At 34.5% G+C, this 218,403-nt stretch overlaps 34 protein-coding genes, 1 long non-coding RNA gene, 5 other non-coding genes and 1 pseudogene across 73 annotated transcripts; 25 read left to right on the top strand and 16 right to left on the bottom strand.

Moving 5' to 3' along the window:
• Positions 1-4,154: 4,154 nt before the first annotated feature.
• LOC111019144 (T-box transcription factor, putative (DUF863)) lies at positions 4,155-10,565 on the top strand. Of its 2 annotated transcripts, none has more exons than XM_022295456.2 (4): positions 4,155-4,608; positions 6,660-6,895; positions 7,025-7,823; positions 8,134-10,565. In XM_022295456.2, exons 2-4 carry the CDS (start codon positions 6,662-6,664, stop codon positions 10,281-10,283), a joined length of 3,183 nt encoding a protein of 1,060 aa, XP_022151148.1. In that variant the 5' UTR covers positions 4,155-4,608; positions 6,660-6,661; the 3' UTR covers positions 10,284-10,565. The 2 variants fall into 2 exon arrangements, with proteins under 2 accessions (XP_022151148.1, XP_022151149.1); XM_022295457.2 differs by lacking the exon at positions 4,155-4,608 and adding an exon at positions 5,288-5,400.
• A 1,612-nt stretch (positions 10,566-12,177) lies between these two features.
• On the bottom strand, positions 12,178-13,917 carry LOC111019065 (UDP-glycosyltransferase 708G1). Its single transcript, XM_022295350.2, has one exon. It carries the CDS (start codon positions 13,829-13,831, stop codon positions 12,446-12,448), a length of 1,386 nt encoding a protein of 461 aa, XP_022151042.2. The 5' UTR covers positions 13,832-13,917; the 3' UTR covers positions 12,178-12,445.
• Positions 13,918-15,590: 1,673 nt separating this feature from the next.
• Positions 15,591-16,263, top strand: LOC111023921 (oleosin-B3-like protein). The gene has a single exon (XM_022301430.2). The coding sequence runs from the start codon at positions 15,703-15,705 to the stop codon at positions 16,129-16,131; it is 429 nt and encodes a 142-aa protein (XP_022157122.1). The 5' UTR covers positions 15,591-15,702; the 3' UTR covers positions 16,132-16,263.
• Positions 16,264-16,364: 101 nt separating this feature from the next.
• Positions 16,365-19,466, bottom strand: LOC111023919 (Remorin family protein). The gene is made up of 6 exons (XM_022301428.2): positions 19,292-19,466; positions 19,118-19,212; positions 18,299-18,595; positions 17,120-17,489; positions 16,818-16,899; positions 16,365-16,742 (listed from the first exon to the last, which is right to left on the bottom strand). Exons 1-6 carry the CDS (start codon positions 19,315-19,317, stop codon positions 16,545-16,547), a joined length of 1,068 nt encoding a protein of 355 aa, XP_022157120.1. The 5' UTR covers positions 19,318-19,466; the 3' UTR covers positions 16,365-16,544.
• Positions 19,467-20,382: 916 nt separating this feature from the next.
• On the bottom strand, positions 20,383-22,795 carry LOC111023940 (heparanase-like protein 2). Its single transcript, XM_022301458.2, has 9 exons — positions 22,586-22,795; positions 22,458-22,494; positions 22,190-22,373; positions 21,946-22,100; positions 21,638-21,871; positions 21,376-21,565; positions 21,056-21,181; positions 20,886-20,985; positions 20,383-20,791 (listed from the first exon to the last, which is right to left on the bottom strand). The coding sequence occupies exons 1-9, from the start codon at positions 22,793-22,795 to the stop codon at positions 20,474-20,476; spliced, it is 1,554 nt and encodes a 517-aa protein (XP_022157150.2). The 3' UTR covers positions 20,383-20,473.
• Positions 22,796-24,057: 1,262 nt separating this feature from the next.
• Positions 24,058-27,438, bottom strand: LOC111017606 (uncharacterized). Its single transcript, XM_022293423.2, has 11 exons — positions 27,120-27,438; positions 26,893-27,040; positions 26,694-26,765; positions 26,370-26,441; positions 26,050-26,121; positions 25,794-25,937; positions 25,620-25,700; positions 25,437-25,508; positions 25,221-25,292; positions 24,488-24,559; positions 24,058-24,386 (listed from the first exon to the last, which is right to left on the bottom strand). The coding sequence occupies exons 1-11, from the start codon at positions 27,214-27,216 to the stop codon at positions 24,296-24,298; spliced, it is 993 nt and encodes a 330-aa protein (XP_022149115.1). The 5' UTR covers positions 27,217-27,438; the 3' UTR covers positions 24,058-24,295.
• Positions 27,439-28,874: 1,436 nt separating this feature from the next.
• On the top strand, positions 28,875-30,232 carry LOC111017522 (CLAVATA3/ESR (CLE)-related protein 9-like). Its single transcript, XM_022293303.2, has one exon. The coding sequence runs from the start codon at positions 29,129-29,131 to the stop codon at positions 29,522-29,524; it is 396 nt and encodes a 131-aa protein (XP_022148995.2). The 5' UTR covers positions 28,875-29,128; the 3' UTR covers positions 29,525-30,232.
• A 78-nt stretch (positions 30,233-30,310) lies between these two features.
• Positions 30,311-32,874, bottom strand: SNAP30 (soluble N-ethylmaleimide-sensitive factor adaptor protein 30). The gene is made up of 6 exons (XM_022293302.2): positions 32,599-32,874; positions 31,597-32,227; positions 31,151-31,244; positions 30,918-31,042; positions 30,723-30,820; positions 30,311-30,608 (listed from the first exon to the last, which is right to left on the bottom strand). Exons 2-6 carry the CDS (start codon positions 32,107-32,109, stop codon positions 30,509-30,511), a joined length of 930 nt encoding a protein of 309 aa, XP_022148994.1. The 5' UTR covers positions 32,110-32,227; positions 32,599-32,874; the 3' UTR covers positions 30,311-30,508.
• A 4,289-nt stretch (positions 32,875-37,163) lies between these two features.
• Positions 37,164-46,072, top strand: LOC111017587 (alpha-1,4 glucan phosphorylase L-2 isozyme, chloroplastic/amyloplastic). Of its 5 annotated transcripts, none has more exons than XM_022293398.2 (16): positions 37,164-37,240; positions 37,333-37,584; positions 37,705-37,940; positions 38,055-38,156; positions 38,610-38,786; positions 38,869-39,144; positions 39,406-39,701; positions 39,933-40,050; positions 40,214-40,597; positions 40,783-40,935; positions 41,185-41,313; positions 41,533-41,769; positions 41,871-41,947; positions 42,176-42,362; positions 42,503-42,703; positions 42,777-43,106. In XM_022293398.2, the coding sequence occupies exons 2-16, from the start codon at positions 37,365-37,367 to the stop codon at positions 42,891-42,893; spliced, it is 2,910 nt and encodes a 969-aa protein (XP_022149090.1). In that variant the 5' UTR covers positions 37,164-37,240; positions 37,333-37,364; the 3' UTR covers positions 42,894-43,106. The 5 variants fall into 5 exon arrangements, 4 of the variants coding, with proteins under 4 accessions (XP_022149090.1, XP_087973811.1, XP_022149091.1 ...); XM_088117685.1 differs by lacking the exon at positions 37,164-37,240 and adding an exon at positions 45,428-46,072 and having other exon boundaries at positions 37,250-37,584; positions 42,777-42,896; XM_022293399.2 differs by lacking the exon at positions 37,164-37,240 and having other exon boundaries at positions 37,250-37,584; positions 39,430-39,701.
• On the bottom strand, positions 43,372-45,535 carry LOC111017588 (uncharacterized). Its single transcript, XM_022293400.2, has 2 exons — positions 45,418-45,535; positions 43,372-45,310 (listed from the first exon to the last, which is right to left on the bottom strand). The coding sequence occupies exon 2, from the start codon at positions 45,126-45,128 to the stop codon at positions 43,725-43,727; it is 1,404 nt and encodes a 467-aa protein (XP_022149092.1). The 5' UTR covers positions 45,129-45,310; positions 45,418-45,535; the 3' UTR covers positions 43,372-43,724.
• A 4,236-nt stretch (positions 46,073-50,308) lies between the features above and the next one.
• Positions 50,309-55,851, top strand: LOC111017568 (putative methyltransferase PMT5). The gene is made up of 10 exons (XM_088117915.1): positions 50,309-50,469; positions 50,826-51,789; positions 51,945-52,071; positions 52,317-52,557; positions 52,851-53,076; positions 53,272-53,434; positions 53,709-54,010; positions 54,497-54,629; positions 54,728-54,931; positions 55,365-55,851. Exons 2-9 carry the CDS (start codon positions 51,182-51,184, stop codon positions 54,875-54,877), a joined length of 1,950 nt encoding a protein of 649 aa, XP_087974041.1. The 5' UTR covers positions 50,309-50,469; positions 50,826-51,181; the 3' UTR covers positions 54,878-54,931; positions 55,365-55,851.
• Positions 55,852-56,661: 810 nt separating this feature from the next.
• TRNAA-UGC (transfer RNA alanine (anticodon UGC)) lies at positions 56,662-56,734 on the bottom strand. The gene has a single exon. It is a non-coding gene; the product is annotated as a tRNA-Ala (tRNA).
• A 986-nt stretch (positions 56,735-57,720) lies between these two features.
• Positions 57,721-60,138, top strand: LOC111017605 (14-3-3-like protein GF14 iota). Its single transcript, XM_022293422.2, has 6 exons — positions 57,721-57,889; positions 58,468-58,774; positions 58,877-58,964; positions 59,065-59,174; positions 59,247-59,395; positions 59,572-60,138. The coding sequence occupies exons 1-6, from the start codon at positions 57,814-57,816 to the stop codon at positions 59,631-59,633; spliced, it is 792 nt and encodes a 263-aa protein (XP_022149114.1). The 5' UTR covers positions 57,721-57,813; the 3' UTR covers positions 59,634-60,138.
• A 3,076-nt stretch (positions 60,139-63,214) lies between these two features.
• LOC111017530 (chromatin modification-like protein) lies at positions 63,215-65,394 on the bottom strand. Its single transcript, XM_022293313.2, has 5 exons — positions 65,083-65,394; positions 64,922-64,994; positions 64,184-64,235; positions 63,994-64,063; positions 63,215-63,519 (listed from the first exon to the last, which is right to left on the bottom strand). The coding sequence occupies exons 1-5, from the start codon at positions 65,179-65,181 to the stop codon at positions 63,433-63,435; spliced, it is 381 nt and encodes a 126-aa protein (XP_022149005.1). The 5' UTR covers positions 65,182-65,394; the 3' UTR covers positions 63,215-63,432.
• Positions 65,395-67,743: 2,349 nt separating this feature from the next.
• On the top strand, positions 67,744-72,093 carry LOC111017518 (triose phosphate/phosphate translocator, chloroplastic). Of its 2 annotated transcripts, XM_022293295.2 has the most exons (12): positions 67,749-68,408; positions 69,003-69,074; positions 69,316-69,381; positions 69,537-69,615; positions 69,714-69,834; positions 70,158-70,253; positions 70,357-70,469; positions 70,547-70,624; positions 70,705-70,821; positions 71,180-71,279; positions 71,454-71,554; positions 71,742-72,093. In XM_022293295.2, exons 1-12 carry the CDS (start codon positions 68,131-68,133, stop codon positions 71,766-71,768), a joined length of 1,248 nt encoding a protein of 415 aa, XP_022148987.1. In that variant the 5' UTR covers positions 67,749-68,130; the 3' UTR covers positions 71,769-72,093. The 2 variants fall into 2 exon arrangements, with proteins under 2 accessions (XP_022148988.1, XP_022148987.1); XM_022293296.2 differs by lacking the exon at positions 71,742-72,093 and having other exon boundaries at positions 67,744-68,408; positions 71,431-71,554.
• Positions 72,094-76,242: 4,149 nt separating this feature from the next.
• On the top strand, positions 76,243-78,016 carry LOC111017574 (PLASMODESMATA CALLOSE-BINDING PROTEIN 1). Its single transcript, XM_088116868.1, has 4 exons — positions 76,243-76,491; positions 76,618-76,860; positions 76,953-76,989; positions 77,479-78,016. The coding sequence occupies exons 1-4, from the start codon at positions 76,440-76,442 to the stop codon at positions 77,714-77,716; spliced, it is 570 nt and encodes a 189-aa protein (XP_087972994.1). The 5' UTR covers positions 76,243-76,439; the 3' UTR covers positions 77,717-78,016.
• A 2,015-nt stretch (positions 78,017-80,031) lies between these two features.
• Positions 80,032-83,776, top strand: LOC111017610 (ureide permease 2-like). 2 transcript variants are annotated; one of them, XM_022293429.2, is made up of 9 exons: positions 80,032-80,224; positions 80,661-80,967; positions 81,738-81,876; positions 82,024-82,198; positions 82,466-82,497; positions 82,615-82,703; positions 82,793-82,841; positions 82,959-83,167; positions 83,324-83,776. In XM_022293429.2, exons 2-9 carry the CDS (start codon positions 80,731-80,733, stop codon positions 83,525-83,527), a joined length of 1,134 nt encoding a protein of 377 aa, XP_022149121.1. In that variant the 5' UTR covers positions 80,032-80,224; positions 80,661-80,730; the 3' UTR covers positions 83,528-83,776. The 2 variants fall into 2 exon arrangements, with proteins under 2 accessions (XP_022149121.1, XP_022149120.1); XM_022293428.2 differs by having other exon boundaries at positions 80,034-80,224; positions 82,793-83,167.
• Positions 83,777-88,356: 4,580 nt separating this feature from the next.
• LOC111017573 (ureide permease 1) lies at positions 88,357-91,879 on the top strand. 4 transcript variants are annotated; one of them, XM_022293378.2, is made up of 8 exons: positions 88,357-88,541; positions 89,206-89,466; positions 89,843-89,981; positions 90,156-90,330; positions 90,525-90,556; positions 90,646-90,746; positions 90,939-91,313; positions 91,559-91,879. In XM_022293378.2, the coding sequence occupies exons 2-8, from the start codon at positions 89,230-89,232 to the stop codon at positions 91,769-91,771; spliced, it is 1,272 nt and encodes a 423-aa protein (XP_022149070.1). In that variant the 5' UTR covers positions 88,357-88,541; positions 89,206-89,229; the 3' UTR covers positions 91,772-91,879. The 4 variants fall into 4 exon arrangements, with proteins under 4 accessions (XP_022149070.1, XP_022149069.1, XP_022149068.1 ...); XM_022293377.2 differs by lacking the exon at positions 88,357-88,541 and adding an exon at positions 88,810-88,953; XM_022293376.2 differs by lacking the exon at positions 88,357-88,541 and adding an exon at positions 88,960-89,099.
• Positions 91,880-94,831: 2,952 nt separating this feature from the next.
• LOC111017602 (ureide permease 2) lies at positions 94,832-98,664 on the top strand. 2 transcript variants are annotated; one of them, XM_022293419.2, is made up of 8 exons: positions 94,833-95,196; positions 95,451-95,762; positions 96,633-96,771; positions 96,931-97,096; positions 97,370-97,401; positions 97,514-97,602; positions 97,685-98,059; positions 98,241-98,664. In XM_022293419.2, exons 2-8 carry the CDS (start codon positions 95,526-95,528, stop codon positions 98,424-98,426), a joined length of 1,224 nt encoding a protein of 407 aa, XP_022149111.1. In that variant the 5' UTR covers positions 94,833-95,196; positions 95,451-95,525; the 3' UTR covers positions 98,427-98,664. The 2 variants fall into 2 exon arrangements, with proteins under 2 accessions (XP_087974175.1, XP_022149111.1); XM_088118049.1 differs by lacking the exon at positions 95,451-95,762 and having other exon boundaries at positions 94,832-95,196.
• A 1,782-nt stretch (positions 98,665-100,446) lies between these two features.
• LOC111017594 (Pentatricopeptide repeat (PPR) superfamily protein) lies at positions 100,447-103,591 on the top strand. Its single transcript, XM_022293411.2, has one exon. The coding sequence runs from the start codon at positions 100,701-100,703 to the stop codon at positions 102,666-102,668; it is 1,968 nt and encodes a 655-aa protein (XP_022149103.1). The 5' UTR covers positions 100,447-100,700; the 3' UTR covers positions 102,669-103,591.
• Positions 103,592-104,348: 757 nt separating this feature from the next.
• Positions 104,349-109,571, top strand: LOC111017534 (uncharacterized). 6 transcript variants are annotated; one of them, XM_088117190.1, is made up of 5 exons: positions 104,349-106,146; positions 106,540-106,799; positions 106,884-107,580; positions 107,879-108,058; positions 108,291-109,571. In XM_088117190.1, the coding sequence occupies exons 2-5, from the start codon at positions 106,712-106,714 to the stop codon at positions 108,685-108,687; spliced, it is 1,362 nt and encodes a 453-aa protein (XP_087973316.1). In that variant the 5' UTR covers positions 104,349-106,146; positions 106,540-106,711; the 3' UTR covers positions 108,688-109,571. The 6 variants fall into 6 exon arrangements, with proteins under 6 accessions (XP_087973316.1, XP_087973315.1, XP_087973314.1 ...); XM_088117189.1 differs by having other exon boundaries at positions 104,353-105,880; positions 105,990-106,146; positions 106,540-107,580; XM_088117188.1 differs by having other exon boundaries at positions 104,353-105,906; positions 105,990-106,146; positions 106,540-107,580.
• AFP1 (ABI five binding protein) lies at positions 109,136-112,682 on the bottom strand. Its single transcript, XM_022293321.2, has 2 exons — positions 111,535-112,682; positions 109,136-110,082 (listed from the first exon to the last, which is right to left on the bottom strand). Exons 1-2 carry the CDS (start codon positions 112,295-112,297, stop codon positions 109,670-109,672), a joined length of 1,176 nt encoding a protein of 391 aa, XP_022149013.1. The 5' UTR covers positions 112,298-112,682; the 3' UTR covers positions 109,136-109,669.
• Positions 112,683-115,722: 3,040 nt separating this feature from the next.
• Positions 115,723-115,794, bottom strand: TRNAT-CGU (transfer RNA threonine (anticodon CGU)). Its single transcript has one exon. It is a non-coding gene; the product is annotated as a tRNA-Thr (tRNA).
• A 1,753-nt stretch (positions 115,795-117,547) lies between these two features.
• TRNAT-CGU (transfer RNA threonine (anticodon CGU)) lies at positions 117,548-117,619 on the bottom strand. The gene has a single exon. It is a non-coding gene; the product is annotated as a tRNA-Thr (tRNA).
• A 57-nt stretch (positions 117,620-117,676) lies between these two features.
• On the top strand, positions 117,677-124,333 carry LOC111017558 (Asparagine synthase family protein). 3 transcript variants are annotated; one of them, XM_022293350.2, is made up of 14 exons: positions 117,677-117,836; positions 118,004-118,364; positions 118,617-118,810; positions 118,915-119,050; positions 119,159-119,437; positions 119,607-119,704; positions 120,317-120,431; positions 120,574-120,679; positions 121,361-121,454; positions 122,158-122,351; positions 122,712-122,811; positions 122,897-123,013; positions 123,720-123,776; positions 124,013-124,333. In XM_022293350.2, the coding sequence occupies exons 1-14, from the start codon at positions 117,738-117,740 to the stop codon at positions 124,121-124,123; spliced, it is 2,061 nt and encodes a 686-aa protein (XP_022149042.1). In that variant the 5' UTR covers positions 117,677-117,737; the 3' UTR covers positions 124,124-124,333. The 3 variants fall into 3 exon arrangements, with proteins under 3 accessions (XP_022149042.1, XP_022149041.1, XP_022149043.1); XM_022293349.2 differs by having other exon boundaries at positions 123,948-124,333; XM_022293351.2 differs by lacking the exons at positions 122,897-123,013; positions 123,720-123,776; positions 124,013-124,333 and having other exon boundaries at positions 122,678-122,812.
• Positions 124,334-125,028: 695 nt separating this feature from the next.
• On the top strand, positions 125,029-132,509 carry CDC48B (cell division cycle 48B). 2 transcript variants are annotated; one of them, XM_088117945.1, is made up of 13 exons: positions 125,029-125,321; positions 125,415-125,724; positions 125,837-125,881; positions 126,551-126,606; positions 126,800-126,949; positions 127,972-128,079; positions 129,298-129,397; positions 129,573-129,854; positions 129,927-130,096; positions 131,170-131,298; positions 131,467-131,554; positions 131,665-131,742; positions 131,926-132,509. In XM_088117945.1, exons 2-13 carry the CDS (start codon positions 125,560-125,562, stop codon positions 132,397-132,399), a joined length of 1,845 nt encoding a protein of 614 aa, XP_087974071.1. In that variant the 5' UTR covers positions 125,029-125,321; positions 125,415-125,559; the 3' UTR covers positions 132,400-132,509. The 2 variants fall into 2 exon arrangements, with proteins under 2 accessions (XP_087974071.1, XP_087974072.1); XM_088117946.1 differs by having other exon boundaries at positions 125,410-125,724.
• An 816-nt stretch (positions 132,510-133,325) lies between these two features.
• On the top strand, positions 133,326-142,534 carry SIK1 (Protein kinase superfamily protein). Its single transcript, XM_022293354.2, has 18 exons — positions 133,326-134,355; positions 134,552-134,640; positions 134,726-134,833; positions 134,984-135,091; positions 135,362-135,452; positions 135,651-135,703; positions 136,008-136,070; positions 136,916-136,960; positions 137,113-137,148; positions 137,702-137,757; positions 138,410-138,491; positions 139,083-139,211; positions 139,336-139,483; positions 140,517-140,661; positions 140,849-140,996; positions 141,421-141,624; positions 141,728-141,813; positions 142,259-142,534. The coding sequence occupies exons 1-18, from the start codon at positions 133,512-133,514 to the stop codon at positions 142,356-142,358; spliced, it is 2,535 nt and encodes an 844-aa protein (XP_022149046.2). The 5' UTR covers positions 133,326-133,511; the 3' UTR covers positions 142,359-142,534.
• Positions 142,535-142,674: 140 nt separating this feature from the next.
• Positions 142,675-149,639, top strand: LOC111017562 (uncharacterized). 4 transcript variants are annotated; one of them, XM_088117622.1, is made up of 8 exons: positions 144,064-144,484; positions 145,338-145,402; positions 145,474-145,649; positions 146,153-146,261; positions 146,392-146,748; positions 148,553-149,020; positions 149,145-149,295; positions 149,387-149,639. In XM_088117622.1, the coding sequence occupies exons 1-5, from the start codon at positions 144,208-144,210 to the stop codon at positions 146,692-146,694; spliced, it is 930 nt and encodes a 309-aa protein (XP_087973748.1). In that variant the 5' UTR covers positions 144,064-144,207; the 3' UTR covers positions 146,695-146,748; positions 148,553-149,020; positions 149,145-149,295; positions 149,387-149,639. The 4 variants fall into 4 exon arrangements, with proteins under 4 accessions (XP_087973751.1, XP_087973748.1, XP_087973749.1 ...); XM_088117623.1 differs by having other exon boundaries at positions 146,863-149,020; XM_088117624.1 differs by having other exon boundaries at positions 146,392-148,817; positions 148,959-149,020.
• A 4,838-nt stretch (positions 149,640-154,477) lies between these two features.
• Positions 154,478-158,265, top strand: PGL1 (6-phosphogluconolactonase 1). Of its 3 annotated transcripts, none has more exons than XM_022293344.2 (4): positions 154,478-154,730; positions 155,433-155,622; positions 155,708-155,843; positions 157,428-158,265. In XM_022293344.2, the coding sequence occupies exons 2-4, from the start codon at positions 155,453-155,455 to the stop codon at positions 157,917-157,919; spliced, it is 798 nt and encodes a 265-aa protein (XP_022149036.1). In that variant the 5' UTR covers positions 154,478-154,730; positions 155,433-155,452; the 3' UTR covers positions 157,920-158,265. The 3 variants fall into 3 exon arrangements, with proteins under 3 accessions (XP_022149036.1, XP_022149035.1, XP_022149037.1); XM_022293343.2 differs by lacking the exon at positions 154,478-154,730 and adding an exon at positions 154,765-154,918; XM_022293345.2 differs by lacking the exon at positions 154,478-154,730 and adding an exon at positions 154,952-155,216.
• A 1,603-nt stretch (positions 158,266-159,868) lies between these two features.
• On the bottom strand, positions 159,869-163,779 carry LOC148209315 (uncharacterized). Its single transcript, XR_015787247.1, has 2 exons — positions 163,386-163,779; positions 159,869-160,062 (listed from the first exon to the last, which is right to left on the bottom strand). It is a non-coding gene; the product is annotated as an uncharacterized LOC148209315 (long non-coding RNA).
• On the bottom strand, positions 163,731-163,802 carry TRNAD-GUC (transfer RNA aspartic acid (anticodon GUC)). The gene has a single exon. It is a non-coding gene; the product is annotated as a tRNA-Asp (tRNA).
• Positions 163,803-167,348: 3,546 nt separating this feature from the next.
• Positions 167,349-169,153, top strand: CRC (Plant-specific transcription factor YABBY family protein). Its single transcript, XM_022293410.2, has 7 exons — positions 167,349-167,689; positions 167,831-167,959; positions 168,066-168,174; positions 168,374-168,422; positions 168,513-168,588; positions 168,809-168,865; positions 168,980-169,153. Exons 1-7 carry the CDS (start codon positions 167,594-167,596, stop codon positions 168,983-168,985), a joined length of 522 nt encoding a protein of 173 aa, XP_022149102.1. The 5' UTR covers positions 167,349-167,593; the 3' UTR covers positions 168,986-169,153.
• Positions 169,154-172,790: 3,637 nt separating this feature from the next.
• LOC111017581 (suppressor) lies at positions 172,791-174,083 on the bottom strand. Its single transcript, XM_022293390.2, has one exon. It carries the CDS (start codon positions 173,832-173,834, stop codon positions 173,001-173,003), a length of 834 nt encoding a protein of 277 aa, XP_022149082.1. The 5' UTR covers positions 173,835-174,083; the 3' UTR covers positions 172,791-173,000.
• An 8,232-nt stretch (positions 174,084-182,315) lies between these two features.
• Positions 182,316-182,389, bottom strand: TRNAI-AAU (transfer RNA isoleucine (anticodon AAU)). Its single transcript has one exon. It is a non-coding gene; the product is annotated as a tRNA-Ile (tRNA).
• A 2,269-nt stretch (positions 182,390-184,658) lies between these two features.
• Positions 184,659-186,664, top strand: LOC111017526 (uncharacterized). 2 transcript variants are annotated; one of them, XM_022293307.2, is made up of 3 exons: positions 184,659-185,587; positions 185,666-185,748; positions 186,165-186,664. In XM_022293307.2, the coding sequence occupies exons 1-3, from the start codon at positions 185,305-185,307 to the stop codon at positions 186,447-186,449; spliced, it is 651 nt and encodes a 216-aa protein (XP_022148999.2). In that variant the 5' UTR covers positions 184,659-185,304; the 3' UTR covers positions 186,450-186,664. The 2 variants fall into 2 exon arrangements, with proteins under 2 accessions (XP_022148999.2, XP_022149000.2); XM_022293308.2 differs by having other exon boundaries at positions 184,672-185,587; positions 185,669-185,748.
• A 6,929-nt stretch (positions 186,665-193,593) lies between these two features.
• Positions 193,594-195,846, top strand: LOC111017582 (cytochrome P450 CYP749A22-like). Its single transcript, XM_022293391.2, has 5 exons — positions 193,594-193,901; positions 193,978-194,201; positions 194,476-194,708; positions 194,776-195,154; positions 195,238-195,846. The coding sequence occupies exons 1-5, from the start codon at positions 193,628-193,630 to the stop codon at positions 195,673-195,675; spliced, it is 1,548 nt and encodes a 515-aa protein (XP_022149083.2). The 5' UTR covers positions 193,594-193,627; the 3' UTR covers positions 195,676-195,846.
• A 1,602-nt stretch (positions 195,847-197,448) lies between these two features.
• On the top strand, positions 197,449-200,025 carry LOC111017564 (cytochrome P450 CYP749A22). 2 transcript variants are annotated; one of them, XM_022293360.2, is made up of 6 exons: positions 197,449-197,606; positions 197,714-198,035; positions 198,121-198,344; positions 198,553-198,785; positions 198,888-199,266; positions 199,346-200,025. In XM_022293360.2, exons 2-6 carry the CDS (start codon positions 197,759-197,761, stop codon positions 199,790-199,792), a joined length of 1,560 nt encoding a protein of 519 aa, XP_022149052.1. In that variant the 5' UTR covers positions 197,449-197,606; positions 197,714-197,758; the 3' UTR covers positions 199,793-200,025. The 2 variants fall into 2 exon arrangements, with proteins under 2 accessions (XP_022149052.1, XP_022149053.1); XM_022293361.1 differs by lacking the exon at positions 197,449-197,606 and having other exon boundaries at positions 197,613-198,035.
• A 1,064-nt stretch (positions 200,026-201,089) lies between these two features.
• On the top strand, positions 201,090-203,740 carry LOC148209314 (cytochrome P450 CYP749A22-like). Of its 4 annotated transcripts, none has more exons than XM_088116896.1 (6): positions 201,090-201,107; positions 201,430-201,583; positions 201,654-201,877; positions 201,971-202,206; positions 202,298-202,676; positions 203,072-203,740. In XM_088116896.1, exons 2-6 carry the CDS (start codon positions 201,481-201,483, stop codon positions 203,504-203,506), a joined length of 1,377 nt encoding a protein of 458 aa, XP_087973022.1. In that variant the 5' UTR covers positions 201,090-201,107; positions 201,430-201,480; the 3' UTR covers positions 203,507-203,740. The 4 variants fall into 4 exon arrangements, with proteins under 4 accessions (XP_087973022.1, XP_087973021.1, XP_087973020.1 ...); XM_088116895.1 differs by lacking the exon at positions 201,090-201,107 and adding an exon at positions 201,138-201,292; XM_088116894.1 differs by lacking the exon at positions 201,090-201,107 and having other exon boundaries at positions 201,147-201,583; positions 201,654-201,832.
• A 2,243-nt stretch (positions 203,741-205,983) lies between these two features.
• Positions 205,984-209,089, top strand: LOC111017533 (cytochrome P450 CYP749A22-like; annotated as a pseudogene). The gene is made up of 5 exons (XR_015787328.1): positions 205,984-206,301; positions 206,379-206,602; positions 207,507-207,739; positions 207,936-208,326; positions 208,496-209,089. The product of XR_015787328.1 is annotated as a cytochrome P450 CYP749A22-like (transcript).
• An 846-nt stretch (positions 209,090-209,935) lies between these two features.
• Positions 209,936-212,620, top strand: LOC111017532 (cytochrome P450 CYP749A22). The gene is made up of 5 exons (XM_022293316.2): positions 209,936-210,397; positions 210,461-210,684; positions 210,766-211,001; positions 211,093-211,471; positions 211,963-212,620. Exons 1-5 carry the CDS (start codon positions 210,127-210,129, stop codon positions 212,407-212,409), a joined length of 1,557 nt encoding a protein of 518 aa, XP_022149008.1. The 5' UTR covers positions 209,936-210,126; the 3' UTR covers positions 212,410-212,620.
• A 2,106-nt stretch (positions 212,621-214,726) lies between these two features.
• ACR4 (ACT domain repeat 4) lies at positions 214,727-218,198 on the bottom strand. Of its 4 annotated transcripts, none has more exons than XM_022293298.2 (8): positions 217,975-218,198; positions 216,986-217,058; positions 216,851-216,896; positions 216,654-216,768; positions 216,489-216,556; positions 215,796-216,386; positions 215,588-215,692; positions 214,727-215,489 (listed from the first exon to the last, which is right to left on the bottom strand). In XM_022293298.2, the coding sequence occupies exons 1-8, from the start codon at positions 217,982-217,984 to the stop codon at positions 215,142-215,144; spliced, it is 1,356 nt and encodes a 451-aa protein (XP_022148990.1). In that variant the 5' UTR covers positions 217,985-218,198; the 3' UTR covers positions 214,727-215,141. The 4 variants fall into 4 exon arrangements, with proteins under 4 accessions (XP_022148990.1, XP_022148989.1, XP_022148991.1 ...); XM_022293297.2 differs by having other exon boundaries at positions 217,519-218,115; XM_022293299.2 differs by having other exon boundaries at positions 217,847-218,115.
• Between the last annotated feature and the right edge of the window lie 205 nt (positions 218,199-218,403).

The raw sequence follows: 218,403 nt of genomic DNA, 5'->3' as shown, positions 1-218,403 counted from the left end.
TCGACAAAATATTAGTGATTTACATGCATCATGTAACTTTTACCAAATTTCGAACCGTTCGTATTATCGATATATCAATATTCATAGACTTCAATTTCAAAATCAATTAACTAATGCGATATGCGATAAATAATCTATTTATACTATAAAAATTTATTATCTTTTCGATGTGAAATCTTTTAACACATATTATGTGTATGGTAACAAAATCATGTTTTTGGGTACGTTTACTTTGAGGAGATGAAAATCAATTTGTTTATCAAAGAGTAGAAATAAAATTAAATGGTGGGACCGTATAATTTTATTAGTCAACTGAATTTGTTATAATTTATCATAAATTTATATTTGATTATATTTGATTTTTTAATTTTACTCTGTTATTAGTAATTAATATCAATAAATTTTTGTTAAATATAATTATATTATTATTAAATATTAGGATAATAAAATTTAATGCTATTTTATATGAAACGATGATTGTTCTAACTAAAAAGTATTTTAGTTGATGGAGTTTTATTTTAATTATTCATTATTTTATTAATATTAAATAAATTATTATAATAAAAAATATTTACTATCAATAATATAGTAATAAGATAAACTAAAATTAACTAAAAAAATTAGCACAATAATATATTTATAAATAATTAGAAATAAAAGTATACTAATAATTGTTATATATATTTGATTCTGATTCAGACAGTTTTAGTAAACAAAAAATTCTAATTTTCATGACCCGAAATTTTTCATAAATATTATCAAAAGAATAACATTATCAGATAATAGAGATTACAGAGTAACAATGAAAATAGGAATGCAGATGAGCATGAACTATAGACTATACCAAACTCTCTCTCTCTCTCTCTCTCTCTTTTATTTTTTTTACTTTATTATTATATTATAGTTTTTGAGGCATTATGAATTGATATTTCGACTTTTCGGACATCCCCAGATTAATATGTGATTCTCCATGTACCGCCTCACCTCATTACTGAAGAGAGACAGAAAGAGGAGAGAGAGAGGAGTTTTGGGGCCATGGATTTAGACCTCACACTCACAACTTCTTATGGACATCGCATTGGCCCCACGCTAAGATGCACTAGTGCACAATTGAACCAACTTTTTTCCTCCACATTATTTTTTTTATTTTTTTATTTTTTTATCTTTTCTGATTTTACCTCTTTATCTTAAAATCTTTTAACTTAGATTTAGATTAAATGTTGCCATATTTATGTTCAATTTGAAAAATTCAACTTGAATGAGGGTTGATTTTACGTGGATTTCATGAATTACAAAAACATGGGTGTGCTATGAAATAGATGGGATTTCAGATAAAAATTACATTATAGAGATCATTTTTATTATACTAAGAAATTATTAATCTTGACAAAGTTATTATACGGTTGATTTTCTACTTTGGTAAGACTTAATTTTATGTTGAGATCGATTGAGATTGGTGGTTTTTTGTATATTTATTTATTTTTTTTAAATTAGTGGGTCAATTAGTCCAGATCATGTAGAAAGTAAAAGTTGCAACACTTGTCTAAGTCTTGATTTAATTTGAGGAAGTTTATTTACGGTGAAAATTGATATATCTTGTTAAGTTTTGGAGTAACGTAATTATCATTTTTATAACTTTTTTTTTAACAATTCTAATACTTAAATTTGCCCTTTTATTTCCGGTGTAACAATATCAACCATATTAAATAAAAATTTATCATTAACATGGTAGAAAGAGACTTCGACTCTCTTAATTACATTACATTTTGGACATTCATTTCTCTCCAATCTATTTATTTTATTAATCATCTGATTGTTTTTATTTAGTTTTCTCTTTTTATAACATCATTAATTGCAGTATGAACTATCTCATTTTTTTATAAGTATTTAACTAATATACTGCTTGATAATTATTTTATTTTCAATACTGTACTTCAAATAAATCATTGTTTAGAAATAAATGGTCACCATTGTCTTAACTTTAAATCATAGCCAAGTATCAAAAACAAAAATGACTTCTCTTCTATGAAAAAATATTTTACTTTATAAATTCAAACACACAGTCAATATTTTTTTTTCTTGGTTTAATTTGGATTTTGTACATTTAAAATATTTATTTTGGTTCCTTTAATTTCAAAATTTTATTCATCTTAATCGTTATACTTTCAAAACATCTATTTTGATTATTGTGCTTTCAAAAATTGATCAATTTAGCCCTTATCACAAATTTTATACTAATTGAAACTCTTTTATAAAATTTTATGAAGGTCATACTAAAATTATGATTGAAATAAATAAGATAAAAAAAAAATGAATGAATCAAAATGATCACTTTTTAAAAATATAAAGACCAAAATAAATGTTTTTAAAATATCCTATCGAAATAAATAAAAATTGATAATATACGGATCAAGACAAACATTTTAAAAATACAACAAGTATACGATGGCCAAAGTAGTATTTAAAATAAAGATACTAAAAGAATTCAAATAATACAACGGTTAATTGGTGAACATGGAAGGAAAATAAATAAAAAAGAAATCGTCGTATGGCCAATCAAATTTATTAAACCCAGAAATAGAAATGATTTTTTTTAAGTAAAAAAAAAAGAAAAAGAAAAAGAAAACTGTGATATAAAGATACTGCAAAACAGAAACAAGAATTAAACATTCTACCGGACCTTACAGATAAAAAAAAGCGCCACGTGGCGTGTTAGTTTAACTCGGGAAATTTATTAATTACCTATATTTGTGTTTTTCCTGAAAGACCCCCCAGCTGAGCTGCCCAAAACAAAGGAGAAATATGAGTGGTACCATTTTCGTAATTTTAGATTACCCAAAAGGGCACTTTATAACAAAACTCAAACCTCAGTAAGCCTCATCCTCCTCACAGTATCAACTGGACCCCACACACACCATGTCTCTTCTATTAACCAATTAAACACTGCTTACAATACAATGCCCACATTATCAAATTCCAGAAAATAAAATAACTGTTTTCATTTCGTTCTTTTTTTTTTTAAATTATTTTTTAAAGACTGACAAATTAGAAATATGTATTTCTAAATGCAGAAGCAAATTTAAAATTATACTCAAATACTATCATGAGAACAAAAAAAAAAGTTAAAATTGTGATATATATATTTATAAATGTTGTTTGCCGTGTGATTTTAAATGAATAATGAGTAGAGTGATTGCGTGTGTAATGACATAGTTGGAGATGAAGTGGTAGAGTCAAACACAACGATAAAGAGTGTGATTGAGATGACTTCACAGTTAAGCACTACACCTAAATACACTGTCACGGTGTTAGAATTAGTAATGTCTAGAATGTTTAACTTTTTTGATAATCGGAGAGAACTTAACCCGTGTGTGTGTGTTTTTTTTTGTTTTAATTTTGAAATGGATCACAAAGCGTCGTTGTTATATAAGTTGCTTGATGATGAGTTATTTGGTGAAGTGGTTATGACCAGCTTTGGAGTTTTAATTGCGTGGCAACCCCACAATGTTAGTATTGCAATTGGTGGGCTTCTACTTGTGTCGAACTCACTTGAATTGGGCAACCCGATCACGGCACGATCTTACTCACGAGCTAGCCCAACCCACTCTACGATTCAACTTGGTGTATTATATCAGAATCTAAAATTTATTATTTATTGGAAAATTCTATATATAACAAATGTAATCCAACTTTATCTTCTCAATTTAATATAACAATAATGCCTATCCTTTTTCTTTTATGATAGTTAATGCTAAATCTTATCTAAACTACATTGTTGTACCATAAAAAGATGAGAGTGACTTTGAAAAAAATAGCATTAAACTGAACAATGGCATTAAGCCTCAGCAGGATTCAACAACTGGGGGCAAAGAAAGAAAAAAAAGAAATGCAGTCGGATTTGTTTATGTATTTTAGCGAATAAAAAAGAGTTTGAAATGTATGATATGATATTATATATTATTAAATGAATAGCAGCAGCAAAAGCAAGGAAGGTGGAGAGAATCTAGAAATGCCAATTTCTTTTTGTTTAGAGAAATGAGTTTAAAATTTGATAGAAATTGGAAAAGTAAATATGGACGGGGGATAGAGAGAGAGAGAGAGAAGTGAAGAAAAAGCAGAGAATAAAAAGAGACCGGATGTTGACAAATTTCATGTCACTGTTCTTGGAAGGTCGTTCGTTTGTGTGAAGATTTCTTATCTGGGATCTCTCTCTTTTCTTTTTTCCAAAAAATTAAAAAGAAATTAAGAAGCTCTTTCATTCTCTCTCTCCGTGCCTGAAAATTCTCTTCCATCTTTACATTGAGAGAGAGAGAGAGAGAGTGGCCCAGCAGATCGAAAATCTCCTCTTTTTTCTCCACCCCGATGACGATCTAATTCCTTCACTGCTGTTGCTAAAACGCCCACCTCCTTCTATGTCGATGTCGTTTATCTGTAGACATAAATATATATAAATATATGTATATATATATATGATTTTTTGTTTATTCGTTTTCGTTCTTTGATGGTGAGAGTTGCCGTCTCTAAATTTCCCTCTTCTCAAGGTTTTTGCTTAATGGCCGATTCCACAAGGGGTTCTTGAGCTCTCGAATCAGAGGATGTGGGTTTAAGGTAATTTTCATTTTCCCATCTATTTATTTGTTTATTTATTTCTCAATTTGATTTCTCGCTTCCTTTTCGATTCCGATGATTCCCTTTCTATAGGTTTTCTTAATTCATCTTAATTTCGTATTCTACTCTCGCGTCTTCTCACTTTCAAGCACTGCCCGCTGCTATTGCTTTTTGTTGATTGTGCATTTTCTTTCGCAAATTCTTTTTAGTTACGAACTGTTTACCAGTTGAACATTTCAGGACTCGACTGCTGGCTTTCAGCTGGTAATTATCGTTGATTGTGTTTGGTACATTTGGGAATTTGTTTATTGAGATTTGGAGACGGTATAGATATTTGTTCTGCTAGTTTAGTGGCCGAGAAGAGAATCGATCTTTTCCTTTTCTTTTGATCGTAATTTGTTTTGGGCGTTTCCTTGAGATTTTTGCCCTTTTCAGGATTTTGTATTGAGTTCTTCATCATCTGATTTGCTCTTGCATTATCATGGACTTTGAATGATCCGTTCTTTCCTGCTCAAATTTCAAGATAGGGGACTAATTTACCGATTCTGATTAAATAGTAAGTTAGTAACTTGAGAGGGTATTTTGATGATGCATTGCTCAATTAAATGCACTGTGTTTGGACTGGAATCTTATAGCGTAATTAGCTTATTGCAGTTGTCTTGCTGCCAATTGTAATCAGGTTGGCTTATGTGGAGATTGAGATGACTGCAATAATTCTTTAGCTGCTTCAGTACATTTTCTTAGCAACTGATCCGAACTGCCTCTGTCGAATTACTCCATGAGTTTTACCAAGTAATTCATTTATCTGTCAGTAGCTTATTGGAGTTAAAGACAGTTGCCATTAAGTCCCTATTTTATGATCAGCTGTTTATGTGGTAGAAATAATTCATTTTTGGGAATTTGAAGAAGATGCAAGCATATAGTGTTAATATGACAACTCATATAGAGTATACTAATTATAGTGTTGCTTTAAAGTGGTAACTATGCATTCCTACTGGTTATCATACTGATGAATGGAATATGTTCGGGCCTGAACTAATTTGCTTTCACATTGTGTTATATACCGGTAGCTCTAATTCCTTATCGTTTGTTTAAGAGTTTATTCCGTAGAGCAGTTTATTTTAATCTTTGTGCCCGAGAAAATTGCTACACGGTGGTGAGAGTGAGAATGTTTGCTCTTGCACCTGATAATGTGCATTGTGAGTTAGGTATTGGCAATCAACAAACATGATTTCCTTATATAAGCTCATTGCAATCAATATTTTCTCTATTGGATAAATGTTCCATCTTTTATTTTTGCCCTTTGTGGACATTTCTGATACTTTACTACAGTGACAGTTAGCTATATATCTTTGGGAAAAGTAGAAATAGAAGTAAATGTTGTAACATGCTTGGTTTCTCTTGCATTCTTAGAGTCTGTAATAGATGCCTTTTATAAGGACCAACTTGTCTAACAAAAAACCTGATTTTAGCTTTTACCTATGTTTCCCTTGAAGTCTTTGGTTGGAAATAGCTACAAGCTGCTCCTCTGTGAAAATAACCCTCCATTCAGCTCGAAGTTATTTACTCCCTGTATCTGAAGCATCTTTTGGGTCTTACTATACGATACCAGGCCATCAGTGATCATTCTGAGGTTAGCGTTAGCCACAGTAGGAAACTGCGAAACTTGGTTAACATGGGCTGTTCAGGTCCGAACCAAGTACATGACATTCTCGATGGCTATGTGTGCTACATCGGTAAAGTTGGGCCTGGAGAGCATAATCTTTATGGTGAAAATATGAAGTTGGTGAGATTTGTTCCCAACCTCAAGTCAATGACCATCACTTCCATAGTTGAAGATCCAGGCCCGTCCAGTGTTTGACCTGAATTGTGCTTTTAGCTGAGAGATTTTTCTCTTTGATAAGTCAATAAGAGTAGTTACTATTTGATAAGTCAATAAAAGTAGTTATGCTTCTTTAGATTTGCTTATAGTTAACAATGAATCTTTCTAATAATACCGACTCCTTATGCTATGAATATGTAACGACACAATGAATCTTCATTGACACCAGGAATGGGAACAAAGGTGCAGTATGAAAGTTATTTGCCAGGATATCACTCAATGAGGGATCTAAATGAAGATTCTCATGGTTGTAGCTGGCCCTTGTATTATGGTGAAAAAGCATGTCAGAGCGGCCAATATTTTAATGGAATTTTGCCAAGAGCTGCCTCAGATGCATATCTAGGTTGTGATAGAGATGCTGTGAAGAGGACAATGCTTGAGCATGAAGCCATATTCAAGAACCAGGTACCATTTGTGTTCCAAACGATTCGTTGGACCTCCGTTCTTATGCTCGTAATATTATCCATATATGAAATAGGAGGTTCTGGCCAACACATTAACTTTTTGCTTCTTTTGTCTTTTGTCATTAAGCAGGTTCGTGAGTTGCATCGACTATATATAAAACAAAGAGAGTTAATGAATGACATCAAAAGATCAGAACACAGAAATCAGATACCAGTAGATATATCGTTCTCATCTAGTCCTCTAGCATCTCACAATATTCCTGATGGTGCAAGGAAATGGCATCTCCCAAGCTTTCCTCTTGCAGTTTCTTCTAGTGGTGGACCATCGGTACCTGGTGTTGAAGATGTCAAATCGTCTTTAAGTTCTTTGAAAGAAAACAATAGAAGCGATGGTCTCTTACCATCCCAAAATGGAACTAATTCAAAAGACTGCGAGGTACTAGATTCCAGACCCACAAAAGTTAGGAGGAAAACATTTGATCTTCAACTTCCAGCAGATGAGTACATTGATAGTGAAGAAGGGGAGGTATTTCATGATGAAAAAGTGCCTCCCATCTTGGGTTGCCATTTAAATGGCAAAAAGAAATTAGAGGCTCGGAGCTGTGTGACGGCAAATTTGTATTCAAATTCTGGTGAAAGAAGTGGTGACCAAGTTGATGCTTTGAGATCTGACTCGTGTTTACGGAACAGATATGGTTTGGCTGACTTGAATGAGCCTGTTCAACTCGAAGAGACAAATGGGTCCAATTTTTTTGATCTTCCTAGCACTCGTGACTCCAGCAATGGGGAGACCCAAGGCCCCTTTCAATCATCTATGAAGCAAGAAATTTTACTGAACTCTAGTAATGAAAGTGGACACGCAACAAATAGGAATCCATATCTTGAAAATGGAAATAGAAGAGAGGCATTCCCTAACGTCTTTGAAGCAGGTATGATTTCTTCGTAATATTACATGAACTCTCGTAATTTTTTCAAGCAGGGCTTTTGCTATTCCAACAACTTTCTCTTTAGTCAATTTTGCACATGTAATATTTACAAAAACCTCATATTTTATGCTTTGAGTACATGAACAGAAAAAGGAACATTAAACCTGAAGAATCGATATCTCTATACCCTAGGTGGTTAAGTATTTGAACCGGAATTCTTGACTTGGAATGTTGTAGGTTTATGAATACAGCAGTAGTTCGCTTTAAGAAGATTTATCACTTGTTTGATGCCCTTGATTTATTTTATCTTCAGGGCGTAGTAAGGACGGCAGAAAACCTTATATGCATGGTCAAATGGAAAAATTCCATTTATCTTCTAATCCAGTGCAAGTTCCACTAAACAAGTTTCATGATCTTCCAGTCTTCTATCTCAATGATAAAAGCAGGGTTCAACAGGAGTTTGACAGGCCAGTTAGTGGTTTTCAATTATCGAAAAGAAGTTATGAAATGTCTAATACTGGGGATCCTGGTTATCTTTTAGCTTCTCAGACATCTCGTACATATCCGATCGCTCCTTCTTCGGACGTGGGCAAGTCTTGGGCTCACTCCGGTTCATCTTGGGAGAAGCCAAATGGCAACTGCTCCCAAAAGTCAACATCAGGTCAAACACAGCCATGTTTCAAGTCATCTCCTGCTATGCACAAGAGTTTCCCTTCATCAGCTCAGAACAATGGAATTTTTTGTGATAGATGGCAGCTGAGTAGCGACTGTCCTAACCCTGGGTCCAGTTGTGAAACTCCTTACCAGAATGGATTTTATCTCGGGTCTACCTCAGGTTCCAAAGGCGGAGTTCTCTCCTCTACCATATGGCATGACCATGCAGCGAACTCCTACAAGAGCTCTGGTCGCGTGGGCACAAATTCTCCAAAAGACATTAACTTGAATGTAGCACTCTCGAAAAGTTTATCAAACGAGGCTGGTCAACTACCAACTTACAGGACCAGGGAGGCAGAACAGAAGAACGGGGACCATCATAATATATTACCATGGTCAAGAAGTGTACCTGCTAATAAGAATGAAACCATCAATTCAAGAAGATTCTCTAGTACCGCAGAGCTTAGTTTTGTGCTCTCTCCAAAGAATCAACTTTCTGACAGAAATGAAACTGAAAATGTCAGTAAAGTTATATGTTATCCAAACATTGAGTCTAGTTCACGTTGTAGTGACATAGAGCCAAGGATTTCGGAACTTGGTGAATGCCAGAGTAACAGAAAACTTCTCGGGTTTCCCATTTTTGAGGAGCAGCGCATTTCTAAGAATGAATCGTTCTCTCTTACATCCCCGTCAGTATCTCTTCCTAATCCATCCGAGAATGAAGTGGAAGATAGCCGGAAAACTAGAGGGCTTGATATAAATTTGCCTTGTGATCCTTCAGTCTTTGAGTCAGATAACACTACTACCGGATCTCTGGCTGTAGAGAACCGAAAGGACACAAAGATCCCTAATGTTAGAGTTCATATTGATTTGAACTCATGCGTCAATGATGAAGAAGCATCTATGAGACCCCTACCCGTGGCTTCAACTGCCAAGGAAAAGGTCGCGGTAGAGATAGATTTAGAAGCCCCCGCAATGCCGGAGCCTGAAGAGGAGGACATCATTGTAGAAGAAGAATCCGTAGAAAAAGGGCATGAACAGCAGTTGCAATCTCCCCAACATAAAGCTGTTGATATTCAGGATGATCTTATGGCTGTAGCAGCAGAGGCAATAGTTGCCATCTCTTTAACATGTGGTCACTCCTGCCATTTGGATGATACCGGTAGCAATGCGTTGGAAGATTCTTCAATCGACCCTCTAAATTGGTTTGCGGAGATAGTTTCCACATGTGCAGATGATGTAGAGACCAGGTCTAACACTGTATTGAGAGGCAAAGATGGGAAGGATCATGAGGAATCCTCTGTGAGAGGGATCGATTTCTTTGAATGCATGACTTTGAGGTTGGCAGAGGTTGGTGAAGAAGAGTACATGCCTAAGCCCCTGGTCCCAGAAAGTATAGAAATTGAAGATTGTGGAACCAATTTGTTGGCAAATCGACCGCGAAGGGGGCAGGCGAGGAGAGGGAGGCAGCGGAGGGATTTCCAGAAGGACATTCTTCCAGGGCTTTCATCTCTATCAAGGCACGAGGTTACAGAAGATCTTCAGACATTTGGTGGACTAATGCGAGCGACGGGACACTTGTGGCATTCAGGAGTTACGAGGAGGAACTCTACTAGAAATGGTTGTGGTAGGGGAAGACGACGATCAGTGATCAGCCCGCCTCCCCCATGTAATCAGCTGATACAGCAACTAAGTAGCATTGAGATGGGTCTGGAGGATGGAAGCCTGACCGGGTGGGGGAAGACAACCCGACGACCCCGACGGCAGAGATGCCCGGGCAGCAACCCTCCAGCAGTTCCTTTAACTTAAAAAAAAAAGAAGAAGAAAGGTTTGATTTGATTAATTGAGGATGATGATATGATGTTATAGAGGGGAAAGGCGGGATTTAAGATCCATGGAGCAGAACACACACACACACAGAGGTCACAAGGTGTGGTGTTTGTACATTTGAATTTGATAGCTGAAGTCTGAAGATTTGGGTTCTGTATCTCCATAATCTGTGTTTGGCAATTCTGTATTATTGAGATAAATAATGTTGCATGATTATGATTTGTTGCTAATGCTGGATATACAACCAGAGTTCCTAATTCACACTTTTATACTCTGCAATTCTGTTTTATTTGTGTGTACTGGGTAGTGTAAGGCTTAGGAGGAGCGTGGAGCAGACGCGCGGGGGGTGTCGCGTGGGAACAGGTTCTTAGGGTTTCGTGTGGGCATGTCGGTGTCCAAGTTGATTTGGTGCTACACGTACACAACAGACAGTTTCCTAATCAAAACCGTGGGTCCCACTCATCCAATCACAATCTTCTCTTTCCTCATTTCGATTCTCTCACCGACCACTTCCTCACGCTTATGTCACGTGTTTCTTTTTCTTTTTTTCTTTTTTGTATTTTACTTCTATAATTTTATTTTTTATTATCTTGCAAAACATTATTAAAATTAATTAACATAAAATATGATTTGATGTTTAAATACATGTGATTTATTAATGGATTGAAAATTATCTCAATCGTTTTTTATCTTCTTAAATTAATTTTTTTTTTATCTCAATAGTTTTGCTGATATCCCTCATATTTATCTGACCAATTAGCTTATGAGAGCTGGTATAGAATATAGATACATTAGATCAATAGAACTAGGCTAGGGCCGGCTCCCATCCTCAATTTCGGGGATTACGGTGGAAAAATTTTCATTATTTTAGTTGTACTTTTTTAATGTTAAAATATTATTTTTAAAAAGTGGTCAGTAGATAAAAAAAAAAAAAAGTGATCAGTTTAGACCATATTTGCAAAATTTTAACACCTTATTATAAAGTAATATTTACATTTTAAAAGATATATTGCTTGTAATATCGTGTTGAAATTGTGATAGACCAAAATGAGACCAAAATGAACCAGAATTTTAACACCTTATTATATTGCTTGTAAGGGACCAAAATTGTCCCATTTTAAAAGTATAGAGACAAAAATGAACATTTTGAAAGTAGAATAACAAGTTGAAAGTACATGGACCAAACTAGTATTTTAACATTTTTTGTTTATTTTAATATATGTAATTCTAAAATATTTATTTTAGTATTTATAATTTTAAAACACGATAAATTTAGTCTTTATTTACGAAATTTTAACACAAATTTTATACATAATGTTCTTTTAGTACAAATTGTGTGATTCAAGTGTCATACTAGAATTACGATCCAAATAGATTAGATAAAAATAAAAATGAAGATGCCAAAATGGTTTTAGTACAAGACCAAAATGAACCAAAATTGAAAATATAAGAATTATTTAAACATTTGAATTATTAATTTGTTATTTAGTTAAAGATTAATTAAATAGTAAATGTTTAAAACATATACTTTGAAGCTAGTAAAAACATTATTTATTAAATTTTAATAATCAATTGTATACAAAGTATTTAATATTATTAATAAATATAATAAAAATGACAATTAAATGATATCACCGTCAAGAGCGTATTCATTTGTCCTCAAAATTAAATAAAAAATTGTTGCACACCATGTAACATCTCGGTTTGCTTTTATTTATCATTAAGGATCTAGTAGTATTGTTCTATTTTATCAAAAGTAAAATTAAAACAATTCGTTATCCTTACGCTCCAGAGGAAAATTCAGACTCATTACCTTTTGTCGAACATAAATTCTTTAATCAGTTAAACTATGTTTAAATTAACAATTACGAACTAAATTACGAAGAAAGAACTTTATTTTACTGATTGGAAATCGAAAGCGTATTTTCACATTATTTCAGGCGGAAAAAAAAAAGAAAAAGAAAAAGACAAGGTGATTTTATATTTAATTTTTGGAACTAGAAAATGTTTTATTTTAAAAATTCTATTTCCTGATGGGTCAAAAAAGCCCTGTTTGATTTGGGCTTTGGTCCACAATAACTAAGCGAAGTCAAATCCAGCTCTGTGTTGTATAAATGGGCCCTGTAATGACCCACAGTGAATCATCCCTTCTTCCACCTCTGAATCAGCCCTTCAATGGCTCTGTCACAGCTTCCTCCAATTTCCGCCGCCTTCATCGCCTCCTCTTTAAACTTTGCAGCTTGTGCCCTAAAAGCTTCACTCTCCATCATCTCTCTAATCCTCCCTCCAAGTTCCAGACCCTTCACCAGACATTTCTGACCCCATCCCCAATTCTCAACCCACATTCCCAGCCCTGTCTTCGCAACCAATTGCGCATTGATCATCTGGTCCCCATTTTGGGGCCAAGCCAACACCGGCACCCCACTCGCCGCCGCTTCCATCACAGAATTCCACCCACAGTGGCTTATAAACCCGCCCACCGCTCTGTGCCCCAAAATTTCCGGTTGATTCACATATTCCTTAACCACCATTCCCTTATCCTTCATCTTCTCCATCAGCTCTTTCCCCACTACCTCCTCTAACCCCTCTTTGTCTTCCTTGTCCACTACCTTATCTTTCACTACCCACAAGAATCTGTACCCACTATTAACCAACCCACTTCCGATTTCCTTGATTTGCTCCCTCGACGCCGCGGTTCGGCTGCCGAAACTGGCGAAAACAACCGATCTGGGAGGTTGCTCGTCCAGCCATTTTATTGGAGATTTGGCTTCTGGGTTCTCGAATTCACTTGGCAATAAAGGGCCTAAGCCTATCACTGGGGGTAATCCATGGACTACCTCTCCATCGTTGAGCGCTGCGAGAGTATCTCCTTCCATTGCGTCCATGGCGTTGAGCAAAATCCCGTTCAGTTCTTTGACCTTCTGTCCATCTTGGGTAAATATTTTCCTGAAGATGCTGTTGTTGACGAGCAGGGGAGGAGGGAGTGAAGTTTTGGGGATTGAACCGATGGCAGGAATGTGAATCGAGTCACCAGATTCACCAGACCTTTTAGCGAACGGGTAATAGGCGAAGAGAGACAACATTATGGCGGAGGAAGTGAAGATCACGTAATTGGGTAATTTAAGGGCCGCAGTAAGTGTGAGAGCAGAGGAAATCAAGCTCACGTCGTAGACGAGGACGGAAATAGGTGGAGAGAGAGCGGCAAGTTGAGGAGCGAGGAGATGAACGGAGCGGCGAATTGCCTCAAATTGAAGAAAAAATGGGTCGTCGGAATTTGCCATAGAAGGGTCGAGAGGTAAGATTTGGAACTTCAATTCAGTGATTTGGGGAAAAGCAGAGAGAAAGCGGGAGATGAGATGGGACTCGGCAGAAGAGACGGCGGGGTGAGAAGTGATGAGGGTGAGTTTGCAGTTATGGCGGATGAGAATGTGGGCGAGTCTGAGGAAGGGTACTAGATGGCCGATGCCGGCGCTTGGGAAGAGGGCCACGTGGGTTTGGTGGCCGGAAAGTTGATCGGAATCTGACATTTCCGGTGAGACTTAGATCTCGACGGGGGTCTGAAATTCATCGTCTTCAACCTCACTGGTTAGTTTTGAAGAGAGCTTCTGGTGTCCTTACAGCCTCTTCTTCTACCTACTACGCTACGCAATAAATTTCATTTATTAGTAATTAACAGCCACAAAAACAAATAAAATTGAGGTGTTTACCAGTAAAAACACGTATATTTTATGAACAAAATTAACAAAGCACATCTAAACACTCATGAGCCGCCAGAAACGAAGATAACTTCCGTCGGCCAACTCTCCAACCAAATCTCTGTGTTATCGTAGTTTTTTTGGTTTATCGATCTTGATCGGATCCTATTTTTGAATCGGTCGAACGCTTCATTTGGTAAAAATCCTTTAGCCACTGCTGCAATTTCTCCTGATTCTGAAATGTCGTCCATTTCCTTGTATACAATTCATTAAAAAATTGATAACTATGATTCAGTCATGTTTAATGGATGAATTAACAACTCATCAATTATAAATTCCTCATACCTCTGGTCACCCAATCTAAAGAATTGAGCTACTAAGTTAAGCTTTTATAGGAAAAGTAAAATTGCTAGTAGATTAACATTTTGGGAATAGATGGAGGGGTTTTTTTTTTTATAATAATTTAACATATTTAAAATGGTATTAAAGTGAGAGATCTTGAAACCCTGTTATTCTTCTCTATTTAATATTGATTTCTACGCTTAGTTTCTATAATGATATGGTTCACTTCAATAGAATACATTGAGTTTTGAAAGAGACCATCCTTTTAACTGACATTTCCTGACCACGAGCTAATCTTAATTTCAAAATTTTTTTCCTAAATAAAAAGCAAAAAAGGGGAAATGGTCATCGAATTTTTTTCTCAAAATGTAATTTCAAACCTTTGTTTAGACACAGCAAAAGTCTAAGAAATAAACGCACAAGATTACAATGGAAAAGATGTGGCAAAATTCACTAAGAAATAACAAGCTTTAGAATTGGTTTTTTGCCCCATCATATTTTCTTGTTTCTATTTCTGATCCATTAAACGTAATTGATAATATAATATATATATTTTAATCAAACTACAGCAGCATGAGATAAAATTAACCAACCTACATCTAAGATCCAATTTGAAAAAATAGAAAGTTTAGAGTAAAAAGATTGACTCGTCCAACCAAATTTAAGTGAAAGGATATTCATGAGTGAACATAACAAGAATACATTATAAGAGAATGACAAAATCTCTATTGACACAAGATTTTTGCTCAAAACGAAGCCAAGCCACCCGCCACAGCAACACAAACACAACAGATTGCCCCCAAAGGGGTGACCTGAGAACACAAACGTGCATTCTGATTTTTGAATCCCAAATCCACTTGTGTTCTCCGGTGCACTCCTCTGGGGTTACCCTGTTACGTACGCCGACATGTCGGAAATCCCCTCCCTCTCCCTCTCTTTATATCTTCCAAACCCGATATTGCCACCATGTCGTCATTCTCACAACACTACCAAAAAAAATGTTGTCATCGTCTCCACATTCCGGGCCCAAATTCACAGCGAAAGCCCAGTTTTGAATTCTCCAGGCCCAATTATACGGGCCTGCTAGATCCGGGCTTGCCGACATGGTCGTTTGGAGTATTTATTATATTAAATGACAGTGGAGCCCACGCTGAAGATTTTTAATTCAACCTCCACTGTTCCAGTTCCTCCAATGGTGGAATATCTGCAACTTTCCTCCATTTGGAACCACAAATTTTTTTTTTTTTTAATAATCAAAATTCATTCAATTTTCTTCTCTACAATTTATCCACTCCAAGCTCTATATAATACTTTCCTGCATAAATCTCCGTCAAATTGAATTATACGTCTTCGCTTCAAGAATGGACCTTTTTTCTAAACTCAGTGGCTCCACCGACAAGCCGGAGGACCCGGAGCACCACCGGACATCGGCTTCCGATCTCTTGTCCAGCGCCAAACTGGTGGCGGATGCGGCCAAATCCTCTTTTGGCGGCGAGAGCCACGCCGTCGACAAGGGCAAGGTCGCCGGAGCAGCCGCCGACCTTCTCGGGGCTGCTTCTGATTACGGCAAATTCGATGAAACCAAAGGACTTGGCAAGTATGTAGACAAGGCCGAGGACTATCTCAATCAGTATGAAAAGTCTCATTCCGCTCCCCACGGCTCCGACGCCGAGCCGAAGCCACCGAAGGCCGAGGAGCCGCCGAAGAAAGAGAACTCCGGCGAGGGGGAACACGGCGGATCTGGGTTTGGGGATTATTTGAAGGTGGCTGAAGGCTTCTTGAAGAAATAGTCTCTTTTTCTTTCGCAGCTGGGTGTTTCTTTTATGTCTTTCTGTGTAATTCTGTAAATAAAGGTTTGCATTTACTGCTTAACCTATGATGAATTTGGATGTTGTACTAGTTAATTTTCTCTGTTTTACTAACCCTTCATATGTTCAGTTCGTGATTTTTGTCTTGTTCTTGACAAAGAAAAAACAAGTGATTAAAGACACAGTAAAAACAGAGTAAGAACAGAGAACCCATCTGAAAACAACTTGAAATTACTGGTTATTTTTTTCCACAAAGCAATCATTAGTTTGAATACAAAAAATGAAAAGGTTCAAAAAGAAAAAATCAGTCAAATCATTACACTTTGATGGTCAACGAAGTTATGATAGGAATATTTACAAATACTAATATTGAAATTAAGAATCACAATTTAGTTTCAGCAGCAATAACAAGTAACAGGGAGGTCCCCTGTTTCTCTGAGAACATCTGCTTTCTGCTTGACTTTAAGAGTGTCGTTCCTTCGTTTTTCCTCTGCTTTGGCTCTTGCTTCTGCTGCTATTTGCTTTATAAACTCCATATCCTCCTCGAACTTTTTTCTTCCTTTTTCCCTCTTCCTCCTCTTCACTCCCACCGCCTGCAATGGTTAAACAGAATCATTTATATGTAAAATTTACAAACTTTGAAAAACAGAGATAAACTGATGATGAACCTGTGATTCTTCCAATTTGCGCATGGCTTTCTCCCTCTTCTTGGTTTCCCAGTAAGAAATTGTCTCGTTCACCTTCTCGGACCTGGAAATTTCTACCCTCTTAGACATGTGTAAACAATGACACATGGAATCTCTCGTTCTAATATCATGTTAAAATCATGTTAAGGATGAATAAATCACCCTTCAACCTAAAAGTTTAAGCTAATGGATTAGGTAAATTTAATTCATTCATTTATATCTAACGTGATGTAAAATTAGATTGATTATGGAGAGAGGAAGAAAAAGGGAGAAGAATTGAGTACTTGTTTCTGATTTTAGCCATCTCAGCCTTTTCCCAGAAATCTGCTTTTGTTTGTGTTGGATTAGATGGGTTAGTTTCTTTTGTTTCGGGTGGTCCAGTTGAATTCGATGGCTTTCGAGAGATGGGCGGAGTTGGAGGTCTCGGAGTCGGAGTCGGAGTTGGAGGTCTCGAAGTCGGAATCCGAGTCGGAGTTGGAAGTACTGCTGGTTTTTGGGGTTCTGAGAATTTTCTGCTGCCGGAGATGATGTCTGGTTTGTTGTCTGAAAAAGTTGGAGTCTTTCTCATGGATAATGAAGAAGAAGGATCCGTTAGTTTTTGATCTGTTGGTTTCTGTTTTTGTTTCCCATCTGAGCCTTCTCCGGGATCTTTATCTAACATAGAAACCATCTCATTAGTTACATTCAATTACAAATTTGGCATCAAATTATCGAATCATCCATTCATTCTTTTTTTTTTTTTACCATCTTAGTTTCTTAAAACTTGAACAGTGTTATCATTGTTGATAAAACTAAGGTGAAATTATGAAATTCGTACTAGCTATCTTTAAAATTTTCAATTTACTCCTTACAATTTGAATTTATTCATTTTAGTCCACGTAGACGTTGATAACATTACTTGTTTTTTATTTAGTGTCAAGGAAGTAACATTTAACCTTTTCCACTAGAGATGAGTAAAATGAAAATTGTATAAGTGCTTAAAAAATATTTTAGTTACAAGGGGTGGGATGATGTAACTAAATTATAAGGACTTAATTGAAAATTTTGAAATCACGGAGAATATGTTAGAATAATATTGAAATCATGATCCAATAGAAACTTTTTAATTAAACTCTAAATCTTATTTTAATTCATGAATTTTTCAATACCATGGTCCTTTAAATTTCGAAAAAAAAATTGGTCTCTAATTTTTATAATGTTTATTTTAATTATTGAATTTAAAAAAGTGATAAATTTAATTCTTGTCATACCAGTGTTACACATTTCAAAAATTTTGAGATCAAAATGAAACAGGTATAAAACTTGAGGACAAAAATATATATGAGGGAAGTTTTGGGGTTAAAAAGAATAATATAAAAAATTACCAAGAGATTTAAAACATAGCCCAAATTATAGGTCAAATTTGTAATTTAACATAAAACAAATATTTTTTAACGGGGAGGAAAATGCAAAGAAGAAATTACTGGAGGGCCGCCGGGAAACTTTGGAAGGATCCGGCGCCGGACGTGGAGCGAGGGGGCGAGTGTCGTCGTCCTTGATGTACTTTATCTTCGCCGACGACGACGTTTCACGATCACGGCGGTCGGAGTTAATTTTCCGTGTGGCGATTTCTGATTGGTCTTCATTAACGGAATGCACCGCAAAGACCGCTGCTGCGACGGCGGCCACGTGCTCTAATATTCCGTCATCGGATAATTCATTATCTCCACTCATTTGCCGAGAAAATTGTTCTCTCAGCCACCTCCCCGCCGTTTTCTTCTCTGCACAAACAAACGTTAAACTTCAAAAATACCACGTTTGTTCCAAACTTTTAAATGTAAATTTCAGCCTTGAATTTTTAATAAATTTGAAAAAAGAAAAAAAAAATAGTCTTCACTATCAACGTTTGCAGAAAAACAGTTTCTGTATGTATTTTTAGATAGAAGCTTGAAAAACATATTCATCATATATTATCAGTCACATATTTGGTCATTTATTATAGGTTTAAATATAGAAAAAAATTCTCTCCTATGGTCCAATAGCATATAGGTAATATAGACAAGTATTTTTTTTTATTAATTTTACATGGTTCCTGCATGGTCTACTTATCTATATGCTACAAGAATTCAGAGGAGCTAAATTTTTCTTTTATATATTATTTATTGATTTATTTTTATCTTCATGTACATTTTTTAAAAAGTGATTAAAATTTTAGCATTACATCTGGGAATTAAAAATTTTAAGATATAACAATAAATTTGTATTAAAATGTTGGAAATATGGGTTTTTTCCAATCAAATTACCTTTGAAAGATTGGGACTTTTGGGGAGGCAAATTTATTTCCCTGCTACTGCCTTGTTCTTCTCTGTTGTGTGGCCTAGCTCTGGGATATTTGGCCCTGAAACCAGTGGTTAGAGAGAGATCTTCGTTATTATATTTTATTAATTTCCTCGGACTAATAAAATAAAATAAAATACCTCATCTGCATCAGCAAACTATCCATGGTTTGAAAGAAGGGTCTCTCTGTGTAATGAGATTTGTTGTGTGTGGAGAATGATGGCGTGGTGGAGGGGATGGGGTTTATTTGAAGAGCAAGCCAAGTGAAGAAAAAGAGGATTTAAAAGGGAAAAAAGTTGACAACTTTTGAGTGTTTCATATAGGAATCAATGGAAGAGAAGTGAAGTTTAAATATTCTTTGCATTCAGTTCATGGGTTTGGATCTTCTGAAACAGAGCTTTTAGTGAAGGAAAAGTATTCTTTCTTTCTTTCCAAAGCATTTTGGCCCTCGTATCTTTCTTCTACAGATAATCAGCTTTTTGTTCTCTCATTCATTATCCCATTCATATTTGGATAATATTTAGGGATGATATTCATCCTTAAAAAGATTAATTTGTTCACGATAACAACTATTATTTTATTGTTTTATCAACATATTAATAATATGCTATTTGGACGCATGAAATTCAACTCACTCGTCAATAAAGTCCATTTTCCTTTTAGATTTTGACATTCTATTGAAAGGAGTTCAAATGACGTGTCCTCTTATGTCAAAATATGACTAAAAAAATATTTATTGAAATAGACTTTCCATTAACAAATCTTAACTCAAGCTTTCGGGAAGGTAAGATTAAGAAAATTCTATTACTTGCAACTTTCTCCGGACCAAAAAAAGCATGAAAAAAAAATCCTCATTGAAGTTTTGAATCTCTGCCCAAAAGATTGAAATATAGAAATATCCCTGAAAATCAGGTGGGAGAAAGTATGATTTTTCCTAAAAATAATATATATTTTAAAAGTTAAGGAATAAGATTTGGAAAGTAACACAAAAGTGAGATAGCAAAATCGGATTAAAGTGTATGACCTATGCCAATTTTTTAGTCTATATTATACATAGTTTTAGAAATCGTTTTGTTATTATTTTGAAAGTTACACTATTTTTTGTCATTTTTCTTTTAAGAATTACTGTTTATGAAATTTCCCCAGAGAAAATACAGAATAATGGAAAAGAACCATATTTGCAATTACCAATTAGGAAAAAGAAAAAGAATAATAGTAAACTGACTATTGACATCACAAATCACAACCCCTACTTGGAAATGCAAAACTAAATCCTAAAACCTAAAATTAAAAAGAAAAAAGAGAAAATCAGAGTAGCCAATTTAGGCGCAAGCAGAAGCTCTGAAGTCTTTGATGGTGACGAAGACGTAAGAATCCGGCGAAACCGACACATCGGAAGTGGGGTCCACGAGCTTGGGCGACATGTCGGGAATGTCCAAAGTCGGCGTGAGCCGGAGAGGAGTACCGTTCAAGAGCACGACATCGCTCTGAATATCGCCGTCTTTGGGGCTCAAATGGTACTCTTCTCTCGCCTTAAGCCTTCCGCCATTACAGCTCGGATACAGCTTTCTGTCGTTCACAATATTCACATCAAAAGTTGTGGAGTTCGACATGTTGATTAGAAGCACAGTGATGCCGCTCTGAAACAAAATAGTTAAGAAAAAAGTTACAACCCAAAACAAAAAGATGTCTTCTTTTGAGAGATAAGAGAGAAGAATGGGGATTTTGGGTTACTCTGTTCTTGCTGCAGTGAGAATACACACGAAGATATGGAGAGCCATCGTGGGAAACCGAGAGAACCTTCTTCCCCATTAATCTGTGCCACAGAAGTGCGCTGTTTCACGAAAACGAGTGTTAAATCCGGTTTAAATTGATGGGTTACAGTAAATTTAATCTAAACCGACCCATAATAATCCGGGTTGGGGATGAAAGTGGTGGTGTTGAGCAAGGCGTAGTTTCCACCGATCAAGGCTTGTCTGCAGTAAGCGTGATGGTTGTATGTGGCGGTCATCCCCAATTGATCCAAATACCTGACGTAAAAAGGGATCAAAATAAATATTTTCAGAGTACAGGAACAAATTAAAAAGTTTCGAGAACAAAATGAGGACCAATTTAGAAGGTAAAATGAATTTTCAAATTACAGTTACAAGTTTAGAGACCAAAATAAATAAGTAAGGAATCCAAATAAACATTTTTGAAAGTACATGACTAAATTAAATTCTACCAGAAGGCATTGACGAAGGTGTGAGAAACTGTTCTGCCACCGCTGTTATAAGCTCCACCAGATTCACCCACCCAAGGCTTGGACCATGGAGCAAAGCTCTGGGAGACGGCTGCAGCCTCCTTGAAAGTTTGGGCAATTTGGTCCAGAAAATAAGGGTCTTGAATCTTGTTTATAAGATCAGGATCAACACCTACATGAATTCCGATTTAAAATGGGTATCCCGAGCAATTCCGATAATCAGGTTCATTGTAGTGTGAAATACCTGCACCAAGATTGTAAATATGGTGGGTGACACCATCGACAACATTTGGGTCTGTGTTTTGGAGGAAGGTTTTGAACCATTCCTTGTCGAAGAAACCAGCAGGGCCCAGAATTTTGGGTCGGTTTTTGGGATCAGGATAAATCTGTTCCACTACTTGTCTCATGAGACTGAGATCTTTCCCATATTGGTCAGGCTCGAGCCTTGCAGAAACTCCTCCTGCACACAGCTCATTGCCTGTTTTCCAATACCAAAACTTCTCGGTCAAAATTGTGTAAAAAAGTTTAGAAAGTTCATAACTTTAAGATTACCCAATTCATAAGAATCGATTTTGTATCCCTTGGAGGCAGTGTACTTGATGAAATCTCGAGCATTTCGAGGATCCCAATCGCCAACCCAGTTGATAGAACCGTCGTTGGCTGGTTTCTTTCCCATCAGAGCATTCAAACCAAACGTAATTCGAGCACTGAAACCAAAAAAGAAGCCAGAAAAAACATTGCTTTTGTTTCTAGCTAGACAAGAACATGTTTATGGTGATTTTGGTTCGTCACGTACGATGTTTTGTTGAACAGATCGTTAAGAGCATCCCATCTTTCCATGGGGAAGCACCCTTTGCTGAATCCAAACAGACCGTCTTTCTGTTTTCTCATTTGGGGACAATTCTTCACCGAGTTCCCAACTCTGTAGATTATTTGATCTTGCAGTGACCCTCCAATTCTGATTCTCAGAGGATTGAACGCTGAAAAACAGTGAATCCCAGAAACATTTTTTAGTTTCTAAGAATAACCCAAATCGGAAAATCAGTAAAAACTCCGAAACTAACCCTTGATTGCGTTGTACAAGATAACATTTGGAAGATCCTGTAAAAAAACAGAGCAAAAACAGAGCTTCTATGGTTAGTAAATTACAGAGAGAAGATGAAGAACAAGATGGTGAAAATTATGAAGCTACCAAATTGAGAATGCCGGCGTTTCCCCACGGGCATTGGCCGTAATCGCATTTGTTTGCAGGCCACCAATCCAAAGTGGCACAGATGAAATTATCATCAGTTTCAGCAATGGTGGTCACTCCTTTGACTGAAACCTTTACGAATTCTCCTGAAATGGAAGATGAGAAAGAGAAGAAGCAGATGAGAAGGAGGAGCAAAGCTTTGGAAGCCATTGTTGCTGCTTAGAGAAACTTGACTATGGACCTGGATTTATAGGGAAGGAGGAAGGGGAAATTCGTTAAGATTAGCCATTTGAATTGCGGTGATTTCAAAAATTAGTTACATTCAGTAGATCTTCATCAGATATGCAATTAATTTTTAAAGGGTTTTTTTTTTTTTTTTACTACAATTTTAAATGGATTTAGCCTTTTCACTCAGGACAGAATTACTGTTAAATTACAAATTTGGTACTGAAAATTTAAAGTTGTGTTAGTATATTTAACTTAAAAATATATATAGATATATCTAATACATTTTTAAAGATAAATCCCTGTTCCGTTTCTACCTCATCCCCCACTTATTATTATTTTTTAATATAAAATTCTAATTATATGTTTGATTATCGCCGTGGATAGGACGGTCCGAAACAGAAAAATGAACACCCTTACTTATAAATATAGGAAACGTATTAGATACTCTTGAAATTTACCTATAAAACTTTATCAGACTTTTTTTTTTTGTCATCTACAGCTATTAATATGTTCATATTAACAATATTTATTATACTAAAATCTTACGGTAGACATAATTTATTGACTAAAGTGAATAATAAGGTAATTTGATTTAATTTTCTTTTTAGAAGAAATCGAACTTTTCATTGAAACAAATGAGAACAAAGGACATATACAAGGACATACAAAAATAAAAGCGCAGAAAGACGAATCCTGCTTAAAGAAAGGGTAACGTGGTGATTTACTTTATTAAACATTAGAGACTTCAAAGTTGAAACAATATTTATCTCTTATAGGTAATATATTTGAAGATTGACGTAAATGTGGTAATAAAAAATAATTAATTAAATTCAAAAATAATATTATTCAAATTTATCATCATACACAATTATATTTATACTCGTTGAAGAGACTTTTCAAATCTTAATTAATTAAATTAGTTTTTAAAAATAATGTTTGCTTCTCAGTAATTATTTATATTTTACAATCTATTAGTACTGAGAGGACTAAAATTCTAACTAAGCTTTAATTATTTTAATTTGTTTTATTTACCTCTGAGTTCAAAGTCAGAATGTCATAATGCTATGAAACATTTTAGTCCTCATAATTTTATTAAGACTAATTTTAAGTATTGCAATTGATTCCTTCAAATCATATTATAAATCTCTAATCAAATTACTCTTTAATAAAGAACGTTCCCTACTAACTAATTAAATGGATATACCATCACCAAAGTCGAAGACTTCAATCCCCACCTGGATATGTAATGACAAATGCTTCCTCAATGATTCACAAATACGGACTAAAACAACAAATTACTTAGACTAAAATACCTAACAAAATTGTTCGTTCATCTCGTGGATATGAAAACTATAAAGCTCATTTCCATGTATGGAAGAAGCATTTCTTTTTCTTTATATAATTCCAAGAATAGGAAGAATCCTTTGGGCCAAACATAAAAAAGAAGCTTCAAATTTGAATAAAGAACAACAGAGATGTGGTTTAAACGAGGAAATCTGTGTCTGAAACTTCAAGAGCTTTGTGAAAGCCTATTGGCTTCACACCTTGCCGAAAGGCATTACCCTCTATGTACCTATCAACCACACACACAAAAAGACCAAATACTGGGCTTCAGTTGCTGATATCTAATCAAGTGATAATGGCAGGAAAGAAGAAGAATAAGAAAAAACTCACATCGCTTTCAATAACGGATGTTTATAAAAAGCATCTGAAATTCTCCCACTAAATTGGTTGTAGTCCAAGAACCTGTGAGTGAACAACATTTCCTAGTAGTCAATATTATGAACATCTCATCAAGCAAAGGAGTTGCCAACTTTCAAAGGATAATGCAGCATATGACCCAAAAAAATTTCCCATGATAAAGGGAAAATACTAGTAAGCGTTCATATGAAGTGTCGAGCAGAAAAAGGCAGAAGGCGTGAGCATTGGCCAAGACAGAATAAAATGTGAAACGACATTGAAGAACATTACTAACACAGGCTTCAAAAATATGAATATCTTATCAACTGTATTGTGCTTTAGCCAAGGAATGTCGAGCAAAAAATATTTGCTTCTGAGGGCATGAAAAGACGTTTTCACTGTTTACATATCAGGAATAAAAGCATTGGCAACTTTGAAGATCCTTTTTTCTTTTTCTGTTGGGGGAAGGGGAATTGAGTTAAAAGAGAATTATTTTAACTTCACCAGTAAGAATGCACAACTTATTTCTTGAGTTTCTTCCCCCTGTTTGCTACCCTCCACTTGACATGAATTTGCTTCGTTTTCACATGCAAACACGGTTATTTGAATAAACCATTGGATGTCTAGAATGCATGTGCTTGCAATTCCATCTTTATGAATATATATTCTTTAACTACTGACAAATCCCAACCAAATGTAAGAGCAACAGATCGTTAAAGATACTCACAAATAAGTCAGTCTTGGAATACGTGCTAATTCAGCAGGAATTATTCCAGACATCTTGTTGTGTGATAGGTACCTGACCCAACAAAAAAAAAACATCACTTCCATTGACTTCATGACAAAAAAATAATCAAGAAAACGAAGAATATGATTCTATAACTAGTACACTATCAGGGTTTTGAATCCCAAAGGAAATCACAAAGAAAGAAGTGAAACATACAAGATTTCCAAGTTCGTCAAGTTTGCCAGTTGAGCAGGAACTCCTCCAGTAAAATAATTAGCATTGAGATACCTACAGGTCACATGATATTTAGTTAGTCAAAATCATCATTTCAACAATATCCAAAGGGACAATGAAAAAGGACAACATTGGAGCAATTCTAAATTTATATAGACTACATACAGGTTGCGAAGAGATGGAAAGCAACCGTCAAAGCGTATAAGTTCTCTAATGGTGCCGACCAAGTGATTGTTACCCACATCCCTGTCAATAACACAATTAGGTTGGTACTCGGTATTATAAATAAAATTGGGAGATGAGATCGTTCAATAGTACAAGACAGTAAGTGTAATTTACAAGTGGCGTAGATGCTGCAAGGTGCCCAATTCAGGAGTAATTCGTCCAGTGAAACGATTTTCTTGTAGGTGTAGATAGCGAAGTTCTGGAAGACTAGCAAGCTCCCTTGGAATTTCTCCCTTGAAATTATTGAAGCTCAAATATCTACAGAAAATTTTCTCAATTACCAATTTAGCCACACGTAAAACAGCAAAGAGCCAACCCAACTAAATCAAAAGAAAATAAAAGACCAACTGAAAGAACTAGAATTACTTACAGATGAGTTAAACTCTTGAGTTCACCAATTTCAGGAGGTATGACATCTTGCAGCTTATTCCACCTCAAGTTACTAAGGTGGGGGACAACAAGAATCAGTACTAAATGAGAGTAAAAAAGGAAACGAAAAAGCTCAGAAATTTTTAGCAAACGAGAAAGGAATCTTAGATTAGAATGTTTATTTCAACATTTAAAGTGTGGGTGGCCCAATAACTCTGTTACAAACTCAAACTAAATGAGCTAAGCATAATTCTTCCAAGTCATGATATTGTAATCCGAAAATAAAACCACATCACTGAAAGAGTAAGGCAAGGGATATACAGTATCTGGAGACGCTTCAACCGTCCAATTTGAGGAGGAATTGGTCCAGTCAACTTGTTATTGTGAAAATCCCTGAAATAAGAAAACGTTTAAACCTTATTTGGATTGAGGTGTTTTAAAATCTTCTCTCTAATAAAAGCAGGCCAGTTCTGAGGAGAAAATAACGTATCACTCATATTGTGCAGTCTATCAAAAGTTAGGACACGATACACAAGCAGAGACAACTGCAAAATCTTGACAGCCAATCAATATTTTTCCCATGGGTTTATTGCTTCATTCAAAGATTTGAAAATTTCTAATACAGTTGAGGAAGGAAACACTTACAGCCTAGTAAGATCCAAGAGATTGGTTACAGCAGTGGGAAAGGGACCGACAATCGACACCGCATAAACTTCCCTACAGTAGCAGCAGACAATAAATTGAACGAGGATATAACGGCAAGTGAGAAAACAAACAACGAACAACAATGCAAATTCCAAATGATTAGGATCAATTCAATTCAATTCAATTCAATTCAACATACAATTTAGTAACCACTCTATAATCTCCTTGGGTAGAACAAGTGACACCGGACCAAGGAGGCAGATCACCATCACCACACGGATCGTCTCCAACCCAGGAATACACCACTCTCCAGCCAAGAGAAGCCTTGATCTCATTCAATGCTTTCACTACAAATTACAAATATTCAGTCCGTAGAGAAAAAATCACAGCGAAATGTAGATAGAAGCAAGTGGCTGCTGGAAATACCATCTCGTTTAAGGGTTTTACAAAGAATGGGATCGTGTAGCAGAGAGAAACAGATAAGGAATAGACAAAACGCGGGCAGTGAAAGTCGCCGCGCCATTTTCTCAGATCTGTGAGTTCCTTAACTTCCAGGAGTTGATGGAATTTGAAAATTCAGATCAGAAATTGATATTGATTTGACAGATCTGAGTGAAGAAACAATTATGAGAACTTGCGCGCCTCGAACAGGGACTCCAGTGTTTCTATTTCACTACGAACGCCTTCTCGGATTTGCTCGTTCAGCAAACGCGGAAAAAGCCGCTATTCGTCGGTGGCTTTAAGTTTTGAGCCTTTTAACCTTATTATTTATTATTTAAGAGAAATGAAACATAAATAGATAATTCAATTCGAAGTAAAATAATAATAATAATAAAATTCAACAGTAATACCGTATAATACTTATCATTTGACCATCAACATGTATGAATTTATTTTTATATAACTTATTAGTTAAAATATAAATTTAAATATAAGGTTGGTTTAGTAATGTTACTGTATTATCATTTTAATAAAACAAAATGAATTGTATAGTCTTAACATTAATGAATTCAAATATGAATTCAAACATGATGAAATAGTGTTTTTATTTATGTTTTGGAACAAAATTTGAATTCAAATGTGGTGAAATAGTGTTTTTATTTATGTTTTGGAACACAATTGAAAATGTGAATAAGAAATAATAAACTTATTTTTTTTTTCAAACCTTCTATACAATTATCTGCAAAATGCTTAGATTTCTTTAAAAAATTAAAAACAAAAAACAAGAAACATCAACATTACCAAACAAGTCTATAGTATTTCGTTCTTTTTTTCATAGTCAACACGAACCTAGTTCAACGGGTTAAGTCATATATTTTGATTGTCATTAATTAATTTGAATTCTCATCTTCGCATGTACTATTTTTTTAATTATATTCTTGATTTTTTATTATTGTTTATCTAGCAATTAATATAATAAAAATCTCCCTTAAATAAATTTAAATTGAGTCAAAATATTATAATTGATATTCTTTCAAAGTAATTAATACATTTATGGTTCATTTACATAAATGTAACTGACTAAATAGTCATGTTAAACAGATGCTTATGAAATATTAAATATACCTTTGTTAATTATTTTAACAAATGTTAGTCACTATATAGTGGATCATATAACACATAACACATAACACATAAGATTGCTTTTGAGCTAAGGACATTTAACTTAGAATTTTTAGTAGACAAATTTAAGATAGTACCAAAAAGTTCATTGAATGAGGGTTTAACAACTTAATTAATAAGCTTTAAGATTTAAATGGAATGCGCCAAAGCGAGCATAGTTCAATGATAATTGACATATATCTCAAATCACAAGATTTAACCTGTTGTAAAAAAAATTTTGATAGGAAATTATGTTAAGAAATAACAGTTCAAGAAATATATTGAATTTAGTGCCACGTTAGAATTACTATAGGAAAAAAAAGATCAAAATTGAAAAGAATTAAAATGGTCACTTTTAAAAGTAATAAAACAAAAACCAACTTTTCAAAGGTAGAACTAAAATAAATCAAGTTAAAACGTAGGAGATCCTATTTCATTCCTGCCATTTCATTCTTGCTATATTGAAAATTGAAGAAAAATTAGGAAATGGCGACGAAATATTTGCATGGGTTGCTAAATATTGGGGGAGAAAAAAGGGATGATCTTAACCGTTGAAATCTCTAGATGGAATGATCAAACGATGACGTTTACATACGTGAAAGCAAAAGCTGTGACGAAGAGTGAAAGTGATTGCCAACTATACCCTTGGCCGATGGAGGCCCCTCACCATAATAAATTAATAACAATAACAATAATAATAATCCCCCTCCCTCATGAGTCTCTCGCTCTGCATTTAAACACTCTCCCCCTTTCTCTGTCACCATCTGAATCTCTTTTCATTTCCCTCCTTTCTTTCAGTTTCATCTTCTTCCTCTCTCTATCAGAATTCCACAATGAAATCCTCTCTCTCTGATCTCTCTTCATCTTCTGCCACCAATGGCCAGCTCCTGATGGTGATCTTTATACTTCTACTCGTCTTTGTCACCTCATCCGCCACCAGCCTGTCCAATGCTCCACCTTTTTCTTCCACTGCCATGCCAGATGCTTCTCCGACCATATCTCGACGCCACCGTCACCAACCGCCTCGCCATGAGCCGCAGCTTCATCCTTGTGATGCTATCACTCGTCCAAATTCGCGTTCTTTGTGTATCCATCTTCACAGAGTTTACCACCACCGCCTCCCCGTCGTTCATGTTCCGCCGGCGTTGCTGACAGGCAATGAGATTGATCCCCAGTACGGCGTCGAGAAGAGACTCGTGCCGTCGGGACCGAACCCGCTTCACAACTAAAAGAGAGAGATCAAGATCAAGAAGAAAAGAAAGAGCCAAGAGAATTTTTCTTCATCACAACCACCATTTTTCAGCCGTTTCTGTCTTCTCAATTTTCTTACTACATTCCAGTAGAATATCATGAACCCTTTTTCTTGAATCCTATTAGTCAAGGATGAAGAAGAAGAAGAATATTTAATCCTCGTACGTGCCCGAAGGCAGAAGACTATATATGTTAGTTGATGAGTTTTGTCCATGTCGTATGTCTTGTTTTCCTTTTTGTTCTTTATTTCTCTTTTTCAGGTCACTGTTGCTAGCTATTTCCAATCTTGTTTTTGCATATCCAAGCGTTCGAGTTTTCAAGGAGGAGGACGTTGGAGTTCATTTTGTTGTGGAAATGGCAAAAACAAGCATGGAAATGGCAAGGTATTTACTTTAAGATTTGGACTAATTTTAAGGGGAAAAAAAAGAAAAAAAAAAGTCATAGGTGGTCGGGTCCGTAGGCAAGATTCAAAAGAAACCCATGAGTTTCATTAATTTTGGAGGTATAAGGTACAAAATGCCGACATGACAGGATTCATGAGGTTTTCTTTTTTTGGAGGGGTACAATGGAACTTTCATATATCTCTTTACTGTTTATGGAATTAATGTAATTTTGTTGTATAGGCTGTACTGTCTGAATCTATGGAAACATATGTATGTAAAAGTGAAGCCCCTTTCGAGTTTCTTTATTGCTTCCATTTTCTACTTTCAACTGTAGCTTTACCTTGAGAAAAGAACTAGCCATGGCTACTATCTTCAACAAGATGAAGGAATAAGCTTTTTCATTGAAAGAATTGAAAAACAAAGTTTCGTACCTTATTACAACCTTAAAAACCAACAAGAGAAAAACAAAAAAATGGAAGTACAATCAATAATAAAGAATGTTTGTATGAAATGCTTCCACAGCTAGAAACAAACAGGAGGGAGGGAATCAGGTGGGAGAGAGAATAAGAGTGTCTGATTTTACTTCCCAATCAAATGGCGGGCTCGTTGATTGGCACCTTTCACTCTAGAATTCAGCTCGTCGACATCGTCGCTAAGATGATCCAGAGCTTTGTTTTGCCTGCATTTACCAGAGAATGTGCATCCCATAAATAACTATGTAATAAGCTAACGGATTGATGAGATAATTAATACAACAATCTCTAAGTTGAGAACAGAGGATGGCATATATGACCTATCAAGCTCGCTTCCCATGTCCACAGCCATGCTCTTCAGATCTCCCAAGATGTTGCTTAAATCTGAAAGTGCATCATCTTGCTTTTCCTTCTCAACCTGTGAGACAACATTTTTACCTTTTGGTTAAAATCTGAAACCATAATGGTGCCTAAATTATTGAGATGGTGAAATGATAACAGCCAATGGATCTCACATCAACTTTTTGCAAGGCAGTTGTTGCTCCAGAGGCTGGTTTTTGAGTAGCCGACTTTTTGTCTGTCGATAAACCCAGTTTTTCCCTTTTTTCCTTGTTGTTTCCAGACTTCCCAGAGGAATGGTCTGGACAGCCAAATGGCCATAATCAATAGCAGATAGAAATGAGAATGGCAGTAAGTCACAAGAATGACAGTATATAAAAGGTGCCAAAATAACCAATGAAAATATAACCTGCTGTTATAAGAGGGCCTGTAATTTCTTTGGTCTTCTTTGGCTTCCATGTCTTAGAGAACATGCCTCCAAGATTATTCAGAAGTTTCTCACCCTATCATTAATAATAACAAATAAGAAACTATTTGCAAACAGATCAACGACTAACCGAGAACATAAAGAACATATAAACGATGAAAACTTCATCCATTTTCTAGCTTGATTGCAAACTAAAAGGTTCTTCGTTCTATATCATTTCCAACTCTTAGAGAGTAGGACACATCCACAACCTAATCACACAAACTTGGAAGCCAAATGTTTCACGACAGCTCAGTTTCAAATTGAATAATCAGATTCCCTTTCTACATATATCAGATCAACATGTATCAACTAATAAATTCAGGATAACAATATGAAATAGAAAATTAAGTTCAAAGGTATCCGATGGAAACTAGTGAAGAGCCTACCTTACTTAGATCTTTATCCATATCAGCAGCCATCCTGTGGGTTCTCTCTATTTGCTCACCCTGTTGATGCAACATGTCAAGAGTCCTGGTAGCATCTTCCCTTATGTCCTCAGCGATCTTCAGGCAGTTGTTAACAGATTTCGTGGTCTCCTCGGCCTTATACACAGCGTAGTTCTCCAATTCCTGCACACTCTGATTCTCAAATCCTCCCGAGTCGCTAAAATCATTTTTGTACCTGTCTTTAGAAGCAGCTGACGAAGTTGCAGTCCCTCTTTTAGCTGAAGAAGTTGCAGTCCCTCTTTTTCCAACAAAACCCTCATCATCATCATCATCAAAAGGGTTGTCCGGTGTAACAAGCACAGGCTCAGAAGAAGTTCTTCTTGCAGGATTAGGAGTTTTTTTGTTATCAGATTCAGTGTCTGAATCAAAAGGATTATCAGTGCCAGATCCGGCAGGATCCACAGAATTCTGCTTAGGAACTTTGTTCGCGGGTGATTTCATGAAACTAAACATCCTGGCTGTACAAAGAGATTCTTAAATTTCTAATGAACTATTGGCAGATTCTTAAATTTCTAATGAACTATTGGCTAAGCGGCTCTAAAACAAGGGATCTGGTGAATGTAACCAGTACCTGAAAAATTGTAATGAGTGGATATAATTAGGAATAGGAAAAAGGTCGTTCGTTCCAAGTTTATGTCAAAGTTTTCAATAGAAACTGAATTCTTAGCGGACAATAGATTCTCAAATATTAAAAACAAAATAAAATTACTACTTTTCCATTCAAAGATTAACTGCTAATAAGAATGCTAATGCAATTCAAGCATAATGATTGAGATATTGGGGGTCGAAAGCTCAACCAAATCAATACTCTTAGCAATTTAGCCCATAACGATACAGATAAACAATATGAACGGAAAATGAGGGTTCAGAAAATGGAGAAGGAATTACTGGAAATAGAAATCAAAGAATACCGTCAATAAACAAAATGAGAGAGAATGGTACCTAAAATTCGAAGAAGAAACCCGGAGCAGGAAGAAAATATGAAACAAAAGCGGAATAATGGATTTTGTTCTTGACGATTTTCTGTGGGTTTGATCCTTAAACTCGGATAAAATTGAAAACTTGTAACAGATGGGAGGCGTCGCGGAAAAGCAGAGAATTGTACGTCTCCGACTCGCTAGAAAAATAAAGAGTCTATTCAATTGAGAAACAGGTTTTCACTTTGAAATTTGTTGTCAGCCCTTAGAAATTTAGACCGTTGGGATTCTGAGATTGCGATTTTCCTTTTTTTTTTTTTCTCTCTCTCTCTCATTTATTTAAATTCGAAGAGGGACAACAGAGAGAGAATTCTGTTGAGAGCGCGCGGCGCACGTGCTTCCCCAATTGTCGCCGCTATGACCTTTTGTAAATGGTGGTCCTTTTAAACGTTAAATCTCATATGTCAAACACTGACATAGTTGAGTGCATTTGTTTCTTTATTTGAGGTTAGATGTTCAAATTTTTATATCTCAATTCGTTGTACAAAAAATAATAAATCACATATTTTTTTCTTACAGTGAAAAAGTTTAAATCTATATATTCTGGTATTTGTTATACTAAATAAAATTTGATCAATCAAATATCTAAATTTATATTGATGCAATTAAACCACGAAATACAGTGAAATGCATAAAACACCCTCAAACTACAAAAATTTATACAATCAAATCCAAATAGTTACAATTTAACCCTTTTTAAACTATATAAAATTGAAAACTACAATAACATCAAAAGTTTTGGTCTTCAAATCAATTCTTAATTAAGAAAACAAAATTTGATGTAAAATTTGTATGTTTGATTGCAACAATCCTATAATTCAAGAAATTGTAATAATATTTATAATTTAGAGGTGGTTTGTGCTTAATACAATATTTAAGTATTTTAATTGTAATAATTTGTAAGTCTAGGAAATGATTTATCAAAATGAAACTGCGAGGGTGTGGATGTTACAACACCATTTTCTCAAAATAATTATATGTGCCAGATTAATTGTTAAAACAATTTTCAATTTATTTTTTTAACAATGTGTAGGAGTGCGAATTTGAACCTTCAACGTTTTAATTGATAATATATATTTTGGTATGCTCAAGTTGGTGATATGAGAGTTGATGAAATAATACGATAAAATGTTAATACTAACATAGAAGAAGAGTGTTTCAAATAGTTGAAGAAGTTTATTATTTTGTAAATTAGGTAAATTTCAATTTTTTAAGTACGAATTAGGTCCATTTCATTGAGGTTTATGTAATAGATTTGATTGATTCTGTTTGAATTTGAATCAGTTTTAAATTAAAAAGACAATAGATTATTTAAAAAAAAACATTTGTTATATATAATTAAATTTTGAAACATACCAATATTTATAAAAACTAATTACTATTACTCACGTATTTAATATTTAAAATAATCTTCTTGAGGTGGGAGGTTGAATTCAAACCCCCAGCTCCAAATTTGTTGTAAAAAAATCAACAAATGTTTAATAATATGATTTAAAAATGACTTGATAAAATATAAAAACTAAAAATAATCGAGTGAAAAAGTGGTGCTAAGTGCTAATAATTATTTTTAAAAATAAAGTAGGTTATTTTTTTTATTAAGAACAAAAATTAAAGTATTGTAAGTATAAAACAAAACAACAATATAGGTAATGTGAAAGGGTACTGTTGATGCGTGGATTTCGATCCTCCGGTTCTCCTCCTCGCACCTACCAAACTTGTTGATCCGGGACTAGTACCTGCAAAACCAGATGAGTTAAACCGGTGTGACTCTAGTCACACGGGCTCCGATGCTTAAGTTAGCAGGAGGATAATGTGAAATGTAGCTAGTTTTAGATGCCCTTACCTCTAAGGCTGGATCGCTACTTATAGTCGCCAGGTTGTTCCAGAACATTCCATAGGTAGCTAACCCTAATTTCGTTGGCGGGCCTGGGCGAAACCGTTGATCGAAGACGAAGGGCCGCTGGAGGGCCGTGGGCCGAGCCACGGGTCGGGGCCGAGCCCCGGGTCGGGACCGAGCCCATTGCAGCCCAGTGGCTTCCTTCCGATCTTCACTTGTACCTCGACTTTCGATTTCCATTGCATAACAGGTACATATAGTAAATTATAGATAATTAACATCATTCAAAAGTTAAAATTACTGTGTAAAGTTTCTCATTGTAAATTTAAATATTAAAAAATCAAAATTTACTGTGTAAAGTATCTCATTTTAAATTTAAATATTAAAAAACATTCATTACATAGCTAAAATAAAAATGGAATATTAAATGGAGGAAAGATAAAAAAAAAAAAAAGTTATTTGTCTTTGGCCAATTTTAAGGTTGAAAATTTTTATCAAAAAAAAAAAATTAAAATTTAAGGTTACTTTTCTATTTGAAAGGCTTATTGTACATAATATCACATTTTAAAATAATTATAAATTATAATTTATTCACTTTATCCCAATTATTGATGGTTTTAATAAAGAAATAAAATGCTGATCTTAACAAATAAAATATGAACATTACAATAATTAAAGAGCTAAAATATACTAAATGGTCCTTCTTCTCTTAAGTAATTCCTAATGTAGTCCTCAATTTCACTCCCAGTGTATTAAAGATTCTCCATTCTCATTCCATAAAAAATATCAATTAAACTTTGTTAGTACAATATTTTTGTGTTATTCAATTATTATTTTATTAACATATTTTGACATATAAACGTTGACGAGTCACTTGGAAAAATGAATTTTGTTAATGGACAAGTCTAATTTGGATAATGAGAATGTTAGGTTTTATGTGTCAAGTAGTATTTGAGTGACATGTTCATGTGTTTAAATATAACATACAATAATTTAACATCAATTTTTTATTTACAATTTTATTAATTATTTTACACAACGACCTAAATGAGATTTTTTACTTACAAATTAAAGATTGTTTGATATATTTAATTGAGTTTAAACTAAAAAATGAAAATATAAAATTTAATTTCCAACAAAAGAGGGTAGATAAAGTTTTTCCTCCAAAGAGTTTAGGATTATAAATTGGCGATAGATATTTAATTAACTAATTACATTAACTATATATATATTTTGAGTTATTTATATTTAAAACATTAAATAATTACCAATAAGCATAACATAACTTAACTAGTTAAGGTTAAGAAATCATGTGTTCGAATCTTCCCATACATGAAATTCAAAAATATTCATTAATCAGTATATATGAGGTTAATTATTAATTATTTTTTAGTTCAAACAAAAAAAAAATTGAACCTATAAACATATTTTAATATTAGCATAGGAGACGCGTCTTCTATTTTGGCAAGACTTGAGCGGCTCAACATCACGAAGAAGCAAAAATATCTTTCCAAAGAGAGGAAAAATGGACCATCAAATGCCAAATAATTAAAAAAAAAAAAAAAAAAAAAAGGCCTGAAATCTCAGCACCACACCACCAGCCACCAAACAACAACAAACAAGTTGCGCTAGCTTCCTGCTGAAACTATTTTAGTTATTATTTCTCAATGTAATCATTTTATTAACATAAACCTTTTTCTTTTTTTGGTAAGATTTTACTTGTAAACTTTACTTGAATTTGCCCCAAAAGTCATAAGTTTTGATTGATTTGTATTTTATTAAATAATGTTCAAACTCAAGCATAATATATCGGAACAAAACTTACAAAATAACTATTAAAAATATATCCAAACACAAATCAAAACGCCTAATCCAACTAAAAGGCATACAGTGTAATTAGAAAAAGAAAAAAACGTTGACTAAACAAAAAATTGTTCATGTTAACAAACATTTATAACTAGTAGTGAATTTTTGAAAAATAAAAACTCAATAAATTGAGGCCATTAGTTCAATTTGATAAAATTAAAACCGTGAAATTTTTTGTTTTTTTTAGTCTAATCCTTGGGAATGAGTGATCGAACTCACAACATCTTGATTAGAGACATATGTCAATTATCGCTGAAGTATGCTCGCTTTGACAACGGTTAAGTTTGTTTAACACAACAAATACAAAGGATAAAAAATTAATTTTCATCTGTATGATGTTTAATTTGAAGTATCATTTATTTTCATAAAAAATTGTCAACCTAAAAATATATCAATCTTTAAATAAGACAAATAAAATTTGCCTAGAAATAGTCACACTTGAAATATTGTGTAATAGTTCACTGATCGAGCGTTCTTGTGTCAAAGATGACTAGTGTTAAGCGATTTGTCGAAGTTGTGAGATGTAAAAGTACATCAATAGAAAGCATTTTGACTTGGAGGGAAGTACTCGTGCAAATAATGGTCGACGTAGCGAAAGTGAGAATCTAGACTTGATCAATGCAAGCATTCTTGAGAATTTAATAAACTGAAAACCAAAGGATTTCCCCACAGAATTTGTCCACAATGGTAAGTCAAGGCCTGGTCGAAAAACGTAGTCGATGGACAATGTTAATTTTGTTGCAAATAAGCTAAAAAGAAAAAGGAAAAAGAAGGAAAAAAGAAAAAAGAAGGAAAAAAGAAAAAAGGAAAAAGAATTAAAATGTGGGAAAAGATGAAAGGTCCCGCCAGCACGTCTGGCCACCGTCTCCCGCGCTTCCAACGTGCATTACGTAGAAACCACGGGGTATGAAACTCTGCACTCAGAAATACAGAAGATAAGAAACAAGATTAACTTCCTTCTTCATTCCTTCTCACTTTTCTGCTTCCATTTTTCAGCCATAATCTTCGTCCTCCTCAGAAACACAGCAATGGCGGCATTGCGATTATCATGGGCCTGCGCTCATTCTAATCCAGATTCAAAGTCCAAATTCGTTTCCAGCTTCACTTCAGAGTCCAGTTTTCGGACCAATTGGACGAGGCTTCTGTTGCTTAGAACCTCGGTCTCAAGTTCTGCAAGAAGGAAATCGTGCATGAGGAACGTAGTCAGCGATCAACAGAAGGAACTAAACGAGCCGGTTAACGGAGAAGGTTAATTGCGCTAAACTGACTTGAGATTTTATCCGACGATAGTCTCCGTAGTGGATATGAATGTATACATGTCTATTAATGGAATCGGTTTCTCAATTTATTGAAAATTTGTCTTTGTAGTTGTAGGCGGCTTCAATAGCTTGCTTCTGGATTCGGCATCCGTTGCCGCGAGTATTAAATACCATTCGGAGTTCACGCCTTCTTTCTCTCCGGAGGGCTTTGAGCTTTCTAAGGCATTCTATGCAACTGCTGAAAGTGTTCGTGATATGCTTATCATCAATTGGAATGCTACGTATGAATACTATGAAAAGATGAATGTGAAGCAAGCCTACTATTTGTCTATGGAGTTTCTACAGGTTATTGTCGACGCTGAATCACCAATTATGTAGTTCATAACTTATTTTAAATTTCCGAGAAGCCTGTTCGTTGTCATTCATGTTAGTGTATGTGAATTTGTGGTTTAATGACAGGGTAGAGCATTGCTAAATGCAATCGGAAATTTAGAGCTCTCTGGAGCTTATGCAGATGCTTTAAGAATGTTGGGATGTGATCTCGAGGATGTAGCAAGGCAGGTTAGCAATATATCGTATAATTGCATCTTGTCTCCTTGTTTCCTGCTTCGGTGAGTGACTTCTAATTTCTGGATTTTGGAGTTCCTTTCCCTGTACAAACACAAGGCTGTAACTTAAATTAGGAGAGGAAGAAAGTTTTCTGCTCATTTCTGGTCTTCAATAAATGTTTATTTCATTCCAACCGACTTCAGGAGCTATCAAAACAATGATACAAAGACTTAAGAGACCTAGGACTGCTACATTCATATGGATGAAAACATTTCAAATTTGAGATAAACTGGCATAAGTGAGTTACATATTTAGATTTTTTTTTTCACTAAAGAGCTCTTGATATCCTTTAAAAGGAGCAAGTTCCTTCAAAGAGAAAACTAGTCTTACAAGTTGCTCTAAGTTGTAGTGTGCTTTAATTTATTTTACATATACACATGGTGTCAACGGATATCTTGAGTGTAGGAGTCGGATGCTGCATTAGGAAATGGAGGATTAGGGCGGCTTGCTTCCTGCTTTCTGGATTCCCTGGCAACCCTAAACTATCCTGCATGGGGCTATGGGCTCAGATACAAGTATGGTTTGTTCAAACAGCTCATTACAAAGGATGGGCAGGAGGAAGTTGCTGAAAATTGGCTAGAGGTACTGTAGTATTTCTTCTATTTTCTAACAAGGTTGGTGGTCTCATTAATCCTGTGTTGCTTGATCAAATTTGTTTCATCAGATGGGTAATCCCTGGGAAATTGCAAGAAATGACGTCTTCTATCCTGTGAAATTCTATGGTGAAGTAATTTCAGGCGCAGATGGAAGTAAGCAATGGGTTGGAGGAGAAGATGTAACTGCTGTTGCCTATGATGTCCCAATACCAGGTTATAAAACTAAAAACACCATAAACCTCCGTCTGTGGTCCACAAAAGTTGCTCCGGAACAATTTAATTTAAGTTATTTCAATGTTGGAGATCATGCCAGTGCATATGCAGCCATAAAGAAAGCTGAGAAGGTATTGAAATTTCATGATAATCCTGCTGAAACTCTATTCGAATTATATCATCTTGTAAGTATTTTGTGTAGCTTCTAATTTCTCAACGCAAAGTTCAGCTATTAAGTAGGCTATGGATTGACCTAAAAGAATAAAATCAGAATGTGAGAACAAATAGCGCATGGAATGCTTCTACTATTTTCCTCACTACTAGCCACATCCAAATTTAATGATGTACTACCGTACTTAATTTGGTAACTTCAAGTGCTTAAATAAAAGAAGAAAATTCTTACACTCCCCTGCAAGATCTGCTACATATTGTACCCCGGAGATGAGTCACTGGAGGGAAAGACTCTTAGATTGAAACAACAATACACATTGTGCTCTGCTTCCCTTCAAGATATTGTTGCACGTTTTGAAAGGAGATCTGGAGAGCCTGTGGACTGGCAAAATTTTCCAGAAAAGGTTGCCGTACAGATGAATGATACGCACCCTACACTTTGCATCCCGGAGCTGATAAGAATATTGATGGATGTGAAAGGGTTGAGCTGGAAAGAAGCTTGGGACATCACTCGAAGGTATTTTTTCATAGTGGCTTACTGGCATATAAATATTTTTGCTGCTACCATGAGTATCAACTACTAAGCCAGCCGTGATATGTTTTAGATTCTTATACAATCCTTGCTTTGCTCAATGAATTTAATTTGCTGTTTTTATTATACTCACTTTTTTCCCGTCATAAAAGCTTATACAGACATAATATCTGAATTATCCATTCTTCTCTGTTTTTTGTTTCTTCCCTTTGCAAGAACTGTTGCGTACACAAATCATACTGTTCTGCCCGAGGCGCTGGAAAAATGGAGTTTCCCTCTCATGCAAGAATTGCTTCCTCGACATGTTGAGATAATTGAAATGATTGATGAGGAGGTAAGCATTGATATTAATGGTTGATCTTTGTTTTGGGACACGGTTAAAAATATAGATTGTTTTGTTGGGCTCCAATATAAGAACAAACGCACCAAATTTTCCGAGACATACCGTCTTCAGGTATATGGAATGACGTATTCTTTATTTCTTTTTATGGATTCAGCTTATCCACTCCATAGTTGCTCAGTACGGTACAAAAGACCTTGAGTTGTTGAAACAAAAACTGAAGCAAATGAGAATTCTAGAAAATTTTGAATTACCAGACTCGGTCATGGAAATGCTAGTAAAGTCAACGGAGGAGTCTGCAATCGATCTCGTTGAGGAAGCTGAAAATGTGGACGACGAATTGTTACCTAGTGAAGAAGGAGATGAATCTGAAGACAAAAATATTGAAAAGAAAACAGAGGTTTCGTTTGGAGTTGATCCAAAGCATCCAAGATTGATTCGAATGGCTAATTTATCTGTTGTTGGTGGATATGCTGTAAATGGTGTTGCAGAAATCCATAGTGAAATTGTTAGAACCGAAGTTTTCAGCGACTTCTATGAGGTAAATCCCACGAATGCCACTGCCTTCTCCCATCTAGCACAACATACTATTCAAAGTATATTATAGAATACAGCTATTCCTGATTAAAGTTTCACTTTATATAAGATTTAATTTGATACCATCACGGACGTGAAACTGAGCTTCTCCTCCATTTGAAGTTTACTAACTTCACATATTACTGTCAGTTGTGGCCTGAGAAATTTCAAAACAAAACAAATGGGGTGACACCGAGAAGATGGATTCGTTTTTGCAATCCGGACCTGAGTACAATCATCACAAAGTGGACTGGAACAGAGCAATGGGTGACAGATACTGAGAAACTGGCAATACTTAGAAAGGTAAAATTTTCAAAAACCGAAACTTTCAAGTCCCTACTTCAGTGAAGATTTATCCAACGGATAAACTTGACTTCCATTTGCGATATAACTGCATGCTTGCAGTACCATTAATTATCATAAACGTATCCGCCTGTTCAATTCCAGGAGGAGTAAGTCTCCATTTCCCAGTATCAAATATTTTCTGGAAACTATTCCGTAGCTTGAGCTAATTAGGTTTGATATTAATGTGGATGACGATTGTATATGCAGTTTGCTGATAACGAGGATCTCCAGTCCATGTGGAAGGAAGCTAAAAGAATAAACAAATTGAAAGTTGTCTCTTTCCTTAAAGAAAAAACTGGCTACTTAGTCAGCCCTGATGCTATGTTTGACGTTCAGGTTATTTTCCTGCCCTTGGACAGTTTACTTTGTGGACAAAGACACCAACAATTTTGACTTTCTGCAGAAAACTTGTGGGGTCGAAATTTTTATTCTTTTCTTTGGTATAACAACCGAAGTGATAAGGACCGCTATGGCTCGTTTTCTTCAAATATGTTGCCCATATAATTATCATTGTTAATATGCTTCCAAGATTAATTGAAGAATATGTTAATTCAGGTAAAACGCATCCACGAATACAAGCGGCAGTTGTTGAACATCATGGGGATCGTCTATCGTTATAAACAAATGAAAGAAATGAATATCGAGGAAGGAAAAGCCAAGTTTGTTCCTCGAGTCTGTATATTTGGTGGGAAAGCATTTGCTACGTATGTCCAAGCAAAAAGAATTGTAAAATTCATCACTGATGTTGGAGCTACCGTCAATAACGATCCTGATATAGGAGACCTTTTGAAGGTATATTGTGGCAGACAAACATATCACATATCGTTCTTTTGCCCCGGTAGTCTTTGCAACTATAGAAACCAATTTTAGCTTTAAACTTGTTTTTGTTATAGGTAGTCTTTGTTCCAGATTATAACGTGAGTGTAGCAGAAGTGCTCATTCCTGGCAGTGATCTATCCCAGCATATTAGGTAGTAAAGTTTAACAAGTTTGGATTTCCTTGCTGACCTTCATGTTCAATTTCATCCCACCATACATCAAACTACTGAAAGTAAATAAACATTCATTTCTTAAATCAAGGCTTATTATATTTTGAAGTCATCACAGTTGTTTTGGAAGGTTAACGTTCATTCTTACTTTTCTGGTTTTGGTATTGACTTCTCTGTTTTTGCGTTGTCTTGTAATTTGATTTCGAAAAGCACGGCTGGAATGGAGGCCAGTGGAACCAGCAACATGAAGTTTGCGATGAATGGCTGCATACTAATTGGAACATTAGATGGAGCAAATGTGGAGATAAGAGAAGAGGTTGGAGAAGATAACTTTTTCCTTTTTGGTGCAAGGGCGCATGAAATTGCTGGCCTAAGAAAAGAAAGATCTCAAGGCAAGGTAAGCTTAGAAACTCTTTGCTTTTTACCAAGCGGGACCGACGTTAATTTTTTTAAAAGAAAAAGCTTAATGAATAAAGGGGAAAATATACTTTGATCCCTTGATGGTTGCATAACTCATAATTCTGATTTTATGCATAGTTTGTTCCGGACCCGCGGTTTGAGGAAGTGAAGGCCTTTGTAAGAAGTGGGGTTTTTGGTCCCTATAACTATGAGGAGCTCATAGGATCTTTAGAGGGAAATGAAGGTTACGGTCGGGCAGACTACTTCCTCGTTGGCAAGGACTTCCCCAGTTACATAGAGTGCCAAGAGAGGGTTGATGAGGCATATCGAGATCAAAAGGTAAGCAACAGATTCCACACTCACTAATAAAGCTATGATGCTAATCTCCTAATCATCTACTTGTACTGGACAGAGATGGACCAAGATGTCGATCTTGAACACAGCTGGTTCATACAAGTTCAGCAGTGACAGAACCATTCATGAGTATGCAAGAGACATATGGAAGATTTCTCCACTAGTGCTATCTTAAAAGGTTCTGTTTCTTTCCTTTTTCCCGTAAAATTTGTTCTCCAACTCATTACTATTGTAATTGCCAAATGAGATGGGAAGATAGAAACAGGAGGTGAAAGTGAATCTCGTAGCCTATTCAAAATTAAAGCTACAACCAGAGAGAGGTATTTGATTACATAAGAAGTTCGTCAATGAAAATCTTAAACCCACTGGAACAGTCCAATTGATTTGATGTTAAGAGTTGGTTAAGAACAAGAACTAGCTGGTTAAACCAACTTACCATCCTCTGAGCTCTCTTTGAGTTTTGTTACATATTTCAGAATCATTCCTATGAGTCACTTGAATTCATGATAGAATTCAACTAAGATCAATGCAATCCAACCGTTTATTTGATTCACGACAGGAACAAAAAGGGGAAAATAGAGAAATAGGTCAAGGGTTCCTACTATTGGAAATTATAACAAGGATCAAAAAAAAGAATTGACATCACTTAGGAATTATGTAACCTCTCCTTCGTCTTCAAGCTACCATTAAAACCCAAACATTGGGAAAACATGACCTCAAATTTGAAAAAGAGGATTCAGCCTTATCTCTGTGTCCAAAAAATAAAAAAATGAGTGAAAAATTTAGGAACCTAAAAGAATGAGAAAGACAAAAACAAATGCCAAAAACTTTCTCTACAGACTTCATTTGCAAGGTTGATAACCTCACATTCTCAGGACAAGATAGAAGCAATTATCTCAGACTTGCCTGTCTTATTGAATTGGTGGCTATATTCTCCTGGATCCTAGATCAGACTCATCAGCAACTTGGCCTTTATTTTCTAGTTGCCTTCAACCTACTAATGCAATTAACCCCATCTCCCACTTTCCTCATCTTCCATAGGAGCAGGAACATTAAGATCAATTAGACCAGTGATGGGCTCTTGCCTTGTCACTATAGATGCATCTTCTAAACTTCCGACCACATGGGACCTCTTATGGCCACCCAAAGCCTGGCCTGATTTGAAGGCTTTGAAGCAAATTGGGCACTTGTGTTTTCTTTTGGGCCCTAATTTCTTCTCTTCATTTCCAGAAGTGTCCTGGTGACTCTTGTCTTTGCCACTGCTACACGCGATCAACTCCCTAGCTGGCGTGGAGATGGAGGAATTATTGGCAGTATTTATGATGTTTTCACCCGACGGATGCGTCCACTCGCAGCCATTGCTCATTCTTGTATGGCTTTCTCTGTGATGAGAATGGACGATCTCACTATGGATTGAACAGCCATTACTTATCTTCTTGTTGGAACCCTCCCAGAGATCAGGGCTATACGAATCATTTTTCAACCTCTTTCTTAGCTCATACTTGTAAGAAGATGTATGCACTCGATCATCATTCTTCTTAGTTTTCACCGAATTCTTTAGAATATCTGCACTTGATCCTCCTATCCTGACTCCAACTTTGACATCTGGCTTCTTATAATCTTCATCTATAAGAGGACCACTGACAGACACTTTCAATTTAACCTTCTTGCGGGCTTCTTTTCTGAAATTTTCATAGTCAGAGTTATCACCACCATACTCAGAAACTTCCAGCTTGTTTATCCTACCAGTGACTTCCTTCATTTCTAGCCCCCCATTAGAGTTAGAGGCAGACGTGTCACTTTCCCTAAAATGACGAGAAGATGATTTGCTATCGGAGGATTCTGCTACTGAATACAGACCTTCCAATCCAGAAAATCTGGAAGCTTTAGACATCATCATTAAGCACATAGCCGCCTCTCGTACTCTCTCGGGACTGACCGATCGATTTGCTACAAGTTCTGGATTCTGATGAGTGATCCGGTAATGATATTCTAGCCTTTTGCTTTCCCTCTCGTTTTCAGAGTTACAAGCCAAGTGCCAACACAAAGTATCTGAGGACTGAAACCCTTTGCCACATTCCCTACAAAACCTGTCCTGCCTTGAACTGAATCCCGAATCAGCAAACCTCTGTGTTATTTTGGGGTTCTCCCTCAAGCCATAGCCTGAACTCGAATTCCCATTACCAACCTCAGATTCTGAATCTCTCTTGCTTCTTCTCCTGTCTGTCGGAACTTGAAGCTTCACGATACTGGTCCTTTCCTTTTGTTTCTCTGCAACTCGAGTTGATTTCTCATTCTTGTGAATTCTGATATGACCTCCCAAGGACTTCCCACATGGGTAACTCTTGTTGCAAAAGTTGCATACGAACTTGGTTTCTCTAGAATTCTCCATGGATATATAATTCTTCATACGATCACAACCAAAGAAACCCAGTTAAAACAACAAGATTACTTCGCCCTTTTCCTGATATAAAATGCTGCATTCTCTTGATCTTTGAAAGACGAGAATACCAGATTTGGTTAGCCTAGAAGGGATCAACAAATTGCTGTGTATTTTCTTCCAGGTGTGAAAATCTTGGTCAAGAGCAAGATCTGACAAAAAAAGAAAAAGTAACTTTCATTTCTACAAGCTATTTTGCATCCTTCATGAATGCTGAAAATCAGAAGAGGAAGAAGAAAAATTAAAACTTGGAACAAACTTGTCTGCAGGATTGTAACGAAGAGTAGCTAGCAATCGAACTGCACCATGCCTCTTTTCTCTCTCTTCTCCCCTCAGTCCATCTTCCTCTCTCTCTCTCTCTCTCCCACTAAATTTTGTTATATAGTTCGAAGAAGAATTCCATTCCATGCATGGAAGCAGAGATTGGAAAAGGCAACAAAAGATGGAATGCACGTGTAACCAGAAGAAGACCTTTCGCTGTTCCAATGGACGGTCTAGATTAGTGGGAGTCGTCAAGAATCAACAGTTGTGATGAGTTGCAAGTTTGCAACTGCCTGATATTGCAGACTCGAACCAAAAAATTAAAATTAAAAAAATAAAATTGTATCTTTGACTTTGTCTTGCTAGTAACCTCAGAGAAGTAAAGGGTCGGATTCTCCAACCGTTTTGTTTCGAGCTCCCACGTTAAAGCCCCTAATCAAAGCCTTCATTCCTCTCCCATTCCACTCTACATTTTTAAATATCGCCTTAAAATCCATTATATTGCTTCATATTTGGGAAGTGAAAACTCTCTCTGATGAATTCCAACCACACCCAGATCAGCATACTTTCAGATTCTTAACCTAGTCATTTTTTTTCATCTTTCTCCTTTTAAATATATATATATATATATATATATATATATATGTCTAACCCCATTTATTGTTAATCTCCAAATAACTAAGATATGTAAAAAAATACGTCCGATTATGCCTATTTTAGCAAAAGATTGATGTTTTAAGATTCTTTTAGGGAAAAAAATAAAAGATAAAATGTAAATTTCTAAGTCAGTTTGGTAAAAATTATTTTGTTTTTAATAATTTAGTCATGAATTTATAAAATTATTGTCAAACCAGCTTTTAATTTAATCTTCTTTTTTTTTACTTATAAATCTTGAATTAATTAAACAACATTCTAATTGTCGTTTTCGTTGAACTCAGTAAAAATTTGATAGGGTGATCTTGTGTTTTAAAATATTTGTAAGTATATCATTTAAAAAAAAATTAATGTGGAATTTGTTAATATAAAAAATAATTATCAGTTGATTTTTTTTTAAAAAAAATTATCAATTGATTTAATAATATTAATAATATTAAATTCTTCATTTTTAGTTTTACAATAATTGTTATCTAGATATTGGTTGAGATAATTATAGTAATCACATAATTTTTATTCATGTGAGTACTCAAATAATATTTTTCTTTCTATATTTGTAATTACTTTTTTAAAACATTTACTTTTTCAATATTGTCTCCTCATTATATTATATTTGCAGTTTGCTGTAAACTTAATAATGGAGAACAGTTTTAACAAAATAATAATAACAATAATAAAGAACAAAAAATTTTAATTTTCACATAGCTTTTAAAATGTAGCTAAATAGGGGCATAGAAATTATACATTTTTTTAGAAAATATAATTTATACAAAAATTAGCATTCTAAAATTAAGCTAAAAGATGGAATTTTAATTAGATAATTCGTGCTCAGTTACACTTAAATTCACACATTCTTATAACTTATAAATTTGGAGTTAATTTTAAGATAATCACCTTTTAATTTTTGTTGACTTAATTTAAGGCTGTCCATTTATTTGTTATTATACATTTATCAGTTTTTTTTAATAATAAAGAAAATAAAACAATAGCTGTAGCGACTCTTTTTTTTTTTTTTTTCCAAAAGCTTTAGTGATTTATTTCTGAATCATTGGGTGAAGATATTAGTAAACTTTTCACCGAGTAGATTTGAATTTTCATCCTACGATTTGAATTACAATATCTAAAAGAAATTGTAAGAGTAATCATATCTCGAAAAAAAAAGTGATAGTAATAAACATATTACACTAAGGAAAAAAACAAAACAAAAAGAACCAACAAGTCCAGAAATAGAACTCAAAGAACCAATTATGAATGAATTATAATAGAGTAGGAATCAACTAACAATTGTGTAATTTAATCTTAAAAAAAGAAAAACAGAATTACTATTAGCCATTAGTTTGTTACACCATGCCAATTTTAGGGGATTTTGTTATCTTTACTGTATTTTTGGAAACTAAATTTAAATACAAAACAAATTACTTTTTAGAGTAAACTAGGACTTAGAAATCATTGAAATCTACTACCTTTTTAAGGTATTTTTTTTTCCTGATGAGAAAAACTCATTTTAAGATCTCGAGTCAAACCCGGTAAGTACAGATAAATGAGGTCATCAATCCTCTTTTTAGAGTACTTCATATTTTTCATATAACATATAACATATATATTTATAATAATATTATTTATTTATTTAAACTCTTAATTATAATATTTTTCTTATAACATTAAAAATACAAAATAATAATATATATAATTTTTTAAAGAAAAAAAAGCCTTTAAATTTTCTATAAATTTCCCTCTTAACTCGCTAACCTTTTAAACTGGGTTATGAGACACCTTGCATATTATTATCCCTTTTCCTTTTCGTGTAACGTCATTATTCTTTTAATTGCAGACCCATAAATAACAGAAAGAAGAAAATAAATTTGTATTATGTTATAGTTAGGTTTAGGCCTCCCGTATAAACCACTTGTATGCTCAGAATAATCACTCGTCACCGATTAGTCCAGTTGAAATCCGATTTGGGAAACTTTATTGAGTCCCACCTTTTAAAAGATATGCAATCTCTAACCAATCAAACTAAGTTCAGCTTCGTACCAACTGAAACTAAGTACTAACTTAAGTTTCAAAGTATAAGTAACCGAGCATCATACCGGTCCAAGTTCTGTTTGCAGTTCATCAACTCATCTATTAGACTTCATAGTTTACATTTACTTAGTTGAATGGTTGGTCATTTTCCAACTAACATTCTGTAATTGTATTATTCGCCTTATCTTATCTGTAGATCACTTTGATTCACTAACCGAGATGATATTGGATCCAAAATCATGCATCGGTATATTATATGTTTGGTTGTTTTTTTAGACAATTTTGATTTTTGGATTAAAAAATGTCCTGCGACTTGTTACATTGCTATGGAGAAGGGAAATGAAGTTGAAAAATATCCTTGTTTTCTTTTCTCTTATTTTGTTTGGTTGTCATATGTTTGTTTCTTAAACTGTCCATTATATTTAAAACAAAATGTAAGTATCCTAAAAGACAAACATATTTTCAATTTTGGCTGCCTGCCTTTATGCATCAAAAACCTCTCTGCTCCCTAACCCATTATTTTTATTCAAGTTTTTTGTCCTTTAATTTTTTTTTTGTCGGTAACACTAACACTAACACTTACGTTTTTATGGACTTTAATTTTTATGCTTTGAAATGTTAAATTTTAGAATTTTGATCCTAAAATTTATTTGAAATATTGTTTCGATCTTTATTGTTAAATGTCTATAGATCAGTTGATGAAATTTTTTTGGTTATACCACGTGAATATGTGTGCCACGAGTATAAAAATTAATAACTAAAATTTGTGTTTAAACAAAATATGCAAATATTAGTTCGAACTAGATTTTTACAATGAGGTAGATGAGCTAGAGATTAAATATAATAGTTTAATTTTTATAAATATATATATATATAATAGTTTAATGACAAAAATATAGTTTATATGCTTTTTTTTTCCCAAAGGCTTGCTTCCAAATCTTACATCAAACTTTGAACTTTCATGTGTAAGTACTTTATATATAAAGTCTTCTGAATATAATTAAACATCCAAAATGAAATATTTCATTCCAACCACAAAAACACATGTCGAAACCAAACAACAATTTTATCATCTAAAAAAACTAGATCTAAACTCAAGAGTGAAACAACAAATTTATGAAACTTGGATGGTAGGATTGTTTAAAAAAATGTTTAGTTAATGAAATGTTGACTTTAAACTTACTAAAATTTACAATTGGATAAAAAATCATCAACTTATACAACTAAATATAGTTGTCTAACTTGACAAGCTCTGGTATAAGCATTAATCTTTTATTTTTCTAGAAATTTTAAACTAAAAGTCAACTGTCCATGGTAAATCTTAATTGGAGTGTTACATTTCCATGATAAATCTCCATTTGAAAAAGAAAATTGTTAAATTTACTAACAATGTTGAAACTTTGAGGGGGAGTCTTAACAGGGATTTCATGCCTCAAATGAGGCATCCTGCGTTATCCTATCTCATACAGAAAAGTAACACGTTTAAGTAAAAAATATTAATAATTTTTTTAGTAGGTCAAAAATTGAAATAGTCTCTTTTATATATACTTTTAAGGAAAAAAAAAAGACAGCATGCTTACGTCAAAAAGCGAAAAAGAAAAAAAAAAGAGAAAAAGAAAAACTATGAAGAAGATGCCTATTTTTAATTAAGAGTTATGACAAAAGTTACCTCCTATTTCTATACATTGGGCATCCAAAGCTGATGTCTGTTTCTTTATATCCACATATATATTTCATATATTTATTTAATGTCGCCATTAAATTATTTTGGATAATATCCTCAACAAAAATTATTTTGGATAATAATACGTAAAAGTTAATTTCAATCAATAAACTGATTAATGACACAGAGTTTTTTTTTTTTTTTTTTGAGAAATGATTAATGACACAGTTAATTAATCACTTGTTGCTCTCTTTTTTTTTTTTCCTTTTCCGAGTCTCATTAATTAAGGATCTTTTCAATGATTATTTATTTAATTTTAATAAAGCGTTGATGAAAATTTAAGAAATGTGGAGTGGTGGCATCAAAATCACATCTCAGCCGTCACTTTTTTCTTTTTCTTTTTGTTAAAATATTTTAAAGGTCTCGATTGGGCCAAACAATTATTGGCTCGTAAATTGCAATGTAAATTCCAAAAGATATTGAGAAAAATATATAAAGCAAAAAAAAAAAAAAAAAAAGGAGTGCATAAAATGCCATAAATGCACATGCTCCAGTTTAACGGGTACCTAAAAACTAGAAATTCTATTCTGATTTGTTGAGATCGTCTCTTTTCTCCTGCTTTGCGACTCTGAATCTTACTCTTCATCCAACCAACGGGGAGTTTAATGCACCAAAACCCTAATTCCTGTTCCTGAAAAGTGTTTTTTGGTGCGGAATTTCTGTCATTTACTTGATCCTTATGTAATTATTAATTCTTGTGGCTTGCTGCTGATTCGTGTGGTGTGTGCTTTCGCATTTTATGTTTGGATCTATGTCGATTTTGTTTCCTTTTCGGGATCTGGTTTTGGCTCTTTGACTTATAAATGGAAACTTGCGTATCTTGTTTTTTCGTCATTTTGGTTCTTGGTGCTGGGAATTTTGAGAAATGGAGGACGATATAATTTCGAACACTAATGTATGGAATCTGTCGTGAGATTCAATTTTGCTTTTAGTCTATGGAACGGGATCGTTGGGGTTGTCTGTGATGGCAATTCGATGTGATGGATCTTTGACTTGTTTTGCAGGGTTGATCCCACCGGTAACTCTTCGAAACTGAATTTCTTGATCGCGTTGGATTGGTCACATTGAAGTTCTGGGAGAAGATTTTTTTTGCAATTTCGTCTTACGTTGGCTCATAATCAGTTTCTCGGTTTCTGATCCATGATTGCGCATCCAAATATTGTGCCTTCGATCTGAAGTTCTCACTTATGACGGGCTTTTGTACTACCTCTTGTTTCTTCTTCTAACATTCTGATCTGGCGGTACGCTATGTGACATATACGTTCTTAATTGGGAAGGAGCATAAGTAGGTCTTCGATGATTGTTGTGAATGCTCGTCTTCGTACTAATCTGTATGGAAGAATACACGACATCGTAGGTTATGCTTTATGCTCTTCTTCGAGATATAAACCGAAGGCGCTTCCCATTTAGAGTGATTCTGAACTGGATTATTGACGGGACTTCAGAAATATTGGACATGAGAAGCTCCTGGGTCAATAAAATATCTGTAATCTTAGGCTCTAAACCACCATTCAGCTGGCTAATTCTGTGCCTCATCAGCGTGCTTGCGTTAATTGCAGTCCTAGGAACGTCTACTTCAAATGCCTTTGACTCGGTTACTACCACGCCAGTGTCTGACATTTATACTAGTTATAGAAGGCAGAAAGAAAGAGCTGCAATTGATTTGTTCGACTTGAAGTCTCTTTCATTAGGCACTACTCGCCTAAAAGAGTTTGGGCTTTGTGGAAAAGAAAGAGAAAACCATGTTCCATGTTACAACGTCACAGCAAACATGTTGGCTGGATATATAGATGAGCAGGAGTATGATAGGCACTGTGAAGTGTCTAGAGCAGCAGACCGGTGCTTGGTTCGTCCTCCTAAAGACTACAAGATCCCTCTTAGTTGGCCTGCTGGCAGAGATATAATATGGAGTGGAAATGTGAAGATAACAAGAGAACAACTTCTGTCTTCTGGGAGCCCTACCAAAAGGTACTCAACCTCAACTCAACGAGCTTGAATCAAGCATTTAGATTTTTTTTTTTTAAGGATTAAGCATTTAGAACTGAATCAGTTGTTTTCTTTTTGTTTTTGTGGTCATAATTTATTATAAATGACCATTTTAAATTTCTAAATAAACCGACCAGGTTGATGTTACTAGAAGAGAACCAAATTTCTTTCCACTCAGAGGATGGAGATGGAGTCAAAGAGTATTCTTTTCAAATCGCAGAGATGATCGGTCTAGGGAGTGACTCTGAATTTCTTCAAGCTGGTGTAAGCCTTAACCCATCTAAGAAATATAGGCTGTTGTCACCTTTTGTTTTAGTAATTTTGTGTTTTTAATGCCAGCAACATCATGCAGGGAAGCTAGTTAAATGTTTTACTTTAAACTTACCCAAAGGAAAGACATCGTATTAAGTAGTAATTTGTACGCCGTGTTTCTGTCCTATCAATTATTTTTTGCAATTCAGTGCAGTAAACCTTTTTAATGTATCAAGGATTTGATATTTCAATTACAGGTGCGCACGATACTTGATATTGGTTGTGGGTTTGGTAGCTTTGGTGCTCATTTAATATCAATGAATGTAATGGTTATGTGCATTGCAACCTATGAGGCGACTGGCAGCCAAGTTCAGATGGCTCTCGAGAGAGGACTTCCTGCAATGCTTGGCAACTTTAATACAAAACAGCTTCCATATCCATCCTTGTCTTTTGACATGGTTCACTGTGCACAGTGTGGTATCTCTTGGAATGACAAAGGTAACTTGAGAATAATTTAAATGTGTCTTATAATTGTATGGGTATTTTGTAAAAGCCTAGATGCCTTTGGGTGAGTTAGAGACACTTGTTTAAGAGTATCACGATGAAGAGAGAAATAGGATGGGCATTGCTTTCTACACACGTGCTAAAACAATGTGAAGCACTTAGGAACCACAAACAACTAAATGTATGCATATTATTTTCTTGTATCATATGTGAGATTTTTTCAGTACTAGTATAGTTTAATTGACTTGATATTTTCTCTTGTTTTGTTGCTTCATGAATGATGGCAGGTGGGATGTTCCTTATTGAAGCTGACCGGTTACTAAGACCTGGAGGTTATTTTGTTTTAACCACTCCCACAGGCAAGCCAGTTGGAAGTTCACTGTCTACCAAGAGGATAAATATTTTGACACCATTGGAAGAGATGACCCAAAGATTATGTTGGAGTCTTTTGGCTCAGCAATATGAAACTTATATTTGGCAGAAAACTACAGATCCTCAGTGCTATTTGTCTCAGTGAGTGCCAAACTACTCATTTACCTCCTAAATAACCTTCGAGTTAATTTCCTGTTGCGTTGATTTTTGAACTTCAGTCTTCTCCATTCCATGTTATAATGTACAATTTGTTGATTGCACTTGCTGCTTTACTGTCGTTGTTGGTAATTGTTGTATAAAAATTTAGTAATGCTTCGATTGCTTTCTTCTTTTTAGCAAGCAGGAAGTGTTACCACTTTGTAAAGAAGGGCATGATACTCCATCATATTATCAACATCTGGTACCATGCTTAAGTAGTACTACCAGCAAGCGATGGATTCCAATCCAGAACAGGTCTTCTGGTTCCCATTTGAGTTCAGCTGAACTTGAAGTTCATGGAAAGTATTCTTCCATTATAGTTCTCTCTCTCTCTCTCTCTCTATATATATATATATATATTGTTTTTTGGCATGTAAATTTGTAGTTTATACCAAATTTGTTATCATGAAACAACTCCATCTTTGACTGAGAGCCATGGAACATATTTGTGTTAATAATGGAACCTTTTTATCTTCTGTTCTTTTCGTGTTATATTGATCTGTACAGTTGGCACTGGAACTTAGCCTGCACTTCATGCTGCTATTGATTCTTTTCCTGTGTCCATATCTGCAGGAGTTCGATCTGCAGACTACTCTGATGACTTACAAATTTGGCGATCGGCTTTGAAAAACTATTGGTCCTTACTAACGCCTTTAATTTTCTCTGACCATCCAAAGAGGCCTGGTGATGAAGATCCACTACCTCCATTTAACATGATTCGAAATGTGATGGACATGAATGCCCACTATGGGGGTCTAAATGCTGCATTTGTGGAGGAGAAGAAAACAGTTTGGGTCATGAACGTTGTGCCTGTTGATTCTCGCAATACGCTTCCGCTCATACTTGATCAAGGTTTTGCTGGTGTTCTGCATGATTGGTATGGGGGTCTAACTTTCAGTATTCATAAAAAATCTCTATTTAAAAGAGCAGATTGCGTACTTTCTGGTCCAGATGATTTATGCCAAGTTATGGAATTGAAAACATCTTGGTGTTTGTTATTTTGCACAACACTCACCTTTTTCTTAAAAGAACAAATATTCAACTTTTTATCGATGTTACATGTTGTGCTTATAGCTTTCAGTTATGGAAGCTCAATGTTAGTTCTTGCTTTTATAATTCTTTTACTTTGCATAATTTTGTGCTTATAGCTTTCAGTTATGGAAGCTCAATGTTAGTTCTTGCTTTATAATTCTTTTACTTTGCATTATTTAAAAAATTAAAATCGAGAAGCAATAAGTATCTGAATCATTACCATGCCAAAATAATAATAAACGGCATGATGTAACTGTTTCTCTGGTTCTTACTCCCACCCCGAAAATATACGGACACTTTGAATGAGATTTAATGTCCCGTCTGTTTGTAGGTGCGAACCTTTCCCTACTTATCCACGAACATACGATTTGCTCCATGCAAATGAGCTCCTCTCACAGCTGTCTTCAAGTAGGTGCGGCATGATCGAATTATTACTGGAGATGGATCGTATACTGCGCCCTGAGGTACTAGTCCTCCATACTTGGTCCACACAATCAAGCAGGTCCTTTTTTCCCCTTGTTGCAACTGCAAATATTGGATCATTTTGACTGTTGTTTTTCAGGGATGGGTTATCCTGCACGACAAAGTTGGACCGATAGAGAAGGCACGGATGCTTGCTACACAGATTCGTTGGGAGGCAAGGGTGATTGACATCCAGAATGGCAGTGACCAGCGACTCCTTGTTTGCCAGAAACCTTTCGTGAAAAAATGACCGATTTGTTGTGTGGGATCTCACAACGGGAATGTGTACAGTTGTTTTGCTATGGTAATTCCTCTATGCCTGCTGAAATATTTGCCATGAGATCTGCAGTTTCTGTTCTCATGTTTTTGTTGGCATTTTAGTAAGACTCCAAAACCCAAGATTTAAATGATTAAAACACAAACACTAGATGGTTGCAAACACTGTTTTAGTTGTTTAAGGCTAGCTGAAGCAGATTCCTTCCTGATATATAGTTTATTTTCAGCAATGGAAGCCACAGTAAGAAAAAGAATGTAGTAGCTCTTTCTCCATTGTCTGTGTTCTTCATTGTTGCTAATAGGTACTCAAGTCTAGGAATTTGATTCAGCAATTTTGCTCTTTTTTCTCACTAGATGCTAAGATTTACTCCAAAAGCAAGTATTGTTTGTTTCTCAAATGAGATAAGAAATGGTTTCTTCAGAAACGAAGCTGAATTTGTTTTATTGGTTGGTTATCACAGGGTAATAGGGAGTTCATATAATCATGATGAGCCTGATGGATCCAATCCGACGATGTCCATGACTAGAAATTGAGGCACGTGTGGAATCTTTAGATTTTGAGATTTTTCGCAGAAATAGCTGCAATTCATTTTTGCCACAGTCTATTCTTAGAAATTCATTTATCCCCCTCTCCTCACCCCCCCTTCTGGCTTTAATCCTTAAAATATCTTCATTATTTTGATACTGAGAGACCATGTTATTTCTATTGAACCATGATTTTCTTTTTCCTTTTTCTTTTGGGAAAGAATGTCAAATTGCCACGAAATTTAAGGGCAATTTTCTCTTCCTCTCAACCAAAAACTGTGGTAACTGGTAAAGATGTCAACATTGTTCCTGATTGTCCTTTTTTTTCCTTTTTTTCCCTTTCATAAGTTGAATGTTTGAAAATAGGAAAAAACAATATTCATTATATGAATGAGAATATCAAATTTCATACTATGGATGCAATATGAAGTGTTCAAGACATGAATTCATGCTTTGTTGGACAAAATATTACAACATGCCTACATGAATGTGCATTTCAAATTCTCCTGCCAACATGAGCATAGCGATTAAGGTATCTATTTTTTCTTAAGTTCGGAGGTTCAAAAATTCTCCCTCTTACATTTATTGTATTTAAGAGAAAAGATAAGTTTTCACCCTAATTAGAAGTATGATTTATTTACTAAGTTAAAAATGTTGTTTGAATGTAATATTAAAGAAGAAGAAAAAAGTGTACTTTGTAATTTGAGTTGGTTAAATGGATGAACATAAACACTTTGATTTAATTTGTAAGCAATGAGGTGCCAAAGATGGTAGATTTCTTTTCTCATAGTTTTCTAGAAATATATAATCATAAAGTTAAATTATAAATATAATTCATAAATTTTAATGTTGGATCTAGTTTGTAAAATTAAAATTTTTTTATCATGTCCCCCTTCTTTCTCTAAAGGTTAGAGGTTGAATTTTTCGGAGAAAAAAATAGAGGTGATTTTATACCTGATCCCTATTTATAACCGTTATATTTCCTCATTTTAGGAAAAAGAAAGAAATTTCAAATAATACTTTTTTTTAGTACCATTTCAAACAATACTTTGAACAACTATATAAATATATTTTGTATGAATTATTGACCGTACAATATTTTCCTTTAAAAAGATAAAACAGTGCACAGCAAATTTGGGATATGAAAATCTTTGCCATTATTGGATACAGCAAACGCATATTCAAGTGTGTCGATGATATGACAAATAATTTAAAAGAGAATGCCAGAAAAATTGGAGATGCAGGGTATCGAACCCTGTACCTCTCGCATGCAAAGCGAGCGCTCTACCATTTGAGCTACATCCCCTTTGAAAATTGAAAGGCATATTGGTTGTATATATTCTATTGTAAGTTACGTACTGAATTCCCACTTTCCTTTAACAATATTTTTTTTTAGTACATTCCTTTAACGATCTTAATAATTAATCAATTTACAAATCTCATTTATATCGTTTTCATCTGAGGTTCTTAAGTACTCCTGGCACTTTTTTTTCTGTATTTTTTTACTGACTTTAATTTAGCTCAGTTAATTAAGACATCTAATTTTAAAAATGAGTTCGAATCTCCATTTACGTTTATTACCTTAAAATATAAAATATGAATTTTTTGATCATATATTACATTTTGTATTTGTGATATAATATTAAAAAATATATATAAGATTTTTATAATGATTTTTTTGAATAATCATTTTAAAGTCAGTTATCTTAAAAGTGATTGATTAGGAATCATTCGTGTGGGCCTTGGTCTTGACTTACCTCACACCAAGTTTATAAACTTAATACTGAGTTAATGCTTATAAACCAACTTCCCAAAGGTTATTCTTCCGATGTGGGACAACAAAAAGTTTTAATATTTGTCATTCCCAACATATCAAACACACCAAAATTTGATCCTATCTAACCTATCCTTTTTTACCTTTTTTTTTTCCTTCAAATTTTTGTTATATATTAGGAAAATAAAGAGAATATATAATTTTGAAAATTAAGATTGAAAAAGAGAGGGAAAAAAAAAGAAAAAAGAAAAAAATGGTATCGCCGAAAGCAGATATATCACATCCAGGCACGAAAGAGACGAGAGAGACCGTCCAATCGGATCGCCCGATTTGAACAAATCCAACTAACACGACGTCGTATAACACCCCACCAGCACACAACAGCCAAACACGATTTGCGCGCTTTTCACTTTGAGAAATTCCCCTTATACCCCTACACGGACGGCCCAGATCCGATCTTGCCCCTCCCCCGCGTCATTCGTCAACCTCTCCCCTATTTTTATATTCCTCTAAATTGCGATCAATCTCTCTTCCTTTTCACATTCTTCTTCTTCTTCTTCCGCCCGCGTTTCTCAGTTCTCCATTTCTCTGTAGCTCCGGTGAACCCTACGATGTCCTCCGCCGAGAAGGAAAGAGAGACCCAGGTCTACATGGCCAAGCTCGCCGAACAGGCCGAACGCTACGACGGTACGTACGCCTTCCCTTCTTCCTTCTTCATCCTGCCATTTCGGTTTCGATCTCAACTTCCTCTGCATTCTACTTTTGAACTCAAAATGTCGCTTGATTTCTGCGAAATGCCGTCGTGTATGTGTGAAATAGTCTGCTTCCGTTATCGCGATTAGATTGCGTTACTACTCCTTACTTTCTTAGATTGGATGCACGTGTGATTTATCCGTAATTAGAGATTGATATGAGAATTCCTGTTGTTGATTATAGGATAGGAATAAGGTAGGAACTGAATTATTGAGTGTTTCGGATTATATGGACGGATGGCGTTTATGAATGTGAATGGCTTATCGTTGTTAGCTGTCTCACTTTCCAATTTATTGGTTGTTTTTTAGCTTGAATTTGGAATGGAGTTCGTATTTTTCATGTCCAGGTCTTAAATATTTCACATCACCATGTAAGCGGTGTCTTGTAATTCAAATGTAATATAAGTCCACCGTTTCATCCGATGATGAAGGAAGCTGTTCATATTTTATCAATTCTTGAAAATATACGGTGCGATAAAGTTTTATGTATTTTTTTGTATTCTAATGTCACAGAAATGGTGGAGTGTATGAAGAGGGTTGCTAAACTAGATGTTGAGCTAACCGTCGAGGAAAGAAACTTGCTTTCTGTGGGATACAAAAATGTTATAGGTGCTAGGCGAGCCTCTTGGCGCATCATGTCTTCGATTGAACAGAAGGAAGAGTCCAAAAGCAATGAGAATAACGTTAAACTTATTAAGGGTTACCGTCAGAAGGTGGAGGAGGAGCTTTCCAAGATCTGCATCGATATTCTGAGTATTATTGACAAGCATCTCATCCCATCTTCAACCTCTTCAGAAGCATCAGTTTTCTATTATAAGATGTGAGTTCTATGCGAGTCATTCATTTCAACCAATATTTTTTCTGCTTAATGACCGTTTGAGATGAGATCTCTAATAATACATTATGGCATGGATGATTCTAGGAAAGGTGATTATTATCGATATCTTGCCGAGTTCAAAACAGATCAAGATAGAAAGGAGGCAGCTGATCAGTCATTGAAGGGATACGAGGCATGTTTATTTCTATAACTTTCATTTACAAGAATTGATTGATTTGATTTTTAGTCGTCAACTATCTTACTCGATGTGCTCTTTTCCGAATTCATGATAGACTGCTTCAAGTACTGCAAATACTGAACTCCCATCAACCCACCCGATCCGTCTTGGCCTTGCTCTCAACTTTTCTGTCTTCTACTATGAGATTATGAACTCTCCTGAAAGGTAAAAGTAGCTTTTTTCTTGAATTAAGTCCATGCCAATGACTAGTTGACTAACTTATTCCAATTCTTTCAGGGCTTGCCACTTGGCTAAACAAGCTTTTGACGAGGCAATTGCAGAGTTAGATACGTTGAGTGAGGAATCATACAAGGACAGTACCCTCATAATGCAGTTGCTGAGAGACAATCTCACTCTCTGGACATCTGATTTACCAGAAGATGGAGGTATTTTTTAGCTGAGTCTAGATATAAACCAGTTTTTGTGCTTGCTGGAAAACACATGGTTTACACAATCCCCTGCCCACTAGTGCTTGTTAATCATCAAATGCTGGAATTATGCTCCCATTTAGATGAAATATGCTAATTTTATGCTTGACTTACTTTGTAATGCTTTTATGTAGGTGAAGAGAACTTCAAAGGTGAAGATTCCAAACCCGCCGCACCAGCCCCCGAGGTAAAATGAGATAGCCCCCTCACGCAGCGATCGGACGGGACATCACCTTTACTCACCATGATGGACTATGGACCCAAACAATGGTGGCTTTCGATTATATTAGCTACTTCTTGATTCAACCAAAACCAGAGAGATTAATTAGAATCGATTTATTGAAATCTTTGTTTCCCCAGTTTTAGTTTCACGGCATTGGGTTGAACTTTTAAAGTATTAATTTGTCATTTCCTCGTTCGTCCCCTCCCCCCCTCTTTTCTTTCTTTGTGGGAATTTTCAAGTGTAAACTACGTTGATCGAATTTGGGAAAAAATGGATGGTTTAGATTTTTATGGCATTGATGGAGTGCTGTGCTAGACACCTCTTTACGATGTCAAATGCTTGCACATGGGCTTTGATTGTAGGGTGCCATTATTGTCTGTAATGTAATTTAGTACATCTATCTCAAATAATGCGTTAGGCTATTATTGGGAGAGGACAATTTGCTGTTAAAGTCATAAACTTGAGATGCTTTCTTCAAGTTCAATTTGCTGGTGGCAGTAGCTAAGGCTCGATTATTTTCTTGACAGCTAGCTCAGAGACTGGGTTTCATTGGTGCAAATTAGCATAATAATAGCCAACCACAAATATGGAAGTATTGATAAATTGAAAATTTATTAACTAGTTAGTACCATAAAGAAAAAGCAACTTCTATTAACTAGTCGGGCCATAAAGAAAAAGCAACGATTATTTCCTCTGAGAGGCTTTTATAAGCTTACAGTGTAAATGCTCCTTTGACCGTTTTTTATGCTATAATTTTTTTTGGTTACTTGGCATAAATGTTCTCCTGCTTCTTTACTATAGCTTTTCTTCTCTCATATCCAATTGGAGAAGTTTTTTTGTAACTCTCTAAGAAGGGATTTTTCTAAAAAAAAAGTTTACCGGGAATATTTATACAAAAATCTATGAAACTCGTTGACATTATCTGTTCTAATAAAATAAAACACATTTCTCTCCGATCAAAATGTTGTGAGTTTAAAATCCCACTTTTGCATGTTGTATTAAAAAAAAAAAAGTGTAGGAGTCCTTGAGTAGAGGTGGTTAAAGATTCTTCTTTGTTTTCCGACTCTGTAAGCTAATTTGAATACTAAAACCCCAGTGGGGGGCTCACAAGAGTTTACGGCCCTTCTAGGTATAGGCAAGAGAAAGGCCAAGTGAAACAAGTTGATGGGAAGTTTACATGCTTCATGAAAATACCACGTGTTGAAAATTGGATGGATTCATTATTTTACTTTTCATGGCTTAGAGATGTTTTATAAGCCCAGAGTTCTGCTCTACCCTTTGGTTTGTTGTGTCTGATCGGTAGCCTATTTTGTCAAATATGTGTGGTTTGAGAGTGGACCTTCCTCTTGGAGGGATTAGTCAGGTGGAAGGTGTCTGTGAGGGAAGGGTTCAAGTTTATGATATTGAATAATATCAAACCTAAGCTCCAAGAGTGAAATGGGAACATCTTTCGTTCCTAGACGACCGGGAATGTGAAGGAAGGCTCTCCTTTGTTGATACTTGATAGAAAAAAAGATTGGGTGTGAAGCGTGAGTTTCTATGAAACAAAAAACTTTATTGAGAAAAAAAATTAAGGAAAAGCCAAAGGAGCCAAACAACTAGCTATACAAAAAATGGCTCCGATCCAAAGTAATAAGACCTAACGGATAAGAGTGTGAAGTGTGAGTTGGAGCTTCTGTTGCAAAGCAAGGAGGTTAGTTGATGCCAAAAGTAGAAATTGAAATGGGCCAAGAGCTTGTAATATTGCCTTTTTCTATAGGATAATGTAGGGGAAAGTCTCTAATTTTTCTCTTTGAACGCTCCAACTAGGGAGCCAGGTCTGATTATCTTCATCGGCAACTTATAACAGGGTTGAGTAAGGAGTGGTTTTGAGGGATACCTGAAAGGTGCAATCAACAGGGTTCCGTTTAGTCTCGTTGGGGATAAGAGTTTTCGTTGCCGTTCTTATCAAAGTAATTGGGAGGTTGTGAAAGGATTAGCCATTTAAAGCCTTCTAAGGATTACTTGAGAGGAGTGCCATTGATTCATGAATTAATAAAACCTTTATTTGCCTTCTAGCCTTCTCCCAAAGAAGTCTGAGGTAGCCCGTGAGAAGGATTTTAGGTAAATTAGTTTGTAGCTGACCTCTATATGACTCTTTCTAAAACGTTAACCGAGAGATTTAGGCAGTGGTTCCTTTATAGTGTCCCATTGCCAAGGAGCTCTGTTGCACGGAGACAAATTGTCGATAAAATACTGATTGTTAACCATGATCTTGAGGACAATCAACTTCATAAACAAGGTGAGTTATCTGCAAAATTGATTTTTTGAGAAAGTAAAGATCATATAGGACTAGGAGTTACTTGACAAGATCCTTTGGGGAAAATGGCATCCTTGTACATGTAATTGTTCGAGATTAGTTGACTTATTTTCCTTGTCAATTGTAAATCGAGGGGTTAAATCCTCAGTCCTCGCTACCAAATGGAATTAGGTTATGGATACTCTCAGCAGAAAGTTTCAGAGGAAGTGAAAACTACGATAAGTTATTATGAAGGCTTTAGGATAAGTAAGGATTAGGTGCATCTTACTCTTTAGACCTTAAAACTCTGGGTATGCAGTTGCCAAACTGCTTGTAAATTATCGGGTTCCTCCCTTGATCATAAACTGAAAAGCCTTTCCTTTTGGGATTTAGTCTAGGAAAAGATACAGAAGACCTTCTAAAGGTTAATCAATGTTTAGGATTCCTTTTTTTTTTAATCCCTACATTGAAGGCTAGAAAGATTGAGAGTCTAATGGGAGACTTTTTAAGAGAGGATTTTGAGGAAGGTAGGTCTCATCGGGTGGATTGAAGTGACATTTCGTAAGGTACAAACCGAGTGGATCTTTATGTTGGAAACCTGGTTGAAAAGAATAGTTCCCTCTAGCTAAGTGGCTCTGCTATTTACTTTGTAGCAAGTCTCCATGGCATAAGGCAATTGTGAGTGTATACACAGGTTAAAAGCTTACTAGTGGAACTCCAATGTTGTTATTACTAATACTCCAAGAAATTCACGGGGAAGTATCTTCAATAATCAAATTTGGTCAAATAGCTCGTCTCTTTCTCTGTGGGATGGGACTCGTGTTCGGTTACAGGAGAATCATTGGACTAAAAGTTGTCCTTTGCCTACTTACTTTTCTACGCATTTATTATTTGTCTGCATGCACTAATGCACCCATTGGTGCTTTGTTCTCCTCTCGTTTGAGTTCCTTCGTTCTCTTAATGATGGGGAGTTCTATGAGGCAGCCTCCTTGATGGATATACTTCCTGGTTCACTTTATAGTCACGAAAGAAGTGGTTGTCACAATTGAACTCTTATCCTTCTAGGGTTTTCCCTCCAATTCTCTATTGAATTACAGGAAATAAAATGATTTACTTGACATATGAAAGTGTAGGTGGTACATATTGATAAATCTATCTCGTGCTAGACAGACTTCAGGCAGCATCAGCACAAAAACGAAAGAAATGTCAACTCCTAAATTGGAAAGCATGTTAATAGAAGTATGGCATGTCAGAAAGAGTAAAGCTAGCATCAGCATGAATACAAAAAATGGTTAGCTCAATTGAGTATAATTGCCTCGTGTATGGACACTAAAGTATTCATTCTTGTAAAGGGAAATAATATTGAATTATACTAACCAGCAAAAGCTTCTATATTGACATTTACAGAACAAAAAGGGGAAGAACGTAGATAAAAATTAATAAAACTACTGTATACCAGGTAGCGTTAAGGTACTAATCCATTTGAATAATCTCTTAAGATTCTTCTTTGACAAAAAAGGTTTGTGGTAAGCAAAAATCTTCCTCGTGATTCAGAATTTCCATCTCCTCCTCATCTGGCTTCTGAAATACAGTGTGATGGTAAGAAAAGCAATATTAGCACATATATCCCATCAGTTATCAAAAGGACAACCAAAAAATAGTGGATTAAAAAAAATTACTCACCCCTCGTTATTAGTTCTAACTCTTCAAAAAATCAAATTTTAATATGTAAATGTGATAAAGTTCAAGACATATTTTCTAATCAAGCTGGAATCGACATCTTCTTCAAAAGAAAGTGAATATAATGTATATCAGGTCAGAGCTCTACTTATGATGTTCCCAAACATGTCACAAATTCATTGCCTTCCAGAATAAATATGATAACTAGGAACTAGTAAATTGTTCTTTCAAAAATAGTGAATGTAGAAAAAGTGAATTTTCTCACTTATATATATTTATGCTATTTAGTTTATCCTCCTTTTCAGATAAAATGAAGCAAACAGCCGGACAAAACCAAGAGGAAAAAAAAGAGGAGGCATTAGTGATTCTTTTTACCAGCATTTCCAAGTTATAGAAACGATCCAACAACTGTAGAACCTCATCAGAAGAGAACTGCCGATCAAAGCTGTGACAAGAAGATAGTAAACTAATAGAGTACAAAAAAGAGACTATAGAAGCCACCGTAATTTATAGTCAAAGCTAAGTAAAAGAAACTAAAGAAGGTGGTACATGGAGCAGAGGAAACCTTCTTCGAAGAAATTCCATCAACCCAAAGAGGACAAAATGACGATGTATGCCTGTATGAAAAAGAATGAAACTAAAAATTGTTAGAGCTCAAGCTGTATCAAATTAGACACTTGCATCATCTTGGGCCAGCATATAAAAGGCATTTCGAAAAATATAAAATACAACTTCTTTATAGTTCTTTGACAGTAGGCTGGTATATAGAAGGGGAAAAAAAGCACCCATACACGAGATGCAGTCATCTGGAATTCTTCGCAAGTCTAAGACTGAGTATCAGAGAAGGATGAGAATTGACTGCTTAAATTCTCCATAGTGGCATAAGATTACAAAAATTTTATCGTTTTTAGCATATTCACTTCATAAATATTTCCTCCCTTTTCTTAACCGGTAGAAGCCTTAGTTAGGTGAATAACAGAATGACATTCCCAAATTTATTTTTCGCTCAGTACTCTCTTCCAGCTATTCCTCGTAGCCATAAGAAATGTCTGCACCATTCGTAATTTCAGGTCCTCCATAACACTAATCATCAAAAAAACGCAAAATGATAATAATACTAATAAATTCGACCATTACCACTGAATACAGAAATAGTAAATAGGTTAACTTCTCACTCATTGATTAAAATTAAGGATTCAGCGAGATGATGGTGAGGATAAACAGACTCGAAAACCGATGAAGTACTCACGTCTTGATATTAGAGTCAATTAGAAACCAGATAGAATAGTCAATGCAAACTTGCCTTGTAGTTTGATTGGTGGATAAATTTCAAGAGCTTCCAACAATTTTACTTCCAATTCAACCTGTGGTTGCTCCTAACCACAACATACAAAAGAAAAAAGAACAAAATCAAACTCCTACGATTACAAAACAATGTCTGAAAAGAGGAAGAGAGAGAGATACCTTGGGAAGAGATGAAGCGGAGGACGGTGGAGCTTTGCATGGAGAGTGTACAGACATGCCGTCTTGCTCTTCCTCTCTCCCTTTGCCGCCGCTTTCCATGTATATAAAATATCAATCGGGAAATATGCTGTGTGTCGAAGAGCAATGGTTTTGCGAGAGTTTTTAGTTTCTTCTGTTTCTTCTTCTTCTTTTTTTCTTTTTCCCTTTTTCTTTTTTTTCTTCTTTTTCCCTCCAGATTGAACCGAATTTTGTAATTAAAAATTTTCCCGTGATTTCTGGGTTAGGGTTTTGGCTGTTTGATCCGCGGGAACGGGAACCTCGACGATGAAACTTGTTTGCGGTTTGTTTCTTCAGATACTTTGGGCCGGCCCAACATGCTCCACGTTCATTTTGAAGATCGTGGGCTTCTTCTTTAGGGTTTCGGCCCATTGATTTCTTGCATAATTTACCAAGTGTACTCCTCCCCCTTGAAATCCGAGATTCAAAACATCCACAAACTATATATATAAAAAAAATAATTTCAAATTTTTGAAATATGAGTGAAGTGGCCATGTGATCATTTTCAATTAATAAATGACCATTATTTTGGCTTGCGTTATCTATGATTTTATCATTTATCATGGATAATTGGTTTACTATAATTAATTATTGGATGGTATAATTCTAAGTACTCAATTATTTTTAAATTCGGTACTAATTGATGCATTGGATTTAATTAAAAGTTATAAATGCAGCTTTTTGTCATTTGATGACCATTTCAAGAGAAGGCTTAACATCCTTCATTCGATGGAGGGATTATTGGGAGCACAAACCATGTTCCAACTCGTTGCGAAAGAGATTTTTTTTTTAATATAATATGTGAGAGTAGAGATTTAAACCGTATAACATTTTGGTCTTTAATCACTTGAAATATGCTCAAGTTAATTGAATTGGAGAGCTTATGGATTTTTAAGTAGAATACAACATATTTTCTCACGGTAAAAACTCAACAGCTCATAGACTAGCTAAAGGATGTTATCTCTCGGATTGTTATGTCGTATTCTCTAACCCTTTCACAACTTTTGTCTTTAATTGGAGGAGGGAAGTTAAAAACTTGTGTATGAACTAAATTTTGTTTCAAAGTACTTAAATCGTAAATAAATACTTTTAACTATTTGAACTATATTCAATTAACCTTATTCATGATCTAATTGAATATAGTTCAATTGATGAGGACATAAACAATAGTTTTTATAGATTGTAAGTTTAAAATTTCACTCCTTTTTAAGTTGTAATTTATCGATACAACCGTTTTGTGCATCATAGTTTGACATTTGACATCATGGACAACTTTTTTATTTTCTAATCATTAGAGCAGTGAGTGATATGATCTAAATATGTCAAGAATATCATAGTTCAACAATAATTGACATATATCTCAAATCAAAGGTTTTGAATTCGATCACAACTCCTGTTACGAGAAAAATATGACCTAAATATTGAATTAAACTAATCATAATAACTTATTAAATAACTTGCCTGACAATTAGCAACAGTTTGGACCACACCTTGCGTCTTCATATATATTCGTCACCCCTCTTTATTTAACTATTTATGAGAAAGCAACAATCCTAATATCAAAATTTAAAAACAGTTTGAGAAAATAATTAATTTTTTTGACCAACTTACACTGCGCATGCTTTTTTTCACTGCCAAATAGGCATAGTTTATAGTAAAAATATTTACTACTATAAGAAATTCAAATTTGTATGTCCCACACATTTCTTTTTTAGTACAGTAAATTAGAGTTAGAAAGTTTTGAACTTCTAATCTCAAGAGAATAAATAAATGTCAATTACTGTTAACCTATTTATGTTGAATAATATATCTCACACCTATCGTAGTAGGAAAAGACTTCAAATTTCATGCATCCCATTTCAATTATAGTTTTCTTTTTATTTTATGTTATTTTTCAATTACACGTGGAGGAAAGATTTGTACCCGTTGATATTTAAGAAATTAAATAATAAATAATATATTGACCATTTTTTTTAAATGGCTGAAGTATACTTATGTCACCTTTTACTTTTATAATATAAATTAACAGTTTTTTATAATACAAAGTTTGGTCTCATGTCATCTTCTTGAAAGAGTATAAAATTTCCAATTATTGATCTAAGAATATTCTTTTCGCAATATGTATAATTAATCTTAAAAGCTAAAAAAAAAAGGATCTCTTAATTGCGCTCGGGCTCGTGTCTCGAGCGAGCCCTATGTTCCTACTCTTACTAAAATATTCATCTCTCCTATCAAAATAATAATTTAAAAAGATATAAAAAACGAAATCTTAGATAATAGGGATGCCAACTAGACCGACAAACTAAAAGGTAAGGGTGGTGGTAGATCACAAGCTCGATCAACCCTTGAGTACAAAATCAAATCTCAAAACATAGATAAAAAAAAATTAAACATTCTAGATTTAATTTAGTATTATTATTTTTTTAAGGTAAAGATTCAAACTTCCAACTTTTAGACACACCAGACACGTGCTTCTTAATTTACACAGTACGAGTTGTAGATATAAAAGGTAAAGGAAAATAATATACTTATCTTGGAAAAGGGAAAATTTGATGGTCGTGGTGCATGAATTTGGCAATGTTTGATTATTTATGTTCTTACTTTCCAAAGAGAGATTCTTTCGTTAAGAACCACGAGCCTGTAATGGAAGCAAAAAGTCAAATGTTTCAGTTTAGAGGGAAACGGAAATCCAATCACATCTCTCCTCTGAACGAAGTTCTGAAGAATAAAGGAATATAAAACTTCCATCGGATCTTCATCTCCTTTCCCAGACTCTCAATTCCTCTTTCACAGAATTTCTCTCTTTGGATTATGCATTTCATTTTCAGTTCACAGTCACTCAGTAGAATCCAACACAACCCTTTCAACTCGCGCCTCTGTTTTCTTCAACAATCGAACTGAACTTCCGATTCACCGTTTTTCGTTGATTTCCCCTGTTTTTGGGCCTTGTATTATAGTCTTCTCTGGCTTGATTTTTGTTTGGGTTATGCGATGGCTTTGATGACGAACGTGATTCACTCTCCAATCTGTACCCATCGGTTGTCTTCCCTTCGCGTCCCCCCGAAAAGAACTTTTCCCGCCAATTTTGTCGCCCCCAAATCTCGATCACTTGCTTCTAAAGCTTTGAACTCGGCGGTTTCGCCGTCGGCAGAATTATCTGGCAGGGCTATCGGGTTCTTAAGCTGTCGACAACCGCTAAAGTCGCGAGGTGTTGTTCATCGACCGGTGGTGAGGGCCGCTGCAGCTGATGCTGACGGAACACGCGACGGGTTCGATACCTATGATCTTTATCTTTTTCTTAGTCATATTTTAGTTCATAGTTTCTGGCTGTAAACTTCGATGCATTCAACTGATTATGTCAATTTTTGAATTTAAATTTTTCTTTCATCAGTATGCACTCAAATAAGTTCTGGAATTTTTTTTATTCTCGATCAGGCGAGTTGTTTTCTTTTCCTTCTTGGAGATTGTAGACTAGGTGTAGGCATTTTTGGTTGTTACAAGAATTTTCTTTTATGGGTATTGATTCTTTGTAGTTCTAAACTGAATTTGGCCGTTTTGATCATGAATTTGGACTTTCCTTGGATACTTGACTGGAGGGCTGGGTTTGGCTTTTTGGGAGTTCAGATTGAGAAGTTCCTATAGCTAATTTTTTTGGTGCTCGGTTGTCTAGAATTGGATAATTTCCTAATCAATTTTTGGATAAATTTAGAACATAGTTAATTTCAGAGAGCTAGTTACAAGGAAAGTGCAGAATGTTTCTCCCTACAATTTATTTAACAAATCACTTGTCACTCAATCCTTCTTCTCTTTTTCCCCATTTGTTATTTAAAATTTTAAGTTGATGCAATTATCTTCAAAGTCAGGTTGACTAGCCCTTCGAAGAGCTTTGCTGCAAGATTTCCAGCACTCGTTACTGGTTTCTACTTCTTTATGTGGTATGCAGTTCCTTTCCCTTTCTGCCTTCAGAACCCAACTGATTCATGTCATTTCGTTGGTGTTTTATCTTGTTTATAAACCGCTGATTCTTAATCTCTCTTTACTTGGGACAATACTTTCTTAGATGGCCAAGTTAAGAGACATAAGAAAGAAGAACCATCTTCTTGTTTTATCAGTCTTTTTCAATGAAGTATATTTAATTTCGATTCAAAGATGTCAATTATTTATCTTTCACGGCAGGTACTTTTTAAATGTTATTTTCAACATACTCAACAAAAGGGTCTACAATTATTTCCCATATCCATAGTAAGTTACTTCTTTCATTACTTTGTGTTTTATCTCTCTGGCATTTGCTTCTGAGGACTGTGTTTTGTTTGCTTGACTGCATCAATTTTTCTTCTTCATGAGCTCTCATGAAGACTTGCGCCTCTTTATGAGTTTTTCGTGTCCCTATTCTGCAGTTTTGTCTCTGTCATACATCTTCTTGTTGGTGTTGGATATTGTCTCATTTCTTGGGCTGTTGGTCTGCCAAAACGTGCTGTAAGTTCCTAAATTCGGTGTTTCAGTTCTCTACTATGTAGGTAGAGAATTAGAAATTATAATGTAGTTTTCTCTAATAAAGTTCTCCTTCTTGCTAGCCAATGGATAAGGAGCTCTTGCTATTATTAACTCCAGTTTCGCTATGTCATGCTCTTGGACATGTGATGTCAAATGTATCATTTGCAGCTGTTGCTGTGTCCTTCACTCACACCATTAAAGGTACAGAACCCTTCACTTACAATTCCTTAGAAACTGCTATTAATGCTTGGAACATTCTCAGTTATTTTGCTTAAAACAGACGATATGGAGATGACAATTATCATAGATTTCTTTATAGAATTTCATTGCTGCAGAACTATACCATTGAAAAAGAGTTGTACCTCAATATCTTAGTTAATGATATGTATTATTCCACGCTTTTTCGTTTTCGCACTGGAATACAGGCAACAGAAGAAAATCTTTCTGTGACTAGTAGATTAGGATTTTCACTGAAGTTTGAAAACCAACAAGTTCCTAATATTCCTTTCACACTTTTTTCCTAGCTCTGGAGCCATTCTTTAACGCTGCTGCTTCCCAATTTGTTTTGGGGCACCAAATTCCCATCAGCTTGTGGCTTTCTCTGGCACCTGTTGTTTTAGGTAACTCAATAACATCTTGCCTTCATCTACACTTGATTTGGTTTGTACTTAACTTCTCTCGGTAAGTTTTTTTTCTTTCTAAATTCAATAATATTTGCATTAGGTGTGTCAATGGCATCGCTAACGGAACTTTCCTTCAATTGGACTGGCTTTATTAGTGCAATGATTTCAAACATTGCCTTTACCTATAGAAGCATCTACTCCAAGAAGGCAATGGTAACAACTGAAAATCTTTACTTGCGGTTTTACTGTTTTCTTCTTTCATTTGTTTGAAGTAACTTTTTCTTTAACAGACTGGAATGGACAGTACAAACGTGTATGCATACACCTCGATAATCGCTCTTTTGTTTTGCATCCCTCCTGCAGTAATGGTAAGTGAAGTTGTCCATAAAGCCGTTTGCTTCATTAGTTGCTTTCATAAATAACATTGCACCCTTGAGCTGGCTTTCAGATTGAGGGACCACAGTTGCTGCAGCACGGCTTTAAGGATGCCATTGCCAAAGTGGGCCTACAAAAATTCCTGTCTGATCTTTTCTGGATTGGCATGTTTTATCATCTCTACAATCAGGTAGTCTGTCTATCAACATGATTTCTTTAAGGTTGTCTTTGGAGTTTGGACAAAGACAACCACCCCCGGTTGTTGTGTCCATTCTTCCAACTGGTTTTATCATGAATTACTTTACTCGGCTGGTAATGACGGGAACCAATTCGTAATTTGTTCTGCTAAGGTTTAATATAAACCTCATTTGTGATTCTCAGAAGATCATTCTCTACCAAATGCTGTCATCTGAGGCATTTGATTATAATGATGGATGTTTGGATGAACACATGATGTTTGTTATTTTATTTGACTTGATCCTACTTGTTCCTCAAATTGTTTCCGTTGATTTTTAACCTCTTCACTAACATCTGAGCTTACTCTGCAGCTTGCTGCTAATACTCTGGAACGTGTTGCACCTCTAACTCATGCTGTAGGAAATGTATTGAAGCGAGTTTTTGTGATCGGGTTCTCTATTGTGGTTTTCGGTATGTTTTCTGTTAATAATCTGCGTAAATAACTGTTACTAGAATGCATTAGTTACATATAAATGTAATAGTTATTACATTCGCTACTAGTCTTTAGAAAGATATGATTTTCAACAAGAAGTTTCTTTGTTTCTTACCTTTCCAACTACAGATGGATGATTCAAACTTTTGCAGGCAATACGATTTCAACACAAACCGGAATCGGTACTGCTATAGCGATTGCCGGTGTCGCCATCTACTCCTTGATTAAAGCAAACTTGGAGGAACAAAAACGGGTTAGATTTATGCTCTTTCCAGTAATCTCCAACTGCTTTAAAAACTCATATTTTTCAGCTATTTGAATGGCATCACACATGAAATGATAGGGAAAGAAGAAGATTAACCAAACTCTTCTTCTAGCTTTCATTCTCCATTTTCTAGTACTACTATACACAAAGCTTATAATTTTTTCCATGATTTTAGAGGGCTGCAAAAATTCCAGCATCATAGAAGTTTGATGCGATCGACCGTGGATAAATCTATACAGTTGAAGCTTGGGGGATTGACCTAAGTTTCAGAAGTTGACACAATTGCTTGATCACTAACCTTAAGAGTCTTCTGTACATCTAGAGAATAAAAGACTTTTAGAGGATAGAAAAAGAGAGGAGCTATGAACTTTTTTTAGTAGGAACAAGTGGGATGAGAAATTCGAACTCGTGACCTCTGAGTCATAAACGAGTTTCAATTACGGCTAAGCTAAACTTATGTTAGCAAATAACTATGAACTTAAACCACTTGAAAAAATTTATCCAAGTTTCATTGACGTTAAATGACATTTGTTTTAGCCCTACTTAGAAGAGCATCTCCAAGTGTAATTTGCTGGATGATGCTCTTACAACTTAACATATGACTTCAGGAATAATACATCTTGCAATTCTTATGTCCTGAAACTCAAGCAAAATCTCAGCACATGCTTAAATGCCCAAGCACCAAATTCAGTCGTCTTATTAGCATGAATTCAACTAACTCGTCTAATGATCTCGATATGGATCAAGATCCGTTCATTCGACAAGAATTTGTTCCTTGAATGAAACTAGATCTTGTGTAATCGGGACGATACATTACATAAAGAAAAACAATCTCTATTTACGGATCACATTGTCAAACCGAATCCAATCCCGTGTCAGGAAAATCCCATCTTGTTTTGCTCTTGTACTGGATCAAATTTGCAGAATTCAAACCGACAAATATATAAAAGTTTGGGATTGAGTTCAATTTGGGATGTGCAGTAATGAAAAAGTATGTTGCCATTTCACTGGTCATTCACTTGGTTGTTTTATCTTTGACAAGCATACAGATAATTTTCACTGTTTTACAGCATGGTGTGGAATCTAATAATTGAGTGGACCCCAATTAATAAAGCAAAAAAAAAAAAAACCCCCTTTTTCTGGGAAAATTTCCTCTTCAAATAAATAACGTGTTAAGGTTTTTATAAAAAAAATTAAATGTTCAAATATTTAGAAATCAGAATAAAAAAAGATTGAATAATAAATTTGGTCTCTGTAATTTTCAATATTGTATTTTTTTTTCACTGTTGGTAGGTTTGTAAACTTTTAAAATTATGTCTATTTAATATTTAGTCCTTGAACTTTAGAAATATTTTAAAATTTGTATTTCGTATATGTTTGATGTTATGCAATCAAATGATTTAAACTACTTGAAATAAATACCCTACATAACCGGGAGCAGACGCAGTTTCGAAAGCTAATGAGTTTATTAATTTTGTTTTGAAATACATGAACTTTTATATTTTGAAAACTTTGAAATACATGAATTAGGATAGCTACAGCTTTAAAACTATTTGAAACTAAGTATATTGATCAAATAAATATTAACTGTGAACGTTTGAATAAAAATTTTAATTTAACTTAAAGTAAATATAAAAATTTGTGGATATAAAATAAAATTTAAAGATATACTTTATATTCTGGGGCCCGAAAAAGGCATGCAGCGAAGGGTCATGCATGGGACCATAGAAAATCACTTTAAAGGCGACGGCTTTTGTATCTATCACAAAACAATGGTTAAAAAGAGAGTTAAAACAAATAAATAAAACAAAATTAAAAATAAATAAAACAAGGTAAATTTGGAAAAAAAAAAAAAGAGAGAGAAATCTTATTTTGTTCGGCTTTAAAAAATAAAACTTATTTTAGTCTACTGTTAAAATGAACCATTTTGATCCACTCATTTTTATTTTTGTAATATTTATTGAAATATAACCATAAATTTATATTAAATCATTTATATAGTGGGTAAATTTTGTGTTAAAATTTTATAAATAGAAATTAAATTAGTTTAAATGAATAGGAGTTGAAAATGAAATTATTCTAACTAAAATGAACATTTTAAAAATATATTAATTAAAATGAATCAAATAAAAAATACAATGACTAAAATAGTATTTAAACGAAGATATGAAAGTTTTGTGTGGTCCAATCTTTAAACTTTTCAATGCATTAAAGTTGCCAAACATCATTGAAAACAAAACGCTTTAAACTTTGATCAAAGTGACCCAAAAAGCAGCCATGGGAATTTAAAGAATGTTTCCCCTTTGCCTCTCAACAAATTTGTTTATTAAAACTGAAACTGTTCTTCCTTTATGTATGAATTTATTCTCTCATACTTGTTAATAATTGTAAGTCGACAAGAAAGCTACGTCTTAATCCAAATACGGCCTGTTTTGGAATCCAAAAGCTGCCCTTTCGTTACCCTTTTGTTGGAAGGATCCAATTCCAAATCATAAGTTGATAGTGAACTTTAGGAAAAAATAAATAAAAAGCTTTAGATGGTAACATTATATATGTTCTTTTCAATGCTTCTCTCACATGCTTTCTCTCTCATTAACAATGTTTTGGTTCAGAATTAAACTTTTTTCTAGTTAAATTATTTTGTCCACATTTTTGTAACATTTAGTTATCATCCGACTTATTTTAGAATATTACCTAGTCAAATATATCAGAAAAAGATATTTTGTTGATATGAGTATAGTTCAATTTGTCAAAGTATTACTTAATTATTTTAAAGTTAGAGATTAAAAAATAGTTCACATTTTGATATATTGAAAAAGGTTTTTTTTGGGCGTTATTGTTAAAACAACCTAGAAATGGTTGAACAAGCTTCATAAGTTGATATTTTTATTTTAATACTTTTCGTTAATGTATTTTCATTGCAATAATAATTTAGTCTATAAGTAAAAATTTTAGTCATTAAATTTTAGTATATGTAATAATCTAATTTCTATAGTGAAAACTTCATCAAAGTTAAATGTCGGTTTTTGTTATACAATGATTTAGTATTTGTATTAAATCTTAACAACAATTTTTCGAGTATGGATTAAATCGTTACAAATTTTAAACTAAAATAAATAAATAAATATATATATTAAAGTTAAAAAACTCAACTGTTACCAATTTAGTAGTATAAGACAATAATTAAGTTATTACAAATTAATCACGAGATAAATTGTTACCTCAAGGATAACATGTAAAAATATTTTTAACATGAATTTTATTTATTTATTTATTATCATTTCTTAAGTACAATTAGTGGACGTGGAGAATTGACTAAACTAAGTGGACTTGGTCAACGGTTATGAGTAAGGAGATAACTAATACTGTACAGTATACACTATGATAGATAAACACCGTTTTTCTAAACGCAAAACAATTACTCATTTTATGATACGTGTGCAGATAAAAAAACTAAACTTATTTTTTAACAATTGTTTGATACGTAAATAATTTAAAAGAAATAAGTTTTAAATTTTATTTGTTGGTATACCAAAACTTTTTTTTTTAAATTTTATTTTGTCTTTTTATCATGTAGCTACCTGTGGTTGCACTGCCCAATATGTTGCTGAGGCAATCTGAATGACTCAGATTTTCTCATCATTTTCAAGTAAAAATTATTAATGATTATAATTGAAAAGAGATTTTAATTGCCAATCACAGAAACTACATGGATGATTAAAATTATTAATCTTATTTTAAGTACAAAGAAAACCTTAACCTTTTCCGCATTTAACTTTCAAATTTTGAATAAACATTTTTAAAAAATCAATCCAAACCAGGAGAGGCAAAGACATTAGTAATTTTCTTTACCATTGTTTCACCCTCAATTTGTAATACATATTTAAAAATAAATAAACAAATCATTAAAGTTTTAGAAACTTTTGATGCAAAATTCCAATAGAGTTAGAGAGGTGACATGCAACTTGCAAGTGATTTACTCTCATGTGGACTAAGTCAACGATTTTAATCTTGCATCAGTGTGGTGCTTGGTGCTTGGTCTCATACACTCCAAAACTTAAGTTAATTTAATCTTAATTGATGTCGAGCCAAATTTAGTAAAATGTGTAGAAATCGAGTATCTTTAAAAAAGTAGTATTTTAACTTGAGAAGTGACTCTATAGTGGTAGTGTCCATATTTGGTATTCAACAGATTTTTATCAATTGTCGGTAGATCAGAATTGATGTTCTGCTGGCTATACATGTTTAGTTACTCCTTCCTTGTGTGTCATCGGTGTCACATGTCTATGTTTGGTTTTACACCCAATAGAAACTATTTAAAAATGGGTTAAAAGAACTTAATTTGAAAAAGAAAAATGGTTATAGATTAGGCATGAACAATGCTTTATTTTCCCATTAATTTTAGAAGTAAAAAAATGGAATTGATAGAAAAACAGAAAAGTACAAGGACATCTCAATGAAGAAAGAGGGAGAGCGTAGGACCAAAGGCAGGCAATGGCAGCACCAAACCAACCCAACCCAACTTTAACCATCCAGTCGGGTTAAAGGAGAGTGGGGTTAGGTTACGATAACCCACGTGGGTTTAAGACCGTTTGAGAGAATTTCACACAAACGGTCAAATACATGACAAAACAAAAAGCTTTCAGCTCTGCTCCTATATAATAATAATCTCCCTCCCCTACGCATTCCCTTTAATTTTCTCACCTTCTAACATAAATTGAAACCCCTAAATTTCCTTCGTTTCGCCTAGCTCTCACTTTCTTGTCCCCCCCTCTTGAAATCTGAGCTCTCTCCCTCTCCCTCTCCCTCTACGGTACTTTTAAGTGGATCGTGTCTTCTCAATCTATCAGCTGGAATATTGCGTCCAATAATCATGGCTGCTTTCGTGTTCTTAGTGTTTTTCCTTGCCCTAACTGCCCGATCTTGTAAGCCCTCTCTACAGTTCTTTCAAGTGTTGTTAATGGATGACCCTTTTTTCCCTCATGGGTCTTGATTAGTTCTTGAAATTAGTGGGTTTTGGTAATTAATTTAAGTGTTGTTTTCGTTTTCAGATGCGAACTATTGCCTGTGTAAAGATGGGGTGAACCAACAAGCCCTCCAAAAGGCACTGGACTATGCGTGTGGAGCTGGAGCAGATTGCTCCCCAATCCTCTCCAATGGAGCCTGTTTCCAGCCCAACACCGTCAAAGATCACTGCAATTATGCCGTCAACAGTTATTTCCAGAGAAAAGGCCAGACCCAAGGCAGCTGCGACTTCTCCGGCGCCGCCACCCCCAGCGTTACCCTCACCGCCTGTAAACCCTAAGCCCTCTTCCCAACATTGTAATTTCTTAACCTCTGTTTTCACTGATTTCATCTTCTTTCTTGTGACTTTTTTCTTTTACAGCCGTGGTTTCTGGTTGCGTCTATCCTTCAAGCCCCAGGTACTTAATTTAAGTTTGATTCGTTTTCTTATCTACCAGAAATTTCTGATTTCAATGGTTGCCGGTCGTGTTTGGGTGATGGGACTCTGTTTACTCTCCCCTGTTGCTTTCAGATTCGGTTAGATTTAGCTTAATTTTTCTCCATCGTAACCCCAACTTTTTAGAACTTCAATCTCGCGATTTTTTACTAAAACCAGAGATTTGTCGGTGCTGGTTCTGCGGTTCAATGCTGCCGTCTGGATTTTTTTTTTTTTTTTGATAGTAGCGATTATTATTAGATCTAATTAGAAAGATAATCGTATGAACTGAACTAAACCACTCCGTCTGGTGGGGTGAGCTGTCCATGATGTTGAGTTTTCTCGTCACCTCCTCTGTCGTCTTCTCCAGATCTCCCGATTCCTTTTCTCCATCTGTTGTCGACATGTCGTTTTCTTGTTGAATAATGCTCGATATTTTAGGCTTGACTGCTTTTTTTATTGTTGATTTCAGCAATGCGGGGACGTCGCCGACGAACTCCGGCGGAGGCACGCCGACGATGAATCCGGGGACGAACACGCCGTCGACGACGAATCCTGGAATGACGCCGACGGTATTCGGGAACGGGATCAGCCCGAGCGGGAGCGGCGCCGGTTTCAACGACGGCAGCGGCGGCGTGGGTCTCAACGAGAATAGGAACTTGCTTTTGGCAGTGGCTCTGGCTCTCTGGTTTTCCGTATGGTTGCTGTAGGGATGGTGGATCTCGATGAAGGGATGAGATTTTGCCACGTATGTAGGGGAGGGTTACTTTTGACAATTGGTTGTGTAAGGAAGAATCTAGAGGGCAAAACTCCACTAGGGTAGTTTTTTTTTTTTTTTTTGTTATTTCTGATGTATTTTATTTAAAAAAAAAAGGAAGAATGGGGGACGTTGATGATTCCTTTTCTGAGTGGAGGGATGGCCTGGAATCTGAATGATTTTTGGGTGTACATTTGTTAAGAGTTATTTATTTGTGTTGGTGTAAGTGCAACTCTCCACTCACTTTTATGAATCTTACTTCTCTCTCCCTCTAAATTTAGAATAATATTTAGGTAAGTAAACCAGGATTAAAAAACAACTCACAATTAAGAGATCGCAAGATAGAGAACATATATTTTCTCAAAAAAAAAAAAAGGTTGATTATAAAATTTATTGGACATGATGTTGATGCTCGCCTGTCATAATTATATTTTGTTTTTGTTCATTTAGATTTTTTTTTGTTTAAGACTTATTTAATGTTGATCGTGTTTTGTTTTGGGGTTAGTTACGCTTTAACCCAGTTAATTTTTTTTTATATAAAAAAACCCAGTTAATTTTTTAATAGGTTAATTTTTTAATAGGTTAATTTTTTTATCCTAAAAAAAATTGTAAATTACTACTTGGCAGTGTGTTAGAACTTAACTAAATTTTATTTTTCTTTTTGACAGAACTAAATCTTAATTCAATAGACATCAACCAAATAAATTGAGTAACAAAATTGGTTTAAAAAATGGTTTAAATACCATTATAGTTCTTTACTTTCTCTTGTACTTTTAAAACGTCTTTCTTCGATGCACCACATTTTTTAAGAGCTTTTGAAAAGTGGCCTTTTATTTCTTTGTCTAACACAGATTTTGTATCCAACTAAAAGACCATTCAAAATTTTTTAAAAAATTGTGATTACATGAGATAAAAATCAAATGAAACGATCAAAATGTCTTTTTTTTTTTTAACTACGGAGATTAAAATAGACGTTCGAAAATACAAATATTAAAATGGACAAAAATTTGCTACAATCTTTAAATAAAAAAAAAATACCTGCTTATTTTCTTCTTTTACTCTATTTATCCACACAAAATATATATATATATACCCTCTCTTGTCTCTTCTTTCTCGATTTTCTCTATACTCCCATTTTCTTTCTCTTAGCCCATTTTGTTTAGACTTTTTTTTTTCTTTTCCACGCTCCTTTTCAATCTTCATTAGGGCGTGAGATACAACCATCAGTAGGGATGGTACTTTTTTCCGTGGGACCCACCTTAAACGGTGCCGTTTAGGACGATGGATGGGGGATATTTTGTTCCCATCGTCTAAACAGAGACAGTAACGAGAATAACGTTTTAGTTCTGTTTTTCCTGAATTATATATATATATATATAATTTACGAAGAAATTAATTTTAATTTTAATTTTTAAAAAATATAAAAGTAATAATCATTTTCCGCAAAATCGGTTTTGGCTAATTCTTTGGTAAAATACTTCTCCTTAATACTATTAGATGGGTTGGAGACTCTTTTTTTTCCTTAATATGTCAATTTTAGACGATGGTAAGAATAAAATTTGATCATCGTTAACAAAAAAAAATAGGTATTTTTCTTTTTTGAGTGTAATTCTGCTCCATCTCAGTAAACTTTTGCGAGAATCAATTCTTTTTTTTTTTTTTTTCAATCAGCATAGCTGTTGAAAGGGGAAAATCCATTTTACATTAACTCAGTCGGTTCGAATTTAATTACATTAGTTTTCTCAATTTGGTCTTTGTGAGTTATGACCACCCAATCACCTAATGTTACTTTTATTAGAAATTGAAGCAAAAATATATCAAACAGGACCTTAAATAAAACAAAAAATAAAAGAGTTATCAAACCTACGCGGTTTTTGTTTTTTAAAAACAGAAATCTAAAAACAAAAAATAAAAAATTATCAAACAGGTGCTTAAATAAAATATCATGTTAAAATTATGATTAAAATAAATTAGTTAAAAATAAAAATGAAGGATAAAAATACCTCTTTTTAAAATATAAGGACAAAAATAGGGTTCTTCAAATTAGAAGATTGAAATGAAGAAATATTAAAAATACATTCAACAAATTAGATATTTTGAAAATATAAATACCAAAATGAACAAGGATAAAAATAGTATTTAATAATATTATGCTAAGGAAATTACGTGCATGGAATCTTTGACTTGATCGTGCAGAAAGTTGACTGGAAGCGACTTGAAGAACTTGTCATCGACTCATGAATGTGCTCAAATAATTGCATTTGGGAGAGTGTGCAAGAATTTCCTCGGTCTCATGGCTGCAAGATTGCAAAATTTGAATGGAGCAATTTTCCTCTCCACCATAAGAGAAACCTATGAATCTGCAACGACTCTGGGGTTCTATTTAATCCGCTTCCCCTCAAGTTTTCGAAATGTGCGGTGCCTTTACTTCTTGCTTGAAGCGTTCCCAAACTCTACCAAGGTTCGATAGTTTTTTCCCGATTGTGTTTGGTTCAATCTTATTAAGACGTTAACATTCCTGAATATGGGATTAGAATTTCTCTCTTTGTAACTCGTTTCGATTTCCTTACAAAAATTTATTTCTATTGCTTAATTCCTTCTTGCATGCCCGAGTTAGTAACATGGTTTTCGGACTCCAACGATTTGACTCAGTAGGATTTCTATGGCGTTATCTGTAATGGGGACTCTGTTATATCGATTCTACAGTTGCAGAAATCCAGGGGGTAGTTTGAGTTTCAATTAACTTGAAATTTCATCAGTCTTAGGTTTTTCGACCATTTGAAACTTTGAAGAATTCTATTAACTGCCACTGTTTTATTGATCAATGTACATGATCTTAGATGCTTTCTCATTGAAGAAAAACAAATGAGACTGATTAATATCTCCATTTTCTGCAGGATTTGTTTGGTATTTCATCATTCATTGACCATATTACCTGAGTAGATTAACTTTCTTGCAAGTTAAAACATGTTTATGGTGGAGAGTAAAGAAGGTGCTATAGCATGTATGATTCTGTCACTCTTCTGTTTGGGAACCTTCCCTGCACTTTTATCTCTCTTAGAACGACGGGGGCGTCTTCCTCAGCATACCTACCTTGATTACTCCATAACAAATTTTTTAGCTGCTGTACTTATTGCATTGGCACTTGGTGGGGTTGGAAAGAGCTCACATGATAGTCCAAATTTTATCCAACAGCTTTCACAGGTTGCTTTGATTTATTTTACTCTTGGTTCCATGTCTAATTGCTTAGGGATCAGTATGAAATATTAAGCTTTTCTTAGTTTTGTTTTTCTTGATCTATCTTGTTAACTGTAGGGGACGATCTACCGTATTTTCTGGATGTTTAGAACATATACGATGTCATTTAGCATGATCATCTACCAGATGTACGTAAAACAAATATGAAGAGTATTTGTTGTTAAAGTTGTAAAAGAAGTGCTGGAAGTTCATAGGCAATGAATAATTTTTAGCCTTGATAATTGTTGTCTCCTTATGTGAACTAAAATTGGCTGAATATCGTTCAACTTATTTGTCCTGAATATTGCTTGATCTCCTTGTTATCTTATTTATTATTTCTGAAGGATTAAGATCGTGCTTCTTTCCATTACCACCCCCATTTATGTATGTTTCATACGATCAACAATTAGCATGTAAATTTTGCAGTGATTAGTTATGCATAAATACAAAAGTGAATTAAGCATGAATTCAACAATTGTTACTCAAAGCTTCGTATTCTCATTTCTTGAATAAAAGAGAATTTCTTACAGACTTATATAGAAGAGTCTGTAGAGAGGATGAGAATACTATTCTGTTACAGATATCAACTATTTCCAACTGATTTACAACTAATACAAAACTACTAACCATATACTTAATGAGCTGCCTTAATATGCATTCTTGGCTATTGCTGATTCAGTTACATTTGTAAAGCAATGTTGTAATTGGTGCTAAATCTTCTAAGATATTCTATACAGGATAATTGGCCTTCTGTCATGTTTGCGATGGCTGGTGGTGTGGCATTGAGTCTCGGGAATCTTTCTTCTCAATATGCTTGGGCGTTTGTCGGTTTATCCGTTGCAGAAGTGCTCACTAGTAGTTTAATAGTAGTTATAGGTCTCAATTTCTGTTCCTTTCTATCTCTTACTCTGTTTATTCTGTATGTATTTAATTTAATATGTTACTCAAATCGGTGTCTGAATTCTGATAGAATTCCCCCTCTGGGGTATTGCTTGAATTTTCTTTTTCTTTTCTGGGTTGAAGGCTCAACCTTGAACTACTTTCTTGATGACAAGATTAATAAAGCTGAGATCCTTTTCCCTGGTGTTGCTTGCTTTGTGATTGCGGTATGTCTTGGCTCTGCTGTTCACTCGTCCAATGTGGCTGATGACAAAGCTAAGCTGGAAAGTTTGTCTGCTAAATCCCGGAAAGAGTCGACGTATGTTCTCTGTGTACCAATTTGTTAATTTGCAAAATATTGCATGTTTTCATTGATGTTATGATCTTATATTCATAATAACATTTTCTGCTGGCCACTCCAAGTCTAAATTGTAAGTGTTCATCAATTTTGTTGTGAACTATATGCATCTTTTTAAAATTTTGTTTAGAATTCTATTGAAGTTGTGTTCCTCGACTGGAAAGTAGTGGTTGAATATTCAACTATATCTGTAAGACAATATTTACTTCCAAATCGTTTTTTTGATAGGGCCATTGATGTCTCTGCATTTTCGAGTAGGGGTAAATCTTTAAATCTTTGGTCTACTACTATCTTTGCCTTCATCCTACGCAAGTGAAATGACAGGTTAACTTTTTGCATTGGTTACAAATTTTGACTGTGTATAGTTGAATCTACAGATCTGGAGAATGCTGATGGTTCTTCACGAAAGGCAGACGTTGGGACTGCAGACTTTCTTGTTCAGCTCGAAGACAGGCGAGCCATCAAGGTTTGTAATGCCACTGCATTGATGAACACGCTCCTTTTCTCTTTTATTGTTACATGTACTCAGTGACTAGAAATGGCACATACTTGCAGGTGTTTGGTAAGAGCTCATTAATTGGACTGTGCTTTACTTTCTCTGCTGGTATTTCCCTTTCTCTCTTCTCACCTGCATTCAATTTGGCCACAAACGACCAATGGCACACTCTAAAGGAAGGTGTTCCGCACTTAGCTGTCTATACGGCATTTTTCTACTTCTCAGCCTCTTGTTTTGCCATAGCCATCGTTCTTAACGTCATCTTCCTTTACCGCCCTGTACTTGGCTTGCCCAAAACAACATTCAAGGCATATCTGAATGACTGGAATGGTAGAGGATGGGCCTTTTTGGCTGGTTTTTTGTGTGGATTTGGAAATGGTCTGGAGTTCATGGGCGGCCAAGCAGCTGGATATGCAGCAGCAGATTCTGTGCAGGTCAGTTTCTTCACCTCTCTATGATTGCAACATCATGACGACAAAATCTCACGTATATTATGCTAATGCTACTATGATTGTAGGAATGTTAGATGATATCTGATAAATATCGAACGAATATTAGCTTGTTGTTTCAATCTCGAATGATTGTTTCAGGCGTTTCCACTTGTGAGCACGTTTTGGGGAGTTATTCTATTTGGAGAATACCGTAGATCTTCGAGGAAAACGTACGTGTTGCTGGTCAGCATGTTGTTTATGTTTTCAGTGGCTGTTGGAATGCTAATGGCTTCATCAGGACATCGGCATGTGAATAGTGTTGCAAAATCTGTAGAGAAATTTTATAAAAACACAAACCTTTGAACCAGTTAGAAGAGAATCACAACAGATGTGGCTGCTCGAAGTGTAGATATTGTTCCTCCTAATGTACTGGAAACTCTGTATAGGGGTTTCTGGAGTTCCAAAAAATTAGATGACTGGAAGAACTCGATCAACCAATCTAATTTATATGGGTTGAATTATAAACTTGTTTAGGTTTGATTGAGTTCAAATAAATGAAAACTTAAACGCTGCTCTAAAGGTTCATCTAAAATAAACTTATGTTGAACTGAACCAATCAAAACTCATTATTAATTTTAAAATAATTTTCTATTGCCATCAAATTATGTACAGATATATTTATTTGGATTTCATTTCAACCAATAAATTTTTTTTTGGGATTATTTTTATTCTCTAACCATTTTTAGAAATAACTTTTAAAATTTTTTAGAGTAATTTTTTATCATATAAATAAATATTGGCTTATGTATTTTTATTCAAGGTTAGAAAATATATAAATAAATATTTAAGATATTATATTTACTGTTAACTCGAATATTTTATGGTTAGATTGAATTGTATTCATTAATTAGGATTAGTTGAACTAAATAAATGAAAATTATTGGACTTAAACTTCAAAGATTAAAAATGTCTATTTGAAACTTTAAGGAACAAACATACACTCATCCCGAACCTCAAAGACCAAAAGCAAAAATATTCATTTTTAGGCCACAAGATGAAATAGACATCTTTACTAAAACAAAATGGTAGTAATTATTTGTTAAAGTTTTAGAATTATTAATATTTTTTTTTTGCTGTCTTTTATTTTTTTAAAAATGATTGTATTTTATTTTCTTGGTTATTATTTTTGTTCATTTTGATATTTGTATTTTTAAAATATCCATTTCGGTTCGGAATAGTATTTTAACCTATTTTCTTTTAGCAAATTTTTGAAAGTTTCGTAATTACAATGATGCAATTGAAACTTGTTTCTAAACCAAAGGGTTCACCGGTGACTAAAAAAACTAGCGGTTAAATATCATCGAGGTTTCTTCCTCTTGAAGAATCAAACGTCGTATATATTCTCCCTCACTCACTCCCTTCTTCTCATTTTTGCCGCTCTTTTCTGCTCCGATTCCCGGTTAAACGACGGCGGTGAGAGTGGTGGAAGCTGAATCCGTTGAACTTGTGCCGTCGTCGATTTCTTCAGCGGGCGTATGAACCTTATGCGTTCTCTCTGGCCTCCGTTTAACCACTATAGGGATCGTCTTGGGGGCAGCGATGGCCTGGAATCGCGGAGCTGACACCCGCGACGGCGGCGATCCGAGCGGAGAAAGTATTCGCGGTTGTGAACAGACTTCCTCACGAATCTCAGATCCGTCGAAACCTATACTTTTGGCACCGAAATCTTCGTGCTCAAGCTCCGGCCGATCTTCACGACGACGATGAAGTTGATCGCCACCGTTCATTGCCGGTATCCAAAGTCTCCTGAGCTGCAGACGTAGATCCGGATACGAGTGGGATGAATATAAAGCGCCGAATCGAACGAAGGTCTCTCGTCCCGTTGATGAGGTAATGCACTCCCTCGACTGTTCTGGAATTGAAAATTTTAGGGTTCGGCCGGAGCCCGACTATTCTATTCTGGATATGCAGCATCAGCTTCTGTGCAGGTTAGTCTTTTTTCCTCCTCTTTGTGATTACAATCCAATCTCATGATAACTCTATATTGATTGCTCCAACTTGTACTTTTTTGTTCCAAATTTAGTTGAGAAATTAAGACAATCTAGAGAAAAATCAAAATTTGGAAGAGGAATTGGACCGAATGGAAGTTCGGATCGGTTCCGATTGCAGCATTCATAAAAATTAAAAAGGTTAATAACAAAAATTTGTATGGCGTTTGGAACAATAACTGTAAAGATTGTTGCTAATATATAATTTTTAAATTTAAAAGATAATGCAGAAAAATTGAAGAGGAAGCCTAGTGAGGAATGAGTCTTAATTGCGAACAAAATTCATTGAGCTGCAAGGTTTTAAATATCGGGCTCATATCTATATCTATATCTATACTATATTAAAAAGGGAACATTTTGAAAAAACATTTTTAGACTATTCTACCCACTTATCGATTTTTAATTTACCAAGAATGTTATCTCTTATTTTTAATGACTTTAACTAATAAAAACATAAAAGTTATGAATATGAAAAGTTACGTATATTTACTCCTAACAATTTATGAATTTACTTTAATTGAAATTAATGGAATTCAAAAGGTATTGGAATCTCAAAAGTTTTTCAACTTATATTCATCTTCTACATGTGTGTGTATATATATATGTATATATGAGTTCCTCCCTTCTTCCTCCCACCATAATTTAGCTCTCTCCCTTAGTTTGCTTCTTTTCATTTATTGATCAATTCTTTTAAATTTTATACATATAGATTTAGTAGTGTCATAGTGCACGATGGCGTAGCACGTTAGCGTCCCTATTTATAAGAGTTGCAGAATAATGTTGTTTATAAATAGAAGTCATTGAATCTTACAATTTGATCTCAAACATCAAGGTGGATAATTTTTTAGAAATTCAGGTATTAAATCATTCCTATAAATATTATAAATTATTTTACAATTAATATTATTATGATTTTTTATTCTATGTAATATGGTTTATTCAATCAACTTTCCCTCCTATTTGTAGGAAGGAAGGAAAAAAAAAGGGAAGAAGAAAAAGAAGTTATCTCCTACTAACATTAAACAATGATGCTATTATTTTTGTTTGTTGAGTTTGATTGGAAGGAAATAGCATATTTGTAGTAATTGTTAAATTAAAAGTAGCTAAAAAATGATATTCTATTATGCATAGGAATATTTTGTGCATTGATTTATAAATGTGTTAAATTAAAATTCTAAAGTATTTTTCAATTTACAATTGTAAATTTATTATAACTCATTAAAATTAATATAACAAATTAAAAGTGGATTAAAAATAAATATTATAGAAATATTATAATATAATATTTTTATTACAGTAATTATTATATTATTTATTAAATACCCAAATATGATAAGTAAAATTAACTTATAGATATAAATTTATGAGTATTTATTGTTTTAAAGAAAAATGGATAAGTTCTTAATGCTAAAAATTAAAAATGAGCATCTTGGAAAAATATTTTTGCATTATTCTATCCACTTATCGATTTTTAATTTATTAAGAATGTCATCTCTTATTATTTTTAATAACTTTAATTAATAAAAACATAAAAGTTATGAATATGAAAAAGCTTGAATATGAAAAGTTACTTATATTTACTCTTAACAATTTATGATTTTACTTTAATTGAAATGAATGGAATTCAAAAGATATTGGAATCTCAAAAGTTTTTCAACTTATATCCATCGTGTGTGTGTATATATATATATATGAGTTCCTCGATTATTCTTCCCACCATAATTTAGCTCTCTTCCTTAGTTTATGCTTCTTTTCATTTCTTGATCAATTCTTTTAAATTTTATATATATAGATTTAGTAGCATCATAGTGTACAATGGCGTAGCACGTTGAGCGCTCTATTTATAAGAGTTGCATAATAATGTTTTTTTATAAGTAGAAGTCATTAAATCTTACAATTTGATCTCAAGCATCAATTAAGGTGAACAATTTCTGAGAAATTCAGGTATTAAATCATTCCTATAAATATTATAAATTATTTTACAATTAGTATTGTTGTGATTTTTTATTCTATGTAATGTGGATTAATCAACTTTCTCTCATATTTGTAGATAAAAAAAAAAGTTATCTCCTACTAACATTAAGCAATAATGCTATTGTTTTTATTTGTTGAGTTTCATTTAAAGGAAATAACATATTTTTAGTAATTGTTAAATTAAAAGTAGCTACTGTTTTTATTTGTTGAGTTTCATTTAAAGGAAATAGCATATTTTTAGCAATCGTTAAATTAAAAGTAGCTAAAAAATGATATTCTATTATGCATAGGAATATTATGTATAGGAATATTTTGTGCATTGATTTATAAATGTGTTAAATTAAAACTCTAAAGTGTATTTCTATTCACAATTGTAAATTTATTATAACTCATTAAAATTAATATAACAAATTAAAAGTGGATTAAAAATAAATATTATAGAAATATTATAATATAATAATTTTTGTTACAGTAATTATTATATTTATTTATTAAATATCTAAATATAATAAGTAAAATTAACTTAGATATAAATTTATGAGTATCTATTGTTTTAAAGAAAAATGTATAAGTTGTTAATGCTAAAAATTAATTAGGGGAAAGAATCAATCATATTTTTATTAAGTAGAGGGAAATCAATTTTGAATAAATGAAAATTTAAGTACACCTAATAAATGTATAGAATTTTAAAAAAATTGGATATGAAAAATCAGTTTAGTTACTTGAAAAAATTTATACTTTTTTTCTAAAATATAAAGTAAATTTTTCTTCCAACGCTATTTCACCAACAAAAATTGAGTTATATAATTCTATTCATTTATAAATATTTCTTTTAAGTTTTTTACTTTTGATACATTTTTTCAATAAATAATGATATTTTTATTAATAAAAAATTAAATAAAAAGAATATTACGTGCATTTGCATGGGGTGATACACTAGTATCGATAAAATGTCTCTCTCAAAGTTAGAAAGATAGAAAAATTTAAAGTCGTAAAAAATATTTAAATTAATAAATAAATATTTTTCTATTTTTAAATAAGTTTTTCATGTTTTACCGATTTTATGTACTAGAGAGACAAATTATCCTGATGACGACTTATTTATAGACACATGGACAGAAACGTGGACGTATTTGATATTCAATACCATGGCTGTATGAACCGACAACTCTGCAGTACGCATGCAGACAACCCTGCATCTGCAACTTCCACGCCACCGCCAACCCATGTGATCAAATTCCAAGTCCAATTTCTCTCCTCCGCCGGCAAAGAACCGCTGCTCTTCTCCGGTCTCAGCCCCCGCGCCGCCGCCGCCGGTCGCGTCGGCAAGAACCACGTCTTCTACGGTGCAAACGGTGAGGAAAAGAAACAAAAATTGAGAACCGAAACATTGTTCGAAATCTCTATAAGGCTCAGTTGACTGGTCACCACTCAAAATTTAATAGCTTTTAGAACTTAAAAAATTATTTCTCTTTCTAGACTTTTCTCTTCTACTTCAAAAGATGGATGCTTCACACCTAAGGAATATTTGTACTTTTTTCGAGAAATTTATCAATAAACATGTAGTCGTGTTTTACTCAAATTCATATAATAGACAAAGGAAAATATTAAAGTTTGGAATAGATTTATTATTTAATTGAAAAAAAATCCTTTTTAAGTGTAAAATCTTTCTGAGTTGAGTGTGCAAAAAAGGCAAGCTGTGCAGAAAGCGAACGGTAGAGGATGAGATGGGACGGTCACCATATCTAAAATAATTGCATATTAAAGGTCGTGCTTGTTTTTTTATTATCATATATTTCTTTCATCTCATTATTGCGATCTGAATCAATAGCCTCTCCTTCTCCACAAAACCCACGTATCTGCAACCACTCTGCTTCAACTTACTCCACTTCCCCCCAAATTTCTGATAAATTGTATTCTCTTCTTCGGCTTCTGTTACATTATACTGTTTGTTTCTAGAAGTCCAATGGGTATTTTCGATTAACACTGAATTAATTGATATCTGGTTTCTCTGTGCAGGATTTCTTTAATTGGTGTTTCATCATGTATGTAGTGGAGACTAAAGAAGGAGCTATAGCATGTATGGTATTGTCGCTGTTTTGTCTGGGAACTTTTCCTGCACTGTTGACTCTTCTTGAACGGCGGGGGCGTCTTCCGCAACACACTTTCCTTGATTACACCATAACCAATTTCTTAGCTGCTGTGATTTTTGCTCTCACGCTTGGTCAGTTTGGGAAGAGCTCGCCAGATCGTCCAAATTTTATCCAACAGCTTTCTCAGGTTGGAAATTTCAGTTGCCTTCTTCTTTTCTTTGGTTCCATCTCTGTGAAATTGGGCAAATCACTAGGTGCATCTTCTTGTGAAACTATCGTGTAATATGATGATGCGGGGAGCCCCAAAGGGCAACGAGTTGGTAATAGCTCGAGATCTTTCGGTCATACCTGCTTAGGTCAAGTTGAAACCTTTCGACGTCTCTTGGTCCGGACCTTGGGACTAGTACAGGGGTTTTGTTTATTGATTGTTAATATGAAATATGCATTTATCTATCTTAATATTTTGCCTAAAGTAACTTCTGACTTGGCATGCTGTTGATTAAAGTACATTTGTAAAATCATGTTGTAAATAGGTGCCTAATCTTCTAAAATATTGTACACAGGATAATTGGCCTTCTGTTTTGTTTGCAATGGCTGGTGGTGTGGCGCTAAGTATTGGGAATCTTTCTTCTCAATATGCTTGGGCATTTGTTGGTTTATCAGTAGCAGAAGTGATCATTTGTAGTATAATAGTAATTTTAGGTCTCTATCTCTATCTTTTCTTTCCTTTTTTCCATTCTGTCTCTGTATGTTTTTCAAGTGAAAGATATTAACCTATTAGTTAATTATGTGTTACTCAAATATATGTCTGCAGTCTGATGGGATTCCCTCCTCTGGGGTATTGCTTGATTTTCTTTTTTCTTTTTTTGGTTAAAGGCTCAACTGTGAACTACTTTCTTGATGGCAAGATTAATAGAGCGGAGATTCTTTTCCCTGGTGTTGCTTGCTTTCTGATTGCGGTATGTCTCGGCTCTGCCGTTCACTCGTCCAACACTGCTGATAACAAAGCAAAGCTGGAACGTCTGTCTGCCAATTTGAAAAAAGAGTCGAAGTATGTGTAAACTTACGAACTTCATCGTTTAGTTGATGTTATGATCTTATTCATAATCACATTATTTTCCTGGCTGGCTATTCAAATCAAAATTTTGTTTATGAATTCTACTGAGGTTGTATTCTTCCAGTGGGAATATTGATTGAATATATTCAGATGATGATATTTACTTCCAAATCCTTTTTTTTTTCCAGGGAAATTGATGCCTCTACAATTTCAAGCAGAGGTAAGTTTTAGTCTACTGCTATCTTTTGTTGATTCTTTGCTTGTGAAATGATAAGTTAACTTTCTTGTTTTAAATTTTGACATGTATAGTTGAATCGAAGGACTTGGAGAATGCCGATTGTTCTTCACGAAACGCCAAAGCTGGGACTGCAGACTTTCTTGTTCAGCTTGAGAACAGAAGATCCATCAAGGTCTGTAATACATGTCAACAGATTAGTGAACAGATTCCTTCCAAAATTGAGTATTCTTATGGCCAAAGAATTTAATAGTCCTAAGTGCAGAGCAAAAGCAAATAATATGGGCTTCTAAAGGCCATTGCTTCTGTTTCTCTTTTATTCTCACATCACATCTATTAAGTGGCTAGAATTAGCACATATTTGCAGGTGTCTGGTAAGAGCACACTAATTGGACTGTGCATAACTTTCTTTGCTGGTGTTTGCCTTTCTCTCTTCTCACCTGCATTCAATTTGGCCACAAATGATCAATGGCACACTCTGAAAGAAGGCGTCCCGCGCTTGACGGTCTATACTGCATTTTTCTACTTTGGGACCTCCTTTTTTGTCATAGCTGTCGTTCTTAACGTCGTCTTCCTTTACCGGCCTATACTTAACTTACCCAAAACATCATTCAAGGCATATCTGAATGACTGGAATGGTAGAGGATGGGCCTTCTTGGCTGGTTTTTTGTGTGGATTTGGCAATGGTCTGGAGTTCATGGGTGGTCAAGCTGCTGGATATGCAGCTGCAGATTCTGTGGAGGTCAGTAAGTAGAAAATTTCCAGTACTGCGGTAGTATAGATATTATTATCATTCATTCTCACTCACGTCATGTTGTGGGGTATAACGACATCGAAGAATTATTTATGAAACAAAATTCATGATGGTGAACAGAGGGTGTAGGTACTTACAGAAGGACTATAAATTTCTCTATGATTGCAATATCACCGCTACTCGATATTGACGGTTTTAATTGATATCGCCATCGTTTTACGCCGTTGTTTCAGGCATTTCCACTGGTGAGCACGTTTTGGGGGATTGTTTTGTTTGGAGAATACCGTAGATCGTCGAGGAAAACATACGTACTGCTGGGCGGCATGTTGTTTATGTTTGCCGCGGCTGTTGTAGTTCTAATGGCTTCATCAGGACATCGACATGAGAGAGGTGTTGGAAAATCATTAGGCAAATCTTGTGAAAGCACAAACCTTTGTGCCAATTAGAAGGAAATTACGGCTGTATGTGTTGAAATTGTTCCTCGTCGTGTATTTAAAACTTTCGGATTGAATTTTTTTTTAGTGCAACAATTCGAACTCTATCACTTTTGGTCAGTACTAGTTACCATTAGTTAAGTTCATCGGTTCGTGAGGTTAAATTATCATTCACTACTTCTCTTATGAGTCCAAATATATTAATATTTCTACCTTTTTTTTATTTTTTTTAATATTTTGATTTCTCTACTTTTAATTTTAATTCTTATAGTTTTGAAATTTCCATTTTCATTTTGGTTCTAGTTCAAGGTAACAATTTTTGTATCTTTATTTTTATTTTTATCTCATTTCTTATAGTTATTCACAAATTTTTTTGAAATAAACTTGTACTAAAGGTTATCCATCAAATTTTATAAAGTGGAACTAGATTAGTCAAGTACAATGTCCAAGAATACATGACTAAAACAAAATGCTTTAAAAATGAATTTAGAATACATAGTCCTTTTTCATATTTAAGGATTAAAATGAAAAAAAGAAATTGAAGATATAACCAAACCCAAAAATTCAAACAGCTTTTCTTTTTTTCATTTTTTAAACAACTTAACATTTATATATATATATATATATATATATATATTTTTTTTTTTTTTTAAAAGAAACATTTATAATGTTAATGAAGGACGATGTTTTAAATTTTAATGTTTGGTAAATGTAGTTTAAAATAATTTTAACATGTCTTTTCTTTTAGAGGAATCTTAACAAATCTTAAAACATATAAAAAGTAAGCGCTTTTTTCAGGTGACTGATTGGTAAGAAATATGTGCACTGTCATACAAATTGATAAAATGATTAAAAATTAAAAAAAATACATTTGTAAAAAAATGATTAAAAAAATTGCATATAATTTAAATTTTATAAAATTGAAGATGAAAAGTATAAAATTGAGCAAAAATCTGTCGTGTGCAGCAATGATAAAATCTAAATATAATAATTTTCAAGTGCATTTAATTTGAAGATATATAATATAATGTAGAAAAAAATATATAATATAATGTAGAAAAGTCCAAAGACAATAATTTATTACATGCATAATGCATTGATTAACTATTTATTATAAAAAAATAAAGACCATGTGATACTGGCAAAAATATGTCTCACAATCACTTGATAATTAAATAGTTTTACCAATAAATTATATGGATAAACATAAATGATCAATAAAGCTATCATTGAAGTTAAATTATAGGGTAGAGAGAGAGACCGTGTTTATTTAATTATAAGCAAATTTTGTTAGAAAGTTAAACTTTCACGGAAATTGATTGAATTTATTTGTTCTTTAATTCTTATTTTCTTAATTCTAAAGTAGATCTCATAATATTTAATATCTAACATTAAATTTGAAGTGTTAAAATCAAATTCATAGTAGGTGATATCACCAAAAGGTCTTATATCTTTATTACTATGTCATCTCTAGATGAAATCATCTCAACGATTCATTAATGAGTATTTGTATCCTAAAAAATTCTATAATTAAATAAATATTTAGTACAATTTTATTAATTGTATTAAAATATTAAAGACAAAATAGATATATATTTAAAAATGAAAGCAAAAATAAGTACACAAATTATCCTCGAATTTACCTTTTTTATTTAGTACAGATTATATAAAATTAAATATTCCACTCAAAACATTCTTTCAAAGGGTGGTGTCAAATTTATTTCTATATAAAAATATATGTGCCAGACTTATTTTGTTGATGATTTTAATATCTAACAGTAACAAGAACAAAATATTCGGTAAAAAATACACCAACTAAAAATATTGTCCGGCCTAATTGAATAAACCTCTTAAAGATTTTATGGTTGGTTGAACTTGAACTCACACAAAAAGTTCTTTTTTAGAAGGAAAAAAAAATCACAAAATAAAATAAAGGTTTAAATACTATTCTTCCATATTAGTTATTTTCAAAATATCTATTTTAATTTTTATACTTTCAATTTTTGTAGGTGATCTCTTTATTTTCAAAAGTATGTGTACTTCTAAAAAGTGATTATTTTGGTCCATTCATTATTATATCATCTTATTTTTATAACAATTTTAGCATAGCACTCTACTCATTAAAATTTTTAAAATATAGCTATAAATTTGTATTAAATAGTTTCAACTTTATAAGATTTGTATTAAAGATTTTCAAATAAATATTTAATTTGTTGGGAAATTAACGATACAGTTTTCCTAGAAAAACAGTAAAGCACCAAGTAAAGGACACAGCAAATTATACTCGTTCGTCCAGTTTTCCACTTAGATATGAGTAATTTGTAAGGATTAGATGCAAAATTCTCCCAAAAATATCCCTAGATGTCCCAACAAAACCCATAGCTTCTAAGTATTTTACACAATTAATACTTAGGTATAGAAACGAAAAGCTCACAAGAATCAAGATACAATTGTTCCGATAATATCGATCTTGATCAACCCCAAAGCTTCTGTCAATACCCAAGCCGCTGCCACTGATTAGCTACCAAAATCCTCTGAAAACGATTACTAAAAAACCCCTTGGTGGGTGGAAAACCTAAAAACCTGAAACTGCAGTTATATAAACATCGACACAGCGCCATGGTGCTGTCTTCGGTGCCATGGCACTATGGACGGAAGGTCCGCCTACTTCCCCCATCTGGACAGTGCTGCGGCGCTGTCTCCTCAGCCCAAGCGACCTACAGTGTCTCGCTTTCCTGTTTTTCATCTCTACTTCGATCCTAATGCATCCCGACTCATCCCTAGGTCGGAACGTTTTGACTCCGCCAATCCCAACAAAATTAGTCACTTTTTAAATACAAGAATCAAGACGTTTTTTACCTATAAAAACTAAAAGGTAGAAAAGTACGAAAGTAAATATTATAGAAACAAAATCGTATTTAGACCTAAAATAAAAATTTTAAAACATCATCGGTAAAAACATGGTAATCGAAACATATGTTAAGTTTGTAACCGTCGGAAATTGGAATCTCCGCACCTCTTGCAGAACTCAACAGAAGGATAACTATCAATACACAGTAGTTGGAAAAGAATTTGAACTTTGTACGAAACTCGAATCTTTGACTTCTCTGTGCCAACCACGAAGTTTGATTGGGAGAGAGTGGCAGAATATCGTCATCATCAGCCAAAATAATTGCGTTCTACAGAATCATCCTTCGAGATTCCAGCCATGTGCGTGGATTTCCACAGTTTCCCTTTTGCTGGCCCCAGTCCATTTACAGTTAACCAATTTTCTTCTCCACGATAAGAGGAATCGACGTATTTCCAACGACTCCATGGTTTCTTTCAATCCGTTTCCCCCAATTTTTGAAATGGCAGTGGTTCTGTTCGTGGTTTGATTCGTTTGAAGCGTTCCCAAAGTCCACTGCGATTAGAGTACTGGACGTTTAATGCGATTGGTAATCATCTTCATAGATTGTGCCCTTTACTTTTCTTAGTGTGGAATTAGATTTTCTCTGTTTCCGAATCGGTTTGATGATCTTATTTTTAGGTTTTTCTACCATTGACTCTAAATTTTATCAGTCTTAGGTTTGTATACCATCTGGATCATTCTTGTTGCTGTTATTGTATTGATGATCTAGGTACTTGATCTCGCATGTTTTTCTCATTGGAGGAAAACAATGAGACTGATTATTATCACCATTCTCTGCAGGATTTCTTTGGCATTTCATCATTTATTGACTATATAATCAGAGTGTGGATTAATATATTCTTGGAGGTTTAGAACATGTATGTGGTCGAGAGTAAAGGAGGTGCTATAGCATGTATGCTGTTGGCACTTCTTTTTTTGGGAACATGGCCTGCACTCTTGACTCTCCTTGAACGACGGGGGCGTCTTCCTCAGCATACTTACCTCGACTACTCGATTACGAATTTATTGGCTGCTGTGATTATTGCTTTTACTTTTGGTGAGATTGGAAAGAGTTCACATGATAGTCCAAATTTTATCCAACAGCTTTCTCAGGTTGCTTTCCTTTATTTACCTATGTTGTTCATGCATCTGCGTTTGTTTATTTCCATTTCTAGGATTTTCGGCCAGTTACCATGTCACATCACTGTACATCTTTTGGCACTCATTTGATCATCTGATTTTGAACATTTTCAAGGGTTCGATTTGTTAAAACTCTGAAATTACTCTTAGAAGTAGCCTTTCTTCGAAATATTGTTCATTCAAAAGTGCTTATTAGAAGAAATATTTCACTTAAAAACACTTTTCGAGAAACCATCCCAAGCCCACTAGTCATGTATTATTGGTTATGGTAGGGTGAGTTTGACATATTTTTTAATTCAAGTACTTTTTTTGAGTAATCACTCCTCAAGGACATAATATAAGGGTGTCCTTTTTGAATAATGATCTCACAACGTTTCTTCACAAAAGATTTTTAAAGCAATCCTTTTTTTTAAATATTTTTATTTATTATCAAAGACCGTAGATTTTTTAAAAAAATACTTTTAAGGCATCTAAAATCACTAACAAAACTTTACTTAAACACTATAGTAATTTTCCAGATGTGCTTGGAGAAAAAGTACTTCTTTTTTTTTTTAATATTCGTGAGTGTCCGGGCTAGCTTACGCACACCTCGACTAATCTTATGGGGCAACCGCCTGACCCTACAACATTTGATGTCGAAAAACACATAAAAAATACTAATTTCTAAGGTAGGTGGCCATCATGGGATTTGAACTCATTCCCTCTTAAGTACCCTAGTCCCTTTGGACCAATGAGCCTTGTTTTAAAATCACTTTTTTCAAGAATCGTCTCAAACACACTGTTAATCACATGTGTAAAATTATGTTGTAATAGGTGTCTAATCTTCTAAAATGTTGTATGCAGGATAATTGGCCTTCTGTCATGTTTGCAATGGCTGGTGGTATAGTACTGAGTCTTGGGAATCTTTCTACTCAGTACGCTTGGGCTTTTGTTGGTCTATCAGTTACAGAAGTGATCACTTCAAGTATTACAGTTGTTATAGGTTTCTATCTCTGCTCCATTCTATTTCTTTCTTTTATTTGTCTATGTATGTCTTTCAGTGGAAAAGAAACTAACCTATCGATTATTAATATGTTACTCAAATATATATGTCTGGAATCTGATGGGATTCCCTCCTGGGGCATTAATTGATTTTTTTAAGGTACAACCTTGAACTACTTTCTTGATGACAAAATTAATAAAGCCGAGATACTTTTCCCTGGTGTTGCTTGCTTTTTGATTGCGGTGTGTCTTGGCTCTGCTGTTCACTCATCCAACACAGCAGATAACAAAGCAAAACTGTCTGCTGATACGAAAAAATGGTCAAAGTATGTCTTCTTTGCGTACCAATGTGTATAAACTTGTAAGATATTTTATTGTTTAGTTGATCTTGTGATCTTATTAGTATTACATAGTTTGCCTTGCTGACCACTGCACCAAATTTGTTTGTTTCATCGTTTTTGTGGCGAATTATATGCAGTTTGATTGGTTTCACTTTTTAAATTCGGTTTTTGAATTCGTTTTTTGTTCTTTTAGTAGAATGATTGACTATTCGTGTATATATGTTTGATAATATATTCTGCCTTATCCAATTTTGACAGGACAACTGATGTCCCTTCTATTTCGAGCAAGGGTAAAACTTCTGGAGTTATAATCTACTACTATTTTTTCAGTCATCCTTTATGAGCGAAATGGCAGTTTGGTTCTTTTGTTTTGAATTTTGACATGTATAGTTGAATCAACAGACTTGGAAAGTGCCGATTATTCTTCGCAAAAGGCAAAGGCTGGGACTGCAGACTTTCTTGTTCAGCTTGAGAACAGAAGATCCATCAAGGTATGTAATCCCACTGCAAATAATACTTGTTGCAGACCGTTGCTTCTTTTCCTCTTCTATTTTTAATGGCATATACTTGCAGGTGTTTGGTAAGAGCACATTAATTGGACTGTCCATAACTTTCTTTGCTGGTGTTTGCTTTTCTCTCTTCTCACCGGCATTCAATTTGGCCACAAACGATCAATGGCACACTCTAAAAGAAGGCGTTCCGCACCTGGATGTCTATACGGCATTTTTCTACTTCTCAGTCTCTTGTTTTGTCATAGCCATCGTTCTTAACGTCATCTTCCTTTACCGCCCTGTACTTAACTTACCGAAAACAACATTCAAGGCATATCTGAATGACTGGAATGGTAGAGGATGGGCCTTCTTGGCTGGATTCCTGTGTGGGTTTGGCAATGGTCTGCAGTTCATGGGTGGTCAAGCTGCTGGATATGCAGCAGCAGATGCTGTGCAGGTCAATTTTTTCCCCTATTTATTGACAACTCGATATTTACAGCTTCAATTAGTTCTATTTCTTTATCTGAACATGCCCTTGTGTGTATATTATGCTAATATGACCATATTAGATGGCACAGGATAAGTTTTAGTAATCTCATTGTTTACATTGCTGTTTCGATCTCGAATGGTTGTTTCAGGCGCTTCCACTCGTTAGCACGTTTTGGGGAATTCTCCTGTTTGGCGAATACCGTAGATCGTCGAAGAAAACGTATGTGTTGCTCATCAGCATGTTGTTTATGTTTATGGTGGCTGTTGGGATCCTAATGGCTTCATCAGGACATAGAAATAGAAATGAGAGTAGTGCTACAAAATCTTCTGGATAACTGTGTGAAAACACATCTTTTTTAACCAGTTAGAAGGCAATCACAGCTGCTCATATATTGTAGAAATTGTTTCTTGTAGAGTAATAATGTTTTGGAAACTTCCGTATGTATACACAGTTTATTCACATAAAAGGGATTGGTTTCCTATTTGTACCCAAAATATGAAAAGATTTGCATGGACGATTATTTTGAAACATTTTTCAATGCAATGAAGTATATATTTGACGCTTGGCGATGATATGATATAATTATTGAGATGCCAATTTGATATGGTCTCCAATTCATTGGAATTTTAGTTTTATAGTTTCTAACTCTAACGACATCTATTTGACCTTATTCAAAGTGGATGATTTGGTTCCTATGAACTTTAGAAGAATAAATTTCAAATATTTTCTATTTTTTTAATTATATTTGAAACATATCAAAATATTTTTATTGGGGTTTTCTAGAGCTGTCTCGATGTATGATAACAACTAATAATAAGGAAAAAAAATATCCTCGAGTAAGCTATATCAATTTTCACCCAAAACTTTCATTTATTACCTTTTTTATAATTTTGTGCAAAAATAATTCACACCCTCCTAAATTTAAAAGGATAGGCTTTTGTTATGCCACTAAAATTACTCGGTTAGTAGTCTAAATAACTTACCTACTAATTTAACAAAAAAAAAGTAAAAATTTCTAAAAATTTATTAATTTCTGATGAGATCAAACTTTGCATAAGATCAAGATAATTGAATGACTCTCTCGAAACTCCCCATTTCAAAAAAGAAAAAGAAAAATCATTTTTTTCGTTAAATCCTAAATTTTATATTTGACATATGTTTGACAATTTAATTAACACAGGAAGATACTTTTTTAGTCATTCAAGTAGACACTTGCCATTTGGTATAATTGGATAAAATTGAAACTTGAGGTGAAAATTGATCTGGTTAAATCCGGGATTTTTCTAAATTTAGAAAGCAGGTAAATATCAAAGTGAGTATAGCTAATTGACATATTCCTCGTGTTAAAAGAAAAAAGGCAATCAAAACTTTAAATAATTTAAAGTAAAAGCTATTTGTACTCAAAAAAAACAAACAAACACAACAAAATAAGGGGTTATTAATCTATTTAGATATCATAATTACATAAAAATGATGTAAAAATATAGAATTTACACTTTTGAGATGATACTCATAACACAAATTACTAATACATTCATAGATCTATCTCAATATTAAATAATTATTAAAATATATAATTGGTAAATTGGGAGGTCAAATCACGTGCTAATGATACTCTCCAAAACTAAAAAATCCCAAAACCCCCCAAAAACCATCCATTTTCGAAACACACCCTTTCTTCTTCCTCGTTTTTCTTTTCTTCCTCCGACCGTCGGTTTTCCTTCCTCTTACCCTTCGTTCATTTTCTCCGACCGTCCGTCTATGTCTACCTTCCTCTTCGACCGGCTCCGTTTTTTTTTTTTGTCGTAAGAGCATTTCATCTTCGACCGCCTTCGAAAGGAGATTTCTGGAGACGCCTGCCTGTCTTCATCTCCGGCCGCCTCCATTTTTCTCAGTCGCCATAGCAGTTCATCTCCAGATTGAAAGGTTTGCATTCCAACAGATGTTTTCAATTTCTGATTTTGTGTGAAATATTGTATATATAGGGATATATATTATAGTGATTTGATTATGATATATCTTATAACTCAACTTATATATATACGGATATACGGATATATACTAGTGATTTTAAATGTATATATGCAGATATACAAATGGATATATACTTTGATTTTGAATATATATTTAGTGAGACTCCAAAAGATGCTTTTGTGATTTTGAATTGTGAGTGAATTAAAGAATTTGTGTTGAAAATTAGTATGAGTCCTCGATTATGATAATATTTTATGAAATTAAATTTTTTATATTTAAAAAAAATAAATAACTATAATAAATATAAATAAAAGTGTAAAATTAAAAAAATTTAGATACTTGTAAATAAATTTCTAAATCAACCTTATTATCTCCGAAAACAATTTGAAAGCCCATAAAAAAAATGTACCCAGTCGATAAAACCTCCCTCCTGGTCCAGTCTCCAGACTCCATGGACGAAGGTCATCATAAGGTTGCGTAAACGACGAAGGAATCTCCAGCCGCTAAAATTGCGAAGGTAAGACCATGAGAATATATCGATATTTTCAAAAAAATATTTGGGAATTCGATATCGACTGTAGAAGAATTGGAGCAGCTTTCGATCAGGGAGGAAGGATTGAATGTTGATTGAAGAATGTGGAAAACAGCTCTGTATTCGATTCCTCGCAGGTCATTTTCCTCTGCACCAGAAATTCCAACTCTCTACTCCTTCCTCCAACCCTCCCTTTTTGCCCTCAAGAGAACCCCATTATCGTCATCTCAAGAATCCACCGACCTCCGTCAGAATCCAACTCCTCAAACTTTAACTCCAGATCGCGTCGCCGCCGTAGAAACAACCCTCCATAAGTCCCTCCTCACCAGCGACACTGATGAGGCGTGGAAATCCTTCAAATTGCTCACGAGAAGCTCTGCTTTCCCATGTAAGTCTCTCACTAATTCGCTTATTGCCCACTTGTCCTCAATCGGGGACGTTCATAATCTGAAAAGAGCCTTTGCATCTGTGGTGTTTGTTATTGAGAAGAAACCTGAACTATTGGAGTTTGAGTCTGTTAAAACCCTATTGGCTTCTATGAAATGTGCCAACACTGCTGCCCCTGCTCTTTCTTTGATCAAATGCATGTTTAAGAATAGGTGCTTTGTTCCTTTTAGTGTCTGGGGCAATGAACTTGTTGATATTTGCAGACAGAGTGGTAGTTTGATTCCCTTTTTAAGAGTATTTGAAGAGAACTGTAGGATTGCTTTAGATGAGAGGTTGGATTTTATGAAACCAGACCTCATTGCGTGTAATGCAGCACTTGAGGGGTGTTGCCATGAGCTTGAATCTGTAATGGATGCTGAGAAAGTTGTTGAAACAATGTCACTTTTGAATCTTCGGCCTGATGAAGCGAGTTTTGGTGCTCTTGCTTATTTGTATGCATTGAAGGGGCTTGAACAGAAGATAATGGAGTTAGAAGGTTTGATGGGAAGTTTTGGTTTTGCGTGTAAAAGTTTCTTCTTTGCTAATTTGGTTGGTGCATACGTTAATTCAGGCAACTTTGCTGCTGTTTCAAGGACTATGTTGCGCAGTTTGAAAGATGAACGTGGAGCACATGTAAATTTTGGTGAAAGAACATATATGGAAGTGGTTAAGGGCTTTGTTCAAAGTGGAAATCTGAAGGAATTGTCTGCATTGATTGTTGATGCCCAGAATTTGGAGTCTTCATCAGAGGTTGATGGATCTATTGGATTTGGTATCATTAATGCATGTGTTAATATTGGACGGTTAGATAAGGCGCACAGCATTCTGAACGAGATCAATTCCCAGGGAGTTCCTCTGGGCCTTGGAGTCTATCTGCCAATCTTGAAGGCTTACCAGAAGGAGCATCGAACAGCTGAAGCCACCCAATTAATCATGGATATCAGCAGTTCTGGGCTTCAGTTGGATGCAGAGAGTTACGATGCTCTAATAGAGGCATCGATGTCGAGCCAAGATTTTCAGTCAGCTTTTGCTTTGTTCAGGAGTATGAGAGAAACAAGGAAATCTGACACGAGGGCTAGTTATCTAACTATTATGACTGGCTTGATGGAGAACCATAGGCCTGAGTTGATGGCAGCCTTCTTAGATGAAGTTGTTGAGGACCCTCTTGTTGAAGTCGGAACTCATGATTGGAACTCAATTATTCATGCCTTTTGCAAAGCTGGAAGGCTCGAGGATGCAAGGAGAACATTCCGAAGGATGAAATTCCTGCAGTTTGAACCGAATGAACAGACCTTCTTGTCCCTTATTAATGGCTATGTGTCTGCAGAGAGATATTTCTGTGTTCTGATGCTGTGGCACGAAGTTAAGTGGAAGGTTACAACAGATGGGGAGAGAGGTATCAAACTCGATAGCAACTTGGTCGATGCATTTCTGTATGCTTTGGTCAAGGGAGGTTTCTTTGATTCCGTGATGCAAGTCGTTGAAAAAACTAAGGATACGAAGATCTTCGTTGATAAGTGGAAATATAAGCAAGCATTCATGGAGACCCATAAGAAACTCAAAGTGGCAAAACTGAGAAAAAGGAACTACAGGAAAATGGAATCACTAATAGCTTTCAAGAACTGGGCTGGTCTGAATGCTTGAAATTCGAAGCATCTCTGAGCATAATTTGCTGGGCTTACAGCTAATGAGCTAATTCTTTCTGGCTATGAAGAAACTCAAAGGAGTTGAAGAACTGGAATCTTAAAGTCTTGCATTCTTTTTAACATATTGCATGTTTTAGATGCATGAATTGGCAACTGGGTCACTTCTTATTCTGAAGTTTCCAGCCCCAAGCTATGGATTCCGCTGGAATTTGGAAAACTGAAGCTTCAACGAACATCCCGAAAGTTCATCATTGGCTGTTTTCCTTGGATGCTCTGCCGGGACCTCAATCACTTCATATTGAAGCTTCTTGTACATCAGAGGAAAAATTGTCTGCAGAGTGAGCTCCAATGTTAATGATAGTAATTTGAGGAACATCCACCCAGAAACTTGTAGCTTCCGAAAGTCGATGCACTGGAGGATGATCTGTTGGATGCAGTGAAACAGATGTTCAAACATGATTCAAATTTTTGGTGGATATCAATAAAACTCGAATCCAGTTGTAACTGTGTTAAGAATGTGACTAGACAGATTTCGCGATGCAGAATGAAGAAAAGTTAAAACATAATTGGCTTCAACTGAGGTTTGATCAATCTCCAACTGACTTGAGCAAAACAATATCAAATGAGTTAAATGTAGAATTTTGGCCTAATGATTCCTACTTTTCACCATCTCTACTTGAAATTCATTATGTTATTTGTAATTTTGATCAATAGAGTTAGCTTTCTGACCATAATCTTATTATTGGTACATTCGACTCTATTGATTATGTTATGTTATTTTGATCCATGGCCTAATGATTCCTCTTGAAATTCACTCCCAGACACACCCACCCTTAGATGGTTGATGTTAGATTCTTGAGTTTCAAGAGGGTCATGGATCAAACTTGGCTCTAGTTATAATAACCCATCATTCTATTTCTACTTCCGCATCCATTACATATTCATAGTCTTGCATCCCAAGTGAGATATTTCATTATTTTAAATTTGAATTCATGTTTAGCTTAGTTTTTAAAATATTAAAAAAGCAAAAAAGTTATTACAAAATTAGTCTGGTTTCCGTTGTGTTACAGTTATCTTTTGGAAATACCAAAAAAAAAAAAAAGGAAAAATACTCGGTCCTTGAGTTTTCAACTATAAGTTTTTTTAATTCCTGTGTTTCAAAACCATGCATTTTTGTCCTAGAAATATGTCTAAAATAGTACATCCACTAACAAATATGTAATGTATTTAACGAAAATTATAAACCAACTTTAATATGTCTAAGAAATCCATAAGAGCTCATTGATATACTAAAAAAAAATCAAAATTAATAGATCTATTAGATAAAAAAAATTTAAATTTTGTATCCAATAAGACTAACTCTTAATTTTGTATTTAAATTCGTAATATGATATTAAAATTCTAGAGACCTATTAGACACATAATTTAAAGTCTAGAAATTTGTTATACACTTTTAAAATTCTAAGATCTATTAGGCACAAAATTAAAAATTCGAATACATAAAACACTTTTCAAAATTTATGTTCATATTACACATTTTTATTTATTACTTTTAAAACACACAATTAAGTCACTAAATTAAAAGTTGCAGAACCTATAATTATAAAAACAATCTTTAAAGTTTAAAAACCAATTAAACACAAATATGAAATTTCTAATACTAAACTTGACTTTTTATTTTTGAGTACAAAAATTGGGTCCATTATCGCTAGGTTAAATGGGCAATCTAGTTAAATAACCTTTTTCAAATGCCCATTATGAAATGCCACCCCTCTCTTTGTAAACATTTGCTAGCATGAAAATACGTATTTGCCCTCTTCATTTTTACTCTCATTTATTACTCTCTTTATTTCCTCTCTCCTCTTTCCTCGTCACAAATTCTTTATTTCCTGAAAAATCTAACACTAACTTTCTCTCTCTTCTTTACTTACCATAAAAAACCTTAAATATTTATTGATATCTTCCTTCTTATCCCTCCCAAGCCACCTCTTCTCATTCCCATTCTTTTTTCTTTCACCTTCTTTGAAAAAACCAGCAACAAGTTACTCCATTTACGATTTTTTTCCAATGAGAGATATACGTCGAGAGCGAAAGCGTCGAGAGCGGGAGCGAGGGCGCTGAGAGCAGGAGCGAGAGGGGCGAGAGCGGGAGCGAGAGCGAGAGCTTTTTTTGTGTTCTGTTTTTTTCTTTTTTATTTGGGGGTTATGTTAACTCCTTGTTCTTTGTATTCTTTATTGAGTTTTTACCTCTCTTTTAGGTCTGTGGTGTGACCCCGTTTTTTGTGTTGTATATTTGTTATTTTGTTTTTTGAATTTTAAGGTCCGAGTCAAGATTGAGAGGAGATGAATGAAGAATAAGGAAGAGAGGTGAGAGAGAAAAATGCATGCCTTCAAAATCAAAACAAAAAAATCCAAAATCAAAGGAAAACAAAAAATCGAATGGGATGTGGAGTAGAAAAAAATGAAAGAAAGAGAGAAGGAGAGGGAAGAGTGCACGTCCTTGAAAAATCTCATAGTGAAAAAAAAATCAAATCACAGATAAAGGAAAAGAATCTGCAGAGAAATGGAAGGATAAAGAAGAGAGAGTTGAGAAGAAGAGGAAAGAGCAGAGAAAATGAGAGATAAAATAGAAAGAGATAATTTGTAATTTCACGCCAGGGTGACGTAAGCAAATTATTAGAAAACATAAAATTTGAAAGTTGTGATACATTTTATAGTTGGCGTTCAAAAGGCTCTTCAATCCAATTTTCCAACTTAAATGGCTAATACTAAACTTTAGTTTTATTATTAATAATATTATTTTGTTTAGATAAAACCACAACTAAAATAAAGTAAAATAACATGAGAAGTCGGTTTGTGTAAGAATGACGTGGCATTCCTGTTAGAGTGTGAGGAGCCTACCTGGTCGTACAACTCAGCAGTAGTGGGCCCAGCGGAAGGATCAGTTGAGGCAGGCGCGAAACGCAGCTATTGTTCTGTTCGTAACTAATCTAATGGCAACTGAAACCCGCGAGATGGGCGCATCGCCTTCCATCTTTGCCATTCTTCCCCTCCCCCAAACCCTAATTTCTGGGTTGGCGTTATTTCTTTTCCCCGTTTTTTTTTTTTTTTGTTGTTGTTGTTGTTGTTTTTGTTTCCTTTTCGTCTTCTCCCTGCAACGAATGATAACAAATCGCCTGCATTTTCATTCCTGGCGGGATTTTATTTTGCGGTATCTACGGATCAAACAATTTCACTGTTTGTTTCTTCCCCCCCTTTTTGTATTGGTTATGCAAGATTTACGTGGCTGGTTCTTGAAGATGATTTTGATTTGAACACAGGCTAGATTTCTATGGATTTCATGGATTTTTCCTTGCGTTGAGCTAGACTGGAGCCGCGCACCACCGCCGGTGCCGCTTCCGGCGAGATTTGGAGGTAACGGTTAGGCATCAGAGTTAATTGGAAAGCAAGGGGACGTTTCATGCGTTTCTGATCCAAGTGAGTTGAGTTTCTTTTTTTAACTTCGCTTTTGTTTACCTGAGGATGTATTTTCATTTAACATCAGTATGCATTGCTGAAAATTTGAAAATGGCTATATTTATTTGCCCCTGGCGTTTGTGTTTACTGGTTAATGAATCCCCCTGTGCTTCGTCCTTCCTCTTCTGTTTTTCTTTTTCAATAATTGAAAAAACGTATTCCATCAATTTTGTTGTTCTCTTAAATCGTAATGCTAAACAGCATTATTTTTAGTACAATAATATGTGGGTGGGTTTTCGAACCCATAAACTTTTGGTGGGGATATATGCCTTTAAAGCAAAATTTTGACAATTCAGAATATAAACATCTTTAAAGCAAAATGTTCTCTAATTATAGCTATTGAATTGTTTAAAGGACCAAAAGCCGCATGGATCTTGGAAAAAGTCCTGTTGCTCCTGATAGAAGCCGAAGCAACTCACATTTAGAAACGGATTCAGGTTCTATTGGTGGAAGTGGGTGAAGAAAGCTTAAAGTAGCGAAACTAGAAACTATTGAAGGCGAGAAAAGTGGGCATTTGAAAGAACATATGGCAGCGACGGGTAGAAGTGAAAGAAGTGAACATTCAATAGAACAGCCAGAAATAATAGACAGAAGTGATAGTAAAAATTCTGAAGGTACTGTTAAAGAGTTTCCACTTTCCCCAACCAAACAACTGGGGTATGGGTCTTCATCGTCTTTAAATTTGTTGGAATTATCAGATTTCGTTCAAGTTGACGCGCATATCAATCAATCTGAAGCAGGCACGATTTGTTTGGGTAATCCCGATCATGTTATTTACCAGCTTCAGTTTAAAGATGATGAGAGCGATGCTTCCAGCATCAGTTCTGCCAAATCAGAGAAGGGTAGCGGTTTTCAAGGTACATTTGCATCCCAAGTTTCTGACATTACCCCCGAGTCCGTTAGAAATGTTTTGTCCCCAACTCAATCCCCTCCTCTTCAGACGATGGATCGTGCGGGAGAATATGATCCATTTAGAATTCCGTCTGCAGTTTTCCAAAGAAGTAGATCAATCACTCCATTGGAATGGAGTATTGCCTCAAATGAATCGTTGTTTAGCATTAATGTCGGAAACAATAGTCTCTCCAGAGATCATGTGTTTAGGTTGAGTGATTTGGGTAAGCCTGACGAGTTGACAAAATCGGGCGAGTTGTTTGTGTTTAACCCACCACCTACAGTTATCACATCAAGAGAAACTGAAAAGAAGAGTGCTGAATTTGAAAAGGATACTAAAATGGAAGATACCGCAGAATATACCGTTAATGATAAAGAGGGTGTGATTACAAGAAGTCCAAGTGAGAGAAAGGGGACGCCTCCTGCAATATCATGGAATTCCTCTAACGTATCTCGGCACTCAGATAGAAGTCAAAGCAGCTCGAATTCCTTTGCTTTCCCGATGTAAGTATTTGCTCATACTTTATTGATAAAAACATCATTAATTGGATTTCTACTTCCCAACTTTGTGCTTGCTTGAGTATGTTTTACTAAGGACTTAGGATTCCATATACCCTTTCATAATGCCTTCCTAGCATTCTGCCTGATTAATAGGCATTCATACGGTTTCTTTTTAGACTACTATATTGTTTTCTTTTGTGTATCTTTTTTTTCTTTCACATCTAAGAGCACGAAGATAGATCCCATTATCTTGGCAAATGCTAATTAGAGTATAAGGGAATATGCGCTTTATGTGTTGCAGAAAGAAGAAGTGTGCATGCTCATCGTGCTACTGTTCCAACTGTAGTCAGGCGTTCTGCTACAAGCTATGGCCAAGTTGCTACTGTACATGGCCATGCTGCTGCTGTTGGAACTGTAGCAGGCCGTTCTGCTACTGTTGGAACTGTAGCCAAAAAGGATTGTCTTGTGATACCTCTAACATGTATGCTCCGTACTCTTCAACATTATTAACAATGTCAAAAGTGCGTCCAATAAGTACCTTTCTTTCAACCTCCTTATCTTTTTTCTTCATGACTTTCTTATGGAGCACTTACTTTACCAATTCTATGAGGTCGATGTTTCTTTGTCTGATCATTAATGTCATGCAACTTCGTTAATAGTGCTAGAAGACAGGCGGTATGAGCATCAAATTAACTAGTTCTCAATGTCTGCAGTTTGGCCGATGAGGAGGCGCAGGCTGGATCTGTGCCTGGGGATGCTAAAAAGAAGCACCAGGATACTTCAGGTGCTGCAGTCCCTTCAAAATCATCAGGGAAATCTTGGTTCCCCTGCTGCTATTCTCTTTCCTGTTGCACATGGAGTTGTTGTTCATGTTCTTCTTGTTGCAAATGGAATTGTTGTTCATGTTCCTCTTGTTGCAAATTGAGTTTCTGTTCATGTTCCTCTTGTTGCAAATTGAGTTTCTGTTCATATTCTTCTTGTTGCGCATGGAGTTTGCCTTCATGTTCTTCTTGTTGCACATGGAGCTGTCATTTTCATCATTGTTGCCATTTTAGTCGTTGTCGTCATTTTTTCCCTTCTTGTCAATATCGTCCTCGTTATTGTTGCTGAAAAGACATTGTCGCTGAAGAGATTGTCACACAATCTTTTTTCAATTTTTTACACTAGCCCTTTTAGGCGTTTAGAAACAGGGTGAGTAAAAAATATACCATATTGCCCCCCTTGCAAACTGAATCCCCGGTTCAGGAGTGCAGACAAAATCGTTCTTTGCAGTTTCAGTTATTTAACCACCATTTGGTAGCCAAGACATTACGCCACACCATAGACAGTTCTGGTTCAGCTCTGTTCTCCAACCCGCTGACAGTTGTTGTATTTGACCTAGTTTCTTTAATGTGTCGAGTCAGAACAGTGGTGAAACAGTAAGTCTGATACTGTAGTAGAATTTGCTTTTTTAGTTCACCTTTTACTAATGGATATGTTATGACAATGTCCATAATGAATGGAATAATTAAAAGCATTTTGCCATGCTAGAGGAGATCTGTTTGATTGATTAGCAGTGTATCAAAAGAGCAGCTTTTATTGCACCAGCAGACAATCAACACAATATTCAACATGTGGAAAAGCAATGCTCTTTCCATCAATGACTATGAAAATGCCATGATTTTAATGTCAAGAAGCAGGAGAAAGGAGAGACAGTTATGTTGGCGAGAGGCCCATCATTCATCGACTTCGTCGAAGATCGACACAGCATCCTCGTCCGCGAGATGAGGATCGATGCCTCAATCTGCATCAGAGAAAGTTTCAGAACAATTTGTTCTGAAAATGGTCCTGTGCTGCTGCTGCTTTCTTTTCTATCCAACTTGAGATACAAACGAGGAAGAAATATGAATGCTATGATCCATAATATCTCTTCCAGCTGAGAGCCATTCAAAAATCTCTTCAAGACATGACTCACTCTACAAGGTAAGAAAACAAATAAATACAATAAAAAAAGATTATCTCTTTTCATAAACACTAAGCTCTCTATGTTTCCTATTTGAAGGCTTCCCAAATGTTTGATGGGGCTGACTAGAGGATGGTTGGACAAACATCATCACAAAAAGGGGCCAGAATTGGGATTCACAACTATATGTCTCAGTGGGTGAGCCACATTTTTCCCACCAGCATGCTTCACAAACTCTGCTGGTGACAGAAACTTCCCATGGCACACACACATTATTCTCACTTCCTCCCCTTTTCCATACTTGTAGAGAATTCCCTCCACCCTTCTCCCATCAGGCCCATCCCCTATTGTGAACACACAAGGCATGTCTTCCATCGACGTTGTTCCTGGTCCCGTTTCTCTTCCCCTGTTCTCGCCCGAGTCGGGTTTCTTGGATGGATTCTTTGTCTCCGCTTGGGAACTGCCAGATGGGTTTTCACACATCTTTGATCCTGATGAACCCACAGCCTCTGCGTTGCCTCGTTCTTGTGAGGAGCTTCTTGCTTCGCCATAACTGCTCGATCCTGCAAGTTGAAGAACATCATTTCACGAAATAGGCACATAATCCCCCTTCAAAATGAACTCATTATGTTGCCGAGTGTTAGTTTTGAATATTCAATTCATTTTAGTCTAGATTATATGGCCAGGTTATAATGAGGAAATGGTGATGATAGATAAATTGTAGTTATTTTCTGAATCACTCCGACAACTTGATTGAATTAGTTTCAACAGTCTCCAAAAACCTTATCCAATGACCTTGATTTCTAATCTTTTGATACTAATCAAATTGAAGAAACTAAATACATGATAGGCTCGTTCTAGGTGGGGTTGTTGTCGTCGAAATACATCGACAGACCTACACTTCTGCTGCATATTGGAAATACACTTGTAGGCAGTACCTTTGGTGCCCCTAAAAGAAACATACAACTTTCTCCAAAAATTGCAAAGGAGCCCAGCATCTCCTGTAAATACTATTTCATTTCATTCTCCCTTCTCGATGGGGGATCTTCATTGACAGCGTTTACGACAGTGGAAGCTCACCGAGTCTAAGACAACCTCCACAATTGCCTTAAGAATGTCACTATTGGTGGAAGAGGGATGGTGTGGCTTGCTCAACAGTTCAAAATATAGGATGAAACTTAAATAATCAGATAGTTACTAACTGCAAAATAGGCCAATATTGCCATAAAGTTTACTGCAGTACTTCTCAGCCCTATTCAACTTATCATGTCTCACATTTCAATATTTACTACAATGTTTTCTTCTCACCAATGGTTCTGTTAAACATAACGCGAATGGTTCGACTTTCGGGCTAATTGTTCCTTGCACAGATAAAAAATGCTGAAATTTTCTAAACAAAAGCATCTCCAATCCATCGAAACACTTTGACATGAAACTCTCTGTCGAACATGAGTAACAAACAAACATAACCAGAAGCCCTAACCGAAGGTGCAGAGTGATATTTTGTGCATATTACATAGCTTATGCATCGAGAAAAAGAGCAGTAACCCAAATGTCATAAGAATTAAGGGGGGAAGGAACCTATGTCAGAAGTTGGGACCATCCAACAGAAAAATATCACATGGGGAACAAAGTTATCCATAAAGAATCAGTTACAGCAGAGATATAACGAAATATATCGACGCACATTATCAGAGAATGTGCAACCGTGGAAGAAAATTTTGCTTCAAAAAGCCATGGTATTTGTCGTTCAACACTCCACTTTATTTCACGCATGGGTTTTATTTTGCCTATGATCTAAAAGTACCTTCGAGATTATGAATTTGCAAGCTACAGATGAAATCCCATCATAAAACTAAGGCCATATTTTCTGATAAAACTATGTCAGTACTAGATCAAACAATAAACTACAGCTCAAAGAAGGTACAAAACAGGGTGGAAAACAGAAAAACAACCAACAACCATTAATGGCAAAAATTAAAGGACATGCTATTAGAAGGTGAAGAATGATTTACCTTGGATGTGTCTGCTGTCCAACTCCGACATCCCCGACGAGCTTCCACCTTGCGACTCAGCGGAGCACTGTGAAGCGGGCTGACCGACGCCTGGTAGACCACCACCTCCGGCACCGCCACCACCTGATGTACATCCTTTGCCTTTGGCCACCTCATCCACAATTCCGCCTAAGATAAGAGCCTGTCGAGCGGCTGCAGCCCACGTCGGCGACCCGAACGGTGGCGCCACCGCCGTGAAACCAGAACAAGGCCTCTTCTCTCTCAAATTCAACCCGGTAAGGCCATCAATTTCGCGTCTTTCCTCTTCAAAACACCCGCCGCTCCCCATTCCAATCCCGTCCTTATTCCTCTGCTTCTCAAACCGCCTCCTCTTCGCCTCCATTCGCCTCAAAGTCTGCAATTCCTTCCTCTTCCTCCACTCCTCCTCCGTCTCCGGCGGAAGAGACGACGTCCGTATCAACGCCGGGTACGACGCTGCTGCCGGAATCGAGCCCTCGTCGTCCCTCAAAAGGGGTATCGTACCCGCAATCGACGACGACCGAATAAGCTTCTTCGCATTCTTGTCAACCCCAAATCTACCCCCTAGAGAAAGCCCGAGATTCAGCTCAATCTCCTCTGCATCTTCTTCTTCATTAAACGCCGCAATACGGGCTTGATGAGAATTGCTACACAAAAATCTCTGCAGCAGATCTGTTGGGTATTTTTCAGATTGTAGAGGAAGCTTCTCCATACCTCTACTTCCTGCTTCGTTTGCTTCGCCCATGTTTCAATTCAAAACAAAGAAAATCAAAACTTTTGCGCACCATCACGATCTCGTTTAGCAAAACCCATAAGGAAGAAAGCAGATGATGAATCAAAAACAAATGGGGGGAAAATTAATACTCAAGATATAAGAGAAAACACATCAAAGTACAATCTTGGATCACATTCCCACAGAGAAATCAAGGGAGGGAAAACGCTAATTTCCATTCTGGGGGAAGAACAAAAATACGAACAGTCTTGTAAAAGATCTCCAACAAAGTGGAACAGGAAAAGAAGGACAACAAAGAAAGAAATAAAGAGAGAGAGCGCAAAAATAATTGACAGAAATCAGAGGAAACACAGAAGCAGAGAGGGAGAAAAGGAAGAGCTTTTTCTCTCCTCACCCATGGAAAATTAGTCGATTAAAAAAATAATAAAATAAAATAAAATATTAGTACCGAAAATACCCTCCAGGGGAGAAAAATGCCTGCAGGAGACAAGTGGCATCCTATGTCGTAATAGATCGACACGTGGTCCGACCTGACACGAAAAATTTTCCTCTTTTTTTAAAACACTCCGCTTTTGTCCTTTTGGCGTGCCTATCAACAATATTTCCCTTCGAGACACGTGTCGAAATTATGGCTATTAATCAGAATCGCCACGTGTCGGTCAAATCTCGACGTCTTGGCTATTCGACACGTGGGCTTACCGATTTGGGCATCGAAACGGTGTTTGGTTTCACCTCGCACCCTCCACTCTCTCCCGTAAACAACGTGGATAACGTTTTTAAACTCGAACCGTGGTCAAACAAAAATACCCAAAAAAGTCAACGAGGAATCGAGGAGGGGATCGGCGAGGACTCGGGGAAGGGGGGGCCCACGTGAGGGGCAAGTTGCGGGTCTTTTTTCATTGGCCAGTGTTGGAGGATAGGACACGTGTCGTGGTGGGTGAGGCTGGGAAATACTTTAGAGCGTGTCAATCATCAACTTGTTGAATGCGACGGCTCGGCTGTTCCTTTGCCAACTTGCTGACACTAAGCATGTCGTTCTGTCGGAAAACAATTAGATAAACGAATTTTTCTTTTTTCCTTTTTTTTTTTGTTTTTTTGCTTAAAATAGATAATGTATTTTTAACCGTGGTTGATTTTGATCATTATATTTTAAAAATATTCGTTTCGATTCTTATGCTTTCAATTTTTTTTCATTTTAATCTCTATACTTTTAATTTTTGTTCATTTTAATTCCTATATTTTTAATTTTTATTCATTTTAATCTCTATACTTTTAAAAAGGGATCATTTTAAACACTTAATTTTATTCTTACTCTCATTTTCTATATCACAATTCCAACATCATACTAAAATCAATGTATTTCTTAACACGTAAATATTATTTATCTTGTAGAGTTTCTGTGTATATATAAACACAAAACTTGTGTTAAAATTTTACAAATAATTAATTAAAATGATCACTTTTTAAAGTATAGTACTAAAATAAACATTTTCAAAATACATAAATCAAGATAAACAAAATTTTAATGTACGAACACCAAATTAAATATTTTCAAAATACAGGGATTAAAATGAATTGAAGCTAAAAGTACATGGATCATAAATAATATTTTAATAACAAATTGCTGCTTTATTCATTTTTTAATTTTTCTCTTTTTTGTTTTAGCATTTTTGTGATTCCTCAAAATTTCACTATTTTTGTAGCCTTATCATCATCGCAATCGTATTTGCTTTTGTTGATGCGACAGGAAAATCCTCCGTAATATTTTTTCAAAAACCATGCTTTATGAAAAGGCTTGCCTTAAATTACAAATTTAACCTTATATGATTTAGTTTTTTTTTAATAGATTTTGAAGTGATTAAGTCTCGACTGTTTTTTGTGTTTGATAAAATTTACTGCGAATAATCAAATTTAAATTTGTAAAATTTGTTAGCCACTAACTCTAGAAGGTGGGGAATTACATGCCCATGATTAACAAATTCTAAAAGTCAAAAAAATTTTTTTTTTTTTTAGATAAACTAACTTCATTAAATTTTAACCAAAGCCATCATTTGTGCCAGGCTTCTTCAAAGAGCCTATCAAGCAAATCAGAGGACAAGAAAACAAAATTCTCTAAAGAAAACACAAAAGAAGCCACCTTATGGACAACCCTGTTCGTGATACACCACACATGGACAATCTTAAAATTGGAAAAAAATTTCGCCAGATTTCGAATATCCTTCACCCGAACGTTGGAAACGTTATGAGCTTCAGAGTCTCCAATAATTAGATTGACTAGCTTGAGGGAATCAGTCTCAAATTGCACTGATTGGAAATTCAACATAATTGCCATTCGAAGACCTTCGAGCACAGCCAAAGACTCGGCATTCAACAAATCGCGGTAAACTTATACCCTTCAAAAAACAGCGGCAATAATTTGATCCCTATCATGTATGCCAACTACACCAATTCCAGTTCTAAAAATGGGTTCCTTACATGCAACATCCACATCTATCTTCACCCACTCAATGGAGGATACCAAAAAGAAGGGACTCTTGATCGGGCTTGAAACGAGTATAGAGGAAACTCCACAAAAAATTTAATTTCCTTCCTGAAAATCCTCCACATAGGTCAGTATCCATTCACACTCACTCTTAACGTCTGGAATAATTTCGTTAAAAATCAAATTTTATCCTTAAATAAATTTAATGTTGATTTTATACACTATTATCTTCTCAAACAATCAAATTCTATTTTTAACCAAAAAAAAATTTTTGATTAGTTTTGTTTTAAGAAAATTATAGTATGGTTTTTCTTGAAACTATAATTTGTTATAACAATGGCTATCTCCAATTGTTAGCTGTATAAATTGAAATTGATATCGAAATCATATAAAAATTTAAATAGTTATCTTTCAAAAAATGTATAAATTATCAACAATGAATTAAACAAATCTTAATAGTGTTTCTATTTTAGTTATTATAGCCAAATCACATCGATTTAATATTAATTTACCCAAAAAAAACTATAACCTACATTTGTATTTAAATTTAAAATTTATCAAATACTAACTTCACAATTAAATTTTCTAAACGTTCAGTTGACAAAAATTATTTTGAAACCTACAGCAAACTCAAACAAAGTCTTCATTTGTTTGGAATCTATAAATTAAAAATTTACAAAACTTTATAAAAATAATTAAACAGTAACAAGTATTAAAAATAACTTAATAGTTAAAATTTTCTCTTAAAATAATTGTTTAAATATATCTATCTTAATTGTTCGTGTATTAAAATACTACAGGTACAGATGTACTTGAAATTGTTTTATTATTTTATGAGAAAAGAAACCTCAAACCAGAGTCATTGAATATAGTAGTGACGAAAACGCACGATAAATGTAAAAAAAGGCACTCTTCCAAGGGGTGAGAAGGGGAAAAATGATGGAAATAATTACAAAGCTCCCGGCGAGGATCGAACTCACGACCTTTCGCTTACGAAGCGAACGCACTACCACTATGCTACGGAAGCGCTTACGTTAACTGAAAAAACGTTTAAATATATGGTTTAAAAAAAGACTATATTGATCATTGAGTCTACTTGCTCGGCTTTCCAAAAAAAAAAAACACTTGCTCAGACGTATATTGTACTGAAGACACTTTTTTTTTTTTTTTTTTTTTTTTTTTTTTTTTTTTGCTTTTTTTAGTACTGACATTTTTGCTTAAATGAAAATATAGACCAGAAACTTTTTTTTTTCCACAATAAACCAATTATAATATAACTTGAGATTTAAAAATTGCATGTAATTATGAATATCTATAAAAGAAGTTCCAGAACAGTTTTTTTCCCCCAAAAAAATAAAGCATATTTTGTATAGTTAAGGTTTTATTAAATTTCAAAATTTTTTTTTTCTTTTTGGTTTTTACTATGCTACATGTGTTGAAAAATAATAATAGATTACAAATCTAGTATATATGATTTGTGCATAATTTCACATCGGTCCTTACGGTTAAGATTTTATTTTAATTTAGTTCTTGACTCAATCAAACATCACAAATAATTGTTTTATTTTATTTTCAAAGGCTCTAAAATAGTCATGTTTGTTGTCATACTAGCACATATTTTATGGGACAGTGAATTTATATTATTTAATTGGCTAATTAGTTGTCTGTATTAAAGTTCATATATAGTATAAAGTATATTAATAAAAAACAGGAATTTTAAAAATGGGTAAAGACCATTTAGATAAAAATGATGAAATATAACCCAATTGTAGGAATGTAACTGAAAATTTAATAAGATATATAAATCAAAATTTAAAATCTCAAATGCCAAATTAAACCATTTGACCAAATTTATAATTTCACTCATTATTTTGTTTAAGTGTAATGATGGTGGAGTAGTGTAATGGTCGTGGAGTTGAATCATCTACGTCACGATAGTAATAGATGTTCGATCCAATAAACTATGTTAGAATTGACAATTTAATCCAATACTATAAAAAAAATGCGAGCTATAAAAAGTTATTTTAACCGTGGTTAAGTCAAGTATTTTAATATACTTATATTAGTTGTATCTGTTCGTTCCTACTGTAACTCAAATGTCATAAATATAGTTCCATTGATTATAGAACCAATATTCAACTAAAATATATTGAGTTCGAACTCCAACCCCACATGTTGTACTAAAAATGATAAATTGAATTGATTAAACTATATATAATCAACTAAGAAGTTAGAAGTTTGGATCTTCATTCCGACGTGTCTTTTTTAAGTACAATATGTGAGAATGAGATATTGAACTCACAGCCTATTGGTTGGAGATATATACCATTTAATTGCTGAGTCATGCTCGTTTTGGCCACTCTGACATGTTATTAAAATATAAAAAAAAATCATAAATTTATTAGAAAGACTACATTAGCATAAACATTATAATTGTTTGTTTGGTTTTTTTAATAAAAGTAGAGCTATAGGAGTAAAATAAATACCGTGTTCAATGATATGCTATTAAACTAAAAAAAAAAGTATACATGTATTAAAAATGCTGCATTAGCTTAGAAGTTGTAATTATTCTTTAAACAATAAAAAAAGGTATGGGAAAAAAATAAATATAATATTCTGACAAAAGATTAGAATTATTTTTTTAATATATAATAATAAAAAGGAGCTATCGGAATAAAATAAATACAATATCGATGACACTTAAAAATTAGAATGATTTTTTTGCAACAAAAAAAGAGCTCTCGGAACAAAATAATACGATATTGACAACAAATAAAAACAGCTCCCGGCGAGGATCGAACTCGCGACCTTTCGCTTACGAAGCGAACGCACTACCACTATGCTACGGAAGCAGATGTTTAAATTGCACACAACTATTTTAAATATTTACAAATTACGCCCTACACCATCTTCGCATCGTTTTATTTTCAGGGAACTGCGACGGCCACGCTCTCGCTGGCGGGGACGGCAATGTGTGGAATCGCTTTGATTTTTTCTGGCGTTCGCCTCAATTTGTCACTTCTGCATGTAGACGCCAGATCGCCGTCTCTTCACCCAGTCCACGAGCAAGTGAGTCATCTTTTAGCTTTTAAATTCTACGACTCCTCAATTTCTTCCCATTCAGTTATACAGTTCGTTATAATTTGGATTAATTTCTGTGGCGCGAATTCGATTTTGGGTTTGTATGATGTTCTTTTTGGCTATGTATTGATTTTAGTTTCGTTTTCCTGCTCCAGCTCGAGTTTCCTATAGATGGTCTTAAGGCGGCGTTGCGGAGAAGGGGACCCGATAGCTTAGGCGGAGTGAAGGTTTTTATCTCGTCGAAATCTTCTAGTCATGGCGAAGAAAATCTGTTTGAGTGCTTCATTGAGAGGGTTGATGATGGAGATGCATTCGAGAATCAAAATGATCGATACAAGATGGAAAATAGTTGCTTCTGTTCGGAAAATGGATTGGTTCTTCAATCAGAGAACAGTCATAGCGATCCCACTTCTGTTGCGGAGTTGTATTTAATAGGGGCTACGTTGCAGCTTAGAGGGCTTAACCCTATTGTTCAGCCACTGATGGATGCTTCCCGCAATATTCTTGTTTACAATGGTAAGCTTTATGCAGAAACTTATTTACTCAAGTTCGACATTTGGCTTTTTTTAATTTGTTCATTGATTATACCTTTTCCGTTGCGTATGACATTGATCATTTATGACGCCATATGAATATGCTGCGTCTTATATATCTGGTCCGGCAGAACCTTATCACCAGTTAGGTCCTTTTTTTTGGGTCCATCTTATTTTTAACTATTATAGCAGGAACTATAATAAATTTATTTCATATCGTTTTCATTTTCAAAAGGCGAAATATTTGGAGGAATACCCATTGAGCGTGATGAAAATGATGCTGAAACTCTTATGCAAGCTCTAGGGACTTGTTGCGCCAGCAATTTTAATTTAGATATAAGCACGTGTAACGGTGAAGGTAAGGGACAAAGCACAATCGTAGATATTCTTTCAAAGATTCAAGGGCCATGGTCAATCATCTACTGGCAGGTAACTGTTAGTGGTAAGTTTCTCTGTTATGTTAACTGGCCCTGTGCACCGTCTATCCTTGTGTTTTCTTGTCGTTCACTTTTAACCAAACCTATCATGTTTAGGATAGAGCAAAAACTTTGTGGTTTGGTCGCGATGCCTTTGGTAGGCGAAGTCTTCTTGTTCACTGGCCAACAGTGGAGGATTCTCGGTTTCTGTTGTCTTCTGTATCACCAGCTTCTTCCATATTTCACAGCTCTGGTATACTGTGCATGGTAGCACTTTACGTATCTTCTGTTGGTGTTATGTAGTCAGTTTATTGCTTATTAATGATTTCTTTTTGTGCTTGTGGTATTATACTATCTGCAGGGCTTGATGATGATAATGGTACTTGTGAAGTGAGCTTCTGGGAAGAACTTCCATGTGGGATTTATAGCATCTCTTTTGATGCTCAGAGCAGGGACTGTTGCCTGGTCGGTGCAGTCAAAAAGCATGAGTGGACCAATGAGTCACTGAAAGAACTTGTTGAGTGGAAGAGAACTCGTATTGAACCTGAACCTGGAAATATCTCCGCCTCATATCTCAAGGATTTTTTGTCACAGCATGAATGCAACTCTGGATGTTTACATAACTTGCAATCCATATCAGGTATCTATGATTCCTTTTCATTGTGGTACCAAAACTTATAAACCAGAGTTCCAATTCTTATGGTAGTTTGTTTGCTGTCACTACCACCTTGTCAATGAAAAAAATATCTGGTTTTGATGAAGAATGTAATTTCTCGACATCTTTGATGTTGCTTTTGTTGATTGAAAAGGGAGTACTGAAGCTCCTGTTTCAACACCTGCGGAGATTGTGTTGGATGCTCTAAGAAAGTCTCTGATCCGGCGTACTTCACTTTACACAGTTTTCCAGGTTCAAAATTCCACTCTGTGGCTCTTCTATTGGTTTGTATTAAGATAGTACTTCTGAGCATGTGTTTCCTTTGAGCTGTTTTGTTTTACCGTGAAAATCTCTCTCTTGGTTTGCTTAAATTTTTGCACAGTGCACAAGCATAGTTTTGCAGCATGTATTTTTGCTGATTAAGCACTTGCGATTTAAAACTTTGTCATTGAAGACTTAGGTAATAATAAATTTAGTTACCTTTGGCATTCTTTTATTTTTCTCTTCTATTTAGTTGTGAAATCAGCACAGGTTAGAGGCTACCCGTGTATTCCATAGTTCTCTGGACAAGCTCTTTTCTAATAGAGTTTATAATATTTACTGGCATGTCTTAATGGTGGCAAACACTCATAGAAGAGACAAGCACACTGCTAAAGCCTAAATTACAGTAAATTCTTTTGTAGTTACATTCTTTCCATGTTTTTGAACTACTGGAAAGCTTTTATATAGCTAGTTTGGGTGGGGTTCTCTCTACCCCCGCCCTTAGTTTGTTTTCTTTCCTCTTTTGCTTAATAACAGGTTTCTTATCCCCCCCCAAAAAAAGAAAAAAAGTCTGAAAGGGAGAAATTTATTGTGAATGCATAGGGCACAACATCTGCTTCCAGAAAAGCCGAGCTTGGTCCAGTGGCCATTCTTTTTTCTGGTGGATTGGATTCTATGATACTAGCAGCATTACTGGATGAGTGCCTAGATGCCTGTTGTAAGTGTTTATTAGTTCACCTGAATGTCAATCATATTCTATTATTAAACTTGATGTGTGGGGGCCGAGATACTGAATGAAGTGATGTTACTTTAATGCCTAGTCCCAGTTAGTTGATTAATTGGTCTCATCGTCTCTACAGATGAAATTGATCTTCTTAATGTCAGCTTTGATGGTTGTTCTGCACCTGATCGAATCTCTGCAAAGGCTGGAGTTCAGGAACTAAGAAGGATTGCACCTCTAAGAAGGCATTATTACTGAGCTTTATCTTGGGTTTTGCATTGTCCTTATTGTGGGTCAATTTTTTTAGTGCTAAATATGTGGAGTTTTTTTAGTTTACTAAAACCACAGAGTAAAAATATGAAGTAGGAAACAAAAATGAAAATAAAGTGTTATGCTTGAAAGTTTTTGCTAATTTGAGTCCGGTGATATCATATAGTTGGAAACAAAACGAAAATAAAATGCATGATACTGTTTTTCAGGGTAGGTCTGTTTTATCATCTTTCGGATAAGATAGTAGAATCTGGGTTATTATTTCATTGGCATCTTCTTTGGTTACTGGGCTTGCAATATCTTATTGGGCTTGCAATATCTTATTAGTAGTCCCTTGGAATCAAAGTTAACTCCAACTAAAATAATTTGGAAAACAAATGGGTCTAAGAATAAATAAAATTTTATCTGTAGTTAGTGATTCTCTAGAAGTTAAGACCGGTGACTTCCTTCAATCAAAATAATATATTATGTCCTAGCACTTAAGAGATATGATTTGCAGTAGGGGAAAAAAAATTGAAAGTTTCATGGCCCTTCACTCTGTCTTGTGCTTGAAACAGCGATCTTGCTAGTGCTTACATTTTCTTTCTTTTCCTCTTATGTGGATTGTGGAATGTTTTATTTTATTTTCTACACCCTCACTTTATTTAAAATTTTAGGTGGAAGCTGGTCGAGGTTGATGCTGATTTGTCAGATTTGACCTCTGAAACCAAGCATGTCATGTCTCTAATAAATCCTGCAAATACGTACATGGTACCCTACTTTTGTTGAGTAAATAATATAGTTTAGTGTTTGCCAACTTGGTTTTATGTTAGCATTCTGATAGACCTGCCTTGATGCGAGTTATTATATTGCATGGAATCACCAATCTATTCCTATGCTCCAAGTAAAATGAGATTATGGCCCAATTCAGTGTTTATTGGGTTAAAAAAACGAAATTATGGTTAAACCCTTCACATTTGCTGTGTGATATGTATATCACAAATATATGATTTTAAGGGTTTTGAACTTGTGGCCTCTTTGGTTGAGAGTCCATGGACTGTTAACTCTGTTTAACTTTTGGGTTGTTCTCATAATCCTTGTTGTAATGACTAATGCTTATTGGGTTTGAACTTGAGGTTTTCACTCTGCCTGCAATATTTAGTAATTTGGAAAAAAGACGGGAGATATTTGGTATTCCATATTAGCAGTGGGAGGGTTTAGATATCCAAGGTCTTATCAGTTATCACCATTGGGGATGACGTTCGTATGTGTAAAACAGTAATCCTTTCTACCATGTGTTTTTTTGGCTATTTTTTCTGCAAGTATTCTGGTCAAGATGAATTCATATCTCATTATAAACCCCACCCTTAAAATTTGTGTGCCTGACTTCAATGCAACAAATTTTAAGCTTGGTAGACTGAGTGGCTAGTATCATCCCATTGATAGTTCTTCGTTACCTTTTATTTAATTGCAGGACCTGAATATTGGAATTGCTTTGTGGCTGGCCTCTGGTGGCAATGGTTGGATTTACGAAGCAATTGACAAGGATGAGAAGTTTCATCGACGTGTTAAATACAAGTCTGAGGCCAAAATTCTCTTGGTTGGTTCTGGTGCTGATGAGCAATGTGCTGGCTATGGTAGGCATCGAACAAAATTTAGACAAGGGGGGTAAGTGTAAACTGTTGTCATTTCATACATAAGCTTTGCGTTTCTATAATTTCTAGAACATACTGCATTGTCACATTCTGATGTTCATTGCATAACCTTTATTATTTTTTATCATCATTTGATCTGTTGGTATAGAAATGTGAAGATTCGACCTCATCTATGGGGATAGAAATGACATCAGAAGAACTTGTATATTAGGGAGGGTGTCTTTTCAACATAGAAGATGTTCCTTTTCCTTTAAGCATGCTCATGCACAAGCATAGGACTTGGATATTTGTTAAAGCTCATTTTTGGTAAAATGTGAGACCATAAAAATGTTTTTGCAGTGTATAATTTAGTGTCCTGCAATGTTCCCTTCAGCTGGCATCTTTTAAACGAGGAAATGAAATTGGATATTCAGAGAATCTGGAAGAGAAATCTAGGGAGAGATGATAGATGTATTGCTGATAATGGCAAGGAGGTATTTCCTAGAAATGATGTGCCAATGCTACTGTTGCATGTCTCATTTTTTCCTCATTTAACTAAAATTTCGCTCCTTTTCTCAGGCTAGGTTTCCATTTTTGGATGAAGACGTTATAAATACATTGCTATCATTTCCTCTATGGGAGGTCACTGACCTTGAGAAACCTGTCGGAACCGGTGATAAGAAGATACTTAGGGAGGTCTCTTCTACTTTTCCCACTTAAATTTCATTCTCCAATGATATTTTTCATATGAGCAAATATTAGGCTAAATTACAAAAAAAATACCTTGAAATTTGCCATTTGTTTAAAAAATACTTCTATTGTTTAAAAAGTTTCAATACTAATTACTACCCTTATCCTTTCATAAGCATTTCAAAAGTACTTTTGAGAAAATAGAAAGTTGACGTGACGTGACAATTAACGTGGAAGCTTCCCCACCTTTATTCTCTTTTTCCTCCATGCTTCTCCATTGTTTACTCAATTTTGTCCTCATTCCCCATTTTTAAAACGATAGCTTCTCCCACATTTTCTCTATTTTCACATTTAATCCAGGCAAGACTTTCACATTAATTGTCACGTCATTTTTAATTCTGTTGAGTCAACTTTTCATTTAAAATATTAACGGATGTTTGTTGAAAATGTATTTTTGAAACCTCTATGAAAGGTCAATGGTAGTATTGAAAATTTTGAAAGGATAGAGATATTCTTTAAACAATCATCGAGAGTGTTGATAATTATTTGCTAGCCTCTTCCTTTATGGAGGAATTTTATTAACTCAAAAAAGTAGGCCTGATCAGAAAGTAACTGACATTGTGTCACCTTATAATAATAATGAAAGATAAATTACTCGAGATGGATATACCAAAATAATAACCTTAACAGCATCCACATTATATATTTGAAGGTCGCGAAATTACTTGGTCTGCATGAAGCAGGAGCTCTAGCTAAAAGAGCAATACAGGTATGTTAATGACTTGATCTTTCCTCTAGTCACCACCCTCTTAGTTTAACAACAACTAAAATATTATGAGATCGGTTGCAAGCAAAAACTGTGTGATATGATTGGTATATCGAAAGGACTCGACTCGACTTGTTAGAACTTTGATTAAATGTAACTTTGACTCGGAGCCAGGGGGGACACATATACTTTTCTTTAGATGCTTCTGTAATCCTAATCCACATTCGACTCCACTCTAGTTTGGCTCAAGGATTGCGCGGGAATCAAACCGTAAGAACTTCGGGAGCAACCGAGCTGCTAATCAGGCCTCAGCAGGGAGTGTGAAGATCAAGCAGCATACGAGCAGCTGAGTTTTATTTATAAGGATAAGTTGAAGAGAATCTGGTTTTGTTGAACTGGCAATTGAACTAACACCGTTGCATCTAAGCTATTTTGAGCAGTATTTTGATTTTGACTAGAATTAACCCGCTCTTCTTGTAGACTGGTGTAGCCATCTTAGGAATTTGTAATGTAACATTGAGCTGAGCTGAATGTTTATTGAAGAATAACTTTGAGCACAAGGTTTTTTTTTTTTTTTTTTTTTTTGAAAAAAGTTTAGCGCACACATGACACAAGTGTTTTATCAACTGCATTTGCATTTGGGTCAAGTATTTTGTTACTCAAGTCTCTTTCATTCTTTTCATCCTTCTCCCCCTCCCTTTTTGGCAATAAAAATAAAAATAAAAATCTTAGTATTTATAAAAAAATCAAATTAAATATTAACTATTTACTATCATTTTTATTTTCAGAAGAGAGACTTTTTTTCTTTCGCAGAAGTAACAAAAGCAAAAAATTAATGGATATCATTTTTTTAATAAAAATATTTGCAAATATGCGTTTTTCTAAAATATAATTACAAATATATCGTTTGTTTAAACTAAAATTGCAAATATAACACTATTTTTTTTGTAGATAAAATGTAACACTATTTAGGACAAGTAAACCATTGATTAATTTATATAGTAGTATGAGTAATTTAAATATTAATTAACTATAATCTCAGTAAATATAGTAAATTACTGCCAGTCGAGGTACAAACTCCTATACTCTCAAATTTTTATATTAAAAAATGTATAATAAATCACAAATTAACCTAAACATGCGATGATTGTCATTTGTCAATCGCCATATTTGTAATTATCCGTAATTTGTAATTGTTTTATGTAAATTATCATAGAATTGTCATTGAGAAAAAAAAGAAAAAGGGAAAAAAGTAAAAACTCGCCGCACGCCCACCCAAGGCCAAACTCACTAGCCCAGCTCTCTGGAGGGAACTTTAGTCTTCTGCAGGCAGGCAACCGTGAAACCTCAGACAGCAGTCGCCGCCCACGGTGGGGAATTTTAGCTTTATCCCTGGAAGCCCACCGCCGGAGGCGGCGAAGCTCTCCATCACCATCTTTCCTTTACATTATATAGCAAGTCGAAGCACAACGACAACAGTAACCTCATATCTCGGAAGCGAAAAGGACTCTGCAGACTGTATCCCATCATTCCGAATTTTATCTGAAGGTACTTAACTATTTATCAGCTCTTTCATCAGAAGTTTATCTGATTTGTTAAGAAGAAAAAACGGAAGGAATACTGAAGTGCGGAGCAGTGTAGGCTTGGTGTAGGAACTAGAGGAACGGCAGAGGAATCCAGTTTCAATGTGTATTTAGTCGTTTAGCTCACTTCGTTCTGGTCTTGAGAAGAATTTCACTTCTGAGTTCGAATACGGATTTAGTGGTGAATTCTTTAGTGCTCTTATATGGAGGATCAGAGCTCTAGGAGTGGTAATCATGGTAATGGTAGCGAGAACCAGTGGAGAGCTGAGGAAGCGATTGCTGGAAACTCCGAGGCCCTTCAAGCACTAAGAGAATTGATCGTGTTCCCGCTACTATTTTCGCAAGAAGCTCGAGAAATTGGTCTAAGAGTAAGACAAATCTCTCTCTGTTCCATCGTATAGACTTTGGAGTTGCTTATTGACTGTAATTTAACTGGAGTCCTGTTTAATATAATTTTGAATTTATGACGATGCTTAACAGTGGCCACGAGGTCTACTTTTATACGGTCCCCCTGGTACTGGCAAGGTATACATTCAATCTATACTAGTTTTACACTGTTTTGTTCTGTAGCTGTCTGTTTTGGTTTTGATAACTATTTGATTACTTTCTCCAAGGAAACAGTAGTTCCTTTTTACCACTCCAGTTTCATTCCGCCGCCCCCAAATAATCTTCACTCTTATATTAGCATTTTGCTTTGAAAAGTTTGAATCCATAGGGGGAAAATGTAAGCTGGTGACTGCTTTATGTATTGCAGCTCTTCCAAGTTCCTTGTTGTATTGTATATACATCTTTTGTTACTTTCAGTACTGAAAATTTTGAGAGGAACTGAAAATGTTTAGAGAATAGGTTTTCAATTACATATCATCTTGTTTCAGCCTGTTAAAGCTCCCGCAGCAACCAAATAACATTTTTGCTTCACTCTTGTACTTTGAGACCAAGAAATTAGCTCCCTATTTCTTCCCCAAGAGATGTCTGTATTCGGCAGTAAGCCAAATACAGCTGAATATTAGTTTTGGATTTTGATCTTCTGTTCCAGATAATACTTTAACGCAGTTGAAACTTGACAGTGAGATGGTTCTTTTAATATTAAACTTATTATTATGATTTTTTTGAAACATCCTATCTATTGTGTTCTAAGTGTTCGCTTTGGATGTGTAAGTTTAACCTTGGTGAATAAACCTTTTTCATTGCCAGACAAGCTTAGTACGTGCAGTTGTTCAGGAATGTGGTGCCCATTTAACCATTATCAGGTTCTGCTGCATTTTTCCTTTCTTAAATTTGTAGGATAGGGAAGCACCAAAGTAATTCGTGCTTTACTTCGAACCAAATCAATGAAGTTTTTTAATGATTAATTTTTTCAAATTCTGGATTTACTGTTTTGTATTACTTTTTTCCCCTAAACTTGTTTTGTCACCATGGTTTCATTTTCACTACATTATACAGTCCACATTCAGTTCACAGAGCACATGCTGGAGAAAGTGAAAAAGTTCTGCGTGAGGCTTTCTCCAAGGCCTCATCCCATGCAATATCAGGAAAGCCATCGGTTATCTTTATAGATGAAATTGATGCGCTTTGTCCTCGTCGGGATTCTAGGTAATGAAAACTTATGATGTTATTGTAACTCTAGAACAATTATGGTTATGCTTTCTTGTAGAATAGAGTGAAATATATAAGCAGGTTTAATTGTGGTTATCTACTCCAAAAGAAAATAAGGGTAAAGGAAAATTGTGAGGTTAGGTGTACATAAAATATATGATGAGTGCAGGTGACAACGAAACCCTTCTAAGGAGTTGCTTGAAGGGGTTAATTTCATTGGGGACCTGGGGTACATCTCATCCTTTGAATTATGAAGTTATTTTATTTTTATTTTTCTTATTTTGGGATAAGAAACAAAATTTTCTGGAAAAGGAAAAATTATGAAGAGGGAGGGATGCACTCTCACTGGCTTGAAGCCAGATTCATTAAAAACTCTCCAATTGGTAGCTATAATAGAAATTAAATAACTACGATGAATAATGTGAAAGGAGACTGCTGGAAGAAGCCAAAAGATTTTAAGGTCCAAGAAATTCTTCCTAGGGTCCTTGAGTATCATGAATGTGCCTTCTTTTGCTTTCCACCTCAACTACCGAAGCCAAGCACAAGTAGCACTCCTCCAAAGTACTTGGGCTTGCTTCTTGAACCAACATCTATCTAAATGCATGACTTAAGGTGTTTCCATGCCATCAGGAAAGGCAAAATATAAGTTGGGGAGATCGAAAGTTTGTGCCATAGCTTTAGAGTGAGAGCACCTATTGGACATCCTTCTTTTAAGACATCAATTGCAGACCTGAGGAAAGTTGATTCTTTAACTGAGTTTAATTTTCTCTTCTTTTTCCCCCCTTTTTAGTTTTTACTCTGGAACGAGTTTTCTGTTGTACTTTTTACTTTAGTTTTGAAGATGCCTTATCTTCTAGGCTATCGTACTATACCATAGTTTTATCAATATATATTTTTTGGTTTTATGATTAAAAAGTTTTATAGGGGAAAATCTGAAAGCCATTTATAACTAATTTACCCACGATTAAAGGGGGAAGTCCTTGTTAATTACTTTTCTTCTGTTATGCTTTACTTCACAGGAGAGAGCAAGATGTTCGTATAACCACTCAACTTTCTATACTGATGGACTCCAATAAGCAATCAGCATCTGGTGACCCACAAGTTGTTGTAGTTGCATCAACTAACAGGTTATCTTCTTGTTTGTTTGTTGTTCTTGTTTTTTTTTTTTTTTTTTTGATAAGTGGTATGAAATTAAAAAAAAAAAGAGAAATCCTATCCAAGGGAGTCACAAAAAGTTTCTCAAATTTGATAAAAGAGAAGGAAAGCTATAGTAATGAAACATAGGGGAACATTTACACCAAGAAACCATCAAATAAACTATTGCATAAAAAAACCAATCGAAAGATGGCTCATTTTCTCTGAAGATTCTTTTATTATTTTCTTGCCAAGTGACACATAAGAAGACTTTAATAACATTCAACCAAAGGAGCACTTTTTCACTTTTAAAAGAATGACCCACCAGAACAAGTTCAAGGAGACAAAGTAGGATCCTTGGGAAGAACCACAAACCATCCAAACTTTGTCAAAAGAATACCCCAGAAAACTGCAGCAAAACCACGAGACAAAAATATGCTGGTGTGCTTCAGAACTTTTCTTGCAAATAGAGTACCATTGAGAAAGGTACACATATAACTTATAAGGGAAGAACCACAGATCATCCAACTTTGTCAAAATAATACCCTAGAAAAGTGCAGCAAAATCACATGAGACAAAAATATGGTGGTGTGTTTCGGAGCTTTTCTTGCAAATAGAGCACCATTGAGAAAGGTACACGTATAAGGCATCCTATGTTGGAGCTTATCATGAGTATTTATGGCTTTGCGACTAATCTCCCATAGAAAGAATTTCTACTGTTTTTGGGTATGGATCTTTCCATACAGCATCATAAAGCAATAGAGATCTTTTATTGTTTAACTAAATAATTATAAATATGCAATTATTAAAATATTGCCTTAACTTCATCTAATTTGCATATTATAATTATTTTTTAAATACTTGTACATGTATCATTGGAGTTTGCAATACTGCGAAATATAAGGTGCTAGCTGTATTTTATAGTAAAAATATGCAGAAAACATCCTGGGACTGTTTTTTTTAATCTTGTAGCCTAAAAGCCTGTCAAGCATAATGTGTTTAAGATCTCTCCTTTTCTCCCTCTCAACTCATACTGTCTCGTTACATAGACAAAATATTATTACAGCAGCACTGTTCTTCTTTTTAGTCGGTTATTTAGCATCAGAATAACTTCTGACTAACTGGCTAATTTTTATTTATATAATTTTTCCTGTTATGTTTCACTTTTTTTCTTAGCTGCTAACATATATGATATTGTCTTTTTGTTAAAGAGTGGATGCAATTGATCCTGCACTTAGAAGGTCGGGGCGTTTTGATGCTGAAATAGAAGTGACAGCACCAACTGAAGATGAACGGCATCAGATTCTAAGGGTAAGTGATACATTGACTATGCCCATCTCGAAAGGTCATTTATTCAGTTAAACCTGTGAGATATGAGCATTTTGGTCCAGTGTATTTTTGACGTTATTAGTAGTAAATGAGAGTTATTATGCCTTGATGGAAAAACTATTTGTGGTTAATGACTTTTACATAAAACCATTTTCAGCTGTACACAAGGAAGGTTCAATTGGATCTAGAAGTTGATTTACGTGCCATAGCTGCATCTTGCAATGGGTTTGTAGGAGCTGATTTGGAAGCTTTGTGTCGCGAAGCTGCTATGGCTGCATTGCAAAGGTGTTCAGGTACAAATGAGAATGCTACTCTCACTCTGACAACAGAAGACTGGAAGCATGCAAGATCTGTTGTTGGCCCAAGCATGACTAGAGGTGTCACTGTCGAAGTTCCAAATGTGACTTGGGATGATATCGGAGGACTTAAAGATTTGAAAGTGTGTATGACATGATTTTTCTGGCAAATTTTCATTGAACATTAATTATAACTTTCTATTTATTGTAAACAGAAAAAGCTACAGCAGTCAGTTGAATGGCCTATCAAACATGCTGCTTCTTTCTCAAAGCTGGGTATATCACCTGCACGTGGAATTCTTTTGTACGGGCCTCCTGGTTGTTCAAAAACAACCCTCGCTAAAGCAGCTGCAAATGCTGCTCAAGCATCCTTTTTTTCACTCAGGTATTTCCGCCCATATTTCACATTGTGTTCTCATCTGAAAGCTCTTTATGCTGTGTGTGTATTTTAATAATAAACTTGGGGTCTCTTGGTCATACCGGCTCAGAAGTCTCAAGTTCAAACCTTCTGGTGAGTTTAATACAAAGATTCCTTGTAGGCCCGACAAAGATTCCTTGTAGGCTTTCGGGTGAGTGCGGGTGCCCCTGGTTATAGGGGAGTAAAGCTTTGAATCCCCGTTAAAAAAATATATATGATACTTGAGTTAAAGAAAAATAATGAATAAGAAGTGGAGTTTAAATGTTGAGTATCAATGACCTTGTCAAGCAATGTCGTCTCATTATTGCAAGCAATCAAAGAAGCATGAACATGGACAAGACACAATACCAAACACAGTGACATGTTGGGATGTTTGTCAGTTTGGTTTCATCAGTTTTTTTCTAGATCGATAACTGTAGAGTGTAGAAATATCTTCAGTTTGTGAAAATGGACAGCCGAACCAATGATGTTGAATGGACAAAATTGATTTCTTTAACCAAATAGTCGGATAATCCAACTTGAATTTCTCAAATCTAAAAGGACATGGGACTTCAGAGAAAAGTACCAATTTCAAAAAGAATATCCCATCAAAGGGGTAGTTAAAGCGGTTAGCTGTTGTATTGCTCGTAGATATATTTTGACTTCAATCCACATAATAATTTTCTCTTATATCTTGTTCAAATAGGATGATGTACTTGTTTCTATGTGAATAATAAGACGTGGACTCCTCGAGATATAGCCTAGTTGTGACTTCATTCTTTGATAGACAGTTCTGATGTTATGTTTATGTTTCTGAACTCAGATGTAAGAATAAAATATCCTGCCAATGTTTCCCTCATGCAGTTCGAACTGCAAGCAAACCATTGGATTCTTTTCTTGCTATGAGATTTTGATTGTACTTCTCACATTAAGATCCATTCTCTGATTTTTAACACAACTATTCTTTTTGTTCTCCCCACTTTGTTCGTTTTCATATGAAGCTTTAGTTGAAGTAGTACGTAACTGAACTGCATGTCTTGAGATCATGTACTATTAATCAGTGGTGCAGAGATGTTTTCAATGTATGTTGGAGAGGGAGAGGCTCTACTGCGCAACACATTTAGAAGAGCTCGTCTTGCTGCACCAAGCATAATATTTTTTGACGAGGCAGATGTTGTTGCTGCCAAAAGGTTAGTGATTAGCACGATCAATTTTAAGGTTCTTTTGTGGTTGGGCACGTAAAATGATTCCAAATTTAAATAAAAGTTGTAATGTATTTTTTAATCCCTTTCCAACTGGCCTGAATTCTTGCGATTATTCCTGCTATAAACTTCTTTAGTGTTACTATTTAATTTTAGAGGTGGGAGTTCAAGCGGCAACGTTGCAGTAGGGGAGAGGCTTTTATCTACGTTGTTAACTGAGATGGATGGTCTTGAAGAAGCTAAAGTGAGTGTGATATCCTATAATTCCCTTCATCTCTTTGGCACTTGAGATTAGAGATTTTTCCACTTCTATCTTGGTTTCTCCTTGTTTTGAGTTGTGTCTCGACTGCTCAGGGAATACTTGTTTTAGCTGCTACAAACCGTCCTCATGCGATTGATGCTGCGCTTATGCGACCAGGACGGTTCGACTTGGTGAGACATCCACACATTCTATTCTTATGCTCTCATGTCTTAACGGGAAGATAGTTGGGCTTTCCATATCATATTTTACTGAAGGATATCATCCAAACTTACCTGCTCCAGTTTTATGTCCAAGTATAGATATTAAAAATCTGTCAAGTCATATTGACACCCCTGTATCTAATGAAATTTTAGGTGCTCTATGTTCCTCCACCGGATTTAGAAGCCCGGCACGAGATACTTTGCGTTCATACTCGTCCAATGAAAATCGGAAGTGACGTCGACCTCAAGAAAATAGCAGAGGATACAGAGCTCTTCACGGGGGCTGAACTGGAGGGCCTGTGTAGGGAAGCTGGAATTGTAGCTTTAAGAGAAGATATAACTGCCAGTGTTGTTTGTGGTCGCCATTTTCAGACGGTAAAGGATTCTTTGAAGCCAGCTTTAACTTTAGCAGATATTGATTTATACTCCACTTTTATGATGACCCGTTCTGCTCTTCCTTCTCAGCATCCCGATTTAAGTCCCAAGAATAAGGGCAATAGTAAAAGAAATTTATTGGGTCCTGTGTCTTTGGTTAAACTTGGTCTGGTTGGTTGTATCTTTCTCGTTGTTGCTAAATATTCTCTCTCTGAGAAATATGAGGTTGAACAAGAATTGATGACTACCTAGGCTTAGTAGCTTTGGGTTGGTTTTTTCGGGTAATTACATTTTTGTCTTTAATTATTTAACTTTTTCAGAAAAAATTCAATAGAAATAGAAAGATTTTAGTTGATTATTTATTATTATTTGTTTGAGAGAAGTGGAGATTTGAATCTCCAACTTTTTGATCGGTGATATATGTGTTAACTAGTTGAACTTTTTGGTAGCAATATTTGTTTTAACTCGTTGGACTTGGTGGAAAGATTGAGTTTATTATATATTGTTTTTGTGAATTAATTTTGGATTAAGAGGCTGTTCCCAATTCCAAAAGGATAGCTTGATGGGTAGGAATTTGAGATCTCTTGATCATACTGGTTAAAAGGTCTCAAGTTCGAATCTTCCATTGAGTTTAATACAAAAATTCTTGATGCTCCCACTCCCGATTATAAATAAAAAAAAGAACATTTAAAAAGTATTCAAAAGGAAAATCATATATATATTGGTTGCTAAAGATTTAAATAAATATAAAAACAAAACATTTATCCCACTCCTACATTGGCTTCTAATTCTCATGCAAATAAACAAAATTAAATTTAGTTTCTTTCTAAAATATTATTACAATTGGAACAATTTACTATGCCTTCCCCAACAAATTTTAACCATTTTTTTTTTTTTTGATAACAGACAAGTTTTAACCTTTAATTTAAATATGATTGCAAATATTATTATCTGAACTAAAATAAAATGATAACATATTGAATTGGTGTCAACTTGAATTTCCAAAAACACGTGGTTAGGACCAAACTAGATATATTTACGGTATCATCATTGAATATATTTGCTAAATCAAAGTCTTACATATTGGGTTTGTTCAGCATGTGAAGCAGTGGCAGCCCATTGAAAGTCTTACGGTGGGCTCGGAGTCTGACGAGCCCATTTATTTCATCCCAAACTTTGCCGGTTGATTGTTGATGTTGTGTTCACCGGCTCGATGGCGCCTTCCGGCTTCCGCTTCCGCTTCGCTCCAAAACTTGTGAAAAGTTGGCAAGAACGAACCGAGAAGAACCAGAACCAGCTGGAAGTTTCAGACTTTCAGTTGCAGATTATGGCCTTCTAGCTTCCACTCTGTCAATTACTCACCCATGGATCACGCCTCCTACCGCAGTCGCAGAACCACCACCAAATCTGGGCTCTATTCCACAGTTGTCATCCATTCCAATTCTGATTCCGACTCCGACAAGAATCCCGACGATCGGAACCTTCAGCAGCGACGGAGGCCGCCGGCCAAAGACCAAGACCTATACGCTACAATAGTATACAAGGACGTTGATAAGGGCCGGGAGGACGAGGAGGATGACGATTCCTCTCTCCCTCCTCTCCTTAAACGTCTTCCTAAGGATTTCGGTGGCGGAGCCCCAATTGACTACGAGGACGACAGTGCTTTTGATTTTGATGATGATACTGAAGACTTTGGTACTATGATCGTTAAGACGGATAGAAATCGTCCTCGAGACCGCTCTGCGTCGTCTTCGGTTTCAACGAGGCCTCGAGCCTCGCAGTTACCGTTCGTGAATTTTCAGCCGGGGAGCCCTGGGAAGAGAGCAGGTGGTGATGGTGTTAGTGAACAAGGCGACGAGAGCGAGGAAGGTGATGGTGATGGATATTCGACGTTTGTGGTGAGGCCCACGGCGAGGTCGCGGAACAGAGAATCTATTAGTGGGACTGTTGTTCGAAGGACCGTTGGTAGTCGTATTGATACCAGAGATGGGGGCGGAGGACTTGAGGGGTCCACGATGGGAAGAGCGGTGGCGAGTATGCAAGGAATGGGAGAGTTAGGGTTTGGGAAGCCGAGGAAGGGGAATGGATCGCCGAGGAGTGAGGAGGGCGGTGGCCGGCTGCGGAGTAAGGAGGTATCCTCGAGTTCGATTCCTGAAAGCATTACCAGGGAAGATCCAAATTCTAAGTATGAATTGCTCAACGAACTTGGTAAGCTGTTTGCATACATGTTAAATATGAAATTTGTTGTCTATGAGATGCATTCTTATAATGTGAATGGAGGTGGGTTTTAATTATTAAGTTTTTTTATTTCATGAAGATTTCTTGTGCTTTCAAATGCAAAATCACGTCGGTTGTTAATTTCGGTGATGCTGGAGATCGCAGGCTCATGTTGACTCTTTTGCAGGAAAGGGATCTTATGGGGCTGTATATAAAGCCAGGGATATTAAAACCTCTGAGCTGGTTGCTATCAAGGTCATATCTTTGTCTGAAGGGGTATGGTTTCTAATTTTGCTCTCTTTAGTGTGGTCATTATTCTTTGAATTTTTCTTGTGGAAATCGACTTTGAGTTCCTTTGTAGGAGGAAGGATATGAAGAAATTCGTGGTGAAATTGAGATGTTGCAGCAATGCAGCCATCCAAATGTTGTCCGCTATCTTGGGAGCTATCAAGGAGAGGAGTATCTCTGGGTAGAACAAATTAGTTGACGTTAAAATCTTATGTAACCATTTCCATGAGTTAGATTGAGTATAAATTAAATTTTCAAAGTGCTTATAATTCTCTGTAATCTGTATCTTTCTGTTATCTTTTCAGATTTATAAGTATTTATTTATTGGCAGATAGTAATGGAGTACTGTGGGGGTGGCAGTGTTGCTGACTTGATGAACGTTACTGAGGAACCTTTAGAGGAATATCAAATAGCATATATCTGCAGGGAGGCATTGAAGGTAAGATTTTCAACCAGTAAGCTGCCTTCAAACATTCTCCTTGCAGAAAAATGTCGTCTCTTAGTAATTGGACTGCAGTACTGGTATCTTTCTGCTTGTGTTTGCATAAAGAAAATACTTGCTTCGCTTTCTCAAATGTAGCTCACTTGGAGAAAATCCTTCTGATGCAATAAACAATGAAACTAAATTTCTTGTCAATCATACATTTTTCTTTAAATTCTTTTCTTTTCTCTTATGCATAGTTGGCCTTACAGATTAAATTTATTGTAGGGCCTTACTTATCTTCACACAATATTCAAAGTTCATAGAGATATCAAGGGCGGTAATATATTGTTAACCGAGCAAGGTGATGTCAAGTTGGGTGAGTACACTACCCTTCTGGTTTTTAGAGAAGTTAAGTTTACATTCCTTTTATGGTATAGCGGATTAAACCGACGTCCTATTGTTGCAGTTAGAATTTGGTAGGCAAACAAATCATTTTCATTCTTTGCTTCCATTTTTTTCTTTTATAACCAACTGACATCAATGAGCTACAATTGTGTTAAAAAAATGCGTGCAGGAGACTTTGGAGTTGCAGCACAGCTTACTAGGACCATGTCAAAGCGCAATACAGTACGTTAACTTCTTACATAACGAGTAAAAATAACATACTTGATGTTCAAAACTTGCTAATGGAATAACGGTCTCATAGGCTGTAATTAGATGGCTTGCCTCTCCTTGTTGTGTGTTCTATCCTGATTTTTGTATAACTACTATGCCACTTGTGTTTCTGCCAATGTATTAAAACTCAAGCCTAGTGAGGAATGAGTACCTCAATGCAGGCATCATGGCTTTTATTCTAAATTGGGAGATTTTAGAAATGGTAAATCTTTATATTTAGTCTTCATTTCTTGTGATCTCATATACATTTTTCCAGTTCATCGGTACTCCACATTGGATGGCTCCGGAGGTTATTCAGGAAAGTCGATATGATGGGAAGGTATTCAAATAAAGATTAATATTTGTATCTTATTAGTATATCTCTCCTGTGAAAAATAAATTATGAATGATTTGAGAAAGAGGTTTTATATTTTTGGTTCTAACTTTGTACTAGTTTGGTATGTTACGTCTGCCTTCTAGAACTGATGTTGCGAAAATAATTAGCATGCAGCACAACATGTTTGGATTTGATTTAATAATTATTATAAGTATTGGAAGTTTCAGTTTTCTATTATAAACTTGCAATTTTATGTATGCATTTTTGTCATTGATTCAGGGCTTGCTATATTTTTTTCTGTGCTGTATATGAAGTTTTAGACAGGAATAGCACGATGTTGATTAGGATATGGGTGTCACAACAATAATCTTCATGAAGTCTAAACCAACTTGAGAATGGAGATTTGAAGAAACTTCGATAGGAAGTCTAATAATATGAAGTACGAGTGAACTTGTTATAGTCTCAGACATTCCTGATATATGCATATTAAAGCACTGATGATATTTAATGAGATATATATAGCAAATTGACTATTCCGTAAGGTGTAATACTTTGTAGCACAATTTACTTTTGAGGTACTGAAGAATTGAAAAGAAAAATGGCATTGAAATGTCAGTGGTGTTGTGCAGATCCTCACTGACCTTACCTACTAAAAATTAGTCGATTTTTATTTCCTTTAATAGAAGGTCTCTGTTAAAGAAGCATCTAAAATTTAATCATAGTTAACGATTAAGTGACTAGGGAATGTTTTGTTACTGTATTATATGCTTTCTTTTTTATGTGACGTTTGCAGTTTCTGGGTTGCAGCCAGAGTAATTCTGTTTGCAATTATTTTGTTTTATTTTCAGGTGGATGTGTGGGCTCTTGGTGTTTCTGCTATTGAAATGGCTGAGGTAAAAATCTGACCTCATGAAACCAGCTCTAGAATTTTCCTAATATCACTCGAATAACGCTTTTCTGCTGATGACGTTCCAATTTATTTGGGGTTTTAAGTATCTTGGTGATAATTTTTGATATCTAGCAATAATATTGTAACTGATTGCAGGGCCTTCCTCCAAGATCAGCAGTGCATCCAATGAGGGTTAGTTTAAAATTTTGAAGCATTTGAAACTCCATAAATGAAATTTCTCCTTTCTTTGCGTGAGAAATCCAAACTTTGAAGTCTTGCTCTTATCGAATAGTGCTGTTTCATCTTTGGGTAACCAGGTTTTCTGTTTGTAATGAACCACATATGAAATCAATATTCTTTCTGCTTGAATTCATATTGCCCATTTGATAATTATAATGTTTTTTTTTCCAATAAATAAACTTCTTAATTAACCATTTTTTTACCACTTTTAAAAAACACTTCAAATTAGCTAAAATTTAAAAACTAAAAGAGAGAAATTTTCAAGAACAATTTTTTTTGTTTTAGAATTTTGGCTAAAAATTCAAAGTGTTCTCAAAGAAGGCAAAACATGGATAAAAGAAATTGTGAGGAAACAAGAATAGTTTTTAAAAATAGAAAACTAAAAATGAAATCTTTATCAATTGGGGCCTTAACTTTTGGAATTGATTTTGTTCCTTTGAGTTTATTTAAGGTTATGTCAGATTGATTTTTGATGAGGATTTTATGCATTTCTCTTATGTAACAGGTTTTATTCATGATATCTATTGAGCCAGCTCCAATGCTTGAAGACAAAGAAAAATGGTTCAATTTAATTCTTTTCCATCATCTGTGCTTCAGCATAAATTCTTGGGAACTGAAACGTGATTGTTATCATCTACTTGAGTCATTTATTTATTCTTAATTACATTATATATCATTTTTGGTAACTTACTCCAAGTATATATTATTTACGCAATATTTAAAATGTTTTGGTTTTTGAGCTTGAGGTGGTTCTCTTATCTTATCCTCCTTTCATTTTTAGATACGTTTGTGTCCTAACCGATACAATATAAATATTTGAAGTGTGTTAATTGTAAGAACCAAAATCCACATCAACAAATTTATGGTTATGAATTACTTCCATTTGATCAATTTTAGTTTTGTTTCTCATTTTAAAAAAAATTGTACTTGCCAAGTCTCATATCCGAAGGAGTTCACAGCTTGATTTGAATCACTTATTCCATCATGGCGATTAATTTAGGGATGACATGTTAATTTTTTCATGTGTAAACTTGGTTGTCTACTTCTTTTTTTTTTTGCAAAGGCGTACTGAATTTTGAAGTGTTGTAGATTACTGTGCTGCATGGATCTCTAGTATCATAAGCAAAGTTTGTTGGCTTTCTCATTTTAAGCTCTGTGTTATGTGATGTGACTATGTCAGTGTTTTATAACTTGTGGTGTATCTTCCTTTTAGGTCCTTGGTGTTCCATGATTTTGTTGCAAAATGTCTGACAAAGGATCCCCGTTCACGACCTGCTGCTTCTGAGATGTTGAAGGTAATGCATGTCAATTTTGTGTGCCAAATAAATCTGGACATGTTTCTGTAAGGTGTCTCCCTTACTCTTTGATATTCGAAATGATAGAAGAAAGCCCTAAGGCAAACAAAAAGGTGCCCAGCCGTTAGAGAGGGCTGGGAGTTTTCCTTCTCCAAGTCCAAGTCTTCCCAACAAAAGACAAAAGATACATTTCCTAGCTAAATCCCCTCCCCATATAAACTGACAACGTACAAAAGGCTTCCTAACTAACCATGGGTGAGTGAGTTTCCCTTCTTGTCCTTCCTCGTACATAAGTATTTATAATAGGGGTAGTTTCATGAGCTAATATTGATTAATTCATTAGTCTCCCTGTCATTGCCAGGTCTTCGGAAAAGCAAATTGTGGTCTTTCTTGTCCAAGTTCCAGGAGTTCAATCTTCAAAATTCTCATACTTTCTTGTTTAAAAAAATTGGATTAAAATTGTTATTGTCCATGTTGCATGGAATATTTTTCTTATATCCAATAGGTTTTGTGTAATTAGTTGAAATGTCTAGTTAAATTTTCTTGTATTTTATCTCACTTCGATAACTAATTTTTGCTTTCCATGCACAGCACAAATTCATTGAGAAATGCAGATGCGGGGCATCAGCAATGTTGCCCAAGATTGAAAAGGCTAGGAAAATCAGGACTTTAATGGCTCAGCAAGCACATACTATTGCTCCAGATGCATCAGGAGATGGTGTAAGGGCTTAAACTCCACTGCAGCTATTCTTTCTCCTCCTTTCTGAGCTCTTGCTTGCTACATGTGCATGTGTAATAGGTGATCGAGAATTCACTCTTTCTATAATGCCTTTATTTGAAACAGACAATAGTAGCTGCAAAGTTGAATCAAGATTATGGCGATACTGTTCCTTCAAAGCCTCAGAATATTGGAATACCGGTGGGAAACGAAATTCCAGCTGGTGGCACTTTGAGGAAGCAAGAGCTCTCAGGTGTGGGACTTGTAGCGGAAGGTATGCATTTTATTATGGCATGTGCTTTGATAAAGTCAATGGGATTACTATTATTTTTCCAATAATTGAAATTTTTAGCGGTGTGGAACTGTGGTATTGTTATTTTATGAGTTCAGAGGCTCATTTGGACTTACATAAGCTTTCCATTAATGATTTTTTGTAACATCCTTAGCCCGCCCGGCCTGAGGCTTTTCTCTCCTTCCTTCTGTATTTTCATACTTTAATGAACTATTTTCTTATAGATAAAGCTTTCAATTAATGCAAAGTTGATGGCTTGCTATGGAAACTAGATTCTGAAAATAGATGTTTTTATGCATGTGCCAATAATTTCTGCGAACTTGTACTAATAAATTGGTGCATATGAATTTGTGCTAATTCAGTTTAGGGATTGCACCTGAAGCTTCTTTAGGTGGTATTTTCAGATAATAGGTGAATGTGGTTATCATTTCAGTTCTTCTATTTTTATCTTTTTAAACATTCTGTAACAAGATCACGAAACAATCTATTATGTTGGGTCAATTGATCTTTCTCCAAATGTTGGGTTGTATTTTACACTTTTTTGCCGTACTGCGCTTTTAATCTGATAGTTCTGCTTCTGCTTGTGAAAATTTGTTTCATGTTGTTTGCTTCCTTGCAACTCAAGGTTTATACCCTGTTTCTCCACTCAAGTTTCAATCTGATTGAGATCTATTAAGAAATATTTTAAAACAGTAAAATTCTTATAAAAAAAATATTTTAAAACAGTAAATTGATGTCTACTTACATCCTTTGATTTTTAAAAATTATTTCATATGATATCAAAGAGAGATTTTGAGAATTTATATTTGCTTTTTTTACTTGATTTCAAGATAAGTATTGGACAATTCTGACCAAAGTTAGGTACGTGCCTACTTGTTAGAAAAGTTGTTAAATGTTGCTTTAAATAATTAAAATTATCCTAACATCTTAAACATTTGGGATTAGCAAGAATTTAGCATTTTTTTTATAGTTCTTTAACCTTCACTCATCTACTACATGCATATTTATCGAGTAGGTACTTTTGGCACTGTAATAGTCCATGATGGAGACGAGAATGATAAGGTGGTTTCCCAACTGAATATTGGCAATGCTGAACCACCAACTACTTCTATACGTGACGAGAACTTATCCGTTGGTGGAGTCAAATTTGTTGGCTCTAGGTACCTTCCTCTAGTCTTGCTGATATGTTGTATTTTAGTTCTTTGTTTTTAGAATAATTGACTTCACTCCCTATGATAATGGTATTACCTAATGAGCAACAATACATACAGTCATTTTTTATCTCATAATTACACAATCTTTTGTATCCGTATCATTTGAAATCTAATCTTTGTAAACCTTCTGTAGTGTGGATCATACGGGAGGTATTGTAAGTAATATTCTTGATGGAAAATCGGATCCCACCATGCATGCATCTTCACCGTCATTTTTGGATATTCATAGCACATTGAAGAGTGAAACTGTCAGCCGGAAATCTTTTGCTCTGCAGGACAAGGTAACTTTAAATTTGGAGTGTGTTTTCTTTATATGATTGTTTCTTATATTCCCCTTTGATTTACGAGTTTCAAGGCGATAGCTCTAGAGAAGCAAAGAAGTGGGAGATTTTACATTCCAAAGTCACCATTTAGAGCCCAATTCAATCTTTTAGTTCTTTTGGCCAATTATAATTCTTGTTTGATCAGTGACAATTGGAGAAACTTTTCGGATTCCTTTGGCCTTGGGCTGATATTGTTCCACTACAACCCATGGTACCTTGAATAGCTGTTCTTGGGAAACATGCTCACGAGCCTTGAGCAACATTCTTATATGCCATAGCTCCTGATTATATTTTAATGGTTTAGTGTTTTTCTTATTCACAAGAGCATTTCTTAGGATTATTCTTATCGAAGATTGATTTGATGGACATTTTTCCTTTGCAGCTTTGGTCCATTTATGCAGCGGGTAATACCGTACCCATTCCGTTCTTGAGGGCTACTGATATATCCCCTATTGCTTTGTTATCGGACAATGTCCTTGGAGGCATGCAGCAACAATATAATAGGGGAACTGTAGAGGTGGAGACAATTCAGGAACTTTTCACTGGCGATGGACAATCAAGAAAGGGTCGTAGGGGACAAAATGAGGTTTCTCTCTACTTGCATCTCTCCTTCCATGACTTCTCTGATTCCGTATTGGTCTCTTCTGAACCACTAAAACATCTGTTTTTTTCATGTTTTTGCACTGCAGATGCCCCTTCCTCCCAGTGTTTATCAAAGACTTACTTCAAGTCCCACACTGTTGAACCTTGCCCAGGCTTTAGCTTACCACAGAATGTAAGTCATCTTATTTATTTTTCTATTTTACAAGCACTACCAGTATTAGTTAGTCTCCTAATAATTGAACCACACACAAATATCCTGCTCAAACACCGGCCCTCTCCATTGCTCTGTGTGTGTAAGGGTCAGTTCTTTGACCTCAGTACCCATTTGTACACATATTTGCATTTTATCTTATGGTCGTTTCTTCTCCAAAAAACTCATGGTTGTCGGCATATCTCTTTCTATAATAAATGGTTGAAGTAAAAGACGTCATTTTTGTTTCTATTTCGGTTCCTGCTAAGCCTTTGGCATGCATCTGACCTTTCTTAGATGCATTACCCCTGAAGTTTCAACTGATTTCTTTTCTTCCCTGGGGAGGTTAGATATGAAATAAGCTCCTTCTGGTGTCTCCACATTCCACTTGCCTGTCTTTAATTTTAGAGTGGACGATTTCTTGCAGGTGTTACGAAGATATGCCGCTCCAGGAGTTGCAGGCGACACAAGAACAACAAACCATTCAAAATCTTTGCGATACACTTAGAACTATCCTCCGATTGTAGATAAAGGGTGATGCCATTCTGCTCTCCTGCGCTTTTGTTATTGTTTGCTTTCCTCCCACTCCAACTTGGCTCCAGGAAGCGAAAGTTAGTTTTTATCTTTTGCATCCTTCAAAATGTATTCAAACTCTCTGTTTTTGATATGCATTTGCATGAAAATAGTCGAGTGATTATGCTTTCTTGTGTTGTCATTTTGTTTATTCTTATAAAAATTACTACTGCAGTTTTTTGGTTGGTTACCCTGTTTTGCACAATTTATGGGTATATACTGACTGGAAAATTGTCTTTGACCTGCCATTATCTCATCTGTATGATCAATGTCATCCTCGCAGTGACCGTAAGTGAAGCAGTTTCTTCATCAATAAGTTTAAACGGTCATCTCAACAAATTAAAATATATATCCCCGAATATAAGGTTGGAAGCTAATTTAAGCTTAGGATTGAAGAAATTACTTTAATGAGCAGGACGTGCACGGATGGAGAGCAGTTTGCAAGGGTTAATTTGGTAATTGGAGTTTTATTAATCAGTTTTGTTCTTAAATTCTTAATAACTAGCAAGGAATAAAATTATTATCTTTTTTTTTTCTTCTCTTTTGAGGAAAAAGAAAAAAATTATAATCAAGATGGTATGCGGACAGTTGTATTTATATATATTATATGTTTTTTTAACACACCATGTGAGAGGGAATTCAAAATCACAGCCTCTTAGTTAGAAGTATATATCCATTATTGTTGAGCTATGTTCGTTTTGGTCCGTACAGTTGATGTCAAGTATTATTCAATGTACATTAGATTTTCTTTTCATAAATTGAGTAAAAGGTATTAGATTTTCTTTTTATAAATTGAGTAAAAGGTAGTCATTTTATAAATCGTTTAACAAGCAAGATTAGAGTGAGAATCTCATACACATCTGTAACTTGTAAACTTTTTTTTTTTGAACCACATCTGTAATTTGTAAATGAAAGAAGAATATAAGATGAAGCATTGATATTGGATCATCACTCCCAACATTAATTTCGTAAATTTCACATTTTTTCTCTGTGAGTCTACCCTTTCTTTTTTCTTTTATTTTTATTTCTTTTGTTCTTTCCATAGAACATGTGTTACATTAGACATTTATGGATACTTTGAATATAACATTCACAATTCTACAAATATCTTTTCTACCTGATAAGGAGAAAAAAAGAAAAGGTTAAATGTGCAATTTTTTTTTTTAAAATAATGACATTTACCTAGTAGAAATATATTGTCAATTTGAACGTAGCTCAACGGATTAAGATATACATCTTAGATCAAAAGATTGGATATTCAAACTTCCAATTCTACATATTATTCAAACAATTTACCTTGACAATTTTGAAAGGGAGTATAGTATTTATTTGTATATGTTCATTAGTTCAACATTGACCTGAGAAGTAAAACAACATTTTCATAGTATCACAAACAATCAACAAAATATAAAATATATCAATATAATATATCTAATATAGACATAATGGGGATATTAATAATTTTTTAACATTTTTAGAAGTGTGATATATTTATTTATTAATTTAAATATTTGTTACAAATTTTTTCTTTTATAATTTTTGCCGCAATATCTATCTACACTAAAACATTTTATTATATTTCCGTAAAATTAGAACCTGAAGTTTGAGATTACACGCATAGAATGACGAGTGCAATTTTCTGTACTAAAATATTCTTAGGTGCGGGTGAGGGTTGTAATTTTGGCAGGAAGGAAAAACCCCGCGAAAGCCCAAAAAGGATTCGAGCGGCGTCTGTACTCTGAAGTTTTCTTTGAAGCGTTCATTTCCGCGAGCATCCATCGGAGAATCGAGGAGGAAAAGACAATGAGAATGAGTGGTAATAGGATTGCTCATACGTTCCTACATCGCGCTCGGTTGCGAGCCACTTCCTCTTCAATTTCCTCCGTCGAAAGGCCGTCTTCTGCAGCTTTTTGCGCCGAGTCAAGGTCTTTTCGAAGTTCTTGCTCTTCTTCATCTCGTCATGTTGATTTCCATCGCCAGCATGCATTTGCACTTTCTCCCACCGCAATCCTACGGTTATTCAGTACCAATTCCACTAAACACTTTGAAGATGAAGTGAGAGAACAAATTCCACTCCAATGTATGGATGTATTTTCTTATTCTCCGTGCATCCGTTAGTTTCCTTTTATTTTGAGGTTCCCGTCGAAATTTCTTTTCGGATTGTGAATTATTAATGGCTTTTCTTGTGCCGAGATGGTGTTTGGTGTTCAGTGAAATATCTGAATGTGAATGGTTTAATTCTGCCATGATAAGTTGTTTTAATTGTTGAATTGTTATCTAGTTTCAGTTTCATTGAGATTTTTGTTCCTTTTGTTTTATATGTAGTTCTAATGCTTGAAAAGCTTTATAGTTACAATAAATTTCCCCGTGCATCCGTTTAGTTTCCTTTTAGTTTGAGGTTCCTGTCGAAATTTCTGTTCGGAATATGATTAATTAATGGCTTTTCTTATGCCGAGATGGTGTTTGGTGTTCAGTGAAATATCTGAATGTGAACGGTTTAATTCAGCCATGATAAATTGTTTTAATTGTTGAATTCCTTATCTAGTTTCAGTTTCATTGAGATTTTTGTTCCTTTTTATATATATGCAGTTCTGATGCTTGAAAAGCTCTATAGTTACAATATTATTCAAGGACTAGTTGCTTTCAATGTGGATAACTGATTGTCGTTGTAGTGTTATTTATCAATTTTTTGTAGAATGTAAAACTGTGATGGTGTACTATAGATTAGATGTGAAAGACTTCCTACACTTCAGTGTACAAAGTTTTCCTTATTATCATACTTACATCAGTGTTCATTGCTAGCTGTACATTTGTCAGGGTTTTTTTTGCTCTCTAACAGCCAAAATTGGCTATTGAAATTTCTAATTAAAGATTTTTTAAACTCATGCCTATAGCTTGAGGCTTTAATCTATGAACTCTCTTATTTTTTGTAGATGAGAAGGATGAAGGGGGAGAAACCACAGATGGATGGGAAGATGACGATGATATGGAGCCTGAGGTATTTCTATCTGCTGAACTGAGCTTTTATTCTACTACTATTATAGATGATGCTGACTGTTGATAACGTAGATTGGTGATGGAGGGGGTGGTGGTGGTGTTGTTTTGCAAGGCGTGCCTTGGGGTGAACATGTTCTCTCTCTTGCTCATGAGGTCCTGCTGCAATTTGGCGATGACATAAAACTCTATTCCTTTAAGACTACTCCCCGTGGATATATCTATGTCAGATTAGACAAGCTCTCAAACGAGTAATTTTCTTCTGCTGTTTGTCCATCCTGTTTCCTGCATAAGAGCTGTCCTTTCTACCTTCTGGGTATTGGGGAATTCCATTTGCTATCACATTTAAAGCCCTTTTTGCATGTAGGAGATGTCAGCAGTCAACTCAAACCTTGTCTTGAATAAACATAAAAAATATAGTAAACCTCAAACTCATCCGTCTCCAAACTTTTAAATTTTATTTCATAACCATTTCATTTTTTTTGCTTTTTTTTTTCTCAATGAGTTTGGCTGAGTCTGATAAATTTTTGTCCCTAACTTGATAATGTTGAAACTTTTCTAGTTATGCTGCTGGAAATCTGTTTGTTTTTATTTGTAGTCTTTTTTTTATTATTTTTTTTTTTTTTTATGATTGCATAACTATGAAAATAAACTGAGGTGGGCATTCAGTTTGGATTTCATAATTAAGTATTGTGTGCGGTCTTAACTTGGATTTATAAATTTATAATTTGTAGAATATTGATCTCTTCCTTAGATTTGGGTGTCCAAGCTTGGAGGATCTTGAAAGTTATACCCAAGAGTACAAGAAAAGATTAGGTGCAACTGGGGCACTGGGAAAGATTCCCGATGATTTAGCTCTTGAGGTAACAGCTGGTTAGACTTTGCCGTTCAACCTTACCCCTGTACAAAAATAACTGCTTAGTACACATTATTTTGGCTGCATAAATTATAGAAATACGTTAACACCTTAACAAGCATTCTTCTGCTGTGAAGGTATCATCTCCAGGTGCAGAGAGATTACTGAAGGTCCCAGATGATCTGTTTAGATTTAAAGCCATGCCAATGCAAGTTTCCTATTTAGAAGATGTAGTCCCGGGAGGCACTGAAAATGATGGAGTTTTTATTTTGGATCACGTGGAAACGGAATCTAAGAGCTGTGTCTGGAAATTGGCAAACGTAAGGGAAAATCGAGATCCTTTAAGCAAGGGTAGGCCGTTGACTCGTAAGCAGAAAGAATGGAGGTTAGAATTACCCTATGCAAATCATAAGAAGGTATTCCTTTACCTTGAATGCTGAAAAATAGCACCTCAGGGTCCTAAAGAAAGGATGCGTATTCTGTGTACTTATGAGGTTAGTGTTAGTTTTAAGCAGCATTATTTCCATTTGAGGGCTTGAGATTTTCCATTTGTACGCCTTCTTCTCTTTGGAAAATTTATTTTCAGCTGTTGCATTATCTTTTTGTAGGATGTTTTTCACCTTTTGGAGTTAACATCTTTGTAAGAGTTTGGTACACTGGATTTCTCTGCCAATGGTGCCATTGACTTATTGTTTTGTGTCGGCTCCTACACTAATCTTTCCTTTCTCAATTGTATTAAACTTCAAAGTTGATTTTTTCCCCTGATCTAATTCGTTTTCATGGCCTAGCAGAGTGTTTTCCGTTATATAATATATTCATTCATTAGGTTCCCCCTGTTATCCTCGCTCTTCTGCCATATTCTTTTTGCACTTGCTATTTAGCTTAGGCTTCTTTTTTGGTGTTGCCTTTCTCTTTCTACTCTATTGGTTAAAGTTCTGTAACTCAAAGGAAGTGTCTTTTTCACCATTCCCCATCCATAATGTAAGCATTTTTCTTTTATCAATTTGTTCTGTGATAATCTCATAATCTGAGGCTCACGCGCATTATTTGTGAAATGAAAACCTTGGATACTTTTATCAATAAAATTCATAATTTGGTTGTGGCTATGATATCCTTGCATGGTACACCCCAGTAGGAGTTAATTTTTTCAATAAAAGCACAGATAGGTTGCTGTCTTTACATGATAGTCAGGAAAAAAGCTGATTGGGTAGGTTTTAATAAGTTAGACGGCCATGGAAAAAGAGAAAGTTGGTTGACTTCATATAATATGAATTTGGTTTGTTGATGCTAAAACCTTGAAAAGAGTAGGGCGTTGCCCTTCATGGATCGAGGATAGCAATTGTTAATTGATTTGTCAGCATAGTTTTTATTGATTTAATTTTTTTTATAAGAATGTTTAAGAAAATCCGTTTTAATTATAAATCATGAGAATAAAATATTTTTATTTCAGAGTCAAATGTAGAGTGACGTCATTATGAAATCACTACTATTATAAATAAATAAATATAAGAATGAAAAAAAAAGTATGTTCCTAGAAGAACAATACATGGTTGTACGGTACTAGAAAGTGTACACTTATTTTCTCATATGATTTATTTCTATTGGTTCTGTTCGGTAATATGCAGGTTTTGCACATACTTTTGACCCAGTTGATATAAACATATATACAAATATGTAGAATTGCTTATTTTCTTGCGTGTAGCTAAGTTTTTCATCTCTTATATGAGAATCACGTTGAAACATGCATATTACATAGTATAGTAGAACAATGTTGACGTTATCTTGTAGGAAATCTGAGTCACGGTAATCTTATCATCAATCACGGTGGGAGGGGCATTTAACAAATTTCAAATTTCAATCAACTCGATTTGTATTGTATTTCGATGTGTGAATGTTTCCTAATGGCTGTGGTTATAGATGCTAAGAATGAAACTTAGCTGCTCAATGAGTTAGTTGCTTTTGGCCAGTGACATTTTGAACCACACTTTGCTGCTCTTGTATTTCTTTCATTTTTTCTTTCTCAGCCGTTGTCGCAGTCAGCAGTCAAGTTTTTAGCTGTTGGTCTCCAATCCCCGTTTCTAAGTTTTTTGTCTCAGTTCATTTTTGTTCTCTCTGACTCTAACCCCATCTTCTTTGTTTGTTTATAGCTAACCACCGCAAATTAATAAAGTTTTAACAGTCCCTTATTTTTTGATACTTGAGATGGATCCCAAAATAATTCTGAGGAGATAGTGGCACCATATATAACGTATCAATGATATTGATTTTCATACTTTTTATCAACATCTGTGATGACAGGATGCATTGAAACAGAGGTAGAGCCAAGATATGTAGGGCAATCAAAAGGAGATGTCCATGTTGCCATGCTGGGCAGGCCCCCTGGCTGTGGAGATAGATAACCCATTATGGATCAGTGGACCACTGAGTTGTTTTATTATTTCTTATAAAGAAATTCATGTTGGTATCATGTGCATTGGACACACCATTTTCACTAATTGACAAAAACCGTATTAGGTCATCCAACCCCATTTAAGCGTAGTCATTCTGGTTCCTGCATGAACAGGTCTCTTTCATGACTACCTACTTCTGTACATTTTGCACCTCTTCTCAATAAAGAGTTGCCTGACGTCATAAGAAAACAACTTGGGAAATTTTATTGCTGTTCATATTTCCAATGTGGCTTATTCTTGGCTTGTTTTGTTAGGGTTGCAGGACCAAGCTTCCTCTGATAAGGAAATATCTAGCAAACTGTAGATGCTTTCTGAGGTAAACATACTTTCCCTCATGAATCTCCATCTCCATCACCCATGTCATCTATGCCCCTTTTCTTTTCCCTTTCCTGTCTGTTCCTGTGGGTAATTTAAATCTTGTTTTCCTTCTTGGTGAGCAGAATTCTTTTGGGGGAGGGGGGGAAAAAGAATTCATGTGATTGGTAAAGGTGCTTGTTTTCTGTTGTTGTGGTGTGCCATTTCGGTGGTGGTGATATATTTTGCTCAGAAATCTAATAAAGGGGTAGAAAGCAGAAAGAGAGGTTGATAAATGTAGGTATCTCATTTCATTTTTTATTTTTAGTTTTTGGCAAAGGTCATAAATGCTTATTTCAATCCTTCACGTTTTCCTTCCGTGTGGCAGTGGGATTCTTTTCTGACAGCTCGTTCCTCTTTATCCACTCATGAAACTAGCGAGGTCTTGGGAAAAAAAAAACACCTTCAAAATTTTCAACCCCATAACTGCAAAACGTAGAAGGTAACAGATGAGAAGGATTTCCTTTTAGGTAATGTGTTGAACCATTCTATCTAGTAACTCGTAAACATTAATCAACCAATGAACTAAAAAGGCTTTTAAGTTTACGGATTAGAGTAAATTTAATCATTTGTATTTTGCATCTTCTTTAATCCTTCCTTTGTGGGTTTGAAAAATTGCACAAGATCTATGTGGAAAGAGGAATATAAATGGAGAGAAAATGACAACACGGGAGTTTGAATAGAGGATCTCATTTTAGATAGAATAAACTACCCATGAATTCAAAAGTTTAAATTGATGAATTAAAGTTACTTAACTAAATCGATGAATTAAAGTAAATTTAATTATTTATATTGGACATCCCTACCATTATACTTTAATTTAAATGTATTGAAAATGTGATCTGATCATGGAAACAAAAGGGTCAATGGATTTTTTTTTTTTTTTTTTGTGTGTGTGTGTGGCTTTTATAGGGTGTTCTCAAAAGAATATGGGTCCTTTTTTTCCGCTTTTACATATAATCAATTCGATAAATGATGGTTCCTAGATGTTAATTATGGTTTAACCAATTAGTGGAGAATACAATTGGGCTGGCTATTTGTTTGCTCTGACCAATTAGTGGGGAATAATTTCAAATTAGCCATTAACGTTTGATTAGTTTATTATAAGTTTTAAAATGATTATCCTTGTTGATGGAGAGAATTCAAAATTTACGACAATATTTTTCAAATATGGGAGGAAGTAATGTGGGCGCTTAGCTAACCTTACACACTCCTACAAGACTATTGTTTCATTTTAAATTATTTGAGCTTTTTTTTTTTTTTTGGAAACACAAATGATTGGATGTTAGAACCATGAATGATCCATTGTGAGATGAAATCTTCATAAGTTTTGCCATATAGATGGTTATGAAGACACTGATTTTTGTTACTTTCATGGCTTTCTATATTATTTATGCACATGTGAGTTTTTTAAAACTTAGTTATTGACCTTCCAAAAAAAACTTGAGTATGGTTTTGTGGACATATTTTGCCTGTGGGAGGATGAAAACAAAGATATATTATTAATAAAGAAGTGAGGGTATATGTGTCTATCTTAACATAGTTTAATTAATTAAAATATATTCTCGATATAATGTCATTTTTACTTGAAAGGAAAGGAAAAAACTTCACTTTGAATGGAGCATTGTACTCTACCCCATGTGGCTCAATAGTATGTGGGCATATGTCAATTTTTTGCCTCTTTTGATTATTTTATTAAAATTCATATTTCATCAAAATCTCACGTCTCCTCTCTTCCCTGTAAAGACTCTTATACTATGTTAATATTTATGAGTTCTATCTCAAAACCAATTAACGATGAGAGTAGTCAATGTCCATTATAAACTATTGCAAGGTCTTTTTTTTTTTTTCAATGTGGGATCTTTAACATACTCCTTAAAATCATGGCTATTTTAGCTCATTGGTCGGGTCTCATTTTTGACCGATTGTTTGTTTGAGTGTTTTGGACTTTGATATCATATTAATATTCATGAGATTTCATTTCAAAATTAATTGGCAATGAGATAAATAGTCTATGTTTATTATAAACCATTGTAAGATCATTTTCTTTTCAATTGACAATGAGAAGAGTAACCCTTATGTCAACTTTCTATTGTATATACCTTTGGATTGTGAAACAAATTCTTAATTTTGTTTGTTGCAAAGAGAATAGCATAAGAAAAATTTTTAGTAACAAAAGAAAAAAAATATTCTTTTTGAAATACAAATATGTGATATTGAAAAGATATAGTAAAAAAAGATACAATAAATTTGGAAAAGAAAATGTAGTAAATTTGAATAAAAAAAATACAATAGATTTAGATAAAAAAGATACAATAAATTAAAAGTCAAATGAATAAAAGAGGTGTTTGTGATTTTGTGAAATAGAAACTAAAAAGAAAAGTAAAAAACAAAGAGATAAAAAATGGAGGTGAGATCGCCAAAATGGAGGTAACTGTTAATTCAGAAGATTGTGAATTTGGACTATCACTCTTATTCCTAAAAAAAATGGAGAGACATTCAGAGAGAGAAAAATGGAGGGGAGAAAAAATGAGGAGATTTTGACGAGATATTGAGCTCTAATAAAATAATAAAAAAAGAAAAAAAATTGACACATGTTTACTGAGCCACTGAACACTACTCATGACTTTGTGGAGCGAAATTTTATCCAAAATGAAAAGAAAAAATAAGTGAGCATTTATGAAATGTGAAAATTTGTCAGCAAACCAAATGTGTACAACACTCTCCAACGTGGTGCATTGTCAATCAATTTTGTTGTCCAAATAATATTTATTCAATTTAATCTTAAATCCATTTCACCATATGGGCCTACGGCAGTAAAAACAATGGCCTAATAGCTGAAAGATAATTCTCCTTCACGATAATAATTTTCATTTAGGCTAAGCTAAAGTAACTAGAGGGCCTTTTGGGTATATCCTCAAAATTTTGTTTTGTAAATTAATCTTTTAAATCAATTCGCTTTATTATTTTTAATTCTAGAATACCTTTCATCTTTGTATTTCACCTACAAAAGAAATAATTAACAATGGTCTATAATTAATTGGTTTAATATAGCATCGGATAATGTGAAGCTTTGTTATTTATTATTAATTATAATATATTAAAAAGAAAATGACAAAAAAGAAAGAAAAAGATTCTCCTCCATAATTGAGTTCATAGAAATTACAAGCATGATTAGTTGATTAGTTAATTAATAAAGTCAAAAGAGCTGATGTATCAAAATATACAAGCAACTAGAAAAAAAAAAGGCAAATCTACAAATTAAATTATTGGCAAGATGATGCTAAGAAGAGAGTGGGGAGAGAAATTAATATTAATATATAATATAAATAAAAAAGAATCTGGCAGCCATGTCTTCCAAATTCAAAGCTGTGTTTGGCAGTTGGGAGGCAGTAGGCTTAGCTCCCTATGCTCAGAAATTCAAAGCTTTGAGTCTGTAACCCCACAAAGCTTTGATTTTTCACTGCGCATTGCCATTATTGTTATGGAATTTATGTCACCTTATAGTTTTGGGATTTTTTTTTATCCTTTAATATATGAGTTTGGATTGGTTTAGAATACTAAATATTATCTTATCCTTATGACTTATTAATAAGAAAAGGAATATATTGCTTACACCAACACTCTAATCCAATATTAAGCAGTTAATTCAAATTAATGATGATGGCTTGACAAGAAAATACCAGAAGTTCAAATCTCCTACTTGTAACATATTTGTTAAAGAAAACAAGAGAGCTGATATAATGTTTACAAAATATAGAAATGAGAATTCTGAGGATGGGCAGTTTGGGGAAAAGGAAGAGAATAGAGAGGAGGCTTAAAAAAGGTAAAAAAGTTAGTTTAGAAAGCTACTTAGGTTGGACATGGATCATCTAAAATGTCAATGTTGAGACATATTAAATCAAATATCAATGAAAAAAAAGTTTACTTATTCATTTAAATAAAAAACTGTTTAGCTCTCATACCATGATAAATTGAGAGTTTGCTCTCAATTTTTTCATTCATTCAATTGATACATATATCAAAAATCTGTTCAATGCTACCTAAAGAAGAAAACAAATCAAAAAAGGAAACATAATAAGCAGAATAATGAATAAATAATATTCATATGGTATGAAACATGCATTCAATTCTATCATTGTTTTGTAGTTGACATCAATATTTCATTTGAAAAAAAAAAAGAGTTATAAAATACCAACACAGAGGGAAATTAGATGGGTTTTATGAGCATGGCTCCAAGTTGAAAAGTGGTTTCCTTTTTTGTTGTAAGATTGCTGAGGAGGTGGAGGCAGGAGAGGGTTTTAATGGCTTCGTCTTCTCCCAAAAAGAGGTTAAAAATTTGAGACCCCCCAGCAGATGAATGTCAGTCTTTGATAATGCTAAAGATTCCTCAAATTGGGGTAGGGTTTGTCATTATGTGGGGTTTCAATTAGTTGGGTAAACACAATACCCTCCTCTCCCTACTGTTTCTTGATTATGACACCAACAGATCCCAATTTCCTCTTGATAATCTTTTAATCATTTTCTTCCCCCCCTTGTATTTTATTTTCAAATTTTCCTTTTTTGGTGGTGGAGGGAGATGGGAGAAACTCAAGAAAATGATGGCTGACATGATTTCTTCAATGCCAAACACTCTGAAAGGTGACATAAAGTTGGCATATACAACCAAGGAATAACTTCAAATATTGAAATGGCATAACGCTTGATGTAAAGGGCAGATTTAGGGAAAAAGGAAAGAAAATGAAAAACCAACCAACACAAAACATCTAATTTAGCAGAATTCTCTATTGCAAAACTCCATTTTAACCTATCTTTTTCTCTGATGGGTCATCCTGGCCGCTCAAACACAACATGATGATCATAGAAATTTGATAGCTTCTAAAATATTTAATCTCCATGGTCGTTTTTAGCATATGATCTTTGTATAATGAAACAGTACAAGGTTTGGGTGTGTTTGTGGGGATGGCTATACAGTATTATTACCTGGTCTGATTTGAGGAATATTTGGGATAAAAAAGAAGATATATGAGACAGAGCAATCAGCGTGCTTTGGGGGGACAATCAGAAAGCAATTTTGAGAGTGTGGTGAGGGAGAGGAAGAATTTTTCTAAAGATCTGTAAAGGAGAAATTAAAAACAAGTGAAAAGAGAAAACCATAGCATACATGGCAGATGGACTTAAAAAGAAAAACAAAGCACAGAATAAATCCCACTAATAAGTACCGGTAGAGTTAAAATATTCTGCCATTGTTGCACTGTTGCAAGACAGAACCACCATTGGTACATTTGTCAGCATTGAATTTGTCCAGGTGTTTGGCTAACCTGGATTCAAAGAGTCCCCTCTTTTAGCAAAGAACAGACAAATAGTTTTCAATATAATTTTGGGTAATTAAAGATTGTTTCTTTACCAAATAAAAATCCATTTTTTGATTTCTCCCCCCTCCCCTTTCTTTCTTTGTTTTTTGGGGTTTCTTTTTCTCTCTCTCTCTTCCTCTGAGATGTTCTTGCAGTTGATCTAGGAGGATAAAGGGATCTTCTCTTCTCCCCATTTGTTACAGAGAGAAAGTGGAGGAGAGATTTCTCTGTTACAGAGAGAGAGAGAGAGAGAGAGTTGGTGTTGCGTTTTGTGGGTTTTCGCGTCACGATCATTGGATGCACGTGGAAGCCTAGAAGGTAAATTCTTTTTTCTCAACTTCTTGTGAAGTTTTTTTCCTTTTATTATAATCGGTAAATTAACATGGATTGCAGAGTATTCTCACATTTCCTCATTATTATATATCAATTTCTTGCCAATGCTAATCTTCCACTTTCGTCAGTTCCTTCCTTCTCTGCAATCCCTCCATTCTTCTCCTTTAGTCTCTGTGAGCAAATTTCTCTACCTCTTATCCTTACCTATTTTTGTTTGGCTCTGCTCCTCGCGGCAGTTTCATCAACCTTAAACATCATCTAACTATTCTTCTTATATTATGTGTTTTCTTATGTAATGGGGTTGTTTATTCTGACGTTTTATGATCTGGATATGGGTTTATTTTCTAATTTTCCATCTTCTCCATAGCCATCCACCCGAATCGGGGGTTTCTGTTTTCGATCCTTGAAATTACAGTGTAGTAGTCAATTAAAGCTTGGTGCATGTTGATGTTCATGTGATGGCGTCGCATGGTTTGTGAATGTTTCTTGATCTGTGTGTCTTAAATTTCCATATTTAGTACAGTCATTGCGGGCTGTAGATTCTAGAACTGCATGCGATCCACTTTTTGAAATGCCCCAAATTTTGGTTCAACGCCCATTTGGCTGTAAGTGGGGAAGTTCTTCATTGATCTTCTCTGCGAAATTTCAAACCATGGTGTAAAATTTCTTCTCTTTCCTTTTGACCAGGATTTGTGAGTTTCTGAATTATGGCTCTACATGGGGATCACAGGGACAGAGAGCTGAAGATCCATGAAAGTTTGGAGGAACTTAGTACTGATTTAGCTGACTATATTGCTGAATTATCAGAGGCATCGGTTAAAGAACGTGGGGTGTTTTCTATTGCATTATCTGGTGGCTCTCTCATTAGTCTAATGGGGTATGGAGGCTTTCGTTTTCTTCTCTGGTTTCTTCGATTTTGTAGATTTGGTTTCTTCCTGTAATTTTCTTATGGATGAAAACAGAAAGCTCTGTGAAGCTCCTTATAACAAGACTGTTGATTGGGCCAAGTGGTATATATTTTGGGCTGATGAACGTGTTGTAGCAAAAACCCATGCCGACAGCAATTATAAGCTTGCAAAGGTTAACCTTCTGTCCAAGGTTTGTACTTACAACTTATGTTTCAGAAAGTTCTTATTATGTCTTTCTACTGAATGCATGACAAATGCTGTGCATCTAGGTTGAGATTTATCTGATTCTATCCTAATATGGACTGAGGCTACCCTCGGAATCGAATCGTTAATGATCCGATAACTACTCATTTGGAAAAACGGGGAAATTTCATGCTCTAGTCTCTTCAATGGGATCAAGAATGCTCTATTTCATATATACTTTGATGTGGCATGCTAAAATTTGCAAATGCTCTTGGTGATCTGGAATTATGGCTCTGCTTAAATTTGATATCAAGCTTCTAGAGAAATGAAAACTACTAAGTAATCATTCCTTAGCTTATTTTCCATGAATGGTAGGCTGGCTAAGTTTTGAGTCTCTAAATGGGTTTTCACAGAGGAAGTGTTAGTTCATAAAAATCCTTGGGCAATTAGATGCCAGTTTAAATACCAAACAAAGTACCAAGTTGCTCTAGGTATTCCTTCCCTGATTAGAAGTTCAATATAACATATGAAATATGGATGAAATGATAGATCTATTCTATTCTGGAATTATAGTTTTTGCCTTGAAGATATAAAAAGACTTCCATTCAACTCAACGTAGAGTAGCTTCCTGTCTCTACTTCTTTCTTGTAGTCATTTGATTGCCTTTCTTCTCTTTCTATGGACATGGTGGCCAATATTTTCAGCATTGACGATTTACCTCACCGTCTTTAAATAAATAGCTGTAGCTTCACTAGTTATCACCGAAATTGATAATTATGACAGGATTTCTTGGTCTGCAGCTCAATATTGCACTTCTGTTGAACTACCACTGAATTGTTGAAGTTTTCAACTCTCCTTTACATGTAGGGCCCAAATTTTGATTTACATAGCCTGATATATACATCATTATGTTTAATAAAATAGGGAGGAAATGACATTGCAAATACATCCCTCTACCATGTCCTATTACTACAAATCTCAACTTTTGAAAATGTTAAAATCAGTTTACTAGTTTACATCATTTGTTAGCAGTCCTCCCTCTCCCATCCTCTCTCTCCCAAATGGACTTTGGGATGGAGAGAGTGTCAGTAAAGTGAGCTGAAAACCTCTTGCCCAAAAACCTAAATGATTTCATGAACTCTAAGCTAATGAAGAGAAGGCATTTTTTTTCTTTCCATCAATTGAAAGAGACTTTTCAAGTACTTAATATTATTTTTGGGACCGTCGAATGCTAAGAATCTCGGTGGACAAGTTTTTGCATGATTTCATTCTTCATACCTTGCCTTCCATTGTCATACAGTACGCTATTTCCAGACTTGTGAACATGTGTTAGTTTCATCATTTGTGGTAGAACTACGTAATCTTACCATATGGCAGTCTTTCAACTAAGACTGCTAGTCAGCACAGATGAATAAATTCTCTTCCAAAGTGGCAAAGCTTTGTGTTTAATGGCAAATATTATCATAGCTTGTGCAATGATTTAACAATTGCACTCAACAATTCTAAAACATGGTTATTTTGGACTTTGATGCTAGCAATTCAAGTCAACCTACCTACATAGCTTAATGACCTGTTCTATTTGCATCACCAGGTGCCAATTGTTCCCAGCCATGTCCACTCAATCAATGATTCGGTGTCAGCTGAGGAAGCTGCCGATGAGTACAAGTTCGTCATCCGACAGTTGGTTAAATCCCGCATTGTAAGTGTGTCTGATGTCAGTGACAGTCCCAAGTTCGACCTCATACTTCTTGGAATGGGTTCTGATGGCCATGTTGCTTCATTATTCCCTAATCATTCGGTGCTCGAAGAAAAAGAGGAATGGGTTGCCTTCATTACCGATTCCCCGAAACCTCCTCCCGAGAGGATCACCTTCACATTGCCTGTGATCAATTCTGCATCCAATGTGGCAATTGTTGTGACAGGCGAAAACAAAGCAGAGACTGTGCATTTGGTCATCGACGATGTAGGAGCAGACTGCCTGCTCCTACCTGCAAGGTTGGTACAGCCAAGGAAAGGGAAGTTGGCGTGGTTTTTGGATAAATTTGCCGCTTCAAAACTTGACAATTACCAGTTTTCCGAGTAGGCTTAACCAAGCTGTTCTCGTCGAAGTGTACCTCTGTATGTAGTTGATGGATTCAGCAGTTATGGATCCCACCCCTTCATTTCGATCCCACATTTTATTTCACCCCCTTCCTTTTTGTTTTGGGTCACAATCTACATTTTGCCTTCTCCTCATTTCTTTGCTGGAGTGATGAGAGAAGCGTGATTCTCCTTTCATTTTGTAAGCAGAGCTAAATAAGCTAAGGTCTCAGCGAAGAGCAGATGGTTTTGTAGGACAGTTACTGCTATAGTGCTATGTATATGTTGAAGCCGGCAGAAGCATCATTGCAAGTTTGTAAAAAGCAGCCTTCACAGATTTATTAAGTTCATCTCTCTCTCTCTCTCTGTCTATAAAGTTGTAAAAATGTGGGGAAGAGTTTGGTAATCCTATCATTGGTTATGACATCACATTAACCACATAAATTCAAAGCCTAGTTTCTGTGGGGAAGAGTCAGAAAATAGGCCATCAACATCTTCAATCGCTTTCCAGATGGTGACTGTTTTGAAGAGTGGATTCGATATTCTAGCTACAGGGATGACATTACTGGAATGCTGATTTCAAAAGTTCCAATCCAACTACTTTGCCCTCTACATATAAAAATGTCAAATGTCCATTTTTTCTAATGCCAAGTGGATAAGCATAGCTGATGGCTTGGCCCATGGTGATAAGACCTCTCGTAATAGTTATCTAATGTTATGGCTCGTTTCTTGGATCTTACTGATCAAGAGCTGATGACTCTTGGAAGCTTCCATGAGCTTATCTCCGACTTAGGTGACTCTTCGAGACTTGCTTTCAACTGTTGTCCTAGCCCCTGGTAAAAAGATTTGATGTATTTATTGGTAAAATTGTAAGGGGGTCAATTCTTACCATCAATATTAGAGATGTCAAATTTTCGTGGGATTGGGGCCTACAAGGACCCACCCTCAAATGGGTCTAGGAATTTCCTCCATCGAAAAAGATAAAACCTTCTTTCTTTATTTAACTTTGGAATTGAACCAGTGAGTTCCTATTTCCAATGACATCTGATTTTTGTTTCAGAATTCTCCAAATTTGTCCTAATTTTCTGAACCAAGGGAATAAGGCGAAGATAGAAATCAAAATCCTACGAATACAAAAACAGGAGGAAGAAAAGAATCTTACCTTTGAAGTTTTGGAACATTTAAATATGATTACTTTTAATATTTAAATTTATTGTAGCTTGACCAGTTTCTCAATGAGTCGGTTCCCAGATTGTCGACAAGGGCAAGTGGTAAGGTAAGAGGTTTGTTTGTTGAGACAAAAAGCCTTGCTGCCAGCAATTATAAGCTTTGCCCAATGCTTGTACTTTGGTGTACCAAGTATTTTCCGAAACAGTTGATGCCTCTTCTTTTAGCTTCTTCATTGATTGCTCTTCTATTCAATGTTACATGTTGGAGGGGGCAAAACTGCCAATAAATTTGCACCCTACTTTTCCCTCTTTTAAAATAGAAGTTAAAGCTTGAGGATTTTCAACAATCCAACTTTGCTACCGATTATCCCTAGTGTATAGTAGTCCTTAAATCCAGATCAGTGAACAATTAACGAATGGGATTACAGAGTAGGAGAATCCAAATGAGAGTTCAAAGTGATGCTTTGTTTTAATTGGTTTAATTCACATCTGGCACAGGACACTTGTGAAATAACAAGATCTCATTGGATTTTGCTATCCTCCATGTTCCATCACATCAGCTTATACTAAAAAAGGCTAAAGATACATACAGTTGAGGTAATTAAATTACTACTTTGAACAAGCACATTATTCAAAGCCTAAGAGATAAGAGTTGTGTTCTTCCCCTCTATTTTCAACTTTAGTGCTCTACCCAACATGTTCGATGTCACGGTAAAGTACCAATCCTTTAAAATAACTTAACCTCTTAAAATTGGGTAGATCTATTTTTCTAACATCAGAGGCATAAACCTAATAGACTTCATAAAGAAGGGAAATGATAAATATTTGGTTATAATGTTATTTTGCTACAACGGATTCTGTTCCTATTACCTCCTTTAGCACATTGATGATGATCTGACTTCGAAAAAGAATCCTCTGCACTAGATATGTTGCACAACTGCACATCATTCTCAAGAAACACCTCTTGCTAGTCTCCATCTGAAATATTGCTATTTTATTGTCAATTCAGGCTGATCGAATCTGAACATTGTTCACATTGCAAGTGTAAAATCAAATTGGGATACAAGTTTACGCAATCTATTAAGCTGAGTTGATAGAAGTGGAGAATGATATTGATTACCCAACTGGATCTCTAAATGCATATATGTAGTTACTTACCTATATACCTATATCTTATCTGCTTGGTTGACATGACATGCTTGATTTACCTTCTCAAATTTTGAACCATACAATTGGCAAGTAGAGCTAGCTACAACGATCCCAATCAATCTCTTATAATCAATTGGTCAATAGTTTTCTGAAACATCAGAATCTGATTTGGATAACAAGAAAAACAGCCACATGGCAGTGTCCTGCTGCAGGAATGATGAGCACTCTCCATTGTTCTTCGTGACACTTGTATTTGTTGCATCCAACATCGGATTAACATATGCCCTTGGACTAATGTTGATGAAAGTTTTATTTTCTTTTCCAATTAAACCAATAGGGTAGAATCAATTAATGAAAAAACTGACGCGCTTGAAGTAGAGACCTTGAAATCAGCGCATACTTTGAAATCTCCCCAAAACAAACATAATTGATGTGTTTTAGACGCTAGTTACACAACGAAAATCATATTAACCATTTGACTTACGCAAGACGTGATTCCAAAAATAACATCCAGTTCCATATCTTAGGCCTGATTGGTGTGTGGCACAAAGTTAACTAGTTCCATATTTCATGGCGTAGGGCAATAAATGATGAGGGTGAGGGCAATTGAAAACAAAACATATGGATGCATTTCTCAGCATATGCTCTGATTTACAATTTCAAAAAGTGACCTAGGGTATAAGATGAAACTACACCTTCATAAGCTTGACTTTCAGTTTCATTTGTCCTTTTTTATTTTTTTTGGTAAGACACAGAGCTTCTAATTAATATGGTCAGCATTGCAAAAGAAGAGAGAAGTCCCCAACCAAAAGAGCTGATAGAAAACTGCACCAAGAACAAGAACTGCTTACAAAATAGTTTAGCAAAGGAGAAATTATAAGCAACAAATTTTGGCAAGTCCCACAATTCCACCTTTTCCTTCTCTTTATTATCTTCTGGCGACCAGCCAAAGCTCCCATAGCAAATCCTTTACTCCATCCATCAAGAGAGTTCTGCCATGTCTTTCAAGCCTATGCTATGCCCATAGATAAGTACCTGATATAATCCTTAGCCTGGCACTAGCAAACCCAGTTCGTACCAAACATTCTAAGGTGGGTGCTCAATCAGTAGAGACTAAAAGGACAGGTAATCTTGACTCTCCACTTTAACAACAAAAAACACATCATTTTGGGTTAAGCATCACATTGGCCTACCTTCTCTGAATTATTTCTCCAGTGTTAATTCCTCCAAGAAATAGGGTTCATCTCACATCAATAACTTGACTCCAACCGCATTTAGGTAGCTTTAGCCAAGTTTCTTTTAAAGTGGATACTTGAAAACACCAAGTATAGCTCGTAATAATCTATCTTCCAAAGCCTACAATAATTCTTTCATCGTCTGAGGTCTTAATTTACGTATTAAAATACCACCCGTCTCTTGAAATCTCAACATTCATTTTATTGAACCATTGAATATTTCTCATGAAGCTAACTTTTAATGTAATAGATCATGTGTGTTACTTTAAATACATATAACATGACACTGTGACTTAGCTGGGTGGTCAAAGAAGGAAGCTATAAACCTTGATACCATAGAGGTCACATGTTGAAACTATGATGGTCTTTACCTAAGATATTAAATATTATTCAAGTATTTTAACAGTTTCCCAACCCCAGATATTAAATAGACTAAATCGGTTGTCCTCTGATATCTGTTGCACAACACATAAGTTGATCCAAAGAACCACGATTATCCACCAAAAATGCATTTGACATGGCAAAGAACAACTTCACTTCACAGCATACTTCAAAAATATAGGCCTATAACTTTGATATGTCAAGATTAGCTAATAAACTCATAATGACTTTGGCTGTCTTGATTAAATTAACAAGTTGTGATTTAAGTCCGATTATCAATTTGAGCAAAGGAAGAATCTTATTTCCCTCAGAGACATCTCTGTGCAGTATCATCAAATAATCTTAAAAGGTACATATCCAAACTTGGGAAATTAGGCTAACAGTCCCAAAAAAAATTGTAGTCCTTTTCCATTTTGGAAAAATTTATGAATCTGCATGGATTATGAACCTCCAACTTATAGACAGAGGAAAATCTATAACCACTATTTCCAACTTAAAATTAACGGCACTGAAGTCTACAGTAACAAAATATCTTCAAGGCAATCATTTAGAAGAAGAGAACGGAATATTATGCTCCTATTCCTGGTCAATCAACAATACCAGTCGCATATATTTCTCCACAAGAAAGCAATAGAAGCAAAATCCTTGTGTTTATTCTATACATGATATTGCATTTAGATCGATTTGGTTGATTCTTAGGACTTAGGAGTTACATACTTGGGATTATTCTAAGGAAACGTTCTTGCTAGTTTTTCCAAAAATAGATAGCCAATAAACATGAAATCATGATCAGTCATGTCGGCAGATACCTGAATTACCAATTAGTAAAACACAGCAGAAAAATAATGCAGAACGCATAATTGGGGGTTGCAAGAAATAAATAGGTAAATAAGAAAGGGGAAACTTTTAATGGGATGGATTGTGCAGAAAGTAGACTATTATTTCCTCCTCCCACTGAATTACCTTCATCTTAAAGAATAGAAAACGAAATAAGCCTAACAGCGCTAAAATGATGTGAAAATCTAATAAGATAATTATTTGGGCATATGCAAGATATGCTAAATATATAACTGAAGGAATTAAATGGTTCAAAAAGCATACGACAGGGGTAGTTGGGAATGTAAAATCGCCTATATCTAAAATTTGTTAAAAAAGTGTTAATGTGAGAACCGTAATTTTAAATGGCCTAAGGACATCCCTTCCCGAATCTAACATGAATCTCAATTATTTCATGCTTTTGAGCAGTTGCTGTAGTTATATCGAGCCACATCGGGAAAACAAAATTCCTTTCACAAGGGCCAAGGCGACCGTGTCAGATAGTAAACAATAGAATTCAAAACAGAACAAATTAATGCTACCAGCATGCATCACATGCTTTATACTTGAAGAGAAAACAACTGATTATGAACAAGCATTGCGAAAAATCTCATACGAAAGGGCAACATAAGTGTGCATTAGCATTACCACTACCACGGCAACACATAAATCAATTACTGATAAGTAAATCGAAAGATGCAGAGTTAAAGAAAATCGAACCCTAGAGCGGCTGCACTACTTCTCACATGGTCCACTGTAATGCTCTGAACAGGGCTCCGATTTAAATTATTTCCAGACCTGCGTGCTGCGTTTTCTTCGCGATTGTCATAGAGAGGAGAAACGAAAACACGATAACTCATAAAACGATCGAAATCATTGGAGAATCAGGTTCGATGAGTGTTTGGCCATTAGAAATTTAGAATCTTCAGCAAAGACAGAGATGGATCGATCGAGAGGGGAAAAACGAAGATTGAAAATTGAAAATTTCCCTCCATTTGTCCACAATGCGCGGTTTTTTCTTTTCCTCCTTCAATTGAAATTTTTGAAAAGTTGAAATAAAAATCTCGCCGTTGCCGGGGATCGAACCCGGGTCACCCGCGTGACAGGCGGGAATACTTACCACTATACTACAACGACTGGATGTTATTTTAACATTACTTTATTTTAAAACCAAAATAAATTGACGTGCTATTATAAAACCATATTAACATTTAATACTCAATTCAAAATTATGAATTCGTATTAGTTAGGAACAGCTACTCTATTATGTGACCTTAAAATAGGAATTGGCAACTTATTGCAGTAAATCTTTTGGAAAATTTAGAACTAAGAACATTGTTTAATGGTTAAGATATCTTGTTTATTTTTTAAAGGTTGGAGATTATAACCAGGCTTATAAACTATATTACAGACAACAGTAGTAGTAGTATTGGTATGAAATTGTCAAATCGAGTATAGCTCAAGGGATTTTCTTGCAACTCTTTTTAGATGAACACGAAATATGTATGATATTAGATTATACTATTTTAATTTTTTTTCTATAAAGTACAAGTAAAAATAGAATCCGCGCATTTACTAAAGTAATTGCATTTAATTAGTAAATAATTTTGGCAAATTGAAAACGTTATCGTAATTAGTTTATTTATTTATTTTATTTGATGGTGTTGATAAAAACACATTAGAAAATTATGAGAGTTTTCGAACATTTACGGAAAATGTGAGATACTTTTGACTGATTTGACATCAAGGTTGTAGCAATTTGACTTACAAGTTTCAAGAATGTGGACAAGCATGAGAACATGTTTCTTGAACAAACTTATATATGTTTGTTTATAATTATAAATACTAGATTACATAGGCTATTTCTCATCTACAATATGCTAATCAGAAAAGATGCCTTTTTTTTTCCATAGTTTTTCTTTTCTTTTCTTTTTTTAATATTATTTGCCATAGTACTTACCATGTAAATTAATTATTGGATGGTCACACTCTATAGTTACTTTTGTTTCAGCCCTTCTCTCTCTTGTTTTTACCCGTACATTCCATCTCCTCGATTGAAGATTTATGAGAATGTATAACTCACGGTTTTTTATATCAAGTTTTTGTTTATGAAATGTGAAGTCAGACAGTCTAAATTTGTATAGATTTACGTTTAAAGAATACATGTGTGTGTCGGATTAACAAATTTACCGGTGTAGATAAATCTATATTTGCAATTATAAATAAACATAGGTTTGATTTTTTAAAACTTTGAATTATCACACCAACCATAACTCACAAATAAGGTGCCATTGAAAGGTATATCAAACAACAATTGAGCTTTGAGTCATTGATACTTGACGAATGATTTAAATTATGTCTACTAATACACAATTAATAAGAATATATTTGATTTACCATTGGGTTAAGCAAAAACAAGGGGTTTGTATAGTTTATGTTTGGATTATTACGAGAAAATAGTTTACAAGAAGTCTGTTATATGGGTTTGTACATATATAATCTATGTTTAGATTACAATAAAAAATAGTTTGTAAGAGTTGATTTTTGTGGAAATTGGTGATTTTGTAAAGATTATTTGTAGTATATAAAAATTAGAGTTGGTTTAACACACCCCAAAGTTATATTACACATGGGTTATAAAATTTCACAATCATATAAAATAATTTTGTATGTAATGGACGACTTACGTATCAAAAATAGTTGTAATTAAGATGATACTATCCAGGACTTCAGAATTAGTAGAGAATCAAAGTGAATGATCAGTCGGGTCTAGATTAATAAACACAATATCATTTTAGCCCCTTTCTTGGGTCATAAACAGAAGAAATGCGATTCAATTACTTCGCTCTAACTATTCGTTAGGCTTGAACGAAGTAAACCTCAAATCAAATATAAGTTTTAAACTTTTTAACTCCAAATTATGATCATGAGAGCAGAAGTGGGAGATTAAATTAAATTGGGACGAAGCTGATCTGATCTTCCCCCATTAATTAATTGTCTCCCAAGAACTCCCAACATCCCAGCCACAGCCACAGCGAGCGATGTCAAATCAAAAGATTCCCCAATATGGGTACAGAGGGTGAGGTGACAATAGATTTAGTGGGTTTTATGTGTAAAAACGTTAAAAAACACAACCATGCACAGGAAACAAGTGGTGCATGGAATGGAATGGAATCTCGTGGGCAGTAGAAACAAAAGAAAAAAAGAAAAAAGGATTGATTAATTGGAAAGGCCTTGGGGGGAAGTACAGAGTTATACCAGCAAAGAAAGGTGGAGAATTGAAGGGGAAGAATGGCATGGTTGCCGTTTTGGGGAATGGGGAATGGACGTATCATGATCAATATATTGCAATGGCAGCTCTCTCCCGGCTGGCTATGGCTGTGGCTATGGCTGTGGCTGTGGCTGTGGGATTGTGACAACTGCTTTTTCGGTCTTTCTTTTTCAAGTTTCCTTGTTTAGCATTGCACCCACAAAAGGAGCCATTCAATCGCACACCCGCTTCTCTCTTTAACCATCTTTTCACTTCATTCATCAACTCCCTCTCCCTCTCCATCATCTAACTCTAATATTTCCATCATTTTTTTAAACATGACTTGTCCACCAAAAACTGTCCTTTCTTTGAACTATCAAAACACTTTTAATTCTCTTTTCAATTGCTATTGTTTTCAAAACTTTTTGAGACCATCTAATTGGTTGAAAGATTATGATTCTTTCTTAACTTTACTAGCTACTACCTCGTTCTAGGAGCAATTTTTTATTTTTTTATTTTTGGTTTGGCCCATTATGATCTAGATTTGTTGGTATTTTGATCTAATTTTGATCATGTGCTTGGAATACCAATCTTCTCATATTTTCACGATGATATGATATGGAACTTTGAGTTTAAGTTCTCATAGTTTGTACTCCTAACAATTCTCAATCTTTTGAATTCTCCTATTGAGCAAAAGATGACCAAGTCTTCCCTCAAATAGTCATCTATCCATCAAATCTTGATCACGTCGAAAACTTGCTCTTATATATCTAGGCTTAACTCCTCTCATTAGACTACATTGGCATGTTAGATATAAAGCTCGACCACAAATCATATTGTGGAATAATCGATATGTTAACCACTCTTTGTCACAACCGTTTAAAATTTTGCTCCCGAACCAAGTTTGTTTGGCATTTAAAGAGGATATCATTTATTAGAACAATGAACCCATCCAATCGGATTGAGAAGGAATCCTAATGAAAAGCAATCGGAATGAAAATGTTATTCTTCGATGTTATTTAGTTTACTAGAAATTTTATGGAATTGAGATAAAAAATTTAATGAGAATGAGATCTTGTGAGAATTTTGATTCTCATAATTTACTAGAAATTTTATGGAATTTGGATAAAAAATTTAATGAGAATGAGATCTTGTGGGAATTTTGATTCTCATTCTCCATAGTAAATATGATTTTATTTCATTTCAAAGAAGAAAGATGTCCTCCATTTACACTATCATCTTTTTCTAACTTCGTTTTTTCCATTTACTTCAACAATTGCTACAATAGAAATCAAATCTTCGAACCAAGGGACGGGACTCTTGAGAGACATTGTTGGCACCCCTTGGCCATGAAAAGAAATAATCTCAAGCTTTATTATTTTTGTTTGTTTGTGTTGTGAATTTTGGTTGAAGGGTTTGGCTGGTGGAGCTGATGGGTCTGCAAAAAGTGCAGCGCAAGGTACGATGCTGAGTATGGTAACACTAGATTTGCTTTTTGACTCTATTCCCAAACACTTCTCTCCCATCCCCCATCCCCTTTGCCCTTTATTATCATTCATTCACCCTTCTCTTCTTCTTAATATCATCATTTCAAAAAACCCTAAAACCTAAATATCTGCTGCCCCCCAACTCTCAACTCTCAACACCTTCTTCATCCCACAAATTTATTATTAATTAAATGAGCTCCGAAGACTCCAAAACTTCCATGGATTTGGTTCAGCCCTCTGAGCACCTCTGTTATGTGAGATGCAACTTCTGCAACACTGTTCTTGCGGTAACCCCTCCTTCTCCCTTTGTCTTCATCAATTTAATTAATTCATTTACGTCCAAAAACTACTCATCATATCATTGAAAAATCTGTGTTTATAATGCTTAAGTTGGCTAAATTTTTTGTTGGGTTTTTCTTTTTTTGAAGGTTGGGATTCCATGCAGACGTTTGCTGGATACAGTGACAGTGAAATGTGGTCATTGTAGTAACCTTTCATTTTTGAGCACGAGGCCGCCATTGCAAGGCCAATGCATTGATCATCCTCTGGGTTTTCAGGTCAACTATAAATATTATTATTATTATTTTGTCTTTTTTTATATAGTCGAACAAATGAATTAAATTGATATATTATTAAACCCTTTTGGAGCATTGTAATGAGCAGACGCAGGTGGGATTCTCCAATGATATTCGAAAGGGTGCATCGACATCGTCCACATCGACATCGTCTTCAATGGCGAATGAGTCTCCCTCTCCAAGTTTTGTTGTGAAACGTAGGTAACCCTTGAGGTTGCTTAGAAACATATACATGGAAATAGCATTTACGAGCTTAATTGATGCTCAAAACCTGCAGAATATCGAAAAATCAAGCGGTCCTGCTAATCATACTTAAAATTAACTCAAATTCTTAAGTTTTCACTTAATTTGCATGTTTTCTTTTTTTGGGTCCAATCTTATCTTATTTTTTTGCAGCCCCTGAGAAGAAACACAGACTCCCATCTGCTTACAATCGTTTCATGAAGTAAGTAAATTTATATTTGAATAATCAGAAAAATTGAAACTTTAATTCACATGAAGTCTTATACAACCATATATAATATTGTCATGTTAGAGAGGAGATTCAACGTATCAAAGCTGCCAACCCAGAAATACCACATCGAGAAGCATTCAGTGCAGCAGCAAAGAACGTACGAAATAATCAAGCTTCTTTTTTTTGTTTCATTTTCAAAAATCTCGTTAATATCAATATTCATAAAATTTCATTTCAAAATCAATTAACAATAGTAGCAGTAGTCCACCTATATTATAAATCATTCTTACGTCTCTTAATATGATCCACCCCTTAATTAAATTTTATAGGCATTTGGTAATCATTTGTTAATATTTCATTTGGTTGGAACATAACAGTGGGCAAGGTACATTCCGAATTCAGCTGCGGGGTCGGTTTCGGGTACTCACAACAATGTAAGGAAACAATATATATATATACATACATATACACAATTTGATGTGTAATTTGGAAATGACGACTGTTTTAGCAGCTGAGGCTTATGATTTGTAGGGTTTCCCATTTTGCAGGAATGAAACGTTTTAGGGCACCGGAAGATGAGGGATTGGACAAATTTAAATCAAGTGACTGCCTAGGGTTTGATAAAGTTAAGATTGGCCATATCTATGTGTGTCGTATTTTTTCATGTTTCGCTTTGTGCTGTCTTTGTTTTTACCATGGACGATGAACTTTGTTTTGGCTGTGGATCGGATCAAAAAGCCACAAGAGATCAGTTGTATTTTCTCGTAATCGTAATTAATGCCAATATTTATTTTTCTCAAAATATTAAAGAGGTAGATGTGTTGTGTGTGTTCAATCAAACTCCCTTATTATGAAATTATAAACTGGTTTTTGGAGATACATAATTAATACTAATTACAATTGACAATTTCACTTGTAATCTAAAAAACAATTACTTTCTAATAAGTAATTATATGCCAACTTGAGCATATGTGAACTAGTTAAAATAGTTATGTCCAATTAGAAGGGCGTAAGTTCGAATCTCGAGCAACACATGTTTTACTCAAAATAAAAAATTACAAATAGTATAAAATAGAAGGTTCCATTCTCTACTTCCCGTTTGCTAACTAAAAAAATCTAGAGGTAATTATATAAAAAACATAGTACTCAAAAGAGAAAAAAAAAATATATATATATATAACATAAAATAAATATATTTTTTCAAATAAAAATTTAACAAAAATACCATAATTCAAATTAACTTCTTAAATGTAAGGTAAAATACATAAATAAAAATCAAATTTATACTATATTAAATAAAATTAGAGCTGTGATATTTTAAAAAATACATATTAAATTTATCTTAGGAAATGAAATTTCTAGATGGAAGGTTTGAACATAGCCAGTTCCCCACATGTTACGTAAATTGAGCTAAGCAGGCTTGAAGTCAGGCTAACCATTGTCATATTTGCTAAAATATTGGGCTTTACTTGAAGCCCAATATTGTCGACTGCTGGATTTTTTACTTTTTTTAAAAAAACACATTTTTTATATAGAAAAAGAAATAAATGGTTAGGTTCCAATTTTCTCTATTTTTTTATTAAAAAAAACGATAATAAAATATAGCAAAACTGGCCTACGGGGGCACACATTTGAGCTGGTTTTGTATATAATATTATTAATCGTAATCAAAATCGAAACCACTCCCAATTCAAAAAGGTTGGCCGTGGAAACGACAACTCCAAATCATGTCGTTGAGACTTCCAAAACTGATAATGACTACAAAGTTAATATCATGTGAGAAGACTTGTATTGTGCTCTAACTTCTAACTTTTAATCAAGTATCAACTATAAAACGACGTCATTTTTTTTAGATGTACATCACTTAATAAGTTGAATGTCGTCCCTTCTAATATACTTGCAATCCATCCCAATCTTACTATGACAGTGAAAGAAAATGCACGTTATTGATAAGTTTGTACTTGAAAAGAAAATTTAACTGAAAAAAGTGTCAAGTACAAAATCAATCTTATAATTAGGAACTACTACCATCAATTCAATATCCCATCAGAATTAATGGGAGCTGGATATGTTTTTCTTGGTGACTAGTTCATATCAATGTTGGCCCAAAAGTTGAATTTATGTTGGTAGAACAGAGAGAGAATTTACTTGTTGAAGAGCGGTGGTAACCGGTAAGTGAACTTTGATTTCATTTTCCAAAAGGAAAAAACAAGGTCAAAACATATCGCATGACTTGCAGGTTCTACTATTCTTTTTAGGAATCAATTTTAAAACGTTTACAAAGTTAGAAGTGAATTTTTTGAAAAACGATGGGTAAGAAAAGAGATTAATTTGATTATCATTTATAGGAGTTCTACTTTTCATTACATAAAGAATCATTTCAAATAACTTGGTTGACATTGGCATGAATATGGCCCATTTCAAATAATTGATACAGGAGCTTTCTTATTTTGAAGCTCAAGTTAAGAATTAGAGTAAGTTGCAAAAGTGTTTTTAGTACAATATGTAGAAGTAGGGATTCGAAATTCATGACCTTCTAATTACAGAAAATAGCGTCTTAATCCGTTGAGCTATGTTCTGGTACGCAATTGACATCTATCAACTTAAGTTTTTTAAATGATTGGTCGAGAAATTATTAATTAAAAAAAAGTTAAAATTAACAATAAAGTTTAAAGGTAAGTTTGAGAAGGAATAAGTGAAAGAAGAAGATGGACCCTCCACCCACTAAAAATCAAAGCATAATATATGCAAAGGGGAGTTGTATAATGCTAAGTTTTGAGGCTAAAACAGAAGTGAAGAAGGCCATGGCCAAAGGGGGCATCATTGCAATCTCCATTAATTATTCCATTCAAAAGGCTATGATCAAGAGGATAGAACTTAGGCTCCAACTTAATCATGTTACCTTTGAAAAGAACTCTCTAGATCTCCCAATTTCCCATTTGTCAACCAGACAATTCTTCTGTTTGGTTTGGATATCAGCACTCTTTTTTAGTTCTTCCTCAATAAAACGACAACGTTTTTGCCCCCAAACTTATCAATTCCCCCATTTTTTGTTCTCCCCAATTATTAATCATGTGTTGCTGTTTGGGATGGGAACTTATGATGATGGATGTCTCTCAAATTGCTTTTATATCAACATTTCTTATTCACACATCATCTTAATTATTCTCCTATGTTATCCAATATGCCAAGCTAGCTATTCTTTTCTTTTTTCTTTCTTTTTTTTTTTCCATCTATCAGTTTATATATTAAAAAGAATTTAAAAGAAAATCACATTCTCTACTTCGAAAATTGATATTGATCAAACTTCTACTTAAAATTTTAAATTAGTATTTAGTATCGTTGAAGTACGAGTTTAAATGAAGTGGTTGATTGTTCAATTAGGAATTTTTTTTTCCACTGTTCCCAACTTTTTTGAAATATGAAGTTATTTTTACCAATTCTTAGTTTTAACTTGGGTATATTTTAATTTTTTTTATTTATCACGAACCATAATTTTTTTTAAAATAATGATATAGAATAGTGATATATATATATATATGTATGTATATATTTTTTTTTGAAAAATATTAATGTTATGTTAAACTTCTAGTAGGTATACATTTTCAACTAAAAAATTGTGAGTTAAATCCCACCACACATCTTGTACTAAAAAATTAATTTTTTCAAATTTCAAACTGGATACATTTAATTTTTTTATTTAATTTCGATTTAACGGTTAATTTTTCTTAAAAAAAAAGTCTCCAAATTAAGTCAGATTCTTCACTTTTGGGGAAAAAAAGGAAGAAAGAAAGAACCAAATCTCAAAAACATGTTCCTCCTCTCAATTTAGTACCATACGTTTTCAAAGGATTAAGCAGTTGTACTTATGATAATCTGGAGGTTTGTTGTTTTGCAAATGTGAATAGTGTTTCATATATTAAATGGTCAAATCAATGTATATTTTTTTTTTATTTACAATCAAAATAATCATCTCATTTTGGAAATATGTGTTGGACAAGATAACCAATGTAGTACAATTTGTGGAATTTTGGTTTTCTCCATTTCACCAACCAAAAGGCAAAAGTAGAGAAGAAAAGAAAAAGAAAAAGGAAAAAAAAATCCTAATCCTTTCATGCATCACACACATGCCAATGTTGCATGATTAGTGACCTCTGATTTCATTAACTAATCAAAAAAGTGCTTTTCAGTTTTATTATATTAATGCGATTTAAGGTTTTGAGATTAATTAATTCATTCATTCATTAAACATCATTACTAGTGTACCCCCAAAAGTCAAAAAATTCTTGGGATCTTTCTAACAAAATAATAATAATAATAAATCCCTTGGGATCATGAATGGTTATGATGAGAATCTAGTGAGAAAATCTTTAGGAAAACATTACCATTGCAAATCTAATTAGAGCATGGTGGACATTAAAAACAAAGGAGACGACAAACTTTCCAAACTTTACGTACAGATATCAGAAAAAAAAAAGCAATATTTGATGGAAAGAGAGAGAAGGGGAATTTAATTTGAACATAAGATTAAAAGAAAAAAAAAAGGATAAAAATTTACATTTGGCAATATCAAGAAATCTGAGCCGTTGATCTCTTAATGGTGTGAATGTTAGTGGTTTCGTACACAGGGAGGCCGCTTGATGAATAGCAATCGAAATCGCCGATCCTCAGCTCGAAAAGATCGGAACTTGAATCGCTGTCTGCGCCTTCATCTAGGCCGTTGATTTTTCTGATCTCGTTTTCCTGATGACGATCAGAATTTTGCTTATAATTATTATTATAAGCCACCTGATTAAAGCTCCCATTACCGAGATTATTGTTGGAAGATGATAATAAGGTTCTGATTTCCTTGTAATTTTTATTGGGAGTTTGGAGGGTGCAATTTGGAGTCGGTGGAGTTCTAAAACCTGAAACTGAAAAATTTGAAGATGATTTTGAATCGATTAAATTACTTAAACTGCTTCTTCTCTTTCTTCCTGCTGATCCAATTTCCTGATCTTCGGATTTGATGGGGTTTTTGGGTTTCTTTTTCTTTTTGGAGGCCGATTGGTTGAAGAGGGAATTGAGGAAATTGGCTAATCGGCCGCCGGGGGAGCTGGGTTGTTGGCGGTGTTTTTTCTCCTTAATTGTTTGTTTCTCCGCCGTGTACGGCGGCGGTGGGAGAGGGACCACATTGGTTCTGATCGGCAAATCGAGGCTCATCCTCCCAGCTCCTCGCCGGCCGCCATGATCTTCTCTGAAGATCTTCTGATAGCCGCCGCCGCCGGTGTAACTGACTTCATTGCAGCCGGAGAAGTAGCGTGCGGCTTCGAAAACATCGAGCTCGCCGGAATTGTTCCGGCGGTGGAATGATTTCTTGAAGATCTTGTCTGGATTGTCGGAGAGGTGGCTGGTGATGGACATGATCGCGACGAATTGGTCGGAGAATTTGTATGGGAGAAAAAGGAAGAGAAATTTGTGGAAGAGGCTGCTGAGGGAAGAAGGAATTTATATGTGGAAAAAAGGAAGGGATTTTAGAGGTTACTGTATATGACTTGAAAGAAAATATTTGGTAATTTTCTCTTCTCCCCAGTTAAATATTTGGCAAACAAGAGAAAGAAAGGCAAAATAGAGATTTGTTTTAAAAAAATAAATAATAATATAAAAATGTTAATATGACTTTTGTCCCTAACTAAGTGTTTATGAGTTGAAATCTCTCACTTTCACGTATTTGTACTGAAAAAAGATAAAAAATGAGACTTTTTAAAAAAGCATAGAGAGATGGATCATCCCAACTAGGAGCAGCTAAGTATTTTCGTTGAATTTATAGGTTGGATTAAACGACGGAGAGGCGTGTTTGAGGAGTGAATTTTACAATAATTTATTCAAAATTCTGACATTATTGTAATATAAAATGATGGGTGTGCCTTTTTTTTCTCTTCTTTTCGGGAAGAAAAGACTAAAGAGAACCCACTTGATAATAATCTTTGATTTGGCAGTAGAGGAAAAGAGTGGGTACCACAAAAACAAACCCTCTCTTTCTTTCTTTCTTCTCTCTTTTTCTTAATCACCCTTTCTAAAAGGGCAGTGGTTTTGTTTAATTAATTACTAATGTAGTTTAATCAAGGGTTTTCCCCCAATATCACTGACCATTGGATTCTCTTGAAGGGTGTTGTCAATTTCACTAACCCATATATCATAATTATATAGAAGAAAATAAGGTAAAACCAACACATTACTCTTCCATTTTTGTGTGCTAGAATCATTTGTTCAACTGTGGCCCATTAAACAACACATTACTCTTCCTGAAGTGGGATGGTAAGCCATCAACATCTTGCTCTAAGGAGCTTAAATCAAAAGAAAAAAGTTTAAAACTCGATCCATTTTTCTTTATATATATATCTTAACTATAACATCAAATTTCACATAATGAGATAAGACCCGAACTACGAGCAGAGAGACGAGAAAAATGAGATCTTCGAGAAAGAGAGTTGACAACGATGAAAAGATCATCAGTAACGACGACTCATGAAAACGTAAAAACTTTTATATCGCACATGTCAAAGTCAAACTGGAAGGAAATTGATAAATCATGAGAGAAAAGTTGGTCCACACCCAGAAAGGTAGCAAGTTAAAACGGTTTCTGGACCAATGGAGCAAGTTGAGATGTTGGGGTTGAAGAATCAGAAAGAGTTGGAAGTTTCCCCATCAAATGAAAACAACTGTTCATAGATCAAAAGTCCCAATTTAGCATCGCCAAAAGAATATATGGGGCTGTGTATAAATTGAGAGAGAGTGTATAAATATGGGGCTGTGTGTTTAAGGACATTTAAAAACTTGACCATTGACGGTGGGGGGTTTCAATTTGAAGTCCAAGGCTGTCTCAGAGTACACACCCACATCCATACTATATTAAAAAGGGAGATGTCACCATTTTATCCTTTATCAAATTTTATATTTACTAAACATACTATTTTTTATTTTAATAATTTTAATTAATAAAAATATGAAGGTTATGAATGTGAAGAGTTTGAATAAAAAAGTTTTGTTATTTATTTCAAACCATTTATGATTTTACTTTAATTGTAATTAATAATATAATTAAAAAGTGTTGGAATTTCAAAAGTTTACCAATCTCCTACATGTATATATATGAAGTTCATCTCTATTTTTTTATACGACAATTTAGCTCTCTCTTTATTTGCTTCTTTTCATTTCTTGATTTCTTCGAAATTTTACAAATTTAGCAATATCATATTACACAGTGACCTAACACCTTGAGTATCTCAATTTATAGGAGTTTGAAGGTAATGTTGTTTATAGTTTGGTCTCATACGTTAATCAAAGGTGGACCAATCTTTGAGAACTATCTTTTGAAAAACAGGTACGAATCTTCTCTATAAATATCTAGAACTTATTTTATAATCAGTATTGTTATTATTTTTATTATAGAAATTTATAAATGGTTATAATTTTAAAATTTAATTATAACTAAGTTTTTAAATGTATGTATGTAATATGAATTATACATAAATATTATTCTCTACTAACATTGTTTATTTTTACACGAATAAATATGACATATTTTAAAATAGTTAAAAAGATTTTTTTATCTCTATAGAAATATTTTATTTAAAATGATAAAAAAAAACCACTTGAGCTAACTATTTCAAATATTACTAATAATTAGATAATAACATGTTTAATTTGAATTCTAATTAATGTCTGTTTTTTCTCATCAATTATAAATTTTTATAACTCATTAAAATTAATATAATAAATAAAAAGTGGATTAAAAATAAATATTATAGAAGCAGTATAATATATTATTTTATTTATAATAGTTATTATATTTTACTAATTAATTACACGAATAAATATGATTCAAATAAGTCAAACTAAATTTTAAAATGTAAAATTATGAGTATTTTATTTTTAAAAAAGTTGATGAGTTCAAAATGCTCAAAATTATAGAGAAAAAAAAAAGCAATGAAATTTTTATGAAGTAAAATATTATCTGGAAACTTAACTCTTAACCGATGCACCAAATCAATATAAAAGTTTGAAATTTATAAATGTTAAATGTGAAAAGTTTTGTTATTTCATTATTTTGAAATATTTCATTTTTAACTTTCTAATTTGACCGGCATAATTGAATTACATACTTATTGATTTATAGTCATTTTTTTATTATGATAATTTTTTATGAATTGTGATATTTTTTTAATCTTGTATCGGTGAAAAAAAAGAATTACGTGCATTTGCACGTGGTAATACACTAGTAATTCAAAATGCATCAACACATCCACGTATCGGTGATAGCAACTAATTACATATTGGATTGGCCTTTGCCTCAACCAAAAAAAAAAGAATATACATGCAGATCAGTAGATTTGGCGGTCGACAATTATTCAGATTCGATAAAAGTTGTCACAACGTCTCAATATTACGTGGGTCGTTTGGACTTGGTGAAGGTTGTCACAGCACTTTAATGTCACGTGGGTTTGAACAAGTAGGTGTGATACGTACCATAAATCACCAAGCAATTGTTATTGCGCCATCTCCTAGAGAAGTGAGGCAACATATATCAACAAATTACTTTACAAGATGATAATGAAAGACCAGTTATATGGAGCTAGCTAGCTTGGATAATTTTTCTATATGGGGTGGGTTTAAATAATTTTGGGATGGTATAGTGTAATAGATGACGTATTTTTTTTCTTTTGAATTAGGACAAAAATAGCATTAAAAGAATATATATTATAACTACTATTAGGTTTAAAATTTTACAAAAATAGAATAAATTGCAAACTTATAAAATCACATGATACGAAAAGTACTTTTGTGACATTTTTGAAAAAAAAACAAAAAATAATAGAAAATACATATTTAACATATTTATTTTATGTCATGTAGTATAATTTCATTTTGTTAAGGTTAAATAGTGGCAAGAACATGACATGAAGATATTAAACATGGTATTAAGGTTGTGGTCGAAATCTTTTTCTCATCTTAATCTTTTCTAACTTCCTTATTGATATTGATAATCATGTACTTTGGGTCTCGTAATAATTATTTTATAAAGTCATATAAGTGAGAGGGAATACTAAAAACATGCATTATAAAAAGATTAAATCTACATCTAAAACTTAAGCTTTTGAATTTTATGGTGATTTAAGGAATATATCATTTAGTTATGAATTTTATAACCATTTAACCTCTAAGGTATCAAAGTTTTTCAATCAAATTTTTTACTGAATGACATTGAGGGATATCGTTGAACTTGAATAAGAAACACTCTAATGTAAAATAAAAATAAAAAATAAAAATAAAAATTTGTTTTGTGTGAGTTGATGTTTTCTTTTTTTTTTTTAAAATATATAGTATCAAAGCTTATCATGTCTCACTTTCAACGAAAGCTTAATTTTGATTGCACTCCTAAAATTCCATTATGCTTTAAGAGATGTTAGGATGTAGTGCTAAAAATGAGCGAGAGACATGCATGTGAGTTATATTGACCTAATTAACATGATAATTGAGGTGATTTTGATATGTTTTTTTGAAAAATGTCTTCTTTCTTAAAACACCCCTAGCTAATTATCATTCAACCACTTCAACTTTCTTAAGTTTTAAGATGAAAACAATTACATCAAGACAACCATCACACCTCTCAATATCCAAAATAGTTACAATTTGTTCAAATAGAACAAACAAAAATTAATCAAATTGCTCGCTTGAGAGATGACGCAATGAAGCATTTCGAGCTTTGGAGACGTACCATCCATCTAGAGGTTTCGAGTTTAAGTTGTGCTGGTCATGAGTTGCTCACTGAGTATCCACTACACCATTAAACTTTCAATTTTGTGTTTATTAATAACAAAATCTTGAAAGGAAATCTTTAGTAAAATTACAAGCATTCAATCAATAAACTTTCAAAGTTGTGTTTATTGACAAGTCTCCCAACTTTAAATATTGAATGTTGTGTCTAATAGATTTATAAACTTTAAAAATATCTACTAAATTCACGAACTTTATTTTATTTCTAATTGGGTCACTAGCATATTCCTACACTATTTTTTAAATTCATAGACCTAAACACAAAATCGAAAGTCGAATAACGTATTAATTAGACTATATATAAAAAATAAAAAAGTTGTTTAAAGACTTATAAAACACTTTTTAAAATTTAAAATTTTATCAAAGTTTGGAGACTACTTTATAATTTGTTTAGTTAAGAAACTGACCAACTCTGCGAAGCTCGACTCGGATGGAGAATGACCTAGAGATATGTCGAACAGGGAACCTGCAAAACATAAAACACTCCGACGTCCAAATCAATAGATTGTCGAGTAAATTCAAGAGAGAATTTAGTATTCATGTACCTGAAAATGAGACAAAATGATTCTACTTATAGGCAACTTCTCTAAAATATTTCAGGCAGGGCCTTAACGGCTCTTTAAAGTAGTCGTAAATCACGGCACGTTGTCGTGGAATCTGTCGAAGAATGGAGCCAAGCCGAAGTTAGCCATATCGGTTCGATCAACATATAGAAACGTTATTCAAGGAAGCCAGATCGGCTCGGCACTCTAAGACATTGGTTCGGTACTAGAAAACAACACCGAAATAGTGAAACTTAAGTCTTATCAATCAAAACCACATGTACTTTTTATTCTTCATTCAAGATGTACCACGTGTGAGACTGAAAATCACCCCCAACATAATTTAACCGAAATGCCAGATTTATCCATAGAACTCAAACCCACTTTAGAGATAAGGGGTAAATTTTGGAAGTTGCATATAATTAAGGTTGTTAACTTTGTAAATGATAGAAAGCAGCAAAGAAGAAGAAACAGTCGTTTTCCTATCCACAGGCAGTGACAGTTCAATTTCCAAGGTCATTGTCTGTCCTCTCTCACTATGATTCGTAGCAATCCATGGGGTCACAAACCTGTCATCATAAAATTAAATTTAAAACAAAAAACAGGAATCCAACCACTTCCTCTTGAACACGACATGTTGTTTGTTTCCTATTCGATATTGGGCAAATGTTTTATTTCATATAACTGGCAATGGGCCTTCTCCCATTACTCAATCAATCATATAAACTGATCCAGTGAGTGAAGTGAGTGAGTTTCACTTGTCTAACTCCTCATCCCAAACTTGTGCTTAATCATTTGCCCTAATTCCACCCCTTTTTCACATTTTGCCTTTTACTTTTTGTTTTCATCTCCTCCCCCAACTCTATTCTCACCCGATAAGAAAAGATTACGACTTTGACAACATGGAAACTCCACGAGCCCACTTCAAACATTTGTAAGCTTGAAAATTTGCAAAAGACCTAACAAGTGGAATCAGTGCAATATAGGAGTTGAACATAAGGCTTCCTACTCTAATACCATCTTAAACATGAGCAAATCACCAATGATCTAAAGTTTATGATGGTGTATCTAAATCTAACACATCATTACTTGAGTTTCTTCTTATTGGTAGTAGACACTTGATAAGAAAAGATCATTACGACTTTAATAACAAGGGAACTCCACAGGACCACTTCAAATATTGGTGGGCTTGGAAATTTGCACAATACCTAACAAGGGGAGTAAATGACAACATAGGAGTTTGAATACAACATTTCTTGCTCTTACATCATCTTTAACATGATTTCACCAATGAATTCTAAAACTTAAGCTGGTGGTTGGCCGATTGGCCGATTAGAGTAAATTTGAACACTTGTAGGATATCGTATCTAACACTTCATTATTTGGGTTTCTTCTTATATTGGTAATCGACACTTGATAAGAAAAGATTATTTTGATGATGAATCAACCCTGCTTTGAACTAAGCATGTATCATCATCTAGATTTCACATTTTCTATTATAGACATTTAAGAAAATGGTTGTTTTGAGGACTAATCAACTCTGCTTCAAATTAAGCGTGTATTATGATTTAGATACACTAGAAAAAAGAAAATAGTTATTTTAGGAACAACTCAAACCAACTTCGAACACTAAACAACTTCTACTTCGAAGCGTTACGAGTTGCATTTATCGAAACCTGAATTTTCGAGGTGACGATGACCTGACCAATTGAAAGGTTTTCGAGTTGCATTATGACAGAGCCTCTGGTCCTTTTGGTGGCTTGAAAATGGGAATGGGCTTTGTCCTCACACACAGAATCCCACCTCATCCGGCGGTGTCTAATTTGCAAAGCCAAACTCCTTGAAAAATCTTGGACAGATTCATGTCCTTTTGTGATCATGTTTTGTTGCTTTCTTTTATTCTCAACCATGCATTCTTAAAGTCGCCTTCCATGGCCATAATTTAATTTCCCATCAGTCCCATCTCTTTCAAACCCCCCACAATCCAAATCCCAATCCCAATCCTTTAATTCGATTTCCCCTATCTCTTGATCTCCTTCAAATTAAAGCCGCATTACAATCAAATTATCATATGCATGTGCACTTCAACCGTAAGTATTCAAGTCAGTTTGAACATATCTCGATTAATCTCACGGAACAATTACGACTTAATTCTACTACATTTAATTGCTAAGAGATTAATTTCTAGATAGGTGAGTATCATAGAATTTGAACTTATTCTCTCTAAATACGACTCCTTTAGACCAATAAACCAATTGATGATAGTTCTCTTTGTACATTATTGTTATTATTTTCTTTCTTCATTGCATTTGAGAAAGGTCCACTGGACCCTGTTCCTTGTGTCTCCCGGGGGGACAGCGTAGGACATCAACCAAAATTGTCCCCCAAGCTCAAGGTTAGTGCCCTACAAAAGTCTTGACATCCATAAAAAAGCAACACCACTAAAATATTGGAAAGTAATTTGTTCTCCAATTAGGGTTTATCAGCTGATAAATGGGATAAAAAGGAAGAAGCTGAGTTTTACAATATAATTTGTGGACGTGGGATTTCCAAGCCAAGAGAGAGATCACAGAAAGATACCAAAAAAAAAAAAAAAATCTTAGACAATATAATCCAAAGCCTCAAAAGAAATGAACTTTGCAATAAAGGTTTATACTTTTTTTTTTCTTTTAATATCTGTAGAGAAATCATGATCTCCTTCTCTCTCCCCCAAGATTTTTCTCCCAAAAATCATAAACGTGTTCGAACTTGAGTCACATATAGTGCTCAAATACCCAAAAAAATTTCAAAATTAAAGAACTTTTATGGGTAATGTTAGAATAAGAATTATATTACAAGAATTGATCGATCTCCTACAAATCCTGAAGAGAGATTTTTTGTATTGAAGCAAATAAAAATGCATGTGCGTTTGGTGGGTGAGTTGTGCAAATTATCTATTTGGAGTTATTGGTGTTTGTTTTCTTTTCATTTCTAAAGTAAACAACAAAGTTTTTTAGACGACCAATCACAGTTTCTGTTTTCATCTAAAAATGGTTTCTTTTTTTTTTCTTTCTTTTTTTGCTTCGACATTATAAATAATGACCCTTGAATTAATCCTTCACCCACACTTTGATTTCCTCCAAATTACGTCAACACTCATCAACCACATTTTTGTGTTTTTTTTTTCTTTTCAAAAGAGGATTGAGGGATCACCCACCATTGCTAATTTATGTTGTTTTTTGTTCTAATTTTTGGTTAACGTAAATTCATGGTAAAATAAATTATACTATGTTTTGAAGTAGTTTTATTTCCTATAATTAAAATTATCTCTCTAATTGTTTGCACAATTTATATATTATGCTATTTTTATTTTACCAATATTTTCCAGTAAAATAAAGTTAATAAATTAACTAATGCTTTGTATTTCAAGTTATCTGGATGGACCCGACTGAACCCATTGTACGGCGTCCGCCTTTGGGCCTGGCACGGCCCAGTTCGAAAATAAATTAGCTTTATTATTTTGAGATGGGAAAAAAAGCAAAAAAATTGGCCCATGCAGGTTTCGAACCTGCGACCTTCGCGTTATTAGCACGACGCTCTAACCAACTGAGCTAATAAGCCATTTGTTGAAGTAGTGTCATTTTTATACATATAGTGTGTTTTGAAATATTATATCGACGTAATAATATGCTGTAAAGGAAAAAAGAAAAACATAATCTTGCTGATTAGAAGAAAAAATTACAAGAATAGCAAAATAAAAGTAGGATTTATTTTTTGAAAACATAATATTATATCTATCTAGCAGCCCCTTCTAAAAGTTAAAAAATGATTAAATATGAAAATCGAAATCCACTCACTGTAAAATGACTCAATAAATTATTTTTAGGTTAAATTTTAAAATACAATTTCGGTCGGACTTGTACTTTACTATCTATCTCTTCAAATGTCTAAATTTAGCTTTTGTACTTTTAATAAATTTTAAAATTAATCCCCCATTTGTTTGTGGTTAACCCTTTCTTAAATAATTTAGTCTTTATCAACTTCTCTTTAGAAATTTAGGAAAATGATTCACATTGTGCCTTTTCTTGGATAGATTTTTTTCTGTCATGTTAGATAAATATTAACTTCAAACCAACCGTGAGGACTAATTTTGATATTTATAGAAAATAAATACACTAAATTTAGACATTTAGAAATAAAGAGACTAAAAAAGTAGAACGAGGACAAGATATTATTTCAACTTTAATTTTATGAAATTATAAAAGCAGTGGTATGGAAGTGGTTACAGGGCCATTTATTTTAATTTGTCTTTTGTTTCTTTGTATTCTCCGCCACATCATCGAACAAAATAAAAAATAAAGTCTTATACTACGTGTACGTGAGAGAGAGAATGATCTTTGGTGGGCCGTGGCCCAAATAGCAAGGTTTGGGCCATCTCTGAACCATATGGATCAGTGCAAATCACACCAAAATCCACTAATGACCCATCAGTTCCTTCCTTTATGACAATTTCTCGTAAAATTTAACCCCTCTCTTTCTATATAAAAAAATTTCTCATCTAAATATTGCTATTAAGATTTATGGATTCTATCTTAAAATTAATTGACGATGACTCCTTTAAGATGATATTTCTTTTGGGTTCACCAATCTTGGTCGGACCATGATTTGGACTAGATGTTCGTTTGAACATTCTGAACTCTAATACCATATTAAAATTCAATGATTTATCTCAAAACTAATCAGTGAGAAAAGAAATAATCCACTTATATTATAAACTTTATTAGGTCCTTATATTTTACAAAGTGGATCCCTAACAATTACGAGCCTAAACTTAATTCAACATTGATTGAATCTACCCCTGACTGTGAGGTTGTTAGTTCGAACCTACACCCTGTTACTGTACTAAAAATAATTGGATGAATCTTACATTTTTTTTTTTTTCTTTGTTTCAGTGGTTGTAAATCAAATCCCCTTGGTCATCTTCATCATTAGGTTTTAATTTAAAATGAAGCCTTAAACAACACAACCGACAAGGCCACGTAATTCTCCACAGGACAGCCCTACCGGGTCAACTGACAGTCCTTTCATTTTTGGGGTAGGCAGTCAAAATAGGAGTTGGAAAGAAGAAACCCCTTTTCACAAAGTTAACTCTCTCATTCTCTCCTTTTTCTAAAGGTAAAATCATAAGCTTTATAAAATAATATGTTTAAATATGTTTATTTTATTTTTGTACTCTTCTTCTTCTTCTTCTTCTTCTTCTTCTTCTTCTTCTTCTTCTTCTTCTTCTTCTTCTTCTTCTTCTTCTTCTTCTTCTTCTTCTTCTTCTTCTTATTATTATTATTATTATTATTATTATTATTATTATTATTATTATTATTTTGTATGTTTAATATGTCCAAGGTAGTCTCTATACTTTGAAAAATGGATCATTTTGATTCTTTTTTATTGTAACTTTAGTATGATACTTCACTCATTCACTAAGATTTTTGAAATGCAACTATAAATTTGTAGTCAACTATTTTCATTGCATGTAAAATTTTATAAATAGAGATCAACAAACACTTTTTAAAAATACAGTATCAGAATGGACGTTTGAAGAACTAAAATGAACCAAAGTTGAAGAAATAGAAACTAAAACAAACATTTCGAAAGTACACAGATCAAAATCAACCAAAGTTGAAAGTAAACGCGAAATAGTCTAAAGCTCATCTTCCTTGCACCACCATTAAAAATTTGATAGTTATTTATTAAAATATATATATATATATATATATATATATATTTATTTATTTATTTATTTATTTATTTTGTTACTGGTCGATTTTTTTTTCTTTTTCTAAATTCATCTCTCTTGTCAATAAAATAATTTAATAATGGACATAAAAATGATCCAAACCCAAAAATGACCAAAAGAAAAAACCCCCCTTGGATTCCAACTAAATAACCTCAATTTCGGTTAATTTCTAGAGTGATGGACTTAAAAGGACTCATAATTCCAACTTCTTTTGAAGGCAATTAAGCTTTTAATCAATCCAAATTAATTACTCCAACAATCATGACTCATCAGTTTCTTTTGAATTACGCTAAAATACTCTCAACACGAAAAAAGGAGTTGTAGGGGTCAAGTTCTCAATAATAAAGCTTCTAATACTTTAATTGAATCCCTCATTTTCTCCGATCCCATTGCCATATCACAGCCTCCTCTCTCTCCCAATTTTGCATCGAAAATAAAGAATTGAACTCCCAGAAGTGAAGAAAACAGCTGGCCCTGGCGAGATTGAAGTTGAAGAGGATGATGGGCCTACACTATTTCATGACCACCACGTTCTTGTACTAAGCCCCCACACACCCAACAAAATATAAAATAAATAAATAAAAAGGAAGCCAAACCCACTCAAATCATTACAAAGAAAAAAAAAAAAAAAAGAAACCAAAACCATGCGACTCACAATCCCACAGTGCTCTGTTTACCGACATATAGAAATCTGTTGAGTTGAAACGAAAGGCTTTGGTTTTCTTCTGCCCTTTTGCCAGAAATGGGGAAAACCGGCGCCAAGTTGCCAAGTTTCTGCCTGAACCGGATCCGGCCGCACGTTCGGGTGCCCATACAGTCCAAACCGGACTCTGCCGGCACCGCCGAGAAGAAGGGCGGCGGTTCAAATTCCGGCGACGGAAATGTTGGAGCAAATGGAAGGAAGATTGTGATTGTGGTTGATTCGAGCTTTGAAGCAGAGGGGGCTCTTCAATGGGCGCTCTCCCACACCGTACAGAACCAGGACAAGATTCTTCTTCTCCATGTCATAAAGCCTTCTAAAAAAGGTCCCAAATTAGGCAAATTTACACCCAATTTTGTTACACCTTCAATGGGTTGATCTCATAATCTTCGTTTTGTTGCAGCAGCAGGGGAATTAGGAACCAACAAGAGAGCGTTTGAAGTGGTTCACTCTTTCAGAGACTTGTGCCAGTTGAAGAGACCAGAGGTGAGTAACGTCACATGAAACAAAATTTAAAATTACTGTCCCTGCATATAATAAGAATTCTATCTCAAAATTAATTAGGGATGAGTTCTTTATCTTTTAGAATCTTCAAGATCGACTCACTGATTTTTGTCGAATCTTACTTTTGGAGGTTTGTTGGAACGTTTTAGATTGAAAAATAGTCTAAATTTATTATAAACATTTGTTGGGTCTCTCCTATTGGATTTGTAGGAAAGTTTCACATTAACTGAGAAAAAGAGTGATCTATAATATATAAAAGAGTATAATTAAAGAAATTGTGAAGGCTATATTCAATACAGATAATATCATATTATTGTATTATTGTGTAGATATTTAGACGGGAGAATTACCAACTTTTAACGCCCTTATCTATTGGGGCGTGAATTTGGTTTGAATAGGTGGAAATTGAAGTGGCGGTGGTGGAAGGGAAAGAGAAGGGGCCGGTGATAGTGGAGGAAGCGAGAAAGCAGGGGGCGGCGCTGCTGGTGCTCGGGCAGAGGAAGCGGTCGACGACGTGGCGGCTTGTGATGGTGTGGGCGGGGCACCGGCTCGGCGGCGGGGTGGTGGAGTATTGCATCCAGAATGCGAGCTGTATGGCGATTGCGGTGCGGCGGAAGAGCAAGAAAGTGGGTGGATATTTGATCACCACCAAGCGTCAGAAGGATTTCTGGCTTTTGGCCTAATTAATTAATCAAGCCTGTAATGTAATGTAAATCTAAATAATTGAGAAATATAATGGGATTAGAATTGTAAGTGATTTTAATTGTTTGGAAAAGAAAAAAAAGAGTGTTGGTTGAATTTGAATAGGTGCAGTGGCACTCATGAGGTTTCCCAAAAAACTGTGGGTGGCATGTTCTGAAACTGTTGGAAATGTAATGATTTGGGGGTAACTTACTTAGCCTGTCCTGTCCATAAGTTTGGATCTAATTTTCTAAAATGATTGATCTGAGGTTTTGTTTTGTTTTTTTTTTTTTTTTTTTTCATTTTTCTCTCTCTTTTTGAATTATAATTTGGTCATGTACTTTCGTGATTTAGTATTTCAACTTTTAATGGTAACGATTTAGTCTTTTTACTTTTATATTGATTAAATTTAGTTACTAAACTTTATAGGTAACAATATAGTTCCTAAAATTTAAAATTTGTAACAATTTTAGTTCCTACGACGAAAATTTACATCAAAATTAAGTTTAAAGTTTTATCCTCTAACGATTTAATTTTTGTAATTTACAAATAAATTTGATCTTTGATTGGATTATCGATTTACATATATAAATGATTTAACAAAAAAATTCACAAAATGAACTAAATGGTTACCAATTTAAATGATTACTTGATGGACTAAATGATTACCAAAAATATAAAGATCAAAATTTTTATTTCATAGCGTCCTGGACCCTTTAATTTTTATACTATATCAATTATATTAGCTACTCAAATGACAAAAGTAAGGTTACCCAACTCACAAATTGTTTACTCAATTTTCATATACTAATTTGTGAGGGAATGATCAAACCATTAACCTCTATGGTAACAACTGCATTATGTTAAAATTGTCTTTCTTATAAGTTAGGAATTTTTTATTTTTTATTTTTTTATATGTGATGGAGGTTTGTAAGTGAAACGTTTTAGAAATTTAGAATTAGACATAAAAACTAAAAAAATATTTTAAAGATACAGTCAGTTTTAAATATATATTGTAGATTATTGATATGTGCAACTATATATCAATTGTTCTTAAAAGAACCATATATATATATATATATATATGTGTGTGGAAGAGGTTAAATTAGGCATTTCTATAAAACTGTAGGAATGAAATGGAAATAGCATACCAAAATGTTAAATTTAATAAGTTGATAATTTATCCGTTCATTTTAAGACTTCTTTTTTTTTTTTTTAAATACATCAATAATGAATAGGGTAGAGATTTATCAATAATTTATTAATTAAGTTTTAAATTGAAATTTTTAAGATTCAATTTTAATAAATCATCCAGCAATTAATTAAAAAGATATCATTATAGTTCGAATATATCCTCTGCAACATCACAAAGGTCCTCATTTGCTGAAAAAGGTCCTCATTTGCTGAAAGTTATTGCGTATGAATTAAGTTCAGCCCTTTTTAATCAACCTTATTTCTTCTAGGAAAATTGTAGCGGCAGTAAAAATCTTTTATTTTTTTTAAATATGTCACCTACTTTTTTTAATTTTTAAATATAGTACAAATTTTCACTTATGTCAGATACTCATATCAATAATATAGCAAACACTTAAATCAATAATATATCAAATACATATCACATACATATTATAGGTATATCAGACACTCATATAAGTAGCATATCAGATATATATCATATACATATATCAGTAGTAAAATATATTACAGATATATTATAGATATATATCATTTGGGTAAAATTGTCATTCTAAAATTAGATCTCCATCCATTTTGTTGAGTGCTATATTTGAAAAAACTAATTTTAATAAATGTTTTTGTCATATTTAATACAATATTTAATCTTAATTTATAATAATTTAATTTGCTGATTTTGCTAGACACAGCAACGAAAAAGATCAATTCTATAATGTGTATCAATTATTACCGTCTAAGATTTCAATTTCATCAAATTGTATTTTAAACTTGGACGAAGCGTTAAAATCTTTACAAAAAAAAATTATGTTGCAATTTTTACCTTTAATAGATTTTTGTTAAAAAATGGTTGAAAACATATTCTCATATAATTAATGAATTATAAAATATATATTCAGTAGGAAATTGTTTAGATTAACATAAAACATTATTAGAGACTTTTTTTTAATTTAGAAATTCGGTAGTTATTTAATGATGGATTTTATGCTTTAATCCAACTTTATTTGAGAAAACTTCTTGTATTTTATTAAACTAGTGAGTTTTTTTTTCCTAAGTTTTTTACATTATTTTATTTATTAAATTAGTGAGTTTCTTTTTTGTGTCTTTTTTTTTTTTTTTTTTGGCAAGCTTGATGTTTTTGAAACATGTGATTGAAGAACGGGTTCGCAAATTGGCGATTAAAAGTTAAGCAGCTCTAATTCAGAAATCGTGATCGAGTTCCAAAGGCAAAATTAAAATTGGAGAGAGAAGAAGAATTAAGCCAATATAGAAGATAAAAAACAGTTGAAATTAAAACAATTAAACCCTTAAAACAGAGATTAAATCTAATTAGAAACAGAAAACAAATTATTTTACACATACCATGCCACGCACAGACATATTAATTTATTTAATTAATTTGTTCTTTTCTTGTGGAGGTCTTGGAAGTACGCCTTGGGATTTTCCTGGAACTTGGCCCGGTCGATGTATCCGCCTCGCCCGGGAGCTTTCATGGTTTTCCCTCCCAAACAAATAAAACCACTAGCCCCACCCCCACCGCCGTCGCCGCCATCCCGTTTTCCGGTAACTCGCCACCGCCGCCCATTTTTCTCTCTTCCAAAAAATTATTCGATCTCTGTGCCACGCTTAAGGAAACCAGCGAAGCCACTGGATTTAAATAGCTAGATCGGTCACCGACTCAATCTTCTCCTTTTAAATTTCTTAATGACTAAGCTTTCACTTTAAATTCCTACACCACACTTGGCCTCTCTTGATTTGACACGTGTGCCTGTCAGGAAACATACTAACATTCATTCCTACTTGTATTTTGAATTTGTAGTCCAGACAACAGATGCAACAAAAAATGAAAAAGTTAAAAGAAGAAAAGAAAAAAGAAAAAGAAAAAAAAGGAAAAGAACAGATTCCAAACCGACCAATTATGTCTAATAGCTTTAAGGGGAAGACTTGACTGGCATAATAACCACGAAAATTAATTTAACCTCCATATATTTTTATTACAAGGAATTTAAATTTAAATTATTTTATTTTGCCACAGCAATTTTGTCATAATTGATCTATATCTTCCAGATTGTGAGTTCGATTTTCAATCCCACTTCTTATATTAAAAAATAATTATTTCACTTTGATGATTAAAATTTTAAAATATTGTTTTGAAAAAATAACTTTTAAAATATCTTTTTTATTCTGAAAACTTTCACATTTATTTCATCTTATGTATGAACTCTGAAAAAAAACTATTATTATTTTGATTCTTATCTTTATTTTAATTTTAACTAGTTAATATATTAATGTGAATTATATTTAAACTCTGCAGTTTAAAAAATAAGTATTGACTGAGCAGATTTTTTATAGCAACGTAATAACAATGACAATATTATCTTGAATATAGCATAACTTTGTATTAAAAAGATTTTTGTTGTATATAAATTTTATGTTAAAATTTCACGATCAAACTAACCAATTTAAAAAAATGAAAAACCAAAGTAAATGTTATAAAAGGATAGAGACTAAAATAAGTCATTAGTTTATAATATAATTTTTTTTTTGTTATCCTACAAAAAGAAGGTGCAAGTCTAGTATTAAAACTTGTTACGAAAAGTGCATGCTAAAAAAATCAAATAAAATATGAGAACTATTTATAAGAACATAAATCGTCATTATCATCCCATATTAATTAAAAATAAGGAAGAATCGAATAAATATCTTAACATAATAACATCTTCATTATCAAGATGTGATGAATTTTCTTTTTCCGTTTGCATTATTTTTTTTATTATATAGTTAATGATTAAAATGCTTATACCAATATATAACCAATAACTTGTGTTCACAATTTTACATAATTTCGTGGGTAAAAAGAAACAGAAAACAATCCAAATATGTATTTAAGAAAAGCTACAAACTTTGTAATGTCTTCATGTATAGGTTTAGCCTTTAAAATTCATTTTATTTTATTTTAGTTTTTCAACTTTTATAAATGTGAATTTTAGTTACTAGAAATGAAAAAAAAATAGTTGATAAAATTTTTAAAATGTCAATTTTAATTCGTAGACCGGTGCACTAATTACCTGCCGTTTTCGTTCCTAGTTCTTAAAAATCCGGGGATCAAATTTTCTTCCTAGATTTTTATTTCAAAAACAGGTTACAATTAACAACCTCTGCTTGGTTACTTCAATAAACAAAAATAAAAATAAAATAAAACTTTGATTTATATATACAAATAACACAAACATTGACACATGATACACTTAATCCAAAGTCCAGACACAAATTAAAATAACCTTAAAGAGTCCGAGAGAGAGGAACAAGACATCACGAAGACAAAGAAGTTGCATTAATCAAGCTTCAATTTCTCCATTACTTCATTAAAAACAGCAAACCCATAACATAATTAATTAAGCAAACACACACATATAAAATTAACCACTACCTCCCATTAATTATTTATTTGAAGGTTGTGGAGAGAAATTTGTTCATTTTTTGCGCAGGTCTTTGAAGTACTTGGAGGGGTTCCCCTCAAACTCATCCCTGAAAATATGTCCATCTCTTCCCGGAGCCTTCATGGTTTTCCGGTGGGCGGTAGTTTCGGAGCCGGCAGACAACAGGCTCGCCACGCACCCCAAGAAGGCGATCTTCGCCGCCTTCGACCCTCCGTTCTCCGGTTCGCCGCTCATTTCCGTTCTAGAAATCGTTCTGCAAAACTTTTTTTGCTTCAGCTATTCTGCGATTTGAGGAGATTTAGCAGAATATGGGTTTAAATGGAACGGCCGTCGTCCCCAGAGCAGGTGATTTCCATACACGTGGCGAGAGATCAGTGGGCATTGACCTGGAGAGTCGTGATGCACCTGTGACGCTATGGAAATTGGAACGTAATTTCTAGCCACACAGTGGTACTATATAATATAATATAAGTTATATAATATAAGTTATATAACATAAGTCTTAAAATGATATATAATTTGACAAGCTATAAATAGGAGTATGAAAATTTATTTATTCATTTTTTTAGTACAAGAACCCACGCTTTTTTTTTTTCTTTTTTTTTTTGGGAATATATATTTTTGGGGAAGGACAAATTTTGACAACAAAAAAAAGGGAGGGTGTGTGAAGAAGCAGATGAGTAGAAAGCAGGGGAAGTCATTAATGACCATTTCTTAATTAGTTTTTTGATCTGTTCATTATTGGAAAAGAAAGAAAATGTGGAGTTGCGGTAGCTGTTTCCCGTAAAAGGAAGTGTATTTCTTTTTTACGATTGGAAAATGAAGTGTGTTTCAATTTTTAGAATTTTAAAATATTCAATTATATCTCTTTACTTTCAAAATAATAATGATGATAATAAGGACCGATCATTTTAGTCTCTTGATTTGTCCTTATACTCCTAAGAGCTTATCATTTTGCTCCCACTGTATACTAAAGAGTTTCTATTATTTGTAAAATTTATGTTAAAATTTTACGGAGATTAAAATGATCATTTTTTTAAAAGTACAGGGACTAAATGAACATTTTTAAATATAGAGACTAAAGTTTAAAATACAGATATCAAAATAAATATTTTCAAAATACGGAGATTAAAATGATCCCAAAGCAGGGGAGGCCAAAATATATTTTAACTCATATTAAAATACAAGCTTTACAAATCTGAACCGAAAACATCAGTACACAGTGGGCATATGTTGGTTTAATCGTGCTATTTATTTCTCTGTTTTGTTTTTGTTATGAAAATTGATTTCCAGGTGTGGTTTCAGAAGGAAATCACAAATTCATGATTAATAAAATTTTACAGAATATTTTAGAAGATAAAAGATTAATTTTGAAAACGACGCGTAAAAACACTGTAAAGTGAATTAGCTCTGACTCTTAGTCTTCTTCCCATTCCCATATATAAATTTTTTCCTCTCTCTATAAAACCCAAGCCAAGCCGCGCTCAGTAAAACAGATTATTGAGTGTAAAAAATGGCGAGTGCAAGTGCGATTTTGAGCTTGAACCATGAAATTTAAGTTGGTAAATTAGAGTAAATTTAATCCTATTATGTTCATGGGAGGGAAGAATTAGGTTCAGAACTGATCAACTAGGTGAAAAATCAATGTTTAAATATATATATATATATACGTTAAAAAAATAACTGAAAAATGAAACACTTTGAAGGACTAATAAGTCATAAGCAACTTTGAAACAATTACCTAATTTTTTATTGGAAAATAAATACGACTTTACAGAAAATGTGCCGAACACTAATAACGATTAAAACATATATATTTCATTTATTAAAAAAAAAAACTGCCCAAAAAGGGAAAATCAAATTATGAACGGGAAGATGAGGAAATGACGGGATTATGAAATTGGCATCACTGTATTAATTTTATACGAACAAAATTCCAACCTTCCAATAGAGGTTAATACTCGATGGACTTTACATCATTGGGAGTTAGTGAATTGTCTTTTTTTCCCCATTTTGTCATTTATGTAAGTATTTTAGAGGGCGATGTTCGCAAGAGAAATATTAATAATGGAAAAGGAGAGACAATAACAATGAAATTAAAACAACACAGCAAAAAAGTTTCCATCGCAATGCAACCAATCAATCCAATTTGATTAAAATTATTTGAATTTGAGCTAATTTAACTATAATTCAACCAGTTAAAAAGCATATATTCTTATAAAAAAAGCCGTGAATTCAAATCTATAATCTAGACAAATAAATATTAGATCTAAAAAATTATCAAACTCAACCCAATTCATCAGGGAAAAAAAAAAACAGATCACCACGTAAACAAGAATGAGCTCATGGGTGATGTAATGAGTTAAATTTTTGTTTTCTTTCCTAAATTAATACATACACCAAACTAATTAATAATTCTTCTAAAAACAAGGATGGAAGATTCCAAAGTGCCACTATTTCTACTAAACTATTACAAATTATATTGAAGCCAAATGCTTTAAAATGAGACACACACGCATTGAACTCAAAGAACAGAGGAGAAGACATTAATGGATAGTGAAAGCATTCCAAGTTTTGTATTTGGGAGTGTTCTTTTTGGCATCATCATCATCAAGCTCTTTACAAAGCTATGGCTGACTCCCATGAGGATTCAACGGTTCATGAGGTCTCAGGGGATCCAAGGCCCTTCTTACAACTTCATCCAAGGCAACATCGGAGAGATGTACACCAAAAGAACCCACGCCATAGCCACTCCCATGGATCTCTCTCATCACATACTCCCTAGAGTTATGCCTCATTTTCACTCGTGGCTCAACCAATACGGTACCACACCCGCTAGCCTTTTAGTATAAATTTAACTCGACGGTTAAGATATCTGTTCTTTCTCTTATGCGTGTAGGAAAGACGTTCCTTCAGTGGTTTGGTATGGAAGCTCAGTTGATAATTACAGAGCCGGAGATGATAAGAGAGTTGCTTTATGATCGACAAAAGAATTACCCAAAGGCAAAACTCCCTTACATGTTACAGAGAATTTTTGGAAATGGAATTGTCACCTCCGAAGGTGAAAGATGGGCCAAATCCCGCAAAATAGCCAACTTTGCTTTCCATGGAGAAAACCTCAAAGTAAGTCCCTCACCACATAGGACCCGATTGATAACGTTTGCATTTTTTGTTTCTGTTTCCTTTTAATAATGAAGAAAAATAGAATTGATTGTCCCCGATACCTATGGATTCAAGAATCATAAAACTATACTTTTACTCATATTTTACAATAAATAACTAAAGTTCTTTAATAAAATTGAAAACAAGAGACAAGAAACGTAAGCGTTACCAAAGGAGTCATGTATGCTTGCTTTTGGTAAAAAATTATAAAAGATTTCAAATTGGATTTCTATAGAACATGATCCCAGATATGATCAGCTGTGCTGAGACGATGCTACAAGGGTGGAAATGTTATGAAGGCAAAGAGGTCGATGTGTTCCAACACTTGAAAGTTTACACATTGGATGTGATTTCTCATACGGCTTTTGGGAGCAATTACGTACGAGGAAAGAACATCTTTCAGATGCTGCAAGAGCTCTGTGATCTGTCAATTAGAAATGGATTTAAAGTTAGGTTGCCGATAATCAGGTACCTTAGTTTTGTTTATACTCTTTTCGAATATCAATGAATCCAAAAGCTTAAGATAAAATTGCAGCAAGATCTTCAAATCTAAAGACGACATCGAGGGAGATCGGCTCGAAAAGGGAATGAAAGATTGCTTCATGGAAATAATCAAGACCAGAGAAGAGAAGTTCATAAATGGGGAAGCAGAGGACTACGGGAATGACTTTCTTGGATTGCTTGTGAAGGCAAAGAACGAGGCAGAAGAATCCCACAGGATTTCTGTGGATGATATTGTGGACGAATGCAAGACATTTTACTTTGCTGGCCATGAGACCACCAACACTTTGATTTCTTGGACTCTGTTTCTTCTGGCCCTGCACAACCAATGGCAAGACAGAGCCAGAAACGAAGTCTCCAACATATTTGGACACAAAATCCCAACACCAGAAGGCCTTCCAAAGCTAAAAACAGTAACAATCAATCAATCAACCAATCATTTCACTACCCATATGAAATTTTTGGCCCAAAGTTTTGATCTTTTTTGAATTTGCAGATGACGATGATCCTGAAGGAGTGCTTGAGGCTGTATCCGCCGGCGATGACAGTGACGCGGCAAGTGGTGGAGAAGGGAGTGAGATTGGGGAGGCTGGCGCTGCCGGCGACGATTCAGATCACGATTCCGACGGCGGCGGTGCATCAGGACACGGAATTTTGGGGAGAAGACGCAGCGGAATTCAGACCAGAGAGATTTTCAGAGAGCAGTGGCAGCTCCGGCGCGTATCTGCCGTTTGGATTGGGCCCTCGAAACTGCGTGGGGATGAACTTTGCAATGAACGAAGCCAAAATTGCGATGTCCATGATTCTGCAGCGATATTCATTCACGCTCTCGCCGGCCTACGCTCATTCGCCCATTCAGTTTCTTACCATTTGCCCACAGCATGGACTTCAGCTCATACTTCATTCCATTTCACATCACCAAGCCTCAGACTGAGGTGATTGTAAAACAACACAAGTTTCTCGAAATTAAAAGGGAAAAAAGAGTACAACTCAATGTAAGCACGATATTAAACGTCGACATGTCCATCTATTTATCGGTTGAACATTCCATATTTGCATGACATTACCAAAAAAAAAAAAAGGACAAAAATATAAAAAATATCTAAATATCAATAAAATTTCACTAATATATAAATAATATTAATATATTCTTTGTTAAGTTAAATATTTTTTATGTTTTTTATTTTTATTTTTATAACTTCTTTAGAAATCGACATCCAATATTTCTCTAGGGCTTCTCAGTAATTTCATTGATATCGACATTGAATCTCGAGTGTAAAGTACAACATGTGGGAGTAGAGATTCGAACTCATGACTTTTTATTAGAGATAGGCGCATTTACCACTTGATCTATGCTCGATTTGACTAAAATGTAAAGTATTTAATAGTGCGGCTCCTTTTCAAATAATAATAGATTCTTAACTTAATAGAGTTTCCATTCCAAATATAAAAAAAGTGTAAGTTGAATTTATTAGAATAAAATTAAAATTTAGAAACTTAATAAATAGATAATTGAATGTTGGATAAATTTATTACACACCCTTACAAAGTTTAAAAATTTACTAAATACAACCCTCAAGTTTTACCGATTGAAATTTTAATCTTGTGACACGGTAGACAAATGAATCTGATATCACATTTAAATGAGACAGGTTGAGATTATATTTAGAAAATTGACAAATGTAACTAAAAAAATTTTAACTTTGCTAGGATGACCTAACTTTTAAAAACTTCTTTTTCCAATCCACTTGAAACATTTATGAAAGGTAAGAATAGATGAAATGACTATTATGCCTCTCAAAATTTTTAAGGTTGAAGCAGCAAAATTGGACGAAAACTCGAACGAGTTTGAAGCAAACTCACCCGAGTTTTTATGAAATAGTTTTAGGCTTATACCGAGTGAAATTAATTTTTCTAATACATATGTTAATTATTATATTTAAAATATTCACTTCTGCTTAGTGGCTCGAATGTGAATGTCTACTATAAATTAAAAAAAAAACAGCATAAAAATTAATATTTTGATCCGCAAGAGAATCTAACATGAGACCTAGGGAATAGTAGAATAAGCTCTAAATAGACCGTCAAAACAATATATACATACAATATATATATTGGTTCAAATTCGTCCGTGTTTTGCATGAATATCGGACAAATTTTCTTAGCACTCAGCTCGAGTTTCCATGAATCCCGAGTAAGTGTTATTCAAACTTGCTCGAATTTTGTATGGATTTTGGGTTCTATTTTCTTCTCACTGTGAATCTCTTTTTCATTTTTTAAAACGAAAACTCAAGAAATCAGAAGAAAGTCACCAAAATAATTGTTGAGAATGTGACCAAAGTCCCACATTGATCAGGAAGATCATGAGTTTAAGTGAGGGAGAATTATTTCCATTGTGTTGGGTTTGTAAGGGAAATGCAAACAAAGTCTCACACAAGTTAAGGAAGGAAATGATCATGGATATATAAGATAGGACAATTTATCTTCATTTGTACGAGACATTTTGAGTGAAACAAAAAATAAAGACAGCATTGATACGAAACACATTTTGAGTGAAATCAAAAGTAAAGTCACCATGGTTAGAATCCACCGCTAAAAATTTTTCAATGAAATGTGTCAATTTCTCATCATGTTTGATTCAGAAAGAGTTGAAAAAATCGATGATAACCAAAATGAAACATGTGAACAAGGACAGAGTAGGTAGTCACTGGAAGACAAATTTTCTTCATATTTTATCCGGAGTTAGACTTGACATTATTTGAACAATTCCTACACTGTGGACCTAGTCTAGTCCTTGCATCTTCCAAAACGACAGTCGTTTTGTTAATCGGCGTCGTCATCCTCCGATCCAAACCCAAACACGAGGTTCGTTTTCTCTTCATCTCTATCTTCTCTCTCAATTCGCTATTCCCAGATCAATACATGAAATCAAATTTCCCGATTCTGATTTCATCAAATATGTTGTGAATTAGATGTGAGGTTTTTCTGTAAACCCAAACAAATCTGCAACGGATACTATGAAGATGAACATCAACATCTACGTTTCGACTTTTGTATTTGGGTGTCTCCTTTTTGGTACCATCAAGCTCTTTATCAAGCTATGGTGGACTCCCATCAGGATCCAACGCTTCATGAGGTCTCAGGGGATTCAAGGCCCTTCCTACAACTTCATCCAAGGCAACGCCAGAGAGATGCACACCAGAAGAACCCACGCCATAGCCACTCCCATCGACCTCTCTCATCGCATACTCCCTCGAGTTCTGCCTCATACTCACTCCTGGCTCCACCGTTACGGTACCCAAAAAGAAATCAACTTAAGATTTTAAAGCTTTTTCGTATCTGATTTGTTAGAATGGAGTTGTTTGTTTTGTGCAAACAGGGAGGAACTTCATTCAGTGGTTTGGTGTGGAGGCTCAGTTGATCATTACAGACCCTGAGATGATCAGGGAGGTGCTCCATGACCGACAAAAAAAATTCCCAAAAGCAAAACTCCATGGCTTCCTAAACAAGATCTTCGGAAATGGTCTTGTCACAGCCGAGGGTGAAACTTGGGCCAAGTCCCGCAAAATAGCCAATTTTGCTTTCCATGGAGACACCCTCAAAGTAAGTCACTCTAATTTTCTGTCCATCGTGTTTTTGTCGACGCGTATCTCGACAATGGTATGATATTGTCTGTTTTGGACAAGGTGTCATTGTCCTCGTCTACATATCTATGATCTTTCCCTTATTTAGTCGAAGTAGGACTTTTTTTTACAACCCCAACAATTTTTTACCAGCTTGGATTGAGCTGCAACATGTTTGGGATGTGCAGAACATGATCCCAGCGATGATTGGTTGTGCAGAAACTATGATGGAAGAGTGGAAGCATTATGAAGGCAAAGAGCTCGACGTGTTCCAACATCTCAAAGTCTACACATCGGATGTCATTTCACATACAGCTTTCGGGAGCAGTTATGAACAAGGAAAAAATATCTTCCAAATGCTGCAGAATCTGTGCGAGCTAATAATCAGAAATGGGTTTAAAATTAGACTGCCGGGAATTCGGTAGGATTTATTAGTTTTCTGAACTGAATTGAACATACAGGGATGGACGCTGCTGCTAACTTTGATATGATTGTTCTGTTTTTGTTTGTGCAATGTGTGAAGTAAGATCTTTAAATCTAAGGATGATGTTGAAGGAGAGCGGCTCGAAAAGAGAATGAAAGATTGCTTCATGGAAGTAATCAAGTCAAGAGAAGAGAAGTTCATAAATGGTGAAGCAGATGGGTATGGGAATGACTTTCTGGGATTGCTCGTGAAGGCAAAAAACGACCCTGAAGAATCACAGAGGATTTCTGTGGATGACATTGTGGACGAATGCAAGACATTTTACTTTGCTGGCCATGAAACCACCAGCGTTTTGCTGGCTTGGACTATGTTTCTTCTGGCCCTGCATAAACAATGGCAAGATCAAGCTAGAGATGAAGTCTTCAAAGTATTTGGGGACAAGAATCCAACATCAGAAGGCCTTCCCAAATTAAAAACGGTAACAGCTTTGTTGCTACCGCTGAATTTAAAGATTAGAGACCATTTTGTATATTTAGCTTAAGCAAAAGCTTTTACAGATGACGATGATCCTGTACGAATGCTTGAGGCTGTATCCGCCTGCGATGACGGTAGGACGACAAGTAATGGAGAAGGAAGTGAGATTGGGGAGCCTGGTGCTTCCGGCCACGATTCGGGTGACGATCCCGACAGCTGCAGTTCATCACGACACGGCATATTGGGGAGAAGATGCGAGCGAGTTCAAACCAGAGAGATTCGCAGAAGGGGTGGCCAAAGCCATAGAAAGGAACTCAGCTGCATATCTGCCATTTGGATTGGGTGGTCGAAGCTGCGTGGGGATGAACTTTGCAATGAAGGAAGCCAAAATTGGGATGTCCATGATTCTACAGCGATATTCCTTCACCCTGTCGCCGGCCTATGCTCACTCGCCGGTTCAGTTTCTTACCATTTGTCCACAGCATGGACTTCAGCTCATACTTCATTCCATATCAGATCACACAGCCTGAAGGAATTAGGGAAACCAACAAGAATTACTGGAGACAAAACCATATGTTTGGGTGTAAATAAGGAAGAAAAAAAATATGCATATGCCATAGATGGTAAGTGGCATGAATTGGGATACAATAGCAGTACAAGTGCTTTGGAATTATAGATTTTGAAGTTGGTTTGGATTAGTTAAGCTTATAGAACAGTTTGAAATTATTAATGCCAAGAAGTAAAAACTTTAAATTTCTTCTTAGATTTATAATGTTATATTCTCGGAAAAAAAATCATTTGGACTTTAGGTCATTTTATGGGGTCGTTATTTATAGTCGTTATATAACTAATTTAGAATTTGGAATTATAGACGGTTGAATTTAATTCTAAATTCTTATGAAATTAATTTAGAATTTACAATGAATGAGAATAAGATACTACTCGTATATAAAATATTAAAAAATTGTAGTTGGGAGCAAAAAAATCTTTTATATATTTCAAAATATGTCACCTATTTTTAAAATTTTCAAATATAGTAAAAAATTTCACTTATATTAGTAGTATATCAGATATTTATATTAGTAGTATATTAGCACTCATATAAATATTATATTAGATGTATATCACATACATATTGCACAGACACTCATATTAGTTAATAATATATCTGATACTCATCAATAATACATTAAATGTTTATATATATATATATATTACAAATATATTATAGATATATTAGATATATATCATTTTGAAAAAATTGTCATTCTAAAATTGGACTTCCGTTTTTTTAATAAAAAAAATACTATATTTAAAAACTAAATGTGATTGCCATTTTGCTAAATTTACCAAATGTTTTTGACATATTTGGAACTGTCTATAAAATATTTTTCATATCCATAAATATATTTTGTAAATACAGCAAAATATTTAAAATATAATTTTCGATTTTATTTTTGTATTTTTGAAAAGTTCTCGCCAAACGACTTTGATGTATCCTCATATTTTCAATATTGTTGAAAACATTAAATTATTTTTGAGTCATGTACCAATCACAACCTTAATTATTCCAATGTTACCCTTCCAAAGTTTTAGGTATAAACTCAATGGTTAAAAATTATTATACTTTTGTGTTAGTTTGTTGAAAATAAAATAAGATTTAATTATCTGTATAATAATACAAGAAAAATAATAAAGCTTTGAAATACTCAGTAATTATATTTTCAAATATGTATAGTTAAAAGAAGAAACTATAATGAAAAAGGAGGGAAAAAATGACAGGTACTGGAATTCGTCCCCGCTGTCTGCGTCCACGATTACAAAAAAGGAGGAACAAAATGACAGGTACTCCCAAATTAAATCAACAACAGAAACCATGCAAGCGGCAGAATTTGTAATTTACCGCGCTACAAGAACAAGAAGAACCATAAATTTTGATTCTGAACTCAAAAATGAGGAATTGAAGGCCCATGTTTTCAGTTTCAGTTTCAATTTCAATTCATTCTGTGATTTTGAACTCTCTCCACTGAGTGAGCCACTGTCCATGGCTGCCCTCTTACTACTGCTCGGCGTTCTCTCTGCTTCTTCCATTTTCTATGTCCTAATCAAGCTTTTTCACAAGCTATGGTGGAACCCTAATCGGATTAATCGTATCATGCGATCGCAGGGAATCGGCGGTCCTCCTCCCAACTTCATCTATGGAAATGAAATTCAGATAATGAGGATGAAGTTTGAGTCCATGCGCACCTCCCTCCATATCTCCGATCATCACATACTTCCAAGAGTTCATCCTCACGTTCACTTATGGATCCACAAACACGGTCGCCTTCACCATCTCATCTTCATTTTCCACTTTCTTCGAAACACACAGACTTACGGTTTTCATTTCAGGGAAAAACTTCAATCACTGGAATGGCACCCGGGCTCAGTTGGTTGTTACGGATGTCGAGATGGTAAAGGATCTATTCCATAACCGCGAGCGCGCTATTTCCAAATTTGAGGCCGGCCGAGATGTGCGGAGGATATTGGGGGCTGGAATCTCCATTTCCGACGGTGAAAAATGGGCTAAGGTTCGAAGAATCGCTGACTACGCTTTCCATGGGGAGCTCCTGAAAGTCAGTAGAGTTTGGTTCTTTTTTAACAATTTTACTGATTCAAATTCAATGGTGGCTTGATTTTGGCTTAATTTGTTGAAAATGGTTTTGTAGAACATGGTGCCGACCATGGTTTCTTGTGCTGAGGCACTGGTGGAGAACTGGAAGACGCATCATGAAGGCAAAGAGATTGATTTGTTTGAAGAGTTTGAGGTGTTAACTTCAGATATCATAGCACATACAGCTTTTGGAAGTAGTTATCTGGAAGGGAAGGTTATTTTTGAGACTTTGAGGAAGCTGAGCATGATAATATTTAAGAATCAATTCAAACTGAGAATCCCTGGAATCAGGTCAGGGTGTTTGTTTTGAGTAGTCTTGAAACAATCGGGTTATTTGCATTGATACCATCTGAGTAAACGAAATTATTGGATTTGTGTGCAGCAAGTTGTTCAAATCGAAGGATGCGCGGGAGGGAGATGAGCTTGAAATGAGGATTAAAAATTCCATAGTTTCAATTATGAAAAAGAGAGAAGAGAAGGTGATGAGTGGTGAAGCAGATAACTATGGTAATGATTTTCTTGGGCTACTTTTGAAGGCAAAAAATGACCCTGACCCGAGGCAGAGGATTTCTGTTGACGACGCAGTAGATGAATGCAAAACCATATACTTTGCGGGGCAAGAAACTACCAATTCTCTGCTTACTTGGACTTCCTTTCTTTTAGCAACTCATGTGGACTGGCAAGAAGAAGCAAGAAAGGAAGTGTTTAATATATTTGGCAACACAAATCCAACTTTAGAGGGCATCGCAAAATTAAAGATTGTAAGCATGTCTCCAACTTCATTATTTAGTAGGCTTAAGGATTGTTGGCGTAGCAAAATTCCCAAAGGACTATGATAGATGATGATAAGCACCTAATTCCCATATCCTTGATTTAGTCTTAGATTGAGATCTGGTGGTTGATCTTCATCTAGAATAGAGATTTACATTCAGTCTGATTTTAGATTTAGTAGCCCGCATTGAAATTTACACTGTTTAAATCCTCATTGTATTCAGGAAAGTTTGGACTGAACTGTAATGTTTGGAAAATGAAACTCTTTCCAGCTTTCCATAGTCTACAATCTCTATGGGGGAATCCATTTCCTCTCTCTTTTACAATGACTGTTTTTCTTCCATTCTTAATGAAGAATTGAGAGCTGGTTTTTCTGGTGTTGCAGATGGGCATGATCATCAAGGAATCTCTAAGATTATATCCTCCAACCTCACCCATGACAAGGATGGTTAGAAAGGAGGTGAAATTGGGGAATGTCTTCGTCCCTGCCAATATTCATGTAAGCACCTCAACAATTGCAGTTCATCATGATACTGAAATATGGGGTGAAGATGCCCATGAATTCAAACCAGAAAGATTTTCCAAGGGAACAGCTAAAGATATACCATCAGCTGCATACATCCCCTTTGGATTGGGTCCTCGAAATTGTGTCGGCAATGTCATGGTTGTCAATGAAGCTAAAATTGCACTATCGATGATTCTACAACGGTTTCGTTTCACCATCTCCCCGGCCTACGTCCATGCGCCATTCGAGTTCCTCACTCTCTGCCCCCAGCATGGAGTTCAGGTAAATATTCGCCCTCTGTCGGATCAAAGGTGAAGGGAGATTGTATGTTTTTTTTTTTTTTTTTTTACTAAGAACACTCCCATCGTTGCTGCCTTTCCCGAGAGTTTAGTACTTGAAAACCTTGAGTAAATACAGCATGTTTCTCTTGCTGTTAGTCTTGTAATTTCTAAAATGGCCAATTCCTCTCTTAAGTCGTATTGCTTCAACCAAGTACTCAAATAAATAATAAGCATAGTCTACAAACCATGTATTGTAGCTATTTTGTTTGGTTGGGTTTGATGAGTAATTTGAGCTACATTTCTTCGACCCAATGTGGATCTAATGAGTAGTTATCAGGTTGCTCAAGGATCAAGGTGCTATGAGGCACAAATTTTGAAAGTAATCTATTACTATTAGATACCTTTATACCAAGGAAAAACGACAAACGGCAAAAGAGAAGAGAACCAAGGCAAGGGAGCCACTGGCGGAACCGGATCGAGCCGAGCACGGCTCAGTGCCAGGCCGAGCCCGGCGAATGCCCTCTTATGATCTTCATGTACCTTGGGCCTTGCAACGGTGAACTAGGGTTCACTTAACCAAAGGTTCTGGAATCTTCCGAGCGACTAGAAATAGGCAATGCAACCTAATCTTAAGGGAAACCAAGTTCTTACACTGAAATTCTATTATTCATCTACTTTCCTTGCTAACTTAGACATCGTACCCGTGTGACAAGAGGTTTAGCTTTGTTCGATTTTGTAGGTATTCGATTCCCTAATAATCAAGTTTAACCTAAGAAGGAATCGGTAGAGCATAATCCACGAATACTTTTAAAACTAGACTTGTAATTTTAATATATTGTATTCCGTAGCATCATAGCATCATTTTAGATCATGGATCAAGTCAAAGTGTCACTTTCCAATTTTACGAAATAATAATGATAATAATAAAAGTTCATAATTCAGAACAATTAAATTTTTTTTTATACCTGGATTTGACCATAACAGGTGGGAAAGCAAAAATATAACGATGGCGATGTAGTTCGGTCCATGTGAAAAAGGGTTACAAATTCCCCGTTGTAAACAAAATTAAAAAGAATTAAATTTATTTTAACATACAAATTAGTTAAGCCTGTAGTATAGTTTTGACACTATTTATGCACAAGATGTAAAATTATCTAACATTTTATATGTTTTCTTCTTATAATGTTTTTCTATAGAATAAATGTCAACATCCAAATATTGGAACATCCAGATGTCAAACACCAAATCACATCAAATGTATTGATTTCTTAGACACAACAAACAACTCAAAAAGAAAATTCAAATAAAAGACAATTTTTTTAAATTAAGCCATCTTGAAAATGCATAATTTGAGAAATAATTCTAAATGTTTTTTTAATTCGAAATCATTTGACCAACATTAAAATTAAATCCACTAACATTAAAATTAAGTTATGGATTGTATTAGTTGATTTTGCAAAATATATTAATTTTATCTCTATTTGTCAATATACATGATGATTATAAGTTTTATCCTTATTTCTGCGAGAGATTAACTAATAATAGAAAATAGAAATAATAATATTCAAACGAAAACGACACATAACAACTCATAAGACGACACAAAAAGAATTTTTTTTTTTAGTGCGAAAAAGAAACAACTTTGATTCCAAAATATGATTAAACAAATTCATATGGTAGGGGGTGGATCAGTTATAAGCTTATTTCAGTTGAATTGAATTTTTACCTTTGAATTGAATTTTTACCTTTGAATTGAATTACAAATTCTTTTGAAATTAAGAACCAAGCTAAACTTGCTACCAATATTAGAAAATGTATCTGTTTTATTTATAAAAAAATTAGACGCATATATCATTTTTCATCTCATTTTATTCGATAACATTTCATAAGATGAAAGTAGACATTTATTCACCAACCTTAATTTAATTATTGAATATAACTCGACCCATACATTTCACCGTGACTCAATTATATAATACCAATAGATTGAGTGTTAAATTGAGTTAAATCCATCTCGACATATTTGAGTGTACTCAATAGTAATTGACACATATCTCTGATGAAGAAGTAATAAGTCAGTTATAAGTAATTTTCTAAAATAAAAATTTAATAAATCATTTTAATATTTTATTACACCTGATTTTCAAAACAACCCTCCATTTCAATTGATACATATAACAAATCAAGTCTTTAACTGAGATTTGTTCCGATGGGTTGTTCTCTTCTTTTGAGAAAAACCATCAAACAATTCTCAACCTGATACCATTTTCCAATTCCAACTACAACAGTTTCATTAAATATCATAAACCTGGAATAATCAATTCAAATAAATTTCTAAAATTTAATTATAAAATCACTTATTACATCATTGTCCACGTCACCCAAACACGAACCCTAAATCATTATATTAATTACTCAGTCAACTGGGAATAACTTGGTTCCAAAGTCATGTTTTACATATAATAATTCTTCCCAAGAAACCTTGCCATAAAGGCTGCTTTATTTAATCAACATAAATCTTCAACCATAGGAATAAAAACAAATTAATGGGAACTATGAGCATATACAGTATTTCAAGTTCTGTATTTGTGTGTGTTCTTTTCAGCATCATCATCATCAAGCTCTTTACAAAGCTATGGCTGACTCCCATGAGGATCCAACGGTTCATGAGGTCTCAGGGGATCCAAGGCCCTTCTTACAACTTCATCTAAGGCAACACCAGAGAGATGTACACTAAAAGAATCCACGCCATGGCCACCCACATGGACATTTCTCATCACATCCTCCCTCGAGTTCTCCCTCATATTCACTCGTGGCTCGACCGCTACGGTACCATACTAACTCTTACGTTTTTCTTTTTCTACTTTTGTTAAGGATCTCACGTGTGAACCTGGACTAATTAACAGGGAAGAACTTCCTTCAGTGGTTTGGTGTGGATGCTCAGCTGATCATTACAGAGCCTGAGTTGATCAGGGACGTGCTTCATGACAAACAAAAAAATTTCCCAAAAGCAAAACTGCATGGCTTCATACACAAAATTTTCGGAAATGGTCTTGTCACGGCCGAGGGTGAAACATGGGCCAAGTCCCGCAAAATAGCCCATTTTGCTTTCCATGGAGACAGCTGGAAAGCCTCAAGGTTAGTGATAAGCCCAAGTCCTGATACCGGCCCACCATTTTTATAATCCGAACTTAATTATTTTCTACACTCAAAATAGCAACTACTTTTTTATTGGGTAAAAATAGCGAAATATGGAGGTCGAACTGCTAACGACAACGACACCCTTCAAATATGATATTGTCTATTTCCAGCATAATCCTCGCAATTTTACTTTTGGTTTCTAGAAATAATTATTCTCTTCTATATACTATATATTTCATCTCATTCCTTAGTTAATGTAAGACTTTGCTTACATTTCTTACAACCCTAATACCGACTCAGGTAGAATAAAATAAATGTCCAATATACCCTTAATAAACACAAAGCACAAATAAGAATATACCTTTTATATATATAGATACATATATATATACATACTTGATTTGATATGCTTAATTACGAGTGTTGATGTACCAATGATATACTTGACATGAATGTTGATACATCAATTATATACCTAATATATTACTTACTTCTTTCTACTTATGTTTATTGTATTCAGTTTTTTTTTCTTTTATTGAATTGTGTTACGTTATTTACAAAGATTCATGAAATGTTTGTTTTTTTTAATCTAAATGTCTGTCTTTTATACATAATAGGAATGTGTTGATATATTCAATTTTGTTATATTTAATAGATGAATCAATAACAACGATATATTTGATTATGAGTATTGATATACCATTGATATGTCTTATATGAATTTTGATATACTTGATTACTTAATATACATGATTTGATATATTATTGATATATTTGAAAATGTGGAAGTATAAAATTGGAATAACCATAAAATCGAAAATCAGATTTTAAATATTTTGCCATATTCCATTACAAATTCCCAGTATTCTATCTTATGAAATTTTTTTGCGTAGAACATGATTCCAGTGATGATCGGTTGTGCTGAGACGATGATAGAAGAATGGAAGCATTATGAAGGCAAAGAGGTCGATGTATTTGAACATTTTAAGATGTACACATTGGACGTCATTTCACATACAGCTTTCGGAAGCAGTTATAAACAAGGAAAGAATATCTTCCAAATGCTTCAGAAGCTATGGGACCTATCAGTAAAAAATGGATACAAAGTTAGGCCACCAAGAATCAGGTAGCTAGTTTAGATTTGTTACCTTCTAAAATGACCATATTATATCCCAATTGAACTCAAAAATTTTAACTGAAGACACTCTCCTGGACTTGAAAATGAGCACAAATCATATTCATGGAACCCAAAAACTAATTAATTAGTTTAGTTATGATATACGTTTTGAAGATATGATATGTTTGTTTGTTTGTGGATGCAGTAAGATTTTGAAATCGAAAGACGATATTGAAGGAGAGTGTCTCGAGAAGAGCATGAAGGATTGCTTCATGGAAATAATCCAAACCAGAGAAGCAAAGTTGATGAATGGTGAAGCAGAAGACTATGGCAATGACTTTCTTGGATTGCTTGTGAAGGCAAAGAATGAGGCAGAAGAATCCCACAGGATTTCAATGGATGATGTTGTGGACGAATGCAAGACATTTTACTTTGCTGGCCATGAGACCACCAACGTTTTACTGGCTTGGACCATGTTTCTTCTGGCCTTGCATAAGCAATGGCAAGACAAAGCAAGAAATGAGGTACTCAAAATATTTGGAGACAAGAATCCAACATCAGAAGGCCTTCCTAAAAACGGTAACAATTATACATTCGTTTATTTAAATAAACGACTCAATTTTCATTTTTAATTTCTTTTTGGATAATGAACTATCAATTTTTCAACCGTGGTCAAGGACTTAGGATAGAGATAGGTACTCACTTATTAGCATCTATTTAAAACAATTTTCTAAATATTTATTACCATATTTTCTCGTTCTTTAGATGACGATGATCATCAACGAATCTCTGAGGCTGTACCCTCTAGCCATGACATTATCACGACAAGTGGAGAAAGAAGTGAGATTGGGGAGCCTCGTGCTTCCCAGTCGAATTCGGATCGCCATCCCAACGCTTGCAGCTCACCATGACACCGAGTTTTGGGGCGAAGATGCACATGTTTTCAAACCAGAAAGATTTTCGGGAGGAGTCGCGAAAGCCACAGAAAACAACCTAGCTGGATATCTCCCATTTGGGTTGGGTCCTCGAAGCTGCGTGGGGATGAATTTTGCCATGAACGAAGCCAAAATTGGGTTGTCCATGATTCTACAGCGATATTCCTTCACCCTCTCGCCGGCCTACGCTCACTCGCCGGTTCAGTTTCTTACCGTTTCCCCGCAGCATGGACTTCAACTCATACTTCATTCCATATAACATCACAAAGCCTGAAAACTCTAAAGTTTATGGAAACAATTATGTATGCCATTTTATAAGACACAGATGACAATAAAATAATCTCTTTTATGAATACTGTGTAGTTGTTTATGTAAATTACATGTACGGATGTAACACAATAATGTTTTTGTACAGTTTGTCAAATATGGAAAACATTGTAAATTTCACTACTATAATGTTAAAAATATTATAATGGTGTATCTCACAAATTTTCGTGAGAGTTTTCTTAACGATTAAATCAGTGTTACTTGAGAATTAGAGTAAATTTAGTGATTTATAGAATTTATATAAAACAACATGGTTCTCAATAAGCTTGAATTGAGCCCAATTTGATGGTTAGACTATACAACCAATGTGTCATACCTCAATAGTTAGTTCTACTCGGTGTGAATTTTTCATGCACATAGTTTATTACGTTTAGTAGATGAGTTGATGACCAATATAATCATAGTTTCCTTTTTTTTTTTATTAAGAAAACCAATATGATCCTAGTTTATTAAAGTATCGCTATTTTTTTTTAAGAAATGAATCTCAGAAATATGTGTACACGTTAAAATATTATAGTTTAGTTGTTAAATTAAAAAAATTTTAAATGTCTGTTTGATAACCATTTTAAATTTTATTTATAATATTATTATCTGAAAGTATATTTGAATTTTTAGTCAATTATTTTTTAAAAATAACAAGTTTTTCAAAATACTTTTTCTTTTTTTTTTTAATTTTAAATTCAATCCAGATTTCGAAAATATTTATTAAAATTATATAACCAAACAAATGAAATATTTCTATGTTTAATTTTTAAAAATAGAAAAAAAAAAAAAGAAGAGCAGGTTTAAACAGGTAATAATGGCGCACGTTTTTCACATGCGCGAAACTTTTCGCAAGCAATCCGAGAGCTGACCGTTTTTTTTTTTTTTTTTTGGATAAAACACTGTGAAACTTTTTAATTGTAAATTCACCAATTTGTACAATTTTTTGCAATAACCGCCGTATATGCGAAAGAATAAACGATGATAAAGAACAAATTGAGGGAAAAGGACGACGGTGAACACAACCATGAACCGTTCTGTTTTCTTAATACAAAAGGAATTGAAGGGCCTCTCTGTTTTTTCAGATGGCGACGTTTTCGATTTTAATTTCAGTTGATTCTGTGAACTCTCGCCACTGAGTGCGGAACTGCCATGGCTGCTGGAACTGCCGTCTTTTTACTCGGCGTTCTCTCTGCTTCTTCCATTTTCTATGTCCTTCTCAAGCTATGGTGGAAACCTCTTCGGATTCAGCGTATCATGCGATCGCAGGGAGTCTACGGTCCTCCTTCCAACTTCATCTATGGAAATATGATTCAAGTAATGAAGATGAAGTTTGAATCCATGCGCACCTCCCTGGATATCTCCGATCATCACATACTTCCAAGAGTTAATCCTCATATTCACTTGTGGATCGACAAATATGGTGAGCTTCGATTTTTTCCACTTTCTTCAACACACATGTACTTAGTTAGGGTTTTTATTTCAGGGAAAAACTTCATTCAGTGGAATGGCACCCAAGCTCAGTTGATTGTTTCGGATCCTGAGACGATAAAGGAGATACTACATAATCGAGAGCGCGCTATTACTAAAATTGATCTCGGCGGCGATGCGCGTAGAATATTCGGGGATGGACTTTCGACTTCCGACGGTGAAAAATGGGCTAAGGCTCGAAGGATCGCTGATTACGCTTTCCATGGGGAGCTCCTGAAAGTTAGTAGGATTTCGGTTTGATTCTTTTTACCAATTTAGTGATACAATAGTAGCTTAATTTGTTGAAATTGATTTTCGCAGAACATGATGCCAACCATGGTTTCCTGTGCTGAGGCAATGGTGGAAAAGTGGAAGAAAAATGATGAAGGCAAAGAGCTTGATTTGTTTGAAGAGTTTAAGCTGTTAACTTCAGATATCATAGCACATACTGCTTTTGGAAGTAGTTATCTGGAAGGGAAATTTATTTTTGAGACTTTGAGTAAGCTGAGCATGATATTATTTAAGAATCAATTCAAACGGAGAATTCCTGGATTCAGGTCAGGGTGTTTGTTTTAAGTATTCTTGAAACGATCTGCTTATTTGCATCAATACCATCTAAGTAAACTAAATTTTTGAATTTGTGTGCAGCAAGTTGTTCAAAACGAAGGATGCGAGGGAGGGAGATGAGCTTGAAATGAGGATGAAAAATTCCATAGTTTCTATTATAAAAAAGAGAGAAGAGAAGGTGATGAGCGGTGAAGCAGATAACTATGGTAATGATTTTCTTGGGCTACTTTTGAAGGCAAAAAATGACCCTGACCCGAGGCAGAGGATTTCTGTCGACGACGTAGTCGATGAATGCAAAACCGTATACTTTGCGGGGCAAGAAACTACCAATGTTTTGCTTTCTTGGACTTCCTTTCTTTTAGCAACTCATGTGGACTGGCAAGAAGAAGCAAGAAAGGAAGTGTTCGATATGTTTGGCAACACAAATCCAACTTTAGAGGGCATTGCAAAATTAAAGATTGTAAGCATGTCTCTAGATCCATTATTAACAGCATTACTTTGTCATAGCAAGCTTAAGAATTGTTGGTGATAAGCACCCAATTCTCATATACTTGATTTAGTCTTTCATTAAAGGATTATATTGAGAATTGTTGATTGATCTTCATCTTGAATAGAGATTTACATTCAGTCTTTTCCGGTCTGATTTTAGATTTAGTAGCCCACATCCAAATTTACACTGTTTAAATCTTCATTGAATTCAGGAAAGTTTGGATTAAACTGTAATGTTTGAAGAAGGAAATTCTTTCAAACTTTCTATAGGCTACAGACTACAGTCTCTATGGGGGGAATCCATTTCCCCTCTCTTTTACAATGACTGCTTTTCTTCCATTCATAATCAAGAATTGAGAGCGTGTTTTTCTGTATATATCCTTTCATGTTTCTCAATGAAAGTTCGGTTTCTTATCAAAGAAAAATCATAAATTGAGAGCTTGTCTTAATCTCCTCTTGCAGATGAGCATGATCATCAAGGAATCACTAAGATTATATCCCCCAGCCACGCCAATGTCAAGGATGGTTAAAAAGGAAGTAAGATTGGGAAAGCTGGTTCTCCCAGCCAGCATACAAGTAAGCATTTCAAATATTGCAGTTCATCATGATACTGCAACATGGGGTGAAGATGCCCATGAATTCAAACCAGAAAGATTTTCTGAAGGAACAGCTAAAGATATCCCATCAGCTGCATACATCCCGTTTGGACTGGGTCCTCGAAACTGCGTCGGCAATATCTTGGCCGTTAACGAAACAAAAATTGCACTATCGATGATTCTACAACGGTTTTCTTTCACCATCTCCCCAGCCTACGTCCACGCACCGTTCCAGTTCCTCACTATTTGCCCCCAACACGGAGTTCAGGTAAAGATTCACCCTCTGTCGGATCATCTGTCTACTAAGAAGTAAGAAGAGTCCCATTGTTGCTTCCTTTCCTGAGAGTTCAGTTCTTGAAAACCTTTGAGTCAATACATCATGTTTCTCTCCCTGTTTCTAGATATTTAGCCTTGTAATTTGTCCAATTCCTCTATTAAGTTGTATTACTGTTTCAATGAGTAATTTGAGCAACATTTCTTAGACCCAATGTGGATTTAATGAGTAGTTATCAGGTTGCCCTTAATTTTTAGTGAAATTAGTAGGAATGATCTGAAGTATTCACTATTGTTCTAAGAAATTTCCAATTTTCCCTCAACAATTTCAGATTCGGTCCCTATCTATTCATAGGAATACTGGGATGTAACTGAGCATTATTGTTTAAATGTTCTCAATTATGGCGGCTCTGTAAGGGAATTAAACAGGAGAAACATTGCACTCTCATGATAATCTATTGTTTTGCAAATTGCAAAGCTTCTCCAACAGAATTATTGGTCATTTTGAGAAGTTATGAAGAAGTTTCTGGTCAAAGTGTTAATTTGGCAAAATCAGCCATTAATGAACATGAAGATTGTTTCTCAAATCAGTTAAGACAATTGAATAATTCAAAAACGCCAACTTGTTATCTCGTAATTAGGAAATATATTACATATTTAATATGATAATAGTTCGTAAACAACAGAGATGTTTTGTTAGGACTAACTCGACTATAAAAGCCAAATAAAAATTAAGCTCAACCTACGGTAATTAAATCAAAAATTTTAAAGAGCATAGTTCAATTGGTTAAGACATATTTTTCAATTGGTTAAGACATATTTTTCCGATCCAAAAGTTGTAGGTTTGTGATCAAATGCTATTTATATCCTCACATTTTATGGGTATGTTCTTCTTTAATTTATATATGTAATAGTTTTTATTTTCTAACAAATACTTCGGCTCCACGTATACAAGCTTTATATTATGAGTATTTCTTCCTTTTATTGAAGATTCTATTCTCCAACTCTGCGAACTATTTTCTCCACGGTTCTTTTTATTTTCTAACTATCATGTTGTACTAAAAAAATCAAAACTTTTAAATCTCCCTGAATATGGATTAAATTGAAACTAAAACGATCCTATGAAACCAAATTGGTAATGAAACTATAATTATGTATCGACAACCTTGTAAACTGACCTGGCACGGATATAAAAAATATATATAACGTATCCACAACGTGTTATAATGTTTTCAATTAAATGCAATGTAGCTTAATGGACCATGTTGAGACCATTAGATAGAGGACACGTGTTCATCAAAAAAGGGCACGTGATATCCATATTTTTATAAAAGTATATATGTAATTACCAATAGTAATATTTCTTATTTAAAATGAAATCTAAGTCCGCCAATTTTGACATAATTATACTAGTTAAGGTGTTTATTTTCGATCAAAAAGTTGGTCGTGAGTTCGAATTCTTACTCCTACATATTGTACTGAAAAAAATGAAATGTGAAACCTTTTTAATAAATATAATACTTGATAACTATTGAATTCATTGGATAGATTATTGTAAATATTATAATAATTTAATAAACCGAGTCCTAGAAAATGAAATACAGTACCAATTATTTTATTTCCACAATGAAACGTAATAAACTTTTTTATAATAAAATTAATAATTTACTTAGTATGATAATTGCTTTACATGTATTGTTAATATTGTGCTGAAATATTTTGTCTAAAAATAATATATATACACACACACATAATTTTTGAATCTATTTAGGTTGAAGTTGAAGTGCCAAACCTAAATTATAGCTGCTTGTCTATTATCTCCAAAATTTTAATAAGCCGCAGCAATAAATTTAATAAAAATATATATATAGAGAATTTTATTCCATTGCTTCCAATATTTTGCTCAATTTAAAAAATTATACCGATCGCGTTTAATAATATATTCATAAGCATCAAAAATAGTCTTAGTTGAATGTTTAGTTCAATTTCGGATATTATTAATTAATTGTTACTCAAAAAAATATATTATTTTATTTATTAACCTATTTTATGTTATAAAATTTATAAAAAAGTATATTTATAAAAAATTTTATCTTTTTTAATATAATCCTACATTGAATAAATTTAAAATTTAAAATCTCAAAATATTGAAGACAAAAATATTGTTGTTTTAATTTTAATTAGATCACAAATTTCAAAAGCAATTTTTAAAAATAACTCTACTAAAATAGATGATCCAAAAACAAAAATAAAATTGGAGCAGCATACTAAACAAGCTCAAAGCCACGCCACATATTTTCTAGTGGACTTAAAATATGCAATTAGTTCAACAATTTTCGAGATTCCAACCAAACCAATTCATAAAATTTGACCATGTTAAAATAAATCTTGAACGTAACTATCAATTACGATACTACTGATCTTTCTTTTAGGTCAAAAGTTTCGAATTCCCACCTCCGAGTTGATACCCGAAGGAGGAAATTGATGAAACAGAAAACTCACAACAAAAACAAAATATTTACAATACTAAGATTAGTTTGTATCATCATTACAGATTTAACATTTAACCACATTTTCCTTTCTCCTCACAACATCAAGGAAGCATTAGAAGTTAGTGAATTGAATAAAATTTCACTCTCTGTTTTCCTCTGCCCCTTTTTGATGGTGTTAGCAATCTTCCACAATTTTGTTCTGTTTTTGGGTTAAATTCTCGCATCTTCTGAACAGATCTCTAGTAAATATTTGTGGCTAAGGAGAAATTTGTGAGTGAGCTCAAGAATATGATCTGATCAACCCAAAGTTCACTAAAGATTTGGACTTGGACTTGAAGAGACCTCCAAATAGAAACCTTGTTGGAGATTCTTGAGAGTCAGGTTCGGCCTCACCAGGACTACCTTTCACTTTCAATATGGTCTGACCAATCAGTTGTCTTATGGAATCTATTGTCTTGGAATCGATAGGATAACCCGATGCATCGCGCACATAAAATGTGTTTATTGCATTCCCTCCTTCGGTTCTCACTTCGGCTCGGGTGACACTCAAGCTATTCTCTCTAAAGATACGTGTGACATTAGAGAGTAGGCCAATGCTATCAACAGTGCATAGTTCGAGCTTCAATCCCTGAATGAGGATGAGAATGTTGATATAGATAGAGAAGTATTAGAACATGGACGTTGGATTTCGGTAGACGAATGGGGCGAAACGAAACGACTACTAACCTCGGATACTCGTCTTTCAATGGCAGCTCCAAGACATTGTATCAACCTTTGCCTCTCTGCTTCTGAATTCACAGGGGATCCATCTATGTGTCTAATATAATATTCCTGAAAATGCATTTTCATCCTAGTAATATCAAGCCAAATATAAAGGCGAGATCGATTCCGTGCTCGAGCAACGGCGCGATTAGAAAGCATAGCAACGGATTACCTGATACGCCTTTGGCCCTTCAGCATCAACATTTGCATGGAAAACAACATATTGCATATCAGTCAATGTGCAAACTGTGTCAAACAGAAGCTTTGGTCTATCCTTGCATTGTATGGTGACTACTGAATAATCTTTATCAAACAAATTGATAACATTCACATTTGGCTTCTGTTTCCCATCCGAGATTTCATCGTCCAGTCGCTCGTAATCCCGATCTGCGAACATCATTTGGTGAAGTCTTCTCTCAGTGTGGATAACCCCATGAGAGAACACGGTTTTGGCTCCTCTGGATTTGTTGCTGCCTCTCAGTACATTGCAAAGCAACTTCTTGATTGTGGACAGTCTCTCCATGTCAGTAACTGCAGAACCGGTTTCCTCGTCGGTCACGTGCATCACTGCGGCGACTCGGGTATTATGCGTCCACACTTCAGCCCTTTCTACACTACATTTAAGGTGAGTTAAAACAGCACTCACTTCAGAGAGAAGTCCGGGTCGATCACTGCCTACGAGCTCAATTGCAGTATGATCTGTGGATGGTTCAACACCAACAGATCTCATGGAAGATGTAAAGCACGAATCGGGACCAAGAGACTGTATATTAAACGAAAGTACTCAAATTAGACCATAAACCAAATCAAAGCAAGTAGAAAAACAGAAATGCAGCTAAAATCCCAAAACAAAACTACCACTCACTGATCTTATGTAATCTAAAATCCCTTCATCCACAACCTTGTTCGCATTTTGATCCGTGACATTAAAAACTGTTTACAGAATTCAAATGAAGGATTATATTAGAACTCTCACAAGGGGGTGAAATGGAATCAGAAGGAGTTCTTCTCTTTGATGAGAGAAACTTACCATCCATAAACCAATTCCCATCGGAAGAAATGTAAGCCTTGGTTATGATAAGATTAAGATCAGTCAGGACTTGAACCACTTCTAGAAGAATGCCATGTTTGTTAGCGCTGTCCACCTGCACAAAAAGGAAATGTACGAGGAAGTATGAGGCATAAATTTCTTAAGAGCAAGAAAGGAAAGGAGGGAAAGAGCTGTACCCGAACAACCGTGGCGTTTTTGCAGGATTCGTTGTCGATTACGACCCTGCAAATTTGGCCATGAACAATGAGTTAGGAGTTGGAACAGAGTAGAAGTAGGTAAAGATTAGGTTGAAAATAGAGGAGGCTGCGTACCTGGGTGGGTTCATTCTTCTGATAAGCTTTTGATATTCATCACCCATGTCGTTTGAAAAGCTCATGCTCATCTCTGTCATGGAAAACGAGCAAAATAAATCAGAGAAATGGAAAAAAAGGGGGACCCAGAAACAGAACCAGAACCAGAACCAGAAGGAACCCAATCAAGAACTAGGTCATGTTTCTATGAAGGAAGAGGGCGAAAAGACACGAAGATGAACTTTCACAAACCAAGAAGAAATATTAAGGAAACCACGATTGAAATTTCTTACAGAGAAAAGCTGGGAAGATAAATCAGTTCAATGAATACATCATTGAAACAGTAAATCAAGGACCGAAACCAGAAGGAAGTACAGATTCGGCAGTGAATCCTTTCAATTGAAAGAGCATATAACCACGCAATTACCAAAATAAACAAACAAGAGGACCGGAGTCAGAAACCCAGAAGAGCAAAAGTTCCAAAAATAAAAAAACAGAGAAAGAAACGAAACTGGAGAAGGAAAAGGGAAGAGAAAGATAAAGAACATACATACCCATTTGAAATGACGGAGAAAAGAAGGCGTACATAGAGTTGTGTGTTATAAACAATGGAAGGGAAGGGAAGGGAAGGGGATCTCAGCCGGGTTCTCAGATATCTCCCACTAAGGAAACAGAATATTTTTACAAAATCGAGCGCACCGGCAGCACTCTTCTGGGATCCCCCACTCGGAATGGAAACGAAATATAATATTAAAATGGGTTCAACTTTTCAGAAAACATGTGCAAAGCAAAGCAAAGAAACCCAAGTTTTTACAGAAACGCCCCGATTTTATGGTCCGAAATCTGGAAATGTTTAATGTTTGGAAAGGAAGAAGAGAGGACCCATATGGCACAGATGGTTCTGTTCTTCAATTGCCACTTGTGGGAGTGGGATTCGGAGTGTGGAGTTTCCAATTTGAGAATGAACCTGAAATCAGAGTATTTATTAGGGAAAAGGGGAAGCAACCCACCAATCCTCATCAACTGCTGAATCTGTATTTGTAAGAAGAGGAGAATGAATTGAAGAATTAAAGGAAAATGGGGATGAAGCCGGATCGGAGGATTTTTGTCAGGTGCGCCGGAGCCGGAGCCGTTCCGCCGGGACGCGGTAAAAAAACCAACGTGGCAAAAGCACGTGTCTGTCAGTGGGAACGAAAACGAAAAAGGAGGAGGCAGCAGCAGCAGCAGCCAGCGCGTTTCCCCTTTTAACCGCTTTTCCATTCTCCAGGGTTTGTGGAGCCAACCGTTCGATTACTATCCGCATCTCACTGTTTACTGTTTACCTTTTTTGAAGGTTAAATCACAGTTAACACGTTAAAGATATTTATTTTCGATAAAAAAATCTCCTAGGTTTCAATCTCCAACCACATATGGCACTGAAAAGAAAAAATATTGGAATG

Source organism: Momordica charantia (genome assembly GCF_013281855.1).
Source record: "Momordica charantia cultivar OHB3-1 chromosome 9 unlocalized genomic scaffold, Mcharantia_2.0 BLBB01000009.1, whole genome shotgun sequence".
NCBI lineage: Eukaryota > Viridiplantae > Streptophyta > Magnoliopsida > Cucurbitales > Cucurbitaceae > Momordica > Momordica charantia.
This window is presented reverse-complemented; position numbering and strand designations above follow the sequence as displayed.

Coding starts and splice junctions, on each gene's coding strand:
- LOC111019144 (XM_022295456.2), top strand. CDS start 6,662: ATGGGAACAAAGGTGCAGTATGAAAGTTATTTGCCAGGATATCACTCA. Junction 6,896..7,024: donor AAGCCATATTCAAGAACCAG/GTACCATTTGTG, acceptor GTCATTAAGCAG/GTTCGTGAGTTGCATCGACT. Junction 7,824..8,133: donor CCCTAACGTCTTTGAAGCAG/GTATGATTTCTT, acceptor TTTTATCTTCAG/GGCGTAGTAAGGACGGCAGA.
- LOC111019065 (XM_022295350.2), bottom strand. CDS start 13,831: ATGTCAGATTCCGATCAACTTTCCGGCCACCAAACCCACGTGGCCCTC.
- LOC111023921 (XM_022301430.2), top strand. CDS start 15,703: ATGGACCTTTTTTCTAAACTCAGTGGCTCCACCGACAAGCCGGAGGAC.
- LOC111023919 (XM_022301428.2), bottom strand. CDS start 19,317: ATGGATAGTTTGCTGATGCAGATGAG. Junction 19,213..19,291: donor AGTTTGCTGATGCAGATGAG/GTATTTTATTTT, acceptor CACTGGTTTCAG/GGCCAAATATCCCAGAGCTA. Junction 18,596..19,117: donor AAAGTCCCAATCTTTCAAAG/GTAATTTGATTG, acceptor TTGTTTGTGCAG/AGAAGAAAACGGCGGGGAGG.
- LOC111023940 (XM_022301458.2), bottom strand. CDS start 22,795: ATGGCTTCCAAAGCTTTGCTCCTCCTTCTCATCTGCTTCTTCTCTTTC. Junction 21,182..21,375: donor ACCTTCGTCAATGCCTTCTG/GTAGAATTTAAT, acceptor TTTTTACGTCAG/GTATTTGGATCAATTGGGGA. Junction 20,986..21,055: donor CCCAACCCGGATTATTATGG/GTCGGTTTAGAT, acceptor TTCGTGAAACAG/CGCACTTCTGTGGCACAGAT.
- LOC111017606 (XM_022293423.2), bottom strand. CDS start 27,216: ATGGCGCGGCGACTTTCACTGCCCGCGTTTTGTCTATTCCTTATCTGT. Junction 25,293..25,436: donor TTGACGAACTTGGAAATCTT/GTATGTTTCACT, acceptor TTGTTGGGTCAG/GTACCTATCACACAACAAGA. Junction 24,560..25,220: donor ATTCCAAGACTGACTTATTT/GTGAGTATCTTT, acceptor GTTCACTCACAG/GTTCTTGGACTACAACCAAT.
- LOC111017522 (XM_022293303.2), top strand. CDS start 29,129: ATGAAATCCTCTCTCTCTGATCTCTCTTCATCTTCTGCCACCAATGGC.
- SNAP30 (XM_022293302.2), bottom strand. CDS start 32,109: ATGTTTAGTTTCATGAAATCACCCGCGAACAAAGTTCCTAAGCAGAAT. Junction 30,821..30,917: donor CTGCCTTGCAAAAAGTTGAT/GTGAGATCCATT, acceptor GTTGTCTCACAG/GTTGAGAAGGAAAAGCAAGA. Junction 30,609..30,722: donor ATGGGAAGCGAGCTTGATAG/GTCATATATGCC, acceptor TGGTAAATGCAG/GCAAAACAAAGCTCTGGATC.
- LOC111017587 (XM_088117685.1), top strand. CDS start 37,365: ATGGCGGCATTGCGATTATCATGGGCCTGCGCTCATTCTAATCCAGAT. Junction 41,770..41,870: donor ATATAGGAGACCTTTTGAAG/GTATATTGTGGC, acceptor TTTTTGTTATAG/GTAGTCTTTGTTCCAGATTA. Junction 42,363..42,502: donor AAGAAAGATCTCAAGGCAAG/GTAAGCTTAGAA, acceptor TTTTATGCATAG/TTTGTTCCGGACCCGCGGTT.
- LOC111017588 (XM_022293400.2), bottom strand. CDS start 45,128: ATGAAGAATTATATATCCATGGAGAATTCTAGAGAAACCAAGTTCGTA.
- LOC111017568 (XM_088117915.1), top strand. CDS start 51,182: ATGCTTTATGCTCTTCTTCGAGATATAAACCGAAGGCGCTTCCCATTT. Junction 52,558..52,850: donor TATCTCTTGGAATGACAAAG/GTAACTTGAGAA, acceptor GAATGATGGCAG/GTGGGATGTTCCTTATTGAA. Junction 54,630..54,727: donor ATCGTATACTGCGCCCTGAG/GTACTAGTCCTC, acceptor GTTGTTTTTCAG/GGATGGGTTATCCTGCACGA.
- LOC111017605 (XM_022293422.2), top strand. CDS start 57,814: ATGTCCTCCGCCGAGAAGGAAAGAGAGACCCAGGTCTACATGGCCAAG. Junction 58,775..58,876: donor TCAGTTTTCTATTATAAGAT/GTGAGTTCTATG, acceptor GGATGATTCTAG/GAAAGGTGATTATTATCGAT. Junction 58,965..59,064: donor AGTCATTGAAGGGATACGAG/GCATGTTTATTT, acceptor AATTCATGATAG/ACTGCTTCAAGTACTGCAAA.
- LOC111017530 (XM_022293313.2), bottom strand. CDS start 65,181: ATGGAAAGCGGCGGCAAAGGGAGAGAGGAAGAGCAAGACGGCATGTCT. Junction 64,236..64,921: donor TCCACCAATCAAACTACAAG/GCAAGTTTGCAT, acceptor TTTTTCATACAG/GCATACATCGTCATTTTGTC. Junction 64,064..64,183: donor ATGGAATTTCTTCGAAGAAG/GTTTCCTCTGCT, acceptor TTCTTGTCACAG/CTTTGATCGGCAGTTCTCTT.
- LOC111017518 (XM_022293295.2), top strand. CDS start 68,131: ATGGCTTTGATGACGAACGTGATTCACTCTCCAATCTGTACCCATCGG. Junction 68,409..69,002: donor GCTGACGGAACACGCGACGG/GTTCGATACCTA, acceptor CTTCAAAGTCAG/GTTGACTAGCCCTTCGAAGA. Junction 70,470..70,546: donor TCTACTCCAAGAAGGCAATG/GTAACAACTGAA, acceptor TTTCTTTAACAG/ACTGGAATGGACAGTACAAA.
- LOC111017574 (XM_088116868.1), top strand. CDS start 76,440: ATGGCTGCTTTCGTGTTCTTAGTGTTTTTCCTTGCCCTAACTGCCCGA. Junction 76,492..76,617: donor TGCCCTAACTGCCCGATCTT/GTAAGCCCTCTC, acceptor TTTCGTTTTCAG/ATGCGAACTATTGCCTGTGT. Junction 76,990..77,478: donor GTCTATCCTTCAAGCCCCAG/GTACTTAATTTA, acceptor TGTTGATTTCAG/CAATGCGGGGACGTCGCCGA.
- LOC111017610 (XM_022293428.2), top strand. CDS start 80,731: ATGTTTATGGTGGAGAGTAAAGAAGGTGCTATAGCATGTATGATTCTG. Junction 80,968..81,737: donor TTATCCAACAGCTTTCACAG/GTTGCTTTGATT, acceptor TATTCTATACAG/GATAATTGGCCTTCTGTCAT. Junction 81,877..82,023: donor TAGTTTAATAGTAGTTATAG/GTCTCAATTTCT, acceptor TCTGGGTTGAAG/GCTCAACCTTGAACTACTTT.
- LOC111017573 (XM_022293378.2), top strand. CDS start 89,230: ATGTATGTAGTGGAGACTAAAGAAGGAGCTATAGCATGTATGGTATTG. Junction 90,557..90,645: donor CTCTACAATTTCAAGCAGAG/GTAAGTTTTAGT, acceptor TGACATGTATAG/TTGAATCGAAGGACTTGGAG. Junction 90,747..90,938: donor AGAACAGAAGATCCATCAAG/GTCTGTAATACA, acceptor ACATATTTGCAG/GTGTCTGGTAAGAGCACACT.
- LOC111017602 (XM_022293419.2), top strand. CDS start 95,526: ATGTATGTGGTCGAGAGTAAAGGAGGTGCTATAGCATGTATGCTGTTG. Junction 97,402..97,513: donor CCCTTCTATTTCGAGCAAGG/GTAAAACTTCTG, acceptor TTGAATCAACAG/ACTTGGAAAGTGCCGATTAT. Junction 97,603..97,684: donor AGAACAGAAGATCCATCAAG/GTATGTAATCCC, acceptor ATATACTTGCAG/GTGTTTGGTAAGAGCACATT.
- LOC111017594 (XM_022293411.2), top strand. CDS start 100,701: ATGTGGAAAACAGCTCTGTATTCGATTCCTCGCAGGTCATTTTCCTCT.
- LOC111017534 (XM_088117189.1), top strand. CDS start 106,712: ATGGCAGCGACGGGTAGAAGTGAAAGAAGTGAACATTCAATAGAACAG. Junction 107,581..107,878: donor AATTCCTTTGCTTTCCCGAT/GTAAGTATTTGC, acceptor TATGTGTTGCAG/AAAGAAGAAGTGTGCATGCT. Junction 108,059..108,290: donor TCTTGTGATACCTCTAACAT/GTATGCTCCGTA, acceptor CAATGTCTGCAG/TTTGGCCGATGAGGAGGCGC.
- AFP1 (XM_022293321.2), bottom strand. CDS start 112,297: ATGGGCGAAGCAAACGAAGCAGGAAGTAGAGGTATGGAGAAGCTTCCT. Junction 110,083..111,534: donor GGACAGCAGACACATCCAAG/GTAAATCATTCT, acceptor TTCAACTTGCAG/GATCGAGCAGTTATGGCGAA.
- LOC111017558 (XM_022293349.2), top strand. CDS start 117,738: ATGTGTGGAATCGCTTTGATTTTTTCTGGCGTTCGCCTCAATTTGTCA. Junction 120,680..121,360: donor AGGATTGCACCTCTAAGAAG/GCATTATTACTG, acceptor TTAAAATTTTAG/GTGGAAGCTGGTCGAGGTTG. Junction 123,777..123,947: donor TAGCTAAAAGAGCAATACAG/GTATGTTAATGA, acceptor ACTCGGAGCCAG/GGGGGACACATATACTTTTC.
- CDC48B (XM_088117945.1), top strand. CDS start 125,560: ATGGAGGATCAGAGCTCTAGGAGTGGTAATCATGGTAATGGTAGCGAG. Junction 129,855..129,926: donor GAGGACTTAAAGATTTGAAA/GTGTGTATGACA, acceptor TATTGTAAACAG/AAAAAGCTACAGCAGTCAGT. Junction 131,743..131,925: donor GACCAGGACGGTTCGACTTG/GTGAGACATCCA, acceptor ATGAAATTTTAG/GTGCTCTATGTTCCTCCACC.
- SIK1 (XM_022293354.2), top strand. CDS start 133,512: ATGGATCACGCCTCCTACCGCAGTCGCAGAACCACCACCAAATCTGGG. Junction 135,092..135,361: donor TCTGCAGGGAGGCATTGAAG/GTAAGATTTTCA, acceptor AATTTATTGTAG/GGCCTTACTTATCTTCACAC. Junction 140,662..140,848: donor GTCAAATTTGTTGGCTCTAG/GTACCTTCCTCT, acceptor AACCTTCTGTAG/TGTGGATCATACGGGAGGTA.
- LOC111017562 (XM_088117622.1), top strand. CDS start 144,208: ATGAGAATGAGTGGTAATAGGATTGCTCATACGTTCCTACATCGCGCT. Junction 145,403..145,473: donor ACGATGATATGGAGCCTGAG/GTATTTCTATCT, acceptor TTGATAACGTAG/ATTGGTGATGGAGGGGGTGG. Junction 145,650..146,152: donor TTAGACAAGCTCTCAAACGA/GTAATTTTCTTC, acceptor TCTCTTCCTTAG/ATTTGGGTGTCCAAGCTTGG.
- PGL1 (XM_022293344.2), top strand. CDS start 155,453: ATGGCTCTACATGGGGATCACAGGGACAGAGAGCTGAAGATCCATGAA. Junction 155,623..155,707: donor TCTCTCATTAGTCTAATGGG/GTATGGAGGCTT, acceptor GGATGAAAACAG/AAAGCTCTGTGAAGCTCCTT. Junction 155,844..157,427: donor AGGTTAACCTTCTGTCCAAG/GTTTGTACTTAC, acceptor TTGCATCACCAG/GTGCCAATTGTTCCCAGCCA.
- CRC (XM_022293410.2), top strand. CDS start 167,594: ATGAGCTCCGAAGACTCCAAAACTTCCATGGATTTGGTTCAGCCCTCT. Junction 168,423..168,512: donor GCTTACAATCGTTTCATGAA/GTAAGTAAATTT, acceptor TTGTCATGTTAG/AGAGGAGATTCAACGTATCA. Junction 168,589..168,808: donor TCAGTGCAGCAGCAAAGAAC/GTACGAAATAAT, acceptor GGAACATAACAG/TGGGCAAGGTACATTCCGAA.
- LOC111017581 (XM_022293390.2), bottom strand. CDS start 173,834: ATGTCCATCACCAGCCACCTCTCCGACAATCCAGACAAGATCTTCAAG.
- LOC111017526 (XM_022293307.2), top strand. CDS start 185,305: ATGGGGAAAACCGGCGCCAAGTTGCCAAGTTTCTGCCTGAACCGGATC. Junction 185,588..185,665: donor CATAAAGCCTTCTAAAAAAG/GTCCCAAATTAG, acceptor GTTTTGTTGCAG/CAGCAGGGGAATTAGGAACC. Junction 185,749..186,164: donor GCCAGTTGAAGAGACCAGAG/GTGAGTAACGTC, acceptor TGGTTTGAATAG/GTGGAAATTGAAGTGGCGGT.
- LOC111017582 (XM_022293391.2), top strand. CDS start 193,628: ATGGATAGTGAAAGCATTCCAAGTTTTGTATTTGGGAGTGTTCTTTTT. Junction 193,902..193,977: donor CTCGTGGCTCAACCAATACG/GTACCACACCCG, acceptor TTATGCGTGTAG/GAAAGACGTTCCTTCAGTGG. Junction 194,202..194,475: donor TCCATGGAGAAAACCTCAAA/GTAAGTCCCTCA, acceptor GGATTTCTATAG/AACATGATCCCAGATATGAT.
- LOC111017564 (XM_022293360.2), top strand. CDS start 197,759: ATGAAGATGAACATCAACATCTACGTTTCGACTTTTGTATTTGGGTGT. Junction 198,786..198,887: donor ATTAGACTGCCGGGAATTCG/GTAGGATTTATT, acceptor CAATGTGTGAAG/TAAGATCTTTAAATCTAAGG. Junction 199,267..199,345: donor GCCTTCCCAAATTAAAAACG/GTAACAGCTTTG, acceptor AAGCTTTTACAG/ATGACGATGATCCTGTACGA.
- LOC148209314 (XM_088116893.1), top strand. CDS start 201,307: ATGGCTGCCCTCTTACTACTGCTCGGCGTTCTCTCTGCTTCTTCCATT. Junction 202,207..202,297: donor CTGAGAATCCCTGGAATCAG/GTCAGGGTGTTT, acceptor ATTTGTGTGCAG/CAAGTTGTTCAAATCGAAGG. Junction 202,677..203,071: donor GCATCGCAAAATTAAAGATT/GTAAGCATGTCT, acceptor CTGGTGTTGCAG/ATGGGCATGATCATCAAGGA.
- LOC111017532 (XM_022293316.2), top strand. CDS start 210,127: ATGGCTGCTGGAACTGCCGTCTTTTTACTCGGCGTTCTCTCTGCTTCT. Junction 210,398..210,460: donor CTTGTGGATCGACAAATATG/GTGAGCTTCGAT, acceptor TTTTTATTTCAG/GGAAAAACTTCATTCAGTGG. Junction 211,002..211,092: donor CGGAGAATTCCTGGATTCAG/GTCAGGGTGTTT, acceptor ATTTGTGTGCAG/CAAGTTGTTCAAAACGAAGG.
- ACR4 (XM_022293297.2), bottom strand. CDS start 217,552: ATGTACGCCTTCTTTTCTCCGTCATTTCAAATGG. Junction 217,059..217,518: donor TTCTCCGTCATTTCAAATGG/GTATGTATGTTC, acceptor TTTCCATGACAG/AGATGAGCATGAGCTTTTCA. Junction 215,693..215,795: donor AAGGGCCAAAGGCGTATCAG/GTAATCCGTTGC, acceptor ATGCATTTTCAG/GAATATTATATTAGACACAT.